This window comes from Lutra lutra, chromosome 3, assembly GCF_902655055.1.
Source record: "Lutra lutra chromosome 3, mLutLut1.2, whole genome shotgun sequence".
NCBI lineage: Eukaryota > Metazoa > Chordata > Mammalia > Carnivora > Mustelidae > Lutra > Lutra lutra.
The window spans coordinates 11,416,330-11,704,687 of NC_062280.1; the positions used below are offsets into that span (position 1 = coordinate 11,416,330).

Below are 288,358 nucleotides of genomic sequence, written 5' to 3' on the forward strand. Positions count from 1 at the left end.
TTACCTGCTCACTGACATTTTTCTTGAAGGCAAATACCATGATTTCCATAAACATTCCCACATTTTAAATAATTGAACATTATACCAAGCCCCATCCTTGGCCATTGGAATATGAAGATATTGAGAGAAACCCATCATTTACAGGCAGGCACTATGTTTTAGATGCTTTTAACATGCTTCTCATACACAAAAATAGTGCAAGATAGGTATGATTTTTCATGTTTTTATCAAGGTGAAAACTGAGATCCAGCTTAAATAATAGCCCAAAGTCATAGAAAACTAAGAAGTGGAGTAGTCAGGACTCATACCAGATCTTTCTTATTTCAAACCAAACACCATGTTGTTTGAGTAAGACACAGGATCTTTCCTCAAAGAGCTCACAGTCTAGTAATCCCATTCGGCATGCTGTTCAGCCTGAGCACCTCTGACTGTGTCTCCTACGTTGGACCAAGTTCCCACCTATGAACTCATATTTCCCCAAGGTGGAAGACAGAAATTCACATTCCCAACCTTCCCTGCACATGACTTAGATGACTTCGATCAGTCACACCTGCAGGACACTTTGATTTGGAGAGGAGTGGAATAAGGAAAAGTATGCCGTGCGGATTCCCTTCTGTTGAGAGCAGTAATAGAACCATCCAGACTTCAGAGGCACGAGAGGCAGACGTTCTGCAGGCGGTACCCTTGCCCAAGACCACAGAACCAAGTTCTGACGTCTGTGCCCCATGGGGAAGGGGGAAGCAGTGTGGTTTCCAGCAGAGTAGTCTGGGACATTGACTCTAACCTCTAAGCCTGATTTTCTGACTCTCCCCAGACTTCAATGAGCACTCTCCGGTGTGCTAGCAAATTCCTTCTGCTTCTGTGGCTCAAGTGAGTTTTACTGTTGTCAGTTAAAGATCCAGACTTTGTTTCCCTCACAGTGACTTCAACGTAATAGACATTTCATACATTTTGTTTGTTGGTTGATGAATAAGAAAGTCACAGGATAGAATAAATTAATAGAAAGTAAGCTTTCAAGGCCCTTCACCATCCTGGTTACTTCCTGTCCTCAGACTAGACATCGATTTACCAATATTTTTCCAGAACATGTCATCCAGAACTGAGAATAATGCTATAATGTGGCCTGATTCGTTTGAAGAGGGTAGGATGATCCCTTTCCTCGATCTCAGCTGTATTCATACAGTTGAAACGACATAAGCTTCCCGTGTACCTATATCGCATGATTAATACAAGAAGCCTAAGAGCTTCAGGGAGTTTGCTCCGGCATGAGCTCACATATGTGAGGTGGTTACTAGAAGAGCAAATGCTGCCTAGGATGGCGCCAGTGCTACCTCAGGGACAGCAGCAGGCCCCGGCAAAGGTGGAATGGGCTGGTTTCCAAAGTCATAAGCTCCTAGTCATGGAGGGACAAGGCTGCATGGCCTCCAGCCAAGGAGGCCTCCAACCTGAGAATGGATTTCTGTTTGAGTGAGGGGATGTGCTAGACAACAAAATCTGTGGCTCAGTGATTATATCTTCGACGAAAGCAGAGAATCACAGACCCGAATGAATGACCCAGACATGGGCTTACAAACGTCGGCCTGAGCGGCTGCTGAGGCATCAGGGGCCTTGGTTATGCATCAAAGAAATATTCAGATGAGGTTCATCTCTATAAAGTAATTCAAATCCCTAATCCTGGCTGAAGTTGAAAATCGAGAAATCCAACTAGATAAAAACTATGAAAGGTACCCCACTTAAGCATTTATTGGTTTAAAAAAAATCCAACCAAACAAACAAAAAACCCAGGCTTTGTGCCCTCCTGGTGTTTTCACTGGATGGTGAGGGAACTGACAAGTAAACAAAAAACATGAAAAATAAGTAAATTATAGATTATGTTAAAAGCTAGGGGAAAAAAGTCAAGTAGGATAAGATAAAAGGGATCCACAAGCAGGAGTGGGGTTGGTTTGCAATTGCCAATAAGCTAGTCCGAGTCATCCTCCCTGAAGAGCTGATGTTTGAGCGGACTAGAGGGGGTGGAGGAGCGGGACCCGGCTATGGCAGAGGCGACACAGGGCGCTCTCCTAGCAGAGCCAAGAGGTAGAAGGAGAGCAAAGGTGTGAGGGGGCCTGTGTATTTTGGGGAACCCGGAGGCTGATGAGGGGGGAGCCCAGAGCGCCGGGGGAGAGTGGAAGGGAAAGAGGTCAGGAAGGGCCAGATTCGGTCCGAGGTTGTGGCTCCGACCCAGCTGGGAGCCTAACGAAGGGGGGGGGCTTGTCCGATTGTGGGTGTACTTGGAAGGCGACCCGATGGAACTTTGCTGACGGAAAAGAAACAGAATAAAGAATAAATCCGCGGTTTGAGGTCAGAGGAATTGGAAGGTTGGAGTGGCCATCAGCCCAGGGGGGCACATGTGGGAAGAAGACAAGGGGGTCAGTTAGAGCCCCGTGAAGTGGACGTGCTAGGCGGGCAGCGGAACCCAACAGTCCGGAGACCCGGAGCGGACGCTGGGGGGTGGTCGGCGCGCGGGCAGGGTCTCAAGACAGCGAATGAGGAAAGAGCAGATCCAGGAAGAGGAGGACCAGAGAAGGAAGCCTGCAGCTCCCCCCGCATCCCCGCCACCCCCACGAAGACCCCAGAGAGAAAAGAAAGGATCCGCAAACATGCACAAAGCAAGCAGCGATGAAGCAGGAGGGCAAACAAGAGCTCAGTGCCATCCATGTTTCAACAACTCCCTTGGAAGATTCCAGAAGGCTACTAAAACATTGCGTTCATTTGCTTTCTCCTTAAGAAAGAAAACCACATTTAGGCTCTCAAAGGGAGGAGGGAAGCAAAGAAGGGGGCGGGGGAGGAAAGAGATGTAATAAGGGAGAATGGAAGAGAGAGGGAGGGAGTGGAGGCACAAAGAAGGGACTAGAACACACACACACATCAGCTTTATTGTTGTTGTTATTGTTGTTTAAGATTTATTTATTTTAGAAAGAGAGAGCCTGAGTGAATGCACATGGGGGTATGGGGCCGAGGGAGAGGGCGAGTCTCCAGCAGACCCTGCACCAAGTGAGGAGCCAGATGTGGGGCTCCATCCCACCGCCCTGAGATCATGACCTGAGCCCAAATCAAGAGCAAGAGGCTTAATTGCCTGAGCCACCCAGGCACCTCTAGGCACACACAAGAGCTTGAAATCCTCTAAAGTGACTTTTGGAAAACATCAGACTTGATCCTACTTTAAAACTCATGGGAATTATTTTTAAATCATTTCTAACATTTTATTATATCCTGCATCTCTTTCTTTCTTGGAAGATTGGAGGAAGTCAAGGAAGCGGTTGTTCTAGGTGCTTCTACATATTTAATAATAACAATTCTGAGATATATGAGTTACTAGCTTCATTTCCCACAGAGGAAACTGTGGGTCTGAACACTAATTTAAGCTGCAAAACTGTTGAGAACTGGTACTAGGATAAATCACCACCTCCTCACAGTCACCTGGAGACAGACTGAAATTATAAAGACTTTTCTCCTTACCTCTTTTTTAAGGTGAGGGAGGGTCCCTAGGAATGCTCAGTCCAAAGTTGTCACCGAGCCTCCCAGAACTCCTTTCATCTCTGATGTTTTAATGGGATTATGCCTGTTAATGGATAGTGAATAAATTATAGTTCTCTTTAATTAATCATTGCTCTGCACTATTTATTACAGTGTTAATGGAATATTTTTGTAATTATTTCTCCATATGTGAAGGTAACACTTTAAACCTTTTAGAATGTCACTGAAGAAGCTACTTCTAGATTCTTCTGGGACAGTTTTACTAGCAGAGTATGGTGTTTTTTAAAAACCTTTTAAAGGTTTGCTTTGCTTTCAGAACAAAATTCCATCAGAAATGTCAGACTCAGATAAGATTATGAAAAAGTGTGTTAAGAGAAGTCAAAAGGTCATCTCATATAAAGTATGCCGGCCCATAAATCGATGTTCAGTTCATAGGGTCTTTTTAGAACATTCTAGGACATAAAAATAAAGAGGTGGTGTGATACTAGGTTGAAAACGCCAGCTGTGGAGGTGCGCAGACCCGGCTGTCCAGCCCTGGCTCCACCACATCCTGGCGACAACGGATCAGCAGCACTGGCAATCACCTGAACCTCACTGCACGGTTCAGTCTTCATTTCTGTCTCTGACTCAGCGTGCCAGGCCTGGGTTGTCCTGGGGGCATGCTCATCCCGAGAAACACTGTCCCTCCTCGCTCCACAGGACCTGTGTCACTTCCCCCACCTACCCCTGTCCTCTGCATGGACAAATGCAAAGAAAGATTCCACACCAACCACAGCAACCACAATGTGCCACAGGTCCTGTGGCAGTCCTGTGACGGTGGGACACCTGGGCGCCTATGCTTCTATGAGCATAGAAGGATTTGTGAGCACACTGGCCCAGCAGTTCAAGAAGGGCTTCCTGGAAGAAGTGACACCTGGGCTGATCCTCAGATTTGGCCGGGGTATGAGCTCTGGGTACTGAAGAGAAGGTACAAGGTACAGGGAGTAACAGCAGAGCAAACGCGCCTTTCCCTTATCATCTTCCTTCCTATCAGTTACACTCAACATCTTTCCCTTTATCCTCTGTGGCAGAGGCTGTTAGGTGCCGAGCCAATACCCACATTGCTCCTTCTCTCTGGAGTTAATGCTGCAGCTAGAAACGCTTACAAGTCTCCCTTGCGTTCAGGTGTACAGCTTGAAGAAGCCTCCACAAAAGAAAAGGAGTATGGCGTTCTTTACTCCTCCTCCCATCTCAGTGTCTGGAAGGTGGGTGTGATGGTGAGAGCTCTAGCAGTCTTTTTGGACCATGAGAAAGAAGGAACGTGGGAACACCAGTAAAAGCGAAGCTGGGTGTGTGTGAGTCCCTGACAAACTTCACGAAATCACCCGACCTCAGCAATTGCTTTCTTATAAGAAACGTAAATTTTTACCTTGTCTGCATTATAATTACTTCGCCCCCTACTATATGCAGCCAATGCTAAGTGATCCACCTTTCAAGACCATCCCAGCTCACAAATAATTATCATTTCTTTCTCCAAATTCATAGCACATGTTTGTACCAGTCACCAAACAAATAAATCTCGGTCTGGAGACAACCACATGTATGACTAGTTCACTTTTCCTGGACTATATTAAACCTTTCCAATAAGTTATAAGTTCTCCTTGAAGGGAGAACATCAAGTCATATATTTTTCCCTTGTCACCTCAGTTCCTAGCAAATCATCTGACACAGAGGACATGTTTAATAAACGTTTACTGTCTCATTGTGCCATAATGGGCCTTTAGAAAAAAATGTAGGGACTTTTAAATCTTTGTTTAAATCTTTATAGAAAGGGAAACAACAGTGTAAAGGAAAAGATCTCCTCTAAGAAAAACTTTAAAAAGACAAAAACTCAACCAACGGAGTGATGGCTCTCAGATGTTACAGTAGAACTTAACACAGAGAGTCATGAAACCTCTCACTCCTTGGAAATGGAAGTTGCTCGCACAGAGACTGCCTTCTGGCAAAAGCCAATCCATCTGTGGGCAGAGCCTCGCACTCTTCACTTTGTGACCTGTGGTGAAGCAGGACCCATAAAAACACAACCTCGTGCATGTAGAAGTTATTTGTGCTAAAAGTCAGTTATCTTACACAAGTCTTTAACCCCAACGCAGAATTCATTTACATCTGCATAAATACTGTGTTTTGCTTTGTCTTGAGCCTCTAATTTTTCTTTAAAAACCTTCAGAACTCTGTGCTTTGAGGCCATCTGCTTTCCTGGAAATATCCAGGATTCACAAACTGTCCTTAAAACCTATCTACGTGGTCTGTGAGCTGTTAACTAAAAAAAAGGCAAGTGAAACTAAGGAAGAAAGGAAAGAAAAATCACATCTGTATGTCAAGCAAATGCAAAACACACACACACCCAGACACACACACAGACACACACACACACACACAAAGACAATTTACAATATCAAAAGAAAATAAAATCACTTTTTAATTGACTTTCTCTTTGCCAGTTCTGAAGCTAAGAAAACTTTAGTCTTTTGAGCAATTTTTTCCATTGTAAGCACTTTCTAAAAAATCATTTTCACACATTTCTCAGATACATCAATCCTTCCGGCATTCCTCTATGCACACATTATGGTACCCCAGCTCTAAATATAAAAGACTTTTATTATGTCCATTAACCATGGACATATGTGCTCCAAAAGTTTCCTGACACGCAGTCATTTGTGGGTTTTTAATTATAAACAGAAAATATTCACTAGAAAAATAAAGAAGCAAGCCCATAAATATATCTTTATACATTTGAATTTTGTTTGTATACGACAAAACGTTGGCGCAATGGCCTTCCTGGTTGCCAGCTCCGAATGTGAGCATGCGTGCATTTCCAAACACACAGGGATGCACACGCATTCACACGTACAATTAACTCCATGCCTCGTACAGGACGCAAACATCTGTAATTGTGGGTGCTGCTCCCTTATTTCTAAAATAAGGGAGCTGGCTCTTCCTGACACTCACCGGGTCTCAGTCCACATGAAAAATTAAATGGGAAAGAAAGCAATGCCCAGTAAAATACTTGACAAACGAAGTCATATTTATTGAATGCGTTTTATTTTAACAACCAAAAAATTCTAACAGCCTAACAATGCACATAAGTTAAAAATTAATTATCACTTAGTGATAACAAAGATAGTTGATTTACATGGAAAAAAGAACATTTACAATATGTTAATCCTTATTCACATTGTTGATACCGCAATAAAACACAATTTGTTTTTTTCATTTCACAAAAAAAAAAAAAAAAGGCGGGAAATTGTGCTTTGTCAAGAGGCACTACAAGAGAAAGTTTCTTCTTCCAAATAGATATTATATGACAGATATTGAATAAATAGACATATATGCATTGTAATTCGCAAAGATCTGGCAAGACCACAGGCTAAAATGCCCACAGATTCACTTAGAATCACTGCAAACTCGGCAGTGAAATTAAAAAATAAAAGGCAAGACTTAGCATTGAAAAATACCTAATAAATTTTTGGTTGAAGTGTAAAAGATACCAAATGCGGATGCCATCGATAGATGAACCACCTTGTAAGAGCTTGGCAAAATCAGTTTCCATTACGTGTACAGAGTGACCTTCAGCAACAGTGTAAGAAGACAATTTGGAAAGAGTAACTCGGAGATCAGCAAGCAGCAAGCGTGGACTTTCAGATTAAAGCTGCAGCATACTACAGAAGCAGAAGGACGGGCCCAGGCCTTAACTGCAAACCACCATCCTTTTGCAAAGGTACGTGACGCTCGCGTCAAGAGAATGTTTTGACATCGTTATCTGAAAAAGTACAGGAAAATGTCCCTTTCAAACCTCCAGAGGTTACTGAGCAGCTAGAATTAGCTTGTATTGCAACATGTCTTCTCCCTGTATAGTGTAAGTTCTGAGTTAATATCTACACATAGAGGTTTTTTTTTTAACTCCTACCTTTTATACCTTTCAAATATATAAATAGTATTAACAGTTATATTACAATGTTTGTGTAGTAAACAGAAAATAACTTTCAAAGTGATATTGCATGAGGTCTTTGACAAGGTTGCATGAGAGCACAACTCCAAAAAAATCCAACCAGGTGGGACTGTTTGATGGCCGCGCGAAGCAGGGATCGGGTCCCGAAGGTGAGGTCACCTCTTGCAATTACTCTAAGGAGAAGTGGGAAGTAATGCTAGTGATGCTTCTGAGAGGAAGCCACAGGAGGTCTGGAGACCCATAGTAGACTGCAGCTTTAATGCTCGTTCCGCTGCACAGCCAGTCGGTATTAGTTCTGCTTTACGTAAGGTCATCGCTATGTAGGTAACTGAGAAGATGTTTCCGTTTATGACGAGTAGGTGATTCCAACTGAAATCGCTTCGCTTACTCTACTGCCTGGAGCTGCACAATGATTCGAAAACGGGTTCTTGTTCAGGCTGCCATACCGGGGAAGGGAGGAGGCATGACAGCAGGGACCACAGACGTTTGGTGAAGTGGATGGAATGTGTACAAAGAAGAGGAAGCCCCAAGTGAAACAGAAATTAAGAAACATCTTTTGGGAGACGGAAGGATGGAGGTTTATGGGAGAGGGAACCCCTTTAAGTGGGCAGCGACTTCTTTTCTAACTTAACATTACATTGAACTATTTTCTATTTTTAAAAAAAAGAGAGAAAGAAAGAAAAAAAGAGAAAACAGCAACAACAAACAACTTTTAAATGAGCAGGCTTATTAATTTTAAAATCTGAAGCCACGAACAGGTAAATAAGTTTCACAATAAAACGTGGCTCGTACTATGAATTCCATACGTCCAACGTCAAAATGTCATTTTATCAAGACTGCACTTAAAGGACAAGTTTTCTCTGTACTGAATTACAGTTTTATTCATTTGGAATTCCACAGAAATGCATCTGTTCACTACAGGAATGACAAGTTGAATAACGGAACATATCGAGTCATTTTAAGTGTGCATTGTGTCTTAAGAGCAATTTGACTTGTATCATTTTAAGGTGCCCTGATTTCTTTTCCACTTTACTTTCTTCTTTCTTTTTGGCAGTGTTGATTTATTTTGTTAAATACATACCTCAAAAATTACCCATCAAGCTGCCAGATAGGAAGCCATAGAATTAAAAAAAAAAAAAAATCAGGGACGAACACAGAAAATAAATAGGAATTCAAAAATAGTCACCCCACCCTGAGAGCAGGCCGCAGTTTATCAAAAAGCCAAAGCGACTCACTGTGAAGTGTTTTTTTTTTTTTTTTTTTTTAAATACATAAACAAGTCTCTTCTTTAAGAACTCATTTCACAGTCTATTCTTTCGGATTGTAAAGTTCTCTGTCCCATGCAATTTAATATATATATGTAAATATATAGATATATACATATACATATACACACACACTTGTAGCTTCCTTCATTTATTTCGTAGATCTTTTCATCCTGGAACTTGCCTGATGTCTCTTCCCTAAGTGCAAGGATAATGAAGGCAGAGTCTCCTGTGATTATAATTATTATGATCCAGTCAATTGTAAAAGTGTAACACTTGAGTGTCTTTGCCAAGGCGATGTCTGATTCGGAAATACTGAACTTATTCAGTCTATAGGTGTATCCTGTGCAACGAAGAAATGTCAAAAAAGGTAAGAAAAACAAAACAGACAAAAAAAGGAGACAAAAATAAGATAAAATAAAGCAAAAAAAAAAAAAAAAGGAAGAAAATGCTTTTAAAGAAATTAAAACGGAAAATCCTTGGACCGACGTATTGCTTGGCCTGGTAGGAGTTCACATTATCTCTGGTCAATTTCAGCAGGCGCCGCCTTGCTCTTTTCGGCATTTTCCTCCTCGGCCTCCACTTTGTACATCTCCTCGGAGCCTTCCTCGCTGTCGTTCTCCTCGGACTCCGTCAGCAGCTCCTCGTCCTTATACTCGGCCACGTCCACCGCGGAGCCCAGGTGCTCCTTGAGCTTCCCGTGATGCTTCACGTGATACCGCTGGTTCTGGAAGAACTTGATGATGGTGTGTTTGGGGAGATCCAGCTGCGCAGAAAGCGTGTGGATAGCTTCCTGATCAGGGTACAGGCCCACATCATGAATAAAGCTTTGGAGGATCCCCAGGGCTTCCAGGGAGATCTTTGTGCGAGAACGGGGCTTTTTGGCACAACTGTCTTCCGTGGGAGGAGGTGGGGGAGGAGCTTCTTCTCTGGGCGGGGAGCTCTCCTTGGCCGGCTGAGACTGCTGTCTGTGCAGGACCTGATAATTAAAATTAAGAAAAAAAAAAAAATTGAACATTTGACTCAGGATTTCACCTTTCAAAAGCCATCATCCCTCTGAAGTGTGTGTGGCCTGTCTACCTTCTGAATGCAGTGCTGTAGTCATTTGTAAATTCAGGTCTCTGGCAAACTTGAAACAATTTCTGGAGATTCAGAATCTCATTTACAAAACAAGAGATTAATAACAGAAAGGTGTGCTGACATTTATATCCCGAGGCACAAAGAAGTTAAGTCATTTGTTGCCCCAGGTCATTTGCATTCAGTCTGGCTCCAGAGCCTTCCCCCCCAGTTAACCAGGGTGATCACACCACCTCTCTAAAGCCTGAGTGCAAAGAAATGGAACTCGGAGTGTAGACTCTACAATCAGACCTCACGGGTTCAAGTCCAGAATCTTCCACTTAATTGGGCGTCCCTGTACCAGGCACTAACATCTTTAAACCTCAATTTCATTATCTATAAAAGAAGGATAAGACACTGACTTCCTAGAGATGTTGTAAGAATTAAGTAACATAGTATATGCAATGAATAGTGCTTACCTTAAATCAGAGGTTGACAAACTTTCTCAGTAAAGGGCCATATAGTAAATATTGTAGGTTTTGCAGGGCCATACCATCTCTGTTGCAATGACTCAACTCTCTTTTTGTAATGTGAAAGCAGCCATAAGTAATATATAAGCAAATGAGAGTGGCTTTGTTCCAAAAAAACTTTATTTACAAAAACAGGTGGTAGATTGGATTTGGCCATGGGCCATAGTTTATCCACCTCAAGCTTAGGGCTAACATCCAAGAAATGATAGTAATTATTACCATCAGCCTCATAATTACCCTTAAGAGTGGAACAGAGAATTAGTTGGTATTTCAGTCAGAAAATCAATAATTCATAAAATTAGGAAGAACTTTTATTTTCTTTCAGCCCTGATATTGATCCTTAAATAATGTTTTTTAAAAATACGAAGATTTCCAAATTAACTTAAAGATATAACATTTTTCTTAAATGAAGAATTTTAAATGGCTATTTTAAACTCACATAGGTGGACCTCAATATCACCACAAACTATTAATATTCTGTTTTGCACACACTCCCTAATTTGTTTTTTAATCCTTAATTGTTCAGGTTTTCTAGTTGTTGTAATTAACTTAAATTTCTTTTTTAGCCCTACATATTCCCCACTTACTAAAAAAGGAAAACTAAACAAAACAGAAAAAGCCTCTAGTGTTTAAATAAATTTCTAGACCCAAGACAGAGCTGCTCTTGCCCATGGCACCGTATCAGCAGACTGAACTTTCCAGTTCCTGTAATCGCGCCCCTTGACCAGAAGCACAGGACTTCTTGTCGGCCAATCCCCAAACACCAAGCCAACTCAGGGCTCCTCACCTTCTTGTTCTTTGACCTTTCTAAATAAGGTCAGGTATGCAACCCTGGCCACCCGTGCCCTGTTTGTGTTGCCACTTGTAATGATCCATAAAACCTGATCTTGCCCCAAGTTCAGGCACGGTGTTCCACTGTTTGTGAGGTGCCACAATTCTTCCCAATCCCGGACTGTCTTCCTTGAATAAAGGACACCAAACCTGTAACTGAACTGTTTCTGTTTTTGTCAGGTGACCCTAGTTGGGCAAGCTTATTCTTGGTCTTCATTAACTGCTTCTTCAACATCGTCTCTCTGCAGGAAGTAATTTCCCATTTTAATATTTATTTAAGAACCTCTTCAATTTGACCAAAGAGAGAAAGCTCTATGGAGGAGACTGTCCTAACAGCTTGCTCCTGCTCCCGTCATGGGCCTACGTGAGCTGGTCTTCATGGTGAGGAGAGAGGACTGCTGGATCTTGGAAAGGAGCCTCAGCCACTAGTCACATTTTACAAAACCAGCAGCAATAGTACATAATTAAAAGGTTTCTGGGATGGTCCGTAGTAAATAGTATTATGTCAGCTCCAAAGACAAGGACCACATTTCCTATTCTCAAATCAGTGCCTAACTTTCTGGGTCCTCCCAGAGCCTTTAAGCATAGTTGAGTTCACATTTTAAAAAACCTACATTTCTCTTTTTACCATTCTCTCCTATTTTATGCAGTCTCTTTCATGTTAGAGCAACAAAGCACACATTTTCCAGAGTCCAGGGGGAAATCGGTCCCATCGGTACAGAAGAAAACACATCTATTTACATTAAAGAGTCAATGGTATGTCACCATCCATCCCCATCCCTGTTACGACCACGGCCACACGCTACCCACAAGAACCATTTTCTCTTTTTGGCTATGAAATAGCAACATCAAAGCAAGCATCTAAGAAAAAAAAATTCCACCACCTCTTCCAGTCTCAGGGACCATCTGATGAGAATACAATTCCTTACCAATGTGAAAACGTCAGTCTGTTATATGGAATTTAGAAAATATTAGGGCACATGAGATTGTTACCTAAATAAGGTAAGGACAAGCAGAAGAAGACGAAACTTTTCAAACAATAATTAGCAATCACATAACAATCAAAATAATAATAAAAAGAATAATCAAATGCGAATAAGAATATCCATCACAATGAGCTGATGGCGGTGACAGAAAGAAATCTGAAACACAGGACCATCAAACAGTGGCACTAAAGGTCCATATACTGTTGACCAATTAAAATGAATGTTCTTGGCATTTGCTTTACTAATTTCAACTAAGAGTAAATTCATGTGGTCTGCTGTGGTAAGCTGACATCAGCAAAAATCTGAGAGCTCTGTTACTTCAACATCCTAATTATAGCCGGAAGGGAATGTAGAGTTGTGCTATGGGCCTGTTCAGGGCACTTTGATGGCAGAAGATATTTGCTCTGAGGTCATAATCTGGGAAGCCTGACCATTGTAATAAATGGATCCCTATGTCAACAGGTGAGGATTTTGTTTTTTTGGTGAGAAAGAGAAAGAGAGAGAGGCACTGAAATTATATATGAAATATGTACTCAAAGAACCTATATACTCAAGCACGAGTACCTCCTATTAGGGCAATTGCGTTAATTGGAAAACAAAAGAGAATTAAAATGCCCCATTTTCTAAATTATGCTTGCCTTCTGTAGTAAAAGTCAGCATAATGGTTCCATTTAGTTAAATAATTAGATTGGTTCTTTAGGGGTTTTCCATTTTGCACTGGTTAGATTTAAAGAGATTTTCCAAAACTAGACTTTGAAGTTACTATAATCTTTCTGCATGATCGGGTTCGTTCTTCTCCTAGGTCCAACCAACTGGCCGCCTTCACCTCTCCTTTCACAGACTCTTGCATTGCTAACACATGGAAGCAGAGAAGCCACACATGAAACAGCAGGGCAACAACGGTAAGAATGGCCACTTACCGGACGCTTCTGCTGGGCCAGGCATGGCCACTTACCGGACGCTTCTGCTGGGCCAGGCATGGCCACTTACCGGACGCTTATGCTGGGCCAGGCATGGCCACTTACCGGACGCTTATGCTGGGCCAGGCAGCACTAACAACTTTACCCAGACTGGTTTACTCAATCCTCACGGTTCCTCAGTAAGGTGGTATCTGGATCAAGAATACTCTGGAGGGTGCCTGGGTGGCTCAGTTGGCTAAACGTCTGCCCTCCACTCAGGTCATGATCCCAGAGTCCTGGCATTGCGTCCCGCATCAGGCTCCCTGCTTGGCATGGAGTCTGCTTGTTCCTCTCCCTCTGCCCTTCCCCCTGCTCATGCGCTCTCTCAAATAAATAAACAAAATCTTTAACAAAAAAAAAAAAAAGAGAGAGAGAGAGAGAGAAAGAGAACCTGGAAATAGGCAGCACCTCAAGAAAACCCTTTACATTGGAAATTATAAACACGGTGACCTGTCAGTGTGAGAAAGTGGGTTTCCGAGGGACAACAGTAACATCACCGCCCATCACAGAAGAGGAGATGGTTCTTGTAGAACCAACAGCGACAGAAACGATATACAAAGAGAAATGTTTTATTTCTGGTCAGACGATATTGTACAGTGAGTTGGGTGGCATGACAATATTTACAGGAAGAAGCGTAAGTGACATTTTGAGCATCTTTAAGCAGATAAGTAGAGCGCCGTCAAAAGCCAGAACGACAAAACGAGCAGCTCTAAAGTGAAACTGCCTTACAAGTTCGCAAAAGGGCCTGCCTGAGTTTTCTCAGTCACACGGCCACACTGGCTGTCATTCCCTTTCAACTACAATAGGCGTTTAAGACCTGAGACCGAAAGATGCCCTAGGTTCTGTTCCAGCTAGCTTCATTCCAAGGTCTTTTCTTTTTTTCTTTTTTAAGATTATATTTTTTTATTTGAGAGAGAGTGAAAGCAACAGAGATCCCAGAGGGAGGGGAGAAGCAAACCTGCCGCTGAAGGGAGAGCTCAATGCAGGGCTCCCTCCCAGGACCCTGAGATCATGACCTGAACCAAAGGCAGACACTTAACCGACTGAGCCACCCAGGCAGAAAGTTGTTTATCGTGTGCTGACAATTTTTAAGAAAGAAAGAAAAAAAACAAAACAAAAGGAAAAAAAATCACTACATAGATTTTCTCACTAACCAACTGCAGTGGCTTTTTATTATGACAATCAAGGAATTATAGAGTAAAGCCTAATGCTTACAAAACCATCTTTCTGAGAAAGGACGATCAATGCAACCCCATCTTAAAATCCTCCCATCTAAATGGCAGGAACTTTTCTTCATTTTCTTATATCTTGAATAAATAATGTCAACTCTTCTAGCCTCCTCTTCATAGGACAAGTTTCTGAACTCCCATTTAACTGAATTCTAGTTTTTCTGTTTGAATTTCTCAGAGATGCTCAAATTTCCTTGTTGGTTCACTAGATGAATCAAGTCTGCTTCCTGTCCCCACCACACTCCCTGAGTAACTTAAGTGAGAGGCCAGGCCATTGATTCCTGCTGGATGGGCCAAGAGGTCATCCTGTTCTTCAGCTCATGTGATAATTCAGGCATCTATTTTCTGGCTGATTTTTTTTTTTTTCTTTAAACCACAAAATTTACTTCAACCAAGACAGAGAATGACCTGCCAAATGAATCGAGATATATGTTCTTTTCTAATGAGTTCTTTCTTCACACAACTAGATTTACTGTTTTCTGGGACTTTTCTTGAAGTTAAGGTTGTGAATGGAGCATCTTCCCAGATATTGAAGTAAAAGAAACTGCCCAAGTCCACAAACTTTCCAGATTCATCCTTTTCCCTCTTTTTTCAAAACGGGCCCAGTAGTTGACCCTTTCTATTCCTAATGCCCACCATCTCTCTTCACATGATTTCCCCAAATGATGGAATATATCCTTCTGTAAAGATAGCCATCCATCCCTTCACTTTTGACCTTTGCAAATAAGCCTGATCATTCATTCTAGCTCTATTTTGGTATAGATTTTTCTTCCATCACAACTGAACTTAAATTAGTTAACAATTCATCTCTGGTAATTTCTACAGAGAGTTCTATTTCATAGCTTCTCTTGTCAATTTTTCAATATGACAATCAGTGTTCATAGCATGGGAATAGCTGAGGATCTTTGAGAATAACAGCAGTGGTAGGAGCAGTAGAAGCAGTAATAGATGGTAGCATTCATGTGAAGTTCATGAGCTGAACACTGGCCTAAATGCTAAAAATACATTAGTTTTACCTAATTTTATTTATTTTCACAGTAATCCTGCAGGCAGATTATTTTTGCCCTTCTTTTATGATGAGAAAACTGGAGTTCAGAGAGGGTAGAGGTAATCTGTATTAGGCCATATAGCTTAAAAGTAGAACTGGTTTCCAAAACATGTCTGTCTGATTTGAAATCCCATTCCCTTGAGCATTCACGTTCCCCTGCCTTCTGTTAGCAAGATTACATAAGAAAATTGAACAAACTCTCTAGACTTTGAGATGACAGACATAAATTAAATACCAAGTAGTAATAAATACTATAAGCAAAAAATTGAGTAATGCAAAAGGAGGAGAACTGGGGAGAGGGAAAGTCACTTTAGATACGGTGACTCAAGGAAGGCTCCTTAAGGAGGCTGCACGTGAGCAAAGGTCTGAAGGAAGCCAGGCAAGCCATGAAGAAGAACATTCCAGGCAAAGGAAACCGTAGCATGATAGGGAGGAATATATTCGATATATTTGAAAAACATCAAGGAAGGTGGCACATTGAGGTGCAACAGCCACTAGGCACGTGGGGCTACTTGTATTTTGTTAAATTAATTAAAACTAGAAGCAAAACAAGGCTTAGTTCCTCAGTGGTATGAGCCACATTTCACGTGCTCGATTGCCACATTGCACAATACCATATGGGACAGCACATTTTCACCATCACAGGAAGTAGTGGTGAACAGCCCCTATGCCAGAGAAAAATGATGAAGGAGGTCGCCAGGGCCAGACCCTGGCATTCTACTGTTAAGGTGATGGAAAGCCTTCAATGAACTGCAATCATATTCTGATTTACCCAGAAATGTAGTAGGGCTTGAAACCGCCACTATTGCTAAACAGAAGAAAGATGTTCATATAGCCACATACTAAGTAAGAAAAACTCAATATTTATCACTGGATTTTCAAAGACCGTCCCGAATAGCAACACTATTATAACAACAACCAGTGCAAAAGAATGCACTTATACTTCTATCCTCAAGAGAACAGTTAATTTACATTTAACTGATGGCTGCCTTCTTCATCAGACGTGCTTATCATGTCTGAAAGGAAATATGTTGAAGACAATGAACCCTAGTTAAAGGAGTAAAAAAAAAAGTGTCAGTTTATCAAATATTTATGGAGTTTCTATTATAACTGGACCTATTAATTTACAAAGCTTTCTAATAAGTAGTCCTATCACCAACAATTAAATGTTGATGAATAAGTTATGGATAGGACATCAACAAATAGAAAGTTAAAAGTCTAATAAATTCCTTATTTACTTGCTGAAATCTCTTTGGGCCGAAATATGATATTTACATATATAAAAGGACATAACAATAGTGACAAAGAAATAAGAGTTGTAAATATATTCAAAAGACGCATCAACTTCACAATAAAACCCCAAACTTCCTTGCCCAGTGACAAAGCACAGCCATAATATGGGCCCATGCTGTTTCTCTGCCTTCAAAACTGGACATTTTTTGAAAACACAAGGACAAAATGGTACCATGACAAAAGTCGACTAAGAAAGATAAAGCAGCTCTTCTTAAACCTCTCAGTGTTCAAATAGATTTTGAAGGCCTCAATGAAAACCAGCTGGGAGCCATGTGTAAAGTATAATGGTTTTTGCCTGCAGGGAAGGAAGCGAGATCTTGAATGATTAAGTTCAGGAAAGTATATAATTCACTGTATCATTATGGGGTGAACTGGATTACTTATAATAAGCCAAGACTTTGTGGTCTTTTTTATATAGAGAAAATGAGAAATTATTAGAAAGGTGACTGTAGAGGGTGCCTGATCCAGTAATAGGTTAAAACAACAGTTTTCCCAGGTGGACGCATCCACATCTCTGTGACAAGCCTAACCCAGAGGACGGAGCTTCACCCAGAGCTTCGGGTCCTGAACCAGTGCCGCTCACCAGCCAGCGATGAGAACAGCGATGACCTTTGTCTGCCTTCATTTTGCATTAATACTGGAATTATTTTTACTTGTTTAATTTACCTCATCTACAACAACAGAATGTAAAAGAGTTGATCCACAAAAGAAAAGCATTCTTCCGCTAAGAGTCCTGAGAAAATATATTTAACAGGCAATGAGAATGATTGGTTGGAACAACTGAAGAGCCCCTGTGTATAATTCAGTTAGAATTTGTTAAATAAATAAATGAGTGAATGGTGCCATTTTAAAATACATTATATATAAAATATCATGTAACTGAGATATTTAGGTTTTAGCAATCTAGCTCTACCCCCAATATTCTGTTTTCCACCAAATCAGCATTTAAGACAATTAATTTGGGCTCAAAATTCAGTGGGAAGAACTTCACATTAATGGTTGCTAATTAATATAAATATTAAGGTAACCATTATATATCGATCTCACTGGACTGCGAGCTCCATATTGGCACACCATATGTCTGGCACACAGTGAGTGGTCAGTACGTCTTTGTTCTGCTCTACTGGTTTAATTCCATATTCTTTCTTCTTTATTTTCAGTCCAGTTATTATGCTTGTTTTGCATAACTTGTTATTATTACATTTTAGCGAAACTATGTTTAAAAAGTAAATAAACTGTCACTCATAGGAATGTATATCTACTGGATATCTGAAAGCAAATATGATTTTTTTAATCATTTATTTTTAAAAAACTAAAGGGCACAGTATAACCCATATATTAATGGCATGGCATGTAAGCTATGAGGAGTTTTGGGGTCACAGAATTTTGGCTTCGAGTCTAGTCCCCACCCTGAAAAGCACATCTGCTTACTAGCCTTGCAAGCCACAGAGCTTGTTAATCCGTAAAATCTTCCTTCCAGTGTGATGAGGATTCCATGAGATAATGCATGCTAAGTACTTAGGAGAGTTCTCCTCATAAGCAAGACTTCTGTAAGTAATAACTACCATGAAAAAACGCGAGGAGGATTTAAGAATTGGCAGTATAATGCCTCATGTATTTTTCTATCAGTTAGGCTTATTACAAAAATTAGCAACAAATTCAGAGATCTGTTTTTCTTTTCTACTCCAAAGAGGGGAGGTCTACCAGTAAGTTTCCCTATTCCTTCCACTCATACGCTACATACATCTTTGTTCTTTAACATGGCCCCTAACACAGAGAAGTTGCCTTTTAAGCATCTGTCACATGGAATTATATCTCATAGTCATAGACCCGTTCAAGGTGACACCTTCTATATGCACAGCCTGGGATCCTTTTAGGAACACATACTTTATCAGTGGTTCTCGAAATGTGGTCCATGGAGCCCCGTGGAAACCCTGATTCCCTGTCAAGAGCTCCAGAACATCAAAACTATTTTCATGGCAAAACTAAGACAGTATTTGCCTTTTGGGCCATGCTGAAATGTAGACCAATGGCACAAAAGCAACGGTGGGAAAACCGCTGGCCTGTGAAAATAAATGAAGTCAGTGGCACCAAACCGCGCTGGTAGCTGTACTCTTCATGGCCACGTGCGCCCAGAAAAAATGCCACTTTCATTCAAGACTGTCCTTGACGATGCAGTAATAGATGATTAATTATATTAAACTCAACCCTTGAGTATACCTCTTTTTAAAAGTCTGTGAGGAAATGGGAAGTGCACATAAAGCTCTTGCATGGAATGCTGCGGGAGGATGGCGGTCCTGAGACGCATGCTTCTGTGATTATCTGATTTGCAAGCTGATCTAGCCACCTTCGTCATGGAATCTCATTTTTACTTGAAAGAACAACTAACAGACAAACAAATTATGGTTATTCAGACTTAGGTATCTGACAGACATTTTCTTAAAAATGAAGTGAGTCTGCCACTTCGAAGAAAATAATCGGAGAGTATTTTTGCCAATGATAAAATTTGACCCTCCCAGTGAAAAATTAAAATTTTGGAAAACATGGAGCTGCTGCTATGTGCTTAACAGCTCCCCAATACTTAAAAGACTCTCCTGATGATACTGGTGGTTAATTTAACAAAGAATTTTATTTTTTTTATCTTTTAAATTTTTTATTTATATTTTAAGATTTTATTCATTTATTTGACAGAGAGAGAGAGAGAGAGAGAGAGCACCAGCAGGGGAGCAGCAGGCAGAAGGAGAGGGAGAAGCAGGCTCCCCACTAAGCAGGGAGCCTGATGTGGGTCTCAAACCCAGGACCCTGGGATCATGACCAGGTGCCCCCAAATTTTTAAATATGTCATACAATGGGGGTGCCTGGGTGGCTCAGTCGTTGAGGGTCGACTCTTGATTTTGGCTCGGGTCAAGATCTAAGGGTCCTGAGACTGAGTCCTGTGTCAGGCTCTGTACTCAATGGGGAGTCTGCTTGAGATTCTCTCTCCCTCCCCCGCTCTGCCCTTCCCCCTGCTTGTACCCGCTCTCAAATAAATAAATCTTTAAAATAATAAATGAATGAATGAATGAATGAAGTCATACAATGAAATGTGTTAGCATTTGGAAGATCCACATCACTCAGTAAATCAATATTTTCCAAATGACCAATGCATGTTATTACAAAATTATGTGTAGATAAAAGATCCATTCAAAGTGCAAGGCAGTGCAGCGTTGGTGGTATAGTGGTGAGCATAGCTGCCTTCCAAAGTGCAAGGCAGACCAATGAATTATAAAGCATGCAAGTTTATCAGTACCACTTTGATTCCACTTTGCAACTAACTTTTACGAAACTACTATTTGCAAGGTTCTTCTGTAGTAATAAAGAAAAATATCACAATTACCTGGAAAGGCTATTAAAATATTCCTCCCTTTCCTAATCACTTGTCTGTGTGAGGCTTGAATTTCTTTTACTCCAACCAAAGCCACATATTGTATCAGATTAAATGCAGAAGTGATTATGAGAATCTAGTTCTCATCCATTAAGCCAAATATTTAAAATATTTGCAAAAATATATATATATAAAAATGGTAACTCTTCTCATTTTTTTTGTTTTCGAAACAGTTATTTTTCATAAAGATATAACATTTACATATGTTATTTGCAATTATTTTTAAAATTAATAAACACTTAAAACATTCTCAGAATTAATTTTAAATGTGGCCAATATTGATAGATACATTATTACTGGAGTCCTCAATAGTAAGACTGAAAGGGGATAGTGAGACCAAAAAGTTTGAAAACTCTCCACTACATGAATTATGCTCAATAGATAACTCTGTCTTTCTCCTAATGAAAACAAAACATTTAGTAGAAAATGCAGAATGCCCCTTTAGTTAAAAACATCCTTACTTGTGCCAAGTCACCAGGGAAGGTCTTGGAGAATGAGCATACGAAAAATTGTACGTGCATTATGATTGGTCTCTTGAATTTTCGCAGGCAAAACTTCTCCTAGATAAACAACTCAGCACTATTTCTAACTTCAAATGATGTTACTTGAGTTGACTCTTAACAGATGTAATTTCACATCCTAACTCTATTATAAGACTTATTAAAAACCATGGTTTAGTTTTGTTGCTTTTTTTGGATTATACAGTATCCTAAGGTCAAAACTCAGGAAATCTGTTATTAAAAAAAACAAAAAAACAAAACAAAAAAAACAACCAAAAACAAACAAACAAAAAAAACATAAGTATCCATGAAGCAATGACAAATTGCACTCTACAGGTGTTAGATTACATTTTGACTCCAGGCAGTTTTAATATAAGTTGGTCTCCTTTTACAATTGCTCTTAGCACATACAGTTCTAGGAAGGGGATTTAAAAGAAAGAAAAAAGAAAGAGAGAGAGAATAAGAAAAAAATTAAAAAAGAGTAGTGCTCAATAAAAGAAGAGCATGTCAGGAGAAATCAATACAAACAAGCAAAATGGTAGGAAGTCTGACATGGAAATATGTGTTCAATTTCATCCAGCCTTCGTCTGAGTTTCCTTTAATATTGTAACCAAGATGGTATTGGAACATCGTGTATGTTTTTAATGCAGTTTAATAATTGTTTCTCAAAATAAACACTTTGGTCAAAGATAAAAGCATAAAAACACTGTGACACAATAATCTGTTAAAATAAACTTAGGGGATGGAGGAAGCATAGTTCTTAAAACAGCCTTTGGCTTATATCATTTCCTCTTTGGTAACAAATTGAGAACAACTATACCAACAACTTTGCTATGGTGTGGAGGGCAAAAAAAGAATGTTGTGGTCATTAATCCGACTATTGGGTGTGGCAAGAATGGGCAAACACTGCAGACGGCGGAGGTGGCTGGGTGAGCTGCTTTTCCGATATAAGGAGGAGGTGGCTGGGTGAGCTGCTTTTCCGATATAAGGAGGAGGTGGCTGGGTGAGCTGCTTTTCCGATATAAGGAGGAGGTGGCTGGGTGAGCTGCTTTTCCGATATAAGGAGGTGAGCGGACCAATGGGAAATTAAGCAGTCTCACGATGACTGTATCTCATTCAAACAGGTACCATGCCACATTAAACAAACAAACAAACAAACAAACAAACAAAACAAAATAAAACAAAATCGCTCCTGGCAGAATCCAAGAAAGACAAAACATGGACATATCTTGAACCTAATGGCAATTATACCTTTCCCTCCATCAGCATCATCTGTTAAATTAATTTATTTGACCATCGAGGGCCTAACATGACCAAACCCATTCCACAAATGTGACAGACCTAATCCATGAGAGAATCCAGGAAGAATAAACTCGTCAGGATGGTCCAGGCCACGACCATGTGTCCTTCTGCCTGGGAAACCATCTCCCAGCCCACCCACCCCAATCTCATTTGCCTGACCCCCATAAGCATTCATTTCTTCCCTGTTCCCATACACCTCCACTGCCTTTCCCAATGTCTTCTCAAATCACAAAGTTGAGCTGAAAAATTCACGGAGTAAGGCCCAGATTCAAGGTACAGGTATTATCTAAATGTCTTTAGAGACCCTATATTTGAGTTAAAGTGAGATAAGAGTAAGACAGACATGACCAGATCCGGGATTCTGATTTTTAAATGAACACACGATTTGTCTCATTGGTATAATCAAGAAAAGAATGGCTTTTTCACCAGCATGAATGAAAGAAAAGCTCTGAAGTCACCTGGAAGACACCAGGGTAACTAAATGAAAAGGGTAAAAGGTTAGGATGCCTTGCGTACCAGGAATTCATAATGGTATTAAAAGAACCAACCAAGCTTAAAAGAAAAGAATACAGCAACTACTTCTGATAAATAAATATCATCTAATAGGTTTTACCAGGGCAGAGTTTTGATTCCTTTTAAGTGAAAACATGTTAAGTTAAATGGAAGCAGAGAACAGATACATTTTGTAAGAACAGACATCATGTAGTCAGCCAAGAGCTGTCAATGAAGACTTCCGTCATGATTCCTAAGGTAAAGCTCAAGAGTGGTTCAAGCTGCTTCTACAGCAGTGAAATAAACCCTTACTCTCCCCGATTTACACACAGATTGTCTAATGTGCCTTGGTAGTCCTATGTCAAAGTTCTCTAGTTATTTAAATCCTATAATTAGGGTATCATCAAAGCGCTTCCTACCCTTTGGACTTCTTGTTTCTTAAAAACAATAACAAACTAGTCTCACAATGCCAAAGGCCACCAGTGCATTTATTTGTCAGAGGAGGAAGTGAATGTATGAGATTGAGCTCTGACCCCCAAATCATACACCCGAGACTAACATGTAACAAACATGCTTACTGCTGTTTAGCTGGTAAATGGAGAAAAATACAAAAATATGTTGTGTTTAAATGTAAGTTTTAACACAAATTCATGTTCATGTGAATGAACATCTAATTAAAATATAAAAATGACACTAAGAATGACAGAGGATGCTATTCAATGTTTCAAGTGAGGAGATGAAAGTGAAGACAAAGAAGTTAGGAAAGATTAGAATACATTATGGAGAAGTTCCTCTCCTAAATGTTAATTCTGAGTAGGTTATAAAGGGATTTTTCCTTTTTCTATCTTCGTGTACCATTTTTAAAAAGCATATACCCAATCTAGTCAAAAATTGCTGGTATAAAAAAGAGATACTCTTCCTGATAAAGTTCACCCAAGACTCAGTTTAAGATTAAAAAAAAAAAAAAAATCCCCATAATTGTGATGGCATTTATGTGTTAACACAACTAGTGACACTGCAGTTATGTTGTTTTCCAAGTTCCTTAAAGAAGTGGGTTTAAATTACTAATGGAGAAAGGGGGTATGGATTACATTCTCTACTTGGGGGGAGAACGAAGAGAGAAGGTAACCCATGTGCTTGAGGCCTGACATGGGCTATTCAGAATCCCAGGATAGGCCACATTTTCTGTATAATTTTTACAGTTGGGGCACTCAGAAGTCAGAACAATCTGACAGTTATGGTTAGTGAAAATATTAGATGTTCGCCAATAAAATACTACCTCAGCATATTTTTCGCTTTCTGGACGTAACCACTTAATAACAGGACTTGAGAAAACTGTACTCTGAGAATCAAACACATAAAAGTACAAATATTCCTTTTATAGAAAGCAAATCTTAAGCAGTGCATTATAATCAACTATTCTGGTAAAAGACAAAATATCTAGGATTACCACACCACTGACATATTATGGTTTATTATACCCTGAAGTCCAAACTGGGTAAACAAAGTCAAATGATCAAAGAGGGGTTTTCTCCTCAGACTGTGAGGTAGAGGCCACTGATCTCTAGGGAAGATTCCTTGTGGTTTACCAATGAAAAGGTGTCAAGTGAGAGCATATCGAACATAACCGTTACTTTTCAACTTCATTTAATTTCATCAGAGACTGGCTTGCCTTGGTATCATTTTCTTTCAAAAGAAGGAGAATATGGAAAAATTTAATGATGTGAGGTAAAACTCCCCAAAGATTAATTCTAGAGTACCCTTTTAAACCCTAAACCACTTCTGGTTCATTATGAGGACACAGGTTTTCCATCCTCCACATTAATGACCTTACTAACTGAAGCCAGGTATGGGGAAACCTTAGCTTCTGAACTCTGCAGTAAGTACACAGGGTGAGAGCTGGAAAGCCAATGGGACCAGGCTCACTTATTTAGACAGTGCTTTCCTCAAGAAAACAAATCTGCTCCCTGAGTACCAAGGATGGTCACTGGGAAGAGAAAACTCAGTTCCTAATTCCCTGGGCTGAGGTAACTAGATTGGCAACTCCTTTCCCCTCAAGAAAGATTCCAGTCTCCAAGCTGCGAATGAACCGTTCTATTTCCGGGAGGCCAGTCATGCGACATCCTTATCTACCCAGAGTCACAAAGCAAGTCCAGTTTTGTCTCTGTGCCACATCGCCCTGGCTTTTCTAAACATATTTTTCTTGGATTAATTTTCCCTTCTCCCTATATACCCCATTACTGTTATTCTGTTCGTGATAATCTCTCTTGTCTGAATTACCACAACTTCCTCCCAACAGGTCTTCTGCCATGGCCAACAGAGCATCTTGCCAAAGGCCTTCAGTGGCCTTAAGATGGGTCAAGGCCTCTCTCACACCCAAGAAGGCCCTGAGACCTACTCTAGCTTCTGTCCCTGTCCTTGTTCTCCAACCGCTGCCTTCTGGGCAGTGCTCTAGAGCTGGAGCCCTACCCTCATGCTGTTTTGTCCCTCTGACCTCTGTGCCCTCACTTCTGCTGTCTCCTTGACCCAGGAAGCTCCTCTACTGAGGAATTCTGCAAGGGACCCTGAGCAGCACGGCTTCCTGGAAGTCTTCCGGGTTCTCCTACTCACCAGGTTGTGGGCAAACATGTCCTTCATTTGTGTTTCTCTGTGTCTGCACTTACATCCTGTACAGCAGTTGCCTGTCCTTGTACCTGTTTCTCCATGAATCCGTGTGCTTCTTAGGGGTAGTTTCTGTGCTACATTCATCTCCACACAGCACAGGGTTCAGGCACTATGTTTTGAGGGAGCAGTTTATCCTAAAATTTCCAGAATTCTTCTGTATTGGTAGTAGCCATATGCTACAAACCCAAAGACTTCTTTAACATTTAGAACACATCTAATAGCTCTAAGGGGAAAAGTGTCAAGTTCATGTAGGTGCTCCCTACAAAATACACTTGTTACTGAACAGAGTTGAATTATAACAGTTTGTAGTAACACGTTAAATTCACGCATACACTTTGCTAACAATACCATACAGGGACTCACACAGTTCTTTAATTCCCCCCAAATCCTCCGACGTTCAGAGATATACCATTAGGGGGTTACTGTTCTCAGGGATAAAAACTGACACATTCATCAGTTTGCTTCACTCTCGCCGTCCCCAGTTGGTAGAAATATTTCTACCCTCAACAGAGCTCAAAAGGCCTACAGCAGTTTCTAGGACAAAAAAAAAGTTGCTGCAGGCAAAATAGAAAAACAGCAAATAACAATGACAGAATCCACATAAGACAAAGAAAGGGACCCTTTAAAAAAAGAATATACAAAAACTAGATACATTTGCTTCAAAATAGATCACCTGTATCACAAGAAAAGCCTGAGACAAAATGGCTCCCAACTGAGTGAAATGTGAAAGACTGTGGTCTTTCTACAAAATGCTATCTACAAAGCACTATAGGTCTTTTCTAAAACAAATATTAAACACCAAAATTGTTTCTCTTTGGAGTATAATAAATGACATTAACCCACGCGTGCAGAACCCTCCTAAAAAAGAAAAGTAACAAAATTAATTCAAAGTCTTTCTTTTTTGTCCCCACTTTGATTCAATCTCAGTAGTTCCAACACCACACAATCCAAAAGAATGCAAAATGGTTTAAAGTTAAGGCCGGGAATTGCCTTTGCTATTTCCTGCCTGCATTGATAGCTCATTTAGACTTGGTTAAAATTTGTTTTTAAAAATATTCAACTAGGGACACCTGAGTGGCTCAGTTGGTTAAGCCACTGCCTTCGGCTCAGGTCATGATCCTGGAGTCCCAGGATCGAGTCCCACATTGGGCTCCCAGTTCCGCGGGGAGTCTGCTTCTCCCTCTGACCTTCTCCCCTCTCATGCTCTCTCTCACTCTCTCAAATAAATAAATAAAATCTTAAAAAAAAAAAAAGATTAAGAATATTCAAGTAAAACTAAATAAATCATGGAAATATAGAAAATCTAGAAGCTAAATATAAGCCATCGCACTGACACTTAAGGAGACCAACGAGCATGTGGCATTAGAGAACGTTTGTGTTGTCAGGTATAGCGTGTGCGTGTGTTTGTGTGTGTGTGTGTGTGTGTGTGTAAGGTATTATAGGACCTCCCCTACTGAAAGTATCGCTGTTAGCTTTGTCAGGCTCTCTGTTGGAACTGTAATGCCAAACTGAACAAAAAAATTGTATGAAAATTCTATTATCATATTAAAACACTTGATCATGTGTTCCCTCAAGATTCCCAAATTTCTATTTCTGAGAAGAGAACAGATTTAATGAGGTATTTTCAAAGTGGAGCTGGTAAAGGGAATATTTGTGAAAAGCACTGCCAAAAAGACAATTCATTTGGTAGACCCAGAAAAGGCAAAATTTACCGCATATACTGGAGCAACGGGTATTAAATAATCATCTCTGAATAAACTCTACAAATCAATATGGTCCTTTTGGTCTAAACTACAGACGGCACTGCCTAAAGGAAATCTCTAAGGTCAACCAGCAATTAACTGAAAGGTTTTGATTGAAAATGCTATTGACTGCTTTCATATCAGACAGCTTCCTGGTTATTACACTGCATGGGCTACATAGGTGCCAAGACATTAAACTGTCAATAATCTATTAATACTGGAGTGTTACGCTCACTCCCCCTGAATCTGCAGGCAAAGATACTGAAGCCAAGTACCTGCTTAGAACTCTTGCAAATTCCCCAACCCTGATAGGAAAATCGTATCTTTATTACGTCCCAGCTTAAATGCCTTGGAGCACTGACAGACTATAAGAAAAATATTCAGATAATAAATGCTTATTCAGACACGTTAAGCTAACATTTATTTTTCAAAGAACTGCTGAAGGGACGGCGACCATGTCCTAGAATCTGCCTTTCTTTCTAAGCCATATTTAACAGTTTCTAAATTGAATGTAATAAACACTTTACAAAGAGAAATGAGAAGTTATTTAAAGTGGGGCTCATAGGTCCCTGCCACTCAGCATCTGGAAAGCAGTTATACACGGGGGCGGGGGGGGGGACTTTTAATGAATTTAATAGAGAAAAGCACTTTAATTAAATGCTGTCAAAGTGGATTGTATTAATGACTACACACAGAGGAATTTAAAGCAAGCCAAGTTTATTTAGCAAATAGAAACTGGGCGCTCGAGGCCTGCGAGTATTTATGTTCCCGTGGTTGCCGTACATCTAGGAGATGATGATGGTGCCAAATGAAACCATTGAGTTATTAGATATGATTTTTATTTATTGTGTATTATTAAAGTTTCAAAGGCCTCGGGGGGAATTCACTTCATTTTCAAAATGAAATACCACACTTGATCAGAAAGGGTTAAGAAAATATTGTCCCCCAATTTTTTCTGGGCTCTGGAATTTTGATGCAGCCGAGTGGCTAACGAGGACGACCTTTTCCAGGGTTACCCAGTCAGAGTCCACTCTACTGCAGAGCAGTGGCAAAGAAATCGATGACAGTATTTCTTCTATGACTTTTTTTCCATTTTTTTTTCTTCCTTTCAGTGATTTGTCACTAAACATAATTCATTCTATTATACATAGCAATAAGCTGAAAAATGACCAAAGCTCCTAAAAATCCCCATGAAAATTTGGTTGCCATAACTTTCTTAATGAAAAACATGAGTAGCACAAACTTCTACAAAGGAAAAGGTATCAAATGTTTGGCTTGGGGCAATAGGGGAAAAAGGGTCTTCCTCAGTGTCTTCTACTCAGAGGCTGACCACAGAACCAACCTATTATTAATGATAATATTTTAAAAATAAACAAAGAAAATATGAGCCCTAATGCATAAAAGCTGTAAAAGATTGAAAAGCTGGTCTGGCTGGAAAATACTATGTGTGTGTCAAAATGATTTTCTCTACCGTTTGTAAAAATGTAATTATCCATGATACGCTATTATCCATGATACGCTACAAGGTGAGGGATTTCAAGTAAATCCATTGGAAGCCGAGGATTCGCCTTTGGTCTTTAGTTCCTGACACCACCATGCCTGTGAGATCACAGACCCCTGCCATGATTTACCACATCCTTCTTGCAGTTATATATACACTCTCTCGGCCATCTTTAGATTTTAATTCAAAACATGAGGAAGGGGGAGAAGAGAAACGTGAGGATAGGAGAAAAAAACAAAACACAAAACCCAGCACCTATTTCCTTTCAAGAACAGAGTAATGATCACAAATGAAGACTTTCAACTTTCTAAATAAATAATCTAATTTTTTACCCCCCGGCACCCCCTCCCCAATCCAAGCTATTTATTAATATCATATGTTAGATCTGTGTCTTTGTAGTTCTGGAGCTTATAAAGCAACTCTGCTTTTCCCATCTGTGCCAAGATGTTTCAGACTAGTCTTTGAAATGCTGCAAATGCAGATGAGTATGGCATAAAATGCGAGCTCATTCCACACACATTCTATAAGGAATGGCGACACAGAACACAGATGCCCGTGCATGTTTACAGTGTCCTACACAACCCTGCTTCATATACACAAGAGTGTAGAGATCATTCCAGCATAGCATGCTATCTCTAATATGTCTGTTCTGGGAGCTCAAAAGAAATGGGTTCGTTCTTTGCAAATAAAATGGCAAAAAAACTTCTCCCCTGGTACATCAGTCGCTCTAATACGAAGATACAGCAGAGTCATCGACAGATAGCGCACACCAGAGCATCTGATCCAGAGTATGTTTTACAAGCCAAAGAATTCATCCATTTGCTTCTCTCCTTTCATTACTAAGTAAGTGCTGTATTAACATACAGCGCACCCGTTTAACTGTTTTAGTTCTACCTCTTTGCGAGGCTTTCGTGTCCCATGGACAAGCTCAAATGAGGATTTCTCTCAGAAGGATATCCTTCAATCGTGCCTTACGTGGAAATAGTGACACCGGCCCACAATCCCTTTCGACTCTTCCATTACCACACTTTTGAGTACACTGTTGACATGAATTGTCCAAAAACTGAAATGAGGAAAACTTTATTTGAAAAATCATTTGCATTTAGATATCGTATCTCTATAGTATGTGCTCACGTCAGCATATTCTGTTCATTTAGATCACAAAAGAAATAAGAAGATCTCTCCATAGCCACATGTGTTTCTTTAGGAATTCACATCATAGATTTTTGCTCCCTGAGATTAAAGTACCTTTTAAAAAACAAGTGACTTCTTACTGTAAAATAAAGGATTCAGTTTATCATATCTAAGAAAGTAACCATGTTAAAGTAACTTGTCCTTTTTCCTACCTCAAACCTGTAGGGTGTTGAGACTAGGGATTCATTGTGCTACGTGGTTTTGATTCTGCAAAATGAGTCTAACCAGATATTCCAATTAGTCTCAACTATTATATATTCACAGAGAAAAATAAACTTTCTTGAATATGAAAAAATAAATTTAAACTAAGGAAGAGTATGAAGGGGAGAGAGTAGAAACAAGGACTGCTTAAATGAACTATTTTCTGGAAGAAAAAAAAAAAGATAAACTAATTTCTGTGTCTGGGTGATCAAGAGAGCTACATACAACCAACCAGCCTTTCAGTTCTAGAAACACCTTTCTTTCCCACAGTTGTTTTTTCATGTCTTTATGAGAAATAAGTATATGGATATCCACAGGGCTTGGGAAAAAAAAGTTACCTGGAGTCTTTTCAGTGTTGAGCCTGGTAATTGTGCAGGAACTAATTCTCTAGAGAAAAAAGCCCCGATTGGAACATTTGCCAATTTTTGTAGTACTCCCACCATGGCCAGTGCCATTCTACTGAGGGTTTAACAACTGCCTTTCAAAATTCCTGAAAATTGAACAATCAGTGCCTGTGAGCCAGTTTAAGTTTTATCCCGCGCACCCCGAGTCTGCTATGGAACGCGACACCCATCCGTCTCCTGCCTCCCAGACTCGCTCACTAGAATTCCTTTGCCTGGCCTGACTTACCTGTCGCTTTCCGAGCCCCAAAGTGATTAGGATGACCCTGATGTGATATACAATTCAACAAAAGACTCCATATCAAAAGGTGAAGGGTTATATGACTTGCAGTGAATTAGATCTAGAAACAACTTGTGAGGAAATTGAACTTATGACCTTAGAACTGTCAAATCTATCCAGTTTGCTTGATCTCCCATTTCTAGGGTTAAACTGAGTAATCATAAAATAAATGAATTTCAGAACTTTGGCAGTTTTCCTTTAATTGAAAGTGTGCTTTTCTATCATTACAAGGGGAAGTTCCAGACTTTGACTTAATAAAAATCAGCGGTAGTTTTCAGCCACATTAGATTTCCACACTAAACAGAAACAGCTGAGAAGCCACAGTAGGTAGGTTTGGTTACAACAGTTTGAAACTCAGTGGCTGACTTTCTCTTGCAATTGTCATAACTATGAATCATAAGAAAATCAACTGGAACTTTCTGAGCTGATAAAAGGTGTGCATCTTCTGTTATTTTGTTGTTAATTTGTTTTCCCAACATCCATTTGAACCTCCCAGAAGCAATGTGGTTTGGTTTTGTTTTCTACATTTTCATTAAAATACTCAAATGGGAATCGGAAATAAATAGACCAACTCACAGAATGAGTGTTTAAGCTACAAAGAGTCTTGGGATCATCCAACCCATGTTACAACAATTTACAAAAAGTGGAAGGAAACTAAGGAATAAAACTCATCATCCACAGTTACATGCTCAGTTCTCGTGACTAGAGTCTATGTCACTTTCAGGGCCGTTTTCTTTATTGTATCTTCTTTTTTTCTCATTTTATCAGAGCGGTTGTTGGAAAATAGAGACGGAAAGTAGTAGTTTATTCGTTACGAGATAATCAAGCTCCTGAAATAGTGACTAGAAAGTTTTGGGGGGAGGGTAACAAACACATACAGTAAAATTTTAAGTATTTGAGAACTTTCTACTTTAACGCCATGCTACACTTGAATTTAAGCAAATCCTAAGCATCTATTTTAAGTGTGTTTTAAAAAACTATAACCAGAAGGCCTTCCTTTCAAAAAAAAAAAAAAAAAGCATTTATGTTTGTTTCTATCATGATGTAAGCAAGACATCCCCATTTTCCAAAATTAAAATCAAATGGTTGTACTTTTTATCAAGTTCTTAACCCTGTGGCTTTCAGTCACGGAGCCATCACTTAGACGTCTGTTGTGACCTGCACTTCAAATAGTTTGTTACCACCAGCAGGAAAAATTTGCAAGTGTTTTACTTTTTGCTTTTGGTAAATCAAAGCGGATTCTATACCCCTTCTACAATGACACTGTTCAATGTATACTCGCCTTCTTGTTTACTTGCACACGAGGGAAAGAGGGAGATGTCCAGGCAGTGATGCCGGGAACTGAGTCGCTTATACGAAAACCACCCTTATCATTTGCACTATGAGGACCCATGAAAGAGTGAGCTGAGATCTTAGTAAATTTCACATCTTTGCTCAACACATCACTACGCAGCCTGCTCTGTAAAAGCCTATACTCATTTGCCTGTGGGCCTCCAAGCAACTCAAGACCAGAGATCAGTTATTTCCCCGGTGTTGAGTCCGTCGGAGGCCAGTACAGAGCTGCCGAAGTGGCAGACACTCTCCGAACCCTCCGCGAAAGAAACTCCAACGTCATCAGGGCATGGCACCCTCACAGCACTGAGGATTCTAATGTGTTGCAAAAAGGACAGCAGAACTCACAGCTTAAAAAAAAAAAAAAAAAAAGTACCAATTTACTTTTATAATATCCAGTGGCATTTTTTATGCCCTAGAGGGATTTTATTCAGAGCTGAGAAGAAAAGTGTCTCACTTACTTTCAAGGAACTTATGCTTTTTGTTGTTGTTGTTTTAATAATTTTTTATGGGTAGCAAGCAGAGGACGGACGCCTCAGTCTCTGCCCTTACCAGGTGGCATCCCTTGCATCCCCCATGGCGCAGAGGGCCGTCCTCCCGCCCTGGCTCCGGGGGGTAGCAGCTGACACGGCCACTCCTCTATAATAGTAACTTTTAAAAGAGCTTGGAAATGTAGAAAGATCAGATAAAACCACACAGCTCAGAGTTTCTCAATCTGTCCCAAAACAAGTACATAACACGCACACAACAAAGGCAAGGCACTCTCTCACATTTTTCTGTAGAATTCTACACTGACACTATCCTTGGTTTCACTCCGAACTCCTCAGAGTAGAATTATTTCACTGAGTAGTATTTTTCATACTCATGGAGCTCAGATACCACTATTATTTCTCAGGTGCAATCACATTCTCATGTAAGCCTCAAATGATCCTGAAGATGTGAAGTTTTCCAGAAAACTTAAGTGGCCTCTGCAAGACCCAAGACCTCCGAGTCCAGCGGTGGCCCTGGAATTCACCCCAGACCTTCTGAAGATCCAATCCCCCTCTCCTCTTCAGCCATGCTCTTGAAGCTACTGGCAGAGCTACCGTTTTGATTGACTTGAATAAGCAACATGACAATTTGTATCACTTATGTGTAAAAAAGGAAGAAGAGGAGGTTAAAAGAAACCTAACTTTCATTTAGATATTTTACTTTCTCTAGAAATATTTTTTAATCAGACAGTTCAAAATCTCATAAACATGGCTGCATGACGATGTATCTGTGAGTCAAGTTTGTCAATTCCATCTGCTTCCCAGCATGAAGCCTCTTACCTCTTAAGAAGGCAACTGGGACTGGGCTTTCCAAGCCCCCTGCCTACTCTGTTTCAGCTGCAACCATCCCACAGATTTGCGAACTTGTTTGAGTGACTAGGCCCAAATCAAAGGATGTGAAGTTAGTACCCTCGCTCTGACCCATTAAATGAAGAGCATTTCATCCACCAGAGAAGTCTCTTTCTAAGATGTGCACACCTGTTTCCTCTGTGAAGATGAGGAATGCCTTTCAATGACAAATGCTCTGGGGGAAAATTTAAGGAGAAAATGTGAAAGAGGCTTCCATGGTCCTAGAACAGCTTGTGTTTTTCTGTCACAATAGTCCATTGTTAGGAGACACCTGACCCTCCAAGGACCACAGCTTTATCAAAACATGCCCAGTGAGCCAGGTGGGTTCACTGAAGGACTCAGTTCAAGTACACCAATGAATTAGCCTATATAACCCGCCACCAAGGAATAGGGTTGCTACTTGGAGAAGTCACCCCGGGTGGAGAGAATGAACATAACCAGGGCAAAAAAAAAGGAGGATCTGTGTGGTCAGGGAGAAATTAAGGTGGAATGGACACACTTATTATCCAATTTTTTCTTTTTTTTACCAAAACCACATTTTAAAATGCCATTCAATCAGTAATCTATACAGGTAATTCTTTCTAGAACTGTGTAGATCCCTTCAGACTCTAGAGAATAGATTCAGAAAGTCTGTTTTGATACTTTCAAATTTTTTAAAGGTAATATCATCTCTCTGAGAAGCTCAACATGTTTTAAAGATATTATCCGGTATATTCGAGAAACAGCTTGAAAAACCGAGAGATGGCATCTCAAGTCAGCTTCAGAGAAAGAAACAGAGCCTATGGATTCCACTAAATCATAGTCTGAATTCTAGATTACGGTAAGGTAGCCTGAGGGAAAATGAAATCTGTTTAAAAAAATGCAACTCTGAGTGGAGGAAAAAACTGCTCAATATATGTGTGAAATTTTGTATGTTTCATTCACTGTTGTACACATGGTGCCTAGAATTAATACCTGGTACGCTGACGGAGCTAAACAAATAATTGTTGAATAAATAAGTGAAAATACAAGAATACAAATAGCTAGGCTTCTCAATTGTGTCTGTAACTTGAGGCCTAAAAACAGTCTTATTAATCAATTTTAATCATCTTTACCAAAAGCCAGACTTGGCTTGATACCTATACAAGTATAAAGGAATGTATTTTCCTTTTCACAGAGGAAGTGTAACAAGACCCTTGATTAGAACAATGACACATCGATATCCACAAATGTCTTCATATTAGCTTAAGTTTGTTGTTGTTGTTTTTTGTGGGCTGGGGGGAAAGGCTGCATTTAATGCACTATCTTCGTCTATTTGTTTTGTCTCTTTTTTCCATTTGCTCCACACTGCTTGTATTCAAACAGTTTGCCCCTTCACAAAACTAGCCATTGCCTTCCCATTCTTTCAGATTAAAAGAAAAAAGCATTTCAGATCATTGAAAATTAAAAAATAAATAAATAAATAAGAAGGAGGGTAGGAAGGAAAAGAGAAGGGAGGAAAAAACAGCCACAATGAGTTGGCTAGTAGACTAGCAAGAACAGCCCCTAACAAATTTCACAGCAATATTTTTTAAAAAGATAACTAAACTTTACATTCAAAAATATTATCTTTAGTCTTCTTTTCCTATCAGAACATCAAGAAAAGGCCACAGTGCTAAAGGTTTTGCCTTATACCTCGTTTCATTTAATAACAGCAGAAGGAAAAGGACAACAATGTATACAAGGAGAAGCCTCCTGTCCTCACAACTTCAACAAACAGACACAAAGTTTTAGTGGTTTCTGAGCTCCGGGCCCTGCAGACACTCGTATCCACCAGGAGCATTTGTACCAATGGAAATGACACAGCTAATCCCTTCTCTTCCCTTTATCCAGCAGTGTTAGGCAAAGTGCCTTCTATTCAGTTTTAGGATCTAAAAAAAAATGAGGAGTGTATCAGTAACGGACAGCATGATCTAAAGAGACTGTGTTGCCTCTCCAAAATGCAAAATATCAAAATTAGGATATTATTTAAAGAAACATAGCAATTATAGAACAGCAAGCTACCAAAGAAACCAAGGTTCTCTATGTTCCCACAGGGCAGGAAAAGACTGGGAGAAGTGGAACCCAGCTGTTTGAAAGTTCACTTCCAACCAAAAGCTAACCCTGAACACTTAATTTGGAACGTGGTGTGTTATTAACGTTTGGCCACTCATAGGGAGAGCTCTGCTTGGCAAAAACACTAGGACAATCCTACGAAGAATGAGAAGCAGTAAGCTAACTCCAATTATTAAAATCATAAGCCTACTAAATTGTTGAACCCACTTTAAAGAAATAAATAGGCAGACCAAGGTTACTATAAAATTCTAAGTTTAATTTCTATTAGTATCTATAGCACAGTGCCTAAACACATGGAAGGAAGCACATGATAAATGTAAGGAAAATGGCCATAAAATAAAAAAGCATAATACTTTGGGATCTAGAGAACTTCAAACCAATCTTCGGCATTTGTTTCCTACTCCTTACATGTCTATAGCATTTCACATTAAAAAAGTCATACAAGGGCGCCTGGGTGGCTCAGTGGGTTAAGCCGCTGCCTTCTGCTCAGGTCATGATCTCAGGGTCCTGGGATCGAGTCCCACATCGGGCTCTCTGCTCATCAAGCAGCCTACTTCCCTCTCTCTCTCTCTCTGCCTGCCTCTCCGTCTACTTGTGATCTCTCTCTGTCAAATGAATAAATAAAATCTTAAAAAAAAAAAAACCTCATACAAATCTCCTTTGATATAAGAATTGTATATGAGATTTGTTAATCATTCCTGCAACCATCTACCCTGATATATGTGGGGTCATAGGAGTCATGATCTACTAAAAGGCTCTAACTTTCCGGCCCAAGGGCAACCCATTCATAAGTTACTTACAGCTGGTCTATAGCCAGTTAGCTTTCTACTTCCCTTTCCTCTGGAGTTTATCCTAACATTATCCCCAACAGAGCTCTTCTTTTAAAATGCAGTGCCTTCTAAAGTAAGCATTCAATGCTGGAACACTGGAAAGAAATAAAATAAAATAAAATAAAATAAAATAAAATAAAATAAAATAAAATAAAATGGAAAAATAAACAAAAAATAAAATAAAGTAAGTATTCACATTACTGTTTGGAAATTAAATGTCAAGACAGTTTGCCTTCGTGAGGATAAGGTGGACCAGTCAGTTTCCCTGTTATAAAAATTTAAATTAGTAGTAAATACAGAGTGGGCAAAAGGAGCTGGGTTTGATAAAGGCACAGAAAAGAAGTCCTGAAGTAGAGCAGAGGTCATGGGCAGGTCAAGGTTTTGAGGGGGAAGGATTATAATCCAGTAAAATTACAAGTAGTAAACAGAAGTTATAGGATAGACAAAGATATAAATGATAAATTAGGTGATGATGCGAAAAAAAGCTTGCTACCAGAAGGAATCTGACATGGGTTAGAGCTATGTTACATCAAGGTTAGCAAACGAGAGGGAGAACCCATGAATTTCCATGAATGCTGAACTCCCAGTTCCAGGTTCAGAGAAACTTAACCATATTCATAGTCCTACATCTGAATTTTCAGAGGTTGTATCACTCTCCATTTCCCTTAATGTATCTCTCATAACTAAGCTGGGAATTCCTGTCTTGCAATAACAAAACAAAATAAAACAAAACAAACCCCCTCCCAAAACTTGAAGAAACTTTTAAAAGGTAAGCAAGCAACTTGCCTAAATCTCTAAAAAAGAACAAAGCCACAGCTAATGTCTAATCTACTAGTTCAGGTGTTCTTAATGAGCTCCTTCAACTTTCTGACAGCATCATTGAAAATAACCTTTCTACTATATTTTGGAAGAAATGGTCCCAAGATGGAAATGTCCTTTTTTCTAGGAAAAAAAAAAAGAAAAAAGAAAAAAAGGTTGCAAATGACCTCCAAACTTCTTTATTCCTGAATGACAAATTAAATCTGAACATGGTGAAAAGCTGACTGATAACAGTAGAAATGCAGAATGTTCTTCAAGTTGAATAAAAACACACAGGATGACATAATGTTAATATGAAAAAGCGCTGGCGTGGCTCCTCATGGACAGTCAGGGACTCTCAAAGTTTTCCCAAGTAAGGACAGGTCACTTTTTAGGGGGCTGTCCTGCACACGGCAGCCCACATGGCAGCACTCCTGGCCCCCGCCCTGTCGATGCCAGTAGCACCTCCAAGTTATAATAACTGGAAATGTCCCCAGACACTGCCAGATAGCCCACGAAGGGCAAAGTCACCCCTGGTTGAGAACCACTGGCTGATCCCAGTGACAAGGAATTGTTGGCTTTGAAAGTACTTAGAACTCCCTGGAGTGGGCAGTGGTCCAGACGAGCGGAGGTGCGACGCTGGTGTCAGCTGTCACCCACCAGGTCTCACATTCTTACTCAGTGTATGGCATGGAATTTTAAAACAAGTACGCGTCAGGAAACCACACGGCAGCAAGCTCAGAATTCCTGAACTTACGAAATAAGCCATGGAAACACTGTGGTGGAAATATAATGAAGCAATAAAGCACAAACGACACAGACAGGAACGATTTGGCAAACGCTCCCCAATCAACCCCACTCACTGACCTAGTCAGGGCATGAGCAATGTCCTTTCTTCTCGCTGCATTAAAAGGGGAGTGTGGTCAGGGGAAAGACTGGATGCCAAACATGCCTGTGTTTTCATTCAGCTGGTGATTCTGGCTTCAAGCAAGGCTCAGTGTCTCTGCTCCAGTCTTTCCAACTATAAAATGGTAATAATGAATACCCTGACTTAACTAGTTTTTGATTCTAAGTGGAGGATATCCATTCACCATGGGGCCTCAGGTCATCATAACCACTAGGGGGGAAAATCGCTATAACCACGAGAAATAATTTTGTCTCTGACTTTCTGGCACGAAAAAGTGGAATTATTTCATCTTTTTCATGGACTGTTTTAGCTTCCCATGTCATCTCACCTATATTGATCTTCTTTGTGGTATCTAAACAAGGACTAAAAACATTATGTATATCAGTATTTTTCTTTTCATTATCAACCTCTGAAGGAAACTTTTTAGGCATTCCTCCCCCCACCCCATAGTCATTTCCCCTGCTTCGTTAAATCTTAATACCAGAGATACTGAATATCTCTCCACGTACCGTGTCCCTTTGAAAGGCCACAAACCACTGTAAAGTGAAGATGTCTATGTTCACCAAGAATCCATTTTTACTCCCTATAGCAATATTACCCCCACTGAGGGTCATGGTAAAGATGGATCTAGTTTATAATGTGTGTTCAGCCTGGAAAGTTACCTTCTACATAACAGGGATTTTTTTTTTTTTTTTTAAGTAATCTCTATACCCACCCTGGGGCTCGAACTCCTCACCCTGAGATCAAGAGTCACATGCTCCAGATGGAGCCAGCCAGGCATCCCTACACAGCAGGGATTTCAGTGACAGTTTCTAAAGAGACGGAGTCCTGGAGAGAAAACTGGAGCGAGCAGGCAACTCAGTTATAACAGCACAGCTGGACCTCACCTGGGGGAGTCCAGACTCCCATGGGGGAAACGCCTCACTCTTCTAGGACCGCAGGGTTCTGGGGCTCACAGCACCTCTTAGTGGCCCCAGCCTAACTTTATCTCAACTATAACCCAGCTTCATCTCTGAAGGGACAGTCCATCAAACACGCATTTCTCGGCAAGCGTATAAAAAGCTTCTGCTAGGTGTTAGAATTATAAAAATAAATGGCACATAATGGGGACCATGGAAGAAATCAGAATCATGTGCAAAGGCACCTTGGGGTGTAGAGCTGGAGTCACAGGGGCAAGGCAGCCTTTCAGGGGCAGAGCGACATGATAGGGTCTGAAGGAATGATGCGGACAGGATGTGCGTGCACATGTGCAGGGGGGACAGTGGGGCTCCATCTCACCACAGGATGGTGAGTCCTGAGTGTCAGCTCCAGCCATGGGGCCCAGGGTCAGATCTGATTTTCTGCACTGTTACACAAAATTGGGATTGGATGTCAGATCTCCTCATTTTGAAGGGTGGGCTTAAATTTTTAAAACCCTCTGCGGCTCAGAAAAAGAAACACAAGCGCAGGCAATGTCACACTATCAACATGTAAACTGTCTGCCAACCAATGGCAGGAAAAATGCCCCGTCTTCCTTAAGGGAAGAGGCTGGGATGCTGAGGGACTTCTCACATCACAGAAAACACCAAATGGGGCAGGGCTGATACGAAGCGGCTCCTTCCTTTACCTAGTCCATCAACGGGGGCCTAATTCAACAGACAATCTGGTGCATAGTTCAGCATGACAGCTCATATCTTTACTGTTGAAGAAAACCCAGGAATGGTATACCCCAGCTACTTAAGGAAATTTAAATGGCGCCCTTCCGTAAGCACAAGAGCAGCGGACACCTGCGTGATTTTTGCTATGCCCTATGCATCAGAAGATCTCCGTAAGCATCGTTGACACTTCTGCTTAGCAACTAGACAACAGTGCAGTCTCTGCCTCACTAGACAAAATGCAACAACACCAAACTAGTATCACCCCACATCAAATTCCTACAACATGTCAATAATTGCATCTCCCTAAAATTCTGTTGATACAAGAGCACGAATGAAGCCTAACCCTGAGTCCAGTGGCTTAACTTCCACACAATTAGACATTTTTTAGTAGTTTGGGATCTTTTATTAAAATGCAGTTATCCCTAAGTCGCAGAGGCTGTGCCCACTGCATTCCCCAATCTCAAGAGTTCTGCCACCTAGTCCCATTTATTTTTCTTCATTTTTCATATCATGACTATAATATAAAATTAAGCCGAAGTCTTGTGTTTTGCTGACAAACAAATGCAGCATTTCAAACCAGTGTCACTGAGAAACTGGCAAAATGTAAAAAAAAAATAAATAAATAACATATTGAAGAATTTCACAGTAGAAAAAAAAGAATTTCACAGTAGTTACGGGATCAAGGTCAACGGCTAAGTCAAAGTCAATGTAGAGAAAATTACCTTATTTGTAAACTCTTTGGCTAAGACCTGAGTGATAGGAATAACCTTTTATAAAATAAGTGAATTCTCTTAGTGATATCAGAAGTTAATGTTAATAGCCACAAAGTGCTTAAAACTGAAAAAGGAAAATTACAGGGTGACTCTTTCTTAGCCATTAAATATTGTTAGCACACTCTAGTTTTGACATACCAACATAAAAGATAATAAAACTCATAAATCAATTGGCGGTCTGCTTCTCTGATTTACTTTACTCAAGCTGGTCAGTTAGAATATTATATATTGAATATCCTCTTACCTCCCTAAACATAGGGATCTCAGAGAGATGAGAACTTCTGGACAAAAAAATGGAGAAAGAAATATATAGGAACCATCATCCAAATGAAGGGAGGTCCTTAATTATAAAGGTTTTAGGATTTTATCTCAAACTTCCCTACATTTCCAGCTTTGTCATCATCTTATGATTAAAAACTGGACACTCTAAATGTCCACAATGAATCAGTTTTTCACTTCCGTTCTATTTCCACTTCACCTGAGCTGAACTAAGATGGGCCCGGAATGAGAAGTCCATACAAAGTTGGTGGTTCCCTGAAGCTAGTCTTGGCCTGTGTTGGTTCAAAACAGAAGTTTTGACTAGTTCACATCAAAACAAGAGAAGCAAGGGTGACAGTGAGTTTTTCACATGACTGAATTTTCATGTGACTGACTATGATTTCATAGTTTATGAGAACTTTTGTCTGAGGCTATTCTTTTCATTCACTTATTGATATTAAAGAGTATTTTATTTTATGAAATGATATGGATAATAAATTGGAGCATCCCTTCAATTTTTCAAATCAATGCATCCTCCAAAAGAAAAGGTCAATGAACCTGTATTAGCACCCTTTTTAATTTCTACTGAATCTCAAAAGCTGAAGAACACAGCTCTTAGCATGTCTGTTTAATTATCTGTAGGAAGGTGTCTGGTGTTTGTATGAGGCCCCCACCAGGAAAGAATAGGAGAGGGAAGGGGGAACGTGGGTCATGAAAGGAAAGCCCTGGGGCTCACCTCAGGGGAAGGGGTTTCCCCTACCATGAGTCCAGGCCCAGAACAGGGGCTCCAACACTTATTTGTGTACTATTATCTCCTACCTGCTCTCAGTTCACTGCGACTATTTTAAGAGAATGCTTCTAGCTGTATGAACTCATGAGTCTAATCATTTGGGCAATTCACTCTGTGACTTTGGAAACTGACCAATGACAGCATGAAGGCACTGACTGAGATGTCAGTATTTGGATGATAAGTGATAGAATGGACCCATTGACTTCTGGCTTCTCCCCCAGGCATGTGGGATGAGATCGAAGTGAAAGGAGGCAAGGAAACCTCAGGGTAGAACATTTTGCCAAGTCCTTCACTGCCTCTCCTTTGACATCTTGATCAAGAAAGGCACCCCATCCTTCCTTTGCTCTCCTCCTCTTCTCTCCCATCTTCACACACACGCATACAAGCATGCATTCCTGCTTCCTCTCGCTACACCAAAGGAGGCTCAGATAGGAGCCCTGCAGGGGCCTCTTCGGGGGTAGCTGGGACTGCTGGTACTGGACAGTAGGACAAATCTTAAAAGCTCTCCAAAAATTTGTGGGCAAACTCTAAGGGGTCAAAATTTGGGGTATTAGCCTAGTTAATATTTCTTCCTGAAAGTCACTGATTTTTAGACTGCAGCAAGTCTCAGGAGCTAAACTCAATTGTTTTCAGAAAGAAATACCATTTCTCTCAAGGAGAGCAAATACTAACTGAACAAAACATGCAACACAAATGAACACAGATTTCCAAAGGAGAGGAAACCCAAAACAGCAAACACTCATCTAAAAATTCTGAGAATCTATCATAATTTCTATCAAGGTTCGGTTGAGTTCAATGGTATTCTCTCGCTCATGTGGATATTTCTGTCCCTCAGCATAGCCAAACTTTCTTTCAGGGATTTTAGATTATTTATTAGCTACTTCGGAGTTCTTTCTTTAGAAAACGCTGGAAACTATGAACTGTGTTTTCTGACTGGGAGATTTAATTCTCCATGAGTGCTCTGGCTTCAGAGTCCCACAGGTAAAACACGCTCAGGAAAGCAGTTGCCTTCGGATTCAACTTCTCACTCATGTTTCTCCACGTGGGCATGCGCGGACACAAACATGCACGTGCGCACCTCGTACCCCCTAGGAGAACAGGGTCCTCTGTCCTTGGAGACATGGCATGAGACACCTTTCAGTGGGAGGTGGTGTGCTGTGCCCCTCTAACCCTTGACAGCTGCTGCCACCAACCGCCCTGCTCAGGTTAGGGGAAGGAGGGGACGCTGACCTGCACTGGCTCAGGGGGGAGTTGGACCACGTGCTGCATGCGCTCACTGTGGTGATGTCTCGACTCTTCCTCATAGATCACATCCCTCTCGTGCTGGGGAAGGTTCAGGAAGCGGCGGATGGTACAGAGGTTCTCCCAGAGCGTGCGGTTCTCTGGGCTGGGGTTCTCCTTCCAGCGGAGCAGTTCGCACAACCAGCCCTAGGGAAAGAGAGACAGAGAGAAGGTCCCCTGGGTTAATCTGTAGGGCGCAGAGCAGCAGAGAATGGCTGGACTGCAGTGCAGTGCTGTCCCAGTGTAGCATGGTTTTCTGTCACAATTGTTCCTCCCGACGCAGGAGGACACCGCGACAGCCTGACAATTCTGAAAAACCAACCAGCGACCACGGAGCTGGTTACCCCCATGCCCAAGAGTTTTCGTTCTTGTTAATTACCTTATCCCCTTCCCACTGAATACACTCTCAATGAATTTACAGGTCCTTTGTAAAAGACACTCAAGCAAGGTGACAGTTACCCAATTCTCTGGAAAAAAAAAAAAAAAGTAATTCATGTTGCTCAGCTACAGTTTTTAAAAATTACCCAGCTGGATAGTTTCCATCCTAGAAGAAGAGTGGAAATGAACATACACGTACTACAACTAGTGAATTCTAAAGAAGAAAACATGTCTGAGTGTAAATGGCACTGAACTCTCTAGAAAGGAAATAGTCTTAGAATTATCAGTAACTCCACAAAATAAAATCACCACCTTAGCTAGAATGAAAAAATCGTATTTTTGCTCCATCTCTGAATGCCTTGGGCTCTAGGCCCCCCTACCATCCCCTTCCTGCCACAGCCACACCTGCAGGAAGGTGGGCAGTTGGCCGGGTCACAACTGCAAATGTGTCTCCCAATTCTGGCATCCGGATGTTCTCTTGCTCGAAACTGCATGAGAAAGAAAATGTAATGCAAATAATGATGGATTATATGAAAATAATACAGAGGATGCTGTCAACATCGCTCACTGACTCATGTCAAAATATTTTACCCAGTAGCTTTCTAACCCATCACTTCCAAGCTCCATCGCTAATTTTAAAAACAAGAACTGTCCCACATCACGCCTCTTGCAAAAGAGTCAGTATTTTTCTAAAAAGGTGCCTAAATAAACACAAATAACTTTGTCAAAATTAAATCCCAAATCTCCACAAATTTTGTATCCTAACCTGTAAGCCAGTGAAAGTTCCCGACATGCATTATAAAAACCCCATATAATATCATAAGCCGTTGTTTGTCTAACTCTCCACTGTGTCTTCTGCCTTTACCCAAAAAAAGGCAAGATTTGATTATCTCCGCTGCATCAGCCAAGACAGCAACACCAGCTGTTCTCATTGTGCAGCCTCTTCCTCGCGGCCTCCATGTTAATAACCTGATCATTCCATTTTCTCCTTCAACCGCCGGCTGCAGCACCGCAAAGAGACAAAAACCCAGGCCCATCTGCAGCAGCTGTAAGCACTGAACTGTGAAGCCACTGGGGATTTATAAACTAATCTGTAACACAACACTGCCTTGTTTTTACAAGTGAGAGGCCACATTTGCGCAGACCTGATCTTTTCTTGCAATAAACTGGGAGCTGGGGAGAGTTAGAGGGTTAGGAAGAATGAAAACAAGATATCGAATCATTTGCTTGGAAATGTTTTTCCAAGTATTTTCATAGATTTTTTTTTTTCCAAGTCAGTTGAGAGACAGGTAAATGCTGATTTTCAAGGTGCAACATATATGAAGGTTGAAGACAATTCCATGTGTTAGTGCTATCAGAAAATAAATTATATTTAAAAAAAATCTCCTAGTCCCAAAGTGTTTCCTCAAGGGTTTCTCTGTACAAAGGAAAGAATTCTTGAAATGGAAAATAAACCATCTGTGGAAAAATAAGGTCCTCTTTCTCTGTCTTTTCAGAGATCTGAATAAGTCTCCAACTGAACTCTTTCAAATGTTCCAAACAGGTATGTTTAACATCTCCCAGGGGAAGCTATAGCACAGAGACCCATCATTTAACAGAAAATAAAAACAAAAACCTACATCTGTTAAAAGATGAAGTTCTGAGATACCCAGACCTTCAGGAGGACGGCACCTGCTGTTCCGCCTGAGGAGTGAAATGCATTGTGGGAAGCTGCAGCTTGAAAGGGGACAGGTGACAGCTGAGTGGTATCTCCACTTACGATACACGGAATGTCTCGCACAACATTCATTGCCGCATTTGATTTATATGCGCTGTTATAATCTGCACTCATTACAATCACTTAGGACAAACTACAGGCCTCGTTATGGACTGTGTGCTGTCTGCCATCAGTCTTTAAGAAGTGTGGTGCTCAATTTGCCCACTGACGTGCAAGGTCCTGACCTTGAAGCTATTAGGGAGCAGATTAGACACAAGTGTGTTCATGTGTGCAGACATAAGCAAAGCAAATTAATTTCTGGCACAGGGAGGTAGCCAACAAGACCCTGTTCTTCGGGCACCAGAGAACTTCCTCAAATCCCTGATGGAGATGAGCTAATAGCATGTTTAAGGGAACCGGGTTTTGAAGATGAAGCACATTCATGGTATTTAGAGGGTTATTAATCTAGTTTCCCCACAAAGTGTTTGCTTGGCTGATCAGATTAAGGGATGGAGCCTTCAATGGCGCACCCCCACCACAGCAGGCCCCAAGAAATCTGTGATACTTCACAGCCTTGGACATACTGCACCATGTGTACCCAGCTGCTTCAATAATTAGCTTATGAACGTATCAGCTGGTTCTGTGATTTTTATAAATAATAACTAACCTACGGAGCAGAAAGATTGTCAAGAGCTTTACAGTAGCACAAAATCGCAAGGCGCTCCTAACTCTAACTCGCTCTTCCTCTAAAGGCTGATATTCCCTACGAGTGGCGCTCCCATGATGCCATTTCTAAACCTTTATTTTGCATTGGAGATGGCGATGTCGGTTTGTCAGTTTTCTTCATGGCAGCCATAATACACGTTCCTTTGGCTCCGACTTAGGGCTCGTCCCACGTTCTCCGTAGGCTCACCTTCTGGAAATCCATTCTTCCACCCCACTTCCTGTCTCGCCCTCCATCTTTTTGTTCACGAGATCCTTCCACCAGCCCATTTGGGATGCTTATCCCTGTTTTCTCAATGGGGTCTCTTATTAGCTTGTTTGGTGGCTACGAATGTGTGAGAAAGTGCGAAGCGGCTGCATGAGCACACACGTATGTAGCTGGGAGCGAACCCACCACAGAAGACACAGAGTCCCCACGCTGGGATTTTTTTCATTTATATAATTTTTGCATGCCGTCCAAGAAAGTTTTGCAGTATCAGGGAAAAAAAAGTGTAAATGTCAAATAAAACAGTGACAGATGACAGTATTCTCTATTGAATAGCACTGTTTCTGTCGTGCATGTTCAATGGGAACTCATGAATTATTAATAAACAAATCTCCTTTTTCTGTTAAAAATCTCAAGTAGGTTTTTTGTTGTTGTTCCCTGTGTGTTATGTGGAGAATTCCAGGAGAATTATTCTCATTTCAGAAATGCTGATATAGAAGTTTATCTGATTTCCAGGCTTGGTCAGCTCTGTGAGCAGGCAGCATGAACTGCGTGCGTATACCACTCTGTGATTTCTCTCGTAGGCTGGCTGTAAGTTGCGACCAAAGGTTAGCTGAACATTCATATAGTCATTCCAGTCTTTCTAATACAGTAAAACTGAGGCTAAGTGAATTACATCTGGGAAGCCCAGAGAATTCAGATTGGAGCCCTGAAACCCAAGTTCCTGCTCTGACATTAAGTGACTGGGTTACGTTTAGGCTAGTGGTTACCCTCTTATGGCTTCTGGAATTTAACTGTAAAAGGAGGGGTTTACAAAGGATGGCCTCTAAGTTTCCTTTCCAGCTCCACATTCCATGATCTGTTACCTTGTTATTTGTCAGAAATAGCAGACAATAATTAGCCATCAGGGTTAAAGTACAAGGAAGAAACCACCCTGGCCAAGGTATTAAGGGCAGCATCACCAGTGATAACATATGCACACCATGAAGCCTGTGGTATGAGGCACCGCAAAGAACACAGCCCAGCATCTGCAGGAGTCTTGCCAAAAGTGCCTAACCTCAGCTGAATCAGGACAAACCCAAACTGAGAGATGTTTAGCAAAATAATGTATTGGTATTCTTCAAAAGTGGCACTGTCATTAAAAAAAAAAAAAAAAAAAAAAAGGAAGGAAAAGAAGAAGAAGGAGGAGGAGGAGGAGAAAGGGAAAAGGAAGAGCCAGGAAAGAAAAATAATAATTAAATGCAGGATGGTCTCTGGATGGGATCATGGCACAGAAAATGCTCATTAGTGGAAAAACTACTGAAATTGGAATGAACTTTTTAGTTTAGATTAAGAGTATTAAAACAACATTAATCTCCTGGTTTTGATAACTCACTATGGTGATGTAAGGTGCTAACATTAGAGGAAATTAGGTGAGGCATATATGGAAACTGTACTATTTTGCAACACTTCCGTGAGTCTGAAATTTGTTAAACGTGAAAAATGTTAAAAAATACAAAAACACCTAAACTTACATAGAAAAATATACGTGGTGTTTAAGTGTCATGACGTCAAGGAATTTAGGGTTAAAACAAAAAAAATTAGGGTTAAAAAACTTAGGGTTAAAACTTCAAAATCTGAACCCAGAGAAGGAATGTAAGTTTAAAGGCTACATCTTTGCAATCACTGGTTAAACAGTTCCCAAGCATTCAGTGCATAAGTAAATACTATCTATCAACATCTTATTTTAGCCATCTAATCAGCCTTCTAAACAAATATGTTTCTTTCAGTCAAAAAAACAACTCTCACCACCCTTTCCAGCAACGCAGGTGAGGCAGCACTCACACAATCCCTGTGTTCCTGAAAAGTTGCAAGGCAATCTGAATTTACAAAACAAATCAGGTGCAAATGTATTGGGACTCTTTATTACCTGAAGCCATGTGCCCTTATTTGTTTTTAAAAGCTCAATGATAATCCCATAGTTGATCTTTTAGTAAATTAGTAGTTTATTGCAGATTTACCTAAAAATCCTTAATAGATTATTTACCTAAAAATCCTTAATAGATTTTTAGGTAAATCTTTAATAAAAATCTTTTAAAGATTTACCTAAAAATCTAAAAAATGAGAGGTACCCCTCATTCCCAATTGAAAAGCGTTAAAAAAGGCAACAATAAGAACCACAAGTTGCTCCTGTGTCTCCCATCAGTTCTTCTATTGACTTTGTGCTCCAGCCGTGGTGAATTACTCACAGACTCTGACTATGGCTGATATTTCCATCCCCGTGTATGAGATGATTTCTCTTTAGTTTTAACCAAAGGTTGGTTGAATATTCGTATGGTCAGTTTAACTTTCTTAGTTTAGGAGAATGGAAGCCAAGTGAATTACAAGGGTTTGAGCACAACTGATACTGCTCGTGTTACTCCCTTCGCTGCAAGGTCTCACACTCGACCTTCCATCCCTCGTGAGAAGCTATATTCCAACGCTCAGCTGACATGGTCTCAGCTGATGTGTAAGAACTGTGTGCTCACTCCTGTAGGACTCCAGAGCATTTTGCTTATACTCTTCTACAACTTGATGATTATTACAGGTGGGGATATGTGCATCCCCGTCAGCTTTTTGATGGGGGTGGAGGGAAAGGGTTGGTTTCCCACTCATTTTAGCATTTTCACAGCAGCGTGGCTCCTTACACATCAAAGATGCTTAATAGTGCTCGCCTGTGCAGTGTATACACTAAAAAGATTCTTAATAAATGTTCATTGGATTGAACTGAAATTATCTGAGTGCATAGAAATTAGCCTACTGGAATGTTATAGTTGGAGAGGGACCCTGCTTCTCAGAAGGAACCTGTCAATGTTCTGAGGTTTTCCTATCTCTAATGCATAAATATGATAAAGAAAATGGGGTGATCCAATTTATATTATATATTCATGCATTTTATATATAACATATAAATGCAAACAGTGACGGATCTCTCAGAACATTAATTCAGTCCGTAATCTTGTATTGAGCACCTATCTACTATGTGCTGGTATGTTACATGTATCATTTGTCTTGACTATCTTTCTTGACAAAGTTGAGATCATCAGCAAGGAAGGGAGTATTCTGACTATGAAGCTCAGGAAAAATATCATCATAGGGAATAACATATAAAGTGGATCTTGACAGTAAAGATGGGTTCACTAGGTGGGGAAGTCACTAGGTGGGGAAGGGAAGTAATCAGTAGCACATTCCAAACAGAGAAAGCATTCTCAGCAAATGCAGAGACTTAGAAAATTATCACATCCCAGGAATGTGAAGCAACTTTGTGGGGCTAACACAGTCTAGAAACAGAAGTGGGGTCAGATTTTAAAGAATAATATGCAAAGAAATTTCATCTTAATCCTATGGGCTATGGGAGCTATAGAAGGCTTCAAAATGATATGATAGAGGATTAACTTTCTTTTTTTCTTTGTTCAGTTTTCCCTTCCTACCAAGAAGTCCTTAGGGAAAAGAATATGTTAAAGTCAAGAACACCACTTATCCTAGCCTAGATCTTTTTTTCCTTTTACAGCAAAATCAGGACCCACAATGGCCTGGTAATGGGAAAGCACACACTTCATATGCTTCACCCAATAGGAGTTTCCATTCTAACAAAAAAATAACATATATTGTAAACACCAAGCTATATCAATCATTTAAAAAAAAATCTGTTCTCATCATTTTAACTCTTTTCTTTTCTCTGTGTGTTTGTTGTTTTGTTATTCATATGAGAAATATTTTTACAGCTTTCCTGGATTAAAAGTGAATCAGTTAGGGTAGTATCTTATTATTTCAGTTATAAAAAATGTTATAGGTTTAAAATTTTCAAGTAGACAATAACTAAATGACATTCTCCAAACTACATGCCAAAGGCTGAGAATGTCCAAATAACCAGGAAGGTCTTTCACAAAACAATAATATGACCAGTGTTTGAGTTTGGACCCCAATAGAAATGACTTTGAATCCCATAAGCTCCAAAGCTTACCAGTAAGTGATGGGGGAGGGGAAGCTAACAGGAAGATAAAGGCTCCTGTCCGTGGTACTGAAATGTCACTGTGTACTAAGTTACTTGTTTTCCTACCCCAGGACACCAGTAATGACTCCAACTTTTCCCAGGTCCCATGCTTTTTCCCTTAAAAAAATTAAGGTTTATGTTGGTGACAAATTTCCTGGTTTTTCTAATATTTCAGAATAAATCCAAACCAGGATTTGCTTAGCAACAAGCACAAGTTTACGGCCTAGTCTGATCTACAAAGAGACAGAGTACGTAACTGTTCCTGTTAGGTAATTTGTACTTGCCTTGGAGGCAAGGCCTGTCACAGTCCTTATGTTGTAGTACTGTGCTGCTCCAAGTGCCTACCACAGAGCTGATAAGGGAACTCAGTCTACAAGTAGTGAGTACCCTCCACCCTCTCTGCCCCTCTAGGAACTCCAATGAATGAATAAGTCAGCAAATGAACAATTCTTCAGGAGACTGACTCAAAGCTTCTTGCACAGAAATGGAAAAGGCCATTTACTCACCCACGTCCTCAATACAGAAAATGTCAGCATATGTAACCAAAAGGAAATGTTTTCTGAGCGTCTCAGAAGAAAACTCACATTATTAACCACAGACAGTCGCTTTCTAAATGGAAGCACATAAAGTCCCCAAACAAACTTTGGTAACTGTGAAAGGATTTCTCTTCCGCTGGTTGAGATTCTTCTGAAGTGTGAAATGAGCCAGATAATATTCAGCTCTTGTTTCCTAGTCACCAAATTCTCTTTTCATGAATCCAATAAGTGTCTATTAAAATAAATAAACCCCCTAATGATTCAAGATAACCTAATCAAGAACACTGAAATGGATAAAAGGCAAACTGCAAGGGAGACTTGTCAAGGGCTTCAGGGACTCCCTGACGAGGAGGTCATCTAACCCCGAAAAAGGTTTGCGCCGAGCATTTGGTTACAGTTCAAGGTTAATTATTTTATACCTTGAATGTGATAAGTAAAAATGATATGCTTCTTTTTGTGTTTTTCAAACTATACACCAAGTTCTAAACTACTTTCATGGGACCAATTTTCAGCTGTCTCTGGGCATGTCACTCACATTTCTATGGATGTGTTTGTAAAGACTGAATCTGTAATTGAGAGTAATGAAAATTTTATTTCAGAGCAACTCCTTAACTTCTGTTACGGAAGTCTCAAGACAAGAGGAGATTTTATAAAATCTTGTTGTCCTCCTTACCAAGGATCTATGGGATAAACACAGCCATATAATAATGTAGAAAGTTAGTATGATTTTATACAAATATGTACACAGTTAATACATGCACACATGGGAACATGCACCTGAAAAAGCCATCCGTATTTGCCAAAAAGATGACTGAATCTCAAATCTTGTACTTTTCCACTTAAATACTAGAAAGGTATTAATGGCAGAATGTGTTAGGCTGGACCACCAAGCAGAAAACAACCAAATATTTCCAGTTTCTGACTTCAGGTCCAAATTCTGCATACCTGTGATGTCATACTATATATTTTGCAAACTGCCTCAAGAACTTGTAAGTGCATGAGGGAAAAAAAAAACAGACATGGCAGAAAACTGTGAGAATTTTTTTTTTTTTTGAAAGATCAGAGCTGAGACCAGAGTGAGGCAAGCAAACAATTAATGGGCAAAACTTAAGGAATGTGGCTCTGAAAGTGTGTGCCTCCTTAAAATCCATACCAGCTTGCCTCACCCTGGTCTTGGCCCTGTGAAAGGAACATGATTCAACGCTTCTACAGCAAAGTGGTAGGAACTCTTCATAGGCACCAACATTCTCCAGTTGTAAGAACCTGTTTAACCCCTTGTGTTCTTTGTAAGAGGCCTGGGAGAGTTTGGAAAAGTAGTTTTAATATGTCAACCTGATTTGCTTCACATGCAAATTTCCAAAGGTGCTGTGTCATGAACTGGCCAAGTAACGTAACGTAACGTAACGTAACTGCAGTGGCTTGATGTGCTTAACAGCTATACAAAAACATGAGCGACTGGTAAAGGTATCTGATGGTTTCAGAACTGCATATGGACTCCGTGATTAATCTTTACTGATATCTAATTAAGGGCTTCCTTAATAGTCGTCTTAGGGCATGAAACATTAACATAATTAATTTAGGGATAGTAAAAAGAACCAAATTCTCACTCTAAGGTTGATATAAATATGGAGATCTTGAGGCAATTTCTGCTCATAATCTCTCAACAGAATGTAATCTTTTTTTTTTTTTAAAGATTTTATTTATTTGACAGAGAGAGATCACAAGTAGGCAGAGAGGCAGGCAGAGAGAGAGAGAGGAGGAAGCAGGCTCCCTGCAGAGCAGAGAGCCCGATGCGGGGCTCGATCCCAGGACCCTGGGATCATGACCTGAGCCGAAGGCAGAGGCTTTAACCCACTGAGCCACCCAGGCACCCCCAGAATGTAATTTTTTGAGATTATCCTGAGGAAAAAAAAAAAAGCCAAGAAGGTGAAGGGCTCCATTTGATGCTTAAACATCACTGTGTTGACTGCCTACTGTTTTAGCATTTGGAGATGTTGAGAAATCTAATTTCTTCAATACTTGGCATAATAACTTTTTTTCAAATGGTAACTGTAGTGCAAATACATTAATTTTTTTCATTTGCATTTGGTGGATAGCCCTGACATTGGAGTAAACACACCCCAAATGACAAAAGTAGAAACTGCTCCTTGATGGGCTGTCAGTGTGATTAGATTACAAAGGAACCTGCCCGGCAGGAAGGGACAGTGCCTCCAATAGGCTGCTCATTTTAACCTGCCTTACGTGCTCAATACGACATAGCAAAAGCGAGATCATCAGGAGTTAGACTGAGACCACCGACTCATTTTACATAAGGTATCGTGTGATTATTACTTTCTGTCACTCTTTATACCAGAGAGATGGGGCAGCCAAACATCTTCTTCCAACAGCCTGCACTATCCCGGCTCCAATAAAGCCATTTCCATAAAGGGAACATAATCAGAGAAATGTCAAACATCTTTCTGAGCGAAGTGGCAAAGCTCTGATCTTTGTGCGGTATTTTCTAAAGGCTGAGAAACTAGTAAGGAGATAAAAGGTAATATTTTATACTTCATAACTCTCCTAAATGAGAAGTTGGCCTTAAAAAAAAAAAAAGAATTACAGTTTTAACTTGTCACATAACGATGTGTTGTATAGTACGATCTCGATTAGGACATAAACATGCATGTCCACATCCATGCACACACTACACATTAGTAGGATTCTACAACGTGAATAGTAACTGTGCAATGTCGAATTACAGGTGATTCATGTTTTCACCTTTATACTTTTCTTCATTTTCTAAATTTTTAAAAATGGGGATGCTATTACTTAGTTAATCATAAAATAGAGGTTATTTCTTTAAAAAAGAAATATGTACAACCAAATTGTGCTTGGCACATTTTTAAGAAACGTAAAAGCAAAGATGACTGTGGTAACCCTTGACCAAATGCAGGAAACATGTTAACACACACACACTGAATGTCATTAAAAACTCCAAAAGCAAAGAGCAATAAAGCAATAAAAGAAACAAACCAGATACTACACCCATGGTTTTTCTTTGTGTAAACTTGTGTGTCTTTCCTTTGTTTTGGCTTTATTTTCAAAGGACCTGCCATGAAGAGCTGCATATTTGAAATCATTCAGCCTGTTAAGCAAATGAGACCATTATAAGGAGAGATTTTATGATAGGGAAGAAAATTCCTAAAATCTAAGTTTGTAATCTACATCTAAAGCAGAAGTAGCCTTCTACTTAGGAACACAATCTATCAAGTCAGTAGAAATATGTAACACTTTTTTTTTTTTTTTTTTTGGATAGAAACGTAAGTGATAAGGAAGGAATAAAGGTCGGTACACAAAATCTACTTAATCTTAATGTACATGAACCACAGAACATACTGAAACCCAGTCACGATGGCGAACACAGCTTCTATAGGGAATGGCTTTCAGAATTGTGTCCTGAAGGCCAGAGGCTCATCTTCCCCAGCTGCAGTGGGATCATGATGATGGCTCCCTCTCTAACTCCATGCAGGAGGAAGAAGGACTCTCCTATCCCTGATTCCAGGGCTAGCTCCTGCAGCTTGTGGGACTGGGAAAGTGTGTGTGGCAGAGAGGGGAACTGCAGGGTCTTTAAATCTTGGCAGGGATAAGGACATGCTAGTCATCTCACCAGAGAGCTCCCCGGGTCCCTGTTTGTTCCCAGATGACTCCGTCTGCCGCTGGCCTTGTCATCACCAGCATCCAAGAGATCTCACAGCCAGGTCACACATCTCTCCTTGCAGTACGCCAGCCTTCCCCTACTTTCTTCATGCAGAAAGCAACCCCCTCTCACCACCACCAAAAAAGAGGGAAGCAAACCCAGTGCCCTTTTAAAGCTTTTGTTTGTAGACCTTTTTTTTTTTTTTTAATGGAGACAAGGGAGGACAGAAATTGAAATAAGCCCCATCTAGTCTTTCTACCTCATCTATCCTCACCCAAACACAGTAGGGAAAGGCAGTTACCTATACAGAGTTGTGTCTCTGAATACACAAATAATAAAGATTTACTCTCCCTGCAAAAAAACAAAACAAAACCAAACCAGGACACTGACTTTAGATCATCACCAACATTCTATGAGCTGAAGTACTACAGACTATAAAAAGGAGAAGAGGTCAGTATATGAGAGAAACAGTGAATTTGTTTCTGGGGAGAGGAGCAGTAGGTGTCAAGGGAAAGGAATGTGGTTGAAGATGCTGGCACAGAGCACACGGCCAGCCCTGGAGGGCTGCGGCAGGCCACTGAGCTTCCCCTCTCTGGACCGCCACTTCCCAGCTCACACGTGATAAGCTGCAGTTGGGAAGGAAGGGGGCGAGCCACACCATAGAGTGTCAGAGAAACAGGGAGATGACAAGGAACTCCTGCAGCCACGCAGGCCATGCTCCAGGGCGCTCACTCCCTACTGGCCCGTTATAGGTCAGGGTCATACCGAAGTGGTCAGAAAATGTCCTGTAGGATTTTAAATTATGCATCCTACTAAGGGCCCCTCCTATTAAAGCCTAGTATTTCACAAAAAATAATCACTGATTATAGTGTATTCTCTCTCATGAAGACCATCAGCAATGTGACCATTTTGAAGAAATGGAAAAAAAAGATAATCCTCCAAATTCACACATACACACACAGTGATCCTAAATTGAAATGAAGGAAAAGTTAAAGGTGAAATAAACCTGTATGCATATAGCATACCTTTTCCTGTTCCTGTTTTCTTCCGCTTTCCCTTCTTTGGCTCCTTCTCTTTGTGGGAGAGAAAGGCAAGGGCAGATGGAGACATTCAGAGGAACGGGATGACGGACCACAACACAGAACAAAGGAGCTAGAGCTGAGCTGGACAAAGAGGCCTGCAAAGGCATCTAGATGTGACCCGCACACTAAGGCAACACACACACACACTCCAGTAATAAATATATTGTCACCGATGGGACCACAGACAAAACTACACTAGGTCGTCACCTTTGCAATCCCTTTTCTGAAGCCCTCGTGCCATGGTGTCCCTAGACACTACAGCTCTCAGGGGTCATCTTGGCCTGCGACCCGCATCTCTCTAAATTCTTCCTTTCCTTTTTCCTTCTAGCTCTCATTCGAAGCTTGCCTAACACACGGTCACCGGGGTTATTCTTAATAGTTGATGACAGCAATTCACATCAAAGGGTGGATAAGTTTTAATGGAGGGTTTGTTTCTATTTTAAAAGAAAGGTAAAATGGAAGGGAAGGGGTTGCTACACATGTTTGAACTGGGCCTTCAGGGTTCCAAACCTACTCTAGGTCAGAAGAGTTCCTAATTCAAGGTTCTTCTAATTTCACCGCCAAGAGAAGAGAGAGCCCTCACTAGTCTTTTGCTTCACTCCCAAGAACTTCTGATTCCTCCAAAGGAACAGAGAGAGGGAAGAAAGAAAATGCAGGAGAGGAAGAGAGTTTCTTTGTATTCCCCATCCCCACAATCCAATAAAGAGGGTGTGGCCACTTCCCACCGCAGCTTGGAGAAGCTAAGTACTTTGGCCAAAGTTCCACTATTAGTCACACACGGAAACACACACACACACACACATAGAAACACACCTTATGAATATACACCAAATATGTGTGCAAGGTACCAAGCTGTACAATTAATTTCACGAAATATGCTCTTTATGAAGTAAATGCTGGTATATACAAAAGGGAGTAAATATCTTATGTTAAGTTCCCTTTGAAGCTATCAGGTAAGTTCACTTTGTTGGGGGGGGGAACCATTTTTTAAAATATTAACATCTGATTTGCCAATCTCATTAGCTATCTATCTTACAATAAGGTTCCCCATTCATAAATCAGAATGAGGTCGCTGTCCTGATGATAAAAGGTAAAAGCTTAAAGCACCTTTTCCCCACCAAGGCTCCATCTCACCGTTCCTCATATTAATTCCTAGAACTACATTTTCCTCCAGGTTCCACAAAAGCAGGGCTCCTGAATTCTTCAGGAGGGATCAAAAATTTGGCGAGCCAAACTCATGGCAACAGGCAGATACAGCTTTCAATCAGCCACCTGAATTATTTTGGGAGGCTGGAGGCATCACCATTTCCAAACGCCATGGTGCCAAGTCAACAGAAAGATTATAGGCAGTTTGAACGAAGCTCTCAGACGATGGGCTTCCGTTTTTCTTCCACGCTTGCTTATGAAAGAAGGACTGAGCAAAACTTCGATATTTACGTCAAGTCACGACGAAGGGGCAGGTTTGCAAAATCAATTGTGTAGCTTTTATACTCACTGCACATTTACCACATATGTCCTTTATTACACAGTGGAAAACCATTAAATGCACAGTAGTTTTGCCAAGTGGCAGTATGCATTTAACAGCTTTATTCGCTTAACAGCTCCAGCTCTCATTATATTCTGCCATGTGGTACATGGGATTTTATGCATTTAACAGTTTAAGAAGGCTCTATGGTGTTTTCTTTTCATGTATTTCATACTATGGTTGGACATCGTATCTTAGCAAAGTGGATTTCAGTGATTTCACTGATGAGGGAGGAGTAAGAATGACCTGGAAAAATTGCTACATTGAAATTAAAAAGGAAAAAGAGTATTTCAAATCTCTCCAAAATGCCTTGATACTCTACACCTTCTTCTTTATCAACATCTGAAAAATGACTTAAGTAAGGTTACTGCAAAACTATAGGTAAAAAAAGGCTAATCCCAAAATAATATAATGAGTGTAAATACAATATTTAGCTATCATTTTTAAAATGATAATTTAATTTGCATTGAAAACCTTCCTGCTTAATAGAAATACAATATTCAGTAACTCCCTTTCTTTTCAGCACACAACAGAAGATCTGTTAAGGAGATGCTGGACCATTTTACCATTTACATATGTGGGATGAAAACATTTGTCATGCAAGGCCACAGAGGAAATCAAGCTCAGAATCAAAGGACTCTCAAAATTATGCTTCAGTTAACTTTTGTTTCCTCCACCTTGAACTGGATATCATCCTAAGGATAAATAACCAAGCTCCTCACCCTAACCCCTTTTAGGATAGGGTCATAGTTATCCCTTTAAACAAACTGAGACAGATAGTGGATCCCATCAACTGTTGCTGTTTTCAGAAATAAAAAACCTAAGCATCTGCTTACCCTTCTCCCTGGAGTGTTCCATTCCCCACGATCCCAGCACTAAGAAACCATATTGGATAAGCTTCTGTGTTTTCCTGTTATAAATTTTAGCACTCATTCTGGGACCCTCCCCCCCACCAGATGTGTTTTCTCCTGGAAAAAACAACTGTATTCTACACATAAAAGAAACACCTGACATGGCAAGGTGCCTCTGGGGCTGGAGAAAAGAGGTTATTATAACAAAGTCAGCAGTTGCCCTGGTGGGAATACGAGAGGGGATGAGACAAGATTCCAACTGGATCTCAGGAAGATGCTATTCGGTACATGCTAAGTCTCGCTCATTTATCGAGAGAGAGAGAGAAAGAGAGAGAGAGAAAGGATATATAGCCATGCTTAGAATTAGGAGAGAAAGCATTCAAGGCTGATGCTTTTTAGAAAGAAAAAAAAAAAAAAATCTTTAAAAGGAAAAAAAAATCTGGGTTTTAACTTAGTCTCTGTTTTGAACTCCAGTGGGAATAAAAGCAAACCGTAGAGCAAAAGGCAGAACATGACAGGTTCCCTAGGGATTATTATTGTTATTATTATTATAGGAACAGATGTATTTTTATTGGTGGGAGGAGGAGAACGGTCTAATTCCAACCCTCGCTTTCGCTCTTTTAAAAAACCACTCACCTGACTTTTATTTGCGGCCACTTTGGCAAACAGGGCTTGAGACACCTTGGCCCTTTTCATCTCCTGTTGGATCTCGTCATAAATGGCAGCTGTGATGTTGACGTTGGCGCCGTCCACCTTAATGGGGAGGTCTGTTGTCGGTGTCGAGGTTTTGGCCTACCAAGAGACCATGAAAATAATAATTTAAAAAGTGCTGCATTCAGCCCAGCCATCTGTGCAGAAATTATCAAAGGATTTCAGTCAGCTGATGCCAAACTGCATTAGCTACAAAGGGACACTTCCTGTCCATTATTCTAATCAGGTTAATTGTGATTGGAAATAATTGCAGTGCATTCCTATAGGACAGGCAGAGTCCTGTCAACCCTGCTCCTTTCCTCATGGTATCCCAGACACTTCCTAGGTAGGAAGGCTACTCTGGGCACCAAACTGGGAGAGATGACCTAACGGCAAAACACGCACATGCAGAACACACACGCAGTTACGTTTCCCTTTCTAGAAATGGCACACCTTGGAGAAAGAGCCAATTCTTCCAGAAAAAATGAGTAAATGGGTAGAGGTCTCTAAATAATAAATTATTACTCAATTTAATGCACTCCCCTGAGTCTCTCTCATTCTTTATTAAAGCTTTACATATGTCATTCGAGTATGTATGGTTGCCCATCATTATCATCATTATGCTACCCAGACAGTCACCTAATTTCACCTAGGAAATCAGTGGAAATGAAACAAAATTTCATTTCATAAAACTAGGCTTCAGAATGCCTTTGATGTGCTGTTTTCATTTCCTTAAACTCATATTGTGGTTTTATGTATTCTGCCGTGCTCGTTTTAATTGAATGATTTCCCATCAGCTTCAGAGACAAATGAAGGACAATATAGAAGGTGTCTGTACTTCTTGGGGTTAAGATCAACCTAAAACATTTGCATCTCCATGATCCAGAAGACTGTCAGGAGCATTTACTCTGGTGTGTAACAGGAGGGGGCTGGGAAGCCTTCTCAGAACCCCTGACCACAGGACTGCAAGAAAAGTCACCCCTGAGTTTTGGTTCCTGAGCACACCTGGCTGATTTGAACTAAACTGCGTATTTTTCTGTCTCCACTTACCCTAGAATCCCAAACCAATCGTTACTCTCCCTCTATAGATGCCCTGAGCTATTCCCCTACTGGATAAGCAGCACAAAGATTTCGAGAAAGACACAGCGTGCAGTCTGGACGCTGTAGGATATGCTCCATACCATCTTGAGGCTGGCCTTAATGTCCCCAGGTTTCTGTGAAGCTTTCATTCCTAACAGTGCTCACTGACTTTTGCATTCTCCTCTCTCCCTGCCTCTGACTATTTTCTAATTACTACAAAGTAATAATAACTACAATGTATGCGGTACTTTTCATTTGCTGGGGCACTCCAGAAAGTATTTTACTTTTGTTATTTCATTTAATTCTTTGAGGACCCCGGTAAGTTGGACTTTATTATTTTTATTTTACTGAGGAAGACAACTGAAAAGAAAAGAGGATACTTAACTTGCTGGAAGGACATGCAGCACCAAGTGAAGGAACCATGATCTGAACTCAAGTGTTTCAGGCTCCAGACCACCTCCAAAATCTCCAGCAGTTTAGGCTGGAGACTGTTTTTACAAAACATCTTCTTGCCTTCTAGTTTGGGGTCTTACCATAATAATCCAATTTCCTTTTTTTTTTTTTTTAAAGAAATTCCTTCTTCTGCTCAAAATTTCTAGTTAATCCACAGTTCTTTTCCTGTTAAATGCATATTTTAGCATATCAATCCTGCCTTTCTCAACTGAAATTTCTTCATTAGCCTCACTGGTTATCTCATCTTCCTGGACTGGACAAATTGTCTCTAGAACCCTCAGGGTTAAAACAAAACCCCTCAAGGCACTATAATATACGGCTAGGAGCTCATGCCTTGCAATCAAAACTACCAGGGTTCAAATCCCAGCTCTACCTCTCAGTCATGCAACTTTACACAAATTATTTAACCCATCAAAACCTCCATTTTCTCATCTGTAAAATGGGAATAACAACACAAAATAGTGAGGACTGAATTCATGCAAAATGCTCATAGCACCAGATACTCAGCAAGTGCTCAATAAATGATCACTCTTATCTTTATATTGTTTTATCATTAAGTACATCAAGAAATACTGGCCAACTCAAAGATTATAAGGGACTCTTAAGGTTTAATTTAACATTCTAAATTTCTTCCATTTGTTTTAAATCAATAATAAAGTGTTGATGGGGTCTGGGAAACATTCTCCATCAACCCACGTAGGCTGCCTGGGTGTTCTAGAATGTGCCTCCGACTAAAGGCTTCATCAGTGGATGCTCCTCTAACATCTGTTCTCACAACGAAAGCTTTACTAAGCAGCTTTACTACTGAGATATGTATGTAAAGAAGTTGGAGTAAGTAGGTAATCAGAAAATGTTTTAAAAGACTTTAATAACTTCCTTTTCTCGATGTTTAAGAGAAAAAGAAGAAAGTTCCAGAGAATGTACAAATGCCAGTGCCATGACTGCATTCTCAAAAATATTTTGAGAAAAAAGATTTTATATGAATTCTCAGAAATCTCAAAACTGTGAAATTAAATGATCAATTTCCCTGTTATTCTTGTCCATAAAGGGCACTTCTACCTAGGAATTTTCTAGATGAGATTTTTCTGCTTTTCAATAAAGCAAAATATTGACCCTGATTGTTTTCCCTGGTAAAATGGTCTGACCCTGAAATCTATCAGGTCTTTGGAAAGATGTCTAAGAAATAATCTCACTAGAAAAATACTACAAAGAATAAACTACCCAGACTTGAGTTATTTTTTAACAAGTAGAAGTGACTTTCTGAGTTAGTTAAATGGCCTCAAAGCATGGCTGGACTCTCTATCATGATTTATTGGGCTTCAAAAGTGGCAAAATTATTGGTGAATTTAAGAGAAGTAAATATTAGTGCAAATTAACAACTCATCCAACTCAATAGCTCAATAGGTACACCCCAAGATTTAAAAAAAATAAAAATAAGCTTGGTTACATTCATCCAAAGTAAGCAGTCAAGAGACTTATTTTTGGTTTAACAGTAACTAAAACCCGTAATTCACCAAAGACTAAAGTGTAAGTATCACAATTTGGCACTGCATGATAGAAAATGATCTTCAATTAAAAATCTATTGCAGAGAGGAAAAAAAAATATGATGTGTGAAAAAAATGGATATACTTGAAAAAGCTCAAATATTTCTACTAGAATAAAATTCTGTTTCTATGTTGAATCAGTTCCTTGGAACCTACTAGAAAACACTCATAACACCAAAATCATAGTATCTATGCAAAAAAGCAAAACAAAACAAAACAAAAAAACCAAACCCAGACAAACCTTTGGTTTCAAACTACCCATTTTTTTCTGATTTGTACAAATGTGTACCTGTTAAATATTTGTTTTGAGATAAAACTTGCAGCTATCCTAGCAACAGTGAATGAGATGGCTTTATCATAAATCCATTGACCAGTAAAAGTTTGGGGGAAATAGAAAGCAGGTTACAAATGAATGGGCTCCCATGCGAACTGGAAAGACTGCTTGGCTGACTGGAGACCTTGACCCCTTAATAAAATTAGGATCTCTGAAGCACACAGCATCTCTAGATGCACGCATTTGTAGGAAGACCAGATCAGAAGGCTTATGAAGTGTGCAAAAAGGAGGGAAGGAGAGCTGAGTCACTGAGTTCTACAGGGAAGATCAGCCTGGGAAGGAAAATCATTAAGGCCTACCTTCCACTGCTGTGTTCAGCGCTCAATGAAGGATCCCCCAAACATTCTGATCTAGCCACTGCATACGCAGGCTTACACCACACACAGAGTTCCCCCCCATTCTGTCTTTCTTCAGATTGCATAAAGAAGAGTTTGGACTACTCTACTTGTCCCCTGTCCCCAACCCTAACCAACATTCCCCAACCCCCTTTCTCCTCCCCCACCCCCACTCAGTATCCAAATAAATATACAGTTTAAGGAAAAGCAGTGTTCTTGCTATGCAAACTCAGCCTCAACTCGAATCCCCTGGCCCCGTCTTAGATAACTAAGCAGCCGTGTGGAAACATTTTGGAGCCTACCCTTCCACCCGTGCTTGTCCCTTCTGTGTGGAAGAACGGTGTTTTTCTAAAGGGACAGGAATACCACAGGACACAGGAAAGGATAAACCCTATGACATGACCCGGAGCAACATGATCAGTGAGTCAAGAAATCCTCGAATTAAGTCTCTCAGTTTTCGAGAGAAACCCAGTATCAGTGAAGGCAACATGTTTCCAAGGCCCAGAGTGAAAAGTCAGCGGAGCAAATCTCTCACCTGAGGGGTTCGGGAGGAGCTGGGACTGCTAGAGGCTGACGAGACCATGCTCACATTGGGGTTCATGCTCCGCTCTCTCTCGTCCTGGTATATGCGATCCCGCTCCACTTCCGGCAGATTGAGGAAATTCTGCATGGCCCTCAAGTTTACTAAGAGAGACTGAGAGGCTGTCCGAGGGTCTTCTTCCTTACGCAAAATCTCAGACAACAATCCCTGATTACATGGAAGACAAAAAAACAAGAAAACAGGCCAAGTCATATCTGCAGGTATGTGTGCGGTTTCCGGCACCTGCCCCCCTCCCCCCTTATTTGTTCGGTGTAACCAGCTGGCGGTGATGTCAAGAACCTCGGTCTCATTGCGGAGGGTTCTCCAGCAGGGAGATTTTGTGAGAATGTGCTTGCCTTCCAGGGCTGTGCCTTATTCTGGACTGTTCTATTCTGACACTTTATCATCGCTGTAATAATCGTCAGCACACAGAGATGCCAGCTAGCAAGGTAGGCGCTCGGAAGGCTTGTGGGGCTGCAGCTACCACCAGGTGCCTCCTACAAGTATTTCAGGAACTGTTAGAACTCTCTCTGCTTGAAACTGGGAACACTTGGCAGTCCTGCTCAGCTTTACAAATCTGCCAAGTTTGGTAAATTTAGTTCCGACATTTAAACAGCATGGGGGATTTACATCGACTTAAAAAAATAAAAAAAAGTTTGGCTGAATTTCTGTGTGACCGGCCACTGTTTTCAATATAGACGTTTCTCATGGCAAAAAAAAAAAAAAAGACACAAAGCAAATGGCCATTACTTGTGTTAACCCTCTGAAAGCTTCCCAAACCACACATACATTCGGTACCATTGTATATGTACCTGACGGCACCCAAACCTTTTTCTCCCCAGGATGGGGAGCAGCTGATCCCACCATTAAGGCCATGGAAATACAGTCACATCTGGTGAGGGATCAGACCACACATCAGAGAATGCCACGTACAGGCCAGGATAATTTCTGAATCTGTGACTCATCCATATAGAAAGCTTTAAATAGGAATCTACTGTTTTCATGTGCTCTGATGGCAGGGAACTCGCAAAGAAAAGGAAAATGCTGACGCGTCTGGAGAAAAGTAGTATGCACTCAAGAAAACGGCTGGAACACAGAAGTCATTCGGGCAAAAGCTAAAACATGTCTATTCTGCACTCGTGTTAGATGATCACCCAGAGGCGTCCCTTTACACTTCCAACTCGGGCCATCTCTTCTGGGAGGAGCATGAGACCAGAGTCTAGGATTATCCTCCAGGAAGAGCTAAAACGTTCACCTCTGTATCTTAGAACACATGGGGCAACTCCAAATCGTGAAAAGTAGATGCTAAAGACAGTTCCACTGAGGGGAATGTTAATGCAAAGAAAACACTATCAGGTTTGTAAAATATGGCTTCCATATAAAAAGGTGTTGGAAGCAAGAAGAATATACAAGTTCTGGTTGGGCAGAAATCTTCAGGATAAGAGAGACAATTTTTAAAAATAAGTAATGCATTATAATGTAGTAAAGCAAATGTCACCAGAATGTGCATCACACAATGATCAGCACTCCAAGGAGGTAACCACCACTCAAAATACCATGTAAGACAATTGATAAGGAACCAACAAGCGGTATGTATGCCACATGATAGCTCTGCAAATGGGTGTCACGTTGCTTTGATTAGAAAGTCTTTGCAAATAAGAATAAAATATGCCACACAATGAAGCTAGAAGATATGTTCATAAGCTGTGTCTGTGGGCACACATGCCCAAAGAAAGGAAAAGGTAGGACATATATGTGTTATCGGTAAGATGATTGTAAGAAAATCCAGATTTCTTATCACGCTTTAAGAAGCAAGAGACGTCTGCCTTCCAGAAAATGTTATACAATCAAGGTATGGATTCTTTTTTTGATATTAAAAGTCAGTTCGGCCTTAAGTTATCTTACTTTCCACTTGCATTAAGCAACTTGAAATATTAATTATGAATTTATCCTAACATAAAAAAATCTATCAATTAATATGTAGAAGGGCAAGAGGGTAATGGATTTAAAATCAATACCAATAAGACACAAAGACGGATGTTTTCTGAGCTTTCTTTAGTAATGAACTCTGCACAGACAGGATGAGTTGGTCCTTGGTCCCCTCCCTCCTCCTCCTCCTCTCCCTTTCTCTCTCTCTAGCATAAGCAACTTGAGCATTTTAATAAGTCTCAGACTACGAAATTTGGAGGAATTTTAGGATCTGCCTGGATATATTCTTTATGCTTGACAATTATAGTTATGGTATCTCAACGGCAAAATTTGTAAAAGTATTCTTCTGTGAAATCATTTTTGCAAGGGGAGGGGGAGATCTTAACATACAAAATGGTGAAATAACAAAAACTGTTGTTATTATTATTGTTATTAACTGTTATAACTGTTAGCATTATTGTTCAAAATAGCAAGTTTGTTCAAGCCTAATCAATAAAAAAATTATCCCAAGGTCTTTTACTCGTTTCTTGTTTGGCTTGGTTGACTTTATTTTTCCCTCACACAGAAATTGTGGAGCTCCTTCTCTTAATTTTTTTTACACGTTGGACAACCTTACAGGGAAATGAATCCATCTCTAAGAAAAATCGAGACAAAGCATCCTTGTAAATGATTCTGCTCATCAGCATCATTTCCGAAGTGAATGAGACACAATGTTTGTATTTTGAAGGCCTGGGGGAATATACTATTGCCTCTGTTTCATTTGCCTAATTGAAGATAAGGTCTCAAACCAACAAGGTGGCCAGTGCTGCCTCCATGGACTGCCCCGGAGAAGGAGAACACTGTTCTAAATTATTTACTTAAAGTCTCATCTGTGTAGCCCTGGTCCCAAAGCAGATTTTTTTTTTTTTTAACCTCAGACATTTTCAATAACAAATGGCTCACTGGTGAGCACAAAAAAGAGTTTTAGTTGTTTTGTTGAGTCTTTTTCATTTTTGGTTATTTATATGCTCTTCACTCCTTCAACTGGAATTTTTAAAAATATAGTCCAAGTTCCACGGGCTCTTGAATGTAGAGTGAGTTTATTTAGTTAGCTGAAAATCGTCACGGGGGGAAAAAAGAATCAGAAGAAAATCTGTGGCATAATTTATACCACAAACCACCTTATCTAATTATCTGGGTAAGTAAATGTTTATCATATTGAAACTGTCTTGAATTGAACATGAATTAATAATTTATCTCACATAAATATTCCTAAAGCCCTTGCCACTATGTTGTCTGGCATTTTAATGACCAACCGGCCGGGCAGGAGGTGTCACTTGAACATTCCCATTACCCAGCCCGAGAATCAGAGGATGTGACATGGCACCTGGGCGCTGGGGAAAAAAGGATGTACCTTGATGAACAGAAAGGTCATGAATATTGAGAATGTGAAAATTGAGGGAAATTAATAAATTAACCAGGATATTGCTTATTACATTTTCATATCAGTAATCATATTAAAACATATTGCAAGTCTTGAGTAAAGTGGTCATTAAGAATTTTCCTCATTGTAGGCAACGGAGCCTTCTCGAGGGAAAGATTATAACAATTCCCAGCACGGTGTTAGCTGAGGTTATGTAAGAGCAGGAAACATGTTGACTGCAAAGGAGCAGAGGGAGCATCTGCACAGGGAAGAAAGACACCTTGCACGATAGCTGGTGGGTTACAAGCCACTGAAAAAAGGGAGTCAGGCAAAAAGAACCTCAAATTGGCCTTCTCCTTAGCCTTTTAATGGGGGATTTTGCAAGTTTTATATTATTTCCAGTACCCACAAAGAATATATGACGTTGGCAGAAAATTCAATAAAAACAAAATAATTAAAAGCACAAGAGATAATATAATGCCATCTAGCTCGGGGGCTAATATAGGCTATCTCCACTCCACAAACAAAACAAAGAATTAGGGCAAATTTTTAAAGTAAAAATGATGTACTTACTATTTCTAGTATTTTTCAACTTGAGTTGAAGGAAGATGCTTCATTAACTGAGCCACCCAGGCACCCTCTAGTATTTTAAATAATATTTATTTGCAACAAACTAAATGACCTCATAGTTTCTGAATCTGCAATTTCTGCTGATGAGCTTTTTTATGTTATTATGATTTCCATATTTCCTCAACATTTTATATAGTTTGCCCCAGATTATTAGTGTATAAAATCCATGCTGATATTCAGAAATGCTTGGGAAACATTACCACGACTGGCTCTATAAAATTTAGTTCTAAGTTTCCGCACTAGCCCTTGAGGCCTTATCTGAAACAGGTGAGAAATTGCTTATGATGGGCCCTTAATTCTTCAATGGGGCAGAAGAGAACCAGAACCTGGACTGGGTTCTAGGAACACTGAGCCCAAGCCTCTCAGACCTTCCCGGGTAGGTTTTTACAAGACACTCATTCTTCACATCTCCCAGACTCCTGGTAATTTTGTAGGCTCTATCTCCCCATGATTATCTAGGGAACCCCCAAACTCTATGTACCTTTTATCAAAAAATGACAGACCAGTCTATTAATTCATTTCTGATTTATGATTTGGTATGAACCTCAGAAAGGGATGAGGATATTAGGAAGACACAGATTCCACTGCCAAGGAATTCACTGTATGTCGGTTTATAGAAACACAACGTAGAAGTTGACAAGTGTCATAAATTCCAGAGAGAATGAGTGCCGGCTCCGTTCACAAGAGGGTAAAAGGACTGCCAAGTGCAGGACTCGGGGAAAACATTCGGAAGAAGTGGGACTTAACCTGGCTGGAATTTGAAATACACATAGAACATGGATATAGAGATAATGAGGAGACGAGGCAAAGGGGGAGAAGCAAGGGAGGGACAGGCCTGTGTTAAAACACTGTTAGAAAAAGAAAGAGCATGACTGGTCCAGAATGCCAAGAGAAGTTTCTGTTTCTTTAAAAGCTTAAAAAAAACAGTACAAAAAACTGATAGAACAGTAGAAGACATTTTGAAGTGAAAATACCAGAGTCCACATTAATATAATTCCGAACTACTGGAGTATACACAAAATAACTGGCAAACATTACCCCCAAAATGAAGTGATATTAGATAATCTGTTCAGCCTTTTTGTCACCTGCAACAAATTAGGCTTTCAATATGCAAAACATCTTCCTTCCAGAAAAACAAATGATCATGATTCCATTTAATTGTAATTTAATGAGGCATAATTTATTTTTTAAAGTGATATACACCAGGTGTGTACTGAGGAAACTGGCCCAGCAAACCCCAGAGCTCCCCCTTGGAAAAAGCCTCAAGCTAGCTGGAGACTGTTTTCATTTCTGTAAATTACATTTCTGTTTGTGGCAGTTGAAGAGGGACGTATAAAGGGTAACTTGCAAGGTTCACATATTTATTGTAACATATACCTTTGAAGTAATTCAACGAAAGAATACTCATTTATCATATAAGCAAACAGTTTGAAAGCGTTGAGTTCCAATCTGAACAAAGATCAGATTTAGAGAACATAAACCCCATCTCCTAATAATATATTTTAATCATTTATTGTTAGATATATTAACAAAGTATAAAAGCTATTTAATGATCTTCAGAAATCAACTTACAACTTTTCAAGGATGTATGAGGTGAAACATATGTATTACGTGGTAGTGAGTCGGAAAATATAATTAGTTCATATGTCTATACTGCTTTAAACAAATGATGTCGTAACCAATAAGCAGGTTGAAAGATACACATATCCCATTCCCTCCCCATTTCACAGATTAAAATATAGAGAGTGGAAGGTGGAAGGGGCCTTGTCACTCATATCAGCCAATGCTTCATCCTGTCCTGAGCATGATCTGTCTTCATGTACTTCCCTTGAATTACAAAACAAACAAACAAAAAAACCCTAATAGCTTCCACAGACACTCTTCCCATCTTACTCATCATGTCCCCACTCTTCACGTTTGCATGCTTATTTGTTAGCCTTACTTTTCACACACAGTTCTGAAATGTCTAGTTCCAGCTGATGGGAGAGCCAAAAACTGGTATTCTTTTGTGAAAATCAGGTAATAACTAAATTCCGAGCCTGATCATACAAAGTGAGCTCTCACACCTTGGTGGTTAACGTGCAGTTATCGAAGCTGTAAAATCAGCTGCATGGCTGTAGAAAGTATTGACATCTTACCATCTGAAAGCTGACCTAACAAAATTGGTCCTTTCCTAATCTCCAATCTCATTTCCTTCTAGACGCTCCTGAGAGGCATTTCCCCCCTACCCCTGCTCACGAATATAAACAGGTTTCCCTGGGTTCCATATTCATAATCTACAACCCCACTATGAAGCTGAATGCTGAAATTCATTTGTGTAATGCTGAAAATACTCACCCCCCTTTCACCCCCCAGAGTACTGCTTAGCCATGAAGCCAGAGTACTTAGGCTGATTTGAATAAAAGGTATACAGGGCACAACAATGACAATTTGATTTTTATTATTAAAAATGATGTGTTAAATCCTCAAAGAAAATGTCGTTATTGCATTAGTTTAATAAAACCTCTCTTTATTACAATATCTCTTTATTAGGAAAGACAGCCTATGCATGTCACATTTTTGTAGGATGGGGGTGGATAGAATTGAGCATCTAAAGGGAATTAATGTACTCCGCAAATATAAACGCTATATACAAAAGTAACATTTGCAGACAAATGTTGTTGCTGTAGAAATGTGTACTGTAATGCACTAAAATGTATATATATATGTATTTCTACTGCAGTTGGCAATAGTTTCTCCCTCCTTTGAACTGAGATGGCAGTAGTTCTATCTCCTATTTATGGCACTTAACCATCTTTTACATTGTGCTACTATAAATCCTCTTCTCCCCATCATACAGTAAATTCCTTGGGAGCAGAATCTGTACATTTTGTGCTTAGTTGAGAACATACACGAACACAGGGCTCTTAAGAATGCACCAAATGCATTTTTTTTTTCATTTTTCTGAACAGCCAGCAACAGACCCTGGTGGACCACATATTACACTCGAGATCTTTTTATTCCATCTCCTATAAACACGAAGATAATGGAAACTGAAATTTTGGGCCACGCAGACTCCACTTTAGAACAAATACTTCATGTACCCTAAATCTGCAATTTATTGAATGAAACGCTTCCCTCAAAGACAGCTTTCTTCCTGACACAAGTAATAAAACTTCACTTGTGCCCCCTGACACATCAGAATGCAGTAACCATGCAAAGAATGGGTACAGCAAAAACATTCGTGCAACCAAAATTGTCTGGCTCTCTTAACCACAACCCCCTTGGTCCAAGCCACTCTTGAGCACATACAAAGGAGGAACTTAGCCAAAAACAGACTTCCGGCAACTTTCTTATTTTTACCTACCTACTCAATGCCAAGATAGATGCGATGAGATAAACATTTCCCCCCCCCTCTTATTCCTTCCCTTCTTGTCTTTAGAACATCTTGGGTACCAGAATGGGGGGGCTCTGTGCAATCTAAATCAAAATTTTTTAAACACACTAGTACCCAAAAAGCAAAAGCCAAATGAACAGGTTCCCTTTGAAAACATTTACCAGAGGTATTCTCAGCTCTGGGCACATACGTGGTTTCTACTACCACCTCAAGTACCTGGCACGACTCTTGCATTCACAAAGTTCTGGGCCCTGGTTATGTCTAGTTTCTATGTGTATTGTGTGAAACAACTGTTGGCAAACTGCCCACAAAATTTACTAGCTTTGGCTACTTTGTCAAAACATTGGCAAAAATAGTGCTTTCCAAAAACAAAACAAAACAAACCAAAAACATACATTCAGTGAATATTTATATCTCAAATGTATCAAATGCATTCAGATATAAAAAGTAAAGCAGTCTGTTAACAGACGAGTTGACTTTGTCCTTCAAACAGTTGAAAAACATTTTTTTCTCTAATGAAATATTTCTGCATTAACGCCAATCACCTGCAAGGTCAAAAACATGTTTTCTCGTGCAGCACAGGCAACACATCCCAGTACTCATTACGCCACGGTGGGATTACTGGTTTGAAAGCTCGTTTACCCTCGTACCTCCTTGAAGAGGGGACTGTGTCTCTCATCTTCTGCCCTATGATAACAGAAATAATTAAGACTAAAGTGCTTGTGAATGTGAGTTCTGAGGTCAAAACTGCTGAGCTCAAAACCGGGCTTCAAACTGGATAAGGATTAATCAATCTCCTGTGGCACAGTCTCCTCACCGGTAAAACTGATAGAGTAATCATACTTCCCACATAGGATTCCCTAGAGCTTGCCACTGTACCCGATACGCGTGTTCAATAAATGTTAGCCTCCGTTATAATGCCTACCACAGTCTCTGAATGCTTAACAAGTATTTGTTAAATGAATGAATTAATAAATACAGAACTAATACCAAAATACAATTTTTTTTTTAAGATTTTATTTATTTGACAGACAGAGATCACAAGTAGGCAGAGAGGCAGGCAGAGAGAGAGGAAGGGAAGCAGGCTCCCCGCTGAGCAGAGAGCCCGACGCGGGGCTCGATCCCAGGACCCCGGGATCATGACCTGAGCTGAAGGCAGAGGCTTTAACCCACTGAGCCACCCAGGCGCCCCCCAAAATACAATTCTTATTCTGAATTTGCGACTTCAAGTTTTCAAGGCCCTCCACTTACATTTCACTGAACACCTTCCCATACAGAAGGCAGAAAATGTAAAGAATATATTTCAGAAAGGAGAATATTTAAAATTATTTGGGACTGAAGATAATGTAAAGAAAAATTTAATTGATTATATAAAGGATATATATATATATATATATATATGGATATATATGGATATATGGATATCCAGCATATCACTAAACCAAGATATTCATTTTATGCTTCAGGAAAGTAAAACAACTTTTCTTCTTTAAGTAACTCTGTAGTCATTTAAAGAAAAGCCTTCATTTGCATTTTTGTTTAAACATGGGTCACAATTATCAGTGGATGATAGAATTATTTCAATACATCATAACTATTTTTATAATGAAATGCAGTTAAATAGATTGGAAATTACCAGAGTACTTCACACATGATACAAGTATTATTTGATGAAGGCTTTTTTTTTTTTTTCCTTCAAGAAGACTTTGCCTTGGAAACATATAGATAAATAAATGGTGGAAATGAAATGGAACTCAAGATAGACACATACACGTATGAGCACATGTGTGAGTGTCTGTACCAGCTCGTGATGTACAAAGTACTTCTCACTGGGTACTGCAGTCAGAGAAGTCTGACAGTAAATGCTGTAGTCTACAATGATAATTTTAGGTACAAATCTTGTAGACAGAATGTAAACAACCTTGTAATCTCCAACTGACTTCAAATTGATTCAGTTATATTTTTCTCACAGCATTTCTGGCCTTTAAATTTAATTTGCTTTATTTGAACAAACATGCACTTAACCCCAGGCCAAATGGTCATCGTTTCAATCAATGACCATGAAAGGAACACTCCTTGTGTGTTTTTTTATTACTTTAAATATACAATGGTGAAAAAGTATATAAATAATGAGATGTAAAGCTAGTGGTCCTTGTATTTCTTCTAGAAAAATTCTACTTTAATTGTAAACACCACCCAGGACCGAAAGAGACTAGTTAAACACTAAAATAGGCCTTTACACTGAAAATACAGGTCTATATTGAGATACACTCACTGGAGATAAAAGAAAGTCCTTACTGAAGAGAGAGATTCCACATCTGTGTGAAATGAGTTGATCGCTCCTTGTTAGAAAATACTGACAAAAACTTATAAAACCATCCCCAGAAGGCAGCCTTTTTTCTTTTTTTCTTTTTTCTTTTCTTTTTTTTCTTTTTTTTTTTTTTTGGCTAAAATGGAGAAAGTAGAGTTTTCTATAATTATTTCAGTAACTAATTTTTAAGAACTTTGCACACTGGTCAGGGATAGGACTAGACAGAACAGTGTTCTATCATCTTTGTTTCCTGACCCTTTGGTGCCACTTTTGTGAAGGGGGGAGTGTCTTTATATATTCTTTTACATAAAACTCTCTCTTCCAAGTAGATTTAGGAACGAGGAGAGAGTTATAGATGTTTGACAGTTATTAAGTCAACCTTCTCTCTACCCAGAACACAAAGCCAGTATCTCCTCCATCCTTCTTCATTGGAATTGTCAAAAGGGTGCTAATTAATGATAGTCCTTATATGTACAACAGGAACTACTGTGAGACCACTAGCTAGGGCCATCCTTAAGCCATCTAATAACTCTGAGACACTGCTATCCTGAGAGATATTAATATTATTACAATCTTCAAATCTTCGAATTCAAGCCAGTGGCTCTGAAATGAAAGATTTGCCTCTTTTATGAAGCAAGAAGGGCCATCTTTTCCTACTTTATTAATTTAATGTTGAAATCAAAAGAGGTTGTATTATTTGCTTCAAAACCCAATAACATGTTCATGCCTCATCTGCGGAATTTCATATTTAAAGGCCATCTTTCAGCGGATGGACTTCCTTTTTCTCACAGGTTTCCTTGTCATTTTATAACCAGCTCACTGGACCATGGAGTCAAGACCCCTGGGTTTACATTGTGTTCTATTCCTGGATGACTGGCTGAGTGCCCGTATCTCTACTGCATAGTAAGAAATAATGCTGGCTGGGACGAGAGGTTGGTCGAGAAATAATTCTGAGTATCTGGGAGGTCAAGTTTTCTACAAACATAAACTGTACGTGTAATTAAATCAAGCCTATCTTTGGCCAACAATATGTATAAATCAAACACAAGACTTTCTTCTCCCCCAAATTGACTGGTAATGCACCTAAGTTTAGATTTCCAAATATTTTGGTTGCTAAAATGTTCACCCTGTTGCTACATATCTCTTCCTAACTGTGCCACTTCAAAATATAGTGCTTAGCAAGTCCTTAGACATTTTTGACCTTAATAATATAGGCATGCATATATTATAAACATGGAGCCAATAAAGCCTAAAAGCAAAATCCAGGTCATTTCACACAGACATGTACATTTCTAGCCATTGACCTCACTGCCAACTTTCCTGATACAATATTCAATCTAATTTTCCAATCTGTTCAAAACATTCTCCAGTTGCTGAGTCACTTCATAAAATTGTATTTATGACCCTGGCCTTAAATTTCTTCAAATGATGTGGCTTTGATGAGTAAACAGCAGATTCTTTGCAAAGTCTCATAAAAAATAAAAAATAATCCCATAAGGACAGGTCCACCAAATGATTTCCCAAAGGATTTTTAAAATCCTTTTCTCTATGAGATAAGACCACTATGAGCAATTATCTCAAGCAACGTATCTGACAAAAGCTTGCAAATTGTGTAACTTGGTGACTTTTGCATCAAACTGAAGAAGGAGCAAGATACCAAATTAGGGGCCTACTGCTACAGAATAGCACATTGTGTGAAACACATCTGTGCTTCTACTAAAACCATGTTTCTAAGAATTGGCTCAGGAGAAATACCTGAAACAGAAAATGGACCTGAACTTTCTGAGTTATGATGTAATCTGCTAGAGGAAAAAGAAAAATAACTCTATGCTATGAATAATGAATGTGGCAAAAGTCCGATTTTCAAACTGTAGAAAGTTCTTACTGCTGATTCCTTGTGTAAGGGGATTTCCTGACCTCTACCGTCAAGGAAAGGGGATAGTGACACAGAGATGGGACATGGGTCACACCTAATTTCCCTTTTCTGACATTCTAATGCTCCCATTCACATGGGGCAGGGCATCCATTCCAATTGATTTAGCCTCTTTTGGATCAAAGCTTCCTCTACTTCATTTAACAGATTTACTCAGATGGAAGGTCTCGGAGGAGAAACTATGTTAGTAAATGGGGGATTTCTGACCATGTGAATATGTAGGTCATTGGATTTTTAAGTAAATTAGAGAATAGTTAATCTATTAAGGAAGAGTCAGTGTACATATTTTATGAAACCATCCTTGTTATAGGTCAGTGGGCATCCCACAACCATTCCTTGCTAATAGTAAGTCTTTTAAAATACGGTCATAAACCTTTTCATAGTGTCACAAGCCTCTGATTTTTTTTTTTTAAGTCCACAAAATGACACAGGGCAAAACAACATTCGAAGTTAGGATTCATAATCAGACTGTCAAAAAGCACAAATGGAAACACAGTGAATAGGCAAGCAACTTATTTAATGTCCATAAGCCTAGTAAGTAACAGTAGGCCAACTCTAAATAAATTAAGGAACTAAGCAAGAGAAAATGAATCACAAAGGAAAGGAAGGTAAAAATCCTAAAAAAATAAAAAAATAAAAAAAATTTAAAAAAAAAAGGAAGGAAGGAGAGGGGGAGGGAAAAAGGGAAGAAAGGGAAAAAGAAAAAAGAAACTAGATAGAGCACGGGTCCTATTATTTCTTGAAATTATTAGTCCTACAAACACCATTTGCATCACTGACAGAGCACTGAAGATAGGACGGGCAAGGGAGCAAAGCTACTCAGAACTCACATGCATCACGTAATTCAGCACTCAGACTCAGTAAGGGTAGTTTTAGTTTAAGTTTGGAAGACCTCACAGGGCTTCAAATTCAGTGTCTGTTTCAGTCTCATTCCCTCTTTTTCTCTTTCTTTTTTCCTCCCTCATATTCACTATCTGTAAGTAAATCTAGACAATATCAGTATCAGTCCACTGAATTATGTTTAAAATAGTAATAGTGACAATATTTTCAAGAGAAAATAGGACAGTAAAACATCTATACTATTCCCACAGTGACGTCTTACTTTAGATTGGGAAGGTAGGAGGCATAATACTGAAGATCAGTTTCATTCAACCTACTACCCCACGATAGGCCCAAAAGCCCATTTAGACTCGCAGTGGCCCTGATCCATAATCTGGGATAAGAAGCACATCCTGAGGTAGATTCCTGTGCAAGTGATTTATTAAGGAAGTGTTTCTGGGGGAAACTGGTGAGGGCGTGGGAGGGGCAGGGAAGGGAGGAAGACCAAGCAGTCCCCACCTCAGCCTCTCCGCAGACAGCTCTGGAAGAGAAGCCACACTTCCGGGGTTTTCCCTACTACGGGAAGCAGGGGAGCTGGACTTTCATCCTCCTGCACCTGTCAGACACTGGGTAAGTATTTCCAGCTGTCTGCCCGTGCGAAGAAAGCAAAATCCAGTAGCCTGAGGAAAGTCCTTTGAATGAAAAGCTGACTAGCAGTTGCTAGCTTCTAGAAGTAAAAGTACGGGGACAGAAGATAGGAATTAGAACACCAAAAATAGAGCAGGCATGTCATCTGCCTCAGCCTCCTCAGGTGTACTGACCACACCACCTCACCCTGTGACCACAGGTAACAGAAACGCTTAGAAATATACCACAGGACTGCGTGAAAATTGATGACCAGGTCAGAACACATCTTATGTCTCATCTGTCATAAAATCCTCAGAGACCCAAAAAGTGGGGTTAACCTCTTCCTCCAAAAGACTAATAAAGAAGAAAGGGATGGTGCTCAGAATATATTTTACGTAAGGTCATAATGACAAGAACAGGCTTCTAGCATCCGGACGGCACAGTCAATGAAGCTCTGCTGTACCCTGCATCTAGAACTCCCTCACCTCGAGCCCAAGCCCAAGACGTGATATCCTAGCACCGCAGGATCTCAGGACACACTGATAAACATAAAAATGTATTAAAGCAAGCTCTTGGAAATACAGCACTATTCCCTCAGTTGTGCTATTTTATATCACCAGATGATACACTCACAGGGGCAAAGGATCAGATATAAACAGTCATTAATAGTTTCTCTTTGGAAAAGTGGCATTTTCAAATGCTGTTTATTATGAATTTGAGTTCTTCATCGGGAAGTTTCAAACAAGACAAACTAGGCTGACGCTTTATTGCTTTATTTTTTTACTTGTTTAAGATTTTATTCTTTTAGGGGCGCCTGGGTGGCTCAGTGGGTTAAGCCGCTGCCTTCGGCTCAGGTCATGATCTCAGGGTCCTGGGATCGAGTCCCACATCGGGCTCTCTGCTCAGCAGGGAGCCTGCTTCCCTCTCTCTCTCTGCTTGCCTCTCTGTCTACTTGTGATCTCTGTCTGTCAAATAAATAAATAAAATCTTTAAAAAAAAAAAGATTTTATTCTTTTATTTGACAGAGAGAGACACAGTGAAAGAGAGAACACAAACAGGGAGAGAGGGAGAAGGAGAAGCAGGCTTGCCGCAGAGTGGGGAGCCCGATGAGGGGCTCCATCCCAGGACCCTGGGATCATGACCTAAGCCAAAGGCAGATGCTTAACAACTGAGACACCCAGGTGTCCCTGATTCTATTTTTTTAGTTTTAGCTTCGTTTATGAATGTTATACATGTGATTTTGTTCTATACACATACACTTTCTCTCTGTCTAATTACTGGTTATTACTAGTCCAATCATTAAGCACAAAACAAGGAATGTGAACTATAGGGTGACAAATACAGTTGTTTCTTCTTGAATTTGGTAATAAATGAATAATAGAGATCATAAACTATTTCTAGAAAATATTCAGTGAGGGAGCCCTGGGTGACTCAGTGGGTTAAGCATCCGCCTTCAGCTCAGGTCATGATCTCGGGGTCCTAGAATCAAGCCCCTCATAAGGTTTCCCATTCAGCGGGGAGTCTGCTTCTCCCTCTGTCTCTGCCCCTCCCCTCCTGCTCATGCATGTATGCATACACTCTCTCTCTGTCTCAAATAAATAAATAAAATCTTAAAAAAAAAAAAAGAAAATATTCAGTGGACTAAAGATATATGACCTATCAGTAAAGCAACTAAGTACAAGACTGATCCTGGCCTTGGGTATCCATCTAAAACAAGAGGTTCTAATCCTGTTTGCTTTGAGGAAAAAAAATGTTGAGATTCTTTTCTATCCAAAGATTAACTGTTGATTTATGTTCTATCTATGAAGTTAATTTGTGTTTATTATAGCTAGCAAATCATTGTATTACCCATCAATGTCTGATTCCACTCAAAAAAGCCTAACGTTTGGAAAATCCATGGTTGGTTTCATGGAGCATAGTACACCGTATTTTCCATTTAATGATTCTGCTGGTGAAACCCAGCTGTCCAACCTTGCTGTTAGTGACTACAGTATATGCAGCAAAAACAATCTGCCTGCTGACCTCCAGCTTAAGTTCAAACTATGTCATTCTGTCAATACCATCTACCTTGATTAGGTTGGGCTTTATACACAACAGGTTATGATCCCAGAGGGATGAAAAGCTTTCCCAAATTAAAAGCAGAATTTTAAAAGGAAATACTCATACATTCCTATGCAGTTTCCATTTGATATCCTCAAGGTTGGCCCATGAACTCAAACTCATGTTGATTGAAAGTGAATGTTTCTTTCTGGGTGTAGCCATCTTACAAATTTAATGGCAGGAGGAAAATAATAAAATGTGTTCCATGCTTCAATTAGACCTTTTATAACTTGGCACTTGAACGATGGCACTGCCAAAGAAAAATCATTAATCCATAAAAATAGACAAAAAGGACTGTGCAGGACAAGACAGACCTCCAAGATCCGAGGGCCTTGGCAGAGCCTACGCTCACACCAGCACGGTTTGTCTTTTGTCTAGTCTCTCTGTGAGTCCTCTCTAAGGCTTCGTGCTATGTGGATAAAATGTATACTGTATTTGATTCTAAAATCCAACCATGCTTTCAGTTTTATCCTTAGCCAAAGGAACTGTATATATAACCAGGCAATAAAATGTTGGCCAGCTATGAAATGCCCATTCATGCACATGAATGAGAGATGAAAGAACACACACACACACACACACATACACACATATACAATGCAAAATAAAGACTAAAAGATGCACCCTTCCACTCTGTATTTAGCAATAACATGCAACAGACTTGCTCAAAAGAACCGGAGATTTTCATAACACGAGTTCAGATAACTGCGGACACGCACAAATGCTGCTTGAGTGCTTTCAGTCAAAAAAAGAAGTCATAGGGTGCTATCTGGAGCATGTGCAGATCTCTGTGAACCTCCAAACGCGTTTTTTAAAGATGTCAACTGAGTCTGTCAATGATAGAATGTATAAATTAGCTAAGAGTCAAGGGAGCAAGAGATTTCCCCCTCTTGGTCTCCTGCTGTACCTAATCTGTCAGCACCAAACCTCAAACAGCCCCACTGTGCTTCTTCCCTTCTCCCAGTCCCCTGGTTCCAACATTCCTGGAGTCTCTTACCAAACCACAGTGCTTGATTCCATCACTAGTTCATGCCTGTTAACTTAAGCTGAGATCCCAAACTACTGGGTAATTCCTTCGATCTCGGATTGAAGCCCCATCACATTCAAACTGTCAACACACTTCTGGCCTCCTTTTCAACACCAGCTCCTGGAAAGAGTAATTTGCAGCCCTTGCTTCTGTATCGTCAACGGTTAGTCACTCCTTAACTCCTAAGTTCTGGCTACTACCTACTGCCTTCACCACTCTAATGAAATTATACTCTAAGTTTGCCAAAGATCTCTCCCAACCAATTGCCAAATTTCATGGCATGGTTCAAGCTTCTTGCTCCCAGATGTCCCAGTCTTGCACACATGGACAAGTCTCCTGGAAATTCTGCTCATGTTCTCTGTGCTCTCAACTACTACCTCCTTATCCTTCCATCCACACCTGTTCCCACCTCTACTGGCATTTCTTCTGTCTCTTTTCCAAGAGAGAGGAGTGGTGATGGTTTTTTCTCCTCCTCCCAACTCTCTAAATCTCAGGCTCTGTCAATAAATTTCTGATCTCTTTCTCCAGCCCTGAAAATTCTTTTTAGCACCAAACTCATGTTTTCAATGACTTCTGCATCCCTTCATTTAAGAAATCGGCCAGCACTTCAGGGTCAAAACAGCCTAATCCACAATAATCACTCAAAACTTACGCCAACCATCTCTTTCAATGTTCTTGATACTTGAAGTAGTTACAGATTTATTCTCAGTCTCGAGGCTCAAACCTTGGCATTATGGTCGTTACCCTTTCTGTCAACTTTATTTCCACAGTGCTTCCTGACTCTGTACTCTATTTTACCACCACCAGCTCAAAATTTCTACACATTTCAGCTGGACACTTAGGGCTGTTTTCTAAATGGTATTGCTACCCTCTTGCTATCATGAAATCCAATTCTGATTATTGGATCACAGCATATTCCTACATAAGACCTCTAGTGGTTTCCAGTGCCCTATTAAAGTTCAAAGTTCCTAGCATGGCCCTAATACATCTTTTTATCTGTTTCCCACCTTTTAAGTTTTATTATCTGGCTTTGCTATCGACTACCAACTATTCCCAAACTTGCCTGACTTGGCACTTTTCTCGTTAATTCCTTTAGCCTAAAATACCCTTCTTTTCCATCTTTTCCTGTTAAATTCCATTTATCCTTCAAGGTCTAACTTTCCAGCAACTTAATACTCAAGTCAGGTGTTTACAAATGTGTTGGCCCACACTCTTTCATCTCTGCATTTGCACAGAGCTTGGCTTCCTTGCCTTGCAATTAGGAGGGTGACAAACTTCAACCTACTGTCCTCTTAAAAGCACTATATTCATCCTCCTGTAAGGATTTCCTACCCCCAGCTCCTCATGGAGCTATAACCCACTACAACCACAGTTCTTCTCCTACACTATTCACATTACTTCTCATTTTACTTTCGTTATCCAAATACATTTTTTTAAATTACCAGGTCATTAGTTCCTTGAGATCAGCATTTTAATTTTTTTGTTATTCATATAAGGACTAAATTAGTGGTTTTCAAAGTATGACTCCCAGGCCAGTGGCATCAGAATCATCTGGGACTTGGATACAAATGCACATTTCCAGGTACTACCCTGGACTATGGAATCAGAAACTCTGAGCTGAGGAGCTCAATAAAACAAGATATACATAAATAAACTGTTTATCTTTTTTTTATCCTTTAGTATTACATTAACATGTAATTCTCCCAAAACATCAAAAAATATGAGTAAAATATCCATTACCATTTTATCAATATCTTAACTTTAACATATATTTTGAAAGGTTTTTTTTAATTACAGAAATTATGACATTAATGATACTCTTTTTATGAAGTTAAAAAATGAGGCAAATAATAGATTGCATATGCATAAATAGTTTTAGAACTAGTTTTTAAAAAACAAGTGAATGATAACCACAAAATTCAAGATGGGGGTTGTACCTGGGGAAAAGCCAATGGAGAAGATAAAGGACGAGAGATGCACATAGGCCCAAGTCACTGGTAACATTGGGTTCTGAGTTGGGTGGTAGGTTCACAGATGTTCATTACCCTACCGAAATTAGTTAATTATGGTCATATATGGATCAATGATGACAGTATTTCCCAAACTAAGGATTATTAGTTAATCCTGAGTGCTCTGAGATCCATAAACATTTTTTTGAAAGGGATAAAAAAGATGTCACAATTCTGTCCTCAGTATTATTCTTAACCACCAATTACCATGTTCAATGCTAATCATACCTGTGTGCGGTTGAATGCCACTCTTGCAAAGACAGCTTGGGACACACTTGCCCTCTTCAGCTCATCTCTGACTTGCTGGTAGATATCTGGAGACACTTCTACGGAAGAGTTGGTTGGCTCTGGCTTAACTGCTCTGGGAATGGGCGGATGGTTCAGGAACTGCTGGTTGATGGCTTGAGGATGCTGGTGAGCCAGGAGCCGGCTAACAGCAATCTGTTGGTTTATCAGATGGGCCATGGCTATTTGTTGCCTAACAAGTTGTGGACTGAGCTGGGGAGAAAGAAGACCAGGGCTCATGATGGGCTGTAATGCGGGCACTTGGTTTCGGATTGGAGTACTGTGGTGGATTTGGCTATGAGGAGACTGTTCGTTGGTTTTCCCCAAGGATGCCAGCTGGTTCATATTTGGTAAATGCATTGGACGCTGGCCCAGAACACAATAGTCTGAAAGGTTTTCTCGTTCCACTCTTTCAACTGTTAAGAGATAAAAATGATAATTCATCATTATTTTCATTGGTACTATACCAATTTATTGCTATTATACGTAGTACTGAATTATCCTATTTTTGGTATATTAATGACATAGCTTTTTTCATACAAATCTGGAAGCCCCAGAGTAAAAGTGAGTTATCCCTCCCTGCAAAATGTTTCAATACTAGATTTTTTCAATAATATTATTTACTTCATAAGTAATAATATTTACTTCAATAATATTCAATAATAATATTTACTTCATTTTTCTTAAATTCTTAAAAGTGGGCATTATATTGAATAACCAAGACAGAAACCATTAAGCATGATAAATTCTAATCCTCTCATATTCCCAAGATCTCTCATCTCCCTCATCACCCTCTGTTATAAAAACACCAGCTGTTCTCATCTTCTGCAGTTTGTGGTTAATAGTGTAGTTCATGGTTATCAGGAAATGACAAGGACAACATCTCCTGCCAAATTAACTGCTACCTCCTAATAAAATCTCACATAGTAAGTATTATACAACTATGGGAACATTCATAGAAAATGTGTGCCGTGTAGTATATCCTCTTATCTACTCACTTGTTATCTTTGTTATAAGAAATAGGTATGTTAATAATAGTGATATGCACTAGGATAAGAAAAAAAAATCTCATAATATTAATAACATTGCCTTGACTTTCCATTAAATAAGATCTTCCCCTACCCTCCCCCAGGGTATCTGCCTTATTACATTTTATTGTACTTTACTAGCAAAGATTTAAGATTTAAAGATTTCTTCTGGAAAAGCAGAAGAAAAAGAAAGTGAGTATCTTATATGTTCAAAAATGAGGCACATTTTTTCCACTCTCAAGAATATTTCCCAGAGAAGAGCAAATCACCTCACAATTTTTTTTTTTAAGATTTTGTTTATTAATTTCAGAGAGAGAGAACAAGCATGCACAGGTTGCTGCCAGTGAGGGGCAGAGGGAGAAGCCGACTCCCTGCCATTCACGGAGCTGATGCGGGGCTCGATCCCAGGACCCTGGGATCAGGACCCAAGCCGAAGGCAGATGCTTAACTGACTGAGCCACTCAGGTGCCCCTCATAGTCATATTTTTATCTAAATCTCAGTATCACATTATTATGTAAAACAAAGGTTGGCTTGGAGAAAACGTACTAGGCTGAAACAACCTTCATCATTACTAGTTTTAAACCCTTACAGATGAAATTTAACAAAATCTGGTATTTTCAAAAATATTTATTTATTTGAGAGAGAGAGAGAAAGAGTGGGAGTGGGGAGCGGCAGAGGGAGAAGGAAGGGATTCTTAAGCAGACTGAGCTGAGCACAGAGCCTGATGCTGGATGCTGGGCTCCGTCTCATGACCCTGAGATCAGGACCCGAGCTGAAATCAAGAATCTGACCCATAACCAACTGAATCACCCAGGTGCCCCAACAAAATCTGTTCTTTTGAGCAAAAATTTCAAACAGATTTAGTAATTATTTCTTACAATTGCAAATGCTGGATATAATCATGTAAAAGCCTATTAAGATTACTTTAAAGAACGAGAGATCAAAAGTAGTCACCTATATAGGATAAATTTTAAAAATAGCTGTCCCACTATTATGCAATGATTCCATAGCTTGGCATAATGTTTACAAGGGCAGAATCATATTTGTATCAAAAGTTCAACGTCTCAAAAACAACTTGAGCAGAAATGGCGTGTCCTAGAAAATTGGGTAAATGACTCCAAACACGGGGTTTTGTAATGACAGACACCAGTGAAGAATTTGAATAAAATCAGTCAATGAACTTTAAAAGCAGAGAAAAATTGTATTTCTAATTAATATTTTATGTACTATATGATTTTAAAATACATATGTAGACATCAATTGTTAATTAAAATGTTGGTAAATATCTGATCATTTTATCCAAATGTTTCTGGATTTTACATATTTAAAACTTCTGACTGGGAAAATAAGTGTTAGTATCTTGGGATCACCTTAGATTCAGACATACACGGTATTTATTCCTATTTTGCTTAAAAAAAAAAAATGAATGCTTAACTTTCCTATGAACCCCCAAATAAGTAAAGTTTATCTTAGACTTGTTTAAAGGCTCAATTTCTAATTTAATCCCTTCAATGTAATTTGTTTAGTAGTATTCAGCTTTCTTCCACAAGGTCCAAGGAGAACAAATTATTTTAATCTTATCCTCTAAATGCAAACATTTCTCAGTCATTGTATTAATTAAACTTTAAGGTATACAATCTTAAAACTAAACCAAGCAAATGGTTGAGAGCCTTCAAAAGGTGATGTAACACAGTTTCCATACGACAGGAATTACTATTATGATTCCCTTACGAAAGAAGGAGAGGAGCCACGCACTATGTCTGGAGTAAAGTTGTACTTTATAGACAGAAATACTTGGTATCTACTAGACACTTGGTTCACTTTTGTTTAATTCCTTTTTAAATCAGCCAAAATAAAGGCAAATTCAAATATTAAATTATGTTTTCAAGTACCTAAGAAGTAAAAGCTTATCCCTTTCTTTTTTCTACTTAAAAAAAAAAAAAGAACCATACATTTACAGCATGCACGCTTTGATCAAAAGCTAACTTCCCAAAATTTCCATATTTTCATTCTTTGGTGGTTTAATTACACTTTCTTGAAACATATCTAAATATGGGTACCTGTGGGGCTCTGTCAATTAAGCATCTGACTTTGGTTCAGGTCATGATCAGGATCCTGGGATCAACCACCGCTGCCCCCCATACCCCATCAGTCTCCCTGCTCAGCGGGGAGTCTGCTTGTCCCTCTGCCCCTCCCGGATGCTTATGTCTCTCTCTATCTAATAAACAAATAAAATCTTTTTTTTTAAAGACCTTATTTATTTATTTGACCGAGAAAGAGAGAGGGAGAGAGAGAGAGCACAGCAGAGGGAGAGGGAGAAGCAGGCTCCCTGCTGAGCAGGAACCCAGACGTTGGGCTCCATCCCAGGACCCTGGGATCATGACCTGAGCCAAAGGCAAGCATTTAACCAACTCAGCCACCAGGTGCCCCCAAATAAAATCCTTTAAAAATTTTAAAAAAGAAATAGATCTACATTACATCATTAATAAGAAAACTATGCACAGATCCAGTCATAATTATGCACACAGTTAAGCGTTGTCAGAGCTCCAAAAAACTATATGAGTTGGTGCAGTAAGAATCAGCATAATGTCACTCCATCTTCCTTTAAGATTGTACATAGTATGTCCTTTTTCATATGAGTTCTCAGATCCTTATAAATTAATATATTTAAAAACAGGGACTGTGGAAGTTTCCTTAAGGACATGCAGTGACACCATGAAGTACCAATTCCTTAGAAAACCATAATGAAGCAATTGCAAAGGCAACTGCCTACACTTCCAGGTAGAGAACAAAAGGCAGAGAAGCCAACCGCAGAGATACAAGGGGAGTGAGAGAAATCCTGCCAGTCTAAAGGAAGTGGCCACTACCTCACCTTGTCCAGTTTTTGTCTTTCTCATATTGTCATTTCTTCAGATGTTTTCTCAAGAAAATGGAAAATCTGGATTACTACATGATAGTGCCTATTTTTGAAGGATTGGCAATTAATTCCATTTGCAAAGCACAACAAATGCCAAACAAAGCCTATCTGAAAACCAGATACAGTCTATAGGCTACCTCTAAAACTAAAGACACCCCTTAAGTTGTTAAAGAAAAAGATACTCAACAACACTCTTTGAAGACAGTAAGACAGACCTTAGACCTTATCCAGGACCATCGCAATAGGCATAGGGACCCCCACAATGGGATTTTATGACGGGGGAGAGAGACCGGACTCAACTCCAAATACTGCATCTACACATGGGAACACCCTGCCAACAAGCAGGGTGGGGGTCAGTAGACAGAAAGTCACTAAGAGGAAACATCAGGCATAAGGGCGGTTCTGGCTAAACTGACCTAACAGGGTTCTTTATGAAGACAGGCCAGGGCGATCAGACATCACCTGGTGGGGGTAGAAGATGGGGAACCCAACCAGATATTGAGGGGTGATCAGATATGGGGGAGGTTCAGGTTAAACTGACCTAGCACGGTTCTTGCTAAAACTGGATTTTACAAGGAAGTGCACAGATGGGCCATGGAGAAAATTTAGAAGACTGATTAAAAAATTTGGTCAAATGAAGACTCTTTGTCACTATTTTTCAGTGTCTCTCTACCTAAAAGCCAAGTTCTTTTTATTTCCTAAGAATGAAGAAAGATTTAAAAAAAAAAAATCATCCTTTTTTTTTTTTAAAGATTTTATTTATTTATTTGACAGAGATCACAAGTAGGCAGAGAGGCAGGCAGAGAGAGAGGAGGAAGCAGGCTCCCTGCCGAGCAGAGAGCCCCATGCGGGGCTCAGTCCCAGGACCCTGAGATCACGACCTGAGCCGAAGGTAGAGGCTTAAACCATGAGCCACCCAGGCGCCCCTCATCATCCTGACTTTTAAGAATGCTTACAAATCAAATGCTGACCAACAGGCTGCCATCTCCACGGACCCGAGCAGTATATGGTTTCAGTAACAATTTGTACAGATTTTGCCAAACTTGAAAACCTTCATTTTTTTTCTGCTACCACTCTCATAAAAAATATCAGAATACCATTTTAGCCTCTAAAGTCACAGCAGGTCAAAGACAAATGCTTTAAGAAAAGGTCAGAGGAACATCTCATCTAGTGTACCAGACTCCAACTGAAAATTGAGCTTGTATGTTCATTATTTTTCTTTTGTCCTTCCTTCCTTCTTTCTTTCCTTCCTCCTTCCCTCTCTGCCTCTCTCTCTTTCTTTTTAAATGTATTTGAAAGTAATCACAGTGGCTGAAACGCAGACCTAACAGCAGTGCCTGATTTTGTGCTTTGCTTTGTCTGTCTAATGGAAAACATAACAAGTCTGTCTTAAACTAAACCAAGTCCAAAGACAACACCTTGGCTCTGAGGGTCCATTTTATCTCTGCGATATTTGTCTATGAAAAAGAAATCCTGGAAAAAGGGAAGGATAAACTGTTGTCCTGATTCTGATGATGAAAGCAATGTCCACAGTCACAACCAAAAGTGTTCTCAATAAAGCCAAGACGTTTACTTATTAAAGGGACACAAAAAACACAACTACTTCCAGGGCTTTGAATCAGAGCTGCAATTTAATTCACACTGAATTTGATTCTACTGTTGCTGAAGTCCTGCAGGGGATCTGTGGGGTTGGGAAGTGCCTGGGAAGGAATGATGCCTCCAGCTTCAAGTCTGAATCTCCAAATGGGTTGTGGCTTGAGGAAACGTCAAGGCAAGAGGGGCTGAAATGGGCTGAAACATTTCTCTGCCTCGTAGCTGAGAGGCCTTCTGTAGCTCTCCTAACCCCTGGGAAAGGATCTCAGACCAGGGGCCTTGCAGGTGCGCAGTTCAGATCTGAAGTCTGCTCAGGTTTCTGAGAAACTCAGAGTTCCAGGATACCTTACAGATTCCTCTGAGCTTTCTGGGAATGAGTGAAAATTTCAGGAAATGGGAAACCATTATCTAACTGCTCTCTGAGTGGTTCTGGGATTCTATTTAACTCCAAAGTAGGAGAGCCCTTTGTAGCCCTGCATTAAAATTGCAGGAGCTTCTAGAGCCTTCCCAAGTTCCCAGAGTTGATGTTCTAACCAAAAGCAGCCTATGACCGTTAGCTGTTTAGTGGCCATCGTTGTCGCTGGTTAGGGCTGGTGGTTCATAGACTAGAAAGTCACGCTCCTCCCCAGAACTAATCTGCATTAAAATTAAAAGATATTTGGAGCAAGAATCTCATTTTATGTAAGCAATATTACAGTATACCCAGGAAGTCAAGTATTTAATTATCACAAGTCCCTAATATATACTTATATTTTGTGTACATTGTACATTTCAGGTTACTATTCAGAAGTACAGTCCTTGAACCATCAAAATCCATATCACCTGGAAGACTGTTAGAAATACAAATTCATGGACTCCAAATCAGAATCTTAGACTTCTTATGTACACTAAGATTCCAAAGATTCTTATGTACACTAAAGTTTGCACATCTACATCTTTGTCATCTGTGTATTATTGGCTTTTGGAATTCTACCAGATAGCTACCAGGTAATTTTTATGTATACTAAAGTTTATGAATCACTATTCTATCTTGTCTTTACATTGTTCTTTTTTTTTTTTTTTTAAGATTTTATTTATTTGAGGGGCACCTGGGTGGCTCAGTTGGTTAAAGCTTCTGCCTTCGGCTCAGGTTGTGATCCCAGGGTACTGGGATCGAGCCCCACATAGGGCTCTTTGCTCAGCAGGGAGCCTGCTTCCCTGCCCCCCTCTCTGCCTGCCTCTGTGCCTACTTGTGACCTCTGTCTATGAAATAAATAAATAAAATCTTAAAAAAAAAGATTTTATTTATTTGAGAGCGAGAGAGAGAGAGAGGATAAGCAGGGAGAGGAGCTGAAGGAGAGGGAAAGAGAGAATACCAAGTGGCCTCCATGCTGAGTGAGTGTGGAGCCCGACGTGGGGCTGGAACTCACAACCTCAAGGTCATGACCTGAGCCAAAAACAAGAATCAGACATTTAACCAAGTGAGCCACCCAGGTGCTCCTCATGCTCTTATCTTTTGAGACTATACCAGACACTTACTTATTCACTGTCAAAGTCTGTTGTCTGTTCTTTTCTCTAATCTCACTTAACATTCATTACATTATACATGTATAACCATTTTTTAAAAATTATGTGATAGGGCACCCGGGTGGCTCAGTCGTTAAGCATCTGCCTTTGGCTCAGGTCATGATCCCAAAGTCCTGGGATGGAGTTCTGCATAGGGCTCTCTGCTCAGCAGGGAGCCTGCTTCTCCCTCTCCCACTCCCCCTGCTTGTGTTCCCTCTCTCGCTGTGTCTCTGTCAAATAAATAAATAAAATCTTTTTTAAAAAGTATGTGATAAGTCTTCAGCTTTTGCTGATGGTCACATTATACTAACGAAGCACTGACTGGACACGGTATTAGAACCTGTACCCAAACCTGCATTCTATGAGTTATTAGCTGTGGGGCCTCCTTAAGCAAGCTGAAGGTTCTCCGGGCCCTCAGTCTTGCCGTAGGGAAAATATTATTATCTCAGAATCGTATGACCAAAGTTTAGATGATGAGTATCTATGTGAAAGATCTTTGTCAAAGCACTATTGTAAATTTCAGAAAATATCTGTATAATTATGATTAACAGATTAGGCTTCCATTTCAAAACTTCCTGATTAAGACACTCTGACAAACGTCTGCTGTTTCTCAAAGGTCACCTAAGGAACTGCAGTCTTTTCTTTTTTTCAAATAACTATGTCGTGGTACATCACAGCACTTTTAAAAATAAATCCTATACTTTAGAAGGACTCATTATCAGTATAGAATCGCACGCCTCACGGTATACACAGGGATGTACTGTTATTCAGTTTCTCCAGATGAGGCTTAATAGTGCATATTCTGACCTGCAAATCAGGACACAGGATACATGGGATATAAAATGATACATCTCACAACTCTTGAAATTAAATTTATAGAACTGCTACACAAATACTGCTTTAAGCTTCAAAAGTTAATGTGAATAAAAACAAAACAAACAAACAAAAAAAACCCTTAAGGAATAAAATCCACTGTGAGTATATACATGTTACATTTACATCAACCAAAAGAAAGAAGGAAAATATTCTACTTTTTTTTAAAAAGCAAATGATTAATGTCTTATTTTTGTTTCCCAGGGAAATGAGTAGGCATTGAAATGTCCACACTTTAAAAAAAAACAAAAACATAATTTTTCCTCTTTAGTTCAGTGCTTTTCTCAGTTGGATTTCATTATTTTTATTATGTCTATTTGCTGTAGATGCTATGTAAAGTAAACCTACTAAATTTCAATACTCAAAATATACTCCAATGACTAAATGTCCCAAAATATATTTGCTGAGAATTTAAAAGCAAAAGGAGAAGTGTCTGATGGGCACACATCAGATGCCTGACAATCACAGTAAGATGGCATACGATGGATAGAAAGAACAAACTGGGATGTTTAGGGCCTGGGTTCTAACTTCCGGGGTGATTTGGGAATTACCTGTAAAACAGGGAGGATTGTGTGTCAATTGGTTTTAATGCAACCTTCCAGGTGACTTACCTAATAGTAACTGCTGCTAGGATTTCAATTCCCTCTCTCAGAATATCTGCTTCTGCTTCTTGACTCTTCGGCAAGAATTTAAGACTTTCCTAAGGTATTTCTCTTTGCAAAACTCCCTGATTGCAACGAGAATAATAGTAGTTTGTGTAGTGACACTCACTGTAGATGTAGGATCGCTCCTGCAGGTTCATCTAACAATACTACTTAAAAGACTGATAAAATTTCCAGAATCATGAACCTCGTGTTTTTTTTTTTTCCAGATTTATTTTTTATTTATTTGACAGAGAGAGATCAGAAGTAGGCAGAGGCAGGCAGAGAGAGAGGAGGAAGCAGGCTCCCTGAGGAGCAGAGAGCCTGATGCGGGGCTCGATCCCAGGACCCTGGGATCATGACCTGAGCTGAAGGCAGAGGCTTTAACCCACTGAGCCACCCAGGCGCCCCGAACCTCGTGTTTTAACGCAAACCTTAACACAGTTGCTTTTGTGAGATAACCCTGGGGGTCTGTCCATACTTAGAGAGCTGGGAAAGAAATGAACTGGGTAAAAGGCTTTGCAATGAGAAATTTCTGGAATTTCTGGTATGGATTTTTCCTAAAACCATTAAGATGCTTATGCAAATGTAAGTGGATTAGAATGAATGAGTGCTAATGGATTCCTTAATAAGATAACAGTCCGGTATTCCCTAGAACATCTCCTGGAAACCCAGGATAGAAAAACAGAAGTGGGGGAAGGGAAGGGGAAGGAAGATGGCAGAATTTCTCTGCGACTCCTTCAACTCAAGAAGTACTCTGGAAGTGATTTTACAAGGACATGACACGGGTTTACCTCTGGCACTCTTGGTAGAAAAGTTGCCAATCAAACTGATAATTTCGAATTGGCATCCAAACCTTGGAGTATAGACAAAAGATACTCCTGAGTATATCAGTACCTTGGATGTTCATACCTCCACCCCAAATTCCTTGCTCCCCAACCTTTAGGTCCAAAAACTTGGAGCCCAACTTTAAAGACAATGATCCCATCTAATACCAGAGAGGTCAGATAATTTGTCCAAGGTCAAATAGCTGTCCAAATGTAGATAAATATTTAGGAATATTCAAAATGATTAGGGCTGCTGGCACAAAGCCTCATAACCATGATACACCTCAGGACCAGTAAAAACTAGGGTTTTTTTTTTCTTCTCTTTCTCTGCATTACTCAAAGTTAACTTCTCAGAGCCTAAAGATGTCACAAATACTTCCTAATGAATTTTCTTTAGAGAAAAATGAGCATTTTAAGTGCAGAAATTCTCCTAACTGTCTTGCTCATATGCCTCTTTTAAAACACATTGGCATTTATTTGCAGGAACATGAAAGCCTACCGTCCATACAGCAGTTGAGGCACTGAGCTAAACTCCGCACAGATCATTGTCATTGAACTCTCACAACAGTACGACAGTGATATTATTATGACCACTTTCCTGAAGACTGTGAAGCTCACAAAAAATAATGTCACACACCTATTCAAGGAACAGTCACACCCAAACCTACAACTTTAGGACCTTAAACTTTTGTTCCACTGCTTATGCGAAAAGGCCCGACTGGGGGCATGTGGTTATTATTAACTTTAGGATTTGAGTCAGGACTTATCTCCTTTGCTACAGAAAAGCCCTGCCTTCTCTTTGATGCGCATGCACACAGCCAGGAGGCAGGTATGCCCATCGGTGACATGAGGAGGGGTGGGCTGTCTGAACGGTGAAGGTGCACCCTGATGCCTTCCCCTTATGCTTGTAAACCTTTCTGATGTGACCGACTGAAAAAGCTAGTCAGTTCTACAAAGCGATTCAATCACTGATTCCTCAACAATGGAATTAACGAATCGCTAAAACAGGATTATCCACATTTGTTTGTTATTTTAATTCCTGTAATAAGTATTTATTAATCAACTATTATGTGCCAGAAATGATGCCAGCCCCTAGAGACACAGAAGTGGGTAGTATTAGTTTCAAATACTCCACTCTGATTTGCTTCAGACGTTTTAACTCTTTGCTACACATAGATGGGCCTGTAACACCTGCTTATCATTTAAAATGCATTTCTATTTGATGATAAAACATAGTTCCTTGCACCCCAATTCTGTTGATTATTAGCAATTTATTCTAGTCATGTATAATATAAATTCACACTTATTATATTTATTTTCATGATTCTCCCCCATTCTTTTTTCTTTTTTTTTTAAATTTTATTTATTCATTTATTTGACAGAGAGAGAGACACACACAGCAAGAGAGGGAACATAGGCGGGGGGGTGGGAGAGGGAGAAGCAGGCTCCCTGCTGACCAGGGAGCCTAATGCAGGGCTCCATTCCGGGACCCCGGGATCATGACCTGAGCCAAAGGCAGACGCCCAACAACTGAGCCCCCAGGCGCCCCTTTTTTATTTTTCTTGCAGCCAAAAAAGCTTTGTTCCAAAGTGAGTGTCATCAGCACGGACTCCCACCTGACTGATGAAAAGACACGACGGAGAGCTCTGGCAGGTACTCTTTGTAAATTGTCAATATGAAGTGTTTTGTTGAAACATGTAAACAACAAGAAATAAAAAGTGGTACGTACACTCACATAAGAAGGTAATAACCATAAATTCTGGTATGACTGAACCACATGAAATTGGCAATACATAATTTTAAGCTACAAAAATGGCAATTTCATATGCTTCAACCTGATATTTACTTTGACGCTTCTCCTTGAACCGGGTTACATACTATCACTAAACAACCAGACTGTCCACCCAAAGTCTTTCACTGAGTAAAATTCTTTTTCAAAGGTATCATAACACTAACTTCTCTGACAAACCATAACAGCACCCCACATGCTAATCCTGAATACGCCCCATCACTGAAAAGATTTCTGATTTATTCTGTCCTGGTCGATAACTGAAGTACAAAGTCAATTTGTACAAACTGAGGTACAAAATCCATTTTCTGTTAACATGATTTGAGAGCTAAAGCTAATATTCCATATATATCAAATATAAATCCCACACCATTAAAAAGAAAAAAAAAAAACTATAACCAGAAGAGCTCACTAAATATAATTAAAGAAAAATATTAGGAGTCTGAAAGGGCTGAAGGGCAAAAGGAAAAAAACAAAAATCTAAGTCTTTTAGGACTACGAAAGTTAAAGATTTGTTTTTCTCTAAATTTGTTAAAGAGAATCTGTCTCTGGGTTGAGAACTTGCTTGCAAAGTCTCTGCCTAGAGCAAGATATTCAGAGCCAACTTGTTAACTCCTAATAAAACAAGGCTTGGAAAGAAAATGCTTCCAGCCCCATAAGCAAAGTGTACCAGCCAGCACTGTGATAATACCATATGACTGGTTTTCTTAGGTGTATTTTCCCCTTATTATCAACTTCCTTTTTCCATCATATAAGATCCACAAAAACATACACATCTACCATAAAGCACTTGAAGCTGGACACCTCTGTGCTTTGGCAGAAAAAGCTCAGAGCACCTATTATGTTCCATGGAAAAAGTGAGTGTTATTCACTTTCACCCTTATTGTAATCTCAGCCCTCCCCATCTGAACACCACTGTCCCTTTTGGTTTGATAACCTTCAACATTTCAAGTATTCCTGGAGCTTTCTGTATAGGTTAAAGCTAAGTACATCTAATAATATCTTTGTTTTTGTTCTTTATTTTAATCTGAAACTGTAATTTCAGAGGTGAGTTCAGCACAAGAGAAAAAAAACAGCATTTCAGAAACTTAGTATTATTGTTTAGGAGCATTCTATCTTTGCCAGTTGGCATTCTGTGTGTATTAATTCTTTAATTCAACCAATTAAAGAAAAGTTAATCAAAGAAAAAATAAACCCATAAATCACTCTTTTCCATTGGCCTTTCTCTTTGCTTTTTACAGGACTTAAATATTTCAGGCCATTATTTCAAGGAAAATATTCAATAAACTAGCTGGAAAAACCTCAAAGGGATGCTTTTTGTAGGCTACATATACGGTCCCTAATTTTTACTTAACAAAGGTGTTACTGTCTTTTTCAGTGGAATTGACTATTGCTAAATCTTTAGCTCAATAATAACTAATAGAAAAAAAGAATGATTTTAACCTATTACTAATTTGCTAAGGACATTTGTAATATGGCAAAGATTAAACAGGCAAAGATTGTCTTTTTTCTCTCAACTGAGACATCGGATAGAAAATAAGATTAGTCATAATATCATATGTGTAAAAATAAAACTGTCTTAAATGCATATGTTCAAATAAGTTCATATATTCAATTCAATTCGATTACAATTTACTAAAATAAGTCCTTACAATGTTCAAAGTCCTTTGTTCATAGGGGTCTGAAGAGAGCACAAAATGGATGTGTCCCTAAGATGTTCTTTGAAAAAACCTGCAGTCTAGTAGTGGGATTATTCAAAACTAAGTCAAGGGGTGCCACGGTGTCTCAGTCCGTTAAATGTCCGGCTCTTGGTTTCAGCTCAGGGTTGTGGGATGGAGCCCAGGGTCAGATTCTGCACTCAGGGGAAGTCTGGTTTAGATTCTCCCTCTAGCTCTTCCCTCTCCCTCCTCCACCCCTGCATGCACAAATTCTCTCTCTCTCAAATAAATAAATAAATCTTAAAAAAAAAAAAAAATTAGTCCGGCGCCTGGGTAGCTCAGTGGGTTAAGCCTCTGCATTCGGCTCAGGTCATGACCTCAGGGTCCTGGGATCGAGTCCCGCATCGGGCTCTCTGCTCGGCGGAGAACCTGCTTCCTCCTCTCTCTCTCTCTCTCTCTGCCTGCCTCTCTGCCTACTTGTGATCTCTCTCTGTGAAATAAATAAATAAAATCTTAAAAAAAAAAATCTTTAAAAAAAAAAATGAGTCAAGGTTACTATAGAACATGGAACTTAGAAAGGTGACAGCTTGAAAGGCCTGACATTAGAACTCATCGCCTGACTTAAATTCTATATGAGTCCAGATTCATCTACTTCCTTAGGAATTCAGGATTCCTTAATCAGATCATCTCAAATTCCTGCAAAAGGTGAAATGAAGGCCTATCACCAGTCAGGTGAATGACGAGTTCAACAGTGTCTAGCACAGGCAATTATCATGTTCATCCTATAGCTTCTTACAAAGCATTTGTACTTAGCTTTGAGCACCTTGTGAATTTAAGTGCTTTTTAGCTTTTAACTGTAAATCATTGAAGAAAAAATAAATAATTTTTATTTAATTGATCATAAAGCTAGAGAATACTCTGACTCTAACCCACTGATTTTCCCAAAATAAGATGATGTCACCACAATCATACTAGATGTTTAACAAGCTGGACATTTCCTGGTCTACCTAAAAACTCATTTCACAACTCTGTAGGTTCTTCATCTGGGCAGGACAAATGGAAATCTGAAACTCTGAGAACTCTAAAGCACACTGTAAGAAAAAGCTAAGAACTAAAGAGACCTGAACCTCTATAAACCCCTAACTGTGTCACCTCCTTCAGTTCCCTATGCTCCCACTGTTGCCCAAATACGGTTGGTCCAGAATCTGTTTCAGGCATTCTTCTCACCAAACCCCATCCCAACCATTCTCTCTTACTGCCAGATAATCACAACAGCCCCCTACAGTATAAGATGCCTCATTCTTTACCCTTCCCTCCATCTTCAAAACCTGTCTCCTTGTCCGTCTTCTTTCCTTTAGGTTCTAAAGACAACGTGGCTATTTCTCTTTCCTTTAAAGGCAAAGCATCTTCTGTGCCTCAGATCCCATCCTTTCCTTGTTTGTGAGCTCCTGCTTGTCACCCGTCTCCCTGTCCCGAGCCTTTGCCTCCACCGGCTCCACTGTCTCTCTCTTGAATATGGGGGACAGGGCAGGGAGTGTGTGTTAAACTTAATCCTAATGCTGCAGTTAGTTGTTTTATATCCTTTCCTGACTAAGCCAGTGTCTTCTCTCCTCATTTCCATGCCATCTTCCCTTCTTAGATGCATATATGCTCCCTTTGTTGTCACACTATGAAGAAACAGCTCCCTCCAATGTCATCATGGTCCCCTTTTTGCCAAAGCTAAGAACCTCCAAATACCTCTTCCTCTTCTCCTCCTCTTGGCACCCTTGATAACATTTCTCCAGGAGTAACCCATCTTGCCTGGCTTCCATGAAATCTCACTTTCTTCCTAACCATATCTTCTTAACCCATGGCCCTTCTCTTCTCAAAGCTCCCAATCTCCTCCTGTGCTCATCCTCTTTTTTTAGCGAATGCTCTTTGGGTGGGATTTTAACTATCATATCAAAAACATTGACTCCAAAATTCATTCTCTAGTCCTGTCCAATGGTCAGCTAGTTCCACATCTTGAATGGCCCAGTGGATGTCTCTACCTGGTTCACCGACTCTCAGTTTAAGTTATAAGCAATGGATCAATTTATATTGTTCTATTTCTGTCAAAACCATGAAGAGTCACTTAAGCTCAAAACCTTGAATTCTACTTTGATTTATTTTTCTCTCTCCCACACATATCTGGCATTGGTCATTTCTCTTTCTCACTGCTGCCATCAAAAGCCAAGGCCTCCCTTTCCTATCTTTACTTGCACAGACGGTCGCAATAGATTCTATTTTGCCTACTTCCTCCCAGGTGCACCTACTGCCCTTATCCCTCCTACCTGCCTCCTCTCCTGCCATACACACTCACCCCCACACACAGAGGACTGCTAAAGAAATTTCTTTTTTATATCACCATTTACAAGGTATCACTCCCTTGCTGAAAAACTTTCACCGATTCTCAATATACCTCAACCGCTTTCAGAGTTCCCCAAGGTAAGGTCCCAACCTTATTTTTCATCATTATAACACCAATATTACCCCCAGCCAGATCCCCCCCAAAAATCTCAGCTCATTTACCAATGTTTGATGCTCTCAACCCCACACCTAGCTTTTCAGTTTCACCAATTAAAATGTTAGCCATCCGGGGCATCACATGATAGTGCTGTGATAAATGTACTGTCATTCTAGATAGAGTGAACAACCACCGATATTTTCTAGACATTCATGCTCTTTTGCACCTCTGCATCTATACCGATGAACTTGGCACTGCCTGAAGTGTTCTTCCTTCTCCTTCTCTCCTTGCAGAACTCTACTGTCCTTAAGATGTAACTCATGGGCTGCTTTTCAAATTACCCTCCTCTCCGACCTAAAACTTGTTAGGTAAAACTTTTGGACCATTCTCTGTGCTACTATAACACAAGTTCATACTACTGCTATATATTCGCCAGATGGAGGGCTGCCTCCCCTGCTAGGTTGACAGCAACCCAACTAGAGGCTGGAACCACATCTTATGTGTTTCTGGATGTTTCTCACTGCTTTTAGCAGTGAAAATGGCCTGTAGTAGAAGCACTCACTAAACATTTAATTAAAATGAGTTCTGTAACTGTGACTAATTATCTCGCGAGGAGGGACTATGCAACGCTCCCTACTTAGAATCCTGCCAGGTATATAAAGTTGATGCTCAAACTAATTTTATAGATGCTGGCTTTTTGAAACCAAGAACTGTGTCTTAAACTTCTTTCAAATAGTAATTATCTATGATAGATGAATGGATGGACAGATGAGTAAGGAAAAAAACATCATTTTCCCCTTTCCATCCTTTCAAAATGCCATCATAAATAGTATAAATATAAGGAGATAGCAAGTTCCTTTCTTTTCACCTACAAATCATATTGTTGACAAATGAATGTTTTACATGTTAACATTTATGCCCATTAATGAACAAACAAAGTTCAGGCCAAAGAAGCAGCTGTCGGGACAGCCAGAACAAGCTTTGTAAGATCCAAGCAAGGAACTGGCCCATAGCTCGGGTCCATGGCATTTCCCACATGCCATTCTTCCACTTCCTGACACTACCAAGAAGTGTCTAATCGGGGGGCCAAACAGGCTAACGTGAGTGACGAATGAACACCAGTGACTGTCACAGTAAAAAAAGCACAAGGCTCTTCCAATAAGATGGAAAGCAGCTGGTTGTGGGAGTGATGTTTCTATTTCCACAAATATTTGTGTAAAATTTATCTAAGTTCAAGGGTTTCTGCAGCAGCCAAGGACTTGATGTTGGCATTACTTCAGGCAAGATACGGTACAGGCAGAGGGACCAACTTCCTTGCCGCACACCTTCATTTCGATCCAAAGCTGAAAGAAAATCTCTCTCATGACTCAGAAAAATTAGGTAGACAGAAGTAAGTTGCTTTTACCTCATCAGAACTAAACAACAGCAGAGGGAGAAGTCCCTGCCGTTGATTAAAGACATTGTCGTGACCACCGATACCGCCGTGGCTAAGCGGGGACTGCCTCGTGGAACCAGGTCAGGGGACATGGATTTTTCTATTCAACTCGGAGGCACCACTTTGTAAATGACACAATCATTTTTGGGTACAAGAGGTGCTTTAAATGTGGTAACATTATATCATTTCAGCTATAATGATCATAATTACTTATTTCTTTTAATCACAACCCACTTAACCACTTTAGTACAGAGGACTAGTTCAAGGAGTTTAATTTTCATTCAACATCTAATCTTTGTGTTTACTGAAACCCTTCACGGGCTTTGTTTACTGTCTGCTTGCTGGCCTGGACGTTTGATCTTGCAAGACTAGATCAGACAGGGTCAGATAAAATACTGATTACTAGAATAAACCAGGCTTGGAAAAGTAACACTGGTTTTTACAAATCCTCATTTCTCCCAGCTCTTTAATATTTTGCAAAATAAGTTCAAATAAATAAAATTAAGACAACTAACAATCAGGGAGTTCTTGAGCAATGATTGAGAAAAGAAAAGTGATGAGGATAATTCTGCTTTCTGGCCAAAATAGGGGGTTTGGTTAGGTCCGTTCATTGTAGTGGTGTTATTTTATGACACAAATAATTTTACAATATCCACGAGTATTTGTGTGAACTTGCAATGACCCCTTAATTCTTGTGACCAATGAAATAGTTGAGACTGACCGGACCAAAGATGACACTTCATTTTGCTTTTGGTGTCAGATGAAAAACACTTTAGATATGACATTATTTTAACTTATTAATTTTTAATTAGGAGACATTTTAAAGATATGAGTCTTTCTTTGTTAAGGCACTTTTTTATTCTTAGAAGATGCCCTGCAGAAGCAGATGGCCAGAGAGTATCATTTCCGATGGTACTTCATATTTAATTGCCACTTAGTTTCATAAAAATGATGAGGCAACTTTATATCTACATAGTTAATAGGAAAGAGGTTAAAAAAATAAGTGTTTCATTAAAGTGTGCAGAACTTATGAAAGAAAAATTGATGGGGTAAATTCAACATAATCCCAAGAATTTTTGAAAATCATTTTGTAGCAGCATGAACGTTTCCAGGTCCCTGTGGATTATCCTTGTGTCCAACACTGAAACTCCTAAACATTAAACAACTGTTAATGTTGGTCTTTTATACCCCCTGCTTTTACACAGAATGTAGATTTTCTTTTCCTTATACTTGGGAGCTTATGAGCTCTACAACGGTAAAATCTAGGCCAGAAGCAATTACAGTATAAGATGAACAGCAACACAAAATACTGTCTAAACCAACCTACTACCCTATCTACCCACTTCATTTTATTCAATATCAAAAATTCCTAGGAAGCAGGTTCATAGTTCTGGATGTTAAAAGCAGAGGATGCCAACCGTCTCTCCCCATCCACCCTGAGTTAACATGAATGATAACTCAAATATGTGTGTCAACCATGATTGTCTTTGAAATTAAAGAAAAAAGGTAAACAGAATGTACTCTGCTGTGATCACTGGGGAAAATAAAGTTACCATGTTAAGCCAAACGAACTTAGGACATTTTAAAGAATAAGTGTAAATAGTTTAGCTGTAATAACAACAAGTTCAAAAAATGCACATTAAAATGTTTACTTCCAAATTCAGACAATTCCATTTGTATATCGTTTTTACATCTGTTTTTAATGATATCGAATTATTGATTTTTCATTTTTCTCATATTTATTTAAGCATTAACTATAGAATTTGCAATCTGATCCTTTTTTTTAATCCTACTGTAGACTTTTATTTTTGCCAGGTTTTAGTCATATTTACTTTGATCTTTCAGAGTATATAATTATTTTACTGTTTATTTATTTCTATGAGAAGAGAAAAAAATTTTGACCTAGGAGATCTATATGTGGCAATTTGTAACAGAATCACATAGCTTATGTTAGGAAATCATGGTTTTGATTAAGAAGCAACCATTTAGTTCCCACTGTTTTATTAAAACAGACATTAGCAGATAATAGGAAACATATTTAACAATGTAGCTGCATTTAGTTTGGGACATTAGTAAGTTAGCATGAGATTTTCTTCTATACGTGGTATCAGCCAGGCTACATGTAAATTGGTAATTTGGGGATGGAAACGGGGTAGGTAGGGGGGCAAGGAAGGACACGACACTCCAACTGCCAGGTTCAGCAGGAAGAGCCCTAAGGTAGAATGCTGCCTTTGCTATTACTCATTCCCAGATCTGAAACTCATTCCTTGTCTTTCTCATTTTGAAAATGGATGGACACAAACAGAAATGTTACAAACAAAATCATTCCTTTCCCATGAGAAGTGGCTTCTACTCGATGGGACTCCCACAGTGACATCTATTCATAGCACAAAGCTTCTTTCAGATGAAATGTGCCTGGATAGGTCCGACACTGCCTTTTCCCTGAGGGTCGAAAGTTAATAAAATATACTTCTCTGGGTGTTTATTTTCTGTACACCATTATACCTGCCACGAATTCTTTGTTTTTCCTCCCACTCCCTTGGTTGATGAATCAACACCACTTGAACTGTTTTACGGCAGCTTGTGTTTACTTCACACATACCTTAACCTTCCCTTTTCTCCTCCTACTGACACACACACACACGCACACACACACTTCTCAACAGCAATGACTAGCTCCATCTCCTTGAACAGCATGTGTACACAGTGTCTGGCAGCCTCTTCAGGTGTGGGTCCTTGACCTCCTGATTGAAATCAAGGTCTCAGTCCGCTTTTATGACACTTAAGATTTAACTGTGCATTTACTATCTTGAAAAAAAAAAGAGCTTAAAGAATTGAACCTCTAAGAGAGAAAAAAAAGTAGAAGATATAAGTGTTCGTGTATGTGTATATGTGTGTGTCGTGTGCGTGCGCGCACGCGCACACACACACACGGGTTCTGTAGTGGCAATTCTGAAAACACTAGAGTGGAGAGCTTCTGAATCTGGAATTACACTCAGCCTATTACAAGACGGCTCTCTCTTCCTTTCCTCTTCCGACAGCAAGTAAATGGGATCTAACAAATGACCTTGAAGCTGCATGATTCTTTTGATTTTTAGCCAAAGAGGATATGTTCAAACACTTCAACAGTCTTACTTTAAAAGAAAAACTTGGAGACAACACTTAGAGAAAAGAAACCCTTCTGAACTACACAATCACATCTTGTAATGAGAAGGAGTTATTCATCTTATCCTGTCTGAGAGTTAATATTAGTAATATTGTAAAGCAAGTGCCCAAAGTAGAACCTTCATGCTTCTAAGAATTTTAGAATGCTGAAGAGAAATGGATCTTAATTCAATTTTCATTGCACTTTAACTCCTGCTGGGTAGTTCAACATCTTGACTTTCCTTATAAACTGGATATTTGGAATAAAATGCTGTCAGTCTTTTGTAATCAGAAATGTGCTGCGGATGCATGTAAAGTTCACTCCCTCAAAAGGTAACCCGGGAACCAGGATCCCAAACACTAAACGGCCAACAAGCGTTACTTCGATCCCGCCTCCCTGGAGGACACCGGCAGGTAGTAAAACAAATAATTCATCTTTTACTATCACCTGCCCACCGTAAATGGTCATCTGAACCTCGGATGGGGGCAGGGAACTTTCAGCAAGGCTGTGAATACCTATAATAAGGCTTGATGGATGATGTTATAACCATGAGAAAACAGGGCCTGGAGGGACCCTCGACCATCCAAGAGTCCCCAAGTCCACTTAGGGGCTGGTGGCATCTGAATGTGAATAGCACCTGAGTTGGGTGGGAACACCAGAATGTTTCCAACATTGACATATTTGTACAGAAAAAAGATCAGTGATACATTTGAAGGGCCAGATGGTGTAAACAGCAGGCCACGTATCATACAGGACACTGTATTTTCAGGACCAGATACAACTCCACATTTACCATATTACTGCTAGTACCACCGTTACTATTAATTATTATTTTAGCATTCTAGTGTTACAGATATTATTTATTAAGAGGTTTCTTTATGCCAGTATTAACCTAATTAGTCCTCACAGCTAGTGAATGATTTAGATACTTTCATTGCTTCAATTTTCAGATGAGGAGACTGAATCTTGGTGAAGGTAAATAACTTGCTGAAACACACACTAGCAAAGGGAGAAGAGACATTTGAACACAAGGCTGCTTTATAACAGAGTCCCTTTGACTTGACCACTGCTCTGGTACTATCACCAAATCACACATCAGAACTCCATTTCTAACCAAAGATTTCCTGATACCACAGCCAGCAGTCATTTCAATTTGTTAATTGGTACTTGAACTATAAGTGCAGATTAACCCACAATGACTGCTTTTGAATTTCCATTAATATATTAATGGAAGTGATTTATTGATTGAGCTTTTTAAATAGACATGCCTATCTGAAATTAAACCATTTCAAATATTTCTAAAAATCTTGGAATGCATCTCTTATGAAAACGGTAAACCTCACGTATTATGCATCAAATTTTACTTTATTTCTAATACCATCTTAGTTTTAAGGGGGCTAATTAGGATCTCCTGTAGGAAATATTAAGAAACTTACCTTTGTAAAAATTATGTATATAATTTTATAAAAGCGTATACAGAGAATTAGCATAAACTCCAAAGAACCAATGATTCATTGACCTAAGAAACTAAAAATAGGCTTTAAAAACAAAAATGTCAGTTTACCTTTAATCTTCTTGTACTTCTTATACCATCTCCCAAACTCCTGGCACTTGGTTGCTGACACGTTGGCATAATATGTGCTATTTACAATGGATGAAATCATACTCTGAAAAGAAACAGGAAATAATAGTTACGTTTTCCATCATCAAGTACTTCTTTTCAGGGGTATGAAGTCTCGCCCACACCTACCTCCATTGTCTTTTAAATCTGAAGTAGTCATCCTCCTGCAAACTAAACTATCAAAGATCAAAAACGATTACCAAAATTTACTCTTTCTTTAACTTCTACTTGTATGATGACAGTGTTTTCTCCAAAAAGCCAACCTTGGGGCAATGTCAAAGATGGAGGAGGCGGGACATCTGCACAGATTAGACACAAAGGGAGAGAACAGTTGTGACTTAGGAGCAGAGTAAAAGGTGAGATCAGATGCTCCAGCATCGGTAATTCAAATAATGCCTTTCAGATGTTTCTGTTCTGCTTCCAACGGCAACAAGCTTACACAGCCAAGAATCTGAGAACATCCGTGCTACACACTGCAGAACAACATTTAGGGAAATAAGTTAAATTAATATAATTTATAGAAACGTGTGATTAGCACTGGTGTGAAAATTCACCAAATGAAAAAATTAACAGTGCTATTTTAGAGCAGGAGAAACTAAACATAACACTTATACTGTGTTTCAAACAAAAATGAATCAAAGCTAAAACTTTCTGAGTACTTAAGTACCTCATTCCTTCTTGCTTTTCATCCCTTCTCCCTCCTCAGCTCTAGCCGTTAGCTGATTTGTTTGTAAATGGGATGGACAGGAAAGAGAAGAGTATAACCTGACTTAGCACTAAAAAATTAAATTATAATTGCACACCTTGAATGCAATTTCCTACAGGTATGTTTTCAGTCAATATGGCATGTTTGGACCAACATTTGTAACAGATGTTAATTTATATACCTGAACTGACTGTGATAATACAGTTACAAATTTACACAGAGATTTTTACTTCACAAACTCTATCTAAAAACAAATGGACATAAACTCAAGAGATCCAAATGGCTTCTGTAAGGTCTTATATCTTGCCTTTGAAATGTCGCCTTTCTTCAAAAAGGTATCTCCAGATATGGATGGAACAGCTGTGTAAAATCTCAAAACTTCTAATGGTATTTCTTCAAAGTAGTTACAATAAAGAAGATAACAATAAATCAAGCCAATAGCAAGTTATTTACTGAGAGGTTCAAACACCAGCAAACAGTACTGCATAGACTCCCATTTAAAACAGTTCCCTCACTGAGCCCATAAAGTCCCTCTTTTTCAAAAATCACTATGCAGTGCTGGTGGGGGAGGGGAATTCTAATTCAATTCACAGAAACCTCTTTGGCCCTTTCTACATAGCAGATGGCTAACCTCCCCCGGTTGCTGATCTCTAAATGACAATTCTGTTCTCTAAGGGGAGATAGTAAGAACCTTTTTAATCTGAGGATCTGAACACAGCCCTGGGAACACAAAGATCCAGAATCACCTGACTGTATCACCAAACTTCCAGAGCCTTCTGCACTGACTTAGAGGATCAGTGGACTCCTAAGCTTCCTGAGGCAGGTTCTGCTTTGTGTGTTAACAAAGAAGTAAAGAAGTCTCTTGGCTAGCTGGGCTAGTTCCCTCTCTGGGCTGAGTTTTTCTCTTTGTCTTAATCTGCGAAACCCTTGAGGACAGTGACTGTGTCTGTTTCATTCCCCCCCAACCCCTGCCAAGTCTAACACACTTCTGATGTGGGACATCTGAGTCACTGAAATATAACAGACGAAAAGGGACAGAGATGAAATTTTATAATGCCAAACTGAAATGTCATAATAATGAACATTTTAACATGAAAGTGGCCTAATAATAGATACCCCAGCTATGCTGGTGTATATGGATAACTGCGGATGTACTTGTCATCTCTGTCTGTTGTTTGTATGAATGTTATCCTCCGGAGAGGCACAGGATAGGTGGTCATTACAGGAAATCGAGGTAAGCCTCCTATTGCAAAGTCGGTCTGAGAGGCAGACTAAAGTGTCTCAATTACTACCTGCAGCTGTCCAGCAACTCTTCCTCGCCCATAAGACCAGGCCACCAACCCATGTCATTGTGGCCCCAGATGATCCACATTTCCCCCATTCTCTAACCTCCCTATTTTGTCCTTGTTCCTGATGTGTCTTCACTGACCCTGCACAAAGCCAGTGTCAATCTATGTGGAAAGGTAGTTAATATCTGGGCTTCCATGGTCTCCATCACCAGATTTTTTTTTTTTTAAGATTTTATTTGACAGAGAGAGAGCACAAATAGGCAGAGAGGCAGGCAGAGAAAGAGGGGGAAGCAGATTCCCTGCTGAGCAGAGAGCCTGATGTGAGGCTCAATCCCAGGACCCCGAGATCATGACCCAAGCCAAAGGCAGAGGCTTAACCCACTGAGCCACCCAAGCGCCCCTCCATCACCAGATCTTATACTAGAATCAGGTTCACACAACTCATTTAAAAAAGAAGTTGACTCCCCACAGACTCAATGAGATTTGTTCTCTTTCACAGATAATTATAACTGAGTTTCTATCTCTACTGGCCATGGCAGGGGTGGGGGGGATAGATTTAAACTATGAGTTGAGCAAAGGAATTAGGTAGCAGATAAAGAAAATTTCCTAGATAATGAGAATCTTTAGTCCCTCAAAGGTCTCTCTGAGTTTGTGGCACATTTTATTCATATTAATTCCCCGCAGGTCTTTACATCTAGTTGACAATCAAACTGGTTCTACTGATAAGAATTTTCATAATTCATCTTCAGAGAGCTTTAAAAGCAGAAGAGGTACATCTGGGGCATATTTCAGATGAAAGGTCATGTTATGTCTTATTATTCCAGCTTCAAACATGAATATTCTCTAACCCTAAATTATACTGTTACATTCTCATAGCCTGAGTTCGAACTTCTGGGCCTCACTAGCACACATACACAAGGACATCTAAATGTTAGTGTCAATTTGTTTTTAAAAAATCAAAGCCTACTTCACTATAAACAACACTAAAAGCAGCTAATACAGACCCAGCATATACTGACTTTGCTCTACTTGGAATAAAGTTTTCCGGAGGTCCTGGGGAATAGACAATCTGCATTTACCACATTTCATCCATTTTACAGCCACATTTTTAAAAATACTTTAATGTCACCGAAACTGGAACGCATCTTACAATCAGGAGCATCTTAGACCTGATGAGATACAGTTGCTGCAAAAACAGCATGAGTAATGATTAAAATCTCTCCCACCAACCACTCTGCCAAAAAAACCCTAATTTCCATTTACTGCTTTTTTAAAGTATGTACATAGTTTTGTACTTTATACTGCTCTTTTATGTTTTCCAGGGATGCTAGAGCAACCACACAATTGGACTTTTAAGATCTCCACATTTTTTTGACAAATGAAGAAAGATTTGAGTGGGCTTTTTCAATCTAGACCACAACCAACTTCTGAGCTTCCATGTTGCATAAAAACAATGTTGATACAAATAAGCCAAAAGAGATGTGTGTTATTTTTAACACTTGAAGGGATAATGTTTTACTGAGGCTCGTATGAAAACGACTTTGCACTTATGAAGCAAGCTTAATGGCATGGTGGTGGAATGTGACAAGGAAAGTAGAGGGCACACACGCACTGGGCAATCAGACAGACCCTTCAGGTACTTAGTCACAGCCATCAGCACCAAGGAATAGTAAGTGTAGATAAAACTGTGCTATGAAAACTATTATGTGTTAAAATAAATAGGAAGGCTTAACACATCTTCCCAACTACAGAAACTTTTCGAAAATTTCAGACTTCTTTGTAATTCATCATTGCATCTTAAATACGAAGATTTTAAATGAGGAATAAAATCCAGGTTTTCTCATTTGCATTCACTCTGACACATAGTTTGCTGGCTATATTTGAAAATTATTTAAAATAATAATAATAGTTATTATTATTATAATGTACTTGAGGTTTAAAATATACCAGAATCAAAATTTACTAGCTGATCTGAATTTGCACCCAGCCAAATTGCAAGAGATTGTATACTGTTTTAAATATATATTGTTTGGACAATAAAATATATTGTTTTAATATTTTCTATAGTTAAATAGATGGCCTTATCTAAAAATAGATTTCCTTTCAGGCTCCTGAGACAAATTTGTGTTTGTCAAACACGTGTTTGTTTTTAACTAGCTCAGAGACTAGATGTCACCTGTGATATGGCTGCATTTTTCTAAATGAGAGCCAGGAAGCTCAGAATGAAGCATCTTGTCCAAAGTCAAACGGCAGTGGAAAGCCCCATTAAAAGACACTAGTGCCAGGCCCCATTATTTCTTCAGTCTCTTACGTGAAGGGAAAGCAAGTTTTCACCACCGCCTCCATCAGCTGCTACAAACTCAACAGCGGATATTGCAAACAATTCTTCAGACCAAGAAGACACAAGGTGTGACCAAAGCAAAACATCAAGCTGTAACCTTGGGCCCCTACAGGAGTTAATTAAGGAGTTCAGCAAACTAAGGAAACTAGAGACAATTTAAGCCTTAATAGGAAGAGCAAAACAATAAACACAGGCTAAGATGATTCCTACAATACATGTGAAAAGACAGAGACCTCAGCACTCCCTTCTCCTCCCCAAGAAAAGGAGGATAAAATAACTGGATAGCCTTTACCACACTCTCCTTGGCTTAGCGGGATTTATTTGTTTGAAAAGCAATGTTCTGCTAAGAGTAGCTAAGCTGCAGATACATAATACACTTGCTATAAAAAAGAACGTTTTAGAACCAGAGTGCATGGTTACACTTTCTGTCAGTAGGAACGCCCTGTCTCAGCAAGAAGAGCGTCGGGACGGGGAGAGAAGCTGGCATCTCGTAGCATGTCTACGGGGGAGAGAGCGTGATGCAGGCCATGAGTAATATATGCATTTTTTTGCTCGTTTTCAGCCTTTTTATTCTGCTTTGCGGTATGCTAAATTACATATTAAACATGAGATTATAATGATACGTCCATCAAGTACAGTAAAGGGAAAAACCTGATCTGGAGAAATTACTTTGTCATGAAAAATTCAGTTAATGGTACTTGGCAGCCTTCTGCTCTCCCTTTCTGTCCCCATTTCTGAGCTATACGATCGGAATTGAAAACTTTGCCATTCTTGCTGAAGGAAACACTTCCGCTGGGCTTTGAGTATGGCGGGACGACATCGGAGAGCTCCTCCCTACGGTGCTGCTGGAGGCTCCCTCGTCTGTGAAAGTGGATGTCGCTACCTGCCCCAGAGGCTGTGACGGTTCAGGGAGATCATTTGTCTAAAAGGCCTGGCACAAGACGGGGGGCCCGTGAGTGTCTGCTCTCTCCCCCTACACCATCATGCCACATGTTCGTGGCCATCACCCAGGCAGGGGTTCCTTCCAAGCTGTCAGCGGCAAACCTCTTGCAACAGGAGTCATGAGGTTGGGCCTTGAACAGAAACAAGCTCACATGACAATGCCTGGAAGGGACGGCTTGTTAACACAAGATAGGACGCATCCCCACTACGTGCGTGAATTTAAGACAAAATGGAACAGACAGTCGGCAACTAGTTATGACAGCACTGGTCCACACAATTATCAGCCTCTTGTCTATAGATGAGCACATGGTCAATTTGTTTCTTCTACCAACCCAACCGAATGCTTGAGTTCAGGGCCTGATAATTTCAGCATACTGTATAATCAAGTTGGTCTTTTAAGGATCCCCCAAACGAGCAAGGCTTGCTCACGATGGCAGAAGTAATTATCCTACTGTCTATATCTTTAAAAGACTGTGAAAACACCACATCACTATCATACTGGAAATTCAGTAACGTTTTCCCGGTTCAGTAACTTCTGCCAGTCATTTTGTTCCTCAAATATTTGGCAATAAAACCTCCACTAAGGGCATGGGACAGAGCTGCTTTAAAAACATAACTATATGTTAAATGATATAAGCCAGATAAAAAAAACAAATATTCCATGATTCTACTTTTGAGGCATCTGGAACAAGTAAATTCATAGAGTCAGAGAATAGAACAGTGGTTACCTGGGGTTGGGGGTGGGCAGAGGGGAATGGGGAGTTTATTACGTAATGGTTGTAGACTTTCTGTTCGGGGTGGTGAAGAGTTTCTGGAAATAGATAGGGGTGATGGTTGTAAAACATTCTGAATGTAATTAATGCCACCGAACTGCAAACTCAAACATGGTTAGAATGATACACTTCATGTTATGTATTTTTACCACGAAAATAAACTTTAAAAAAACCTATCTAGAGTCACAGAAAACCTGTTCTGTCACAGGGGCTGCAGGGGAACACTGGAAGGGGTGAGCCTTTGCAAATTACTTGTTCTTTCATCGCAATTTTGAGTTAACAAGACTGTCTCTTGAGTTTTTCCATTTGATCATCAAATGAGCAATGAGGTGGACAAGGAGGTACTGTTAGCTCTGCTTATGTCAATGCATCAAAACCTAGAGGACCTAGGATTTTGTCTTTTAAATCTTCCTTGAGTAAAAAATAAGTAAGCAGGGGCACCTGGGTGGCTCAGTGGGTTAAGCCTCTGCCTCTGGCTCAGGTCAAGATCTCAGGGGTCCTGGCATTGAGCCCCTCATCAGGCTCTCTGCTCAGCAGGGCGCCTGCTTCCCCCCACCCACCGCCACCTTGTGATCTCTGTCTGTTAAATAAATAAATAAAATCTTAAAAAATATATAAGTAAGCCACAGAAAGATGTGTTCATAACATTTCCAAATTGGAACAGTCAGTTAGAGGAGACTATTTAATAAGAGACCTAAGACTAAGGTATGGTAGGTTAGGATGCTTGGCACAGACTCTATGGCTGGAGGGAGAGGCTGGAAGTGGTGACTCAAAGAAAACAAACTCATATGAAATGTGAGGGGGACATCAGAGGAAAAGGAAGAGGCCATGAGCACTAAAACACATTTGGAAAGGTGAAATCAAAAATAAATACACAGACACACAAATACAACCTATACTTTCCAAGCACCTGGCTAGACAGAGAATAGCAAAATCATGACTCTCTCCCTTTAAATATATATGCCTTAGCCTGCAATTGTTGCCCTTTTATGGACTTTTCCACTTTTCTTCTGCCTTCAAAGGCTGCTCTTTTGAACTATAGAACACTGGGATGTTGGACAAAATATATACTGGCCATTGAATCATCATTCCTTTATGTAATCACCACACTTGAGTAAGGAAATACCTAGTATGGTTTGGTTTGGAGATAATAAGGAAGAACTGTTTCAAAACAGTTTTTTTACTCCTGAACAGTGTCTATCTTACATAGTCCAATAAGTTACTTTTCCTTTTTTTTTTTAAGATTTTATTTATTTATTTGAGAGAGAGAGAGAGTGAGAGAGAACATGAGAAGGGAGAAGGTCAGGGGGAGAAGCAGACTGCCCATGGAGCTGGGAGCCCGATGCGGGACTCGATCCCAGGACTCCGGGATCATGACCTGAGCCGAAGTCGCTTAACCAACTGAGTGAGCCACCCAGGTGCCTGCTAATTCCCCTTTTGAAGTAAGTAGTACTCTTCTTCCTAGGCTAAAACCTGCACTCCTCTCTCATCTTCCCCATGGCATCCCAGCCCATGGCAAAACGCCTGACTCCTAACTGGGACCCTGCTGATGTTGGTGGAATACATTGTTCAAGTACTATTTCACCGTTTCAGCACAAAAGTACATTCTTTTTCACATTATGTAGGTTGAACCTAAAAAATGCACGCCCCGGCCTATGACAACCACAATCAAAATAGGTGAGCTTATCCTCACAGTGAAATGCAATCCAGTTATGCGACTAAAGGGACTAATCAGGAATGTGTAGGGGTAATAGCTGTAGGGTTAATGCTGGGGCTCATAGGACATGTCCATGCTCACCGAGGACTACCCCGCTAAGATTTTCCATAATCACACAGCACACCAGAAGCCTAAATCAAATCTACCCCAAATTGAAGTAATAGGACTGAGCCCCGTTTGATTGAAAATGTAACAGGCATCGACCACCAAATTACTGTATTCACTGTTTCTAGTTCAAGACATTCTAGGGCTGCCAAGAACACCATAAAAATAATAAAACTTTACAGTTTATAGCACTTTCTAAAACATTTTTAGACTTAATTCATTAAACATATTACCATGGTGGTTCTCGACCAAGAGTGATTTACTCCCCTCCTAGGACATTTGGCAATGTGTGGAGACATTCTGGTTGTCACAGCTGGGGGACAAGGAGGATGGTGGCATGCTACTAGCATCCAGTGGGAAGAGGCCCAGGACCCTGCTACATATCCTACAATACCCAGGACAGCCGTCCTGCACCTCCAAAGACTTATCTACCCAAAAGATAAATAGGGCCAAGCTGAGCAACTCCTGCATCAGAGTAACAACGACTTGCAAGACATACATGGTGCCGAATGCTGACAAAGTAACGATTGAGTGGCGGCCGATAGAGTGAGGAGAACCGGCAGGAGACACTGACAACGGGCTGTGAGGTGCGCTACGACAGGGGTGTGCACGAGAGGATCCCAAGGGCAAAAGCAGCAACTGCTTAGACCAGGAGGTCAGGGTATGTCCCCAGCAGTGACTTTCCAACCAGAATGTGCAAGACAACTTTATCAAGCAGAGGCTAGCCCTGCATGCTGGCCACGAGAAATCGCATATGCAAAAGCAAGTGTCAGTCACCGGCATTGTACACGGGGCTACGGAAGCCAGAGAGGAAAACGGTGTGTCTCCCTGGAAGGCCAGTCTCATGTGAATAGGAGGAGAAGTTAACAGGTAGAGTAATTTCTTTGGCATTTTTTAAAAATATCAAAAATACAGGTATATGGAGTAGAATATAAATTTTGCACGATTTTTAAAAAAATAACACAAGAAGTTGCGTTGTTAGACTTCCAATGCTGAAGGTACCAGTTAGGTTGCTCCCACCCTCAGGAATATTTTGGTGACATGTGAGCAATGACAAATGTTCCAAAATAATTAACTCCATGTGTTTGGAGCACAAAGAGGATGCAGGTAAAAGGAAGAAGGTGGTGGCTCTGGTGAGAAATCAGGCTGGACAGTATCATCTTAACAATTCTTAGAGGCCATGTCAGCAATGGGCACCTCCTTCTGGCTGTGCAGGAGCAGTCACTGGAGGCTTGGAGAGAAGGAAATGGCAAGACCTTGGTGTTGGGAAAGCCAGAGACAGGAGAAAGGTTAGGGTTATGAGGCAGATACGAAGACAGAATCCACAGGATCAAACTTGAGAGTGATGGAAAAGAAACTTTTTTAGGCTGGGCGGCCAGGGGAGCCAGTAATGAGAATAGAAAATGGGGGAAAAAGAGGTTTTTATAGTAGGGGTAAAGGTGATCCCATTCAAGCCTCAATACGACCCTGAAAATTATATGAAACATGTACAGTCATGCCCAGTTTCCAGAGGAATTCAGTAAGGCCCTAGAAGTAGATGGGCTTGCCCGGCATCACACATCCAACAAAAGAGAAGGGAGATGGCGGCCAGGGCTCTCAGCTCCTGATCTGGGTTCTTTCCACTAACGTCGTCTCTAGCCGCACGGTTGTAACTAACACTGATGATCACAATAGATCAGTTGTGACCAAATTCTCGTTGGCTGGAAGAGCACTGGATACAGTTCCAAATTGGTGATATTAAGTTAGGAGCTTGTCCACTTCCAAGCAAAGCCCATTTTGACTTCCAGGTAAATCCAAGAGACAATTACTTGTGACTAACTGTGAAATTCAGGACAAATGATTTAATTTTTTTCCCCTAAACTGTTCTTTATCAATCCCTGCATATGATCAGAATAACTTAAAAATCTTATTTTTATAACTTCATAAGCAATCGCCCTGGAAGAAATCAAAATCTAGCAACAGGTGTTAGCACCTACACACCCACCTACACGGAGGAACTGAAATGGCCCATGTGCAAGCTGTATGCTCAACAGCAGGGCCCCGGCTGATGGCCAAAAGACACCTGTGTTCCTTCCTAACCAGCTACCACTACGCGAGTGCATGCCTTCTTGACTATTTGGAAGCAAAAACATTAATAGCATGCTTTATCTCAGAGGATTTTAAAGTCCAAAACATGCTCCACGACACACATCAGAAATACTCAGTTCACACCAACAATATCATGTGTCAGTATTAATAGCTGATACTATTAATGGAGCGTCATTGTATGCCAGGCACCAGGCCAAGAGCTTATGTGATTTATCTCATTCACTCCTCATTATAGGACTTGGAACTATTGCTCTCCTGGTTTTACTGACAAAGAAGTAGGCTCGTAGACATGAGGTCATGGAGGCCTGAAAGCCAGGACATGAATCCAGATCTAACTGATTCCAGAATTCATGCTCTTAACCACCAGGCTTCCTGCTTCCCCCAAAGACTCTATTATCATAGAACATAGCTCAGGGCACATCGGGTTTCTATGGTTCTTGTCACCTTCCCTTGAACTTGACAGACATGTAATTAGTCCATTGTCTTAAATCAAGTGTAGCAACTCACAGAGGAAGTGGATTTCCATTCATAGCTTGAAACAATGTCAACCTGAGTTCATGTCATAGCGGTCCTAAGCCACTGACCCTAGCCACCAAAATATTACCTCATCATTAGAAAAAGTGGGTCCCTCACCCATGAACACAAATGGAAAAGGCAGCCCTTTCCCACTCTTATTTTCCTGTCTACCTCTTATTTTTGTGGTTTGAGTTTCTCATCAGTTCATTAAAAATGGAGTATCACTTTTTCTCAAGATCAACTTTCACACACAGTATACCCACTGCAGAATTTATACAAATGTCTACGATGTAAAGATCATGTCTCCTTGCTGGCCAAGGGAAACGTTCAATAAACAAGTAAAAAATAATTAAGATGGGCCTGACACGGTTGACTCCTTCCACTGACCATGTAAAGGGATGGTCTGGAGCCTGAGACTTTGCTGGGGAGATCTGGATTAGGATCTCAACTTGCCACTGAGCCTCCTGAGTAAGCTTAGGATGGTAAAGTGCTTCCCTGAGTCCCGATTTCTTGATCTGTAAAATGGAGACCCTGGAGCCTACCTCCTGTGGTATACATGAGAAGTTAAGGACTGCAAATGTGAAATGTTTTAATACCTGCTCATGACATCAAAGCTCTCAGTAAGTGATAACTTCCACTCCACGACAGAAAGCACCACAACCTCTGTATTTCTCCCCCCTGAAGTGTAATGTAACTAAACTAAAAGACAGAAGACAGCTCTCTGAGCAGGACCGCCCTCCTCCCTCACCTCCCACCAGCGGCTTTCTAGGTTCCCCAGAACCCCACCCGGGTATACTGACCTGGGAGAGAGGGCATTCTTTGGCTAATGTGCTCTGGTTCATCTCTTTGAGCAGTTCCTTTAAGGCATTGCGGACTGTGGCATGGTTCCACTGCTCCGCCGGCAAGTCTTCCAGCTTCGAACAACTGGGAAAACAGGACAAGAATGAACAAGGCGCAAAAGCTGAACGGAGGGCCCTGGCTGCAGAGGGTATAAAGCGCGACCTTCACGCCAACCCCTCTGCCAGCAGGGGGACAACTGCTGAAGTTCCTGCTCCAGGGTGGGCCCTGGATGAGGGAAAGGGAGTGAAACTGCTTCTCCAGGATGCATACAGAGCCCAACTCGGCTCCTTTAAGATTGTTTTCACACTCGCCGAAGAATAGTCACTTCAGATAGGAAGAATTGCTAATAATTTAAAATATGGTTTTTCCAGTTTGTGGATGAAAATACCGAGGCAATGTATTATAAACTCCCACTGTATGAGTTTAATTACTGGACATCCCTAAGGTTTAATGCAGACAAACAGTCCATTAAAATTCAAGGCATGAAGGTCTACTCTTCACTCTCCCAGAACAATTCGGAGACATTGTCTTCCTAACCCAGAGTAACTTTTGGGAGATGACACTAAAGCCTTCCTAGACAAGGATGGGGACGTTGGGGGCCTACGAAGGTGCCAATTCTCCCATATGAGCAAATTCAAAACGCTAACACTAAGGAACAGCATTTCTTAAATCCCATGACTTACAGGCACTTTACACTACAAGACACTGCAGAGAACTAGATGCTTTGGAAGCATAACTTGTCCTGGATGCTGTACCTGAAAAAAATCACGTCCAGAACCTCTGCAGGCCACACAGTGTGCTCCTCTAAGGCAGCCACCAGAAAGGGAAGAAAAAGATGCCCGGTGCCAGCACCTTCCTGATAAGCCTGCTACCCAGGTACAGAACTCAACCCTCAAAACACACACCTGAAAACAGCAGAAGTGTTTATTCTTCAAATAGTATGCTAAGCATTTAAACAGAGAACCCATTAAATTAGGGGCTGTGGAAAGTTCCCCTTTAAGGGCCACAGATTTTTAATGATTTATCAAGCTCCCCACTAGGTTCCCACTTCACTGCTTCTGAAAACAAAACATAAAACAGTTGGAATGTGGATGACAAAGATGCCTGGTGAAGTGTCCCTCCTTCCCTCCTCTCTCTTTGCTCTTTTTTCTTTTTCATTTCATCCAACATCTAGAAAACAAAGGACATGCCAGTGTCTGCAGCAACTCTGACGGACGGAGTAGCTCGGCGAGTAAGGAAGGGCCTAGGTCCAGAGACACCCACCTTTGTAACTGGATTTTCAGTGTCACAACATGATAGACGTCCTGCAGCATGTCGGCCACGGTGGCGTCGGGCGCGTCTGTCACATAGCTAAGGGGGAGAGGGTTCCACCTGCCCAGCTTGATGATTCCTGCAGCGAGAAGAAAAACACCGTCAACACATTTCTGCTATTTATTAAACTCTCTCCTTGTTTGCTCAGTGTTTAGGAGGTCATTCAATAGTCAACATTCAAGGCCCACTCAGAAATATTTTACAACCCAGTGCAATAACCTATTTCTTTCTGGCTGACAGCTGAGTTAACGATACAGGAAGATGGAATGAAAGGATGAGGTTTAATCACGGACAATCAGTTCTTTTATGTTTTCCTGTTTCTTAAATTACTTAGAAAACCATACGGATACTTCCTTCCCCCAAAGTCTTGTTTCACATTCTAACTTAAGACTGATGCTAAATATACTGGACTGCTGATTTCATAGACACACACACACACACACACAAAAAAAGCAAGCCTTAAGTAAATATAAGATTTGGTTTTGAATTGTACAAGAAAATTCCTGTGTGTGGGCTCAGCACACACACAGTCACATCCTGACTGTGGTGTGATCCCAGTGCAAACAGCATTTGGAGCTGATGAAGCAGTTCGAGTTCATTTCCAGATTCGTGTTTCACAAGGCAGGGGGGTTATTTTCCAATGGCACAATGACTGACCACAGATCAGAAATAGCAGAGATGCCTTCGACTTCCTTTTTAAAATTGTATTCCTCTGCTCTTTTTAGAGTGACAATGGCACCATTTCGCTGTGGGTTTCCTGCTGCACATGGTAAACGTGCATGACAATGGAAAGAATAAAAATCCTGGTCAAATTTAGGCTACAAAGAGCAGTGACTTTAGGAATACCCGTGTGACAAGAAGATTTGTGAGACAGTTTCAGCAACACGTGCTGAAAGTGCTAACTTATTCATAAGATGGACCCATCTTATCTGGTGCAGAAGGGCACATTTAACGTTGATGAAGAAAAATAAAGAAAAACCCATTCGAAAACACACTGTAACACCATTTTTATTTGTAGGTAATGAAAAACCCAACGGTCCCCAAGATGTCCGAAACTGTCACACCTAAGAAACAGCTGTTTTAGTGAAAAGAAAAGGAACAGAATCTTTTTTCTGGCAATACAGGTGAGTCCAACCGCACTGTTCTTTCAAAATATTTTTTATCATCAAAGAGAGAGAACACCTGTACACCCAAGTGAACTCCTAAAAGCTTCGCAAAATAATGCCTTGTGGCCGTGGAGTAAAATTCCAGTAACAGGAAATGAACTTTCTGGTCAGGGCACGTCCTGTCCAAGATACAATAAATGAATGCGCAATGCTTGACATAATGCTTGAAAACAGGGAATAAACAGAACAAAAATATTAAAATGATGCACTGTTTCAGTATTAAGATCTAACAATCTGGTGCTGAATATGCCGCAGTATAAATAGCGCCTGGACTCCGATCCAGTAGAGCAGCACAGCTCTCATTCATCGCGCCGTATGTCTCCAGCTCGGGCTCCGTAAGTCACATTCCACTTGCCAAGAAAAGCTGTTTTCTTGTGGGGATAGTTTTGCGAACATTCCCTCTCATGACAATGACAAGTGCACAGCAACGCGGCATAAAGGAGCCGGGAAATGAGCATCCAGCGCCCACTGGGCAGCCACCATGAGCAGCCGGGTCAGCGACTTTGACTCCTCCAGACATTTCAAAATTACTTAAAAAGATGACATATAACGTGTCTAACGTATTTCCTTTCTTTTTTTAAATCACTACATAATTTTAAATTCCTTTTAAAAAATCATTATCCCGGGGGCGCCTGGGTGGCTCAGTGGGTTAAAGCCTCTGCCTTCAGCTCAGGTCATGATCTCAGGGTCCTGGGATCGAGCCCCGCATCCGGCTCTCTGCTCAGCATGGAGCCTGCTTCCCCCTCTCTCTCTGCCTGACTCTCTGCCTACTTGTGATTTCTGTCTGTCAAATAAATAAATAAAATCTTTAAAAAAAAAATCATTATCCCGATAGCCCGTAAATTGAGTATCAATCGACCATATTCTAAAGACGTGGTATATTTCATTGTAAGAGATTGGAAGGAGGGAAAAATGGAGTCAGCAATAGCACCCTGTGACAGTCAAGGAGAAGAAGCTGACTGTGTGGGTCATTTTGGTGACTAAGAATACAAATGTGGGGGCACCTGGTGCCTCAGTGGGTTGAGCCTTTGGCTCCGGTCGTGATCTCAGGGTCCTCTCTCTCAGGATCCCCCTCTCTCTCTCTGCTTGCCTCTCTGTCTACTTGTGACCTCTCTCTCTGACAAATAAATAAATAAAATCTTTAAAACAAAAAACAAACAAACAAAAAAAGAATATAAAAGTAACATGAAGCCCACGATTCCGGCCGATGGCCGAGCACAAAGCTAGAGAAGGTTCCTCCATGCTGCTGTGTAGTGTGTCACTGTTCATTCCTTTTTATTGCTGAGTAGTGCTCCGCTGTGAGAACAGACACAACGGAGTCACACACAAGAGCTTATCTCTGTATGATACAAGATACAAGAACAGGCAAGACTACAGGGCTAATCTATGGGGACCGAAGTCAGAAAGTGGTTACCTCCAGGCAGCAGGGGCAACTGACTAGAAAGAAACGTAAGGGGATTTTCTTGCTTTGGCTGCTGGTTGCATGGGCATAACAATTGTCAAGTTCATCAAATGCAACACTTAATATGCACACATTTTACTGTGCATAAATTGTACCCCAATACAAAAAGGGGTATTGGGGGAGGGAACTCTGCAGGAAATGGAAGACAAATCACTCGACTGGAAATAGTAACCTCCACTTGGAAAATTCTCTCCCCACCTTGATGAGCTTGAAGGAGACTGGGCCGGAATGAGACACACACAGGTGTCCTCACAACACTTCATACCTCCACAGGGAGCAGCTGCTACAGGTTGGTTTCTCCATCTTGGAAGAGAGCTGCTGATACGTGCTATTTTCAGGCAATGGGAAGCAGCGTGTGCTTTTTCTTTTTCACACCATATTGAATAACCTGCATGGTCCTGGGAGTCACTTTCTTTGCTCGACACTCTCACAGGGTCTGCAGAGCAGGATCTGCTAGGACAGCTATGTCTAGAAGGCTGCTCTCCTCCAGCAGGCAGGGACGTGGCATAACTCTTTCTTAAAAACCTTTCCTTCCATACAGGGTCTTTGTCTAAAGTATGAACCCTCCTTTGGAAATACATCCCTTGGGATCAATCTTCCTTCCCCAACACCAAATAGACAGAAATATTACTCGGGTTAAAAATCAAATGTTAACTGAGGAAATCAAGCTGGGAAGCACTATGACACGGTGACCAAGAACGCAGGCTTCCAAGTGACACTGCTCTGTTCACACCCTGGTTCCTCCGCCTACTGTGACAGGTCCTGGATCTCTCCATACCTCAATCCTTTCTCTATAAAATGGAACAATAAAAGTTTTGACCTCATTGGAATACTGTGCAGAGTAAGTGTAAAGCCCTTAGTACAGAGCCTGGATATAATGAATCTCAACAATTAGCTGTTTACAGCAATTATTTGACATTCTTAATGCTTCTTTATAAAAAGACATAGTCAACTTATGACTCAAGATTTTTTTTCTTTTTTTTTTTATGACTTCATTATCTTTCGATCTTTAATTGGGTCCTGTGCCTGTAAAAGGCTTTCGTTATTTTAAATCAGAAAGGCAGACTGAGCCTCAGTTATGTCTCTCCCTCTCCTCCTACCTCCCCACTGCCTCCTCCCCATTCATCTCTTCCATCCTTGCCCCTCGGTGTCTCCTTTCCTCTCACCTACAAGTGGGTTCAGATCTCCCCTACTTTAAAGGAACAAAAATATGACAACAGTCTCGTTCCCTTCAGTCTCGCATGCTCCTGCACCACCAGAGGTATACCAGAAGTTTATGCCCAATTCTCCATCAGACTTTCACCACCTAGATATTTATTTTTCGACTCTTTCCAAGAGGAAATGGAGGTTCAGAAAGGTTGCATTGCCTTGAGTGGTCGCACCAAGGCAATGACTAAACCCAGATTCACTTCAAATACTACGCCCTCAGTCTTCTCAGTATCCCGTTAGTCAAAGGGGTTCAAGTGAGAAGCACAGAAGACTGGAAAAGAGCTTGACTCCATCTCTGGGAGGCCCTGAATGCCCGACTCAGAAGCACACCGGGTCAGAGGTGAGGGGCGAGGCCTGGAGTCAGAGAGCAGCCTTCTCCACTTGTTAGCTGTGAGACTTTGATGGAATTGTCTCTCTCTCCAAGTCTCTGTTTCCATTATCTGTACGATGGGGATAAAAGCAATGTCTACCCTCGGGGGGTGTCACGAGGCTTTGAATGAGAATGAGAATTGAATGCTAGAACTGACCCACAGTGAATGCTCAGTAAATATTCGGGGGGAAGTAGGTCCTTGGGAGTTTTTTAGTGTAGACGTAACACCACCAAAGCAAAGTGATATGAAGATTCATCGACAGCAAATGCAGGTGTATTAAACGAAGGCAACCTTCTAAGGAGGCGATAGAGCTGAGCAATCCAGATGGGTGTGTCTAAATACAACCATTAATAGCCTCTTCCATGCTCCCTCCACGGAGGGATAGAGACCCCACCTGATGCTACAGTGCGGCCAAGGAGCACGAAGAAAGAACAGGCTATGGGCCTGCTGGGGATATCTGACTTGCCGTGCTGGAGAAACCTCAATGAGAATAGCCTATCTGTAAGTGTATGCACAGAATTTTCAGCTCTCACACTTTGTTGAGTAGGCTTTACAACCCCTATGTGAAAAGTGAAAACTAATGATTACATTAGGTAGTACTACATCCACATACACACACCCCCCTCCAGCCCAGCCAGGCACACAGTAAATGCTCAATAAATGACAGTTCCTATTTCTTCCCTGAATACACTTCACACTCTTACCGTGAAGCACTGATTCCCAACATTCATTTCTAGAAATAGTACACATTCTTCAAATTCTCCCTGAAAATAATTCTAACACTGATCAGCCTAGCCTTTTCTCTCCATGGCATCACAGCAAATATTCTTGGTCCGTCTGTGTATCTTATAAAGAACTTACTTTATCACGATACCCTTTTATGTTACTTTCTAGTTTGTGAAGCATTTTTTGTTTTTTTGTGGGTTCTCTCCCGCAAAGCATTAGTTCATCCTCAGGAGGACAGCAAGGGGTCAGTATTATACCTGGAAGCGAGCTGAAGCCCTTTCAAGCACATCAGATGACGAAAGCCTGGCAAGTCTTCCAGCTACTGGACCAAAAACTCTCCTCAGCTCTGCTCATGTGCCAGTGCTCAACCACGCGATGGGCCTCTGGAGAGCTTGGCCACGGCTCATCCACAGTCACACATCAGACAAGGTCTTGATATTTAAACAACGAAATACACTAGACCGAACAGGTGACAGGCCCAAGAGACTGAAAAGCCAGCTACACTTGAGACTTCTTGAGAGAAAACGATCTCTCACAACAGTGCCATTTCAGACATAAACATTTCCCAAATCGTCTTCCCTCTTTTCAAGGAATTTATCATCTGCAAACATTTACAAAACGCCTTGTGCTGAGATTATTACAGATGCAGTTTCAAGGTCTCTGAGTCACAAATTATGGAACTTTTATTTGGTGTTTTAAATTCATAAAAATGTTAACATGATTGAATCGAGCACAATATAAATAAAATTGTTTCTACCCAGACAAATCTGTTTGCTAAAATACAAAGGACCTATATGCATTCTTTGTGTAATGCCTTTAGACCAAATAACAAAATGTGATTGTAGGTAAGTTCCTCATTACTGACATAAAATTAGGTTGGGAGTGGAAGCAATTTTTGTCTAAAGTTAAAAAGACACAGTAATGGAAACCAGTTTTTTACTCTCTCAATGCAGTATTCTGCCAGAGTCAAAAAGTTGATATATCACAAAAAGAAATCTCAAGAAAGAGGTTTGTGTTCATGTTTGTTATTTCTAATCGTTTGTAACCTATCTCAAGGAAATCAAATATTCTTCTCAGTAGATATGTAATTCATATCATTAGTATTATTTACTTCTATTTAGTATAATTTACCTCTCATGAAATTGAGAGAGGTGATAATGCAGAGTATAGTTCATCAATATTTGATTCAAGTTTTTAGAAAGCCAATCACTTTTGGGGATAAAATAAAATGTGATAATATAATATAATCAATAAAGTAGGAAGATTGTATTAAGCACTAACAATCCATTCGTTCAACAAATTTTTCCTTTGTTTCTGTAGCACAATTCACTAAGATGCAAAGTCAACCCTTAGACACACTGTCCCTTGTAATTATGGAGCTCACAAATGAGTAGAGAAGCTTATTACTAATATATATATCTACATAGTTAAGTGAAACCACTCCTAAAAGAAACCAAAATGACAGCATTTACCCCCTGTGCCTCAAAAATGAGAAATGTTTACTTCATGAAGACCTGCAACAGATTGCCTGGGAAGTACATGAGAATAATTCTCACTGTTTGCCGAGGCATATAGATACATACTGATAAAATAGGTATAATATTGTGTGTACTACAGAATAAAGCCCACAAATCAATCTGTAAGACAGATACAGGAAGCTAGCAAGATATCAGCAGGATTCTTACAACACAGCTCAATAAAGAATTTTCTTTTATTCCAGGTGCATTTCAACATTAATTTTCAAAGCAAAGTGAAAACCCAGCGTGGGCGAGGGGGAACCGAGACAAAGGCCGGGGTTTATATACCTCATAACTCCCTGCAAAAGATCTTAGCAAAGGAGTATCAATAAAAACGCCAACCTCAGAACTAAGCCTTGGGGCTTGTGGTTCACAGTATTATTTCTGCAATACACCACGTGCTGACGGGCCCCCCGTAGAAACGGGAGAGCGCATGACGTGGATGGCACCAGTTTATCCTCCTCAGTGGCCGCGTCCCTACGGGGTAGCATATAATTTTCTGTTGTTCAGCTATGCTTTGTTAAAGAAATTAAAAACTGTCGGTCCCATATAATAAGAACATAGAATTATTTATTCATAAATCAGTTCACACGAAATCACTACCCAGCAGTACATAATAACTCAGTCTGGGTTTCTAACCTGGGCCTGACTGTGGTATATCATCAAATGGTAGCAGCATAAAGGCATAAATTGTAGTTATTATTGTTAAACCTGGGTGGGAGTGACTTCTCGATGAGGGAAGAGAAAAGAGGCCAAACAGAGATGGTTTCTGAAGTATCCTGGTCTTCCTTAATGCGCTGCTTACCCATACCCCAAGAACACTTCATGCGTGGGACTCTCCCACACCTTCTGCTTTGATTTTAAAGACTGTGTTTCAAATGTTTTTCGTTGGGGTAAAGGCAAATAGAAAATGAAATCACCTTCTTCTGGCATTTTACATTATTCAGGTGCCATGATAACTTAAGTGAATTAATGAAACCGTAAAACACACTTGTCTGGGAACCTACAATACGCTTAATCCTGTGTTTGTAACAATACAAAAGAAATCAACAGACAAAAATAAATAATTCAGTGATTCAGAATACACATTGAGGCCATACTGCTGTATAAATTAATCTTAAAATCAATAGACACACACACCCACACTGAATGCTCAGCAGCTACAATTCAGGTATTTTTGAAAAACACAAACAAAGTGCCTTTTTTTTTTATCCTTTAAGAACATTAACTTTTATTCTTTTTTTTTTTTAGGATTTTATTTATTTATTTGACAGACAGAGATCGCAAGTAGGCAGAGCAGCAGGCAGAGAGAGAGAGAGAGAGAGAGAGAGAGAGAAGCAGGCTCCCTGCTGAGCAGAGAGCCCCATGCAGGGCTCGATCCCAGGACCCTGAGATCATGACCTGAGCCGAAGGCAGAGGTTTTAACCAACTGAGCCACCCAGGTGCCCCCATTAACTTTTATTCTTAAATAATATCTGTATCTTTCAGGAGATAGTATTATCAGGAACAGCACTAGCATTAAAACCCTGAAATATGGGGCTCCTGCCTGGCTCAGTCAGCAGAGCATGGGACTCTTGATGTTGGGGCCATGAATTCAAGCCCCACTTAAAAAAAAAAACCCGAAATGTGAATTTCAGAGTACTTTCTGAATAAACTATACTGAGATATAGCTGTCTACCAATCTTTTCTGGAGCTGATCACCCCCTTGTGCTACAGAAACATTCTATTTAAAAAATATATACAGTACCATTTGGTGCCTTGTAATTCTATACACGGTTTTTACATTTTCAGCATAAAGATTTTGTCTCATGTAATAGATGCTGCTTCACATTTGGGAAACGTTATGTTATAACCCTGACTTTTATTAGATTATTTAATATAAGCACTAAGTAACTAGACTAAATTAATAAAGACCCTATTAAAAAAAAACAGAGAGAACAAAATTATTCCACAAATTAAATAAAACTTTCTGAAGTTTGTATTTTAAAAACCTTTATTTAATTTTCAAAATTCCAATTCTTCTGAAAAACAGCCAAAATATTGGTCAGGATATGAAAAAAATATGGTTGGCATTTAGTTATTTGTTTCATAAGAGTGCCATTCAAAACTATTACATGGGGAAAGAGGACAAATGAGAAAGAAAAGTGTTATGAGAAATTATTTGGGATCAGTTCTAAGCTTCTGACACTGGTTAAAAATTATTTCATCTGGTATACATTTTCTTATTATTGTTCTCAGTTTAATCACTATCTAAAAGAGTTTCAAATTAAAGGATTAATTTTGGCAGGTAACACAAACAAACCTCTCCCTTTTTTCCTCCTTTCTATTCAGAAATACATTTACATAAAGAGATTTCCCTGTAGAATTTGTCCCCCTAAAATATCTTCAATAATCAAAGACACAACGGAAAAAGTATACTCTTTTAAACATACTTTGCTACATTCTAGCAGATGCTATTCATAACTTATGTTTAGCCAGGGTTTCTGCATCCTCTGGGGTAAGAAGTATCCACTGAAGATCTAAAAATACAGTTGCTGCACATATTTCCCATCCTAATTAATTACATGTATTCTTTTCGGACAGGAACTCCAATGCTGCAGTAAGTTTTCCTGATGACCTAGCTTTCCAGGTACATACTCCCATCACTGGGCTCAAGACCCTTGGAAACCCTATCAACTGCACGCTCCCAATTATATATTCCAGAATTGTCCCTCAGGCATATTCTGTTTCCCATAATTCAAGGTTACATAATATCTGATCTTAAGGGCAATATTATGATGGCATGTTGATTATCAAAGAAAATGTGGCCATATAATATGCAGGCAAAAAGTATATTCATTTATGTTGTACATTTTTATTCATGTGCCAACTAATCTGATTTCACAGTAATTTGTTAAGAAACTACAATACATGGAAGTAAATATGGCTGTAACTATTACAAAATGGCAACTGCTTTTGGTTTGGAGGCATTCTGTTTTGTTCCGTTTTGTTTTGTTTTGCTTTGGGTTCCTTTAAGAAATTTGAATAATTTTTGCTTTCAATACATCTTTATACAGACTCTACCATTACATCCAATAATGTCCATGGTTTACCGGTTTCAGAAAGCTCCCCCTGAAAGAAGTTTTGAAAATTCCTTGATTTCCATTTTTGGGGGAAATGTCCAACAAGCCACACTTCTAAATATGGCACTACCATTTTGATGGCTATGATATAGAAGAGCCAAGGGTCCGATACATAGGTGCCTGGTCATTGGGCAAATGTTTTTGAATTAAAACAAATGTAGATCTGTAGCACAACATACATGGTGACGAATAATGACAAAGTCTGTCTTAGCGCCCTAAAATATTCAGCCATTTTAGAAAAATGCCATAAGAATCCATGGGAAACTAAACTGTGATGGACACCTAGCAATGTGGCATCCTGACAAGATGTCTAGTTATCCCATGGGAGCTGGGCCAAACAGCTGGAGATGATCTGGAGGACAGATGAAGGTCAGAAATGGATTATCTGCCACCCTGACCCCCATTTCCAGGACTTTGCAGTTTAGTGATGACTATAATGTTGAGAGTGGTCAGATGAAGTGAATGGGTTCCAAGTTTATCTCTAGAGCAGTTGTGAGCCCTACCCTGACTTCTGGAACATAAATCTCCAGGGGTAGATCCCAGGAGATGCTAAGGATGAACCAAGTTTGAAAAGCACTGCCCAAGATGTCCAGTAAAAAATGAGGACCTGCAGTAGGGGAAAAAAAAAAATTCAATCCTCTGACTTTCAAGAGAAGGGCAAAGAGACCACAAGGATCCCAGGTTCCTTTTTTCCCCACTCACTCACCAGCAAATATTCTTATTTATCAAGTACAAAAAGTGAAGAAAAAGGAGAAAGGTATGGTATGTGAGAAGAAAAATGGGGTCAGGAGTCCATTTTAAGTATTTCTTTTTGAATTTGCAGGATTTGACAGGGCGCCTGGGTGGCTCGGTTGGTTAAGCGACTGCCTTTGGCTAGGGTCATGATCCCAGGGTCCTGGGATGGAGCCCGGCATTGGGCTCCTTGCTCAGCGGGGAGCCGGCTTCTCCCTCTCCCTCTACCTGCTACTCTGCCTGCTTGTGCTCTCTCTCTCTCTCTTTCTCTATCAGATAGATAAATAAAATCTTTAAGAAAAATAATAAATAAATAAATAAATTTGCAGGATTTGGCATAGGCTGAATAGGTAAAAGCAGGAAAAAAATGGTTCCCCATATAAACATAAACTCTGAATCTCTTTACTTTATATAGACTATTTACCACCAGAAAGCAAGGGCCATGTCATTAACTGCTTTATAGGACACTAGCTACAGCCCCATAAACATAAGGAGACCTAAAACAGTGTGTGTGTGTGTGTGTGTGTGTGTGTGTGACAGTCATGTAACAAGAGAGCCACTTTGCCTGGAAGAGCAACAGACCAAGAATCGGGATATTCAGGGTTAGCCTTAGATCTGCCCCCATCAGTTGTAGCTCACACCTACAGACAACCCATTAATTTCTCTGGGCCCCTAATTTCTCTTCCATAAAATGGGGATTTAAAAGCAAAAACAATAAAAACACAGCCACCAAGAACAACAACAACAACAAAAAAATCCCCTTGTCTGCCTCACAAAATGATAATTATAATAAAAGATGAACTAAACACTCAAAATTATCAAGTGTAGTATAAACACACGCTGGTATCCATGAATTGTTAAGTTAACATGAAAGAGGTAAGCTTTGCATTTTCTTAGAATGCTTTTAAGGGAAAGTTTCCTTTACTTAAGCAAAAACATGAATCTTCTAAAATGTCACTGGCTACTGTGGCGAGTCATTTGGCATAATGAAAAGAATCTGGGGCAAATCACTTAATCTCTCTGAGCCTCCCTTTTACCGTCTGTAGGAAAGACTGAAGTCTTTCCTACATCTCACGGCCTGCCTTACATTGCAAAGCATTTTGGAGATGGATGGATGTGTAGATGAAACGTAGGAAGGTGGGTGGGTAGGAAGCCAGGAAGGAAGATGGATATGGGGAGGGAAGGAAGTAGGGAAGGAGGGTGGGCCACTGCCATAACCCACGGGGAGTACTAGCTTACTCTGCAGGTTCACCTGACGTTCCCTACCAAGACTCTGTCCTCAGCCTCCTGCTAACCCCCAAGAAGCAGAAAAATGAGCTCCTACCCTCTTAGCACCTTGAATATCCAGGAAGACGAGCACAAGACATATTCTAGACAGCTACTGAAGGCACAAACAAAGAAAGGCCTGAGGGGCTAAAATCCTCAAATCAAACTTTCTCATGGAATCCATGCCACCCCCAGAAACTTACTGATGATCTCCCCCTTGTAGCTCTGACATTCTAAATCAAAATACTACCCGAATACTTTGGGGCCCAGTAATGGTGGCTTTGAGGACTATCATTTTAAGCCTTCAAAACTGTGAAAATAAACTCAACATTGAATTGGTGGGCTGATTTTTCTTTCATTAAAATTCTACTTTTCTATTAAAAAAATGGCAAGCACCCAGCTTTTTGTTTCTCAGGGAGGGCTCATTTTTAAACTTTCAAAGTATAGTAAACAACTTCTAAATTCAGGGTAATTGAAGATCTGCCAGTGAACAAAACAACAATGGCTTTCATATCAACCAAAAAAGGGAACGTGGCTCAATCCGGACTTTTTCTAACCGAATATCATTCTGCCAACTGTACTTCTCACTAAAATAACGAAAGCTGCAGCCCGCAGACTACTAATGGACCACTACGTGAATAAATAGAATTATGATCATTGCCTCTTTACATTAAAATTATTAGCTAAAACTAACTTCCCCAGGGATTCTTTTATGTTAATGAAAGACAGTAACACAACTGTTGGCAAAAGCCACTCTTGGATCAATTTTGCACTTCCTTAGACCAAACAGAAGAAATAAATTGTTTATATGCCTCCAAAAATAAGTACTTTCCTCTCCTTGAAGATACATTTGTACAGATCTTCCTCCATCTACAACGGGGTTATGTCCTGGCAAATGTATCCTGAGTTGAAAATACTGTAAGTCGAAAATGCATTTAAAACGCCTAGCCTAACAAACATCATAGCTTAGCCTAGCCCACCGTGAATGTACTCAGAATGCTTACATCAGCCTACAGTTGGGCAAAATCACCTAACAACGAAACCTACTTTATAATAATGTTGAATATCTCGTGTGACTTACTGAATACTGTACTGAACATGAAAAACATCACGGCTATCTGGGTATGAACAGTAGTAAGTGTGTCAGTTGCTTACCCTGGTGATCATGGGGCTGACTGGCAGCTGAAGCTTGTGGTCATTTTTAGTTGTTCAATAGTGTATTATTATATTCACCTTATAACTATCCATCAAAAAACCAGGTGTTTAGTTTATGCTTACTGTGGGACTGCTACATTAGTACACTAGAAGAAAGTAATTGCCCAAGTTATCCAATTAAATGATTAACCAAATTATCACATTAAATTTGTCACACCAGAAACAAATACTAAGTTATTAGTTTTTAAGTTCTGATAAAACACTTTGCAGTATGGTTCACAGTAAGTTAAACTTAAGTTAATGCTCACAGACATTTATTTATCAATTTGTGGTTCTTACACCCTTGGAAACACCTCAGAACCAGTCATAATCAATCAGGGACTATCTCCTTCATCTGAATGCCACAGCCTTGTAACTGACACTTAGCAGAGGCTAAAAAGAAATGCTTGCATAATACTGTTGAAACATGATGATGTCCTAAGAACTATGAATCCAGTAACGATTGCATATTTCCTCCCCAATCACATCTATGTGACATATAGCTTTAGCATTTAATTTGTATTTTTGTCAAGTAAAATAAAAAAAATCTGAAGCAAGAGGTTTGTAATTCTTGTCCCTGTTACTGAATTACCTGATGACACAAAATACTGGCTCGGGGTGGTGCGCGTAATAATGCTTACAATAAACCAGAATAAGACTCCTAAGCCAAATCTTTCCTTTATCCGCGAAGCACTCCATGTGAGGCAAACTCATATAAAGAAATTATTATGGTACTGACTTTGGGGCACAGGGACTTCTTTTGCTGGCCTCGTCATGATGATGCGGACTAAGTCAAACCGCTTCGTACATTTCTTGCCCCTCTACTGGGGCAAGAAATAATTTGGGTTACAGAATGACTTCACACGAGTTATTAACCGTGCTAAATATCCAGCAGTTGTCAACATGGGCTTGATTTAGACAATTGACAAACATAACTCTGTTTTCTATAATTCTTTATGCACCCATTCCCAGAGATAAAGCCCCGATTTTGTCTTCGTGAATTTCCAGCTCCTTCTTGATTCCTACAAACCTTTTATTCTTTTCTCACAAAATGCAGTCATTAGTATCAAAATATTTTCTCAAGATCCGCTCTAATAGAGTCATAAGAGATGCTTGAGATTTCCATATTTACTGTCTCTATTATCTTTTTGGAAGACAATTACAGTTTCACTCCAGGGCATTCAAAATAACTGTTGTAATAATCCAAAAATTCAATTGCCCAGAGTGAGTATCCTTATACAAACATTCATTCTGGACAATTTAAGGTATTTGCTTTTGCAAATGTAAAGCCTACAGATAGATACGTTTTACAAAAAACGACAATAACATTTTGCATCTGGAATGCACAGGAAAATGACCTTTCAAAGTCACCACAGCACAAAGTCACAGTCTCTCCAGTCTCAGGAAAGCCCTGAGTCCTCAGGGAGAAGCCCCGTGAGAGTGGAGAAAATCCTAAATGCCCAGGCTACTTTGCCTCATCTACACTGAGACCCTGCCCAAGTGTAACCTGACCTGTGGTTGTTAGTGAGAATATCACCTCTATTGCTAACTTACTCCCAGCAAACACATCTCTGTTTTAATGGAAAAGAAGATCTGGGTTCACACTAATCAGACCCAACGGAAGGCCGCATTAACAATTTGGCAGGTGCCCGAGGGCCATACCTAATCTGCATAAAATGAAGCAGATTGCAACCGCCCTCATCTTTTTTATTTTTAAACTGGTTTTTGAAGCCCAGCATACATAAAATCTCAGAGGGAGAGACAAGGAGATGGTAGTGCACACATTTTCCTTCGTGCCTTGATTTTCATTCTTTTGTACAAACCATCTTCCTGAATGGCTATTTACTGAAACCAAGATAACAAAATAAAAGGTGCTAGGAAAAGGAGTAGGCAGGGATCACAAATGTTATAAAAAAAAAAAAAAAAGAAGAAAGAAAGAAAGAAAGAAAGAAAGAAAGAAAAGAAAAGTCTTATATCTTATAATAGATCTTCACAACCCTCCATAGTATAATTTTAAATCAGTCTGAATTTGAATTTGGTGTTCTTATATTTGGTAAAGACATGCTAAATGGAAATATGCCCCGAATTTGGGAAACGGGCTGCAGCTAACAGAAATTCCAAGACTAATAATTATTTGTAAACTTCTGATCTAATAGAGAAAAGGGTTATATTAAGTATCACCATTATCATCTCAACACTGGTTTCTGCTGCTCATAGAATAATTTAAACTGACAGTGCTCTCTGTATCCTAGGAATTTATCATCAAAGTCATTCTGATCAAGACCGCGTGAATCTGAAAAAAAACTTAGCCATAATGAATGGTGGGTAATGCAAGCCACACAAAATCTGGAAAAGAATAAACACACAAAGGTAAGTGTATCAGACAATTTTTTTAAACGGAGTGAACGTAGACATGGAAGTTTCAAGAGAGAGCCATGATGGAATGTGGCTTCTGTTGCTTTAGAAAGAAATGCAGAAAAGTGCTTAGCAGGATTCTAGGAGCACAAGGATGTTATAAGAAAATGATTCTACCTCAGAGAAGCCGTATCTTTATCTTAGGTATTAAGGTCATTAAGGGCAAAAAATGGGAATGCCAGGTGGTTTTGAGGGAGAAGATAAGAGGATCTTGAAGTTGCTTCACAGGGAAATAAGAAGCCATCGGAGAACATTAAGAAATGATTGAGAGTTTTCAATCTGTCAGAATCCGCAAAAGGCAGGCACCAGCTTTCCCCGAGCCACGGAATCTAGGTCACAGGAGCCTATTGCATGACCTAGACTGTAGGGGAACCAGACAACTGTTGCATTAGAAAGCGGAGAGGGTGTCTGCTTGCCACCGTGGAAAGAATGAGACAATCTGAAGACAGGCGAGGCAGAAACGCAGGAGTGAAAGTACCGGGTTAGAATCCCAAGACCAACTCACCCAGCTCTCAGTAGCGCCTCTTAGACTCCTCCCTATGAATAAGCTCACAATGGTCTCCATCTGAAGGACTGTTGAAGGCATTAAATGAGGTGATAGGAATTCAGGTTCTCTGTAAATTCTCAACTGCTAGCCAAAAGTAAGTTGCCATTGTTGCTGACATTACAAAGGATAAACACAATGACAAAGAGTTTCAGATGACTGATTTTTTTGTTTAGAATCTTAAGAGTCAGGGGGACTTTATTTTCTTTCTGACAATAAGAGGGAGATTCCTAAAGAGCTAAGTAAATGTTCTAACACAGTTTGAGTGGTGATGAATAGCCAATCTTTGAACTTTTAAAGAAAGGGATATAGATAAGATTTAACCGAGTTTAAAAAAAAATCATGTTTGATCAGGAAAGGACATATAATTATGGACTCTTAAGAATGGAAGTTATGGGCACCTGGGTGGCTCAGTGGGTTAAGCTGCTGCCTTCGGCTCAGGTCATGATCTCAGGGTCCTGGGATCGAGTCCCGCATCGGGCTCTCTGCTCAGCGAGAAGCCTGCTTCCCTCTCTGTCTCTCTGCCTGCCTCTCCATCTACTTGTGATCTCTCTCTGTCAAATAAATAAATAAAATCTTTAAAAAAAAAAAAAAAAGAATGGAAGTTATTTTGTAATTCCCTATATACAGAAAAAAAGGACAAAATTCCAGTGACTGCAAAAAACTCACATTTTTAAGTTCTTACTATAAGCTGGACACTTTCTCATTATGGTAATTTTCACAAAAATCCTATGATATAAATAAAAGTGTTTCTGTTTCAGATCAGGCTAGATAACTTGCCTAAGGTCACAAAAACGTTAAATGGCAGGGTGCCTGGGTGGCTCAGTGGGTTGGGCTGCTGCCTTCGGCTCAGGTCATGATCTCAGGGTCCTGGGATCGAGTCCCGCATCAGGCTCTCTGCTCAGCGGGGAGCCTGCTTCCCTCTCTCTCTTTCTGCCTGCCTCTCTGTCTACTGTAATCTCTCTCTGTCAAATAAATAAATAAAATCTTTGAAAAACAAAAACAAAAACAAAAAACAAACAAACAAAAAACGTTAAATGGCAGATACCTGAAGCCAGGTTTGCGTGACCCCAGAGACCATAATCCCAGCTCCCGAGCCCTGCATCACAGCACATCTTACCCTTTGGAGAACCCCTTTTTAGCATCTGAAAGCAAACTCAAACCATACCTCCAGCAGGAACAGCACTTCTCCAAACCACACCCCCACCCAACTACCATGAAGAATTCATCTCACTGCAGATGTATTTGTCCATGAACTAAATAACTACAGTTCACGTGAAATCTCCATTCCCCATTAAACTGCAGGCTACTCCACGAAGCCTCCTTCTAGTCATCCCTATAGCTTGAGCACTAAGCTGGGCATAAAACTGCCTGGCATAAAACAGGCATCCAATAAACATGCGGTGAATGAATCAGCACAATTTAAAGACTCCAAATGGCCACTACCTGGATACCAACCTTTCATGCTATTATTTTTATTAATCTCCTGTATTCATTTACAGAGGGTCAACGATGAGTCACACAGAGTTGCTCTAAGTGTCTTACATCAATACACTGATTTACTCCTCAAATTATATCTATAAAGTAAGAATTATCCCTATTTTAAAGATTAAGAAATAGTAGCAGAAAAAGATTAAGCAACTTGCTGTAGGTGCATAGCTTATAATAATGATAATAAATCTGGGAATTAAGTGCCTATTTGGTGCCAAGCACAATTCTAGGATTTAACATATATTATCTCCTTTGATCTTCACAACAAACTAACAAGGTAGATGTTATCATCACGTTTTACAGATGAGAATACCAGGGGACAAAAAGGCTAAGTAGTTTCTCAAGTTACACAGCTAACAAACAGGGAAACCACTATTTAAACTCGGGTTTTTATGACTCCAAAGCCCACATTCTTTCTACTATATCAAGATCCTTTCTACTACGTTATGTTGCCTAAATCTTTCAATTTTAAATACCTGAGATAAGCACTTGAGATAAAACAAATCCCTAATAGATTATCTAAATCTAAATTACATTTTTTTAAAAGATTTTCTTTATTTATTTGACAGACAGAGATCACAAGCAGGCAGAGAGGCAGGCAGAGACAGAGGGAAGCAGGCTCTCCGCTGAGCAGAGAGCCCAATGTGGGGTTCTATCCCAGGACCCTTCATGACCTGAGCCGAAGGCAGAGGCTTAACCCATTGAGCCACCCAGGTGCCCCTAAATTGGTTACATTTAATAAACAGGACCGTCAGAATTAAAAATAACACACACGTAGGTAGGAGGTCCAGGAGGGTAGGCCTGATTGAATGTACTGAATCAGTTGTATTTTGCTGGACCCAAAATACCATACATCGCCGTGAACATAAAGAGCTTTATTTTTCAAATGCATCGTTAACTTTTCTCACTCACTCATTTGTTTTAACATTTATGTTGTGTTTACCAGGTACTACAAGTACGGGGGGTGAACGAGATCAGCCTGGTTCCTACACTCGTGAAACTTAGTCTCTACTCGGTCTAACCAACATGCGAAGACATCATCAAAAATTTAACAAGTGCTAGGCATGAAAATAATAGGATGCCGTGAAAAAGAATAATCAGGAAATCAGGGAAAATGGCCCAAGGGATGAAAAGGAACCTGCCATGTAATGAGTGGTGAAGAGGGTGCTGTGCCCAAGTGGGGGAAAGAATGTGGGACGGCCATGAAGAAGGGAAGATGGCCTCTGCCGAGTTCAGGCAGCCAGTGGGGCCACGAGCAGGAATGGAGGGAGGAAGTGGTGAAGGATGGAGGCCAGAACAGATGAGAAAGGCCTTCGCAGGTCACAGCAAGTGTTTGGATTTTACTCTGAATTACACGGAAAACCAGGTTAGGGTTCTAGAAAGGTAACCGGCAGTGTTCCGTTTGTACCAAAGCCACCACTCAGGCTACAGAGGTCGTGACTTTGAACAGACGTGGAGCAAGTTCTAGAGGCTGCTGCTGCGGGTTAGGTGAGAAGGCAGGCCAGACTGGACCAGGGGAAGCAGCGGACACGGAACACGTCAGACATTTCCAAATCTTCCCCAATCCAAAAATCACTGAGCTCTGTGCCATTAAAAATATTAAAAAATAATTAAAAAAAAATAGAGAGAGAGAGAGGGATTGAGAAAGAACATGAAGTAGTTTCAAAGGCCCTGGGAATGTTCCTTCTATTTCCTTCACAGGGTAGTAAGTGCAAGGGTGCTTGTCCCATGGTTTATTCTTCAACGTTAAACATGTATGTTACTCGTGTACATATGGCATATTTAATAATGAAATATTTAGAGACTATTAATGCTGTGAGTTTTAAATGATGGCTATATCCTCAAATACTCAGATGTAGCAGTCTTGTCATTTTAGGCATCCTTTATAAATTCTTTGGTTTGACCCTTAAAGCTCTGCATCTGCCCAAATTCTAATGAAACAGGTATTTTTCTAACCCCAGGTTAGCTGTAATAAGAAAACCGTTAGTTAAATTTAAAGTCTAAAGTTTTGAAAATTCAACCTCTTAAATATTGGTGAAAACTGTGAATTTCTCAATTGGGAATATAATCTAGAATTTTTAAAGATACATTGTCCACTACCAATTAGTCATAAACATAGAATGACATACAAATGCAAAGGTATTTATTAAAGAGTTAGTGGGATGCCTTGCCAGTTCAGTCCATGCAGCATCTGACTCTTGATCTCTGGGTTTTAAGTTCAAGCCCCACATCGGGTGTAGAGATGATTTAAAAGTAAAATCTTAGGGACGCCTGGGTGGCTCAGTTGGTTAGGTGACTGCCTTCGGCTCAGGTCATGATCCTGGAGTCCTGGGATCGAGTCCCACATCGGGCTCCCTGCTCAGCAGGGAGTCTGCTTCTCCCTCTGACCCTCCCACTCCTCATGCTCTCTTCTGGCTCGCTCTCATTCTCTCTCTCTCAAATAAATCAATAAAATCTTTAAAAAAAAAAGTATAATCTTTTTAAAAAAGTGATATTATTAATTTAAAAAAAGAGTTACCAGTAAAAATAAAAAAAAATTAAAAAACCTAAATGCCTAAAACAAATGGGACGCCTAAGCAAATTATGGTATACCCGCACCATCAACCATTAGGAAGTCATTAAAAATTAATGCCATGAGAAACATTTGCTATACTGAGTGAAAAAAATGTTATACAAAGATAGAGTTCTGTGCCTATGAGGAAGGAAGAAAAAAGAGACTTTAAGGGGGGATGCCTGGGTGGCTCAGTCGGTTAGGCATCTGACTTCATCTCGAGTCATGACCCCAGCATCCTGGGATCAAGTTCTGCACAGGGCTCCTTGTGCAGCAGGGAGCCTGCTTCTCCCTCTGCCTGCTGCTCCCCGTGCTTGTGCACGCTCTCTCTCTCTCCCCCCTCACCCCACCCCTTTCTCTGACAAAAACAAAAACAAAAAAACTATGAGGGATGGGGAAAAGACTTTGTTAAGATAAGATATATCTTGGACCAGGATGTCCGGGTGGCTCGACTCAGGTCATGATCCCAGGGTCCTGAGATCGAGCCCCATGTTGGGCTCCCTGTTCAGTGGGGAACCTGCTTCTCGCTCTCCCTCTGCCTCTTCCCTTGCTCATACTCTCCCTCTCTCAAATACATAAATAAAATCTTAAAAAAAATTAAAAAAAAACCTTTGACCCTACATGACATGAAATGAGTATCTTACTATATCCTTCATACTGTTTTGTATTTTTCAAATTTTCTACAATGGGTGCATTTATTACTATTAAATCACTATACATTCCTTGCAAATTATTAAGCAAAGCAACCTACCACAAAAAAAGAAGTTATTTGCATTCAGAAATCTCTGTTCTTTTATAAATTCTTTTGACTATTTTCAGGTAAGAAACCCTCCAATTTAGAAACCCTTACATAGAAATATGGACAACTCTGATGTTGTCTAAAGGGACATTAAGCAAAAAAGCCTTGATTTTCAAAGTGGCTGGATAGGAACACCAACAAATTAAATCAATCTGGTCACTTAGCAGAAATTAAGTCCTCTCCCACTCTTTACCACCTATTCAGCTAACATCCACGCAGGGCCTTCCGGAAGGCAGGATACTACAGCACAGGGGGATAGAGGAAAACAGAAGGCAGTCCCCATCGATAGGGGTTTCTCATCACCTGGCTGGAGAAAGAGCAGGTAAGGCAAGACATCAGGGACAAGTCAGCAAGGAAATGGTCCCCATGCAGGTGCCCAGGGAAGGCAAAGCCGGGGAAAGAACCACCTCTGACTGCGGCAGAGAAGTTGTGCCGGAGGAGTAACACGTCCCCTTCTGAAATACTCAAGAGGATTGCCAAAAAGAACAAGCAGCCCATGCCTACTCGGTGTAAGCAATGTCAACACCAAGACAAGGAAGGAGGTAAGAACTCTCACACGAAAACAACCATCTCAGAGCCTGGCACTCCTGCCTCCTGATCTGGACCTGCTTGCTCTGATTTAGCTCACTTCCCCCTTTGTGGGCTGCCTAAGGAATAATTATTATGTTAACAGATAGAAGACAAAATGTAAGTGGCAGCTCTAATTGACATACCAGTAACTCTCAGCTAATGGTTACTTACCTTAATTAAAATAGTACACATTATTTAGAAGAAAGTTTTAAAATACCATGACAAAGAGCAATACAGGACGTAAAAGGGCTCGGTATAATTTGGGGTACAACCGCAAAAGAAAAATATGTCATTTAGGCCAGAGATTATTAATTTACCATGTATATTTAGCATAAAGAAAGTATATTCACTTAAAAAATAAAAACACTGTGTTGGTGTAATGCTACATGAGTCTTTTCAGGCCCCCCAAATAAATAACATGTATAAAAACACACTTTAAATTAAATGACATTTGAAATAAAATCACACAAATCTCAAACAAGTAAATTTTTTTAAGTAATTAGACATTCTTTATTTTTGCTTCCAGCGTCTTATATTACATCAATTAGAATACTGGACTACCCATTCTTTTTCCTTTTTGGTTGTGCTCCCATAGCTAAGAGCTTTACACTTGTAAATAGCCCCTCCCAGAAACCCAAATCTCCATATCTTAATATCATGAAAGCTGGAACTGTAAAATAAAATCTGTTAGCAGCTGAAATCTTAATGAGGTTCTACAAAGAAGCGGCTTTTCTGCAATGACTCAATGCATGGAAACAGTTGAGTGATTATAAATGCATGGGCTGAATGTGAGTTGGCAAATATAATACCACAGAATGTACCAGAACTAGGGTTGTCCCAGTTCAAATGAGACTATATTCCTTTACCAGTGCAAGCACACAACTAACCTGAAATGTCTTTGGCTGAGAGATAGGTGTGAGTCTATAAAATTATGTCCCTTGACTCCCCATTTACATGGTGACAATCTGTTCTGGCCCACCAGCAGCCTGTTCTTAAACAACAAAGCACTTCAGAAGGAACACTGCCGAACACTGGTTTCATCTGACATAATAGAAGCCAATGACAACTGCCTGGAGAGGTCGTTCTCAAAATTTGGGGACATGAGACCCTCCTCCCAATAAAGAACTTATGAAAATGAAGATTCTGGGATCTGCCACCGAGGGCCCAGATGCACTAGGCTAGGATGGGCCCAGGAACACCGCACTTACATAAGCACCCCACGGCCAAGCAGGCCTCTCAAGGAAATACTAGAATACAGTATGTTCCCCTAGGAAGGCGAGGGGGAAAATGCAAATGATGGGTGCAGAGAGGGGAGCCACGTTTCTGGGGTTTTTTTTGTTTTGGTTTTTGGGTTGTTTTTTTACTCTACCACTATCGATTTTTCAGGAAAAAGGAGACATTTCCTCAAAAGTATCCTGTGCACCTTCATGCATGTAACTACAAGCTTAAAACATGTCCTAGAAATATTTTGGTATACTCCTTCATGGTGAAGAAGTCATAGTCCACGTGCTTATTTCTAGTTTTACATATGTGTGTGTGCATACACATACATATGTACATGTGTATATATGTGTATATTCTTAAAAAGGAAAAGAAAGCAAGAAAGCTCTTAAGCACTAAACCCCCTCAAATCCATTCTCACTTAGGAATTCCAAAAATTTAGAAATGTTTAATTAAATGACTACTGCACAGTCCACAACTACCATTATTTATTCTGCACACACTGAAGAGGAAAAAAAATGCAGTCTGTACAGTGAACCCACCTGACAAGGTAGGAAGTTAAAATGTAAACACAGTGAAACCTTTTATTTTCATGATGATGTCTCCACAATTCTCACTTACTTCTTCCCTAAGTCCATTAAATTCCAAGACCTATAGGCTAATAATATGTGTGGTTATCACAACATGCAGTCCTTTGTCTTCAGCTGACAATCTACCCCCTCCCCAAGAAAAGCACTTTCCAGAGCCTTCTGAGAGCTTTTAGTATCTGGAGAGCTGTAGCGTCTCACCCAAGTCGTCTGAGTTGTGGGACTTGCCATGCGCAGCACAATGAACACCTCTACAAAGATGGGACTATGCCGGGCTTCCATCAGAGTAGACCTGAGAGATATGAGGCCACAGGAGTCTCAGAGGCACAAAAGCTGGCTTCTCCTGCTGCTGACAGTAGAGTTTAAGCAATGGTGTTCTTAAAAGAGCTATATATTCTACGGTCTGGAAAAGCAGATGTCAAAAAGCTGAAAGAAAATAATGGGTGTGTTTCTATGGTTAGAGTGACTTTAGAGGAGATGGTTTAAAAGAGCCATGAGGTTGGGGTACCTGGCTGGCTCAGCTCGGAGATCATGTGATACTTGATCTTGGGGTCATGAATCTGAACCCCACATTGGGCATAGAGATTACTCAAATAAAATTTAAAAGCAAGAGTTGTGAGGCTGTGAAAATTCTTGTATAACCACAAAAATATGAAAGAATATGAGTAGGCATCAACACGAGAAATAAGAGTAATAGCAGTAAATTCACTGATTACAGTGTCACTTTTTAGCCATTAAAATAGTAGTACCTCACTTAATCCTTAGAATTACTAAAGTAAGGAGGCTCTTAACCCATTTTACAGATGAAGCACAGACAAACTAAGTAACTCTCCCAAGGTCAGACGCTCTAGTAAGGAATGAGGCCAGGAGCTCAATACTACCCTAAAAATCCTTCTGTGTGACTGCTTTCGGAAATTTTCCCATGAGCTTAATTCTTTAAGACTCCATAAAAATTGTGGAAAGCAGAGCAGAGAAATAAGCAGGAATTTCTAAGAATTTTATCAAAGAGGTCACAGCTCAGAAAGACCTACGAGACAGGAAACTTGCTAACTTTAACATAAAAGTTTTTAAATGAATTCAGGGACCAAATGATGATCTAAGAAAAGGCAGGCTGACTGTTTAAGGGAGTTGATAGCCTGTTAAAAAAATGCCCTACCTCCATTTTATTTGCTAAAGCCAAAGAAGCTTCAAACCAGAAATGCTAGAAAAAGCGCTAAGAAAGACCTGAAAGCTAATATAGGAAACAAAGCCATAAAAGAACATCAGACTGCTGAAAATATGAGTAAGTCTTCTAGCCCAAAGAATTTATGTCCCAAGGTATTAGAATTTGTAGAAGTGATACCTGATGGTAAAAATAAATAAGTAAATAAGTAAAATCATGAGGAAACAGAAGAATTCCAAAACAAGTTAAATTTTAACTCAAAGTTCCAAATTTAGAACATAAAAAGGTTCAGTCCACAAAGAGAGTGTAACATCAAACTAAAATCAAGTCTTGAAAAGTCTTTTGGCCAAGTGTGCAGGAATGGCAGAAATATTTGAGAACATCTTTCATCATACCTTATAGACATGATAGACAGTAGAGTTGAGCAGTTTGTGCCTTACTGAAAGAACTAGTCTCAAGGTAAACAATCAGCCTTAATGGTGCTTCTCAGGGTTATGACCCAGGGTTCTGTCTTTGGCCTTGCCGATTCAACACTGTGCCAATTATTTGCACAAAGATGCTTCTAAAATGTGTAGAGTTCATGAAGCCAGTATAGTTCATTCACTGGGCTACTAACACTTGAATTGATAAAACAAAAGGAAATTTAAACAGGAATGAATACATTAATAAATATATATGTAAATTTTTGTCATCCCTAAATTCATGTGAAAAGCAAGAACAGAGGCGCCTGGGCGGCTCAGTGGGTTAAAGCTCTGCCTTCAGCTCCGGTCATGATCCCGGGCTCCTGGGATCGAGCCCCGCATCGGGTTCTCTGCTCAGCAGGGAGCCTGCTTCTCTCTCTCTCTGCCTACTTGTGATCTCTGTCGGTCAAATAAATAAAATCTTCAAAAAACAAAAAACAAAACAAAACAAGAACCAACCTTGATTATATTAAGGTTACTAATATGAGCCACTGTTGGATATCTGCTAAACATAATTAAATGCACTGATAAAATCAAGATCTCATATGAGGTCATGAGATGAGTTAGCTTCAGAGGGCCATGGATAACTAGAGAGCAGCCGGATACTAGGGTGACACAGAGAGTGGAAGGACAGACATAGGACCAAACGTACACACAGAAGTCCGGGCTTGCGTAGCCTGCAAAAAAAGGAAGTCCTCAAGAGGGCATTTTATTGTTATCTTCCAATTATCTGAGTTGTCTTATAAGCAAGCAAAGGAAATAGTATACTTTGGTCACTATTTCTTTTACAGTGTCCTGGAATGATAAAACTAGAGCAACTGGTAACAGACGCCTACAGCCCACAAAGAAGTGCTCTCCCTGTCCCAAGTGCAGGCTAGATGATACTGTGCTGGAGAAGTCATAGGGGAGATTCCTGACCATGGTGGGGGACAGGAAGAGATGATGGTGTCTGACTCAACTATAATCCCAGTAGTTCACTCCAGTTTTCCTCTTTTCACAGTCAACCTGACACACTACCCAGCAATGTTATTTTAATGATGATCTACACTGCACTGCAAAGGAGGGACTTTACAGTAGATTTATTGATGTACAAAAGGCACTGAATAAAATAATAGTTAGAAGGCTGAATTCATTTTTTTTTGAAAGCTGAATTTAGATCATATGTAAACTTCCCACATTTTACAGGGAGATAATAGACACGGCACCGTTAATACCATCTCCCAGAAGAAAAGCTTTCTGCACGGACTAGATGGTGAATTAACACATTTATCATGGCTAAATTAATCTGTGCCCTACAACTGTGCCTACTTTATATTTTCAATACCTTACTCTAAAAACCAAGACTAGAGTTTTCTATGCCACCGTGTCATAACACCACCTGCAACAAATGTCAACTTTTCGTGCAGGAGGAATCTTTGCTAGGAATACGCATGCTGTTTCGCATTGTTTTGTTTTTAAAGACTGGTCACAGCGCAGATGCCCTTTCTACTGCAGGGGGCAATGTTAAGAAATCCAACTTCAAAAGAGTCACTAGCTCATCTTCGCAATGTAATGATACTGCTGCTAAGTCTGGATTTAATTACAAGTGCGCAAAGGATGAGGGAGGGCGGAAGTCTGTCAGCATGGCTCCCTCTCCCCGCATCACCACCACCCTTCTCCCTTGACTGACTCTTTCTTGGTTTGTACAAACGCCATAGCCCAGGGTGGTTCATGAGACTACTACAGAGATGACGAGCTGCTCCTTCTTTGTGTGTATGTTAGTGTTGTTTAAAAAAAGAAAAAAATCAAGAGCAGGTTGTTTTACTTGCTCCCTGAAACTCAGCTAGCACGCCTTGAACTCTGCCCTGTGAGGACACTTGGTCAGCCAAACTTAATCACAGGATCTAAGATTAGTTTAATGATATTTGAGGCAGCTGGGACAGACCTGGCCGCATTTCATGGTCCTGCTGTAAACTGAGTCATTGTTCCATGGGCGGAGTATACTCATCTCAATCGGTATTTGAGTTAAACTGCCATTATCAATCCCTCATTCCTCAATGCAGATAAGTCAACAATCAGGATATGACCGTATTAATGTCTCAGTATTTCAGAACTCAGTATTTTCCAGTATCATCTGTAAACTTTCCTTCTTCCTGAAGAACCAGACAAAGAATGCTGAGAATTACCATCCTTACCAATCTCCAATCTTGAAGTGAGATTACACTGAGAAATTGACCTCGCGGAGCACGTTGCTGTAACTTTAACTGCAGAATATTTTAGGCTGCAGTTCAAGAAAAATGAATGCTCCATTATTTTAACCCACTGCTCGGGGTGGTCACTCTACGTTTTAATGCAATGTGCTACACAGAAATGACATCATAAGGCTATCATAAAAGCAAGTGTTAAAACCTATGATGAATTTTCCTACTATAACTAAGCAGTTCATTAGTGTAAAAGTAGATCAAAACATACACTTATGGTCTGGTAAAACATTTACATTCACCTTTGTAAATACAAAAATAAAAAGTTTTTTAAAAAGCTATAAAAGCCCTTTTTGCCTCTTACTTCTAAAGCTCCATTAGTGATCTTAGATGCCTGGAGACTGTTGTTCTAATTAAAGAAACCCAAATAGTAATTGCTAATAAATGGCATTTCTAAATCTCGGACAGTTTCTTTCTTCTCATGATAGAGATCTCGTTTGGGCCAGTTTACTATGTAGCAAATTCAAATCACATCGCATCACCTACTCTCCACCACATACTTTCCCTTTTCATTCTCTAACAAAGCTTCCTTTGCCATGTCTCACAAGGCTTCCTTCCAAGTAATTCTTTATGTCTAGAAACCCATTTTTTCCCTTCCCATTTATGTCATTCCACTCTCACTTAAAACTCGCCTGTGTCCTTACTGGGTAGAGTCTGTCATCCAGAAGCTCACCAAGTATATAATTACACGATGACTCCCTTTATTTTTCCTTGCTTATATTTATTTCAAACAAGATGGGAAAGAAAAGGGACATGGTATTACCACCAAATGAGTATCGTTCTATTTATTAATATATTTTTAAAGTATTCTTTTTATGTGACTACCACCATGTTGTAGACAATTTCATCTTCACAACAGTGTTTTTCTTTTTTTTTTTTTTAAAGAATTTATTTATTTATTTGACAGAGATCACAAGTAGGCAGAGAGGCAGGCAGAGAGAGAGAGGGGGAAGCAGGCTCCCCGCTGAGCAGAGAGTCCGATGCGGGGCTCGATCCCAGGACCCTGGGATCACGACCTGAGCCGAAGGCAGAGGCTTTAACCCACTGAGCCACCCAGGCGCCCAACAGTGTTTTTCTTTACAGACAAATAAACTGAGGTTCGTGGAGGTTTACACACTTATCCAATGTCGCAAAGCAAGCGAGTGGTCCTGTCGACTGATGAACTCGTGCAGTGTGACTCCCAAACCGGGACTTTGGTCTCAAGAGTGGTTACGGTGTAGTATGAATAATATGGCAAGCATACCTGTCCCATATGGACAGGACATGGTCCCTAGACTCGAGTCACTCACAGATGAGAGGAGAAAAAAATAAGTAAACAAAAACTATAATCAACTGTGCGAAGTTCTGTCACAGAGAAGGAAGCAACTAACGTTATTCCACGGACAGGCATGGGATGATGGGAGGATGCTCCTTCTAGGATAATTCTAATTGGGCCTTTCGTGTTCCAGGTGAACTGGAAAGGGAGCAAGCACTTCAGAAAGTGCGTGAGGACAGAGATTCGCATCTGAAGAGCAAGGAGAAACTCCGCTCTGAAAGAGGGACGAGAGTAAAAGCAGCAACATGGTCGGAAGCGCATGAGAAGGAAATAAGGCAGATTGTGCGGCCCCTAATTGTGGAGAGTACGAAAGCACTGCTGATCTGAGAGTGAAAAAGCAATTTGAGACAGATGAGAGCTAGGCTGTAAGGATGGAGTGTGAGGCAAACTTCGAAAACATCTAACAAGGAAAAAATTAACTATGGCAGTGGCCCGAGTCAGGGACTAAAATACTGAGAATTTCTGTTTCCGTTCGGGGCAATGCTGACTGAGCATGTCTGTACAGCAAACACAAAGAGCCCATGAAGAGGAGGAAATCAAAGACACAAGAACTCTAGAAACAAATCACGAAAGCAGGGTCCTGAGAAAGTGAGAGTCCGTGGCTGAGCGAGCAAGGAGGGGGCACAGCACGTGGCAGGGAGAGGACCCCTCACAGAGCCGCACTCCCGCACTAACCTGGGCAACACACGAGGAGGGGGTCTACTTAGGACCGCATTATTTCGGCTTTTATGCTGTTCTCTATTTGCTCTGCTAAAGTAAGTCCCCCGCGAGTCAGGGTCAAATCTTGGATTGTTTTGTATCTCCCTCCATATTTAAAACAACGTGGACACATCTGACCTGACCATATGTGCCCTATCACGGTGTGTTGGGGACGAAATCAGGAACAGAGCAAGAGACAACACCTCTCCTAACCAGGACAAGTCACAGATGAAAAATAGAAACTATATCTTCGCTTTATATGGTAAGAGCTACCCCAGATGGAACTGTAAAATACATGAGGAATGCAACTGAGGTGTTTATCAGGGAAAGACCATGTAATAAATTGTCACATTATAAATAATCCTGTTAGAGCAGGGGATCAAGAGTGAATGTTACCTTGTACTTTCCCTATAGTCACTAAACACAAATCTAGTTGATAGCAGAAAACTCCAGGGCCATGGAATATTACGGAGTGGTGTTATAAAAAATATTTTAAAAATTAATACATAGAACACTTTGGCTAGCCCTTTGGTTCCTCAAAGTAGGAGAAAACTTTTTTTGTTAAATTTGTATCTTTTCATAATCAGCATGTTTATCTTTATAATTTATCCAGTGTTTAATCTGAAAACGGTATTCAAAAGCACATATGCAATCATTTCTTAGCTTCCTAGATCTGGCCTCACAGGTTCTGAAGTCAATTTTACAGATAAGAACGCTCAGGTTCAGAGAAATGACTTCTTCAAACACACACATGCTTAACAATGATGCCAGATTTAAAGCCTACTTTCCCTAACTCATTGTCCCATAGTCCTTCATTAAACAAACCTAAAATGGAAACCGAACTCTGAAGTTATTCTCTCTGAATCTAATCAAAAGTCCTTGCTGGCACGGTTAGCTTTCTGCCCCTCTGCTCTCTGTCTTCCCTGATTTCCCATGATAGATTCATAAACAAGCTGTGGCCAACACTGCTACTTATCTACCCAATACCCACTCTCCCCTCCTTTCTTCCTAAAAAAATCCCATTTTTTTTTTTTTCCCTGAGTAGCATTGTGTCAAATAAAACACATGATTTCCCAAGCTCTCTAGACCCAAAACCGAGATAAATGACGAAGTCCTGGGGGAAGACGTTCCTTCTGGAATAGTAAAGACAGAGCTTCACGAGAAAAAGCAGTTCATCTTTTGCCCTTTCCCCCACCCCCTTGCTGCCTGGAATCCTAACTGGATGCCTGGAGGTACAGCAATCATTTTGCAACTATAGGAAAAGAGCCAGAGTCCATGGCCCTGGCCACACTGGGAAGTACTGTACTAGCCTGGATCTGCCACCTGTGTGAGACCAGTGGAACCCCTATTTGATTAAGCTCCTGTTGTAGAGTTTCTGCTACACAGAGTCACTCGCAGTATTAACTGATTCGTATCTAAACGAACATCCTAGCTGTGTCTGACGTCTTCCTAGCCTGACATAAGGGGAATACTCAAGCAGGAGACCACGAACTGAAACACTGGCTCTTCAGCCTGGCGTCCGAGGCTCTTACAATAGATTCTCGAGTCCTGATACCTCCTAAGCATATCTTGCGTATCAGCCAAACAACTTCCCTGCCAACTGTCTCTCTCACCTCATCTCTGTCCATCAAAATCCTACAGCCTTGTCAAGGCCCCTCTCACACCTCACCTCCCTTGCCGGTCTACACGGGCCCCTCCAACCTGCTGCGGTTTCTCCCTCTTCTGAGCTCTCAGAGCAATGCTGTTTGTCCCTAGGTCACTCTTCCTGACAGCCTCGGCGCCGGGTGCTCTCTCCCGGGCAAGAGGTACCCTGAGGGCAGGACCTTGTCATTCTAGCATGGAAACCCCACCCCCACCCCGGCGCAGTGCGTGACACATAGCAGGTGATTAATAATTGTTTCTTAAATTGAATTAATAAACACTTCCCCCTCTCCTAATGCATCTCTGACTGATCCCGGAAAGAGTCCACGCCAACAGTCTAATGACTTATGAGGGAGCATTCGTGACAGCAGGAGTAAGCCGAGCGGCAGTTCAAACTGCTGTATTGTTTTGACACCAGTGCAAGTGATAATGGGCTGTTACTCGGTGTGTCAAAGCGTTCACTCAAGACTCCTGCGCCAGTTTCTCCTGCCTGTCACAAACCCCACCCGCCGCCGGCGCCCCCCCTGCAGAAAGCCTTTCCATGTGAAACACCATGTGGCTTCTGCTTAAGAAAAGCCTCTAGCTGGTCACTCCTCTCCCCACGGATCACAAATGAAATCAAATAATTCCAGCAGGTGCAGGGCCTCGATGGCCTCCGTCAACGCACACCTGTCCCTTCAGAAATGATCACCGGCACATGTGCAAGAAAGGGGTAAAGGAGCAGGACACTGTGGCAGGGGACCCAGTCCCAAGGACAGAACAGCCATCTCCCTGTGAAGTACAGGAAGGATTCAGCTCAGACTGCAAAGAGTTGGGAACAAGCAGAGAAGGAAAAGTCTACAGGATGAGAGTCTGTGCAATTTGAATACAATCTAAAAAACAAAATAACTCAAATAAGAATGAGAGCCATAAAATTTACATATTCAAATCCAGTGCCTGAAGTGAGAAACATGCTGTCCTTCACAACAGAGTTAAACGGAACTAGCCCCCTACCTGAGAGTCCCAAAAGAAAATGTTCTCTTCAGGGACAGAACAGTTCTCTAAGTTTGTCCTCCGCCCACTGGCCAAGGTCTCGAATAAACAGTTGTTCAAAATAAGTGAAAGTTGGGGCACCTGGGTGGCTCAGTGGGTTGGGGCCCCTGCCCTCGTCTCAGGTCATGATCCCAGGGCCCTGGGATCGAGCCCCGCATCAGGCTCTCTGCTCAGCAGGGAGCCTGCTTCTCCCTCTCTCTCTGCCTGTCTCTCTGCCTACTTGTGATCTCTGTCTGTCAGATAAATAAATAAAAATCTTTAAAAAAAAATAAGTGAAAGCAAAGTAACTGCTATATACACAACTAACTGGAATGGGACACAGTCATTAATATTACAAATCTCTGGGAAAATTGCTAATAATTGCCCATATGAATCACTGAAAGCTCTAACCTATTAGCTACCATGTATACTATAATTAAAAATGATACTGCTTTAACAAGTATTTAATACTAATGATATACTCTGGTTAAACTGAGTAAGCATTAGCAAGATAATGTATATGGATACCAAAGTTGCATTAAAATGCTATAAATGAGTTATTTAATTTGATGTGAAGGTGACTACTTCATTCCTGAGAAATTAGATTAAATGAATTAATCCCTCACTCTCCCCAGTGAGACTGTGCTTGCTGGGTGCCCAGGGGCCAGTCGCCTCTCTAAGGCCTCCAGAGAAGGGTGGACTGGGGTCACATAACCTTTATAATTAGAAGCTAGACCCGTGGTGCCTCTGCTATGCCCTTCCTGGTCCAGCCCTTCTCCTCCTTCCTGACATGACGCTCCACCCCACCCGCCAAGGCTTCTGAGGGCAGCCTCCTGGCCCAGCACCCCTCCCTGCGCGCTCTCCTCTCTGTGGGACCGCAATGGACCCGCCAAACCCCTCTGCCAAGGGGTAGCACCACAATGCCCTTACTGCGACTGCAAACGGCCACAGGGTAAAGGGGAAGCTGTCATATGCACTGGCTGGGGCAGGAGTGAGGACTGGGCAAAGCTAAAACTAGAAACAACTGGATCCAGAAGGAGTGGGCACCAAGACTTGGCGACAGTTACATTATAATATTTGGCAGGAGGAACATTATATTTCTATTTTAGTGTGTTTCAGTTATTTCCATATAGGTGTGGTCCTATTATACCAAAGTGGGTTATTTTGCCTAAGATCTAGTGGATTATACTTTGTGGGAAATAGAATGAATTTTTGAAACGCACAATTTTAAAAACACTCCTTTATATACAAATCTATGAATGGATAATTATCAAATAAGAGACTATCCACTAATAATTATATTTGACTTTGAGGTACACCATGCAATTTTTGATACAGATTTACCTTCGTAATTATACTTTTCTTAGAGTATTATTAGCTTCCAGTTGGTAATTCTAATATTAAAATAAACACACACCAAAACACAGTGGGACCACACATCTACTAGCTGGCAGGACAGAGGTCTTTAAATGCTGTTTTCCCACAGGTAATTCATACCCATTTTTTTTTTCTTTTTAAGAATAGAATTGCTCAAAACAGGGCAGGGAAGTTGGGGGAGACAAGAATATGTTAAATACTAAGAAAAGGGAGAGAAACCGTGCAAATGGGAGAAGACTTCAGGAGGTGAGGGGAAGGAAGTCAATACATCAGAATACGTGAAAACTGCTACTTTGGAGCTCACCGTCCTTGTAGTCCTTGTTGCCCTGTTTACTAGCTAATTGTACTTTGCTGGAACATGACTGAATATAACACAACCTAACGTCTTTATCTAGTTGGGCTTTTCAGTCACACAAATATGACCACTCACTTTTTGATTGATTTCTTTTTTAAAAAATGTTTTTAAATTTTTATTTATTTATTAGAGAGATGGAGAGAGACCACAAGTAGGCAGAGCAGCAGGCAGAAGGAGAGGGAGAAGCAGGCACCCCTGCTGAGCAGGGAGCCCGATGTGTGGCTTGATCCCAGGACCCGCCGATCAATGACCTGAGCTGAAGGCAGCCGCTTAACCAACTGAGCCACCCGGGGCCCCGACTGATTTATTTCTTAAGCCATGGTCATTTAGTCCAAGTGAAAGAGCTCCAAAGTAACGGGTTTCAGCCATGAAGCTATCTCCTGTGAGCAGCTCCGGGAAGGGGGATGAAAAGAAGGAGCCCTGATGCAAAGGTGACATTACATTCAAATTTCCCAGGAGACAAATACCACTGACAACCAGTCCCCAGGGGAAAACATTTACATTCCTTCCGCTCGCTCCTCAGTCCCAGATTTGCTTTGAGGCAGCTCCACAAGTGGAATGACATCACAAGAGAAAAGATATGAGCAACTGTTTTGGAGGAGGTATGGAAGGGAAAATAGTCTGGTTTTCAACACAACTGCGGAAAAAGGTTGTGCTAAATAAAATGGCTTCGTGGTAGTTAGGTTGCTTTTGTACTTAGGTAACTCGATATTTAGAACTCCGCAGAAGGAGAAGGAATTGAACACATGCAATTTGTCACCTGACTAAAAAACTAGCTTATCTGATTACAAAGCCATCAGTGAACATCTAAATTTCCATTTGTCATTAATAAAGGCAATTTCATTTTTTAAAAAAAACACAATTTCAACCAGATGACTTGGGGGGAGGTTTTGTTCATTATCAGCATGTATAAAATATATATTAAATGCTTTGAATAAAACTGGAAAGAAAAAAATGTAGTGCAGAATGCCTTGTCCACAAAAAAGAAATCTTGGTGAAGAGATATGGAATAGGATTTTGTTGATCCAAACACATGAATATCAGCGGATCTCTTCTTCCCATATTCCACGAAAATCAAAAGGATAACGGAAATAATACCAGTAATTCACATCCAGTTATCTCTGAGTGGCAGGCTTTATGAATGGAAACTACAGAAAACAAAAGAAATTAACATATCATATCTGGCTTAACATATCATCTCTGGCTTCTGCATTGCGAAACGATTGCAACGATAATAATTATAATAGCATCTAACATGTACACAGCCCTCACCCTGTGTAAAGCACTTTATATGGATTATTTCGTTTAATCTTCCTACAAGTTGGCAACAGAAGCGTCGTTATTACCCCATCTTATAGATGAAGGAACAAGGCAGAGTCACCGAACTGGGAAATAATAGCGCCAAGTCTCAAAGCCCAGTATTCCAACTCCGTAACACCTAGCTGTCACACTCTACTATCCTGTCCTCAATGAGAACAAGATTGTAGAAGACAGAAAATCGGAGGCCCACGCCTCCGTTAACACCACACTAGACAGCTCTCTGCTGATCTGACAGTTAGATGAGCTAAGCCTGAAGGATCCGTTATGCACCGTAACCAATTCCTAACTGCCTGGGAGAAAAGAAACTAGCAAGTCAATATGCTTTAACCATTTACGTTCACTAGGCTGGGAATTAAATACTTTTTTAAAAAAGCTAATGTACGATTGTTTAATTTCATCGGTGACTTTTACTTTCAAATCTTGGTCTGGCTTACTTCTACGTTCTCACAATGTTGTACAATACTATTGGTTGTTTCATTTGGTTTAATCAATTCTAACATTTAATTTGAATAACCATTTTCAATCCGCTTTTTGTTACACATAATAGAAAATACACCTAGAAAAAAAATTCATAAAGATTCTAATGCAAGTCCCACTTATATAGAATAACAAAAAAAAAACCCAAAAAACATAAAACAAAAAAAATGTTTTCTGAATTCACTGGGCTGGAATCTGATAAAAAAAAAATTGACCATGATGTGCCTTATGGGATTCTGTTGTTTTGTTGTTGTTGTTGTTTTGTTTTGTTTTTTTAAATACTTTATTTATCTTTTTGACAGAGAGAGAGACACAGCGAGAGAGGAAACAGAAGCAGGGGGAGTGGGAGAGGGAGAAGCAGGCTTCCCGCTGAGCAGGGAGCCTGATGCGGGGCTGGATCCCAGGACCCCGGAATCATAACCTGAGCCAAAGGCAGACACCTAATGACTGAGCCACCAAGGCACCCCTGGGATTCTGTTTTTATCTCTGGCCCAAAGTTATGGTCTCCACTACAATTCCTTCCCGCCCATCATCACAGATCAGCTCTCATGGATCACAAACAGGACCAAGTGAGCGATTTCAGCAGACTTAGTGAAAACTCATCACTGCTTAACAAAATCCAGTACCACCAGCAATCAGCATGTATCAATCTCTCCCCCACAGAAGATGACACTCTTATTTTCCCAGAATCCCTACTACTACAAACAGAACTATTTTGGTTCCACATATTTCAAAGCCTTTTTTTAAATTCAGGACAAACAAATGACTGTGGCAGCTTGGGGACACAGGTTCTTTGAGAAGTGCTTAAACTCACAACATCCAAATTTTGACTTTTAGCCTTCCACCACCAAAGACCTACAACAACACACTCTGTTTTCAGTCCAGTTGAAGGAAAAAAAAAATTCTTACTCAATCTTACTATGAATAAATTACCCTCCAGAAGAAGTCAACACATACCTTCCAGGAAACTATTAAATGCACTTAAGAAAGAATTTTCTAAATGCCACCCCAGAGCCCTGAAAATAGTCCATTCTCTCCACAGAATAAAAACTTATTTCTGAAGTGTAAGTTAATGCTAAAGAAGGTCAATTAAAGAAGACATATCTGCATTCCATGACTTCAGAAGTTCAACTTGGGCTGTGCCTGACATCATATTAAAAAAAAAAAAAAAAACCAAAAACTTTAGTGTGTGTCGTAAATCAGCTCGGGCTGCCCACGTGAAGGCAGTGCTGCCTGGGAACAGTCTGTGTCATACTACGGCACACTCAGCTGCTCCAGCCCCACAAACGGCACTTGGAATGAAAACACTGCCATATATCTTGATTTGTCAGAGAACAAATCAGTTTTATCTGTTCATTTTGTGGTTTAGTGTCGTAGGTATTTTAGAAAACATAATTTATAATTCCTCATGCAATTATATAAGAAATTAAATCATCTCACTTTTCCAGAAGCATCAAAATATTTCAGATTAAGTAGAATGCACTTGTAATGTCTTTAAAGTTCTCATCTCCCAGTCTAATGTAAGAAGAAAAAAAAAAAAAACAAATAAAGGGAAAAGGGCGGGGGGATATGGAAGCATTTTAATGAGTCAGTCTAGTCGTATTAGGTCAGGCCCGTAGAAGCATGCACTTACGTTCACTATCACGACAATACCTAATAGGCCTGTGGTGGCTAAGCCACTTCCTCAAGAAACAGAATGCCTGGGTTGAACACGTTTGCATGCTGGCTCCCTCACTTAACTTGCTGTGTGCCCTGGGGTAACTCAGCGACGCTCTCTATGCATCAGTCCCCTCAGCTGAGAGATGGAGAGAAGTGTACCTAGGTCACACAGAGTTTGGGACTATTAAGTGAGTTTTTCTGCATGTACCATACTTAGAACAATGCCTGGTATCTAGTAAGCTCTGCATTTGGTGGCATTATAATTAGCAACAATATGAGCTTCACTCTTTTTTTTTAAAGGACTAAACATCCATGAAAACATAACAAGATTATGTCTTATGGACTCATCCTGAGGCATTCCAATGAGAGACAAGAGAAATATGTCCTACCGGTGGGTCCTTGTTTGGGTGACAAATTAGTTATTTTAGTAAATTTCAAAACATTGTAGCCAAGATCCCTTATTAAGTACTACAGGACACCTCAGTCTCCTGGAAGAACACACCACCCCCACAAGTGTGCGATTTACAACAGAGTTGGGCCTACTCTTTTTAAACTAATCTCTATACCCAACATGGGGCTCAACCTTATGACCCCAAGATCAAGAGTGACATGTTCTCCTGGCTAAGCCAGTCAGGCGCCCTTCCCCCATTTTTTTTTAATTTACCTGAATAAATTAATATCTTTTTAGAAACTCAAAAAAATTCATAATTTTATCATGAGTCACAACAGGAAATTTCCCCTTAATAGTAAGACAGAAAAGCAGTTGTTGATGTTAATTGCATTAGTTTCAACTGCAAATGTGGATGCATTTTAATACCCATTAGGGGTTACGAGTAAAAAAGAAATATAGCAGCAAATTATAACTTAATGTGTTACATAGAGTATCTGATGTATACTTATTTTTATCATAATGAGACACTGGCTTCATAATTAAAACTTTTTCATATAACAGGTATTTTGGTCACATGAATACATTTCAATGGGTAATCTAAGGTATATCAATCCTTGCCATGTCTATTATTAAAACCCATGGAAATATTTATTGAAAGCAAGCAGCTTCTCTCTATCAACGACCACGGTCATAAACCACGTAGGAAGAGAACGGTCCCTAATGCTGAGGACACACCTCAGTGTGGGCTGAATGACTCCAGAAAAGCACATATAAAGGAGCTGATCAGAATGCGGCCAATGATACTATTGGGAAGGGGTCCAGGATAGGAGGCCAAATAGATCTGAATTCTAACTAGACCATTTCACACCTGCTAAGCTACAGGGAAGACTATGAAAAGAAATTAGGTGAATCTTAGAACTATAAAATACAGAAGGGAGCCAGAGAGCTACTCATCTCTTTTCCCTGCCCAGCAGGGTCTAAGGTCCTCTAGAAACCAACTACCAAAGGGACGACAACCCACTGCTCCTGCAAGGACGGGAGTTTTCGTGATTTGTTTGACAAATTCCCTACCTCCAACAGTGGGCTATGCTCGATCAATTCAAGCCCAGGAAAAAATCTTCCCTAAGAGTTTCCCCCAATGATTCTCACATAAAATCTCCATCCTACTGTACATGGCAAAATCCAGAAGCCAAAAAATAGACAAACTGTCATCAGTTATTAATTCGTGGGCCAAGGGACATCTTTAACACAGGACTGTCATTGTAAAACTAGTAAGCACTCAGTAACTAACCCACACAATGCTGTGTGTGTTTTTTTAAAGAGGAAAAAGACCAAAATGTGGGTAAGAACAAGACTATTATAAAAACAAAACATGAAATCAATTAACTGAAGTTTCCTGAATGACACAACGATTTTTTATTCCTCTACCACATTAAAAAACTCAACTCTTTACCACAAGGCAAAGGTAAAAAGAAAGCAGCGGGTCAATGCCAATTTCTTTCTTAGTAACTGGCCTTTCACCTGCAATGAACAAAATAAGAAAAAAATTATTTTCAAAGGATAACTATATTCTCATGTAAATGTTGGAATAAGTCACTCTGATTGCCTAGCATAGACTAGGTACATTGTCTATACTTAATACCTCCCAATTTACTGACTGTGCCTAAATCCTTCTAGATAACCAAAAGAAAGATAGTATTTCACATTTGATTTGAAAACCAAAAGCCTTACTATTTTGTAGTACTAAAAATAATAAGATATATGTAAATTATACATTATAATATTCAGTAAAAAAACCACAGGTGAAAGTATTGCATATATACAATCTCAACTGTATAAAAGAATGCCTTGAACCAAAACTAAAGGGGAACGCCTGAAAATGTTACCTACACTTATCTCTAGGAAGTGGGTCCTCAGGTAACTTTATCTTCTTTCTACTTTTTCTGTATTTTTTAGTTTTCTATAACTAACAAGCATTAGTTTACTACTAGAAAAAGGGTTTTTTTTAATTTGAAAGTTTATAAAGAGCTTAGATATACAAAAATGGGGTCTCATAAAATAAGTTCTCATAAAATGCCATCCCAAGACAGCAAGTTCAGTTTTGTTATTTAAACTCAAAACAAGCTCCCCACTCAATTTAAAAATAGATATGTTCAGTTACCAAATCCAAAATGTCAATCTTTGGTTCATGCTTGTAAAATACAGTTACTATCAGTTTGAACTGTAGACTAAATTCACAGACTGGGAATATAATGCCACTGAATGGGATATTGGTTAAGTATACATTCTCTGGAGCCAGTTTTTGGTGTCAGCCAAGCTTTTCCCCTCTCTGAGGTAAATTTACCTCATTACCTCAGGATGTCTCAGTTTCCTCATTGGTAAAATGTGGACAATAAGATTATGAATTTGGAGTGCCTGGGTGGCTCAGTCGGTTATGGATCTGCCTTTGGCTCAGGTCATGATCCCAGCGTCCTGGGATCAAAACTTGCATGGTGCTCCCTGCTCAGCATGGAGCCTGCTTCTACCCCTGGCTCTGCCTCTGCTCCTCCCCGGCTTGCGTGCACGCTCTCTCTCTCTCTCAAATAAATAAATAAAATCTTAAAAAGGGGCGCCTGGTGGTTCAGTGAGTTAAGCCTCTGCCTTCAGCTCAGGTCATGATCCCGGGGTCCTGGGATCAAACCCCACATCGGGCTCTCTACTCAGCATGGAGCCTGCTTCCTCCTCTCTCTCTGCCTACTTGTGACCTCTGTCAAATAAAAAAATAAAATCTTTTATAAAAAAATATATATTACATACTTTATGGGGTTATTATAAGGATTGAATGAGTGAATACATGCGTAGCACCTAGAACAGTGTCTGGTACCTAAAAAGTACTAGATATTAGTGCTTAATATTAATTAATAATATCAATTTTATTAAATATACACATAACATGTCTATCTGGTAAAAATTACAGTTTCTCTTAAAAAAATTAAACCATGGGGGTGCCTGGGTGGCTCAGTGGGTTGAGCCGCTGCCTTCAGCTCAGGTCATGATCTCGGGGTCCTGGGATCGAGTCCCGCATCGGGCTCTCTGCTCGGCGGGGAGCCTGCTTCCCTCTCTCTCTCTCTCTCTCTCTGCCTGCCTCTCTGTCTACTTGTGATCTCTCTCTGTCAAATAAACAAATAAAAACTTTAAAAAAAAAAAATTAAACCATGGCTTAATATAAGCTAATTCTGACAATATTACATTTATCTTACTCCAAAAACAAAAGAGTCCACACAGGTAAAATTTTCAGAAAACTGAGACTTCACCTTTTACCTACACCATTTTATTTTTAATCCTCAAATCCCATTCGAGATCTTCAATTTTTTCTGGGTAAGGAGAAGCCTAAATTTACCAGACTCCCTTATGGACAAGATGGGAAGATTAAAGTCAACAAGCATAATATAATGTCAGATCCTTCCTAACATTTTATTACATATTTCTGGTTTTATTACATATTTCTGGTTTATTTTTTTATGTCCCCTACTGGAAAGTACCTTGAGGACGGGGGCATTGTGTTTGGCTCTTTCCTGTGTCCCCAACACTCAGAACAACGTCTGGCATAAAATATCTGTGAAATGAATGAATAACATGACAGTGTACAAGAGAACCAGAGAATTAAGAGAGACTAAAGATCTTAATAAAGAGTTTTTTTTCCAAATAATTCTGATATATTTTTCATTGCAGAGTGTTTAAAGCAGGCCCCTTTCAAATAAGTCTTTTCCTCACCCCACAGGGAGTCACTGTATTACAGCAGCAAAACAAGGTATTTAAAATTGTTCTTTATTGCTCTGGTTCTGCAGCACCGCTCTTCAAGAAGAACCACCATCTGAAGTTGGTAATCCGCTCCGAGCTTTTGATCTAGAACAGGCCGCCCTCTTAATCTGCTCCAGGGAAGGGAGGCCAACCTTTACCTGGGAGATTCTTCGAGTTTGTAGGGCCACATCTTGGAGGACAGAGGTTTGCCTGTGCTAGGAGTTTTCCAGCATCTCATTCTCTGATTTACAAAGCTGACAGAAAGAATATGTCGGATGTATTCATTTCTCTGCCTAAAGTGCAGCAGCGAGAAGCTGGGAGGAACCTCGGGCACACTCTATTTGCATATAGCCTGCAGTGATCTTTTCAAACCCTAGTAACGGGCTTGTAAAACGGTAGTGCCGATTTGCTGTTCTGTCCTGGGTGATATTTCCTCAAACCAAAAAAAAAAAAAAAAAAAAAGGAAGACAGAGGAAAAGCTCTGTATTTTTTCTCATTGACACACAAATAATTTTGCCAATTGCCGTTTCTGAGCAAGCAAATGGCACTCACTCCAGAGCTTCCAAAGCTACCATAAAGGAAGAAAACCAAAAACCAAAAAAACAACCCACTGAGTTTCAAAGTGATGGTTTTTAAATGCTCATCACAATCCTGTGAAATCTCTCTAGCACCTGGGAAACCACCAAACAACCAGGAGGATGCAATGCATTTCATCCCTTCCTCCAACCACCACCACTGAGCTTGCCCTAGTCACACTATAGATAAGAGAGGTCCCTGGCATCTCAGGACCCCACCAGCTGCCTAAATAAATAATAAATAAACTGACCACTAACTGATGTTATGCAGATGAATGAATTACTGAGTTGAAATGCCACAATCATCTTAAAATACAGTAAGACTGCATCTGAGAAAATCTGGCCATACTAAGTACAAATTACAATGTACACTAAGATAAGAAGTGAAAGACCCATGATTCTGAAATTTCAGTTTCGCAAAGAATTAACTGAAATTATAAGATTTAGATGACAGAACCCTTATCCATTTAAAGAAAAAAGGAAACAAGGAATTTTTAAAAAGCATTTTAATATTACAAAATGCTCTAAGGCCAAGAATTTTTTTGTTGTCTATCACAAATATCAAAATAGACTCTTCCTAGAGTTGCAATATGATGGTATAGCACCAAGACTGAGAGTTGTATCACTGGGGAACTTTAAATATAAAAGATCTACCCAAAAGGTAATAGCACTATCTATTGTAGCACTTACAAGTGTTCCAATGAATATGCTTTTTACTAAATGAATTTCTTTTTTTTTTTTTTTGGTCAGAGAGAGAGAGGGAGAAAGCAAGCACAGGTAGACAGAGTGGTAGGCAGAGGCAGAGGGAGAAGCAGGCTTCCTGCCGAGCAAGGAGCCTGATGTGGGACTTGATCCCAGGACGCCGGGATCATGACCTGAGCCGAAGGCAGCCGCTTAACCCACTGAGCCACCCAAGCGTCCCACTAAATGAATTTCTTGAATGCAATCTATACTACACCTTCTTAAGGCACAGAAAGACCTGGGAATTTCAGTACATGACAACCTTACATTTAAAACCTTTTATCAAGGGGCGCCTGGGTGGCTCAGTGGGTTAAGCCGCTGCCTTCGGCTCAGGTCATGATCCCAGGTCCTGGGTTCAAGCCCCACATCGGGCTTTCTGCTCAGCAGGGAGTCTGCTTCCTCCTCTCTCTCTGCCTACCTCTCTGCCTACTTGTGATTTCTCTCTGTCAAATAAATAAATAAAATCTTTAAAAAAAAATAAAAAATAAAACCTTTTACCAATATATTGGTAAAAGACGGTTATGCTTTAGAAGGATAGAATAAAAAATTAATCACAATATAAATTGTATCAAAGTATCACCAATTTTAGGTTGTAGGTTTCCTACTCATAACTCCTCAAAGCTATGTATTTTTAATGAGATATACTTTAATTATTAAATAAAAACTGCATATCGCTGTGGATCAATCTGTTTAACCCAGATCATTTTACATGATGCCAAAACATAGAACTCAGATGATTAGTCCCCTCCAGCTCATGGGCATTTCACCCCTATCCCAAAAAGAGAGATCAGTTGTTAAGCATCTGCCTTCAGCTCAGGTCATGATCCCGGGGTCCTGGGATCAAGCCCCACATGGGCGCCCTGCTCCGTGGGAAGCCTGCTTCTCCCTCTCCCGCTTCCCCTGCTTGTGTTCCCTCTCTCTCTCTGTCTGTCAAATAAACAAATAAAATCTTAAAACATTTTTTTAAAAATTCACCAAAGCTAATGGCCACCATGGCCAATTGCCCCAAACAGCTGACTAAAAATATTGCTAAGCACTTCTATCATCATGGAAGAAATAATTAGCTAGATTTTTAATGAATTATCTTCACTGATATGATTCTTTTAAATAGGCGTTAAAGTAGAAATTGCAAGGTCGGAGGTAAAGTGAGATCAGACTAACAAAATTTTTTTTTAATTCACTGCCCTTAACAGTTTTTATCAACTATTTCCTACTCAACTTCTAGGCATCCTACATGTCAAGGTGGATGGGGTCTTCATCCTCTGCAAATTTACAGATAGACTATAATTCATTTGACCTTCATGTGAGCTGTAATTATCTATATATTTTAAATAACCCATATTTGTGCCAATATAAGCAAATATAAGGAATACAGAACTACAAACATGTATATTGATATTCATCCTTTTTTAATTTATTTTTTTTAAGATTTTATTTATTTGACAGACAGAGATCACAAGTAGGCAGAGAGGCAGGCAGAGAGAGAGGAGGAAGCAGGCTCCCCACCAAGCAGAGAGCCCAATGCGGGGTTCTATTCCAGGACCCTGGGATCATGACCTGAGCCAAAGGCAGAGGCTTTAACCCACTGAACCACTTATTTATTTATTTGAGAGAAAGTGCATGCCCATGTTAGGGGAGGGGCAGAGGGAGAGTGTCAAGGACACTGTGCTTAGCACGGAACCCCACGTGGAGCTTGATTTCACCACCCCAAGATCACAACCTGACCTGAAACCAAGAATCAGGGGCCCGTGGGTGGCTCAGTCAGTTAAGCCTCTGCCTTGGGCTCAGGTCATGATCCCAGGGTCCTGGGATGGAGCCCTGCATTGGGCTCCCTGCTGGGTGGAGAGCCTGCTTCCCCCTCTCTCTCTCTGCCTGCCTCTCTGCCTACTTGTGCTCTGTATCTTCCTGTCAAATGAAAAAAGAAAATCTTAAAAACAAAACAAAAAAAATCAGTCGCTGAACCAATTGCGCCACCCAAGCACCCCTCATTCTTAAGTATATATTGGACAAGGAAGTGAAGTGGCATTATTCTTCTTTTGGCATTTAAAAGTAGTATTTCAGGTTTTGCTCTGTGCAGGTGAGTAAGCGTATGTACACATGCATATATGAAGACTCAATTTTATGTAGTAGAGGAGGGAAGAGTATAGGGGGTTGTTAGAGATTTGTATCAGCACAGCCACTGTTTTATATTTTGGCCCGTCCAGCTTTAATGAGGGCTGAGACATGGTTAACAGCAATTCTGGGTAGCTTTTTTAGCTCTCTTTTGAGAGCCACAGAATTTTTTAAAAAGCAGTTTGTTTGTTAAAAGATTGCTCTAAGGCCTAAAATTTCTAAATATGCACCTTTTTCCAACATTGCCCTTATAAAGAAAAAACTGCTGAGAGTCTCCCAAACATGAGAGTTTAATTAAAAAAGGAAAAGTGGGGTTGGGGGCAGGGAGAAAGAGCCAAAGAAAGAAACCAAGAAAGCAATACTAAGCAAGAGATCATTTGAAACATTTTCAACAGGGAGAATATCAAACTTTCATTTAAAAAAAAAAAAAAAAAAAAAAACAACTTCGGGCTCCAGGAAACCTATGCCTTTTAAGCATCCTCCCTCCCTGGCCTCACCAAAAAAAGTGTGATTTTTCTGAATTCCATTACAAGGTTATGATTGAGCTTACTAATTGTTTATTTAAAATCATCATATTTGCAGCCATTTATAGGGTTAAGATTTTCATTAAGTTCAGCAAAACAAAACTAATTCTGTATTAAAATGGCAAACATGAGTTTTTGGAAAGAACTTTATTTCTTATTTATTGATTTATTTTAAAGTAGGCTCCACACCCAGCATGGAGCCCAATGCAGGACTTGAATTTAGCTAAGATTTAAAGTTAGATGCTTAACTGACTGAGGCACCCAGGTGCCCCTAGAAAAGAATTTTTAAGAATTTAAGAGAATGAAAGAGACACATCAACCAAGTGCAATATATAGATCTGTATGGTTCTTGAATTGAAAAAAAAAAAAAAAAAGGTAGAAAAGAAAATTATAAAACGGGAAATTTTTAAACATTGGATATTTCAGGACATCAAAGAATTATCTGCTTTTTAAGACGCATGCAGTATTGTGGTTATATTTTTAAGGTTGTCTCTATCTTTAAGAGATACTTAGTAAAATATTTATGGATAAAATATGAGGTTTAGGACGTACTTTAAAATAATCCAGTGGGAGAGAAGTAAGGTGTGGGTAAGGGCAAAGATGAAACAAGACCAATCACGAATTGCTAATCATTGATGCTACATGATAAATTTATGAGTATTTACTACACTAATCTCTCTATTTTGTATATGTTGTTTGTTCCCAGAATAAACATTTTAGAGAAATGAAGAACTGAGCATTTCAAGCACTGAATAATCTAAAATGGAAGCATATTCATTTCTAATGATAAAATTTACCTTCAAATTAGCTTCTTTGTAAAGTTTTTCCCAATAGTAGGCTGTAAAAAGCTAGTTCCCTGAAAAGTATATAATGAATGAATGAATATACAAAACAATAATAAAAAAGTAATAAATAAATTGAGCCATTCCTTTAAAAAATATCCTTTACTATTTTGGTTTTAAGTCTTATTCTATTTATTCTCACTACTGTTTCCAGTTCCGGACTGAAATTACTCTCCCTGTACAGATTGCCTTCAAAAAGATGAGGTCCAGATAGACACTGACAAAATACCTCTAAGTTTTAATCAGAAGAACTTGGATTCCAGCAATCGGTAAGTATGTTTTGAATAAGCAGCTCTTTTGAGTCTAAAAGCTATTATTCGAGGTGTTTTGCCACCATGAATGGAGCCAAAACAGCACTGCCCATGGGATGAGGACTCGGAATAATCTGGAAATGGTGAAGCTGATTGCTAAGGAGTCAAATCGTATTTTACTTCTGATAAAAATAGCTAGTTCATAAATAGGAGCCAACTTCACAGTGATACACAAGGAAAAATAAATTTCATGGATAAAGTTTAGTAAAAATGAACCTTAAAAATACCCGTTTTCACTGTCAACAAACATTTTTTAATTCCTGTAGACTTAACACTGTGCTATGCATCACTCTGTTTTAAGGGAACAAAATAGTTTCTACTTCATGAGTCCAGATATAATTATTGAAGAGAGTAAACTGGCACCTTTTGGAACTGCATATATTTCTCCAGGATAATCAATAATACCTTCAATCCATTTGTTCAGTCTTTCGACATTGACTAAATGCCTACAAGTACCACCCTCGTGTTCTAAAAAAATGGGCCACTGAGAACACAAAAGTTTCACCAATAAAAAGCCAACAACAGGCCTATTTTGAAAATGGAGACAACAGCGGACAGAAGTGGAAAATAAATAGTTTTCTTTTAATGAGGCAAAGCAAGAATTTTCTGGAAATTTTAACCCATATTTTCCATCTGGTCACCTACTTCCAAAAACTAAGAAAAATAATTCTTATTTTTTTAAGAATAAAATGAACATTTAGTTACAAATTAGCACTAAACTTGTAAACAGATCTTATAGGTACTTCTATTCTCTCAACCTCAGTATTCGGTATTTCTGAACTCAGAGGATCAAAAATCAAATAATAATCTATGTACTAAACCTTTCTTATGTTACTGAACTACCAAATGTAAACTCGATGAAAGCAAGACTCTTTTTCAGTTCCTTATCCCCAGAACCTAGAATAATGACAGGAACGTGGTAGGCATTTAATACTATTTAATTAATTAATTTGAAAATCAGAATTGCGGGACGCCTGGGTGGCTCAGTTGGTTAAGCGGCTGCCTTCGGCTCAGGTCATGATCCCAGTGTCCTGGGATCGAGTCCCACATCGGGCTCCTTGCTCAGCAGGGAACCTGCTCTCCCTCTGCCTGCCTCTCTGTCTGCCTGTGCTCGCTCGCTCTCTATCCCTCTGTCCCTGACAAATAAATAAATAAAATCTTTAAAAAAAAAAAAGAGAAAATCAGAATTGCTGAGGGATATGCTTTATTTTCATATCAAGAATCATTCAGGCTTCACAAGTAGGAGCAGTACATCTGAATTACTCAACCAACTATAAGCCTCTATTTAGTTTTAGGAATTGGCTTCAATAGACAACAATTCTAGGAAATTTGGGGTTTTTTGTTTGTTCTTAATAAAAGGTGTCTCAGTTGCCTTGAAAAAGTATCTCCAAGTATAATTTATCATTATCAAATAAATATAACCGTGGGGTGCCTAGGTGGCTCAGTTGGTTGAGCATCTGACTGATTTCAGCTCAGATCTTGATCTCAGGGTGGTGAGATTTAGACCTGCATAGACTGGGGCTGGGATTCTTTCTCCCTCTTCCTCTGTGTCCTTCCCACACTCTTTCGTAGGTAGATAGATGATAGATAGATAGATAGAATCCTTATGTACTCAGTAAGCACCCAATCTGAAAGTCCTGCCTTTTAGGACTTACGTCAAAGAGTAAGGAGCAAGCATTATTATTTTTTTTTAAGATTTTATTTACTTATTTGACAGAGAGCAAGATCACAAGTAGGCAGAGAGGGAGGCAGAGAGAGAGGAAGCAGGCTCTCCGCCAAGCAGAGAGTTGAATGCGGGGCTCGATCCCAGGACCCTAAGATTATGACCTAAGCCAAAGGCAGAGGCTTAACCCACTGAGCCACCCAGGTACCTGAGGAGCAAGCATTAAATAAGAATTGCCTCCTACCCCAACTCCAAACTCCCACTGATCATGGCTATCACAGAACAGCCCTGACTCTGGGGTTGGATCCCTGGGCTTCATATCTCAGCAATTCCATCCATAGCCCTGTGTGCCCAGGAAAGTTAATTCCCTTCTTTGTTTGCCTCAGTTTCCTCATCTGTGAAATGGGAGAACATATGACTAACTTCAAAAAGCTGTTGCAATATTTAAATGAGTCAGTACATGCAAATCTTTTAGGATAGTGCCTGGCATACTATAACCGCTCAATTAATATTACTTAGCATTGTTAAAACTCTTAAGAAACCCCTTGGTTTATTTATACATCACAGGGACTCATTAAAGACGTATTCTATTTTTCATCTTAAACCAAAAAAAATGAAAGAAATACATCTGTATCATAGACAAATTTTCACACTTATGGATACATTAGGGATAAAGTGAACTGCTTATCAAAATTGGGTAATAAGGTAAAAATAACAAATTCCTACTTATTAAGAGAATTCATGGAGAAAGTAGAATTTCATACTTATATATTCTTACTGATTAGAAAAAGAAGGCAATCCCACTACCATATAATCCCACTACCCACAATGATGACATCTGAATAGATTTCCTTTGTCTTTTTTCTATGCATATATCTATAATTTTACATAATTAAGACTGAATCTGGCACTCCCTGATTCACATAACATAGTACTAAATGCACTTTTGTATCACTTTTTTAAAATAACATTTTAAATGATTGTATAAATTTAATTATTCCAACATGAGAAAAAAATGGTAATTAATACTCCTTCTTTTCCATAATTTTTATATACTCATGAACCCAAAAATAAAGCCAGAAAGAATGTTTGCTTATTTGTTGCTCAGCATGTTTGCTTCTAAATAAAGTTTTCTGGTTAAAACTAAATTTTACAATCTTAAGAAACAAGAACTAAGCTGGAAACAACACATTCCTGATCTCAAACTATAGTACAAAGGTATAGTAAACAGTATGGTATTGGCATAAAAACAGACATACAGATCAATGGAACAGAATAGAGAGACCAGAAATAAACCCATGTGTATACCGTTAATTAATTTACAAGAGAGAAGCCAAAGATATACATTGGAAAAAGCACAGTCTCTTCAACAAATGGTGTCAGGAAAACTGGACAGCTATATGCAAAAGAATGAAACTGGACCACTACCTTACACCACACAAAAAAATTAAATCAAAATGGATTAAAGACTTGAATGTCGGGGCGCCTGGGTGGCTCGGTGGGTTAAGCCTCTGCCATCAGTTCAGGTCATGGTCCCAGGGTCCTGGGATCGAGCCCCGCATCAGGCTCTCTGCCCCGCCGGGAGCCTGCCTCCACCTCTCTCTCTCTGCCTGCCTCTCTGCCTACTTGTGATCTCTGTCTGTCAAATAAATAAATAAAAAACCTTAAAAAAAAAAAAAAAAGACTTGAATGTCAAACTTGAAAGCCATAAAACTCTTAGAAGAAAATACATGCAGTAAGCTCCTTGACATAAGTCTTGGAGATTATTTTTTGTATCTGACACCAAAAGCAAAGACAACAAAAGCAAAAATAAATGAGTGGGGCCACATCAAACTAAAAATGTTCTGCACAGCAAAGGAAACCACTAACAAAACAAAAAGGCAACCTGCTGAATGAGAAAAGATATTTACAAATCATTTATCTGATAAGGGGCTAATACCCAAAAATATATAAAGAAGTCATGCAACTTAAAAGTAAAAAAAAAAAAAACCTGATTAAAAAATGGAACAGAGAATGTGAACATGCATTTTTCCAGAGACATACAGATGGCCAACGGGGACATGAGAAGAGGCTCAACACCACTATTTATCAGGGAAATGCAAACCAACACCACAGTGAGATATGACCTGACACCTGTTAGAATGGCTAATATCAAAAAGACAAGAAATAACAAGTTTTGGCAAGGATGTGGAGTAAAGGGAACACTTGTGCACTGTTGGTGGGAATGTAAACTGGTGCAGCCACTGTGGAAAACAGCATGGAGGTTTCCCCCCAAAATTAAAAATATAACTACCATATGATCCAGAAATTCCACTTCTGGGTATCTACCCAAATAAAGAAAACACTAAGAGAGAAAGGAGGGAAGGAAGGAAGGAAGGATGGAAGGAAGGAAGAAAGAAGAAAGAGGGAGGGAAAAAGAGAGAGAAAGAGAGAAACAGAGAGAGAAAAAAAGAAAGAAAGAACGAATGAACTTGAAAAGATATGAATGGCCACATTCACTGCAGCTTTATTTATAAAGCCAAGACATGGAAACAATCTATGTGTCTGTCAGTGGATGCATGGATAGAGAAAATGAGGTATACACATACGCACACACAAGTATTACTGAGCCTTAAGAAAGAAAGAAACCTTGTCATTTGTGACTGCATGGATGGAACTTCAGGGCATTAGACTTAAGTGAAATAAGTCAAACAAAGACAGTATGATATGATTTCACTTCTAACTGGAATCTTAAAAAAATACTAATAACTAAAAAAAAAAAAACAAGAGAACAGATGGGTGGTTGCCAGAGGTGGGGGTGAGGGTGGGCAAAATAGGTGAGGGAGTCAAAAGGCACAAGCTTCCAGTTATGAAAAAAATAAGTCCTGGGGATATAATGTACAGTGTGGTGATGACAGTTATTAACACCATATTGTACGTTTGAAAGTTACTAAGAGAGTAAATCTTAAAAGTTTCCAAGGAAAAAAATTCTATGACTATGTGTGGTGATGGACGTTAACTAGACTTATTGGAGTGACTATTTCACAATATACACAAATATCAAATCATTATGTTATATATTTATGTCAGTTATGCCTCAATAAAAATATATATAAATAAAATTCTAAAGGTTACTTTAAAATTTATAGGAAGCAGAGGAGAAATAATATGCCCACTTATAATTTTAATCAAATGTGCACAGTGAGGAATCACGTTGCTTTCACTGCCACGTCCCCAAACCCACCATCCACATTAGTACCTATAAATAGCTACTTAGGATAGAGAACTCTCAAGGATAGAGAACTCTCAAGAGATCCATAGCTATTACCCAAAGCCATGTGGGGCAGAACTGAAAGGATGAAAAGGAAAGAAGGAAGGGAATGACAAAGTTTAATTTGGGGGAGTGGGTAGGGTTACTATGTAGTAGTTCCCTAGGTTAACACCCCTCTTCCAAAACTGGAAGGCTTTTCATTCAGAGATACAAGACTCATCAAAGTCTACCATAAAATGTGCTTGCTATTCAGTAGCTCTTAGGCTACCTATGCCAGGAAAAGCAAAAAGCCTGGCATATTTTCACTTTTTGCGTATGCAAAACAGCAGGTCAGATATATGCTGGATCTCTCTCGTCCCTGAGAACCACAGAGTTAATAGTATGTGTCCTGGGAAATGGAGGGTTTGGCTCAGTTAGAAGCACCATGCCCATCATTTATGACAGTATCTTTTGCCCTTATCTTCTCTTGAGTCCCAAGATGTGGCTTCAAATAAAGGCTACTATCCCTGACCTCCATTTTAGTGGAACTTCTATCATCCTTTAGAAGCAAATATTCTTTCTTAATAAAGTCTCCCAAACTCACTTGGAGGGAATGACTCTCAAAAAAGAAACTGACCATCCCACACTCACAAAAGCACAGGTTTACTATTTTGTCATTAGGACCTGAGTATCACTCCAAAATAATGACATTGCTAATGTATTTTCTCTTTTCAAGGCAATTTGAATACTATCCAATTCAATTATTGAATACTATCCAATTTAACTATCCAATTGAATTATTGAATTGGTCAATTCAATCATTGACCAATTCTGGTCATGCCAAAATTTAAATAAAAAATGTCTCATGAACCTCAGTTTTTAAAACAGGCTCGGGTGCATGGGTGGCTCAATCAGTTAAGTGCCCGACTCTTGACTTCGGCTCAGGTCGTGATCTCAGGGTCATAAGATCGAGCCCCACGTCAGGCTCCACTCTGAGCACAGAGCCTGCTTAGGATTCTCTCCTTCTCTCTCCCTCTGCCCCTACCCCCAAACCCATTCATGCGCTCTCCCTCTTTAGAATAAAGAAATAAATCTTTTATAAATAAATCTTTTATAAATAAATACATAAACAGATAAATGAATAAATAATATTGGCTCAAGCAACCCACTCTCCTTGCAGTTTAGTTCTGTCCAAGTTTTCCAACATTGGAAGAAGTTGTTCAGAAACGCTCAGTTTCTCTGCTGCAAATGGATTTGCTAGGTCACCCAATGACTCCCCCATCTTGGGGGAATTACCTGAACAATGAACAAACAAAATCAAAACAAAACAGGAAACTAGACCCATACAAACTCAGACTTCAAATAGGCAGTCATATTTTGTTCTACCTCCTTCTCTGGCTTTCTCTCACTCTGCCGCTTGTCCAGCACACAGATGACCAGTCTTTTTTTTAAGATTTTATTTATTTATCTGACAGACAGATATCACAAGCAGGCAGAGAGGCAGGCAGAGAGAGAGGGGAGAAACAGGCTCCCCGCTGAGCAGAGAGCCCAACGCGGGGCCCGATCCCAGGACCCTGGGATCATGACCCGAGCCAAAGGCAGAGGCCTCAACCAGGCGCCCCCAGATGACCAGTCTTACCATGTACTCTGTTTGGTCTATAATAAACATGCAGCGAATTGCCCATGTTTAATGGTCTGAATGACAACATATATCTAATACATTCATTTCAAAATAAACAATTCCAGTTTTTCCCTTTATCCAAAACAGAGATCAGCAGCCTAATATAAACCTAAACAAACTGTAATTTTTTTCCCTTCTAAAATTACAGTATGGACCTAGGGCTAAAACCTCAGTTTATCTACAAAAGAAGGTATTGGCTGTGATCTAGAGCTAACCTTCAGAATGTTGCTTCAACTTTTTAAAAGTGTAATATTCAGTATTTTTTAGCCATGGTTTTCAAAAACTTTGAGGAAGTAAATATTTGCTTTTGACTTTTCTGCTGTTTAATCCCCGCTGGAGACCATATCCCTTGCTAGTGTGTCTGCCTCACCTTGCTGGGTAGAACTCTCAGTCCACATCACTGAACGGAACAGTGTGACTCCCTGGTGCAGACTTCCTGCGAGCCTCCTCCCTGAGCATGTGCCAAGAATCAAATCTTGGCCACTTAGTGCTCTGGGCTCCACATGTGAGCTCACGGCGCGTTGAGCAGCCGTGCTAACTGAGATGGATAGGCCTGTCAAACAGGAAGCTGGCACACCGGGACGCAAGCAGTGGGACACAATGACCTTTACATTCAGAAAAAAATGTCCCTAAAATGGCATGAAAAGTTTATGAGGGGGAGAAAGGGGGTCTCCTTTATTTCATTTAGGCACATGGCATAAAATAAAAGCGATGGTGCCCAGTATGCAATTTGCTCGGGATCAAATCCTGAATCCCTTACACAAGAAAGAAAGTCGTCAGAGAAAGGAAATGAATCATCCTTTATCACGCTGCTTTGAAAGCAGTGGACTCAACAGTTCAGCTGTCATTACAGCACCCGACAGGCCAAGCGCTGGGTTTCAGACCACGCTTGGGCTCAGAGTGATGCATGGGGTTACTGCCTCCCTGGGAAAACATTCTTGACCCCTGGTTTCAGATGGGTCACTCTCTTGGTAGAATTAAAATCGAATTTAAATACTTAAGCATTTTTTAGACAGTGATGATCTGCTCACAGAATCAGAGTCAAGGGCTTGGATATTAAATCCCATGTCCTTGGTCGCCATGTTTATAACTTTGTATATATCGCTATTTCTCTTACCTTTTTTTCATCTGAATAAATGGAGGCTCTGACTGACAATTCCTAGGAATTGTATGAAGAGGGACTCATAAAAAAAGTTTGCAAAATCTGTGGCACATATACCAATGTTAAGTAAGAACAGTAATATAGAAAATTAATATATGAAGTAAGACCTGAATTTAACATATTTTTCTCCTTGGGTTATAACCATTATCATAAATTGTACAATTCAATCATTTCAGCTGAAATACAATAATCATCATTCCATTGGGTCAATTATTTTTTTTCCCATTTTTCAAGGCTTGGGGGATGTTTTTATGTTATTTGTTCTGTCAGCACAAGCTCACAATGGGCTTGCCGGGTCTATACAATACATGCAGAAATCGTGATGCAATTTTAATGATTAGTTAAATAGATAAAATGAACTGATCACAAAGACACTGAGATTTTTGCTGCTGTTGTTGTTGTTATTATTTTTGTTGTTGTTGTTTTGTTTCGTTTTGGTTTTTTGCTTTTGTTTTACTGAATGGGCTACCCTGAAACTACAGAGCATTTTTCAAAGATACAAAAGTTTGGTAATTTTTTGTACTTAATTAGAAAGCTGATTGTAAAGTGCAGAAGCTGCAGGCCCAACACAAGAAATAAATTTAGAAAACCAAAATCTTATAAATCATGTATTAAAGTTTGGATTAAGTTAGGATCAGACACCTCCGCACTCTGAGAACCCCACTGTAGGCACTTAGAGAAAATAACAGCAACTCTCAGTGCCAACAAACCTACGAGGATCACTTCAACATATGAGTTTATTTTGGTGGCTCTAGAGGTACTGGTCAAATGCTTCCCGAAGCACTCAAACAATACGCAACAAGGAACATTCATTCCACTGCTAGCTGTTTGGAAAAGATGTTAGACCTGACCATTCTCCTCCAACCCTTGTTTGGAGGATTATTTCAGGAATTGCATTCTTCCTCTAATCATGACACACAGAGGCACCGGGAGGGGAGGGGACACACGGTAATACCTTGTGCCTGAGCTGCGGAGCTGTGGGAGTACCCCAGGGCCAGGAGCGCGGTCTCCACCAGCTGGCTAAAAAGCACATCTTTTCGAACCAGGACGAACTCCGCGTGTTCTTCTCTGTTGTCATATTCAAGAGAGCCATCCAACTGCTCCACCACACAAAAGACAGGAATCATCAAACCTGGAGAGACAAAATTCAAGAGCAAAACACAAACATTACAAAGCAAATCTCAGTCACCATGATGAGAAGGGAAGAGACAGTTATAAAAGTTACTCATCTGTGATCGACAATGGTTTAGATTAAACAAGCCTCTTAGTTGGATGGGCCTAATGGGAAAGCTGTGGATTTTTTTTTTCCCTTCCTTATTACTATCAGACTGCAGCAGAATTGCCCTGGGCAAAGGCAGAAGCCCTCAGATTCCAGTCATTAAACTGTGGAGTGTGGGGGTGCCTGGGTGGCTTAGTAGGTTAAGGCCTCTGCCTTGGGCTCAGGTCATGATCCCGGGGTGCTGGGATCGAGCCCCGCTTGGGGCTCTCTGCTCAGCAGGGAGCCTGCTTCCTCCTCTCTCTCTGCCTGCCTCTCCTCTGCTTGTGATCTCTGTCTGTCAAATAAATGAATAAAATCTTAAAAAAAAAAAAATGTGGAGTGTGCCCATCAGAGGTATCCTGACTGAGACCCTGACTCCAGAGCTGGCACAAAGCGGAGGTCAAGGTGACCTTCCAGACCCTCGTATCCTTCATGTCTATGGTTTTTATCATCAACTATGAATCAGGACTAGTATTTCCAGATCAGATCTGCTTTTGTCTGCAAATGCTGTAAGTTACCTAGGAGGGAGGAATATTTGATTTCTGGGCCTAAGCTATCATGTGAATATGTCTAAGAAAGTCAATGGGAATTTTTTAAAGTTCCCTCTTGTATCTTTTATCTAAGTCCTGGGAAATAGGTCATCAATGAGCCTGAAAATATCCCGCTCAGGAAAATCTTAACTGGCATTTAACTTATGTCAAAATATACATCCAAATGTAAAACTCTGTCCTTTTTAAAATTATTATTTAACATATTAACACCAGTTACCCCTATTAAGGGAATTATCTCTTCTTGTGTTTTCAGAGAAAAGAAGTAAACTACTCTAAAAAATAAAGCAAATTAGTCTAGTTGAAAATCTGTTGAAATCTGTTGTCACTGAAATATTTCTCTGCTTTGTATCAAAGTGTGAAAAGCTAAAAAATGTTTAATTCGCCAAAGATTTTTTATAAACTGTTTTTTATTTTTAAAAAAGTCATACAGGCATTTAAATCTAAACATAGCCAAGGCATAAGAAGATCAAAGTTTCACCAACATACAAGTAACAAACATGGACTCTGCCCCATGTAATTCACACAAATTAGTATGTTATGGAATAAGATCTGTTCTGGGTCTTCTCTCTTCTTGCAAGAAAACCAAAAGTTATGAAGGACAAGTGGGCAAGCCGAGACAGGGGGGAGGTGGACAATCGGTTGGTTACTGCTGAAGACACTTCACAATAAAGGTAAGACCTCTGTGTAAATGACACGCGGGAGTTCTGCCTGTGAGACACAGACGACACAGGAGTTTCTGTAAAAGCCCCTCCCCTCTGCCTAGCCCCTAGAAGCCTCCTGACTCACTCTGATCTGGAAAGCAGAGGGTGGGAGCAGACACTCTGCAAACTACCAGGTCACAGATGTAGATTTTTGTTCTAAAGATAATACAATGGTGCAACTGGTTCCCACGTGCTAATTATTATTATTAAAGATAATAAGTATAGGGTGTAATTATTAAATATAATCATTATTAACAATAATAATACTCATTAAGAATTGTTATCATTAAGGATCACGGTAATTATTATTAAGCCAGCACAACAGTCTAACAGGTCACACCATACCATTCCCCGGGACAACTACCAACTCCGTGTTCACTCTTAAGAACAATAAGACAGCATTATTGTTTGTAGCAAATACACTATCTAAGGTATAGATTTATAGAAAATAGGAAATAAGGGCGGAACAGACTGATCATTTTAGACAAATAAGGGAATTTAGCCTGGCCCCATGATGCCTTATAAAATATTTTTTTTAGAATTGTGACGAATACTTGCCTATCAAATGCTTATTTATGCCCAATTTATTCCCAAATGTAGGTAAGACATGAAATGAATATATAAATTACAGTGCCTCCAAATTATCTTTGTGCTCATTCATTTATCCAATTTTTATTCCCTGAACACCTATTGTGTGTGAGGTAACCCCTGTGGCCGCAGAATACAAGTAGGAACAAGTCTGATGTGGCTCCTGTCCTCAATGCAATTGAAGGGGCTGTAAAATCTTCCCGAGCAAGCATAATGGCATTGTACAGGATCTATCCATCAGAGTCCTTCCCAGCAGGGAGCAGCCCCCATTTAGACCTTTTAACTTTTACATACTGGTATAGATCTTTGTCCAAGGAAGCAGGTTGATTTCTACTTTCAATGATTTCAGCGTATGCACACATAGGGCCATACAGTCAGTGGTGCCATAAGCTACTTCATCACTAATACCTATGTGTACATAAGTTTCAATGCTGAAAATCATGTGCAGTTCCTAATGTCAACATCTGAGTGTCACACATCTGGGAATCACAGATAAGACCTTTCAGCGAATCCAGCTACCCCCATAAGCTATCATGTATCCATTACTTAGGAACCATAAATCATTCTCAAGTCTATGATCAACTAAAAAAAACCTAAGACCCTATTAATTTTTGAAAATAATATTAACAGTTCATTCAGTGAGATATGAGATACAACATTAAAGCACAGGTGTCTATGCCATTCAGGAACTTATTTTTTGAAAGTGTCAGTTACCAAAATATTTCCTAAACATTTTAGTTCAGTGATTAAAAAAGCAATTGTTATCTGACATCAGAGCAATAACTTCTTCCAGTCAAAAAGCATCACCTATTTTGAAAATGAGAAAGAGAGAGAGAAAGAAAGGGAGAAAGAAAAGAGGGGAGCAGGGGAGGAGAGAAAAGGCCTTTGAGGTCATTTATAAAATAAAATATTAATCATAAATGTCTGACAACAGAATTTACTCTGAAAGCACATATATATGAGCATTTAAAAAATAAAGAGGTTATATAAAAAAGTACTTTTATAGGATTGTATAGATCTAAACAATTATGAAATTTGTACAATGAAACACAATTTTTACAAAAGAAGAGGAAAAATAGGTATGACTACTAGTGACAGCAGCAAGAGAAATGAAAAATGGTAAAACAATTCAGTTGGGGTCAAATATGAGGAAAAAGAAATTAAGGCATAGGTTTTAAAAACTTAAAAACAGCAAATCCCTGGGAAAGAAAACTAAATAAGGGTGAGTAGGTATAATAAGAAAAGACCTCCATTTGGTGCCCCCTCACTCTCTCTAGGCAAAAAGAGAGAAAAAAAGAAAAAAAGAAAGAGAGAGAGAGAGAGGGAGGGAGGGAGGGAAAAACGGAGAAGGAGGGAGAGAGAAAGGAAGGAAGGAAGGAAGGAAGAAGTGACAATGGCTGAAAAGAGGGGGAGAGTATTTGAAAGCAATTCAAAAAATAAACTAAGAATGAGAAGAATTAAAAGGCAGGTTCCAATAAAAGAATAACAATGTGAAACTGAAATGTATTTATAACAAAATTTAGAAATGATCAAAAAAAAAAGAAAAAAACTCTTATTCTAGCGCTGTATCTGGAACTTTTGGCATTATTTCTCTTTTATTGTAGCACAGACCCATTTCCATATGATCAAGTAGGGAACTTTGAACCCTTTGATTATAAGCCTCGCTAAGCTTTTTACAATTGTGGCATGTTAAGCAGGTAGTTTATCTAAAGGACAGGCACACAGTCCCAGCCATTGGCTAGGAATTAAGAGTTGTTCTGACAATTGGGACAAAAGAGAATTCTGTTGTCACAGGGACAAAGTAGGCAGAAGATTCCTTCCACTAGAAAAATGCATTCTCCCAACTGTCATTAGTTCCAATGCTCAAATTGTCATTTTCATTGTGACATTATTTCTGAAGAAGTGTGTGTGATGATAAAAGGTAACCTAATCTTCGCCACAGCGGCCATGGGAATAGAGACAAAGGGGAGATGGTCAAATGTGGTGGTGACTAGCTCTGCCACAGAAGGCAGGGAACTCTAGGATCAAATCCTGGCACTGTCATTCTTTGCCTATTGTAGTGACCTTGGGTAATTTATTTGACCTCTCTGAGGCTCAAATTCCTCCCAGGTAATATGCAAATAAAAATATCTACATCACAGAGTTGTCATGAGGATTAAAGCACCGTGAAATAGTTTTCTGGCCTCTCTCAAACAATGGAACCTGTTTTCCTTTTTTTCTTTTTTTTTCAAAATCAGTATTCATACCAGTAATTAGTGCTTTTAACACAAAATAAGAAACCAATCAATTTTTTCAGGGTCCATAATCAATGATCACGAAACTCACTAAAAAGCTTTTCTTCAGAATAAAAATGATACTCATAATCACTGAATTACTTAAGATGTTCAATGTGCCCCAAGCAAAAGGGTGAAAGCTTTAAAAACATTCTATACTCTAAAGCTGCTTGCCCTACACTACGATAGCTATTAGCCACATGTGGCAACTAAAACCTTGAAATGACTAGTGATGAATGGAGATGTGCTGTAAGTATAAAATACACACTCAATTTCAATGATTCAATACCAAAAACCAAATAAGTATAGCATAAATAATTTTTAAAAATCAGCTACAGGGAGAAATATTTTGGATGCCCTGAGTTAAATAAAATATATCATCAAAATCAATTTCACCTGTTTAACTTCTTTTATTTTTTTTTTAAGATTTTATTTATTTATTTGATAGAGATCACAAGTAGGCAGAGAGGCAGGCAGAGAGAGAGAGAGAGAGAGAGAGGAGGAAGCAGGCCTGTGGCTGATCCCAGGACCCTGGGATCATGACCCCAGCTGAAGGCAGAGGCTTTAACCCACTGAGCCACCCAGGTGCCCCTGTTTAACTTCTTTTAAATGAAGCTATTAGAAAATTTAAAACAGTCCACGTGTCTCCTATGATATTTCTAGGAGAGCTGCTCTAAGCAATCTGCCAGCACAGACATATACAATGGTTTTTCTGACACATGATAAAGTCATCACAAGCTGATAACTAAGACAATTGTGCAATTGTCTTGAGCATTTCTTGGATGCCCCTCAGTTATCTTTCCTCAATGTTCCAGATCTTAGGAGACCTGAGGACAGATGTGCTATTGGTTAAACTCCAAAATCTAACGCGACATCTCTGCATCACCAAGGGAAGTGTGGGCCATTGTTTTATTCCTAACTCTAATAATCCAACTTCTCTCATAAGGGAAAGGCTTCCTTCCCCTTCCCTTTATTTTAAAGAACAGCCTTCAGGAAATGCCCCAACACTGCCATCAAAGTGACCCGAGGAACAAGTATCCTGTAGTGCTCTGCAGAGCTCACCTCCACAATGAAAGTTGAAAGAAGGTCCAGTGGCCAGGGTCTGGAGGACAGGATTACACCGCTTTCCACAAAGCCACCCAAAACAAACCTGTCACTGGCATGGCACCTGCCAACACACCACACACCCTAGCATACACACGTACCTTTATCTTCCTCCCCACCGTTAGACGATGAGGGGGCAGCATTATTCCCATCCAACAACTGAGGAAACCAACCCTGGGAAAATAAGTAACATGCTCAAAAGAGGCACAAGGAGAACCCTTCAGGTTAGCCAACTCTAAAGCCCAGGCATGCTGCTTTCTTGGGGATGGAAAACTACACTTGAAAACCCACACCCACAAAAATTCAAAGGCTTGGCCTTCTAGTAAAGGCCCCTTCACTGCTCGTGAAGTCCAATGGGTGACATGCATCGCTTAAAAGTGAATTCCCCGGGGCGCCTGGGTGGCTCAGTGGGTTAAAGCCTCTGCCTTCGGCTCAGGTCATGATCCCAGGGTCCTGGGATCGAGCCCCGCATCGGGCTCTCTCCTCAGCGGGAAGCCTGCTTCTCCCTCTCTCTCTCTGCCTGCCTTTCTGCCTACTTGTGATTTCTGTCAAATAAATAAATAAAATCTTAAAAAAAAAAAAAAAGTGAATTCCCCTTTCGACGTGGGAGGCACTGAGCTAGGCACACAGGAGGAATCAGACAGGAATCTGCCCTTAGTCACTCACAGACAAAGGAAGGCTCGAATAATGAGTCATGCTCTAGTGGAGGTGAGTGGGCTCCAGCCTCTACCCAGGTCCCTTTGTCTCCTGGGTCCACCCTCCTTCCTGGACCTGCCCCGTGAATGACAGAAGCCAGTCTAAGGCGATAGGAGCCCAGCCTTTCTCCTCTCTTTCCAGGGGCTCCTGAAACAGTCTGTTTCCAGAAGCAGGGCAGCCACAGGGCCCACTCCCTTCCCTGAAGCTGACTGCGTATCTGGTTCTATCACCTGAGAAGGTCCCAGGGCTAATTGAAGATTACAAAGGCTTGAGGGCAGAGCCTCTCATATCTGCTCTTTGTATAAAACTCAACCTGGAGTAAAGAACCACACTTAGCAACCACCACAATCAATAAATCACAGAATCCTGAAACACTGAAACAAAATTCTACCGTGTAAACCGAGAGTGCATACAGGGTCTACCGGAGGACTGGGAGAGAACAGAGGGGCGGCAACTACCATTTCTTATTGCAGATTTATTAGAAGAACAAAACAATTTACTTGCTCTAAAACCTCATTCTCCCTCCCCTTCCCCTCTCCACCTCTAATCTCTCGATCACTCTCTCTCTCTCTCTCTCTCTCTCACACACACACACACACCCTGAGTCACATACAAGGAATAACTTCAATGTTAACCTTCAGGATTAGCTTCTAGACTCTTCCTCCCACCCTAAAACAATAAAGGCAAGTATCAAGATTGCAGTGAGAAACAAAAAGAAAGAATAGGGTGCCCCGACCTCCTTCTAGGGGTCCCAGGCAAAATTTCAAGATGGATCAAGTGTGTCTTTCTCACTCTCCTCTTTTCTGCCCCTGAGGTCCTCTCCCAGGCACCCAACCTCCTGAGCTAAGGTAACCAGAGGCTCCACATTCCACCATTCCACTCCAGCCTCCCATTCTCCCCAGGGGCTGAGCTCAAAAATTCCAAAGAGATTAATAGATAAAAAGATGCTACAGTTTACTGTTCGAATGGCTTAGCAGTCCTTTAATCTCCTTGGATATATTTTCATTGTAAAAGAAACTCATTGTATCCTATATTAACTTTGAATGGAAAGAATTTCGGGTAATGTGATTGAGAAAAAAAAAAAAAAGTTTCACCAGGCTTGGTGTGGCAGGGGAGCAAAAACATCTGGGGGCAAGGGACACTAGCACAGGTGCACTGGAGGTCCTCTAGGCTCCCGTAAACTGCTCCACTTTCCAAAGTTTCTCTCTGATCCTTGCTTGTGAACAAAGATTCTCTGAAGGATTCATTCATTTGTCTTTCTTTTGGCCTTCTTTTTTAACTCTTACTGAAGAAGCAAGAGCTGACAGAGGGGGGCAACCCCAACCCACATCATTCAGAAGAGGAGGAACACAGTTAATCCTGCAACGATGGAGAAGGGCAAAATTTGCCCTTAATAATAATGACTCCAAGAGCATATTAAGTCATATGTGCAGAAATTTTATTTCATGTTCATCCATGACCCAGTTATTTGTAACTCAAGTTTAGATCTCCAAATAAAGTTTCAACAATAATGCTCCTTGACACCTCTCTCCCTTTAGGGAAGTGTGGTAGGGAGGTAAGATTACCAAGAAATACTTTATTCTCAGAATCCTGTCTAGTAAAACCAGACACTACCTTGCAGCCCCTGAGGCAGATCTTAACTTTGGGAGATAAGAACAAAAATAGGCCAGGGGTGGGACAGCCGCCTGAACTCCGAGTCCTCTCTCACTTATCACCCTAAAGGCTCAAACTGCGCTTAAAGCGGTAGGGAGAGGAGTTGGGTTCTGGTCTTCCAGGCCTGTCCCCAGACTGAGAGATCACAATCCAACCTCAAGTCGGATCTGAAGCTGCAGGATAAACTCCGTGTCTTCAATACGCCTCATTTATAGAAATGTGGTAGCAGGATCAAGTTGGCCAGGCCGTTTGCAAAACAGGATTTTTCAGGCACACAGGAGGCACAGTGTGGCTACTTGTCTAAACAAAGAAGCCTGAGCTACACCTGGGAACCAGGCCATAGCAAGCCTGACCCGCGGAACTCGATTCCCTGATGTCGGGAATGTCCAGTGGGAGTGAATGAGAGGCCTGCCTTTTCCTTCTCCAACATGGGCTGGAATGAGAGAGTCTCTTCGCTCCCTCACTGCCCACCCCATCCCTGAGCCTGACCTACAGCGAGTCCAAAATAAATGTTGGTGCAGTTTAACAAAATGTTAATTCCAGCTAGACATTCATAACCACCATTAAGAGGTAATGTCAGCTCTGGGTTTTTCCCGTTACTTCCCCGCTGAACGTGTGACATGGTAGCCCACTGCACTGCATTCAGCATCAACACAAGAGAAGAGCTTTCTAAGAAACAATCCACACGAGTGAACTCAGGAGCTCACTCCATGCTCTCCAGGGGAAGTCCGCCAGACCGCAGGGCTGCATGGGACCTCTGTGGACAGACACTGTTGGTTTATTATCAGGAAGGCATCGCAGTCTATTGGTGGAGGACTCAAGTGGCTAGCAGCACTGTGCTCTGGGACCGGACATATCCTGGAACCCTGGGGGTCTGATCCACAGTCCCACAGAGCCGGCACTGAAGGGCCACAACATCTTTTCTAAATCAGACCAACAAAAATGTTTACTGACCCAAAAATTAAAAAAAAAAAAAAATTTTTTTTTAAGATTTTACTTATTTATTTGTCAGAGAGAGAGAGCACAAGCAGGGGGAGCAGCAGGGAGAGGCAGAGGGAGAAGCTGGCTCTCCACCGAGCAGAGAGCCCGATGCGGAACTCCATCCCAGGCCCCTGGGATCATGACCTGAGCAAAAGGCAGCCACTTAACCAACTGAGCCACCCAGGCGTCCCCCCACTCGAAAAAAATTTGGAGTAGAATATGTAAGTTTGATGATCACAGAGGAGTTCAAACATGAAGTATCCCTTAGTTCAAACTAAATTTTTGAGGTTCTTTTCACAGTGGGTTATGAATGCATTTATGGAGTCTTGAGACTCAATGGCTTGTTAAAATAACTATACCATAATTCATTAATGCTAAGACTTCTTCTGCCTGTCATAATGTAAAATATTATTTTAGAGGCCTCTGAGAAGATAACTTTTCAGGTAGTGTTTAAGTGAGATGTAGGTGGTGCTGCCCTCATTCTTACTATCCTCTCTGGAAAATCTATTTGCAGCTTAGAGTCCCAAAAGTCAGAAATAGAGTCAATAAAAACTATCTTTTTACCAACATTTGCTTTATCATCTCCAGTTTTGAGATTTGCCTAAATGTTATTCTATCTAATTTAACAATTAAAATAAAAAAATCCTTGATTGATTTCTCCAGTGTAGTGTTAAGGAAAGGTTAACTGTACTGAAGTTCACTAGCAAGAAATTAATAAAGGAATCAAGCACTCGGCTCTCAATAAGACAAGACTACCCAGATCTCTAGTGGGAATATTTCATAGCACAAGCATGTTTTCTTTGGGGAGTTTAACTCACCAAAATTATTAAAAATTGAGATCAAACACTGGTGCAAAGCCCCAAAGGAAATCATACTAGACTGGAGAGATTTTTATCAAATAAAAACCTGAAAAGGTGAAGTTTTTATAGTAAAAAATAAAAGGTTTTCTCCTTACAAGAGGAAATCCTACTCTCTATGTTTAGGGATAAAACAGCAAAACATGTAGGGATGTCTAATAGCTGTATAAAAATCATCACTGTGAAGTGAATGCAGATTTCACAAAGCCGAGTTTAGATAAGCAGCTGTCACCACTATAAGCCACTCTCGTTGTGGTACCCAAAAATGCCTCCCCCCCGTAGGTAATAGCAAGCAAGCCCTTGAAGGGGCTGACACTAGAAGAAAAAGGAAAGAATAAGGAGAGAGCAAGAAAGTCAAAATCATAGTGTGTATTCTGCAGTTCCCTAAGGGTACACCAGGATCTCTGGATTGCAATACGTAGGATATTATTATTGTGACTGAGACGAGGTTAATAAAACCCAGCATACAGACTGGGGAAACTCAGGTCCCCACTGGTGGAATACTTCCCAGAAAAGATATTTTAAGTATATGTGTACCTGTGAAATTTACAGCAATTACTTAAAATAAGAAAAAGAGAACAGAGAAAACTCATTATTATTTTTTCACTTTATGATTCTTTAGACATCCCCTTTGTAATGTATGTAATTTCCAAGAGAATGTTAAATTTAATATTTAGAAAAACCTAAAGAGATCACTTAAGCTACAGCACATAAATCCACTGAAAATCTTATTTTCATCCTTAATGCTATCCAAAGGATACCATCCAGCCATAGGAGGAATGTTATTCCCCTTTTAACTATCTTTGAAAATTGTCACCAAAGCCTAAAGTGATTTATTTGTTTCCGGGGGGGGGGGGGGGGGGGGGGGAGGGGGGAGAAGGATGAAAAATGTTCATCAGGAAGATAATACAAGTTTCTACCTTCATTAAAGCAAAAGACCCTGGAAGAATACCGCACCTTTTTAAATCTGGGGTAATCTCAGATATGAAACAACTCAATCTCCAAGATTCCACCTCTAGATTCCCTGGATTCCGGATTTCTTTAACTCTCAAATTAACTTCTGAGCCCCCAAATCAAGCATATTGATGTAGTTTCACCCCCAAAGGGCCAGTTTCAAAACAGATCTAATCTCACCCGCTCAACACAAAATAACAGAAAAGACAAGACTAAGACTCTTTCTCAAACTCCGCATTCAATGAGAAAGGGTTCCTTTTGGGGTGAACTGAGGTTCAGATGTGTGGGTGATCTCCAGTGTGACCGCGGTGCCTTGCCCGTCACGGAGAAAGTGGCCCCTTCCTCTTCTCGCCATCGCTGTCTGCATCTCTGCCAAGATGATGGAAGAAACTATACCTCACAGTTTTCGTGCACATAAATGCATCTATTTTGTTAAGAGAAGTAGGACTGACAAAGGGATATATTTTCAAAGAGGGAGCCTGTGTTTATTACATATCTGAGAGGCCGACGGCAAGAAAGACGTGGTGAGTTGTATCAAAGAGAGAAGAGAGCTGCACCTCCGAGGTTTTCCTCGGGTAAAGAGAACTGTCTCCCTCAAACTTGCTTTCAAGCTATACATCAATCTTCAATATAATTATGTTTGACAGAATATAAGCTCTTGGCAGTTAACGTGTTTACAATAAATGTTTAGTTTGGGTACATGGACTGTATTTCAGTTTTATAAATATCAAACACAAACCTACAACAGTCCCATTATGGGGCTGAGAATTATTCTGCTATAAATCTTTTTATTGGGGGGCCAAGGGAATTACTTTGCAGCTTGTTTTCTACTAACCACTCGGAACAGTGAGAAAAGAGGTACATTTATACCCTGACCTTGTGCTAATTGGAATTCTATACATTTCCATGGGAGAGCTTACAGTATCAATCCTGAACACGCAGGTCGCCTCCCTCCCACCCACGGTTTTGCCATGGTGGCAAAAAAAAATACACGTGCAACAATGGTTATTACCAAAGTCATGGCATTTTCGCACGGCTCTCATTCTCAAAGTCTCCTGGGAGCTAATGGCCATTTGTGACAGCAATGGCAGGCCTCCAATGGTACGTTCTAGTTTTGGGGGGTTTATAAGTTAGGTATAAAAATGTGCTTAAGGCTCAAACTTACTATATGAACGCGCCTGTAAATAGAGTGAGTCTTGCTGAATGTTACCTGGAGATGCATTTGAAAAGGGGGAAAGAAAGGGGGGGGGTCACCTTAGTTACTCTTGTAAAGTACCTTTACTTGGGTCTTAAATGTGTATGTATAACTTACTTTGAGAGAATAATATGCTCTTCTTATACCCCCTCAATAATAAAGCGTGTTAAGTCTAATACTACACCTGCCACCCCTATAGCACAAAATCTTGTCTGAACAGAGACTGAGAAGCTGAACACTGCACAAAGCCTCATGAGTACCCTGGCCTAGCTCCACTCTGCTCCTTGAGCACTTTTCTCCCCGTATGCACCCTCACTAGTGTTTGGAATGCCTTCTGGTTTTCAGAGGATGACAATTCGCCAGTGCAGGGCTGGTTTCCTCACTTGTTTTTAATTTCACAATTATCTTGTAATCACATATCTGCATAATATTTCAACTCCAACATAGTATTAACATACAGAAAAGATCATTCTTAATTTTCCAAAATACTTCTGGGGTACTGTCACTTTATTATTTAAATAATAAATCCCAACTTCCTTCCCTCTGATCAAGGTTATAATTTCAGGTGATGTAAAATAATTTTTTTATCTCTCACCTTCTAATAAAGAAGATAAGAAATTGATTTGTAAGTCTCGTGGGTCATCAAATTTGATTTTATTTAAAATTTTACCACATGAATTTCATACATGAGAGAGAGAAGAAAAATATTTTCATTGCATTATCAGCCTCACAGGTCTTGTTAATATCAAAAGCACCAGTTTACAACGTGAACTAATGGAAAATTGTTAAATTCACCTAAAATAATCAATCCTTTTTTTCCCCTCTTAATTTAAATAAGCCCCTTTAAGACCCTGACTATTTAACTGCTATTTACTTGGGGAAGGGGAGACATGGAGAAGGTGACTGCATGAAAAGAAAAAAAAAAAAAAAAAAAAAACACTTTTTTTAATTGTACAACAAAAATTCCCTCCAAGGCAAAACAACATTATGCCAAGTTCCACCCAGAATTAATGTTTAGGTTTAAATTATAAAGTCCAGAAAAAAACAGAACCACTAATAGACCCTTAAAGCTCGTGGCATTCGTCACTGCTGTTAGGTTATGTAAATGTTAAAACTGAAAACCCTTTGCTGACAAAAGTATTTTAATGAAGGTGCTATTAAGTAGACTCTCTGCACTTATTTTTAAAAAAAAAAGGCTTTTGAGCTGTTTGATATAAATTCCATTCTAACGGGGATTATCCTTGGGACAGTTCTGGGATTATGAGGCCTCGGCCAGTAAGCGTCGACTACCTATCTTTTTCCTTTCGCTTTACCATTCTCAGAAAGATTTTTAAATATTGAACCCAAGAAAATTCTTAGCTACAGATCAAAGAAATATTGTTCTCTAACTCTGTCAACAGAGTCGAACTTTGGGCTCCAAATGTTCCGATGGCCAACGTTATTTGTGGCTTCGTATCCCCACAACAGGCAGGCATTAACGCCACTGGCTGGCTAGCTCCACTGTCATCAAAGTGGCCAGGAGCTCACAGTTTCTATGGACAGAGTAAGAAATATAGCCCAGAGTGAAAGAAAACTAGTCACTGATTTTGGCCGCTGCTGGCCGGCTCACTCCAAGTTGCTGAAAGCTCCACTCCTGGGGAATGAGTTCTGGAGGCTCCGCAGTGGAAAGGATTATGGATTTAATAATGGCTCCAGTGGCTTCCAAGGGAGGCCAGAGCCTATGCATCCCAAGTGACAGTCTCTGTGACCTGAGGGACTGTCAGTGAGGAGCACACATGGAAACTCCCCCAACCCCATGTGTGCAGAAAAGAAATAAGGGTGCTCATGATTTACCTTCAACTTTCTCTCCCCGCTTCAGCCTGGTTATGACTTCAGAGAAGACAGAACAGCAGGCCCAGGGATCACACCTAACCTTTCCTCGGGAGAGTTTATAGTAAGAGAAATATGTGTTACTTTTGTCTTGCATTTACACAGGTTTAAAAAAAAAAAAAAGAGGTATTTATACCTCAGGTAGAATTTTAGAAAATTTGATTTCCTTTCTCAAACATCATAGGAAGACAAAATCAATGAGCACTTTTAATTTTCTCCTGAGCAACCACCTCCCAGGGGTTCCTCTCCCAACTTCCCAGGGAGGATCAAGAACCAAATGGTCTCTCCCCCAAAACAGATTTTAGCTAATAAACACAACAAAGTAAGCGAAAAGCATTTCAGTTATTCTGCATCCTCTCCAAGACTAAAAATGTGTACATTGTGTGACAGGTCCACCTCATTTTTCTTAATGATGTTTTTATTATTCTTTCACTCAATTAAAGCAGAAATGGATATTGCATCTTCTGACTGTATAATTGTTATTGTAATCTGTTTTCGATCACTGCTTGGGAAATAGGTCCAAAACAACATAAACTCTCCACTGCCTCAGAAGGCAAGTCATTTTCTTTTACTACGACACTTAAAGAGACATTTATCATGCTGCTCTGTTAGCATCTTTGGATTATGATAAAAGAAGTTCTTGTTCTGTTAACCAAAAAAATATAATATTTTGAAAACACTGCCATTTAAGGAGTTTTGATAGGAATGCTTTTTCCTAATAAGCTACGAATTTTGCCTTTCCTCATACATACAAATAACTGGAACAAATGCAATAAAAATATGTGATTTTAATATGGGGAATAATCAAGAAATTTGAAAATCAATCATATTCATTTATAAAAGAACTGATACACTTGCTTTCTAACCAAATACAAAAACAAGTTAAAAAAAACTCTTTTGAAGAAAGAAAAAGATATCTCTTTTGTGAAATGTGCTGCTGGGCACATTTCAGTAACTGTGCCACCATCAGTGGGCACCAGTTACTGTGGTACGAAATGCCTACTTTTTTTAAGTGGTAGCTTGCAGTGTTTCCCCTGAACTTTTTAATCTCTGTTGTTACGTTAAATGCTATCACTTAATAACCCTCTGTGCTAAGACAGAACTCCAGTCCAATGCTAAGACAACTAGTTAAGGAAAGAGCCAAATTTTCCTTATACCGTGAGCAACTAAAATGGAAATCTACTTCCCCCAGAGTTTTCCTAATGTGTCATAACCACAAATAAAGAACATTCTTACTACAATACGGCTGCCATAATTTGCTGATAACTTTATTGCAAGGTTCAAATTCTTAAAATTTCTATTAAAACTCTTTTTTTTCATTTTAAGCATTTGCCAAACTAGTAACTACAATATTCACTAGTTTATTTTTAAAGTTTTAAAGGTACATACATCAATGAAAAATGGAAAAAATACATCCCATAAACCCCACTGCCATAATTATATATCTAAGGCACATTTATTCTATATTAGGTTCTCAAAAAATCTATAATAAGTAAAATTTTGCAAATGAGAAGAAAAGATACAAGTTGTAGAAGCCCATTTCTGATGTAGTCTTTCACTTCTTTATACTGATTTTGCCACAATTTTAAAATCACTTGCTACTAAACAGCAAAACAATCCTGCTAATTGAAAACAAAAAAATTACACAGATAGAGTTCCTTGCTTTGGAAAACTCCAGCATGGAACATTTTTACATAAACACTGCGTAGTGTGAGGTGCTCATAGGGCTTATTTCATGTAAAAGAAGAAAATAAATGTTTGGCTGATCACTGTCAATAAGGGAACCAATGTGACTTCAGAAAATGGAAAAGAACACACTCTAGAGGCTACGTCCGTGCTTTTTTGGAAATCTGTAAGTACTCAACTGGCTTTTGTTTTAACTCATACCTCAATTCCACTCAGGGCCGTCTACTTGGACTTTGAAATATCTATCACATTACCCGTAAGTAGTAGGATGATGAATCCTTTGTATATAAAAATCCATTTTTAACACATAGACATTTTCAAACCTCTATCGCACTTTAAAATAAAAGGAATTCACAACTCTCTTTACTGGCACCCTAAATTAATGCTGGACAGCAGTGGTGATTGGGAGTGAGAAAGGCCCCATATAATCAAAGTCAGCAGAGAGAAATCACTCATTTTAAAATCACTATAAAGAAAAGAATGGAAGCTAAAAGGCAAACTCTCTTCATTTTTTGAGCTAAGCATAAAGGTCTTCTACTTGAAACTATTTTCACTTCTTTCTTTCTTTCTTTCTTTCTTTCTTTCTTTCTTTCCTTCCTTCCTTCCTTCCTTCCTTCTTCTTTCTTTCTTCCAAAATAATGAGTTAAAATGTATGGGTTAGATCCAATATTTCACTGCTGTTCTTATTCTTGGGGGTGGGGGGGACAGTACTGCCAAAGCTTCTGAAAAGAGTTTGGGCTGCTAATTTTCCGTTCACAAAATCTAAATTCCCCTTATGCATCTCACAACTCATGAAATAATATGAAACAGTATTATATCACTGCAAATTGAGACATTTTTATCAAAATAAAGAGCGATGATGCCAACATTTCATTTGTCATTTCCCACTTGTCACTTTTCACTGACAAACTGTTACACATACAACTTTTGTCAAATGCTCCATCTTTAAATATGTTCCAAAATGCCATTGTACCTCAGCATTCATATAAGGATGATAACAAAAAGTACTGCTACCACACCTTAGTTACATAGGTTTTTTTAAAAAGCCTACTTATTAGATAAGAGAATATAAAGACTTTTTATTAATTTACAGGCTATGTAGGATAAAGTTTGGCTTTCTGAAATAAGACAAATTATGAACATATTTATGCACCTAATGTGAGATTATTAATTATAAGAAACTTTTTTAATGGTGAAGAAATGGATCATTTTTATCTCAGCAGAAACCTAAACACTCTAAAAAGACCTAAAAAAAATCATACAATTTGGAATTCATCTAGCCCTGTTAATGTCTTTTTTATATATGCATAGAGTCTCTACACTGAATTCTCTTTAAAAAAAATAAAGGTTTTAAACTATTGAAGTAGAACCACCGAACTTGACAGCTTATCAGATATACCAATAATTACCCTGTCTTGCCTAGAATAAAACTGACTTCCATACTCTTAAAATAACTCGAATTCATATCCCTACATCTTTAAAAAATGACAATAAGTCTGTTTATATATACGTAAATATAATAAGATATATATACAACATATCTAAGATATACAGACTGATTGTACTAGTCACAACCCCCTGGGAAAGGATTATATTGCTTATTTTCTACAGGGGTTAAAAAACAGATGCCTGAAGGGACATCTATGTATTCCAACACACATACACACACATTTCACTGCAGATGATCTTGAATATATAATGGTCAGTGGGTTTCTGTTGATGGAACACAAGGCTTCCAAAATTACTTGAAACATCAAATTATGCTCAGGACGTTGAGGGGCGGATACCCTATGTTCTGTTTAATGTGTATGTTCCATTGCATATATATTTTTTTTAACCAAGTATATCTTTATTTTAATAACAGGCCAAGGACTAAAAAACACTTTAGAGAAGGGCTATTTTTCTACCTCAGCAAAACTACAGAGGACATGCTAGATTGTTGGATGACCCCAAAGCCTAAGTTCATTCTATTTAAAAGATCTTAAACCCTTAAAAGAAAGAAAGAATGTAAAAGAGAAACACAAACTTTTCTCTTTTGAAATAATAACATTGAGTCCTCCCTATAAGTATGGTGGGGTTCATCCTTGGCTAAAATGAATTTAATGAGTTTTTGTCATTTTACCCAGGTTGACAATATGTTTCTAAATTTCCAAGCATTTTATACATTTTAATATGTCAATATGATTACTCTTTCATATCTGCACTCCTTTCAAAAAGTAAAATGTCTCCCTACAACTGCTAATATGGTGACTGCACCTGACCTGAACTGCATTTCTTTTAATCTAAAAGGAAATGTTCCACATGTAGACAATTAAACTAACTGTTGTTGTAGACAATGTTCAGCTCTAAATGAGGCCCTGCCCAACAATCGTGATCACATTTGCTTCCCTATTTGAATACATCAGTGTGTATTGCATAATGATTTTTTCCCCCTTCTAACAAGACAGTTATGTTCTTCAAAGGGCTGCCTATTAGCAAGAAGAATAGGCCTACTTTGGGTCAACTAGTTTATAAGATAACTTTAACAGGCAATTTCTCAACAAAATTGAATCATTATTTTAAAAACAAATTCTTAAAAAAAAAAAGAAAAAAGCAAACTTTTTTCAAAAACAGCAAATATCCCTAAAAGATATTCCCAGTTTTCAAACATTTTCTCCTAAAATATAGAACATTTAACACCAAAAAAATTATCAAAATTCATAGGAAAATGAAAAATATCAAAAAGATTTCTGATGTTTAATGCCTCCCATCAGCAAATACACCATCTGGTATACTCAAGCGCTGTTCATTCAGTTTAAATAAAGCTGTCTGAAAGTTCTTCTTTAAGCCAAACATTTAAAAATGAAAATGCTTGTGTTAACAATGAATGAAGCACAATAATTTATTGCTGTTAAAGCACAACTGGCCAGAGCCTTTCAGCAGTCCAGGAGGAAAGCAGAATGCCTTGCTTCCTCTGGAAACTTGACTGGCATTACTTTCATTTTAGGGTGTACGTTTTGTGGCTGAAGCATCACACACAGCAGAACATTTTAGGTACTTCTGTTAATGGTGGTAAAAGGGATCATCTGATTCTTATTTTCGTCATCCTTAATAATCTTCTCTTTTTCTAAATCTTCAAATAGATCTGTAAGTTTTAATCAACAATTTCACAAATATAAATTTCCCCACCATTAATCATCCTTTCTCAAAATCCTTATGGAGTGAATTACTAGCTGAGAGGGGACGCCAATTCTAGTAAGTGAATGTTACCCAGCAGGGATATAAAGCTGTCAACACCACGGTGCTCTTGCTTGCTCTAAACTCTCTCCCAGCCTTCATATGTTTTTTAAAGAGATATTAGCCTTTTTTTTTTTTCCTGGGGACCTTCTATAAAAGCTGACTGTCATACACATCTGAGCACTTATTTTATTACACACATGCTTTAAAACACACTACTTAGATAAGAACAAAAACATCCGAGAAAAGTGTTGTAAAGACAAAGCAAAACTGATCTACTTTCTAATTGTTTTCTAAAGCTAACCACATTATAAACAACACACTAACTTTTAAGTCCCCTATTAAAACGCAACCTTGAAGACTGTGATAGTGTATCTACCATCTCAACTAGTTAAATCCAGACACTAAAACAATTTCTTTTTTTCTTAACAAACACATTCTCATCAAAACATACCAAACTGTCTCTCTAAAATGTGAGATAATGGAACAGAATTTACTATTGCAAACCAATGTATTTAGAAACATTTATTCACCTCACTGCTTATCAAAAATAGTAAGATAAATTGCCATGTTATTGGGCAACCAATTAACTTAATGATCTCCCCTATTTTTAGGGGGAAAGCTTTTAAGAAAAAGCATCACTAAAGATTAACGAATACACCCTCCCAAATTTCGAGCTCTATTTTTAAAACATAAATTATTATAACCATCTTTACAACACTGACAAGATTATAATATATCTGAAAATGGCAATAAATGATAGTTATAAATGTTTTGTAGTTGTCTATGCTTATTATATTGCTTTATAAAGAAAACTTAAAGAAAGAAAGGAGGGGAGAGAAATATAATCTATTTTATATTTACTCTATGTTCCATAAAGATCTTTCAATTACAAAGAACTGCTAACTAGAATTGTATTTTAAACATTCTTTTAAAATTTAAAAAGTGTATTTTGTAAAAGGCTTTGCTTTTCTCTAATCTATACACATTATTAAAAGTTATAAAGAAATGGAATTATTTCCATCTCAAGGTACATTAGGAAACTATATAAACTTAAACCCCAAAACCAATATTAACATTCAATGAAAAACTTTACACTATCAAAATATTATGTTCTAAGTTGTTATAAAGTTTTCTAAATTAAAATCATTCCAAATAATCTATTGTGCTATATAGACCAAAATCCTCCTTTAAAAAATATTTTAAAACCCACCACATGTAAACTCTTTTAACCACTTTATTATTAAGTATTATACATAGTACTTATTGAGACAAACTAATGACATCTATCTTCAGTTTGGAAAGCAACTAATAAGACCTTTGATATTACTAAATTAAAGTTCAGAAAAAATGACTAAAGCAGCTTGTTGAAACAAACCCATTATTCTTCCTGAAGACTTAATTTTGCTTTATATCAAATTTATAATAAGTGGTCAAATGTAAATCATAGTCTCAGAAAATAAGAAACGCAACCACTATTTTACGGAAAAGGTATCCCTGGTCAACGAATTGATATGCTATAGGGAAAAAACAAAAAAAAAAACAGTTGTTTTAGGAAATCACAGTTGTTAACAATTACGTTCTGAAATGTAATTTAGTGGATTTTAGTAGGTCTTCAGAAAGAAACCAAAATTTCAAGTCCAAGTTTTTTTCTATGCGCATAAGGCCACTTGGAGAACACATCTCCTCCAAAGATTTCCCAGTTTTTCAATCAAATAGTATCAGCGCTTATACCACCTTACACTTGCTTCTATCATATTTGTTATATATTTCTCTTTCATATATGCAGACACTTAAAGATGTTACAAGAAGTCTGAAGTTATTGTTCTGCTGTCAAGATAACACATAATACCACTTTTAGAAAGTGGGTTGCACTACCAAGTTTTCTTTTGCTTCATTAAAGTCTATCTTTAAGTCCGTAATATCTTAAAAGATATGTAAGCCACAATGTATAGCCAAATAATTTTTTAAGGCTTTAAAAATTGTGAGAATGAGTATTTCTGGAGGGAGAGGAGTAAGATAAGGAACTAAGGCAAACCATTCTGAATGTCGACCATGAAGAAATAATAATAGCAGACCCAGTAAAAATAGAAACATGTTATTTTATAAAACGTCTGTTTTAACTCTTTAAAAGGGCACAGACATTTAGACTTAAGTCTGTACTTTGAAATACATACTATGGCTATTTAGAACATGGGGTTGGAGCTTATCATTAAGTTTTGCCATGGTTTTGCATCATTTCAGGCAGGCCAATATAAAGAATTACGTTAAATTAGCTACTGCTGAAAATATTAGGGGGAAAAAAAAAAACCTCTAAAAGTAAAAAAAGATTTAAACTAATGATTGATCTCAAACACAAAAAACTGCATGCCATGTCGAATTGTGCATTTTATATGTAGAAAACAACCAAGCAAATGGCATAAGCCTCAAAATATTTTAATAATGTTTACAATATGTATCTTTATTTTGTAAAATTTTTTCCCTAATCACTTCAAAAGGAAGTGGTGTTTAAATAGTAAAATCTACAAAAGCTTTTCTTTAAATAATATTAAATTCTTGGGAAGGTAAACCAGCATGTAGCCATTAAGACCACTTTGCTATTTTTACCTGTTGTGCTATGACACACATGTAACAAAGTTACAAACGCATATGACTTTAAAATTCATAGAAAACGGTGACCTTAAAACCTCTAAGGGCCTGACAGATTCATAATGATTCCTTATTTCCCACTTGCAATGTGGCAGGAAATATTCCCAGTTGTTACTAATCTATCTCGAAGCACTGTCCTAACGACAAAGTAACGCCAACACTCTTGCTCCCGTGCTTTAGAAACTAGTCCACAAAAGCGATCGCACCTAAACTTCATCTCTACAACAGACACTCTGAGGCAAAGCAAAAGAGTTAAATCACTAAAAAGCTCTCTAGGAAAATCTAGAAACAGTTAGCTGGCTGTGACATAAACCTGCCAACACCTCAGCACACAGTGGCAAAGTGCCCAAAAAATGCCACCCTCTGGGTAAACCACTTTCTTGTTTTAACTCTAGATGAAGCTACCAGTTGCAGATGAGAGGCGACGGGGGCATTATTTGGCAACCTGGAATTCACTTCCTGTAATCCTACACCGCGACAGCGCCTAATCAACCTGAACCCTGACACCCGGGCCATTATCGCCGGGCCGCGGGGCTGCGCGCGCCTCCCCGCTCCGGGCTGTTACCTCCCACGGCCTTGGCCACGGCGCCGTTGGGCCTCCCGCGGGCTCCCATGGGGCTGCCGTTCTGCTCCAGCCGGGCCACCTTCACCGGGGGAGGCCCCTTGACGTCGGGGCTGCCGCTCCGCCGGTCGGGGCTGTCCCGCAGACACGGGCTCTCGCTCCGCCGCTCCATGCTGCTCCGACTCGGAGACAAAGTTCCCACCGGCAGGTCGCAATAAAACGCGCAGGGACCTAGGGAGGGGGCGGGGGGTAGGGAAGGGGGAGGGAGAAAAAAGAGGGAAAACCGCTCACACACGTGATAGACGTTCAGGCCAGTGGCAGAGCGCTGCACCACAGCCACACAAACTTCCTCCCACGCTGCCTGAGGGGCCCGAGCCGGGAAGCGGGTCCCCACCTTACACTGGGCGGCCCCAAGGAAGCTCGAGGAGCTGCGACACTGCCCAGTCCTTCTCCAGGAGTCAGCACTCGGCGACGGCCAGCAGGCCAGCGCCCAGGGGCGCCCAGAAGTGGCCCATTCATTGGGACAGGGTTGGCATAAGCCGACCTCGGAGGAGACAGCCTCGCCGTGTGGGGGTCAGGGTTGCGGAAGAAGTGAACTTCATAAAAAGACATGTCACCCACTCGAGGAGGGAGTGGGGATGTACCCAAGTCCGTGAGAAACCGAATTAACCACATGAGGAATGTACTGTATTGAATGGCGGGGCAGGAGCCAAAGGCCTGGCGTAAGGACTCCTTGAATCCCCGCTTTTACCTCTACCGAGCAAGTCTTGAGACACAAACACACTTTGCACAAAACCAACCCCAATTCCGCACTAATGAGCGTCCAAAAACGTTTCGAGGTATTCACCAGAATACTCTCCGTAATCACCTTCGCCGCAATGGCGGGGGCTACAATCGTTATTATTTTGAAACGTCCTCCTGTTCTTCCGATCTTAAGTGATTTTTAAAAAGCTCTTCAGCATAAAACAGAAGCAAAAAGCATTTAAATTATTAAGTCAAGGAGCAGCCGATGAACCCCAATTTAAAAATTTCTCCAAAAAGTTTTCCTCTGGGTCTCTTGGCTGGCAGCGCGCTCCTCCAGGAACCCGCGGGTCTCGGCACCCCTGGATTTTTGGGGGGCGGCGGAAGAGGAGGAAACACCTGATGAGACGGCACTCGCATTGCCACTGCCATCCCCGAGAAGCAGGAACCCTGCACTGCAAAGTGCGCTAGGAATCCTCGAGGGCGCTCTCGCCAGGAGAGGAGCCGCGTGTCGAGGAGACGAGGTGGGGGTGGCAGAGGGGAGGTGAGAGGAGAGACGCGAGAGGTGCACGGACCGAGCGGGAGGGCTGCGGCCGAAAATTCCGCCCGCGCTCCCTCGGCCGCGCTGTCCGAGAGGGCGAGAGCTGCCGGGAGGGAACTTAGCCGGACCCGGGGCTTCCCCCGAACTCCCGAGCTTGGCGTGGAGTCCTCGCCCTGCGTACTTACTGCTCACGGTCTGTCTGTAACTTGGCTGGCTGAGGCTCTGTCCATGGAGCAAAAGTAGAGAATCCAGGGTGGAAAGTTTCTGGTGCTTTGCCTTGCGGTGTTCTCCTAGTCCTTCTTTCCTCTTTACTCCTTCCCCTTTTCCTCTTTCCCAGGTCCTAACGTTTAAGGTCCTGGGTCAGGATGTCTTCTAGTGCAGAGATGGTTGTTATGATGATGATGATGGGGGGGGGGGGGGTAGGGGGGGGAGGAGGAGGAGAGGGAAAGGAGGGTTCCTCCAAAGGGGCACCCGAGCGAGCGGGGGAGGAGACGGCGGAGGAGGGGAAAAGAGAGAAGGAGACTGAAAAAGCCTTTTCACACCTTCGGGAAGGAGGACCCGTTCTGGAGAGAAAGGGCTGAGGACTGGGAGGAGGCGGAGGCGGACGGTGCTGCCGCTTCGCGGGTCTGCTAGTTCGCGAGGAGGCGCGGCCGGAGCCTTAGGGCCGGTGTCACCGAGAGCCGAGAAGGCGCAGGGACCGAGACCGCGCGCGGGAGGAAACGCGGCGGCTGCCCAAGCTGTCACCTCCAGCCTCTCACTCTCGGCCGCCGCCCGCCAGCAGCCGGAGCCGGACTCACTGACAAGCCGCAGAGAGAGATACACTGAGAGGGAGATGATTATTAGTTGCGTTGAGTCATCAGGCAAAGTGAGTCCTTTTGTGGGTTGTCCTCGGTTTCCGATTTCTCCCCCTCCCCCTTTCCGTCCCAGATCTAGCGCCTTCAAAATAATAATTTGGGGTGGGGGTAGGGGAAGTCTCTGGGTTATTTCGGGATGGGGGTTGGGGGGGAAAGATCTAAACCCAAGCCAGACTGGTCCACCGCAATGAAGGAGGAGAGTGGGGGGCGGGGAGGAGGGCTGGGGAGGTGCGGGGGGAGGGGGGCCCCGCCTGGCAGGAAATTAAACATCAATCAATCAATCGCTGTGAGCCCGGCGACCCAAACAGCGGCGGGGCTGAGGAGGAGGCAGAGGGACTGGCGAGGGGCGGGTGGGAGGCAGGGAGGAGGGCGGAGGAGGTAGGGGAGAGTCGGCTGTAGCAGAGCGGTGTGGCGAGGACCGCGCGCGTGGGGCGGCAGAGAACCGATGGCAGAGAAGCGAGTGCCGCGCGAGGCGGTGGCCGAGGCCGGCGGGTGGGTGCGCCCGGGTGCAGGCGGGCGCCGGGGCTCGAGTCCGGTCCTCCTCCTCGCGGCGGGTCCTGGGCGCGGCCGCCTCGCCCAGCTCCGAGGCGCACTCGTCCCGGCGCGGAGGCGGCGGCGACAAGGCAGGCGCTGGTTGCCTCGTTTCCCGGCGGAGGCGCAGACCGACGCGCAGTCGGCGACCGCGGATGCCTCGGCTCCGGGTTCTGCTAACTGCGCGGAGTACTTTCGACTTGGAGATAGGAGGGCTATCGCCTCCCCCCACCCACCGCCTCCGCCCACCACCCACCGCCTCCGCCCCTGCGAGCAACTTTCCCGTTGCCTCTGAGCTCCCCCTTCGCGCGGAGCCGGCCGTCCGGGCCCGCCGCGCCGCAGGACGCGCGGCGAAGGCCGCTTCTCCCTCAGAGCCGGCGCGGCGGTGGGTCCAGAACAATAGCCCGGGTGTCCTGAGTGGCAGGAGTACCGGCACGGCCCGCCGGGCTGCGGGTGGACAGGAGAGGGGGCTGCGTGGGGGCGCAGGGCGGGGGGCATCCCTGGATGACGTCCCTGGAGCGCTCGCGGCGCCGGCGACATCTCGAGCAGCTCAGCCCGGGCCGCCTGGAGGCCGTGACGCGGAGGCTGTGAGGGCGGTGGGGCTGCCTGTCCTCCAGCTGCGGGTCGTGGACTCCTGGGACCCAGGCGGCTCAGGCACTAGGCTTCGAGTACGGGCGGAGCGTGCGATGAGGACCCGGTCTCCTCGTCCCGGAGGAGGCCGCGCGGGGGCGTCCACAGCAGGTCCCGCGAAGGTGTAACTGAGCCACAAACTTTTGCCGACTCCCGCGGCCGCGGCCGCCCGCAGCCCGACTCCAGCCGCGGTGCTCCTTTAAGGTGGCGCAGGCACTAGCGGAGCAGGCCGAGCTCCGGCCACGCTTTTGTCCCTGAGGTCCCGCTTCGGTGCGGGACCTCCTTAAAGAAAAGCACGTGGGCAGGAGCCGCGGCCCCCGCAAGACGCCCGGGGCGCCGGCTTACACTCGCTGTGCCGACCTTGGGCGGGAAAATGAGGACGCGTCCCCGCCCGCCTTGAGGCCGGTGAAGCCCCTCTCCTGGCGGCACCTCCAGACCCTACCGCGCACCTGGTGTCTCCTTCCTAAACCCCTGGACGCGGAGAACTCCGCACCATCTCGCCGCCTGAGCCGCCGGTCCCCCTTAAGAAGTATCGGCTGTACGGCGGCGCCAGAGGGCCAAACTAAATTCGGTTTTGGGAAACGCGCTCCGGGGGTAATTCTGGAATTCTTGGGCCGGTGCACAGACAGCGGGAAGCCGCGTCAGCCTAGGGTGTCCGGAGGTAGGCCGCCGTCTACTTGCCGCACCTACCCGGTGGGCGGCGTGCGCGCAGCCGTCCCCTCAGAGCGGAGGCCTGGGAGGCGAGGGAGCCTCTGGAAGAGAAAGGGTCCCAGAAACCAAACCTGCCCCGGCCTAAGTCTCAACGCCCAGATCCCGGAGAACCCCGCACCCAGGCGCCGCCCACCAAGTTCCAAAGGAGCCCGAGGCAACCCGGGAAGCGGTCGGAGCCCGGCGGGAGAAAGGAAGCGAGCTTGAGAGTAGACCTTCGGGGAGCCACCCTGGGAGTTTTAGGCAGCATTTCTTTTCCCTGTTTTTTATTCCCCAAACCCCATCTCCCCCACTTCCCAGAACGTACGGGTTAGAGAAAATGCACAAATCGAAGTCTGTGAGAACAAAGGGCTCAAGTAAACCAACTCGTGGTGGTATAGCTAAAGGTTTTTGGCTGCAAAGAAACAAACTGTAAGTTTGATCAACAAACTTTTTTTTTTTTTAATCTGTGCTTTCACGTCGGATTGGGAAGGGGGTTTTGCACAAAGAACTACCACTGTCAAAGTTTGAGCCCGTTTTCAAAATGGGGAGAGGCGCAATTCTTATAAATATCTTAACAACGATAATAATGCTGTTTCTTTCCTTACCTTGGTGTTGAACTGCAGAATCCTCCTGCGGATCAGTGTCCAGGAACTTAGAAGAAATGGTGATATTAGGACTTCAGTACTTCTGGAAAAAAAAATGCAAATGGTTTAGCCAGGATCTTTCCTGTCTGATTCGTCACTATTATTATATCTGATGATGCGAATGGTTGGAGCGATCAATCTTAAGTCATTAATGAGCTATTTTATAAACACCACTGTCTGAAGATCTTCATTTACATTTGCGAAGGAGATCACTTCGCTAACCTCACATGCTTATGTCAACAGCATAATTATGGGACTTCAGTCACACTCTTATAAACAACACAGCAGTATTGTTAATGAGTTAATATTTTATAAGTGTAAATATTTTATTATGTTTTGAAGGGAACTATTGATTCTAAATTATTAAACCCCTGAGAAGGGTGACTTAAATAAAGTATACAATTAAGTACAATTAAATGTACATGGTGGCTAGTTTGTTTTCAGACTCTGCACCCTTTTAAATTAATTGATTTTCTCATTATTAGAGTTTCTTCTTGTCCATTTTTGGTAGTGACCAAAACTATCATTTTGGACAAAAGAACTCAAAATGTATAAAGGTGCGTTTAGCATGAAAGAAAATACGGAAACTATGAGTTATTACCAGAAATATATTTTTAATATTTGCAGATTTGTGTTTACTAACACATTTTACAAATTTCTTCTGATTTAAAAAAGGAGAATTCTAGAAAGTTCTGTGATATATGCGTGGTATGTTTTCCCCCCCCTGAGTTTTGTCCCTAATAAAGGCCTTTTCTGTTTGAAATTACATAAGCTTTTTACTGCACAATTTTTGTATTGACCTTATTTCAACTGAAGTAAGCAATTATTTTCACCATGTTTAATTTCGACAATAAGAAATTTGAAATAACATTTTTATCTTTTGCTAAGACTTTCTAGTTTTTAAAACAGTAAATAAATTATGATTCAAAAGTTTTGTTTGGTTTCGTTTTATATTCCTCAAGTGGTTTATTTCCAAACATTTTTTAAAACAAAATCACACTCAAGAAAAGAATTGGTTTTAATTACGTGTTTTTTTAAAAAATTTGATCGAAAATGCATTTTTATACAGATAGTTTGCCCCAGTGCTCAAAGCATAAAGTTCACATTGGGGGACATTTTTATCCCTCATCTTGCTTCTCACTGACGTTTCTGTCGGGAATCTAAGACTTTTTCCCCCTCCTCCCCACCCCCAATTTTTTTCATATGTCATTTAGTCAAAGGTCGCCTGTCTTTCATAATCACACTGAGATTTGTTATTTTAAAAATCAACGGATCTTTATGCGCTGGGCTTAAATATGCATGTTTTTGCTATTTTCATGTTCTCCCCTTTTCTCTCTATCTCTTGTCAGGCCTTTTCTTCTCCTTTATGGCCTGCACTTTTAATGGCAACATTTCTTGATTTCTCTCTCTGGACACGGAGGTTCTACTGTGCTAGCTCTTGACTGTGGCCAGCCCTCCTTTCCCAATGACCGCGCAGGACGGCCTAGGCCCGACTGCCCGGGCGTAGGGTACCGGGTGCCGGGAGTGGAACGCCGGCCCTCAGCGGGGCCACCCACCACCTCTGAGGGCCCAGCAACCATCACCAGGCTTCCTGGATTTCAAGTCTGGTCGCCCAGGCGCAGAGGCCCTCCGGCGGTGCGCTGCCTCTTAGAGAGCATGGGGAAGTTGTGCCGCGTTTTCCCTCCACTCTCGTACGCATAAGAAAAACTCCACGGGAAATTGCCAGCGTCGAAAGCCTTCTATGGCTCCCAGGAACCCACGCAGGCCTGCCTCTCCCCCTCTCCGCCCCTGCCCCCCCAGCCCGGGGCGCTTGCTCTGCTGGGGGCGAGAGGAGGGCGGGAGGGAATCGTTTCTTTCAAATGAAGCCCACACCAGTTCTGAAGCCAATTTCCGCCGCGGACTGTCCGGGGAGAGTTGGGCGACCAACTTGTTCACGGACCGCATAACTGCCCCAGGCATGGATTGGAAATGGATGTGCCAAGGGGACTGGGACCCGGGGCCAGAACGCCCCGAGGGGAACGCGCCTAGAAGGCGGATCAACCAGGGTGGGCTCGAGCCCTTTCCCAGACTGCCCCGGGGCTTCTGGGGGACTGACCAGAGCTCAGGGGCGGGGGACACTTACTTCGTTATCCGCACGCCTTCCTCGTTGGCATCAGAGCCCGACAAATCCCAACCCGCGCCTGGCAAAGATAAATTACTGCTGGCTCCCCCAGCAGCTCTAGGGCCTGGGCGGGGGCGGAGCGGCGAGGAAGCCGTCGGGCCGCCTAAGGTACGGGCGGTGAAGGTCCTGCTCCCATCCTCAGATGAACGAGCCCCCGAGGCCGGGACGGAGAGACGAGTCCCAGGGAGGCGGCGGACTGGGGGTGCGTGGCGGACAACTAGTTTGCATTAGATAGTGAGCTGAGCACCCAGGAGGTCGGAGGGTCGGGAATCAGGGGAACAGACAATGCAGACGCCCAGAGGACGGGAGGGGACACGCGAAGGTCGGCCCAGGAGCTGCCTTAGGCGAGGACTGGGAGCTTTGTGCACTGGGGTCCCAAATACAGGGAGTGGGAGAAGGCGTCGGGGGTGGGCACTGCCTGCCCCGAGTACGGAAAGCGAAGGGACATGATCTGAAGGTAAGGGAGCCTCTGGCTGAAGGTGTGGACGTGCTTTCTCCGCGGCGCAGGCTGGGAAGGCCAGGAAGGCGGAGGCTGCGGCACAGAGCACAAGCTCCGAGCGACACATGACAACGCCCCCAGGCTCCTGGATCCTTTTCACTCTTTTTCAGAGTCTAGAGCTTAGTGGCTGGATCTCCTGCAGCATCGCAGGCAGGACTTGACTGCCCTGCTAAACTAGTTTTTTAAAATAGAAATCGACTTTAAACGACCAGTAACAAGGCTATGGGGGACCGAAAACGGAAAACGCCCGCAGGAGCTGTCGCGGCCTCCCCGCCCCAACCCCGGGCGGCCGGGGTTTGAGCCCGGAGTCTGGCTCCGACCCGCTGCGTTTTTCTGTCTGGAAACACCGAACAAGGAAGACGGGGTCTGTCCCATCTCTAATCCTGGGACCCGTGGTAGCGACGAAGAACCCCGCGACCTCGACTCATCCTGAAGGCCCCGTCGCCTCGGAGCCCCGGTCACCGCCCGGGTCCCGCACCGGAGATCAGGCGTCCTCTTCCGACAGCGCCACCGCGTGGGCTGCGACAGAAACCGGCTGCGCCTGTTCAGTCCGCGGCGTCCGGGACCCGGCCCTTCCGCGTCGCCCCAGTTCCTCGGGTTAAGGATGCCGCGGGGGATGGGCAGGTCCCCGGCCGGGATCGCAATCTGACCACCCTACACAAAAACCCGCCCGGCGAGCAAAACCTCGGCGGCGTCCCAACCCCTTGTAAAGAAAAGCATATCTGGAAAGTCCAGGCCACCGCGTCCCACCCGTGCCCTAAACTACAGGCAGGGCAGCCTGCGTGCTGAAATTGGCGCCCACCCGCAGCAGGGGCGCGCGGGCCCAGGTACGCGGTGCGGGGCGGCCCGAGCCCCAGCGGCTCCGGGAGCGTCCAGCGACCTTGGGCCCGAGCTGGTCTAGAGCCGCGCGGGAGAGAGCGAGAAAGCCTGCTGCGGGACCCAAGGTGCCAGGCACTTACTGGGATCGAGGACGAAGCGGGGGGTCGGTCTGTTTGGCGGTCCAGACCTTTCTGGAGTGGCAAGGAATACAGGGGGTTTCCTGGGCTGGTGACTCGCCTGTTCTCCCCGTCTCACGAAGACCCACGGAAACTCTCTTAGCCCGGCTAGTCTTGACCCCCGGGTTAACTCCCGGGTGCCTGTGACAGCAGTGTCCTGGGGCTCGGTTCTTCCCGGCCCCGCCGCGCCTTGCCTCGGGGCCCCGCGGCCAAACCCAGCTGAGCTAGGCATCACCTCGAGCTGCCCCAGCGCTACGTCAGATTTGGAGAGAGCCCCCATGTCGGTCTCAGAGGACTTCAGTGGGTAGGCTGGGGCTTATTTTAATAAATTCAACTGTTAACACGCGCGCCCGCACGCACACACACACACATTTTGGGACTGTCAGCTACTAAAAGGGACAACGGCCCAGAAAGGTGTAAATTCACCTGGTGCCTATCCAATTACAAAACTCTTAGCCCCACACAGAACAGAAGTGAGCTCTGGAGGCCCGAGCGATCGCACTCTTGCGGGTCGCCAGGTTAGGGACGAGAACCGGCGTGCTGTCGCCGGGGCCGCAGGGGCGGGTGCCCAGCCATGCCCGCGGCGCAGCAGCTCCACCAGCGCGCTGAGTTCCGGTGCCCATTGTCCGCCTGGCCTGCTCACCCACACCCTCATCATTGGCCGTGACCTGTTCGCTTCTAAATTCTAATACCCGTAGGCCACGCGGAGCTACCTCCAAGCGTGCCAGGCCCGGCCCTCGCGCCAAGTGGCTCACCTCAGCTCGCTGCGCCCGCCTTTGCCCCCTGTGCCAAGTGCCGGGCGAGAGGCGGCGGGTCAGCACGCGGACGACGTCTGCTCACCTCCAGAAGCCGACAGTGGGTGCCTGCGGCGTCGCTCGTCCAGCCCTGGGGCTGATTTAAATAACTAATAAGCTCAGAGAAATTTTACGAGGGGAACTTTTCCTTTTAGTATCAATAAAGCCTAGTAATTGGGTTCGTTGGTTACCTAAGCTCGAGTTTCCTAGTCTGTCTCTCTCCTCTCTCTCTCTCATTCAAAAGCCACGTTTAAAAAAAAAAAAAAAAAGGCAACTGTGTGTGCGTTTGTGTGGGGTGTGCAAGTGTGAGTATGTGAAAGAAGTTGTTTGTTTCAAAAGTCCTTCTTCGCTGAAGAACAATCGTCATTGTCGCTGTGCGGTGGAGAGTTTTGAAAGGTGAACTGTTGTTATTTCAGAAGAGAAAAATGTTGACAATAATTCAAGTCTAACAACACAAGTATGAAACAAGGGAGGGAGGTTTCTAAAGATTTTTCCTTTTGGTTGTGACAAAGACATTTGCAGTGCTTCCCTAATAGTTTGCATTTTAATTAACTTTTACTACATTTTGACTTCAACTCCTGGATGGTAGCGGTATCTGTTGTTTTCAGTAAAGACTTCTATACTAGCATGCACTCTAAATTTTTGTTTAAATTTTCTAATCTTTTCGAAAGCATGTTCTTAGTCATAAAGATTTTTTTCCACCTGGTATCCATGCCTCAATTTAAAAATATAAAAGACCTTTCATGAATAATAACTGCAAATAGCCCATTCGTTTGTGTCCACAGAGTTGTTGGCGCCTATACAAAATCTCAAAAATCTAAAGGCAATCTAAGCATGTTTCTCTCCAATCTTATATATGTATGTATATATATACATATATATATGTTTTCATTTGCTATATGGGAGTAAAAAAATCTTTTAAAAGACTTTTTCGAAAAGCATTATGCTTAAATTTAACTGAACTTAAATTCCCCACCAGATACAACATAACCAGTGCCTGCTAACGTCAGCCTAACGAAATGAAGAGTATTTCTGAATCAGATTACTCTTGGGGTCAGAAGCTAGTCAATGAAAAGCAATGAGAATTCAAGTTTGCAAACCATGGAGGGTGGAGGAGGCAGCTCCCCAAGTTCCCAGGAACACACCCAAACCTGTGCGCTCGTATCTTCAGTGTTTACATATTATGGAGAACTTCTCCTTTTCACTTTTAGTTAGAAAATCCATGAGCTCCCCCTAGATCGTCTGGTTTCAGGCTGTGAGACCCAAAGTCAGCTCGAGGGTCCCTTTCTGCCAGGTAACTTCCGGAGGCCCCGAATTTTTCGGAGGTAGACCCAGCCCTTTGCATATTCCGGGCAGAAAGGGCGTCTTGCGGGCCCTTCCCAGCGCCGCCACTTCCCCAAGCTCTCCTCCGCACCCGCGGGCTGATGGTACCAGAGCGCCTGACCCTCATCCAGCTTCTTGAGATCGCGCCGCGGTGTCGGCACTTGGCTGAAGAGGGAGTGAACCTTGGGCTATGGGTGTATACGCCCCGTTTCCCGCTTTCCCAGAGGATTACAGACAACTTCCCTTCCCATTTGCTCGGGTTGAGCTCCTGTTCCCACCCATACCCTCCAGTCTTGCCCTCACCAGGCTCCTAGCGCCCCACCATAGGGGCTCCGTGCTAAGGGCACTCACCGCAGCGGCCCCTTGTCCCCCACGCTGACCACCTTAAGGGAGGACGTGTCCTCTCCGCGCTGTCCTCCGAGTGCCAGAAGTCGAGAACAGTGGCAGGGAAAGATGGAAGGATTGGGAAGGAAAGCGCAGGGCTGAGTGGGGTAACTCAGAGCCTCAGCGTTGAGCACCTCAGCCTCCCCAAACAACCTGGGGCCTCCCTTTCCCTCCCCGGGCTTCCCCGGCAGGTCTCACCCTGGTCTGGGGGTCCCCATGGAGCTGCTCCATCAACCAGGTTGTCCCAGGCTTTTAAGGATCTCCCCTTACCCCATACCTTCTAGCTGTTTCGAGTTTGGGTTTCAGTTAAGCTGTTTTCTAAGGTCGTAGAAGCTCTACTTTTTTTTTTTTTCTTTGCCTCATTTACACTCCTTTCTTTAAAGAGCATCCCTCAAGCCTAGCTTCTGCCAGACCCTGTGCGATCTCCCAGAGCTCTATGTGCAAGAGGAGAAGTGATTTGTCTGTTTACAGCAGGTTTAATTAAGACAGTTATGTGCCGTGAACTCTTCGGGCCCCAATCAATGCATTTTGATTTAGAAAGTCAAATAGAATCACATCTTACTCTTGCGGGTCCCGGTTGGCTGCCCAGGCTGGCAATAGATGCTGTTGTCCATCTACACCCACCTCACTGGACCTGAACAAGTCTCTCCCACAAATCTAGTCACCCTGCTTGTCCCAATGACCCCCCAGTTGGGTCTTTCGGCAAGATCAAGGCCTTCCTGGTCAGGGCAAGAAAGGCTGAACACACAGAGCACTGCTGGGGACCTTTAGCTGAGGAGCCTGGCCCTGAACTTCTCTGGGTCCCGCTTCCTGGCTACCAAACCGCTCCCTAGCCCCAAGCCCTTGTCCTCTGCTCTCCTTTGCCCCAACCCAGCAGAGAAAGCCAGAGAGGCAAGATTTTCCTTTTCCCTAGTTGAGCATCCAGTATCCTACCTCCCCCCAACTCTCTGACTCAGGTGCTGGGCTGCAGCAGAAGCCTTTTTCTAATTTGTCATCATCAGAAACCTCAGACAACTGGAGTGTAAAACTTTAAGGGCTTCCAGGATACAATGACTTCAGGAGCTCAATGAAAGGGGGGTGGGGAGGCTGAGGGTTGGGTTGGGGACAGGGACGCCTGACAGACGTCCCAATTTGCCCTCCTGAACTTTCCTCCCTTGGCAGCCCAGCTGCCCTAGCGTGAGCAGTTACCCATCCTCCCTCTTATCCCCTCCCAATCCGCTTACTCCCCCCTCCCAGACTTTCTGGAATATCCCACCACTTTTTCAGCCCTCGAAAAGGAAAGGGGCTAGTGAGCGTGTCAAAGGTCTCTCAGCCTCCTCCCCTCCCCTGGTGTTGTCCAGCTACCCAGGACTCCGGAGCCAGAGCCCTGTGTTGCCTGCCTTACTTGTCATGACACCTTATGGGGTGTGTGCATCTCATCTGCTCCTCTCCCATCCCCCAGGGGTAGCACCCACGTTGCTGCCCCCCCCCCGCTGCGGTTCTGACCCCTGGAAAGCTGCGGACCTGCCACTAACTTCATCATACCATCTATAATCCATCCCCTCGGTTTTCAGTAGATTTGGAATCCAACAAGGGTAACCATATATATATGTAGATAGATAGGATTTGGGAGCTTGAAACATTCTGAGCATGTTGGGGGGTGGGGGGCAGTGTCAGGGGAGTTGTCCTGAAAGCTGATGGGAGCAGCAACCTTTGCTGCTGCCAAGGCCTTGACGGGGTCAGCTGCGGAGGCTGTGTGTGCTAAGGCTCCCAGGACAAACCCCCTCCTCGGCCTCCTGCACAGGGGACAGAATTAGGTTGGAGAGTTGAGTTTTAGGGGCCTTTTTTAAAAAATTGTTTTTATTTCTGTAAAGGACTAATGCCGGTACTAGACGGGTGCAGCAGTTGGCCGCAAAGTAGCCTGTGACTCGCCCCTCCCCCCTGTTGTCAGGCAGCAGAGGGTGACAGTCTGGCATGAGCTCCGGTAAAGCTGCCTGGCAGGGCTTTGGGCCTTAGCATCCAACTGAGGCCCAGTAACCCCCATAATGCGTGCATCTTGCCTGGGGTGTTTGTGTGTGCCTGTGGGTGTAGGGAGAGTTGGGCTAGTGCTGTATTCACCGCGTCAGCGCCTTCCCGCGCTGGGGCTCAAGTGTGGACGCAGTGGACGAGTCCATGAATCAGCTCCACAGCAGAGGGGTCGAAGAAACACCCACCTCCGTTAAATGGTCTGTAGGCAGCTGCGGATGCTGCCCCCTCTCCTCCTCTGAGCAGGCGTGAGGTGGCCCGGGAGCCCTGCCAGCAGCCCCCGCCCCTCAGGCGGAGCTGGGTCCTGGCAATCTCTGCACTTTGTCATCACGCCCCAGTATTTGACATTCGCAATTATCTGCAAATACCCTGATCGGTTTGTATATGAAACACTTTTTTTCCTGCCTTAAGGTTGGAATCTGGTAAGTTTCAGACAAGTGGTTGCCGGGGGAGGTGACCCGGGGGACCGCGGGGGACTGGCCCAGTGAACCGGGCTCGGCTAGGTAGGCGACGGGAAGGGACGGATATGCATGTTGCCCCCTTCTCCCCCAGCCCTGCTCAGATGCAAGGCCACACGGAGCTAAGGAAGTTCCATGGCCGCGACTCTCCGGTCCTCTTTTGAAAGGAGCGCCCCCTAATCCGCGTGAGAGAAAAGGTGAGAGGGGAGCGGAGATCTGACCAGAGGCAAGGCCCGGAGGTTAATCATCTTGATAATCGGAAAGGGTGCTGCCCGGCCTGGTGGCTGTCACCGAAAGTGTCAGTCACCAGCTCTCGACCCCGCCGCAGAAATTACCTGCTCTAAGAGACATTCTGCGGAGCCCTCGGCTCGGAGCTCTCCCCGCCCGCAGCCTGCGGAAAGTAAACCACGTCCTGGTTCGAAGGAAGCGGATGCCCCTTTGACCTTCCTCCTCTCCCAGACTGTTCCTAAATCCAGAAGGGCCAGCTCCGGGATCTCCCACAACTCCTACATCGCAGCTTCCGGACTACCTACCCATCACACAGCCCGTCTACAAAAAGGAAAAGACAATACAAAACAAAAAACAAAAAGTGGTGGTGGGGGGGGGGAGGATAAAGGAGTGAAATTACGAGTCTGCGTTTTCCTACTGCCTTAGGAGCCCCATCCTGGCTCTGGGCTGGTTCCAAGGGCCTGGAGCGCACAGACGGTAAGGCCAGACCTTCCTCGTGCGAAGTGCACACAGCTCCAGTGCGCGGGGACACGGCGTCTTACTGGCCAGCAAGCTCAGCTACTTTGCTATGGGTATATTAGCAACTTTAGAAACACCAAACCGTGCAGAGAAGCCTCTTCGCACTCAACTTGCAGCTCTGCTAGAGACACCGGGCTAAGTTGCTTTTCCCACATATTACCCACAGTTTCCGGGAAAGTGGGAGGAGGAGCAGGTTAGAGAAAGGTGGGGTGGTTGGGGGATAATGCAACACCTTCAAGAAAAATCGGGGAGGGGGGTGTTATAAAGTCCGTCTTTGTAAGAGCCCAACCTTCAAAGCCTTGGTATATTCTGAAAAGGAAAAGGGAAGACAGAAGCAGGTCGAAAACGAATCTCTCCGTCCCCCAACTCCCAAACCCCCCAGAGACCCCCAAACCAGTTCACTCCGACTGCGTACACACAGTGTGTTGAAAAGACATCAGTTCTCTCGGCTCCTGCTCAGTGCAGGCGGGCAAGGAAGCACCGGTGGCTGGAGAAGGTCCTTACAGTCTACCCTGGTGCCCTTGACCTAGGGAGAGCCCCACACTGGAAAGGCCGTTGAGATCGGAGCTGAGGTCACCTTCTCCACCCTCAGGTTACAAGCCCTGGACCCTGTGCCCAAGGCCTCCCGGGGGAGCAGCCTGCCACGCCAGAACATTGACCTTCCTTTCCCTGGACTCCTTGGAATTTGGTCTGAAGTGAGGCCGACTGCGGACACCCACCAGGGCGCTTAGATGAGGCCCTGTCACAGCCGTGGATGCCAAGAGTGAGCATAAGGGCCTCAGGAGAACCAAGCTGGAGGGTTTCCACCAGGGTCAGGGGGGTAGGTCATGACCTCAGAGGTGCCAGGTGGTGGGGTGACACCCACCGCGCCTCCTGCCACCTTCAGGACAGCTCTCTGCCTGCAGAGAAGGCAAAGGCAAGACGCAGTATGACGGATCAAACCTTCACCCTTTTACAGTCTTTTGTTTTTTTCCGTGTCCTTATCTTTGTAGATAGGTGTATAGCTGCTATATTCCAACAGCTTATTCTACACGAAATGCCCCGAGGATTGGACCAGACTTCGCAGATTCGGCTTCCCAGGTGACTGCTCTTAGGTATTCTGTTCCCTACCCGCTGTCGGCGCGCCCGGAAGAACCCAGGGCAGAGCCCACTGTGGCAGGACCGAGAGCCGTTCGGGCCCAGCAAAATCCTCCTCCTCCAAACCTGCGCCGGAGCGGCCACCTGGGCCGCGCTCCTGCGGCGCGCACCCTCAGCGAGCGGGCGTCCCCGAGCACGTGCAAGCGTCCTCCCACTTGGAAACAAATTCGCCCCGCATCTGTCACCCCAAACGGCTTTGCCTTCGGGGCTGTACTGGGACCCAAGACCAGGGCAAGAAGTCGCGAAGACGAGGGCCGGAGGCTGGAGGTCTCCTCTGCTCACCTTGACTTGAGACACTCGAAGACCCCAGTTAACTATCGATTGTATCTGGGCCGACGGGTGCAAAGTGGCTGCGCCCCGCAGAGGCACTCGCTCCCCGAATCCGGGTTTCCAAGGGCATCTGGTGTCGGGGTAGACTGCACCGGCTACCTGCGGCGCGCGCGCAGATCCCGGGCGGGGAGAGGGCGCGTGGCACCGGACGGTCGGTTGCCTCTCCGGGGTCGGCCCTGACTTTGTTGGTAACTTAAGAAGCGCCTCTGAACTCGGGGAGCGCGTGTCGGGGCACCTCCCTGCACGGTCCCCCACCCCCTGCCTTCCCTGGCCTCGAATCTTACCATCCCGCCCCACCCCCCACACAGCCCCGCCCGCTGGAGGCGCGCGGCGGGCCCTCGGTTTACGGAGCCGCCGTTTCAGATGTTTATTCACAGCTAATTGCTTATGCAGGAAAATGCTCGTTACCCGGGCCGAGCGCTTCCGCCCTGGACTGGTCGACCCCGCCGGCGGCAGCTCGCTGATCCCACCCGCGAAGCCGCGAAGGAGCCGGCGGCAGGCAGGCGGCTGCGTGCCACCCGGGGCCCGGCCGCCAGCACTGCTCCGGACTCCCGGTAGGGGGAGCACCTCGGGCGCCAGGCCAGCCCGCGTCCGGGCCTCTCGGGTCGGCCCTGCCGCCGGCCGCAACCCGGAACGCGGCGGCCTTTCACCTGCGCTTCCGCGGAGGACTGCCGGCAGGGGAGGGGAACGCAGGGCCGAGCCTTGCTCCCGGGTCCCGGTTGTTGCACAGCGAAGAAGCTAGACAAGACCGAAGTATATTCTTTAGGTCCAAATATAGTCAAGGAAATTTGTAGGTGAGGTCACCTCCTTTGACCATATCCAACTGGAGGAAAAAAAACATTGCAGCGGTTAAGAACTGTTCCTGAGCTCTTAATTTTTTTTTTTTTTTTTTTTACATATTAGGTGATCTAATCCCTTCTCATTGTTTCCAAGTCGTCCAGGAAGCTTTTAGACGGTCCTAGCACAAAAGAGCATCTCAGAGGACACTTTCCTGCAGTAACAGTACCAAGGAGTTCTGCCCCTTCTGACTGCATGTACTTAAGTCAGGGCTCAGAACTTTCGTTTTAAGATACGACCAATGTCTAGAGAACACCCCGAATCCAGGGCCAAGGGGAAAGAAGTTAGCTGGGCGGTGAACCCACAGACCACTCTACTGTGCCCAGAGGGGTTGAACACCTGAGCCCCAGGGCCAGATTCTTTCTGGAGAAGGTTCCCCCAGATAGAGTCTGCAAGCTCTCCTTCCCCAAAAAGCCATCCTTCGGAATCTGCAACTCAGAAGGCCAGGGTATCAAAGGTCTTCAGACAGAATCCTATAAGCAAAGAATTTCACAGTTGGAAGGAAACTTAAAGACCACATAGTCTAATGGTTGTAGTTTACTGGTGAGAACTTGCGCTGAGTAGAGACCAGGCACAGATTCACACTCTAGGTGAGAAAGACCCTGAATGCTGAGGTGAGACTAGTTCTCCTCTTCTGACTCTCAGTCCAGTTCAGTTTGGACCAGAAATGCATTTTGCTGTTGTCACTATCTTTGTCATTATTAATATATTCGCACATATTTAAGGGTTCCTAGTAAGACATACTCCTTTAATAATATTGCAACAATAGCAAAATCTGCCAGGTCTATGTGAAAAGAACATTACAGTTGATTCAAGGGAGGCTGAATTTTAGAAGTGAAGTTACATATAGCATTTGAAGCATTTTGGGGAAAGACTAAACAAAATTGTTTTATCCCAACTTAAGAACATGGGATATATGCAAATATATGAATGAATGAACAAAACAGTACCAAAAAAGACAGGATGTCTGGTACTATAAAGGCATTCTTTTTTTAAAAAGGCATTCTTCTAAGTTGTGTAATTTACCTCCAAAAAATCAGAGCTAATTTAGTGCATGCGTTTGTTTATAGGGTTTGAAGGTATTAAATTCTGATGTCATTTCTAAGGACCAAAGGGAAATAACACATACATTTCTAAAATCAGATTTGAAAAAATAAAAATCTAATTTCTAAAAAGTTGAGTCAGCCACAGTAGAATTTTTTTTGAATAAAATATAAGTGTAGAAAACACTCCCCACTGGGTTTGTAATAAACCCTGTGATATAAATTATATGCTATCATTCTCTCCACAATTTATTTTTTGATAAGGTCAACATAAACATTTTTATTTACACGGACACTCCACTATTCCTTTTCTGTATCTGGTTCAAAAAGGCAAAGAGATACATTATCAAATGGAAATGTCTCGGTCTCTTTCCGTAACTCACGTCTGATCTTTAGCAAATGGTGCTGTGATGTCATTGAAATGGGTATTGGACAAGCTACCAATTGATTTATTGATTTCCCTTCTTCAAACTCCATTGGGAATTGGGGAGAAGAAGGAAAAACATAGGTTGGCTGAAATGTGCAATATTTATACTATCATACCCATGCAAACATTTATTTGGCTGATAAAACTGACAATTCAGAAGCATTGCTTACAGAAATTCATAAAGGAATGACGCAGAGACCATTCAGTTGATCAACTTGCTTCTCTCCCACTCTGTCGTTTTATTCGTCCTTCCAATTTCAACCTTATAGAAGTTAAAAAAGACCAAGTTTGCGGTTAACCTCTATACAACAATGGGAGCAGGAGGGATAAAGGAGGCTTGTTGGGTGGGGGTAGGAAACAGAACAGGCACATTTGTGTTCAGATGCAACCCCATGAATCCTGCTCCAGGGCCCTGATAGCTTGGCAGTGTCCCCGAAGCCTAGCACTTGCTGTGGATCTCACAAGGGGTCTCTGTGGTCTGTGGGTTCTAGTGACCTCCCGCCTGGGAGGGGCTGAGACCTTCCTGTGGCCTACACCTGCGAAGGTTTACAGCCAACTCATGAAACTAATGACAACCATGCTGCTCTAGATAATGACAATAATGCTGCTCAGATTGTGTTTGGTTTCACAGAAGAGGATTTCAAAGCCAGACTCCTTCCAGCCTCAATCACTGAATAGGTTTTTGAGGACAAAGACTTTTCATCCAAGTCCCGTTAAAAATGCCAACTAAATTGCCTTGAGAAACTCTACATTGTAACATTTGCCTAGGAATTACCACACACAACAGTATCTACAGCAAAGCTGAAAAGAAATGAATAAAAACAAATCTCGGACTTCCTCTCCCCTGGCACTCCTTATGGGTGAATGGCATTGAATGACAGGGAAGATTTACTATCATGCATTCTAAACCCAACTGCGTATTGGCTACTTTGTTTTTCCTGTTCCCTCCCCTTACTCCAAGAAAAATTGAACATCTTTGCCTTCCAGAGCTTTCTATTCATTTAACTCAATCCTCTGGGTTTAGCATCATGATCTAAGAAATCCCTGCTGGCTAAGGTGAGTCGACTTTTTCTCTGCCTTGTGTTTGTGGGAGTGGGCGGGAGGATATGGTGAAGCAAGTCTCTCTTGCTGGCCACTCTAGAAGAAGGGTGTGCTTCCAGAACATATGGTTCATTTTGCTCTAGTCATGCCCCCTCCCCCTGAAGCTGGAGTCTAGGGATTCTCCTCTCCAAGAGAAACTGGATGGGATGACAATAAAGAAGGATCTGGAACACTGCCTACATCCTCCTCAGAGAAATCTCATGTCAAGAAGATGTTGGGTGTAGGAGTGTGATAGAGAGAAAAGTAAAACTATGACCACTTTTAAGGAGGTTATGCTAGTGTGGGCTTGGACCTAGTGCAGAAAACGCTTTCAAAAATTTTTATTTAGACAATAGTATCCATCATCCTACAATGATAAGTTCAATAACTATTGAACATTCTTAAAATCTAAATATTGGGGCGCTATGAAGTAGTGTGCTTTGGGACTTTTAACCTATACAGTAAGTCAATTCTGTCTTTGCTGTTTACTAGCAGTGAAACCTGGGGAAAGTTAACTCACCTTTCTGAACTTCATTTTCCCTATCTGTCAAATGGGCATAAAATCAACAGCTACGTCATCAAACTGAGGACTGAATGAAATACTGCATATAAGTTGCTTAAAACAACTTAACAAATGTTTGCTCTATTCTGATGTGGGAATTGCTGATCCTGCTGTCTCTGTCAGCTCATGCTGCAGATCACTGAAGGGGACCTAGAACTTGAAGCTCAGATCACATTATTCTCTGAGACCCATTTCTTAAGACAAAATAACACAGGGAACCTTACATGACTTCATCACCAATGAAGTTTTTCTGAATTTTAGAAAGCATTTCCTGAAAACATTTTCATCAGCTGTTCTACACTCCATCCCTACACCGGAGGCTCCTAAGCTGGGCAAGATGGGTAGAGATGACAAGGACTATCTACCAGAGGTCACTTCAAAGCCTTCCACTCAGGGATCTGCTCAGGCAGGTGGAACTTTTCATCATACTGTCCCTGAGGTGTGACGTTGTGTTGGTTCAGGGTACAGTAAAAGAGACTCAGAGACCGTGTCCTTCGGTCTTTGTTTGCTGCTTCAGGGACACACGGTGTCACACCAAATGCGGAGACCCCTTAGGATGACTCAGAGAAAGAGGTCTCTTACCCCTCTGCATTGAATTTCCCCGGGAACCAATATTGTTTTATTTGGTGATAGCCAAGAAAACATTGCCATTTCCCTGTTACAGTCACCTGATTTTATGAAAGGATTACACCTCGCTAGGTTAGGCAGTCTTCTCCATCCTGTGTACACATTCCCATGCTATACTCTTTGTGGTCTGATTTTTCTCTGGGCCATGTTCTTTCAGCTATACCGAGAGCACCGGCAGCTCCAGAATAGGGCAGTGGGAAAGCAGAAGATTCGGGAACAGCAACGCCAAGCCATTCCCTTCACCTGCCTGGAAGACCAAATGCAAAACGGGGGAATTATGCTTGAAGCCTCAAAGGAACTTCAGCGAAAGTAGAGCAGATGGTAGAAGTTATGGCCAAAGACCCACTTTCTCCCTCTTGTGGCTTTGTGTCTCTCTTTTTGAACGTTTCTCAAAGTCCACACACGAAGCCAAATGAGTTCCATTTATGCAGGCTCGTTCTATACCTGACCTACCACTGCCTTTGACTTCAGACGTAGGTATTAAAATGCAGTCGTGAGGCCCAGGAAGAGAATGTCAGAAGGAAAATGCCCAAGATGCTGTTCTGTCTGGTTCTCTCTTTGATTCCAAGTTTTGTCACTTAAGAGCTCAGCCTCGTTATTTACATCAGTTTGAAGCATTCATACAATAAAATTTTGATGATCTTCCAGACCGTGTTCCCTCCCACAAACCAAACATAAACTGATTGCTTTTCCCCGGTCAGTTCTCTACTGCAGCTTAAGGGAAGATGTCACCAACGGTCTGGGGACCCTCGTCCCAGATGAAAATCCTTGGGCTCTTTGGGTTGGGTTGGGTTATTATAATCCACAGCTGACTTGTGGAGCCCAGTGTATTAACGCTCTCTTTCCCTCCCCTCCTGCAAAATAGCCATTTGTTTTTCTATTTTCTATAGATCGCTTCAGTCCCAGGGAAGGGAGAAGGAGAAAGAAAGAGGAGTAGATAAGGCTAAGAGGCACCAAACCAGATTGACTGAAAGGCTCAGGCCTCTGTTGACATCAGGAACCCCCAAACCCAGGTCACTGAACCATTTCAGTTCAACAAATACAGGGGGAAGTTACCGGTTCATACATCCTTCAGCTTGGCTATCCTACTTCAACAAATAACTACAACTACAAAAATAATAAAAGCAACTACAAAAATAATAGCCATGAATGTTACTAGGCACCTCACATGTATTATCTCATTTAACACAGTACTGTGCGACACATACTATTATCATCCACTTTTCATTTTCAAAAGTGAGGTCAGAGGGATGACTGGGTGGCTCAGTCGGTTAAGTGACTGCCTTCAGCTCAGGTCATGATCTCCGGGGTCCTGGGATTGAGTCCCACAAAGGGCTCCTTGCTCAGCAGGGAGCCTGCTTCTCCCTCTGCCCCTCCCCGCTGCTTCTGCACGCTTTTTCTCTGTCTGACAAAAAAAATCTTTAAGAAAAAGTGATTTCAAAGTTAAAATAATTGGTACAAGATCACATTGCTAATTAAGAGTGGGATTTGACTCATAGATCCGAGCTACTCAGACTTCCTATCTGGTTCTATCATCAGCTTAACAGCGAGAAGTGAGAGATACGTTTTTTATACATGTGACCTTATTTAAAGATACTATCTAGCAAACATTTTGGAGTGTGTTTTCAGGCCAGGAATGGCCCCTGGCCCATCAAAAAATGCACCACGTGCACCTTCAAAGAACTTTCAACCTAAGATCAACTATTTGAAGGACCATATGCTGTTAGACCCCGTAGATGGAGGACAGGGGTAAGCAAACAGATCCTATAGCCAAATATGCAATGGCACACGTTCATGTTTTAGAGTGACAACTGCAGAGGCGTAGCCTATTTGGAAACCAGGGCTTGGAGAAGAAGTGATCACTATCTCAGTGACAGTATTTAGGGCCTGATTCTTGGAGAAAGGGGTATCTTTGACGCTGGTGGAATTGAGACAAATGAACAGAGTTCTCCACAGGGGTGTGGGGAGTAACCTGGTATGGACAATGAGGTTCACAATCTACTAAGGACATACAATGGTCTCACCGGGGGCAGAAGAGCCAACAGGAGTCACGTGGAGAGTGAGCGGCAAGTCCAGGCAGAGGTAGTGTTTTCTAGGACCTCACAGTCAGCTTGTTGCTGGTATCCTAGACCCCTCCATTAGCTTTTGGTTCCTCTGCATTCATGATTACCTTCCTTATGAAAACTTCCTCCAAATATTATGCAGGAAGGGTGACACAGTGGTCTGACACATGGGCAATCTTTCGGTTACAAAGTGAATAAAGCTCTCAAATATATATCAGTGGGTTATGTATATTATGTGTTCAGAACTACGCCAGATGGTATGAGGAAAGCACAGAATTTGGAAGAGTACCCTTGTCCTCCAAGCACTTGGTATTCATTGAGGAGACAAGATTTGCTCAGGTAAAAGCCTTGGCAACAACTAAAAGGGCATCAGAAGGAATGTGGTACAGACAAAATAAAATGTCACGGAGGTGACAGATGAGTTTCAGAGTTAAGTCCAGTAAGGTGACGTGTCAACTAGACCTGGAAAGATGGCTGAGACTTAAGTGGACTGGGGGCACGGGATGTGGCAAGAGCGGGAGCCACAAGGAAACAGTAATACTCTCCACAGAAGGACTGAAGGAAATTATGTTGGGTAGCTGAAGTAGGACCACCTCTGGAGGCCTCGAATATTCCCCAAAAGGAAAGAGACTTGATGAAGAAGAAACGAGAGCCACACTACTCCCAACATCCCCGCTTCAACTACTGAGACATTTAAACCTGGCCCTATCTTTTCATTATTATAAAAATCATACATATTTCTTATAGAAGCATTTAAAAACACATGTAAGGAAAACCACAGCTCAACACAACAACAATGGAAAAGAAAGAGTTAAAAAAAAAAAAAGAAATATAAACCATCCCTGATAACTCTATTTGGTAAATGCTGAGGTAAAAGAAGGCTCACAATGAAAAGGATTTTGGAGGGGCACCTGCGTGGCTCAGTCAGTTAAGCATCTGCCTTCAACTCAGGTCATGATCCCCGGGTCCTGGGATTGAGTCCCATGTTGGGCTCCTTGCTCTGCGGGGGCACTGCTTCTCCCTTTCCCCCCTGCTATGCTCTTTCTTACTATCTCTCTTTCTCTCTCACACATAAATAAAATCTTTAAAAAAAAAAAAAAGAAAGAAAGAAAAGGATTTTGGAGAATTATCACGACAGCTATATGCAGGATGGCTTTGAGGAACAGAAGATGAATGGCAAAGAGACAGATTAGAAGGGTGGCAGGATTAACAGGCCTGTCTTGAGGGTCAAGTCCAGAGCAGGAGTAGTGGGAAGGGGGAGAAAGGCTGAATCTGAGAAACTTTCCAGGGGAGGCCACCATCGGGCATTCTTCTGATAACTGAAATGGTACAGAGAGTCCCCCCATCCCACCCCCAGCCTACTGGAGCCCCAGCTCTGGGGCATCGTCACTGGAATCCTTGCTTGGATTTTTCCCACCTCAGTCACTCCTTCCAGAGCCTGGATTACCTACCATCTCACAAAATAGTCTGATACTAGTTAAGTGGCCCCAAAGCCCAAGGGGGTCTTAACATTCTAGAAATTTTTGAGAAGACACTGGAAACTGTTTTCCAGGTTTTCAGAAATTGTTTTATGAATTCAGACTCTTAGACTGGCCTCCTGAGCCTTCTCTAGACTGAGCAGGTGTAGAGGGGCTCCAGGTCAGCCATGTGCTGACCATACCATCTCCTTCGGAGAAAGAAATGTTACCCCCAAACTGTCAAAACAGCATCTCTATTTCATAGTGCGGCACACCACTGCCTTTTTTGATGTCTCTCTCTCTCTCTCTCTAACAACAGTCACCTTCTCAGTTGCTTTATGGTTCTCCACTCATTTTCCAGCCCTCCAACCAGCAGCAAATGCCCCACCTCTATATGACTTGAATCACAAACCAAGAACCAAACTCTTTTGACAGTAGAGACTTTTCTAGGTCTTCTGTGAAAAGGGAAGTGGATAAATCTTCAGAAATAATTAGCACTTACATTAATAGCAACTCCCATGGATGTAACAGTAAAGAGCTTGTGACAAGCCTCAGGTTTTCATCTAATATTGCTTATTTTCCTCTGTCACATGCCTGTCCAGCCAAAGCCTACATTTTCTAGCTCCCCCTGCCATGAGCTGTAACCACGTGAATGACTTTTGCCCAATTAAAGGAGAGAAGTGATGGGTGCTACTCTTCGTCTTAATTTTGAAAGGACCAGGCATGTACCTTCTGGTCCACTTTTCATTGTGGACCAGATTTTCATCTGGTCCATTTATTCATTCATGCCTGAGGAAATATAAAAACTAGAGAAGTCACTTTGAACCTAGATACCAGATTCGAATGTGGAGGATAGCAGACTGCCGCTAGAATTGGGTTGCCAACTTCTGGACTATTACATGAAAGAGAAATAAGCTCCTATCTTGCTTACCCTACCTAGGAGTCATTTTGTTCTATCAGCCAGCCTGGAGCCTGACTAGTGTTATCCTACATTATTGGTAAGGAAACTGCAAAGTCAAATAACTCCCTTAATACCATTGATACAATCTTCCATGAAGATATCACAACAGAATGAATAAATAGGGAATGGCATAGGCATGCAGAAGTCTTGAGGAGGACTGGGGGAGGCTGCCTAGTATAAAGAATGAGTTCTAGGGACGCCTGGGTGGCTCAGTTGGTTGGACGACTGCCTTTGGCTTGGGTCATGATCCTGGGGTCCCGGGATCGAGTCCCACATCGGGCTCCCAGCTCCATGGGGAGTCTGCTTCTCCCTCTGACCTTCTCCTCGCTCATGCTCTCTCTCACTGTCTCTCTCTCAAATAAATAAATAAAATCTTTAAAAAAAAATTTAAAAAAAAAAAAAGAGTTCTGGCCTGAAGGTCAGAAAAGCTGCATTCTAATAATCACATCGGTTATCACTTACTGAATGTTTACCATGAGCAGCTATTATGTAAATGCTCACGTTTATTATCTAACTTAATAACCTTGAGGTAGATACTTTTTCTAATCCTTATTATGAAGATGAGAAAACTAAGATCAGCAAAGTGAAATAACTTGCCTAACATCACAGAACAAATAATTGTTAGAGCCCAGATTCGAAGCCAACACATGATTCCATCAGCTGTATTCCTGACCGTGATACTGATACTTCACTGTCTTTAGTTCGTACACGAGGCCACCACTAGCTATGTGACCTTTGGCAAGGAATTCTCCATCTCTGGATCTCATTTTCCTTAATTACAAAACGATGGCATTGACCGTCAGTTGGGCCTCCTTTAATTCCATCACTCTGTTGAACGATTGTGTTCTTGGTTTGACCGTGCAGTGATTTGCTGGGACCTAGATAAGGAGCTGGACCTATTTTTCCAACATGTACCATGCCAGTGATCATGGCGATCTGTCAATAGCACCAAATTGTGGCCAAGCCCACTGAAATAATCTGTGGTACTGACCAGAGATCACTGCGACTCTCTCCCCCAGCCCTCTGGTTCCTTCACTTCTCTGTCTCCCATTTCCCGCTCCTCGTTGGCTGCCATCTCACAACTAACAGCCTTAACACAAGCACATGGTGGAAACTGAGGACTTGTCCTAGATCTTCTAACGTTTCCCAATGATACCGGACCTACCACGCGTATCTCGGCTTTTATTATATCATCATCTTCATCATCATCATCATCATCACCACTCTACTGACAGGAAAGCGCTTGTTTCCTCCTCTTGCACAGCCAGCCTCTGCAAGGGGGAGCGTTCTTGCCCCGTTCCACCCTGAAGTGGTGGCTCTCAGCATCCTTCCCTGGGGCTCTGCCTGCAGCTCAGAACCTCTCTCTGCAGAGGAACTGTCTGGGCCTCCCTAATGTGGACCAGGGAGGCCACCCGAGGGAATTAAACAGAGGCACTGACTTCAAATGCATTCCTGCTGAGTGGAAGGCAGTGCTCCAATTTTGCTCCTTCCGTGGATGCCCAAATGGCAGCTTTCCAGATCTTGACATCTGGACCCATATATTATTTTCCTGATCTTTAAGGGGCAGAATTGTTTGAATTCAGGAAGCTGGGAGCCACTCATCCCATGGCCCACCTTGGTGACCCCTCTGTATACCAGAAGAGGCCACCAAGGACAGGAAACCAGGCTTTCCAATTAGACTGTTCATGATCCTTCCCTGACGCTGTCATTTAACAGCTTTCAAATGCTGGTCAAGGCAACTTTTTTTTTAGTTTCTTAGCTATAACATATGGATAAAAATCTATACATGCTTCGCCTGCCTCACAAGATGTTGTGACAATAAAAAGTGATAATTTGCTGAAAAGGACATTGAAAACTGTAAGCTACTATGCAAAATCCAGTCATTCCTGCTTTGAGATCAATGTCTCGGCAGTGATCGGCAAAGTCCGTTTAGAAAAGGAATAAAGCAAATTCCTACAAAAAAGGATTATCTGAAATGTTCAAATCAACCAACTCAGTCGAATTATTCACCTTCCCAAGCCTGAGTGGGACATGGAGCTCGGATGGAACATGATCAGGAACCTACCAAGTATGTTCTGCCTGTGGAACCTGGGATCGGAGCGTGCAAGGATCACTCCAGGAGCTAATCCCAGGCCAAATCTCACTGGAGACGTAGGGACCTCCACCGGGTCCCCACTTCATTCCTCCACACTGGAGTCAGGAGGTGGGAACTTAACCAACTAACTCGAAGTGCCTGGGATGGGAAGAGAGAGTGGGAGTTCCTGGGTGCTTAGCCAGGCTGCCAACCAGATACACTGGGGGAGTCTTTATGATTCCCCCGGCGTCGAGGCTCCTCTTTTCTTCTGGTGACTTTCCTGCCTTTGCAGTCTCATTCCTTTGGCCCTCTGCCCATGCACTGGACTACAGCACCCTGCTGGGGTGGCGTCTGGCCTCCTCGCTACCAGAACGGTGCTGTCCAAGAACAAGATGATGCCTTGTACATAATTACATTTTTTTTTCCAGCACCCATCTTTAAAAAAAAATAAAAAGAAGCAGGTATAGTAATTTTAATAATAGACTTTAGTTATCCCAATAGATCCAAAATATTTTCATTTCCACATATAATCACAATAAAAATTTACTAATGACATGTGTCTTGTGTTCTTTTTTTTTTTCATGATAAGTCGTTGAATACAAGTATGTATTTTATATTTATAGCCCTTCTCAATTTGGACTAGCCGAATTCCAAGGGCTTAAGAGCCACATGTGGCTGATGGTGTCAGATTAGACAGCGTAGCACTAAAGTGTATCACCCAGTGCCGTTTCATTTCCTATATCCTCAAGGCCAAGTTTCCAAGGCTTACATGTGCCAGTAAATGGCCTGATGGAAGCTATCTGTGGCTCAACGGTAATAAGAGGAAATTAGAAGCATCCAGCCTCTCTACTCTTCCTTTTCCTTTAATAACCACCACACCACACACACACACACAGACACACACACACACACACACACACACACCTGCACACACACTTGAACCAGCACAGCAGGTCATTCCTCTCCCTGTAGTAACTTAGGCATTTGAATGAGAGCAGCGGCTTAACCTCCAAGCGTGCTCCTAAGGTCTGCTGTGGAGGGAGAGTGACAGACATGTTGGGTTAACCAGAAGCCCTTGCATGGTTCCTCAAAACAAAAGGGGTGGGGGGGCTACCTACCTCCTTTTGAGTAGGGACAGTCCTTTCCAGTGCAGTGGCCAAGACAAGGGCTAACCTCGGGTTCTGGGGGTTTCAGGGCAGCAGAGTTCGTGGATGTAATCACCTCCAGTGTTTCTTGGCTCTTGACTTAATTCAACAAGCATGTGTTGAGTACTTACCAAGTATCCCGCTAGACAGTGAAAACTCTGAAAATAGGACAATCTCTTCCTCATCTCCGTATGGCCAATGTCTCAACACTTGAGTTTATACAATTTCAGCCAAAAGCAAAAGACATTTGATGTTTTCATGTCCCTGTGCAGCTTTAGTTCAGATAAGTAAACATTTTGGAGGCTTTCTTAAGCACAGGACTCTGCTGCTGGAACTTCATGCCTACCTAGAGCTCTCCTGGGTGTGTGCGAGAGGGGACTCCAGAGTAAAGACCGCAATTCTGTCTCCATTGTCTGACAAAGGAGGGAACTAAGGTCACCAGACCTTGAAAGATCTATAAAGAGCTTTTTACAATCGGGTACTTTTCGTGGGGAGAAGGGTGGGGAGCAGTTGGACGATGACTACAGTTTTATAGAGCTTAGTCCATTTCATCTTTAAAGAGCCCAAACACAACTGCACACTGGGCTGTGGGGAAGAAGGCATCAGAGAAAAGGAGAAAAGGAAGACCCAGCAATCCCTATGCAGGGGAACCTGGGGGTTTTTGGACTCAAGTGGCCAGCAGAAATCTGTACTCTTAGAAATTCATCTCAAGCTTTTGGCCCTGTAAGCTGCCAAACTTTATGGATCGTTTTGTAAACTACAAAATTACCAGCTTAAAAACAGTATAAAATAGCCAGGCCAATCCATAAAGCATCCCACACAGTACTTTGTAGCTTGTTCAGAGGAACCTGGAACAAAACACCCCTTGGCCTGGGACATCTCCCAGGGAATCACAAAATGAAACTCTTTTGGAACACAGAAACGTCTTGTCATCTCATCTGTGGTCCATGGGAACAGAACTCAATCAGGAAAGGACTGTGCACAGAGTTCCGTCTGTAAGTCCGCTGCTGGTGGCCTGAATGCATTTTCCCATGCATCCCACAGAAACGTTGTTGATTCGGGCCTCAGCCTATCCCAAAAGGACCGTTTAACCAAGGTGCTGCTGAAATAGGATACCTTTACAGTGAAAAATAGTGGGGTGTAATGTCCTTGCCATACTAGAAATTAAGCACAAGAGGCAAATAAATGCATTGAAAAAGAACTTGATATTCAGACTAAAACATGAGGCAGAGGGAGATCCCATGTATCACCTCTCCCTCACCCCCACAACAGAGAGTCTGTGACCCAGAGCCCCTGACCTACTGCCCCACTGAGGGCTTGGGACCATTCCTTCCAGGCTCCCACCGTCTTTTCTCTCCTCCAGAGGACCAAAGAAAGAAATTTTCCCCAGCGTTTGCCAGCAGTTTCTTCCCCAATACTGCCCCCTCCTGGAGAAAGGAGCTCTCTCCCCAAAAGGCTGGCCTAGTTCAACTCGTAGCATTTCCAAACAGGAGCACAAAGGAATCCCCTAGAAAGAAGCCGGAAGGAAGGAAGGGAAAAGGAAGCCCTGAAATTTATTTTCTGGGTGAATCTCTTCCTTGGACGTGAAGAGGAGAAACCAAGAGAGCTGGTGTTGGTCCCTTGACCTAGGAGGTAGAGCAGGTCACGGATTCAGGAGAATTCGGGGTTGTTCAATAGCAGAACATTTATGAATACTAAATCTACTATCAGTGACGTCGACACACGCTACATTTCATAATTATTTAATAAACCTGTGTTAATTTCAATGTTCTAGTTTTCTTTTCGTATACTGAAACAAACGTTTTTGTCAGATCTCAGACCTTTCAGTAGGCCCCAGAAAAGCCGTATAAAGCCTTCAGAATTAGGACACAACACAATTACCAGCCCTGAGGGCTGGGCTTGTCCTTGGATTGATGTTGGCCTTAGTATGGCTCTTGTCAAGATTCAACTGACTTTAACGTTTCAGGACAATTTTTTGTTTCAGTACCAACAGCTGGAAGCACATGGTAAGATGGAACAGCCTGAAGCAAAAATAAAATGAAATACCTTTCGGATTGCCCACCACTTCTACTTCCTGGGATCTCCCACTGAGAAACGTTTGCAAAGGTATGCAAAAAAGAGTGTTCAGAGGTATTCACTTTTTATAGTCTTGGGGATCTGGAAGCAGCCCAAGCATCCTTCAGAAGGGGAATGATTAAATGACAGACATACATCTTTGTCATGGAAGACTACTCAGTAGTTGAAAAAGAAAGAAGTGGATTTATATTTAATGATGTGAAAACCTTTGAAGACAAATTTTTAAGGGGAAAAGATTTCAGAGTAATCTGAATCCAAAGACAATGCATAAAACTACATATTGCTTCTGTGTGTGTGTGTGTGTGTGTGTGTGTGCGCGCGCGCGTGCGTGTGTGGGTACACGGGCAAACACATACTCTGAAGCACTGAAAAGAGAAACATTATACTTGTAAGAGGGAGAGTAGTCATTTTTTACTTTTCAAGGAAGGGGAATGAAAGGAGCCTGTCAAAACTTTGTGTATTTCTGTGCCGTTTGCATTTTTTTTAAATAACGGGAAAGTATTCATGTATGAGTTGAATAATTTAAAAATTACATACAAATAGTAACAAAAATCCAATAGTATTACAGTTAATATAGTTAAGGTAGGTCCAGGCTTAAGTCTTGGCCCCTTTGGGATTTAGCATGCCTGAGCATGGCTGGTGGGGCAGAATTGCTTGGAATCTATTTTCAAGACAGAGCGCCACCTGGGAGACATTCTGTCCCAAAGGAAGAGAGAGACAGGCTCCCATGTGTGGCCTAATAACTGAGACTCAGTGGGCGGAAGGGAGGAGCAGGTGTGAGCTCCGTTGTGCCCATTTTACTGCAGACCCTGGTCAGGTGGGCTCCCTCATTCACTGATGGATGGAAGTAGGAAACCACCACTCAGGGGCTTGGAGAGGAAGGACACCAGACAGACAGAGGACAGCTACTCCTCTTCCCTACTCCCTGAACGTGTCTCCTTCTACACTGCTTACCAGGATACATGCCATTGGGCCATCCAAGTTTTAAAAATATGTGCAGTCCTGTTTCTCCTGTTCCATTGTTCAGCACACCTAGGTCACAAGCCCTCTCAACCTTCCCTCAAAATGCACGTCCTGTCCCTCACCGTCTCTCCCTTCTTTCTACCATGACCTTGCTCTGCCCAGGAGAACAGCAAAAACTACGCTCCTCAAACTGTCGACCACACAGCTGCCAGGAAAATCTTTCTTCAAACTCTGAGATTACTTCACCTTCTTTAAATTCAATGGCTCTTCCGGTGTCCCCAGAAAGTCACTTCCATCTCCGGGCCGAGCAGCGCATTCTGCCACTCTTTCTTTCTCCTTCTGTGCCGTGTTTGTGCCTCCTGCTCCCTGGGCACAGCAAATGACTAGCTTCCCCTATGCCTAATGTTTTCACAGCCAGACTTCCGCACACACGATTTCTCTGCTTGGAACGTTCTCTGCAGACGTCTCCATTTGGCAAACTTTCACTCATCCTTCAAGACCCAGGTGAAAACTCCAGTCCTGCCTTCCTACACAGAATCAGCAACTGATTCTCTGTGTTCCCCCCACAGCTTGTGCATGCGTCTGTCACAGCATGATCATGCTGTATGGCCGTGGCTGTCTCCAAGGTTGCCTTCCAATATGATCAGAGCTCTTTCAGGATAGGTTTCATTCATTCATTCATTCATTCAACAAATATTTATTAAGTATTTAGTATGTGACAGGCACTGTTTTAGGCACAGGGATTACAGCAGTTAACAAGATGGACAAAGCTCTTAGAGCTTCATTTTACCAGGCAAGAAAAATGAAAACAATGATGAATACTGAAAAAGGCTATGAAGATTAAGAAAATATTAGGGCAAGGGGAGAGAGAAGAGTTGGGAGCCTCTGCTACATTAGATACTTTAGGTCAGGGAGGATCGCTCTGAGGAAATGATATTTGAGCAGAGACCCAAATCAAGTGACTCTCTGGGGTCAGGAGTTAGGGCAAAGAGAGGATGAGTCCGAGGAAGAAAGAGCTGGTGCAAAGTCTCTGGCTAGGAATGAACAAGGGTGTTCAAAGTATAGTGAGCAAGCTGGCATGGCTGGACTGGAGTGAGCGAGATGGAGAGCAGAGAGAACAGATGAGGGAGGACAGAGAAGCCGGAGACTTGAAGGTCCCAGCAAGGAGTTTGGAGTTTTTAGCATTTTAAAAATTTATTTGACAGAGAGAGAGAGCGAGAGAGCACAAGGCGGGTGAGCAGCAGAGGGAGAGGGAGAAGCAGGCTTCACACAGAGCAGGGAGCCCGATGTGTAACTCCACCCCAGAACCCTGGGATCATGATCTGAGCTGAAAGCAGACACTTAGCGAACTGAGCCACACATGCGCCCCAATAGTTTGGATTTTTTTTGGAGTGTTGATGGGGGTGATCTGATTTAATTTTTAGAAAGGTCGTCCTGGCCGCTGTGTGGTGAACAGAAAGGACAGGGTGGGAATGGGTAGAGGGAGGACAGTTAGGGGGCTGCCGCTGTAGTCCATGAAAGAGAACAGTGGTCAGGACTAGAAAGGGGGCACGGAAGGTGGCGAGGAAGGTCTGGATCAGATGGTTCCGGGTAGTAGCTTCCACAGCAGTTACTGAGGGCTTGGAAAAGGGAGAAGCCAAAGTGTTCAGAGTTTAGCTTTTTGGATCAAGCAACTAAGGGATAGGAAGTGAATTATTTTATTTCTTTTCATACATCCCCCTCACATGGTTCTGAGCATATAGCAGGTTGTCAAGAAATACTTGCTGAAATTTACTCTGCAACTTTTAGTTGTCATGACTTTCATCTTAACAGTGTTACTAATTTTTTTTTTTAAATAGGTTACACACTCAGTGAGGAGCCCAACATGGGGCTTGAACTCATGGCCCTGAGATCAAGACCTGGACTGAGACTAAGAGTTGGAGGCTTGGGGCACCTGGGTGGCTCAGTAGGTTATGCATCTGCCTTCGGCTCAGGTCATGATCCCTGGGTCCTGGGATCAAGTCCCACATGGGGCTCTCTGCTCAGCGAGGAGTCTGCTTCCCCCTCTCCCACTGCCCCTTCCCCTTGCTTGTGCTCTCCCTCTCTCTCAAATGAATAAATAAAATCTTAAAAAAAAAAGAGTTGCTTAACCAACTGAACCACCCAGGCACCCCAAAGCTGCTACTAATTTAGTCAGTCTTATACAGTATTTTTATGAATGATCTTATCCTGATTTGGAATTTTAAGTCAGAAACCTGGTGTGACAACCCACCCTTCAGTGGTGGCACTCAAGTTCTGAGTACTAAATTGTCTGTGTGTGTGCGTGTGCTTGTGTGTGTGTGTTTATTTTCAGAGAATGCAGCCAGAAGAAAAGTCAATCCCTTAAGAACAGTATTTGGTTTCTTTATAGTGTTCCTCTGTTTTAAAAGTACTTAACAAAGGGGTGATGAGGGTACAAAGTAGGCACGGGAAGGATTCAGCAGAGCCTCTGAATGACAGAACACCCTTTGTCACCCCCCAACTCCACCTCTCTCTCTCTCACACACACCCCACTTCCTCTGGGCATTATGCCAACTGAAATGCCTTACATGTCTTTAGCTAAACTTATGTGCAGTTCTCTATCGGGCCACACGTGTAACAAGGTGCTGAATTACTAAAACACAACAATGATCCAAAAAAAAACAATGATCCAAAAAAAACCCACTTTTCTGATTTCACCCAGAAATCAATCTCCATCTTCAGCACAGAAGATCAATTTTATTACTGCTTCGTTGTGGCAGCTTCTGCTTGAAGAATGAGCATTGTTTGATGTAACAACATACTGCATTGGGATCTTCATTGGGATCAGAGTTAGATAAGAACCTGGAACTCCTTCAGAAATGCTGCGTCTAAGCAGAGCCCTGGAACACTCAGTGAAGACCCTCGGACCATAAGCGCATGCATTTACAGACGTTTCTGTTGTTCTGAGTTCTGTGTAAGCTTGCACTCAAAATAACAATGTTTGTGGATAAAATATAGTTCAGTTGACCCAAACCATTCAAAACTTCTGGAACTTAAAAAGAAGGACCATATGGACCCCAATGTCCATGGAAGCAATGGCCACAGTCGCCAAACTGTGGAAAGAGCCAAGATGCCCTTCAACAGATGAATGGATAAAGAAGATGTGGTCCATATACACAATGGAATATTACTCAGCCACCAGAAAGGATGAATACCCAAATTTTGCATCAACATGGATGGGACTGGAGGAGATTATGCTGAGTGAAATAAGTCAAGCAGAGAAAGTCAATTATTATATGGTTTTACTTACTTGTGGGACATAAAGAATAGCATGAAGGACATTAGGAGAAGGAAGGGAAAAATGAAGACGGGGAATCAGAAGGGGAGACAAATCAGGAGAGACTGTGGACTCCAAAAACAAACTGAGGGTTTTAGAGGGGAGGGCGTTGGGGGGGATGGGTAAACCATACCCATGGTAATGGGTTTTAAGGAGGGCATGTATTGCATGGAACACTGGATGTTACATGTAAACAATGACTCTTGGAACACTACATCAAAAATTAATGATATACTGTATGGTGATTAACATAACATTTTAAAAAAACCCTATGGAACTTAATAATTAGAACACCACTTAAGTCAACAAGCAGCACAATTTAAAATGAATATACCGGGGCACCTGGGTGGCTCAGTCGGTTAAGCCGCTGCCTTCAGCTCAGGTCATGATCCTGGAGTCCCAGGGTGGAGTCCCCCCATTGGGCTCCCGGCTCAGCTGGGAGTCTGCTTCTCCTTCTGACCCTTCCCCCTCTTGTGATTTCTCACTCTACCTCTCTCAAATAAATAAATAAAATCTTAAAAAATAAAATAAAGTGAAAATACCAGCACAATTTAAAATGATAATTTCCCAGTAAAAAGTACCTTAGTAAATAGGGAATTTGAACTGAAAAAATAAAATTATATTGTTGAAAGGAGCTTTTGATAGATAAAAGATAGTTATGATTTTTTTTTTTTCAATATTCCTTCCATTGAGAAGCAGAGTCGAGCTCCCTCTCCTTGAATCTGATTTAGCCCTGGTGACTTGCTTGGCCAACAGAATATAGCAAAAAGAATGTGCGAGGACTTCTGAGTTGGATTGTAAGAACGCGTGAAGCTTCCACCACAGGCTCTGGGAAGGCTGGCATTTAGAGAAGTCTGCTGGCCTGGAAGCAGTCCAACCACTTGACATCGGTGCACTGTGAGGAAGCCTGAGCTGTTCACATGGGAGGGGAGAGACAGAGACAGGGGCAGAGACACAGAGAGACTGAGACTGAGAGACAGAGAGACTCAGCCAGCCCCAAGCTACAATATAGTACCCTCTTGTCATCCTAAGGGAGGCCGCAGATCCCGTGAAGCAGGGAGATATCCCTTCCAAGCTTTGCCAAAATTGCCAGTACATGAGTAAATTCAATATTTATGTTGTTTTAAACCATGAAGTTTGGGGGTGGCTTGTTATAGAGCAACAGATAACAGATAATAGATAAACAGATAACAGAGCTGAAAGGAAGAGTTAAGATTGCTGAACTATGGCAAAAAATGAAAACCACACAGTGATGGGCAGAAGGAGCCAATCACATCGGCGGACACAAGGAGAAGACTGTGGGGATTGTACTCACACCTGTGGCTTTGGGCTCTCCAGTTGTGTTAGAGGCTTTACTCTCTGCTTCTGTGACTTGTTGGCACAAAATGTCAAAATGCTAGGGAAAATCACATTTAAGTAAACATGACTTCTGCATGATACCCGAATTACTAGTAGCATCTGACCTAATTCCTACTTTAAAAATATAGGCTGCAGGACAATAGAGTGCCCTTGCTTTGGAAGCCCATGGAGTCCACAGTGTAAGCAGTAAAAATGACTTGTCTGTTTCTTTGGATTTTTGTACTTCAGATTGAATTCACATGAGTCACTGAGGGTAAAGGATAACAGGCAGGAAAAGACTGATGAGCACAGGAGAGAGAGGAAGAAGAGTTCCCACAGACAGAGCTCTCTTAATTATAATCAGACAGAGACTAGAAGAAGACATCCTCAATCAGGTAAAAGACGTCTATGACAAACCTGCAGCTAACATAATATCGACTCGTGAAAGACCAAAATCTCTCTCCTGATAGCAAGAATAAGGCAGGGATTTCCAATCTCACTGCCTCAATTCAATATTCTACTATGGGTTCTAGACAGTATAAAAGATAGAAAAAAAAGGAATTAAAGGCATGCAGATGGAAGAAGAAAACTGATTCTGATTCACAGACTATGTGATCCTTTGTGTAGAAAACCCTAGAGAATCTACGAAAACTATTACAACTAATAAACGAGACCAGCAAGATCATGATGTATGAGATTAGTATAAATGTGTTTCTACATGCTACCAATAAACAGTATGAATGTGAAAATAAGAAAACAATTTCATTTACAATGGCATCAAAATAATTTCATTCACAATGGCATCAAACTTAGAGATAAGTTTAACAAAGTATAAGACCCATATACTGAAAACCATAAAACTTTGCTGAGTAAAGTGAAAGAAGGTTTGAGTAATTGGAGAGATGTTCCCTGTTAAGATGTCAGTTCTTCCCAAGTTGATGTATAGATTCAACACAATCCCCATAAAAATCCCAAGAAGGTCTTTTTTTTCCTATTTTTAGGAATTGACAATCTGATCCCATAATTTACTTGAAATGCAAAACTTGAAGTAACCAAAACAATTTTTTTGAATTTTATTTTTTTTTCAGTGTTCCAAAATTTATTGTTTATGCACCACACCCAGTACTCCATCCAATACATGCTCTCCATAATACCCACCACCAGGCTCACCGCCCCCCAAACCCTCAGTTTGTTTCTCAGAGAAACCAAAACAATTTTGAAAAAGAATGAAACTGCAGGACATCCACTACCTAATTTTAAAACTTTCTATAAAGCCATAATATTCAAGATATGTGTAATGATAAAAATACAGATCAACAGAATGAAATTAAAAGTCTAGAAATAAATGCTTACATTTATGACCAGTTGATTTTCAACAAAATAGTGTCAAAATAGTGGCATGGCCAAAGGACACTCTTTTGAATGCACTGTGCTGAGACAATGGAGTCTCCACAGGCAAAGCAAACACTTGCATCCATACTTCATACTATGTACAAGAGAATGAAAAGACGACTCCTTGACTAGAAAGAAATATTTACAAATCACATATCTGACAGAGAATTTGTGCCCAGAATATATAAAGACCTCTTTTCCTTAAGAAAAAAAGAAAACCAGTAAACAATGAGCAGTATGTTCAGACACATTTCCTCCAAGAAGACATGAAGATGGCAAATAAACACATGAAAAGACTCTCCTCATCATTAGTCATTAGGCCACTGCAAATTAAAACCTCTCTGAGAAACCAGGACCTTCTGGCTTAACTGACTAATGTAACAAAACAGAGAGAGAACACAGGTGATGGAGTTGGATGTGAAAAGACTGGAACTCTCTTACACTACTGGTCAAAATACCCCATGACATCACTTTGGAAAATAGTCTCTTATAAGAACCACTTACTACAGAACCCAGGAATCCCACCTGTAGGCATTTACTCAAGAGAAATGAGAACTTATATTCTCACAAAAGCCCACAGTAAATGAGTTTAGCAAGTTTATTCATATTTGTCAGGATGTAAAGAATCCATACGTCCCTCACCTGGTGAATGGATAAGCAAACTGCGGTATGTCTATGTGATGGAATACTACTCAGCCACCAAAAGGAAGGAACTACTGATAAATGCAACAGCTTGGTTAAGACTCAGGAATCTAAGTCCTGTATTATTTCATCTGCATAACACCCTGCGAAAGGCAAAACCAAAGGGATGGAAAACGCATCAGTGATTGTGAGAGGATGTCGGTGTTGGTGGGTGTGACTACAAGGAAATGACACAGGGACTTTTTTGAGGGGAAAGAACTGGTCTGTATCTCATTTGTGGTGGTGGTGGTGGTTACATGACTCTGCATTTGTCAACACTCACCAAACTATACACCAAAACAAGTCAACTCTGCTCTGTGTAAGCTTAAAAATAAAGTTAAACAAACCTGGTAACATTCTTATTTCCCATCCATTGTGTGTGACTTTTTTTTTTTTTTTTGGAAATTTTTAGAGTTTTCTCTTTGCCCCAAACATTCTAGAATGTTTCATTATTGTGCCCTAGTATGTATATTGTCTTTACCATTCTATGCCCTACATAGGTCTTTTAATCTATAAATGTATATCTGTCAATTCTAGGGAATTTTTTTTCTGATTTTTTTTTAATTATCTAGGGAATTTTCTTGAAATACTTCTTTTGAAATATCGTCCCAATGTTTTTCATGTTTTCTCTTTGTCTTTCTATTAGTAAGGCGTTAGCACTCCTGGACTGATATCTTTCTTTCTTCTTGCTTTTCTAAATCATTGTACACCATGAAATTCACCTATTTAAAGTGTACAATTCAAATTGTTTTTAGCATAGTCACAGAACTGTGTAACCATCACCATAACTTAAGGTTATATATATATATTTTTTAATTGTGTTGTGTTAGTCACCATATAATACATCATTAGTTTTTGATGTAGTGTTCCAAGATTCATTGTTTACATATAACACCAAGTGCTCATTTTCACCATCCCCCAAAAGAAGCCACAAAATAGTTAATAGCCACCCATATTTATTATATAATTATCTTATCTTTTCTTTTCTTTTGCATCCTTTCGTGTACAACTTTCTGCAGATTTTCTTGGCATGTAGTCACTTACTCCTTCCACTGATTTAAAAAATAAGCTTGGCTGTTGTATTTTTAATAAAGCAACTATACATGCAGTCATAAAGAAATAATACAGAGAATTGTTATATACCTTTCACCCCGTTTACCCCAATAACATCTTGCCTTACTGTAGAATAATATCAGAAGCAGGAAACTGACATTGTTATCACCCACCAGTTTGCATGAACTCATTTTTAAAAAGATTTTATTTAGTTATTTGAGAGAGAGAGAGAGAGAGACAGCCAGAGAGGGAACACAAGCAGGGGGAGTGGGAGAGGGGGAAGCAGGCTTCCCAATGAGCAGGGAGCTCCATGCGGGGCTTGATCCCAGCACCCTGGGATCACGACCTGAGCTGAAGGCAGATGCTTAGACTGAGCCACCCAAGCACCCCATGAACTCATTTTTTAAACACTATTTATTTGTTTGAGAGAGAGAGCAAAGTGATAGAGAGAGAGCACCAGCGGGGTGGGGAGGGGCAGAGAAAGAGAGAGAAGCAGGCTCCCCACCAAGCAGGGAGCCCGACTTGGGGCTCAATCCCAGGACTCTGGGATCATGATCTAAGCTGAAGACAGGTCATGTCTTTGGCTTAACCAACTGAGCCACCCGGGGGGTCCCATGCGTGCATTCATTTCTGTGTACATTCAGTCCTACATCAGTTAATCACATGCCTAGATTCAGGTGATGACATCACATCCAGAAACAAGAGCCCCATCCACAGATCTCTCAGGCTACACGTTTATAGCCACAACCACCTCCCCACTCCACCCTCCTTGAATCTTGGCGCCCACTTATCAGTTCTCTTTCTCTATAATTTCATCATTTGAGAATGTAGCTTTTTGGGATTGGCTTTTTCCACTAAGCATAATCCTTCAAGATCCGTCCGAGTTGCTGCACGTGTTAAACAAACCAAAGTTTGTTCTTTTACTGATGAGTAGTGTTCACAGTGCGAATTCACCACAACCTGTTTCACTCCTCACCTGTTGAAGACCGTTTGAGTTATCTCCAGTTTTGGGACTATCTGGATATGGGTTTCTGTGTGAATGGGTTTCGTTTTCCTGGGATAAATGCCTAACAATGCAATTGCTAGCTCATACGATTGTTACCCCCAAACGGTAATGGGAACTTCCTAACAACCAAGGACAGATCACCTGACCTCTCTGTGCCTTACTGTCCTCATCTGTAACAGGGAATGCTACACCTTATCCATCCTCTTCCTGGAGTTGCTGTGATGACTAAGTGAGTTAATACATACAAGGCACTGAGAACAATGTCTAGTGCACAGTAAGTGTTACTTAAATGTACATTATTATTATAAACACTTTACCATTCAAATGATAGATGTGCTGATGTGTCATCTAAAATCAACTCGCATTATATTAGGTTGTATATTCTACACTAACCCACGTGATCAATTATTCCCTTCCCTCCACTGCTGCCCCTCTCCATGGAGGGTCTTCAAGCTATGCATTCAATCTTTGAAGCTGCTTGAATCCAATTCAGTAAGAAACTGCTTCTGCCCAGGAAGCCTCAGTTACGGCCACCCCCCAGCCCGCAGGGATGAGTGGGAGAATCATGGGTTTGCAGGGAGGAAGGGGGGACTGTAAGAAGACCCAGCATTTAGAATTTCGCCCTGACTGATCCCCAAAGGGCTCTCTGGCAGAAAAGCAGCATAAAAGGTCTACCACGTCTGGTCTTCGTTCCTCCTTAGCACCATTTCTAAACTTTAAATTTAATAGAAGTTACACTCCAAGCTGAATTGGCCTTCTAGACTTCAAGTTTGCAGCACGGGTTTGCTATAGGCTTGAAAGAGATCCCGGCATGCTGCGGAGAGCCTGACTCCTGGAGGGCAGTTTTACACGGGGAGTCTGACCCGGGGTCCTCCTATAATAACTGCTCTACACAACATGCACCTAGTTATCTGTAATGTAAGAATAATCCTGTGATTTAACTGCTGATAATACTTGTTTTATGGATGAGAGCCATGTTACAACTGTGTTTGAAAAGAATTTTAAACTAACCCTACTGTGGGCAGGGCCCTTGGTGGGCGCTTGAGTGCTAGTTTGAAGGGAAAAAATGTGTGTAAGAAGCATGTGACGTTTTTGCAGTGGTTTGAGGGCTGGGTTTGGTAATTATACTCTCGAATGCGAAAATCCGATGTGGCATAATGAAAAACACACCTCTGTTCTGCTTCCAAAACTAATTCCAAATACAGGGACAGTCTCTGCCCAGGCCGACTGTGTTCCATAAAGTGTAAATTTGCTCCGCTTCTGGGTATATAGGAGCACCAGGACAAAATCAGAGACCATAAAAATGTGTGCCACTGCCTTCCTTTTGTTTCTAAGTCTTTTCCTCATACTTGTTGCTCAGTCTACGTGTTTCAAAATGCACACAAAACCAATCTTAATCGAAGGAAGAGAATAGTAGACGTGTGGGTAGTAAATCAACTGTGTTGCTCGTATTACTATCACAATAAAATACTGCGCATTAAGTATCCTGCCGAGTTACAGAAAGGGTAGTTTGTACTGGGTAGGAATAAAAAGCCAGCGAAGACTTTCACAGAGTTTCACTGTGAAAGTCCTTTTTTGCTACAAAATTCTTATCCAAGCCCTCCCAGCTACATCAAACATGTCACTATAGGAATTCAAAGGAACCAAAATTCCCCTCATGGATCTTGAACCACACGTCACGGCCATTCAGAACATCTGTCTTCCTTTATCTAACAGAATCTGCTAATCAAGAAAGAGGAGACATTTTCAGTCATTTTTATATGAGAATCAATGGGTGTAAAAATATTCCCTTAGCTGCCTACACGGAAGGCTTGTACTCTTCATGGTTCGTATGCTGCTGAGGGCTGGTCAATGAGGTTATGGGCATTATTGTCTTTATGCCTCTTAGAACTCAGCATCAGGAATGATGGTCCTTTTCCTGAAGAACTTTCATGGAAAAGTTTCACTCTTTTTGCTTTCAATGCTAGGAAGCTGAGTTGAATTCCTGACCTTATTTCACAAATTATACTAAAGTCTTAGATACGTATTTTGTGCAATAATGTTATCCCCGGTTTTAGCTTATTGGCCTACTCTAATTTTCCCCTTTCCACAATTTCTTCATTTACTTTTTTCAGCTTGTACTACGTTTTTGCATGTAAGCAATTTCAAATCCCTTTTTGGGAAAAGGCATGATTTAAATTGCTAAATAAAGTGTCTAGAAAAAGAAGTGACTGTATTTCTTTAGCAGTTATGCTGACCAGAGAACAACTTTTGCTTTCTTTGTCGTGTGACACATTTCAGAGGATACTAGCCTGGTCTGAAATTCTCACCACTGCTAGCTGGTCAACATGGCTGACAGGCTGTCACATGCAGCCTGTCACATCATGTCACACTGCAGGACAGAGGCCCCATGACCTAAGTCACAATAGCTGGAACCCATCCTGGCTTCAGGGCCTAACAAAGACTGTATCATGTGGTGTAGGTGAGTGGAGGGTAGATACAGTCAACCCAACATCATGGATATATTTTGGTTCATCTTAAACATTCCCAGCAGGTTCAGATAATGATTATATGTTACTTCAATCATCCTGAAATGTTAACTTTTACTCCTACTATTACCAGCTTGGTAACTTATTTGTACCAGTATCAGCTGGTTCGGTTCACGTCATGGTCTCAGGGTCGTGGGATCGAGCCCCGCATTGGGCTCTCTGCTCGGTGGGGAGCCTCCTTCCCCTCTCTCTCTGCCTGCCTCTCTGCCTACTTGTGATCTCTCTCTCTGTCAAATAAGTTAAAAAAAAAAAAATGGTCTTATTCAGGATACCTGGGTGGCTCAGTCAGTTAAGCGTCTACCTCTGCTCAGATCATGATCTTAGGGTCCAGGGATCGAGCCCCTCATCAGGTTTTCTGCTCAGTAGGGATCCTGCTTCCCCCACCCTCTCTGCCTGCCTCTCTCCCTACTTGTGATCTCTGTCTGTCAAATAAGTAAATAAAATCTTTTAAAAAAATGATTCTGAAGTTTATCTGAAAAAGATTGACCAAGAAAACATTTTAAGAAGAAGAATGACCAAGATTATTGATTTATTTTTTACCCTATCAGATATTAAAACCCATGACTAAGGTAATAAAAGAAGGGATGTGTAGATGTGCAAAGGGAGGTAAGGAATATGAAGTCCATAGGCCTGAATTCCTGGGGAGCTGCAGCACTGAGATAAGAGGCGGGCTACTTGCTTAAGAGTCTGCCCTCAGTGGGAGGCACCACTGGAGCAGGAGCCCCCACTTCTAGAAGAGGACTAGCAAGTGACTGTGCTCTGGTGACTAAGATGAGACAGAGGGAAAAGTCAACCTATACTTGTAGCTTTGGGGTGGTGAGTTTGAAATTCTTAGATAAAACTTTGGTAGAGGGCAAGATGGCTAGTTAAAAAGAATTTCCAGGAACCTGCTTCCTCCTCTCTCTCTGCCTGCTGCTCTGCCTACTTGTGATTTCTCTCGGTCAAATAAATAAATAAAATCTTTGAAAAAAAAAAAAAAAAACATAATGAAACATCCTCAAAGAAGCACAACCAAATGAAGGTTTGATTTCTTTTTTGCATTCTCCTTCCAGGCTATATGTTTCCTCAAGCATATTGTGTAATTTATGATTGTATATTATTTATATAATGATGTTACTCTTTAACAGATTTAATTTTTTTGGTGGTTTTAGGTTCACAGAAAAACTGAGCAGAGAGAACAGCTATTTCCTATATACCCTCTGCCCCCACATATGCATAGTCTACCCCACTATCCCCACCAGATGGGAAATTTGTTGCAATAGATGAGACTGCACTGACACATCATTATCACTCAAAGTCCATGATTAACGTTAGGGTTCACTGTGATGATGTGCATTCTATGTGTTTGGACAAATATATGACGACAGGCATCAACCCTTATGGTTTCCTCTGTGCTCCTCGATGCTCTGCCTAGTCCTATAAAAAATTTTGAGATTAAAAATCTGTGTTTTGCTCACTGCTCCCCATCACAGTCCTTCATCACAAGGAGGATATGAGTTTTCATCAATCTGTGATTTTTTGAGAGTTTTTATTATGAAGAGCATCGAATTTTGTTCAATGAGTTTCCTGAATCTGTTGAAATCATAATATATATATATAAATATTATATATATATATTTCTTTTATTCTGCTATTGTGGTGAAATCTATCAAATGGTTTTTGAATGCTAAGCCAGCCTTGCATTCCTGAGATAAAACCCAGTTGATCATGACATATCACCTTTTTATATTTTGCTTTGAATCAATTAGTTAATACTTTGTTAAGGGTGAAGTGGTGAATTTTCAATTGTTGTTTGTTTGTTTACTTCTGCTGTGCCACAGAAAAAATGCAAGTGACAGAAGGACTCATTTCCTCAGCAACTGAAATTACCCTTCATAGTCTCTATCAAATAAAATGTCACCAAAATAAGACAAAGCAAACAAAAAAACAAGCAAAACCCCAAATATCAAGAGAGCAAATCTAAGACATAACATCAGAAAAATACATAATAAAAGTAAAATACATGTGTGTTTAAAACCATAGATATTAAAGTTCTGGGAATTAAAAAATTGGCTACATTTATTGAAATATCAATCATAATTGTTATAGGTAAGTTAAAGGCAAAAGAGGGTTGTTGTATACTACGTTTCAAGGGTGAAAACTGTAAATTAGAGATCAGTCAGTTAAATAGACCATATGTTTTTAGAGTCTTTCTTGGAAATGCTCTAACATCAAAAATGTGTTTTGCAAATACGGTCTCCTTTGGTTTGGTTGGTTACTTTCTTTCCTGGTTGCCTCGATAGAATTAACGTTCCTCTTAAACCCACTCTCCCTTTTCCACACTTCCCACCCCTCAACATATAATTGGATTTTTCTGATTTTTTGCTCTTAAGCATTACCTCCAAAGCCAAAACCATAAAGAGACAGCTACAAGGCCAAAAGCAGACCAAACCAAACAGCAAACAAACAAAAAACCAAAAACATCTCCCTTATCACCACCAGCGATACCATAATAAATGAAATTAAAGACAAATAATAAAATGAGGGAAATATCTGCAATATATGACCACAGGTCCATTTATTTTATTTTAAAGATTTTATTTATTTATTTGACAGACAGAGATCACAAGTATGCAGAGAGGCAAGCAGAGAGAGGTGGGGAAGCAGGCTCCCCACTGAGCAGAGAGTCTGATGCAGGGCTCGATCCCAGGACCCTGGGATCATGACCAGAGCCAAAGGCAGAGGCTTTAACCCACTGAGCCACCCAGGCGCCCCCCATAGGTCTATTTTAATATAAGAATACTTCTCAAAAATAAAAAGAAATAGGAGCACCTGGGTGGCTTAATTGGTTGAGCACCCAACTCTTGATTTTGGCTCAGGTCCTGGTCTCAGGATCATGGGATCAAGTCTTGTGTCTGGTTCCTTGCTCAGTGGGAAGTCTGCCTGAGAGTCTCTCCCTCTTCCTCCTCCTCACGCTGTCACTCACATGCACTCTCTCCCGAATACATAAGTCTTAAAATAATAATAATAATAATAAAATAAATCCCAGAAGAAAAATGAATTAAGGGCAAGAGCAAGCAGTTGACTAAGAAGAAATACAAATGAATAAAAACAAGTATGAAAAAAATTGTTTAATCTTACTAGTTATTTAAAAATGCAAATGAAGGCTATATCAAGAGTGTTTTACTTATCAGATTAGGAGAAAATGAAAAAGAGTTATAAAACCTGATGGGAATGTGGCTGAATCTTCCTGAAAAAAAAATTAATGATGAAGATGAAAAGTCTTCAAATTGTGTGTAATTAGCCCTCTCATTGATTCAAGAAGAAACTTGCATAGTCTGTGATGGCAAGGAGTGGGGGCATCCTAGATGTCCATAACCTGGGCAACAAATCAGTAAACACGTGCATACACACAGAGGAATGCTAAGCAGCAATGGTAACAAACCAGTTGTATTTTCAAAGTGCATGGATATGTCTCAAAGTCACATTATTTAAGTCTAATACGTAAGAAACAAAATGAGATTTTTAGCACCGTGTCATTTATACACATTGAAAGCACATAAACAAAAAAAGCAATTAAACACAGCACCACCATGAATTTCTCAAGGATATATACGTTTCTACATAGAAAAATGGACAAAGAATTGAAAGGATAGACATTAAATACACTAGAATGGCTATGTGGGAGGGAAAACAATGAGGAATGAGGAGAATAAAAATAACATGAAACAAAATGTGAGAGCAGTCTTGTCTGGACTGCTGAGCCATGAACCGAAGGGCAGGAGAAACTCAACTTTGGGCAGATAAGGTGCATTTCTATGGAATCAGTAGTTGTACTTCTACTAGAATTTACTCTAAGAGACTAAAAGTCTCTGTTGAGTTTTTACTTTTTAAAAAACTGAAGTATGGGGCGCCTGGGTGGCTCAGTGGGTTAAAGCCTCTGCCTTCGGCTCAGGTCATGATCTCAGGGTCCTGGGATCGAGCCCCACATCGGGCTCTCCGCTCAGCGGGGAGCCTGCTTCCTCCTCTCTCTCTCTCTGCCTGCCTCTCTGCCTATTTGTGATCTCTCTCTCTCTGTCAAATGAATAAATAAAATCTTTAAAAAATAAATAAATAAATAAAATAAAATAAAATAAAAAACTGAAGTACAAGGGCACCTGGGTGGCTCAGTCAGTCGAGTGAACAACTCTTGGTTTCAGCTCAGGTTGTGGTCTCAGGGTCATGGGATCCAGCCCTGTGTGGGTCTCCACACTCACCGGGGAGTCTGCTAGGGATTCTCTCCCTCTCCCTCTGTCCCTCCCCTCTCAATAAATAAATAAATCTTTGGGAAAAAAACTCTGAAATACAACATATTTCACGATTTAAAAAAATCATAAGTAGAAAGTCTGATTTTTCACACAGTGAACACATTCGTGTAATCACCTCCCCAATGAAGAAATACAGTATTTTCACCTCCCAGAAGTCCTTTCAGTCCTACTAAACCATCACTGGCTTTCCTCAAAGGTAACTACCGTTCTGATTTCTCACACCATACATTAGCTTTCTCTATTTATGACCTTCCTACAAATGGAATCTTGGAGTATGTATTCTTTGTGTTTGCTTCTTTCATTCTCGATTATGTTTCTAAGATTAACCAATGTTTTTGCAAAAGATAGTATAATATTTTACGGTATAAATGTACCACAATTGAGTCATTTTACTAATTATGAATGATTTATTCTCAGTCTTTGGTTATTAGGGATAACATTGCAATGAACATACTTGTCCATGTCTTTGGGGACACATGAATGTTTCTCTCTTTGGAGAAGACCAGTATGGAGAAGAGGAATAGTTGGATGGTACCATTTGCATACGATCAGTTTTCGCAGACACTGCCAACTCATTTTCCAAAGTCACTGTGCCAATTTTTACTTCCACCAACAGTATACGAGGATTCAGCTCCCCCACAACCTCACTAACACTTGGACTTGCCAGTCTTTTTAATTTTGACCATTCTGGGGGCAGATGTCTTGTTCTCATTATGTTTTTGTTTAAATTGGTTTCTGGATTTCATTTCTTTTAAAATCCAGATTAGATTACGCAGTCTGACACTTTCATCCCTTTCTCAATAGTCCTAAGCCTCAGTGTCGTCCCACTATACTTGTTGGTCAACGTCCCAAGTGCAGATCCATCATTCTGCCTTCTCTGCCTTACACGTTGCCTACTATTCACGGCCAGAGGAACCCATGCAACAGTTCAAATTGGTACATCTCTGTGTTGAGGACCAACCTTCAGCGGGCTCTCTCTCCATCCCCATCGCTACTCTTTTACTCCAGACCATCTTCATCTTTTATGCCTTACTACAGTAGCCACCTGTGCCATATCCTGACACTTCTTTAATCTTTACATTAGTGGGATCTTTCCAAAACACAAAGCTGATCACAACATTCCCTGAACTGCTCTTCAATGACTCCTTCTGTCTTCAGGATGTACTACAAACTCATTTCAGATCTCATCTTTAACACTCACTAGGCTGCCTCCCCCCATACCCTTGACACTCCAGCTCAGTGTTTCTCAAATATATTTTTAACTTGGTTCATGCACAAAATGAAACAAAAGTTTTTTAAACCAAGATTTAGGCTTCTGACAGTGATGCACTCTGGTATTTTCCCTTCTGTTTTAAATAAGATATTGGCATGACCAACAAAACTGGTTCCATCATTGACTAAATGGGTTGTAACTAACACTCTGTAAGATATATTAGTCCTACCGCACATCTTTTGGTTTCTGTAAAACCCCCCATTTATCCTCTCCAGGAACTCTCTTGCCCCATATCTCTACCAGAAGTCTCTCATCTTTCAGGACTCTACTCCAGAAGCTTCTCCCAATCACTCCTCCTTTGTACCTTGATTATATACCCGCTCTTTATTTTAATTGCCTGTTTACTTCATTTTCCAACGCACTGTAAGCTCCATGAAGCCAAGGAATAGGAATTCCTTGCTCATCTTCAGAGCTCTAATACTTGGCACATAACAGGCACTCAACAAACGTTTGTTGAATGAATGAATGATATACAGAAAATGTTTATTATAGCACATAATAAACACACATACATGTTGTTATTTATCCTTCTAATTTTATAATATTGAAAACAGTTTAACCTGACAATATTAAGACACTTAAGATTATGGAATATTGTTGTGATACAATGTAGGTGATGATTCAGATGAATATTACAATGAAACAACATCATTGGTCTTTTGGGAAGATGAAATGAAATAGAACAGATAAAGTGCTCCTTGACACCTTGCAAGTACTCATCCAATATTCAACAGCCACTTTTGTTATGAATTAATGAGATGCATTCATAACAGACAGATACTAGGATAAAAGAAAAGTTGGCAGTAAAGAAAGGAAGGAGGCTCCAAGAGTCCAAAAAAGAAAAAGAAAAAGGAAGGAGGCAGAGTCAACACCTCTGGAAGTTGTCTTTGTGTTTCAGTTCCTCACCCCCATCTTACAAATGGAGAGATAAAGTCCAGAATGCATAGAGGGTCCATCTTTGGACATATGCCTGGAGCTCAAGTCCTGTTCTCTGGCCTGAAACTCTTTAAAATACCAAATGGAAAGAGTCCCTGCAAATATATCTTTCAAATGAAAAATATTTTTGGAAATGCCTCTTGGAACTGAGAGAAACCTCCCAGGAAAGCTAGGTAGCATCTTTACCTTTGTTAGGACACAGATATTTACAGGGTTCAGTGCACTGCCTAGTCCAGACTCCCTGAAGTCCCTTTAATATGCCCCGTTCGCTTATTCTCAGATGGAATGCGATGCAATTATTTTGATTTAATCTTTCTTCATTATAATCATACTTTAGTCCTGCCTTTTTGGGGTCACCTTGCTTCTATCTTGCATGCTTTTTAATCACATAGTGACTGATTTGTTTGGGGACAGTGTTATCGGTGATTCATCACATCTTTTACAGTTTAATCCTTCCTAATTTCAACCTGAAAGGATTCATACCTTTTTTTTTTTAATTGAAGTATGGTTGCCAGACAATGTTAGCCAGTTTCAGATGTACAGCATAATGATTAGACAAGGCTTTCCATGACCCTGGGCTCACCATGACAAGTGATCTTCCACCAGACAATGTGATTACAATATTGTTGCCTTATTCCCTATGCTGTCCTTTTTATCTCTGTGACTTACTTATCTTTTAACTGGAAATTTGTACCTCTCAACCCCTTTCCCTTATTTTGCTCATCCTCCCAAACCTCTCGCTTCCAGCAACCACCAGTTTGTTCTTTGTATTTATGACCCTGTCTTTGTTTTTGCTTGTTTGTTCATCTAATTTGCTTTTTAGATACTATATATAAATGAGATCTTACGGCATTTTTCTTTCTCTGTCTGTTCACTTAGTATAATACCCTCTGGTGTCCATTCCCATTGTCACAAATGGCAAGATATCATTCTTTTTTTTGCAGCTGAGTAATATCTCTGGCTCTCTCTATCTGTCTATACCTCACATCTTTTTTAGCCATTCATCTATCCCTGGGCACTAAGGTTGCATCCTTATCTTGGCTGTTGTAAATAATGCTGCAATAGACGTAGAGATGCATACATCTTCTGGAATTGGTGTTTTTATTTCCTTTGAGTAAATACCCAGTAGTGGAATTATTGGGTCATATGGTATTTCTATTTTTAATTTTTTGAGGAAACTCCATACTGTTTTCCACAGTGGCTACAATTTATATTCCTAGGAACAGTGCATGAGGGTTCCCTTTTCTCCGCATCCTTGCCAACTCCTGCTATTTCTTGTCTTTTTAATACTAGCTGTTCTGAGACATCCAGGGTGATCTCTCATAGTGGTTTTGATTTGCATTTCCCTGATGATCAGTGATCGTGAGCATCATTTCATGTGTCTGTTGGCCATCCGGTTATCTTCTTTGGAAAGAATGTCTAGTTCCTCTGCCCATTTTTCATTTTCTTCTTAAAAAGATTTTATTTATTTGAGTGAGAGAGAAAGGGAGAGAGATATCACAAGCAGGAAGGAAAGATAGAGGGAGAAGTAGGCTCTCCACTGAACCAGGAGCTCAGTGTGGGACTCAATCCCAGGACTCAATTCCAGGACCCTGGGATCATGACCTAAGCCAAAGGCAGACACTTAACCACTTAACACTTAACCACTTAACCACCCAGGTGCCCCTCTCTGTCCATTTTTAAATCAGATTATTTATGGGGTTTTCTGGTGTTGAGCTGTATAAGTTCTTTATATATTTTACATATTAACCCTTAATCAGATAGAGCATTTGCAAATATTTTTTCCCTTTCAGCAGGATGCCTGTTCATTTTGATGATGGTTTCTTTTGCTGTCCAAAATGAAAGGTTTCTTACTCTTAGTTTTAATTTGGAATCACCTGGTGATGCCACATTTACACATAAACACTACAGTAGAATGGCACCAGTGTTGTTTTTAAACAAAGCTTGATGAACGGCAAAAAATTCTTACATTTTATTGACACAGGCTTATTAAACATATTCCTGAGAAATGTAATTAGATCCACCCACATGAAGTGTGAAATACTTGGATTGGGTTTTTAGTTTAGTTCATTAGTTTATTTGTTTTAACTTGGCAGGACCTAAAAGACTAGTTTACATGGCTCTTAAAATCCAATCTGCAACTGATCGGAAAGAAACAGCATTCAGACAACTTTGTAAGGAAGTCAAAGATCAGCTGGAAAAAATGACTTCAGTTTTAATTATTTTTGTATTATTAAAGTAATACAATGGGAGAACATAGTAGTCATATGAAAGGGATAAAGTCAAATGCAACAATGATTTCATTTCAGCAGATACCTACAGTGTAGACTCTGAGGACACCTTCTCCTGCTACTCCAAAAATCCGAGACTGGGAGATTTCAGTATCTCTCCTGTTTTTGCCCTTCATCTGGCTCCCATCTCAGCTCCTCTGTCTCAACGCCTTCCCCACATTCATTTCTTCACTCTCTGCTTGCTCTGTCCCTCTTCGTACTTCGTCTGGCTTCCCTCCTGACTTTCTTACATTGTCCTCCCTCCTCCCTTCGTTCTCTCCATCCTAACTTGGTGGGCCCATTACCCACCTCTTGGCAGACATGGCCATTGCTCTGGTCCCTACAGCAAACCCAGCCTAACCCTCTTATTTCAGAGTCCTGAGCCCCACGACCCAGGAATCCCCTTCGCTGTTAGGATTTAAAGATAGGTGGTTCATTCCTTGAGTGAGAGGACTTTTTGACACCATAGGAAGCAGCAGTTTGGCAGAAGACCTTGGCCATCTCTGCATGGGTATCATGAATGGGAAAGCAGCAGCAGCAGTCTTAGCACCAGGCCCCTTCCTTGGGGCTGAGAAGGGATGGCTCGTTGCTCCCACTTCCTTTATCTCCTTAGGTTCCTGTCTAGAATGTGAGACTGCGCTGCCCAGAGTAATCTGCTCCTCCTTGAAAAGAGGGCAATTCTGCATTCATCCAAACTTCAGCAGCAACTGACCCGGTGCCCCCCGTACACCAAGCAGATTGCTGGGGTAGTACAGGATGGCTGTCTAGTCCTTGGAGTGTTTCTCAGGCTCTCTTTGTTTACTCTGTTTGGAGAATGGGATTGCCTCCCTCTTGGTTCAATATAATTAGCTTGATGGGGGGAAGGGAGCCTTCAGACTGGCAATGGTGGAAACGCATGTCCTTGGATGCTTTCAGCCAAGAGAAGGGAGAATGTGAACTCCGTGTGGGAACCGAATCTTGAAGTCTTCAAAAGAACTTCAGGACTGCCTCCAGCATCACTTAGTTCCCTCGCTTCCTCCCTATTCTCAGGGAGGAATGCTGGGCTTGACTTTTTAAAATAATACTAATTACCGTCCTTTACATGAACTGCTTATGCATTGAAATCTAACTAGCATGTTAACATCTAGGATGCTGATTATGGACACCATTACATATGTGTCAGACTAGCCCTGTTTGTAAGCTATATTTGGTTTCATCTCTCCACTATATTTTCCCATGCCTGGTTATTACAATTTTTGCTTATGTAGTATACTCATGTACTCAAGTTTGAACAACTAAAGGGAACATTAGCCTATACTGCATTATTCAAATCAGAATAATATATTTTATATGCTTGGCTTGATCATCTGAAAATTAACTCCACCAGGATTTATGTCAAAAAAATGAATATATTAAACCATCCCTTCTAAGTATAATTTACTTGTGTGGGCATTTAATAGAATGCCTAATCTCATAGATAAAGAATCACTGTATGACTTGAGCATATATAATTATACAATGTACATATATATGTAGAGGAGAGAAAGGAGTGTGGGAGTCTAGAAACTAAAATTCAGTTGCTACCACAACTGTATGTGTCCTAAACTTTCTTGCATCTTGGGTATTTTATCCTCAAAACTAGTTTTAAAATTTGAATATGTAATTACTTTAATTTCTTTATGGTTTGTAGAAGAAGTTAAAAATATATATTTATTCATTGGAATCTATTACACAGAATTTTTAGATATTGTGAAAAAAATTCCTATTCCTCCTTCATATAAGTGCATTTTTGTTTGCTTGTCATTTAATAAAATGTGGGGAGAGGATGAGTTGAGGATTTAGTCTCTGCTGAATTTCTACTGTGATTTCTTAACTTGTATTGTATGATTGATAGAATGTTCTGGAATCTTTATATAACTATGGCTATAAAGCTCCTGAGATCAGGGATGAGATCCTCAATGCATTGCCCCTGGACCCAACATTTAAAGTGAATCAGGAAATATTTCTTGAATGTATGATTCTATATACTACCTATAGAACTGATTCATTTATTTAAGTAGCCAACCAAACCAGGTTACTCAATTTCATTGACATCATGGCCTTCTTTAAATATAATCTATAAAGTAGAAAGTCATAATGAGGGAAAGGATAGAAAGGTTCCCATTGTTGTATTGTAGTAAAAACATAATATGAAATATTTCATTGTATTTTGTGGCACATAGAACAGAAGATAAAAACTTTCAGGACTATGAAGAAAATACTCCTTAAACTTTTGAATCCCTGAATAGCACTGGGGGGGGGGGCGTGGAAACTCTGAAGACAATAATTTTAAAACAAAAACAAACTAGTCCTTTAATTATAGCATAATTATCCAGATTTCAAACTGTGAATTCACTTTTGCTTTGGTCTTTTAAATAAATTATGCATGTTTTCCATATGGGGCCCCACACCAAAACTCCTTTTTAATCTGGGAAAACATTTCCAAAATCCAAGTTAGTATCCATGCTCTGGCATATTAATTTGACTTTGGATTCTTCCATAAACTTTCCATGTTTAGCAATCTTTTTGAACTGTCCCTTGGGATACACATGTTTGTATTACACATATTCTATGTCTTTTAATAGTAACGTTTAGGAATTCAGTAGGAAAAAAACAATGCCCTTGTAAATTTGATCTCTTTTGCAAACATCAGAACATGAAATGTTCTTTGGCTTACCCCCTGCTAGGTTTACATTAATAAACCATAAGTTGTGAGCCCAACCACCCAATTCCGAAGAAACTTCCAACTTCAATATTATATGCCGTTTTATTCTTTTGTGCATTTAACAAAGGATTAAGGCATAATGCATTTTTAATTAACTGAAATATTAATGGCAAAAGGCTTTTAAGAGAAAATTTTTAAAGAATTACTCATCATGAACATGGTTTCAATAGAATTTATTTATAAAGCTGGGTAGAGGACCAGGAATGGATAATTAGAACTTTAAAACAATGTTTTCCTTTCATATAAAATGGTTAACTTAGGGAACTTCATAGATAACAGCAAAAATGTGGGAACACTGTTGGGGGCTATGCACTAGTGTTGCACAAGTGTCACACTGAGATTTCCTACTTTTTGGCCAAGTTTTTGTGAAACAGCTTCTACCAAACGTGTAGAGCCTGGATTGTGTTGAGCCAACCAGATTCCTTCATAAACCCATATTCACCATCATAAATGCCTTTCTCAGTAGCCACCAGGAACCTGCAACTGCAGTTAATGAGATGATGGAGAGGAACAGGACCTAAGCCACCCCACCGATCAAGCTAGTACCATACTGCTTTTAATTCTACTGTCTATACAATACAAAGCAAAGTCAAGATTTTGATAGCACTTCAATAATGAACATGGCCTAATTTTCTAATTGTAGCATTCCTACAATCTCTGCCAGTAGAATTCTGCTTATATCTCAATGCCCAGAACAGTCTCACATCAGTCACCTCTAGTTGAAAGAGTAGCCTGGGAATTCAAATTATTTTTTGTTTCGGTTCATTGCTTCCCCCAATAAAATCAGCTCTCCATCAGTAAGGAAGAAAGGAGGAAAAAGGATATTGGATAGACAGCTAGGAATCATAATATGTGATGTGGATCATCGTGATGACCAAAAAAATTATCCACTCTCTACTCTATTTCACATTATATAGCTACAGCTTCAAATATGCTCTCTCACAATCAGAAGGGCCAAAAACATTTTATATCACAACAACAGACTTTAGTTGTGAAATATTCCATTCTTTTATGCAGTCCTTGCCAGAGCCCCAGGGACTTCCCGGGGGGTCTTTCCACGGAATTTGCAGGAGGGGGTAAGCACAGGAGGAGTGGGTCCAAAAAATGGTTCGGGCACATTAGTCTTAGTCATTCTTTTCACTCATTTTGACACAGTGAATTAAAGGCTGATGACTGCACATTCTTAATTTCTGGTCTACTTATGTTTCTACATTAAATTAGGGAACCCCTTTACCTCGCTCAATGTTTGTATGTCAGGCAAGTCTACAGTACTTACGTGATAATGAATGACCTAGATTAGGTGTCTGTAAACTAGAGCCCACAATCAAATCTGGCCAGTGGCATTTTTATAAATAAGGTTTTCTTAGAACATAGCCACACCCGTTCTTTTTGTATTGCAGAAGCCTGTTTTCACACTACCAGGGCAGAGGTGGGAGTTGCGACAGAGACGGTCTGGCCTGGAAAGCCTAAACAGTTTTGATAAACACTTTCTATATGCAAGAGATGGAAACATGGATTGCTTCATTATTGTCATAGATAGCATCTACGACTTTGGCACTATTTTTATCCCCATTTTATAGATGGAGAAATGGAGGCTTTAAGATCAAGTAGTTAGCTAAAATCCTAGAAGGTGGAGATGGCTCCAAGTTTAAGCTCCCTGACTCCAAAGCCTGTCACCCAGCCACCATGACAAGACCATGCCCTTTCCTTCATGGCACAGAGGAGAACAGCCAGGGTTAACCTCCAGTGAGGTCTCCGCACCTTCCATACATGGGACAGGGGCTACTGGGGTATTTACGGCGGGAACCCCTGGCTTCAGAGCAAGATATGCTCTTTGGTTTTGGGCAGTTCCATTTCTCTCTTTGCCCCTAAGAGCCTCTGTGACAGGTTAGTAACTCCTTCTAACCAACGGTGTCTGTTTCCTCCTTCTCAGAAGAATGATAATAGCCACGTAGGCAGCTGGTCTCATCCTTGCTGATTAAACATCCCAAGGAGCCAAGTCAAGAATCTGCCTATCCAGGCTGGGAAACTGGGAAACCCAGTTACTTGGTGGGGCTTAATGAGGGTAGATGGTTATTTTCTCTTCCTGTTGGTAGCTTCAAGGTCACAGAGAGTGAAGGGAAAATGAGGGAGGCCTGGAATCTCGGGGCCTGCCCCCCAGGCAGTGGTGCAGAAGGGACAGATCTGCCACCTCAGACTGAAAACATGTAAATGGCAAAGGCAGTGGCTGCTGTTTATGTGCTGTTAGGAGAGTTTTTAAGTTAACCTTCCCGTTCCTACCCTGGGAGGCTGGTGGTGTCCAGCCCCCCATGTGAGTCAGAGGCAAGCTCATGCAGCCCGGAGTCCAAGTAGATCACAGACGTGTAAAAACAGCTCTTCCAAGATAAAATTAACTTTTTTTTTCTTTTCTTCTCCTTTCTTTTCTTTTCTTTCTTTCTTTCTTCCTTCCTTTCTTTTTCTTCCTTTCTTTCTCGTTCTTTCTTTTCTTTCCTTCCTTCCTCCTTCCTTCCTCTCTCTTTCTTTTTAAATTTATTTATTTTAGAGAGAGAGAGAGAGAGAGCATGAGTGAGAGGGGCAGAGGGATCGGGAGAGAATCTCAAGATGACTCCACGCTGATCCTGGAGCCCAACACAGGGCTGGATCTCACCACACTGAGATCATGACCGGAGCCAAAACCAAGAGTCAGCCGTTTAAGTGACTGCACCACTGAGATGCACCCCCACCCCTGCAAGAGTAAATTTCAGTGGCACTCTGATTCTAAAAATAATTATTCCACAAATCTTTAGTTGAAATGCTAAGATTCACTCCAATTCTTTTTCCCCCTTATGTCAAGCACAATGAATCTTACACCACGCAGGACTAAAAGACAAATTCAAAACAAGAAGACACAGTAGCTGCTATTCAGGAAGCCTAAAAAGCAAAATGTGGAGACTTTGATTTTTATATCCATTTACGGATATAATTCACTCTTTGACAAAATAGATTTCTCCTCCGTTGTCACATTGCAATTCAAATATTGGACATTTAGAGTATAAACCTATGTGGCAAATCTCCAACGTCAATATTCCTGAACAGAAATTTGATCTCTGGTCTCTGCTTTTTCCTGAATGGATCTTTTCTAACTATCCAGAAAGAAAGGTCTTTGATTTATTAGGATTGGGCCAGTCAAATAAGGTCCAGCAGTCACCACAAACATAGGCCCTGTGGATTCATATTTGAGATGGTTCCAAAGGCTGAGTTTAGAAGTTCTCATCAGGTTGGAGCCCTTTGAACAAGCTTTGCCTGGAATCCTCCTTTAAAACATTATTAAAGTATTTAGTCTTGTCTTTGTGCTCCCTGAGAACTATTTTATTCATCTGCCTCGAGCTACAGGTTTGTCAGTCCCACCTTCGTGACGGTTGGCCTTTTTTCATATTTCAGAAACCTGAGACTGTAGAAACACCATTCTTGCTGACTCCTGCAGTGCCCATGGGGTGGTCTTAATCTAAAGCTCTGGTGTCTCTGGGTCAAACTTCTAATTTTTAAATATTTTTTGAATTACACTTTTAATTCATGTGCAACTTTCAAAATGGCATGATTTAATCAAGGACAATTTGAAAGTAACAGTGGCCATCTTGGAGAACTTTGAACATGAACAGAAAAGGAAACAAAATCTTAACTATCCTTTAGCCTTTATATTTTAATTGACATAGGAAAACTTCCAAATGCAATTTGGATTCTAAAATTGCCTCCCTAAAAGATTTGCCAATAATCAGAATTTTAAAGGAAAATAGTACTTAAAGGTTCGGGCTTATCACAGTCACATTCATTCTAGGCTTCCCTGAACTCTACCAAAAATAATAATAAAAAAAAGAACTAGAAAGCTCTATGGGACCATGAAGAGTCTCCAAGCAAGACTTCAGCATCCAATTTCCAATGAACCCCATAAACCAACAAGAATTTTCTCTAAAGACAAGACAGAAGAAAACCTTTTTTTTTTTTAATAAAATACTCTATTTATTGGTCAGAATGAGAGAGAGAGAGGGCACAGCAGGGGGTGCTGCAGGCAGAGGGAGAAGCAGGCTCCCCACTGAGCAGGGAAGCAGATGTGGGACTTGATCCCACGACCGTGGGATCATGACCTGAGCGGAAGGCAGACGCTTAACCGACTGAGCCACACAGGCGCCCCAGAAGCAAGGCTTTTAACAGATTCAGGTACTGCACTTCCAATAAGAAGTCCTACCACAGTGACTACACTTGAACCCTGGAGTTAAGACATTACTTAGGGAATGGGGGTTCTTAACACCCCCTCAGACCCTCTCTTTCTCATCCAATCTATAATTATAACTTCTATATTTATCTGTAGCTGGTCTATAACTGGTCTTTTCTCATATAATTTCCACCTACCCCCTGTCTTTGGAAACTTTAGAAATTAATTTTAAAGAGTTGCCATTGTGTATCCCTTTAGAAATATCTAGTTCACATAGCCAGATCTAACCACAAGGAAAAGATATCAGAAATTAGGTTTAATGGAACAAGCTCTTGCTTCAATTGGCTTTTAAAAATAACATTGATACAGTTACCTTTTGGGAAAAAAAAAAAATCCAAGACTGTGTGGCCCTTAGTTACTGGGTTTTAAGAAGGAATAAATTGCCAAGAGCTTTTAAATATGATTTATAGTATTTAAAATTTTGGTTTATAAAAACACACATTTGTAAATTATATTTGCAAAAATTTTATGTAACATTCGTATTGAAATGATTCCTTGAACGAATACCTAATTTAATAATTCTAGGCTAAAACTGCTCTATGTTCTGCCCCATATTAAAAACAAAGTCAGCAAAGCATTCTAGTTTATGCTAGCCTTTATTTTTCATATAAAAGACCAATTTAAATTTCTTAAATTTCCTTTATTGGTTTTGCCAGCCAGTTCCATAAAGTTATAAAAATTGAAATTTGTATATTTAAGTAAATGGTATCAAAATGTAATCAAAATCAAACTATAACATTTATCAGGACCTTTTGGTTAAAATCGTATGTATATTATTTTGAGTTAACTGAAAAATAATCTTTGGATACTTGAGCACATAATTTGAATACATTTATGATATTATTTATTTTATTGTTTAAAAAAATTTAGAGGGGCGAGGGGCAGCAAGTTGGGGAGAGAGATAATCTTCAAAAATTTTTTGTTGTTGTTATTACAGAAAGGGAGAGAAAGTGAGAGAGAAAGAGAGAGGGAAGGAGGGCAGAGGGAGAGAGAATCTCAAGCAGGCTCCATGCCCAGTGCAGAGCCTGGTACAGGGCTCTGTCTGGCAGTCCTGAGATCATGACCTGAGCTGAAATCAAGAGTCAGATAGTCAGGGGCGCCTGGGTGGCTCAGTGGGTTAAGCCGCTGCCTTCGGCTCAGGTCATGATCTCGGGGTCCTGGGATCAAGTCCCGCATCGGGCTCTCTGCTCAGCGGGGAGCCTGCTTCCCTCTCTCTCTCTCTCTCTCTCTCTGCCTGCCTCTCTGTCTACTTGTGATCTCTCTCTGTCAAATAAATAAATAAATAAAAAATCTTTAAAAAAAGAGTCAGATAGTCAGATGCCTAACCAATTAAGCCATCTAGGTGCCCCAGTATGATATTATTTAATATAGAGTAGTTCCTTAACACATTAAAAGGGTGTACAAATGCCTTTGGTTTATGTTAATATCTGTGTTCATTTTTATAAAAAAGTATTTTAAAATACATTTAAAATATAATTTTTAAGGTATTTGGTATTGGATGATGGTTTTGCATAGTAAAATTATATTTTGGTTTATTATGCAAAAAATGGATAGTTTTGCCTTAAAGTAAAAATAAAAACTGGTCCAAATAAAAAATGATGGTAAAAGACAAATTTTAACATATCTTATAAGTGTAGAAAACCCCTTCTGAAAAGTAAACTTTATTATCTTGGGAATTACAATGTCTACAGATAAGGAGTTGGAAAAAACTGCTAAAAATTTTGTTCAAGTTGTTTAAATTGATGGGTTTAGTCAAAAGAGAAGAAGAGTTAGATCTTTATCAGCAAATTATTGGATGACATTTTTTTTTAAAAAGTGTATTTATTTTAGAGAGAGAAAGCAGGAGCAGGAGGAGGGGTAGAGGGAGAGGGAAAGAGAATTTCAGACTCCAGGCTGAGCACAGAGCCCAACATGGGGCTCAATTTCATGACCCTGAGATCATGACCTTAGCTGAAACCAACACTTAGACACTCAACCAACTAACTGTACCACTCATGTGCCCTGTGGATGACATTTTTTTTTAAGATTTTATTTATTTATTTGTCAGAGAGAGAGAGAACGAGCAAGTATAGGCAGAGTGGCAGGCAGAGACAGAGAGAGAAGCAGGCTCCCTGTCGAGCAAGGCGCCCGATGCGGAACTCTATCCCGGGACGCTGGCATCACAACCTGAGCCGAAGGCATCTGCCCAGCCAACTGAGCCACCCAGCCGTCCCCGTGGATGACATTTTTAAGAGTGAACTAGAATGGGTTTTCTGTTAAAATTTCTTAATTACTCTATGTCCAGATAACAAAATTACTCTGTTAACTCTCTTTGGCTTTGACATCCTTTTAAATAATTTTTTTTTATTTTTTTTTATTTTTAAAGATTTTATTTATTTATTTGTCAGAGAGAGAGAGAGAGCAAGCACAGGCAGACAGAGTGGCAGGCAGAGGCAGAGGGAGAAGCAGGCTCCCCACAGAACAAGGAGCCTGATGTGGGACTCGATCCCAGGACGCTGGGATCATGACCTGAGCCGAAGGCAGCGGCTTAACCAACTGAGCCACCCAGGCGTCCCCTTTTAAATAATTTTAAAAGGTTTTACTTTAAAAAAAGTTGAAGTTCTTAATGATGGCTTTCACTAATTGCTGTTTTAAATCTATGTAACTTGTAACTGTTTCTTGCCTGAAGCATATCTTGCCCCTAAAATACCTTTCCTTGATTTTGCCTTTCTCAATCTTAGACACCAAATTTAGAATAGTAAAAATGTTTATGATAACTCTTACCCCTAAATACCTTTGAGTTTCCTAAATGGATATGGGTAACAGAAGGATTTGCTCCTTTACTCTGTGAAGAAAGGGTACTAGGCATAACTCGATTTGCTGGTCACTTTTAATTTTAATTAAATCAAAACTATTGGAACTTTTTCTCTATTAAAGTTAGGATAAATTTTTTTAAGTTGACAAATTCAAAGAGAAGTCCAGCATTTCCATGTTAATTATGTATAAATGTGTTATAAATATGTACTGATTATTGGGTATTCTGTGTATTGTGTTTTATGTTAAAGAAAACATACTCATGTAGATACAGTAACAGTATACACAAAGATTTTGTAAGGTTTATATATGAAATGCCAATTGGTGACTTTCATAGTACATATTTTTTGATAAGTTAAAAACTTGGGTATTTATCACCGTCCTACTATTGATAATATGTTCTTCTTCCTAGGACAATCATTGACTCTATCCCTATAGATTAATTTTGTATGACACTTCAAAAGAGGATTCTACTGTCCTTCATTCCAATACAGTACTGTAACAGAACAAATTATCATGCTATGTTCATTCTTATCGCCAGAAGATAAGAACAGTCTTCCCTGCCAGCCACCTAATCCACTTCAGCAGGACAACAGACCCAGTGAGCAGACATTTTGGAAGCACCATCAGATAAGGACTTCACTTAAACCTCAACAGAAAAGACCTTATCTCGTACTAACGGAGTAGTAAGTAGTCAAGTAGTAAGGCAGCGATGGTCCATGTCTTCCAGATAAAACATCATCCATTCCTCAACATTAAAATGTTTGGAAAACTATACCTCATGGAAACATGAAACTGATGTTCCCTATAGAATCTCATATATAGAACCTCATGATCTCTGGACCAAGAAGATGACTGCATAGGACAGATTTCGTTCACAGCATCCCTCTTCACCAACACCAGATGTCTCAAGCCACTAGCCCTGAGCTTCTTTACACATTTGTTCTTTATCTTCCATCTCATTCTCTCTCACTGCTTCTCATTTCTAAGCTGTTAGCAGACACCTCTGTCCCTCCTTCATGCCAATGCTCTCATCTTAATTTCCAAATACTGGACCAGTTCTTCAGACTCGGCCAAGCTCAACAACCCATATCCAAATTAAAGAGAAAAAAAAAAACCCAAACAGGTATATACAGAAGATTCAAATAGTTTGTGGGACCCTTAGGACATGTCTCAACCATTAATAATCCTGGTGTCCACGTTTGTCTCTGTTATAGTTGCCAAGTGCATAATCTCTGGAATCTTAAACACTCACTATCATACTAGAGGATTCAGTCAATAATCACCCCCCACCAAAATAGCCAGAAGGTATGATGTCTATAGTTATCAAAACATCTACCATTACAAATATCGAATATTTGCAATATACAAATATCCAATATTTATAATACACAAATATTCAATCCTTTAAAATAGATTCAAGCACTATACTTTCTTTTTTAAAAACTGAGATATAATTGACAAACTTGTATATATTTAAAATGTACAATGTGATGATTTGATATAGATATACATTGTGAAATGATTACCACAGTCAAGTTAATTAACACATCCATCACTCCACATAATTACCTTTTTTTTTTTTTTTTGGTGAGAATGCTTAAGATCTACTCTCTTACTCCCAGCAAATTTCAATACAGCATTATTAACTATAGTCACCACACTGTGCACTAAAAAGTCCTCAGAACTTATTCATCTGGCAGCTAAGGATTTGTTAGGCACTATGCTTTCAAAAAAGGTGCAGAACTAAATTGATCATATTCCCCAAGGAAAATAATCTATCACCAGCAAGTAAAAAATGTCCATAGTGGTAATTAGGCTGCAGTGGAAGGAAGGAGATACTGAGAATTGGAACAGAAGGCACAACTTTCAAAAATGCAAAACAGATAAACTGTATCAAGCCTAACCATCTTGTGCATCATTGAACATCTAGGCTCAAACATCTGTAACATGAGCTCATTCGGCCCCATATGGTCTGATATAAGACCATGAACAGTCATCTCGTGGTTACTGCATAAACTCACATTTAAAGACCATGGATTGGGGTGCCTGGGTGGCTCGGTGGGTTAAAGCCTCTGCCTTCGGCTCAGGTCATGATCCCAGGGTCCTGGGATCGAGCCCCACATCGGGCTCTCTGCTCTACGGAGAGCCTGCTTCCTCCTCTCTCTCTCTCTGCCTGCCTGTCTGCCTACTTGTGATCTCTGTCTGTCAAATAAATAAATAAAATCTTTAAAAAATAAAAAAATAAAAAATAAAGACCATGGATTGTTTGAGCAACTTGCCCTGTCAAGGCCATTGTTTGATTAATCTAACCCCGCCACCATCGGCAATAAGCACCCTTTTAAACCACTCCCTCATGAAATATGCCAGGGTTCCTCTGGAGTATCTTCTTCTTTATGCACCAAACTAAATAAACATTGGTTTCAGATATGTTCCTGGTGGTCTTCACTTGGTAAGCTTTAAAAATCTTATGAAATGGGTATGAGTACTTTTCCCTGAAATATTTCAGATTTTATTGAAGAAGAATTTTATCTTAAAGCAGCACTGTCCAGCAGACCTACCTCTGACGATGGAAATGGTTTATAATCTGCACTGTTGAGCACAATAGCCACTAACCACATGTTAGCATTGGGTATTTGAAAATATGGCTAGAAAGACTGAGGAACTGAAGTTTTAATTTTGTCTAACTTTAATTAAAATCTAAATAGCTACATGTGATTAGAAGTCATCATACTGGACAGTACAGTCTTAGAACATGGACCATGGCTGACCCTGCTGGGATACTTTATCTAAAGGCATATTCTTTAGATAAAGTTTCATTTCTTCAGTGCCCGGATCACCTCCCTTCTCTACAAATCCCTATAATAGTTTCTGATAGAAACTATTTAGTAATAGTTTAAATAGACGTAAATAGATGTAGAAGGAGACTTTCTGATGAGGGAAGGAAGGTAAAAGTTGAGCTTTGGTCTTTTAAGGGAAATGTTTGGTTGTAGGGATATAATTTCTGCCTCATTTTCTGATTGGACTAGCTTCTGCATCACTGAAGAGGAATTAGCAATAGCATTCTTCTAACTACTCATCAACCAAAGGGGTCACTCTTTCAAGCTGTACAGAGTCGGAATGACACTGTCCTTATGAATTTTGCCTCCCAGCACTCCTATGTGTGGAAATTCCATGAAGATTTGGACATGTGACAATTTCTGTGTTTGTTTTCCTTTGTAATGTGACTTTTCATCATTTCACATGTCCTACTGAGTATTTAAATGGACAGCTGTCAGACTATGAACCAGAGGCTGCTTAGGCTGATACTATCTTAAACTAGAAGTCCCACTGTCACTAGAATACTTACGGCAGTATTTGGTGTTGTACAAGAATGTCTACTGCTGAGGTGCCTGGGTGGCTCAGTCAGTTAAGTGTCTGCCTTTGGCTCAGGTCATGATCCCATGGACCTGTGACTGAGTCCCGCACTGGGCTTCCTTCTCAGGAGGGAACCTGCTTCTCCCTCTCCCTCTGCCTGCCACTCCTCTTGCTTGTGCTCTCCCTCTCCCTCTGTCAAGTAAATAAATAAATAAATAAAATCTTTAAAAAAAAAAAAAGAGAGAGAGACAGAGAGAGCACAAGCAGGGAGAGCAGCAGGCAGAGGGAGAAGCAGGCTCCCAGCTGAGCAGGGAGACAGATGCAAGACTTGATCCCAGGATCAAGTGGGATCATGACCTGAGCTGAAGGCAGACAGTTAACTGACTGAGCCACCCAGGTGCCGTAAGTAAATAAAATCTTAAAAAAAAAAAACTCTATCATTGAGCTATTTTATTGTATTTTGTTAAGATATAATTGATATGACATAATCTATTTTGAGTATATTTTTTGTGAGTTGTGTAAAACAATTCAACTCAATTTCAATTTCAGCTGGTGGTTACCCAGTCTTCCCAGCATCATTTTTTAAAGAAATTATCCAGTCCCCCATTGGCTCCCTTGTCAAACACTAGTTACTCTATATGCAAGGGTTTCTTTCTGGGCCCTTAAGACTGTTCCATTGGTCTATGTTTCTGTTTCTGTGCCAATATCTTACCATTTTGATTACTGTAGCTTTGCAATACATTTTGAAATCTGCAAGTGTGATGCCTCCAGCTTTGCTCTTCTTCCCCAGGATCGCTTTGTTCATTTGGGGTCTTTTATAGTTCCCTACAAATTCTAAGATGGTTTTTTCTTTCTGTGAAAAATGCCATTGGAATATTGATAGAGATTGCATTGAGTCCATAGATGGCTCTGGGTAGTACAAACACCTTAACGATATTGATTCTTCCAATCCATAAACACAGGATGTCTTTCCATTTATCTGTGGCTTACTCAATTTCTTTCATCAATGTTTTATAGTTTTCAGTGCACAGATCTTGCCCCTCAAGAGTTAAATTTATTTCTAATTCTTTTATGTTTTTACGCCATTATAAATGACATTGTTTTCTTTTTCAGATATTTTGTTATTGGTACACAGAAATGCCACTTATTTCTGTATGTTGATTTTTAATTGAATTATTTTAGAGCACTGATTCCCAATCTTGACTACACATTAGAATAGGTTTTTCAAAGTTTCAAACGCCCAAACAAATAATCCAGAATTTCTGAAGGGGAGACCCTGGTATTAGTATATTTTAAAGTTTCCTAGATGATCCCAATGGGCAGCCAAAGACTCATTAGTGAGTGGCTTACCACAATTAATGATTTCATATTAGCTTCTCAAATAATTCAAAAGGATCATCATCATCTCCTCTACTTGGTGACTCCTTAGCACACTGTAGTATCTTCAGTTGCAAAGCATTTCTATGAAGTAGGTGTTATTATTCTCATTTGCCATATTAAAAAACTGAGAAATTGATTAGGGATCTAATTCCCTGATTAGGAAATTTCTAAACCCTTGCCTTTCCTTCCTTCCTTCCTTCCATCTCTCCATCCCCTCTCTTTCTCCTCCTCCTCCTCCTCTTTCTCCTCCCCTTCCCAGTTCTCCTCCTTCTTCTTCATTGTCATTGTCACTAGATTATTGGTTTATTATAAAAGGATAGAACTCAGGAACATCCAGATGGAAGAGATGTATAGAACAAGGATGGGGAAAGAGTGTGGAAACTTCATCCTGGGGGTTCCACTTTCCCCAAATTTCCCCAAATTGCTTTTTCAATATGCTTTACTGCCCCACAAAGTCATTTGAATCACTGATAGTTTTAATACCATCAAGGTTTAATATTCTGAATATTTATAGTATCTCATCTCAGATTTCTCTTTAAAGAAAATGTATTTATTTTGGCATATACTAGATTATCATTTATCAGAGACAAAAATTAAATATCATGTGCTCTCATTTTAAGTATCTTTTTTTCTTTTCACTAATGAATATTTATTACTGCAGGTATTCATTGAAAGTCAACTGGTCATTTTTCCTAAATTTTATTTTTAATTGATTTACCAATCCTGTATTTGAGTACCTTAAGTTTAAAAAGAAAGTATTTTAATTCTGAATAAAACCATAAAGTTGAATATGTAAATTTCAAGATACTATATTAAGAATAGGGAAAATACATGCTGGCTTTGGGGGGAAAAGATAGATGAAAACAGATAATTAGGCTGAGAGCACCACCAGGTTTTTCCATATGATAACAGAATTTCCTGTGAAGCTATGCCCAACTTTGCTTTTGTTTGGGATAATCTCTTTTATTTCCTGACTCTGAATAAAATCCAGCAAATACCTATTGAACACTTTGACCATGGTATAATGAAGAGGAAGTTAATCATCATAATTTTTTACATTTAGTAAAATGAGTTGCAAAGCTATTTCCCATTGTACCAGATGTGGCAATACCAGCTATAGTGAATGAACATTTTTTATTTTGTATTTTTGTAAGATGTTTGGCTGTCTTGCACCTTAGCTTTATATGACAGATATGACAGGGGCCTTGAAGTTGTCTCTGGATTAAGGAAAATGGTGAGATTTGGGGGGCTGGTGAGGGTTCACATCTGTGGATCCTCAATAACCCTGGATGTTTAAGCAGACATGTTGTGGCCGGTGCGACAAATTGACCAGGAACGTGAGGGTAAGAGGATGAAGAAAAGAACTCGAGAAGCAGAGAGATGGGGGCAGGAGGAGCACTGAGGAGGATGTCCAACAGTGCTAAGTTTATTCAAAGCATTAAGGCCATATATATAGTGATATTACCATAGGAGAAGCAATACATCTGTGTCTAGTTAAACAACACTGGGTGTGGTACAAAAATAATGAATACTGTTATGTTGAAAAAATAAAAAAGTAAAAAAAAAATAAAAAAATAAAAAAAAAAAAACCACGAGTTCCCATAATAAGTTTCACCATTGACTATAAGCAGACCTCGTGATGCCAAATGGCTGATGCCAGTACAATTGTTCTGTATTGATATAGCAAACCTGAAAGTAATTTATGGGCTGCACTAGAGCACAAGGACCAGCCACGAACTTATGACCCCAACTGAATTGTTCTCATTTGTTTAGCAAGCGTGTGGGAAGTCACATAGGCGAGCGCACAACACATAGCACAGACCCTTTCTCAGTGCTACTCAACTTTTCCCGTCCTAAACCTTTTGTTAGGTTATTCGAACTTTAAAGGAGGCACAAGTCAGGGCCTGGTTTGGTCCTCGTCTCAAGACTTATTGTGGCCTCCCACACAGACACATTCATATAGCATGACAGTGAAGTATGGTCTTTGAGTGTAGACTTAGTTCCAAACTACAAGAAGTTCAACCTCAGCTCTCCCAGCTATGAGATTTTGGGAAAATAACTTAAAATTCCTTGTGCTTCAGTTTTCTCATCTGCTGAATGGGGATAATGACAATAATAGCACCCACCTGATAGGTCGTGAGGTTCAAGTGATTGAGATAAGCATATTACGGAAATCAATGTTTGGAACAGAGTCAGCATTTGCTATTACTATGATCTAGGCTTCAACTCTGAGGATCTCATATAATTGTTTTCACACAAGGGTTCAGAAAAAGAATGCAATCACTGACTTGCCACATAGCCTGTTGTTCATCATGTCAGTCAAGGACTGTCGATCTACTATCTATTCAGCAGTAAAAAGCTTTCGGCATTTACTCTCTTATTAAAAGAACACTGGAGTGTTGACAATGTCAGAAGGCATCTTAGAAGGCATTTTTCCTCCCCAGCTCAGGGCAGCTGTGGATCCTGGGACCTCAGGCATCCAAGGCAGATTCATCGCCCTGCCAGAAGACAGAGAACTTCTGTCTCTGTGTATCTGAGAATCAGTCCCTGATGGGAAAGACAGAAGCGAGTTTCAGACCATGAAAAGGACAGAAATGCTTGGTAGTATAATTGGAGAATCTGGGCATCCATGAGCAGCTTTATTTGACAATGACTCCCTTGGAATATAAACATTAGGGATTTGAAGAACTTCTAGTTATTATAAGAAGACCTTCAGCAACCTGTTTTTCCTTTCAATGACACAACTGCACATTTGTGTAAAAACTTCACAGTTTTCAAAGTAGGAGATGGTTTGGTGTCATGATATTCCTTGCTCCTTCCTAACGCTGCCCTTCCCCTCTCCTGTTCTGTAGAAGTCTGAGAAAAAGGACACAATGAAGAGGGTGATAAAAGGTCAACTCCAGGTAGAAGCGAATAGATGTGATCCTCAGAAAGCAAAACCTGGGTCCAAAGAAAGTGACTGAGCTGAGCACATTTCAATTTAATTACTCATGTCCTAATCTGTGAGGTGAACAGAATTCTCGCCTCTCAGTAAGTAGCTAATTTGAGAAATATATATTCTCTTGTCAAGGGAAACCTAGAACAAGGACAAGAAATATCTAATATCTTTAAACTTTCCTTCGCAATTGGATCAATTTGGCCTCATATATAAATCCCTCCACGCAGGGCTAGATCATGGGACCTTATGAATTATGAACTGGTAGGAACCGACCTGTGGGGCTGCCTAGAGATGGTGTAGTCTGAAGGTCTGGGGTTTAGTCCTTGCTTCTCCGTACAGAACATTCCAAGGTTATCATTTCTTTGCTGTGTAACTCTGATGAAGTTTCTTTCTTTCCAAGTATCAATATTTTAAAATACATAAATTGATATTTTATTGTATTTGAAGTCATATGAGGTCTCTCTTTGGAAAAGTACTTTAAGGGTTCAAAGTTCAATTATGGCTTTTTTTTTTTAGGGTCATGGCAGTAGGTCTAAGCTATCATTGCCTCATTTGGGCTTCTCTTGGCTGCTGTGTGGCCGTTGACTTATTTCCTTGCTCTGCGCTCTCTCTACGTCATCTTTCATTCTGTTGTCAGAGTTCTGAAGGACAAACTTACTCACATCTCTGCCTTAAGAATACTTACTGCCTCCTTCTAGGCCTAAGAATGAAACCCTAGTTCCTCAGGAAGATGTGCGAGGCCCTTCCTCTCACTGTTCTCCAGGAAGTCTTCTGCTCAGTGTGTGCTCCACGCCAGCAGAATCATGGCTGGTTTTATTCACCCTTTTCCAGCAGGTTCAACGACGGCCAGCACATGGCGCGGAGAGAAGGCGGCTGGGCCGAGATCGGGGTGAGCGGGCAAGCACGTGCCTCTTTCAAAGAGGGAGGCGGCCTGGGAGCTGCTACCCTGCTCCAGTCGTTCGTTGCCATGTGGGAATGTAGGCCCAGTGTTGCCAGATCTTCTGATTTTTTTTTTTTTTCAAGAGAAGCCAGAAATCTGGAATTTTATGAGAAATCTTCCAATTTTTAAATCTTGGCAACTAATTCAAAATATTTTTAAAACACTGTATGGGCCAAAAAGAAAAAAAAAAAAAAAAGAGTCTGCCAGCTGAGACTGTGACCTCTCTGGTAAGAGCCAGAAAGTGTTTGTTCTTTACCTGTCCTTGGGCTCTACCCGCACCACACTTCCTGCCCTTCCCCAAATATGCCATGTATTTTGCACTCCTCTTCCGCATTGATCTGGCTGCCAAGAACGACCACCTTGTACTCTGCTTGGAAACTCCTACTCATCCTTCAGGACCCAGCCCAAACTTCACCTCCCCTGGTGAGGTTCACCTTCTCCGAGGAGGCAGAGTCTGCTTCTGCCGGGAAGGTCATAGCGCCTACCGGGTATATGGCGATCCTTACAGACCAGGAGGGGCTCTCTTATGAATCTTCTCTGGCACCCAGAACGGGGGTCTGGCACATAGTAGGCTCTCACTAAATGTTTGTTGAAGGATGTGTTCCCATCAGAATGAATATATGAGATTTCCTGAGGAAATAAACACTTTTCAGTTCCTCTCATCTTTGCCATGTTGATTTCAATGTGGTAGGCAAATCCATCTGTGGATGTTGGTGTCCTTTTTCAGTTCTACACTACGTGCAGACTGTACTCTTTTTGGAGCTCTCCACTGTTACCACACTCATTGGCTTAGGGTTAAAGCATATCTAGGCAGATGGCTATATAACTATTTGTCTTAAATGGGCTAAATTATTCAGATTGTTTTTCAAGAACTTAAGGTATAATAGAAAAGTTGTTTCTTCAATGACCTGGAAGTCAGTTTTATAGAAATGAAATGATTACATGCTGAGTCAGACAGTTCCAATTTTAAAAATATGCCTACTAATTTTGTAGTTTTGTAAGTGTACCTTCTTTGTGAGAATTTCATTTCTTAAAACTGTTTGAATTATGTTTGATGTATATTATGAGAATAATGCCAGCCTAACTGATTTCATATGAAAAATGAAAGCCACTCCAATCCATCCTTACCTCTGTTAAAGTAAAACCATAAGGGCTTCTAATTCCTAATTTCCTGTATACACCCCATACTTCCCAACAAACAAGCCCATCCACATAATTTGACCACATATCCACCCACACAAAAAAGCCCACAGATTCCATACACATACATGCATATAAACAGAGAAATATACTAAGCAATTTGCATATAATCATTCTGTCTACACAATAATATTCAAAGTAGACTTTCCTCCTCTGGAATTCAATACACTCAAATGTTAATTAGGAAATTGCATTTCTCCTGTTTCCATAAATCCATACACTCCCCTATTTTATTTTTCTGAAATTTTCTACTTATTCTAGGATTAAGACATAACTTCTCTGAAAATGTGAAAGGGTTTTGAACAAAGAGCAAATTGAGTTCTTAAAGTTATCAAGAGAAATTTACTTTCTTATTCAGGAGCTAATTAGTTGAATCCAGTAAGATTTGAAGGAAGATCTCCCCACCCATTACTACTATCATCACTATAAAATCAGAAAGATGGCAGAAAATCAGTTAAAAAGAACCCCAAAAGACAATAACTTTTCTTTAATAAGAAAGTTCAAATTTGAAATGATCCAAAGGAAAACTAAAATTCATGAACTAGAGAAGTCCAAGTAAGAAAAAATGAAAAGAATAAGGCTTTCAAATAATTTGTTTTCCACGTCAACAAGATATATCATTTTTGCATGATGATTGACAATAGATTACTATAATATGAAGTTTACTCTACATGTTTATGGACAGTATTTGTTCTTTCTTCTGCAGTATTTCTCCTAAAATATAACACTAATAGGATTACTCAATTAGGGTCTCAAGAACTCCAGAAAAAAGGTCAGGATAACACACGATGCTATGCTTGGCAGTCAAGTCCAACCACGATTCCAATCTCCCTCCTCTGCCATCACACACAAGACTCCAGGGGCTAAAATTATGCTAAGTCATTAAAGTGTCACCAATTAACTAAAATGGCCTCCACAACAGTAGGAATCCAAATGGATGAGAAACTAAAAGCACTAGGCAATGAACTAAAAGGTCAGGATTCTGAACTCCAAGCTGGTGGGACCTTGGTCACTGGCTAGCAGTAAGGCATCAATCCCTGTTCCCGTTTGTTTGTGTTCTCTCCTAGACCCTGTGGTTGCAAACATGACTGGGATGTAGGCTTTCAGAGCACAGGGATCCTGGTGTGAAGCCAGAAAGGGCGGGCCCCCTTGCTTGGGGGTGTGATGGATTCCAGGCTCTCCTAAACTGGGTGCTTCCTTCATCCATCCAGGACAGGTGCACTGTGTGAAGGTCCTGTCTAGCTATTCCCTCATTATAAAGCATTTTCAGGAATAACTATGCTGGCAAAAACATTATGAATGCCTAATATGTCAAATAGAAAATATAATATGGCATCTACCAATCAAAGGACAGACGGGACAGGGATATAGTGGGAGAGGATAAAGTCACCTATTAGTGTAAAAGAAAAGTCCTATAACCAGGACTCTCTTGCTCTCATTCAATGAGGGCTGTCCATGATTTTCATTTTTGGAGAAAATAGGGAAACACCAGACAATGAAGGTAGTTAGGATTTCCAGATGGGAAACGATAGCAAGTCATTTTTAGACTAAAAAAAATCCTGCATCTTTCCTTTTAAGGAAAATAAAAATCTTTTGGTATAGTACGGTCATAGACATGGTTCATTATTGGGTTATACATTTTAAAAACCTTATTAGGGTCCCCCAACCAGGAATATAAAAGTACAGTTTATCCCCTTCCCCATAAAGACATATTTATTGGCATCTACAGTGAAAAAAAAAAAAAAAGAGGCTTCTGAAAGTCCCAAATGTATCTAAATAAGCAGTTAAGAATACACAATGTGCATATGCCACATCAAAAGAGGTATTGTAATTTAAGGACTGTAGGGTAAAAATAAAACCCAAATCTGCCACAGTTGCATAGAAATGTGTTTAATCCTCTGAGTTATTTGGTCTGAAACATTACCCTGCCCCCACAAACCCTGACGCAGACTTTGGTGCAAAGTTAGCCAGGCCACGGGGCTTCTGCAGGCTCTGTGGTAGGGTTGGCCAGTCTTCATTCCCTCCCAGGGCTACCATGACTTAAATAAACTCATCTGACTTTAAAGGAATGTTATGCAGACAGATTGTTTGTTTGCACTCATATTTCTGAAATGGAGATGCTTCTGCATGGGTTAATATGGGAGCAGAAAGCTTCCCAACAAAGACCAGAGTCAGGGAAATCTCATTTGTACCTGACAAAAGGACACCTTAAGGCTCCCATACTAAATTCTCCTTTCTTCAGGACTACAGTTGTCCTTCAAACCAGTCAGGAACTCTGGGCCCATGAGGCTTCCGCATGGTTCTTGGAGAAATTAGGGGCATCTCTCCCCAAATTATATTTGTTATGCTCCGGTGCCAAATGTGTTTTTTTGTTTAGTCAAATTGCACGTGCATATAGTGATCATAATGCTAAATAAAAATTATTGACACAGCAAGAGAGCTAAACTCGGTCCTCTCTACACTTTCACATGCTTATTAAACATCTACTTCGTGCTAGGCTTTGTATTGACTCAAACAGAAATATGAAAAGAGCGTGCACGTGGGGCACTGAAAAGAGTTCACAGGGGCTAGACAGTGAGTGCTAGAAGAGAATGGCAAAGCAAGAGGAAGGAACTCAAAAGCATTGTACTAGAATCTCAACTTAGCCAAAAAACAAGTGGTTAAGGCCAAAAGGCAGAGAGCAAGGCAAAAATCTTAAAAATGTCATCATCCTTGGAATCTTTTATGAAGGCGCCATATTGGTGTCCATGTGCCTGCTCGCCATAAATCCATCCTGGACAGGCTTTCCTCCCACCTTCAGAGAGAAAGCGGTTTCTCCTGCTGAGTACCAGATTAAAAAAAAAAAAAAAAGCTTCCATTTTGAATTCTATTGTACAAGAAATATATATATATATTTAACATATATTTTATATATATATCCAATTATATATATATCCCATTCAGTGTGGTAAGATGTCCACACCCCAAAAAAGCAGGATGAAGCCCTTAAGTGAAGGAAACACAGAGGCACGTCTCCCATCTCCCTCCTGCCACCTGCACCGGGGCTCTCATTTAGCGAGCTGGAGTGTAGGTTTTGCCTGCAGGGTTTCTGTCCTGAAATTGTACTTTCTGTCACTCCAGACTCTTCTGTTTGGTACTGATAGTTGATTTTTAGAAAACTAAAGGTAAGGGTGTGAACATTAGTGCTTGGCCAAGGTAGTTCAAGGACTTTAGCGTGAGCAGATGAGTGATCTAGAGTGGTGGCCGTAGGTGAGACGAGGTGTGTGAGGGAGATGGGAGATGTGTTTGGATCCCGCTGCAAAGTTTTGTAATCAAAGAGGGGCTGTGGAGATGACAAGGAGAAATTTCAGAGAGAAGAATGTGGGTGGTGAAATGACAGGGTTTGTGATGACTGAGATACAAAGAACAAAGCAGGGAAAGGTACGAGTTATAATAAGATTGATTTTTGACAGGATATGTAAAAATTGGATATCATCCTACAAACAGTTTATAACTTAGGCTAATAACCCAGAATCACATATAAAAAAAACCCTGACATTTACGGCGTGGACTGTACTATAATATTTTCCCCTAGTATCTCTGCTGTGAAGGATGTACAGATTAGGGTTTACGATGTATTTGTGTACCAAAGCTTTCTGTAGCTAGGAAATAATTTTTTTAAATGCCAGATTAATTTTGGTATCAAAGGGTATCAAACTGGTTCACGAAGGCACGGTGCCAGTAGCTAACTGGCTTATGAATTCACGTTTCCCATCAGTGCCCGCCATTGATGAATTATGTGAACTATGGGTTCTACCAGGTACAAGAGAATCCTGTTATTAGCAAGAAGTAATTAGGGTCAAAGGCCTTAGTTGGTCATTATGTATAATACAGCACTTTTCATAAAAACAAAAATGTCAGCCCTGACTAAAATTTAAGGAGACATGTCATTTTGAGTGTTTTCTTTCACTGTGGTTTATTTCTAGCTTGAATTTGAATCCTTTAGGATTAGGATCTGGTGTTTGTATTTGTGGCTACAGTGTGTGGATAATAAAAAATCAATAGAATTTTATCTCAATGTTCTGACTCGTTAAACTTAATACTACCTGAATTCTATGTGCAGTCTATCTGTTGAGGACTATATTCTCATCCCTCCTATTTTTGAACCCTCTGGGAGAGAGTGTCTGTGTGTTTGTGACACTGTACATTATAGTCAAAGTGAAATTAATTATGTTTGTTCAACTTACTTCTAGCTCTTCAGTGATTTTAGTTGAAGAAACATGAATGACTATATCTTATACTAAGCAATAATGGTATGTGGCAATGCTGAAATATTAAGCTTCTTGTCAGGTTTCCTTTTTATAGCATTTTTTTCTGGGGGCTCAGATATTACAGAATATCCCTAAGGTAAAACTTGCCATGTATTTACCTTCTGATTATTATTATTTTTTAATTTTTAAAAAAGATTTTATTTATTTATTTGACAGAGAGAGAGAGCACAAGTAGGTACAGAGGCAGGCAGAAAGAGAGAGGGAAGCAGGCTCTCCACTGAGCAGAGAGCTTGATGTGGGGCTCGATCCCAGGACCCTGAGATCATGACCTGAGCCCAAGGCAGAGGCTCAACCCACTGAGCCACCCAGGCGCCCCCCTTCTGATTATTATAACACCACATTAGCCTTATGGTCAAATTCTAAGAGACACATCTTTTTAGAATTAAGTAACATTTATTATCAAATCATGTTATAAAGATCTTTAAAAAAATAGACACTTCATCTATAAGATGGTTATAATAATAGATAATATTAATCCCCAAATTAATAAAAGATGAGTAAAATTTGGGAACAACATTTTAAAAACCTAACAAATGAGGAATATTAAAGGCTGAAATAAAGTGTATCTCTCATTTTTATGTCCGAAATTATTGTGTCTTCAAGGAGATTTGAATATATTCTATAGTCTCCTGAAGTCTACTCAACACAATGAGAAAAAAAATGTTCTGCTTGGCTATAGTGAACAATTGCATTAAAGTAAACACTCTTTTTTAGTGGCTGAAAAGGACATTAGCATAAGTCCCTAAAGGATGCCAAGTTAACACAGTATCTGTAGCAGGTATGCGTAGGTACAGCCAGTTTTGATTTCTGCCTTTTAGCAAGAATACATCACAGGCCTGAAGTAAAACCTTCTTCGGGGTAAAGTGCATTTCTGGAATACACTGGTGGGAGAGGTAAGGAAATGGTTAATACCTAACTGATAACTGCACATCCAAAAAGAGAGATCTCAGTTTTGGCCAAACCCTTATTAAAGGAAAAAAAAAAAAAAAAAGAAAACCTACATACATTCATGAATAAAAACAAGCTAGAAACATGTGAACACAACTAAAAAGATTTCCCAGAGCATCTGGCCCTTGGCACAGTGATCACAGAGGCCACTCTGGATGGCACAGGGCGCTGAAAGCCAGGGCACAAGCCCCATTTCTCCTGAACTTAGGCAAGTCCTGTGTTTTCCCTGAAAATCTGGGCCCAACTCTCGCCTTTCTCCTCAGAGGATTCTAAACCCTAAGTTTCCTCTGTAATGCTAGAAGCTGGCCTGGATTTCCAACATTTCAACATTCCTAATTAAAGGAGGATTGTCTTTATCGGGCTGGCAGATGGTGCTGCGGCAGAGTCTGCTCGGATGGGAATGTTCGCAAGGCCTTCTCTGTTGGAGATTTACCAGGAGAAGCAAATGTCTGGGGTGTATCTTCCATGGCAAGTAACAAGATGACTGGACAGGTCCTCAAAGAAATAGAGAGAGATGCACACACATAGAGAGAGAGAGATAGGAAGGGGAAGGTAGAGACAGAGAGAGGGAGATGGGGATAAACACAGGGCTAACAGGACAACTTCGAGATCTTTCCAACATGAAGCCCTGTTCTAGTGCACTGCAGGGCCAGTAAAGGGTGACAGCTAATAGCAGAGACCTGAAGTCCCACAGACTTCATCTTGAATCCCTGTGCCGCCACTGTTGGAAGGACAAGGTCTATAACTTCTCTGCAATTCAATTTCCTGATGGATAAAATGCGGAAGACACAATTTTCCCAGAGGGATATTATCAGGACCCCATGAGGTAATGAATTGAAGGAGATTATTTTGCAACTGACATTGACACAGTGTCCTGTGTCAGTGTCTAATTTTATATTATTAAATGTAAGTTAATTGAGTTTTATAACTATACAAGATATTGGAGATCTAAATTCCATCATTTTTACAGAGTGCTAGCCCCAATACTACTCATTTTGGTAAGCTCGCGTCGCTCCCTGTAGCACATGAACGCTGGACCAACCGGCTTCTGTTTGGAGTACAACCTTAATGCTGGGTCTAGTACCAGCTAAAGGTTTTGCTTTCAAGGAAATCTACTCTGAGTTTTAAATATCAACATCAAAACATCAAAGTTAAGTTCTCTGACAGTTTGCTTTCTTTCTGGTTTTACTATATTTCTATAGGCCAAGTGAACATTCCAGGAAAAAAATAAATGATAAAATGTTGAAACTACAGACTGGCTCTTGGCCCAAGGGTGGGATGATGGTGTTCTTTGTCCTCATCCCTACTCCTGATATCCTTTTTGCACCTCTCTTTGGAATCCAAGTCAGTCTCTTAACAATCAAGTTGTCCCAGAATGGTCAGCTGTGGTGTTGACTGACAATTATCTTTGCTTCTCAACAGAGCGCCATTGAACAGGCAAAGGCTCTAGGAGGCAATACAGTCCAACATTTTAGCAGGTGTGTAGCCACTGAGCCTCCCAGGAGCTGCCCTCTCTGCCTCTTCAATTAAACTCCTGTAGTCATCTACCTGGTAATCCTGGGGCAAATGGAAAATCTGAAGGGGACAAACCTGAAAAGTCTCGAGAGAGATGAAAAATGTAAGAGAAACGGGGGGACAAAAGTCCTCTTTTTTCCTCTCCTTCCAACTCTTCCACAAGTGGAAGAAAAATAACTAAATTCATTTCTCAAGAAAAGGTATTACTAGTGGCAAGTATTGGCAGGATGTGGAACAAGTGAAACTCTCATATACTGGTGGTAGAGGTGTACGTTGGTACAATCACTTTGGAAAATCGTTGGACAGTTCCTACTAAGGGCAAATTACACATATATCTTGATGGAGCAATTCCTCTCTAAGAGTAAGGCGTACATATGCCCACCAAAACCACATATAAATGTTCCCTCTCGGTATAATAAATAAAAACTGAAAGTAATTCAAATGTCCATCAATAGCAGAATGGATAATAAAATTTTGATATTCATACAATGAAGTACTACATGCCAAAAAATTAAAGAAATGCCACAAAGAACACAGTAGATGAATTTCATGGACATAATGTCGAATGAAAGAAGTCAGATACCAAAGGGTACACACTGTATGTTCCATTTGACCTAAAGTTCAAGAAAAGGTAATGTGAATTTACGGTGTTGGAAGTCAGAACAGTGGCTACTCTTGGTAGGATGGTGACTGGAAAGGGCCCAAGGCGGAAGAGGGCTTGGAAATATTTTGTTTCTTGACATGGATATCTGGTTATATGGGTGTAACGCACTGGGAAAATGCACTGATTGTAAACTTACGATCTATGCCCTTCATGTACATCTGTGTGATAGTTCAATAATATTTATACAATAAAACAAAACAGCCTCCTGTATAAAGACTAAAAATGTGGCCTATGGTTTGGAGAGATGCTTCGCTAGTTGAGTCAGTCCTCTGAGAAGGAACATCAGAAGCAAGATCAGTACGGCTGCTTTTCACTTTAATATTTGAACAGATCGTTGGTTCTCTCTTGGTCTCATTTTTCTCTTCTAAAAGAGGAAGGACATCACTAGAGGTCCCTAAGATTCCTCATGGCTCTATCATGGGCATACCGACCTCAGAAGGAGCACACTTAACCACCAAACCTGTTGCCTGCCTCCACTGGACCACAGGCAGATGACTTTCCCTAACGTTCTCCCAAAGGTGAAGGCTGCTTCCTTCCTCCTCAGACAGATTCTTGGGCAGTCTGATAGAAAACTACATTAGAATAGATTTCTAGAAAAAGATTTTTTTTCTCTGGTAGACTGTGTCCTATCAACGTTGGGTCTCCTTAAGCAACAATCCCTCAAAGAGGATTCATCCTTAATCCTAATACAAGTGAGATGGGTTAAAGCAATGATTCCACTTGAGGTAACCAACCCAAAGACCTTAAGTAAGCTGTTCGGAGGGAGGTGGGGTATGTTCTTGGAGCTGCCAAATGCAGCACTGGGTTTTTGATTACCTATTGCATTTGACCTTCTAACAAACCGGGATTATCAACAGCCCCTTGCCAACTAAATTCTAATGAGGAGGTCTGAACTGAAATTAAATGCAGATAGTTTAAATGAGGCCTTATTATGCTAACCACGTCCTTCAGCTGGGCCAAAAACTTCCCTAAATTGGGATCTTTGCTTTGAGATGGCTTTTCCCATGCCCCACACGGGGAGGGGGAGAGGCCCATTTCATCAGCCTCCCTCCCCTGACCCCTCTCTTCTTACCTTGGGACAATCTAGAAAAGTTATTAGGATGGAAAATGTTTTGCTGAAAATTTTTTTTTTGCATATAATTTCCGAGAAATTTCCAAAATAGCAAGGGGATGCTGACTTCCCACTAGGACTCAATAGAGTGTAGCAAATCAAACAATTTTCCAAAAGGCATTTTCCTACCACTCATCTGACCACATTTCCCACCCCACAGAGAAGTACTGTGGCTGCAAGCAGAATTAGCTCTGAAATTTTCGGACTGAAATAGGTATATTTTCAAGTGTTGGAGGGAGAAAGGAGCACAGAAAAACTCCGGTCGGGATTTTTGAGGGGGTGGTGGCGGGAGCAGGGAGGAAATGGCAAAGGACAGCAGTGTGATCAGGAGAGAAACAAAGTCACTTACTTTCTGTCACTGAGCAGAGGTGGGGGGAAGCCATCGGCCCCCCGAGCAGGAGGGAGTGTGATTTCTTGAGCAACACAAGGGACGGTTTCAGATTCTACCCTCAGTGATCTGCGGGTCTTGTCTAATCAGGGAAACTTGAGTTTTCACCATTGCTTGCTGAGCTGTGACACATGAAAATAATTACCGGGGCTAGGGATGGAAAATATTTATTAGGTCAGCTCGACCGTCCTTCCCACGATGCAGGCCGGCTCCCCGCCGGGCCGGGACGGCATGGCTGGGACAACAACCCGGCCTGTCCCCGTCTCCCAGCACCTGGGAAGCAGGTTATTAGTTCCTTCCCGATCATGGCTGGTTTTGTGAGTGCCGAGGAGGAGGGAAAAGAAGACAGCAGGATACAACCCGGCACCAGGAGGTCAGGTCTCCCGGCCACTGACCAACTACTAAAACGGGCAAGTGTCCGATGTGGTCTCAGGAGGTTGAAGGCCAACCCTTCCTCGAGGTCTCCCTGACGGGGTGTGTGTTAGGTCGAGGGCACGAGGCCCTACGGAAGGTCGGGAAGGTTCTGGGGATGGGCCGTGTCCTGTGCTCTGGTGAGGCCTGGCCCCTCACAGCTGGCCGCTCAGCAGACCCCCCCCCCCCCCCCCCCGCCGCCACCTGCCCAGGGCCCGGCACGCCCCACTGGTTGTCACTCAGCCAAGGAGGAGAGAGCTGGTCCCTCTCGGCCGGCGAGCCCGGGCTCTCCCCAGAGCCTCCTCCTCTCCGCTGTTTTTCTTGCGCACGGTTTCCGGCCTGCTGACATCGAACCTGTCCTAAAGAGACCAGCGAAGCACTTAGCAGCCCGAAGAGGGTCTCCTCAGAGCCACAGCGGCCCAGCTGCGCCCTGCGCCGGGGCCTCCCGAATACCGGCCCCCTTCGGCCCCCCGCCAGCCCCAGTCTATGCGGCCTTGTTTCCTGCGGAAACCTCGGGCTGGTTCTCTACAGGACTCGGGGCCCAGAGGCGCTTCCTATGTGGAAAATAGTGTTTTCTGCCGCCCCCCCCCCACGTGACCGGGGAGCGTGGGGCTGGGGGCGGCTTCCGGCTCCTCAGAGCTGCCCCCACACAGCCCGGGTCTCGGGAAACAGCACAAAAGAAGTGGTTCAAATGCCTACCCAAGCCCCAGAACGTGTAAGGGGAAAATGGAGCACGACTTGCTATAAAATTACGGAAGTGACTGCGGAAAAGGTTATCATGATTGAAGAGCTTCACTCGGAGGGCGACGGTTGCTTGTACAGGTGGCGGAGGGCGCGCCAGGCGTCCGCGGAGACCAACGATCCGTCCCGTCTGCTTGTCGGTGCGAGCAGGGCCAGTGCGCGGTGTTTTTAAGGAAACCGAACACCCTCCGCAGTCCGCCCGGGCGGCCGCGGGTCTGAGGAGAGGGAGATCGTTCACGCGCCCTCAGCAAGGCCCTCACAGGACCGCAAGCTGCGCTCGGCCTTCGGGGCTGCCCCCCCCCCTCCCCGCGCGGCGGCGACCGAGCCCTCGGCTCTGCTCGGAGACGCCGCGTCTCCTCAGGAAAGCGGTTTTCCACACAGACCTTCTGCAGAACTTCGAAGACGCCGAATTTTAATGAGGCCCCGTCACTGGCCTCCTGCCTCCCTCCTCCACCTCCGGGGCCAGCATGCAGCCCACCTTGTGGCTAGGAACACGCCGCCCCCCGTGAGGAACGTTCTCCTGATGGGGAAACTGAGGCACCGCTCTTTAAGGCTGTGTCAACCTTTCGCCGAGTAACTGGCCAATTTAATCTTAAAAAAGTGAGGGAGGTCACCTCCACCATTTAAAAAGTCCAGCTTGTTCTTTTTACCACACGAATTAGCCAACCGTAGGCTCTTGAGGCCTGTCTCCTGGATGTTTACTAGTATTAGGATCGTGTAGGAACCTGGGAAACATGGGGTACCCGGGTGGCTCAGTGGGTTAAAGCCTCTGCCTTCAGCTCAGGTCATGATCTCAGGGTCCTAGGATCGAGCCCCACATCGGGCTCTCTGCTCAGCGGGGAGCCTGCTTCCCTCTCTCTCTCTCTCTCTCTGCCTGCCTCTCTGCCTACTTGTGATCTCTCTGTCAAATAAATAAAATCTTAAAAAAAAAAAAAAAAAGGAACCTGGGAAACACATAAATATGAACCAGATGTCACAAGTGATGGGATGGGAGTCATTCAAGATAACACTTTTGAGGGACGCCTGGGTGGCTCAGTGGGTTAAGCCTCCTGGGTGGCTCAGTGGGTTAAGCCTCTGACTTGGGCTCAGGTCATGATCTCAGGGTCGTGGGATCGAGTCCCGCATCGGGCTGCTTGCTCGGCAGGGAGTCTGCTTCTCTCTCTGTCTCTGCCTGCTTGTGCTCTTGCTCGCTCGCTCTCTCTCTCTCTCTCTGACAAATAAATAAATAAATAAATAATATCTATTAAAAAAAAAAACCTCAAAAAATGTAAAAAAAAAAAAAAACCAAAACAGTTTTAAAGCCAAAGTTTCTCAGATTCAAAAAAGGAGGCCGATTTTAACTGTATTTCAAGACTCTTCTACCCTATGTCAAAGCTGAATTATATCTCTTTTTGTTTTTCCTTTAATATCTTTTTTTTTTCATTGCTCCATATGCACTGAGCGGACTGTAGCAGGGGACTTGCTTGCCGTATGTCAATAGATTCTTCTAATTCATTTTCATATCCATAAACACATCGATTTTCTTTCTTATTATACTGCAAAAAAAAAAATTCATGCTTTTCACTTTTTCTTTTTGGAAAATAAATGAACCAAAATGTAATATGATGTTTACGTGAACAGCGCAACGAACATTAAATGGTCCACGCGGCGTTACATTCTGTTTTCTGTTTTGTCCCATGCATCTTTCTAATACAGGCGGAAGCTGGTGTTCATGTAAATTGCTCTGGTTTTATGGAACAGGGTGCCGCATTCTTTTTGAGACTCAGGGCCCTGGTGCAGTAATAGAAAAAAAAAAAGGCAGCAACAAAATAATGGGCACTGGCAATCAAACTATCATTATAGGTACATTATGTGCGGGGTGCTAAATTGGTAGAAGGCCTTTATTTTTAATTTCTGCTCATCTGTTCACCATTATTAAGCGAGCTTAGACACCAGAGGAGATTTAAGAGTGACAGAGGGTAATTATACACTTTAGGGAAAGATATTTTTCATCATAGGGTTAGAACCGCACCAAGAAAAAAGCCCCTTCGGGATTTTAAACAGATCCTCAAGGTACATTTTTGTTTGGACAGGTACATATTTTTTTATTTTATATTCCAGTTTCCATTTCACAGAATGCTATTCCTGTTATCTTTTGATAGTCTGGCTGTATATAATTTCAGTTGTTTTCAAGGGCAGCATTTTAATAAATGATTATTCATTTTGTACTCTGTACTTAAAAATAATTCACAATGCAGTTAATGAATTTTCAATTTTCCAATTATGGTTAGTGTCATTGGGATGAAAATGTGAGCATTTTAAACATAATTGGAGACTTTGGTTAACTGAAATGAGGGCACAAAGTCATAGAAATGACACAAATTTTGGCGGTTTTATTGGTGTATAATTGACATGCAATAAATTGCATATATTTAAATTGTACACTTTTGTAACTTTTGGTATATATGTGATATACATATACACACAGATATATACATGTATGTATACACACAATCTAGTGAAACTGCCACCACAGTTAAAATAAAGATAGTGAACATAGTCATGACTCCCTCTAAATTTTCTTGTGCCGTTCCTTTGTAACCCCTCCCTTACACTCCTCCCTACCTTCTGCCGTAGGTAACAATTTATCAGGCATCACTAAGGTTTAGTTTGCATTTTCTACAATTTTACTTAATCACACAGTAGCATACTCTTTTTCTGGCTTCATTCACTCAACACGGTTATTTTGAGATACATTCATGTTGTTGCAAGTATTAATAGCTTATCCCTTTTATTGTTATTCCATTACATGGGATTATCACAATTTGTCGTCTATTCATCTTCTGACGGACATTTGGATCGCGTCCGGGTTTTGACTATTAGAAATAAAGCTGCTCTAGATATTCATGTACAAATCATTGTACAATCAAAAATTTTCTGTCCTTTGGGGTAAATACTTAGGAATGTCATAGCTAATTCATATGGTAGGTGAGTCTTTAAATTTATTAAGAAACTGGCAGATGGTTTTCCAAAGTGGTTGTACCACCTTCTATTCCCACTGTAGTCTCTGAGAGTTCAAGTTGCTCCTCATCCTCAACACTGCTATGGTCAGTGTTTTATTTTTTATTTATTTTTTTAAGCTTTTATTTATTTATTTTTCAGAGAGAGAGAGAGAGCAAGAGAGAGAGAGAACACAAGCAGGGGGAATGGCAGAGGGAAAGGGAGAAGCAGGCTCCCTGCTCGGCAGGGAACCCTATGCAGGGCTCGATCCCAGGAATTCTGGGATCACTACCTGAGCTAGAAGCAGATGCTCAACCAACTGAGCCATCCAGGTGTCCCTGGTATGGCCAGTCTTTTTTTTTTTTTTTTTTTTAATTTTTTAAATTTATTTTCAGCATAACAGTATTCATTGTTTTTGCACCACACCCAGTGCTCCATGCAATCCGTGCCCTCTCCAATACCCACCACCTGGTTCCCCCAACCTCCCACCCCTCGCCCCTTCAAAACCCTCAGATTGTTTTTCAGAGTCTATAGTCTCTCATGGTTCACCTCCCCTTCCAATTTCCCTCAAGTCCCTTCTCCTCTCTAACTCCTTTGTCCTCCATGCTATTCGTTATGCTCCACAAATAAGTGAAACCATATGATAATTGACTCTCTCTGCTTGACGTATTTCACTCAGCATAATCTCAGTCTTTTTAATTTTAGACATTTTATAGGTATATAGTGATCTCTCATTCTGTTTGTTTGTTTTGGAGTAACTATAGACTTCTTAATTTTTTTTTTTAAATTCCAGTATGGTTAACATGTAGTGTTATATTAATTTCGGGTGCGCAATGTATGGATTCAAGAATTCCATACCTCACTCAGTGCTCATCACAATAAGCGCACTCTTAATTCCCTTCATGTATTACACCCACCCATCCCCTCATCCACTTCCCCTCTGGTAACCATCAGTTTACTCTCCATAGTCAAGAGTCTGTTTTTTGGTTTGTCTCTTTTTCCCTTTGTTTATTTTGTTTTTTAAATTCTGATATGAGTGAAATCATTTGGTATTCGTCTTTCTTTGACTTTCACTTAGCAATACACCCTCCATAGCTTCCCATGTTGTTGCAAGTAGCAAGATTTCTTTTTTTTTTTTTTTAAGATTTTATTTATTTACCCGACAGAGTGAGATCACAAGCAGGCAGAGACACAGGCAGAGAGAGAGGAGGAAGCAGGCTCCCTGCTGAGCACAGAGCCCGATGCGGGGCTCGATCCCAGGACCCTGAGACCATGACCTGAGCCGAAGGCAGCGGCTTAACCCACTGAGCCACCCAGGCGCCCCAAGATTTCATTTTTTTTATGGCTAGGTTATACGCCATTTAGTGTATATATACCACTTCTTATTTATTCATTCATCTATCGATGGATACTGGGGTTGTTTCCATATCTTGGCTATTGTAAATAATGCCTTAGCAAACATAAGGTGCATATATCTTTTTGAAGTAGTGTTTTGGTATTCTTTGGGTAAATACACAGTAGTGGAATTATTGGATCATATGGTAATTCTATTTTTAATTTTTTGAGGAAACTCCAAACTGTTTTCTAGAGTGGCTGCAATAGTTTGCATTCCCACCAACAGTGCACGTGGGTTCCTTTTCCTCCACATCCTCACCAGTATTTGTTGTCTCCTGTGTTTTTTATTTTATCATTCTGATAGGTGTGAGGTGATAGTCCATTGTGATTCTGATTTACATTTTCCTGATAATGATTGACGTTGAACATCTTTTCACGTGTCTGTTTGCCATCTGTATGTCTTCTTTGGAGAAATGTCTGTTCATGTCTTCTGCCCATTTTTTAATTGGGGCTGGTTTTTTTTTTTTTGGTGTTTTGTAAAAGTTCTTTTTCTTTCTTTCTTTTGTTCATTCTTCTTTTTTTTCCTTCCTTCCTTCCTTTCTTTTTTCTTTCATTTTTTGAGAGAGAGACTATGAGCAGAGGCAGCAAGGGGCAGACAGAGAATCTTAAGCAGACTTGTTGTTGAGTGTGGAGTCTGTTGTAGGGTTTGATCCCACAACACTGAGATCAAGACCTGAGCCAAAAGCAAGAGTCAGATGCTCAATCAACTGAGCCACCAAGGTGCCTCAAGTTATATAAGTTCTTTATATATTTTTGGATACTAACTCTTTATCAGACATGTCATTTGCACATGTCTTCTTCCATTCTGTAGGTTGTCTTTTCATTTTGTTGATTGTTTCCTTTGCAGCACAGAAGTTGTTTATTTGGATGTAGTCCCAATAGCTTATTTTTGCTTTTGTTTCCCTTGCCTCAGGAGACATATCTAAAATATGTTGCTAAGGCTGATGTCAGAGAAATTACTGCCTATGCTCTTTTTTAGGATTTTTATGGTTTCAGTTCTCACATATAGGTCTTTAATCCATTTTGAGTTTATTTTTGTGTATGATGTAAAAGAGTGGTCCAGTTTCATTCTTCTGCACATAGCTGTTCAGTTTTCCCAACAACATTTGTTGAAGAGACTGTCTTTTTCCCATTGGATATTCTTACCTCCTTTGTTAAAGATTAATTGACCATATAACTGTGGGTTTATTTCTGAGCTTTCTATTCTGTTCCATTGATCTATGTGCTGATTTTTGTGCCAGTACCATACTATTTTGATTACTACAGCTTTGTAGTTTATCTTGAAATCTGGGATTGCAATACCTTTAGTTTTGTTCTTGTCTTTCAAGATTGCTTTGGCTATTTGGGATCTTTTGTGGTTCTATACAAATTTTAGAATTGTTTTTGCTAGATCTGTGAAAAATGCTGTTGTTTTTTGATAGGGATTGCATTGAAAGTATCGATTGCTATGGGTAGTATATTTGAACAATATTTTTCTTCCAATACATGAGTGAGGAATGTCTTTCCATTTCCTTGTGTCATCTTTAATTTCTTTCGTCAGTGTTTTTATAGTTTTCAGAATAAAGATCCTTCTCTTCTTTGGTTAGATTTATTCCTAGGTATCTTATTGTTTTTGGTGCAATTGTAAATGGATTGTTTTCTTAATTTCTCTTTCTGTTACTTTATTATTAATGTATAAAAATGCAATGATTTCTGTATATTGATTTTGTTTCTTGCAACCTTAGTGAATTCATTTATCAATTCTAGTAGTTTTTTGGTGAAGCCTTTGGGTTTTATATATATAGTATCATATCATCTGCAAATAGTGAAACTGTTACTTTTTCCTTGATGAATTAGACGCTTTTTATTTCTTTTCTGTTGTCTGATTGCTGTGGTTAGGACTTCTAGTACTATGTTGAATAAAAGTGGTGACAGCAGACATCCTTGTTCTGTTCCTGATCTTAGGAGGGTGAAGCTTTCAGCTTTACACCACTGAGTCTGATGTTTGCTATGAAATTTTATGAAATAAAATGCCTTTATTATGTTGCAGTATGTTTCTTCTAAACATATGTTCTTGACAGTTTTTATCTTGAATGGATGTTGTACTTTGTCAAATGCTTTTTCTGCATCTTGGAAGATCAAATGGTTTTTATCCTTTCTCTTGTTGATGTGATATATCATGATGTGTTATCATGCTGATTGATTTGTGAATATTGACCACCCTTGCATCCCAGGAATACATCCCACTTGATTGTGATGGGTGATTTTTTTTTAATGTATTGTTGAATTCAGTTTGTTAATATTTTGTTGAGCATTTTTCTCATTTTGGTTTTAGTTTGCATTTCTCTAATGGCTAATGATGAGCATCTTTTCATGTGATTATTTGCCATCCATCTATTTTCTTTGGTGAGGTGGCTATTTAATACTTTTGCCCATTTTTAAAAAAATAGGTTTTTTTCTTATTATTATTGAATTTTGAGAGAGTACCTCATATTTTACCTAAGAAATTATTGACTAATTCAAGATCACAGAGATTTATTTTATAATTTTTCTCTTTAATTTTATGTTTTACGTTTAAGTCTGAGGTCCATTTTGGGTTAACTTTTGGTATACAAGTATGGATGGGGATTCATTATTTTGCATATGAATTTCCAATTGTTTCAGCACAATTTGTTGGAAAAACTGTATTTTCTCCACTGAATTGCCTTTGTCCTGTGGTAAAATATCAATTGTTCACATATGTGTCTATTTCTGGACTCTCTATTCTGTTCTATTGATTTATATGTTGTCACATCAATTTTGAGTCTTCTGAGCTATGAACATGGTTTCTCTCTTCATTTACTTAGATTCTCTTTAATTTCTCTCAGCAATGTTGTGTATTTTCAGTACACAGGTCTTTCAAATCTGTTGCCAAATTTATTTCTAAGTATTTCATATTTTTTATGTTATTGTAACTAGTATTGCTTTTTAATTTCAATTTCTGATTGTCTGTTGCTAATATACAGAAATACAATAGATTTTTGTATATTAATATTGTAAACAGCTACCTTCGTAAATTCACTTATCCTAGCTGTTTGTAGATTCACTTATCCTAGCGGTTTGTAGATTCCACTAGATTTTATTCATATATGAGTATGTAGTCTGTCAGATACAGACAGTTTTATTTATTCCTTTCCAGCATGGGTGTGTATTATTTCTTTTTCTTGTCTGATTGCACTGGCTGGAATCTCCAGTAGAATGTTGAATAGAAGTAGTGACAGTGATCATCCTTGCCTTGTTCCTGATTCTAAGGAGGCTTTCAGTCTTTCACCATTAAGTATGATGCTAGTTATAGGTTTTTCAAAGATGCCCTTTATCAGGTTGAGGAAGTTCCCTTCTATTCATAGTTTTCTGAGAATCTTGTTCAGGAATGGATGTTGGATTTTGTCAAATCTCTTTCTGCATTTATTGAGGTGATCATAGTTATTTTTTTACAGTTTGTTTGATTTTCAAATGTCAAACCAGCTTTGCATTCTTGGGATAAACCCTACATGCTCATGAGGTATTATCCATTTTTTATATTGTTGGATTTGAGTTGATAAAATTTTGTTCAAAATACAGTGTTACAGGCAGAGTGTAGTGAATTTTTAGGGCAGTGAATCTATCTCTGGAAGACTATCATAGTAGACACATGTCATTACACATTTGTCCAAACCCACAGAATGTACAAAACAGAATGTACAACACCCTAATAAAAACTATGGATTCTAGGTAGTAATATTGTGTAAATGCAGGTTCATCAATTATAACAAATGTACTATTTTAGTGGGGGTTATTGATAATGAGGGGATTTACACATGTGTGGGGGAAAGAAGTACAGAGATATCTCTGTATCTTCCACTCAGTTTTGCTGTGAACCTGAAGATGCTCTAAAAAATAAGCTACTAAAAAAACGTTTGGGAGATAGTGGTGGATAGCTGTGCAGCAATGTGAATGTACTTAAAACCATTGCATTGTACACTTTAAAAATGGTTAAAATGCTAAATATTTACCACAACAAAAATTATTATAAGGTCTTTCATGAATACAAAGGAATAAAACATGTAAAGATAAAAATGAGCACCCATGTGCCCACCACTAGATTAGGAAATAAATCATTATTATACATAAGTCTTGGGCACTCCTCTGAATGATACTTTCTTCCTCTGAAGGATAACCACTTTTCTGATTTTATGTTTACCATTCCTATGCTTTCCAGTCTTGATATATCCTTAACTAATGTATCAGTTATCATATGTTTCTAAACTTTATATATATACATAATATCTGGTATATATCTCCCCCGACCTGCAAGTGATCCTTCTTACTTATAGCTATGATTTTCAGATTTATCCACATTGATACATATAACTACTCATTTTCCTTGCCCTTGGAATGCATTAAGTAAATATACCATATTTTATTTATCAACAAAATACAGTGTTAATTTTTTTTAAGTAAACTCTATGCCCAATGTGGGGCTTGAACTCACAGTCCCAAGATCAAGGGTCACATGCTCTGCAGACTTAGCCAGCCAGGCCCCCCAATACAATGTTACTTTAAATAATGTGATATTATTTTGTTAAAATACAGTGAATATCTTAAAAAATTTTGAACCCTGGTTAATTCTTGATTGGTTCATAACACAAAATCTATAGGATCCACAGAAAAAGAAAAGAAAAAAAGAAAAAAATTTCTTTTAAAATAATGGCTGATGTTGAACTCCTATAGCATTTATTATCTGCTCTACACACATTAAGTAATTCTAAACTGTATGTATTGTTTTAAATTATAGAACTTATTTAGTATTGCTTCTCCAATTAAATTCTATGTCTTTTAGCTGGAATCACATTTACTCTACCTTCTGTGCTCCTCTCAGCACCTAGCACAGTAGATGGCTACCAAGGCCCAGACTTTCTTTTTTTTTTTTTTAAAGATTTTATTTATTTATTTGACAGAGAGAGAGAGAGAGAGAGAGAGAGAGAGAGAGATCACAAATAGGCAGAGGGTGGGGGGAGGGGGAAGTGGGCTCTCTGCTGAGCAGAGAGCCCGATGTGGGGCTCGATCCCAGGACCCTGGGATCATGACCTGAGCCGAAGGCAGAGGCTTAACCCACTGAGCCACCCAGGTGCCCTGCAAGGCCCAGACTTTCATTAGCAGGTGCTTAATTAAGACACTAACTGACTGAGATGGACTGATTGAGTTAATTAATTCCTGTTCCTCAGTGTCCTCGGCACTGATGATTTCAGGATTGGATTTTTGAGAGTGATGGAAAAAGAATTAAAAATTACACATTTCTATCTGTCCCAGCTCCAAGTCTTGACTTGTCTCCAAGCATGAAAATAGCCAGGGGAGAAAGAGTGGGAGAGGCTGAAAGTCAGAGATCAGGGCAAGTACAATGGGCTCTAGGAAAGGCTGCCACCGAGTGCTCTCATATCTTGGCTTCAGGTCACCCCTGCATATAGATCATTTGTGTGTGGAAAACCCAGGTCTCACCTATGAACATGAGAATGGCATTTGCAAGATGAGATCACTACTGTAGTTTAAGTCTATTGAATTTATACGCATGCTTGAGAAGTAACAACCAAGAATTGATGGAACTTAAAACTGTTCTTTTCTTGGGTACTGAATAGGAGTTTGGAAGTTCAGAAGAGCTAGGATATCTTGTGTACAGTGCAATCCTACTTGTATAGGCTTATACTACTACTTACGTTCTTATCAGTAGATGGATATAATTTTTATATTCAGCCACTCATGAAAATGGAAGACAAGAAAAAGACTGGAAGTATATAATACTAAACTTAGAGAATTAATTACAGGTATTTTTTTCTCTGATCTTGATTCTCTATAGTAAATATTGATTTTTGCTTTCAGAAACAAAAAGCATTTTTAAAGATCCAATTAAATAATACCAATAGTTATAATGCTAGCCATGTCAATAGCCAAGTCCTTGGACTAGCTTACCTGCTAAAGCCTATCAATTCCCATCTTATGTTGTTCAGTCTGCTTCCCAGAAGTCTCCAGTGAATGATAAAATTTTGTCACATCTGTAGATAAAGTAAAATGGTAGTCTGGAATATAGTATTAGAATTTACTAAATTCTCTTTACTGAGCAAAGTAAGGGTCCATGAAAAAAACAGTAAACCAACCTGAGTTCCTTGCCTAGAATATAAAAATTCAAAAGCAAAAAAGAAAAACAGGGGTGCCTGGATGGCTCAGTGGGTTAAAGCCTCTGCCTTCGGCTCAGATCATGATCTCAGGGTCCTGGGATCGAGTCCCGCATCAGGCTCTCTGCTCAGCAGGGAGCCTGCTTCCTCCTCTCTCTCTGCCTGCCTCTCTGCCTACTTGTGATCTCTGTCTGTCAAATAAATAAATAAAATCTTTAAAAAAAAGAAAGAAATAAAGAAAGAAAGAAAGAAAAACAACCAGCCAACATAATGCGAATCTGGAAAAGCAGTGGGGCGAAGGTGATCACTGGGGTCAGAAGTTTATCAGCCGAGCTCAGAAGGGACAGCATCAGTGACTGGGATTGATATCACAGGTCAGTTGTTATTATCTCTAACCTAGCCAGTTAAAAACAGGTATCTTTGTCCTGATTCAGAATAATAACACAATAATGCTTATCCTTCCTAAGGATGGCAGAAATTCTGGTATTACCCAGTAGATGCTGGTATCCAATGGCACTGAAAAATGAGTGACGATGATTCACACAGGTTTGTTAAAAGTCACCGTATTTTTCTTATACTGGTAAACATTTTTTAAAGAACATGAACACCAGAAAGTATACCCTCAACTATGGTAGATTAGGCATAATTTATTCTTTAACAATTCAAAAGACTTTTCAGGTCTTAACAATTACTAAAAGTCATTAGAGTGTATGAAAATTCTAAGAAAGTATTAGTTATAGGATGTTAGATTGAAATCATGTTGAAATCTGCTTTGTAATAAAGTATTTTTTTGCATTTACACAACCCCATTTCTTTAAAATATATAATTATGAAACATAAAAATTAATATATGTATAAACATAAAAATATATGTATAAACAGCTAAAATAATAATAAACAAAAACACCTGTGCACTCACTACCAAGGCTTTGAAGCCCTTGTGTAGCTTTCTGAAAATATTTCTCCCCATGATAATGCAATCCTGAATTTTGTGTATAGGATTTCCTCAAGTTTTATCATATAGGTATGTCTCTAAATATTATGTTTGATTTCCATGTTTTTTGAACTTATATACACTGAATTATTATGAACTTGTTTTTTTTTAATTTTTATTATTTACTTTATTATTTTTGTTTTTGAGGGGGGAGAGAGAGATGGGTGGGGAAAAGGACAGAGGCAAAGGGAGAGAGAGAATCTTAAGCAGGCTCCGCACTGAGAGTGGGCTCAATCTCACAATCCTGAGATCACCTAAGCCAAAATGGAGAATCGGGCGCTTAACTGAATGAGCCACTCAGGTGCCCTGATATTTGTTTTTTTTAATTCTGCATTAACTTTGTGACATTCACCTGTGCTGATATAGTTAACTGTAGTTCATTCATTTTTCACTGCTGTAGAGTACTTCATCATTGAATATAATACCCTAGGCAATCTAGAAATAAAAACCTATTTGCTTTCTTTAATTGACTAATACTTAGACATTGTGCCCAAGTTAGCAAAAAAAGAACAATCATTTTCTTCTTGAGAAACAGTGCAGGTTATGTGGCTAAGAGCCACTCCCAAGGTTCACACCTTGGTTTTAGCAGTGTGACTTTGGACTGGTTACTTAACCTCTCTGATTCTAAGTTGCCTCATTTATATCATGAGGATAAAAACAGCACCTATCTCATAGAGTTGTTAAAAGGGTAAAATGAGCTAATACACATAAAGTGTTTGGAACAGTGTCTGGCTCATATTTACGTGTTCAGTAAACATGATTCTGCCATAAGAGACAGAGATTTGGAATGAAGTCTAGCTATTTCTATAGACTTAAGTGTATAGAAGAAGGTATTTTGAGAATTGTCAATTAATGAGCTAATGAGAAAAACATTGTTCCTAACACTTCGGAAGAACAGATGACAAATCTCGTCTCTTCCTTGTATGGTCTCCAACATGAAAGATAATGCTAAGTGGACCAAAAAGAAAAAGGAAAAAGGATAAGCTTTAAGAAAATATATTATTAGGGTCCAGTCCTTAAATAAAAGAGGTGAATATCTCTTACTTACATTGTAATCACAGACTTCATGTAGCAAGTCCATTAGGATATAAATTTATGATGTTCTTTAAGGAAAATTTATCATCATAAAGACTTCTAAGTGAATTGAAAGCTCGATGAGTAATTGGAGTTTAAATCATCATCTTATGGAATGAAGCCAGTATAGTGCTAAAAACCACAGCTATCTCCACTCTTAAACCCTGGAGAAAAAGCAAACAGAGGGAAGGGGAGGAAATCACTTTTGACTACGGGATACATTCATTGTGACCTTTGTGAAGGGAAAATGAACATTCCTTATGGGTTCCACAAATGCGAGAAAAAGTGTAGGATTTTTAAAGGAGGCTCCTTTATTTCTTATTGGTTATAAGTTTGTGTTGAATGCAGAACTAAGCCTCACTAGTCAACATTGACCTTTCCTTTTCCGAATCTGTTGCCCTTGCTTTTATATGGAAGATAATAGAATTAGAGGAATGGAAAGGATCTCACGTGCTAGGCATGAATTAACATATTGCAGTTGAGAGAGACCGTGAGAGAGACCATGAGTGGTGCGATTCCAGAGATGGTATGTGTCTTGGCCTTTACGGTCACTCCAGACTTAGCAGAGTGATGGAGGCACTGATATGTGGGTGATGTTCTGCGAATGACCGTGGAATAAATAAATGCCCAGATTCCTGTGTTACCTTGAAACGGTACTGGTCTCAATTATTTCATTGGTCTAGCAAAGCACATTTCAGGGCTTGTCACTTAATAATTCTTACTGCCAGGAAATTCATCTTTATGCTATGCTAACAACCCAATGCTATATTCAAAATCAACGGTCCTCACCCTTTTCAAAGACAAAGCCCCCTTGCAACGGCAAACATCACACTAGAAAAAAAATTATCGTCGTGCTTTTTGCATTTAGTATTTGATAAGACATACTTGAAGATCCCTCTGAATAATTCAGGGACAACCTCCCTCCTTGTCCTTCCCACCAGATCTGGAGTTCACAAACTAGAAATCGATTGTTCTAGATTCTGTTCATACCACTCGTGTTCCGAATAGAAAGAGAAAATGATTATTCTGGATCTTCCCTTATGAAAATCTTCAGCGTGATCACTAATCACAACATGTCACTCCGAAGTATTTTTAAACCTCTGCAAAAATAAATCCCTTTAATCTTGCCTCTCAGACTTTATTTTCCAGGACTTTCATTTTTCATAGTCTTTTCTGAACCTTCTCCAAAGTTTCCACATTTTCAAGTTGCAGAACCCACAAGTGGTCACAGCACTCTGGTAGCGCCCTTTCAAGAAGCGTAACAGGGGGACAGGCTTCTTAAAGATACGCGCCTTTAAATATGGGAAACAGCAAATAAAAATACAAATCAAGAAATATCACTGAACAACACTGGCCTACGATTTTTAGGGAAAACGATATCGTCATAATCCCTAAAGTTCTTGTGTTTCTTGGACCTTATCGCGCCCATACCCATGTTATTCTGCTGTGTAATGGGATACACAGTTCATGTCTCTAACCCGTAAAAAGGCAGGAATGAGTCCCATATGTACCTTTGCCTAGTCTTTATGATGTAGACTCTGATTAGCCTCTGGCCCACACAAGTTGAGTTAACGTGTCTTTGCAAACAATTCTGTTCTATCTCATTGCTCGGACTCCTGTTGGCAGGCTGGCGAAGCGAACAGCTGTTCTCTCTACCGCCTCAATCCAACTACAGTATCTTGGAGTATGTTCCTGGGAGCCAAACTGTCACTTCCTTGCTTAGCCTTTTAAAACATTAATAAAGCATAAATCACATCATTTTCATCAGTGAGGTGGGAATTAGGAGCACACCAGAGATTTTTCCCAAATCTGGGTTGGCTGTAAGTTGATGTGGTAATTTCTTTAAAGCCTTCGAGCTACTGCACCATGGACAAAGTGGGGAAGCTGCGTTCTTGGGTTTTATTCACATGAAACCTGGGAGTCCCAGCTGCCCCAGAGGACAAACATCTTAAAATCATGAGCTGGGGGCTTTCTCAAGCCAAGAAATCTTTTCTTTCTACCAATGCCTTCTCCGACTCAGTGGGAGTTTAATGGAAAGAGCAACACACTTGAATCACAAGATGCTTTCATTCCTGGCTTTCCCCCTTATCATCTGTGTCGTTTTGGGCAAGTCACTACTTCTCCGAGCTTGTTTTCTCTTCTCTAATATAGGAATAATGATGTCTGCCATAAGTGTTATTTTGAGGATCAGATGGGACAATGTTCAAGGAAGATACACTATAAAGCCGAGTGAAAACGGGAGGTAGTATTGTCATTACCATCAGTAGCACCTCACAGTCCTGTGGCGGATGTGCGGCTTTATCTTCCAATGATGCCGTAAAGGGGCTGGCAAAGCAAGCCCAGTGGGCCACATCCAACCCATGGCCTGTTTTTGAACAGTCTATAAGCTAAGAATGGTTTTCACATTTCTAAAGAGCCTGCGAAAACAAAACAAAACAGAAGCAACAAGAGCAGCGGCATCCGTGGCAGGGACCACAGGCCTTCCAGAAACATAAAACAACTCACTACCTGGCCCTTCACAGAAAGTTCGCTGACCCCCATTCTACACTGAAGGACCATGGATACATACGGATAGCCCATCAGTTCGCTATTGATCGATGGGCACAAAGATTCCCCAATCACATATGAAACATGGAAAAAACTCTCAAATCACATGGCTTGGGAGGCCAGCAAATTTATGTACTCGAATTGAGCTGTGGGCACAAATTATGTTAGAAAAGACCAAAAAGTATTTCACATTTCATATTTTTGTTTCCCCCTGGATAATCTGCTGCAAATAGAATTATCTCATCTCTTTTCCCTCTACCCCCGCGATCTTCCAAACCTCTCAATCCACACTGATACTGGTGGCAAAGAGCCTCTGACATAATTAAATTGAACCATATGGATTCTGGATCAAGATTAAGAAAAAAATTAAAGCGTTTATTGTGTTGAAATTTCTTATGCCAATTTTCTGCTAAAAAGGAAGATTCAAAAGGTCAGGGATTTTGCAGTACAGACTTAGTGGTATATTAGTTACAGTAACTCAGCCTGAAAATTCCGGCAGAAATAAATACAATGGAATGCCATGAATTACAAGAGACCACAACTTTAATCAGATCATGGGAAAAGAAAAACATGCATTTGCCTATGGACAGCTGATAAACTGAATCCTAAAGCTTGTTTAGAGCACCAAGGGCTCACTACCAGGGCTGTTATGTTGAAGCAAACATTGTGAGCTTCCATTTTCTTTCCCTGCTGCTTGTGATATCAAGGCATACTGAGCATGATCCTATCTGCCTCTTCCTGTGGCCATTCATTACACTCATTTATCGGGTGTTCCCGGATAAAAACACCCCAAAGCATGGGAAGCAATATGGCTAGATGGTAAGTAACAGCGTGACGGAGACCTTATGAATTATTTTACTCTAATCTCAGATGCAACACTAGAAAACATAACACAAACTTGCGCCTTCTGATGTCACAGGTCTTCTTTATGCCAATTTACGGTAGAAAACTCACAATTAAGGGGTGATATGCCAGGCATATAAGTACTTGTTAAATAAGTTTTACCTCCAGAGTCTTACAGAATTCTCAAGCTTTTGTCAAAAAACAATATTTGGATTTTAATACATTTTGACTCATAAGAGTAATGCCTAAATTTATGAATCCTTCAGCTTCCTCAGAGTTATTAACAATGCCACAGAGATTTTTTTTCTGTCTCCTTAAAAAATTGGCTCCAAAATTCATATAGAAGACAAATAGACGGTAATGTCAAGAAAGTTTCTGAAAAAGAAAAATGATGATGTAAAAATTCTCCTTCCACACAGTAAAATATACTATCAAGCAGTGGTAATTTATATGGTGAGGAACCAATATGGAATAGGAGATATGTAGGAATTTATTCTATGAAAAAAATGGTATTTTAGATCAGCAAATTGCAGACAAAGGGTAGAATATGGTGAAATT

General features: G+C 40.9%; 1 protein-coding gene and 1 pseudogene across 3 annotated transcripts; one reads left to right on the plus strand and one right to left on the minus strand.

Annotated features, from left to right (window-relative positions):
- Positions 1–6,687: 6,687 nt before the first annotated feature.
- Positions 6,688–195,967, minus strand: SATB2 (SATB homeobox 2). 3 transcript variants are annotated; one of them, XM_047722385.1, is made up of 11 exons: positions 195,852–195,967; positions 191,263–191,490; positions 169,422–169,598; positions 114,748–114,874; positions 113,445–113,568; positions 102,111–102,213; positions 80,553–81,025; positions 62,117–62,329; positions 57,781–57,936; positions 42,410–42,607; positions 6,688–9,748 (listed from the first exon to the last, which is right to left on the minus strand). In XM_047722385.1, exons 2-11 carry the CDS (start codon positions 191,429–191,431, stop codon positions 9,287–9,289), a joined length of 2,202 nt encoding a protein of 733 aa, XP_047578341.1. In that variant the 5' UTR covers positions 191,432–191,490; positions 195,852–195,967; the 3' UTR covers positions 6,688–9,286. The 3 variants fall into 3 exon arrangements, with proteins under 3 accessions (XP_047578341.1, XP_047578340.1, XP_047578342.1); XM_047722384.1 differs by lacking the exon at positions 195,852–195,967 and adding an exon at positions 192,727–192,856; XM_047722386.1 differs by lacking the exon at positions 191,263–191,490 and having other exon boundaries at positions 195,852–195,879.
- Positions 195,968–203,904: 7,937 nt separating this feature from the next.
- On the plus strand, positions 203,905–207,160 carry LOC125095505 (uncharacterized; annotated as a pseudogene).
- The last annotated feature ends 81,198 nt before the right edge of the window (positions 207,161–288,358 follow it).

What these genes read in the sequence shown, in the direction of transcription:
- SATB2 (XM_047722385.1), bottom strand. Translation starts at nt 191,431, where the DNA reads ATGGAGCGGCGGAGCGAGAGCCCGTGTCTGCGGGACAGCCCCGACCGG. An exon ending in CGTGGCCAAGGCCGTGGGAG is followed by an intron (nt 169,599 to 191,262) that starts GTAACAGCCCGG and finishes TTGTCTCTCCAG; the next exon opens with GTTTGATGATTCCTGTCTTT. An exon ending in GAAGTACAAGAAGATTAAAG is followed by an intron (nt 81,026 to 102,110) that starts GTAAACTGACAT and finishes ATCTCTTAACAG; the next exon opens with TTGAAAGAGTGGAACGAGAA.